The sequence below is a fragment of the Passer domesticus genome, chromosome 1, assembly GCF_036417665.1.
Source record: "Passer domesticus isolate bPasDom1 chromosome 1, bPasDom1.hap1, whole genome shotgun sequence".
Lineage (NCBI taxonomy): Eukaryota > Metazoa > Chordata > Aves > Passeriformes > Passeridae > Passer > Passer domesticus.
The window spans coordinates 119,977,245-120,265,602 of NC_087474.1; the positions used below are offsets into that span (position 1 = coordinate 119,977,245).

General features: G+C 38.9%; 2 protein-coding genes and 3 long non-coding RNA genes across 18 annotated transcripts in view; 1 reads left to right on the forward strand and 4 right to left on the reverse strand.

Moving 5' to 3' along the window:
* Nucleotides 1-4,431, reverse strand: part of LOC135278949 (uncharacterized) — a 19,112-nt gene extending 14,681 nt beyond the window's left edge. For all 3 annotated transcript variants that reach the window (XR_010346328.1, XR_010346329.1, XR_010346327.1), the window contains exon 1: nt 4,248-4,431. This is a non-coding gene — a long non-coding RNA (uncharacterized LOC135278949). The remainder of the gene's footprint in view (nt 1-4,247) is intronic.
* Nucleotides 4,432-103,463: 99,032 nt separating this feature from the next.
* PPDPFL (pancreatic progenitor cell differentiation and proliferation factor like) lies at nt 103,464-233,085 on the forward strand. Of its 5 annotated transcripts, XM_064385967.1 has the most exons (7): nt 103,464-103,655; nt 228,792-228,913; nt 229,080-229,176; nt 229,881-229,976; nt 230,929-231,014; nt 231,100-231,199; nt 231,632-233,085. In XM_064385967.1, the coding sequence occupies exons 2-7, from the start codon at nt 228,877-228,879 to the stop codon at nt 231,642-231,644; spliced, it is 429 nt and encodes a 142-aa protein (XP_064242037.1). In that variant the 5' UTR covers nt 103,464-103,655; nt 228,792-228,876; the 3' UTR covers nt 231,645-233,085. The 5 variants fall into 5 exon arrangements, 4 of the variants coding, with proteins under 4 accessions (XP_064242037.1, XP_064242047.1, XP_064242014.1 ...); XM_064385977.1 differs by lacking the exon at nt 103,464-103,655 and having other exon boundaries at nt 228,882-228,913; nt 230,925-231,014; XM_064385944.1 differs by lacking the exons at nt 103,464-103,655; nt 228,792-228,913; nt 229,080-229,176 and adding an exon at nt 229,318-229,796.
* SNAI2 (snail family transcriptional repressor 2) lies at nt 164,581-168,123 on the reverse strand. The gene is made up of 3 exons (XM_064385937.1): nt 167,930-168,123; nt 166,815-167,360; nt 164,581-165,852 (listed from the first exon to the last, which is right to left on the reverse strand). The coding sequence occupies exons 1-3, from the start codon at nt 168,006-168,008 to the stop codon at nt 165,671-165,673; spliced, it is 807 nt and encodes a 268-aa protein (XP_064242007.1). The 5' UTR covers nt 168,009-168,123; the 3' UTR covers nt 164,581-165,670.
* LOC135289335 (uncharacterized) lies at nt 169,575-182,259 on the reverse strand. The gene is made up of 4 exons (XR_010352109.1): nt 182,141-182,259; nt 173,735-176,469; nt 171,605-171,713; nt 169,575-169,660 (listed from the first exon to the last, which is right to left on the reverse strand). It is a non-coding gene; the product is annotated as an uncharacterized LOC135289335 (long non-coding RNA).
* Nucleotides 222,166-230,138, reverse strand: LOC135278988 (uncharacterized). Of its 8 annotated transcripts, none has more exons than XR_010346359.1 (5): nt 229,860-230,138; nt 228,898-229,082; nt 228,112-228,174; nt 227,786-227,912; nt 222,166-224,709 (listed from the first exon to the last, which is right to left on the reverse strand). It is a non-coding gene; the product is annotated as an uncharacterized LOC135278988 (long non-coding RNA). The 8 variants fall into 8 exon arrangements; XR_010346365.1 differs by lacking the exon at nt 227,786-227,912 and having other exon boundaries at nt 222,166-223,581; nt 224,194-224,709; nt 229,860-230,137; XR_010346358.1 differs by lacking the exon at nt 227,786-227,912 and having other exon boundaries at nt 228,898-229,085; nt 229,860-230,136.
* Nucleotides 233,086-288,358: the final 55,273 nt, after the last annotated feature.

The following is a 288,358-nucleotide window of genomic DNA, read 5'->3' on the forward strand; positions in this document are numbered from 1 at the left end:
TTTGTGAGAAGGATTTGTGCAAGAATCCATAGTTCCACATCAGATCAATACCTTCACTACAGGAACTTAGAATTTGGTACATAGTCAACCCTCAGTCATCATTACTTATCCTGGATTTAACATTTCAGAGTTGGAAAATTCTGTTCAGCAGAAACACAGATATTGCAAAACATCTATGAACCAAGGAATGAACTGAGTTCCTTTGTGAAAAACATGGTACACAGATTTCTGTAGAACACAGGAACAGCAATGAGAAAGGCATAGCCGAGTGTTTCTGAGTTGTACAAAACATGGTCCTGTGCTAAAAGGAGTAGTGTTAATGGTACATGAAAATGGATTGAATCTACAGTCCCAATAAGATCTACAAATAAATGGAAAGTTTGTGCATAAGTAGAATTTTGGAAGTCATATGAACATAAGAATTAAAGTTTTTATCAGACCAAATCCTGCCTTGGTGAGCATTGCGTCTTTGGCACTTCATATTCTCTTTCTTTTTCAGCCTACCTGCATCTCAGTTATGCCCAGAATTCCCAGTAAAATTGAGATACTACTACCTAAGCATACGGTCAAAGTCATTCTCTACCTTAAAGAATTTACAGTCTGAAACTGGGAGAACCTCCAAAGGGTTGGAGCTTACCCTATTGACATAAAATGATCTATCTTTCACTCTGGCAAAATATCCTAAGCATCTATTTAAAAGGTGCTGAGTGACCTCATTTAAACCAAACCTTAGGATTAGGCACACTGTTTGTTTAAACTTTTTTGAGATCCTGAGATATAAGAAGCTTTGGAAGTGCAAAGATTTTTTAACTGGCTTAATATGTTTTTGTGTTTATTTGTAGATGTAGAACTTACGCAGTATAAAATTTGACAGCTAAGACTAGTCATGAAATGTCTCCAGGAAAATAAAAACCTGTTAACAATTTGCTGACATTCATGAAAACCCCTAAATGCTTCCAAATCTGCTTCCAGGTATTCATATGCAAGAATCTGAGATCTTTTGCATTGCAAATATTAGCAAATGCTTTTTAAATCATGCTTGCTTTTCACACACCATTTATATAAGAGCTTTCTGAGTAGCAGCAAATTGTAGTCCTATTAAATTTCAGTTCACCTTCGAACTGGTACTTGAGTAAAAAATGGTTTTTTGGATATTTTATAGACAATCCAAGAGTACTTGTCAACCATTAAGGATATGAATAAAAGGTTACAAATAAGAAAATATGCTCTTAATAATGAATGGGGAAAGTTCTGTCTGTTTTACACATGTGAGCAGTTAGTTCAGTCAGTTTACTAAACACTGAATTTGAACAGAGGAGATTGTGTATGTCTTTTCACTGTTTTTTGAATTTCTCTAATTATGTGTGAGGAGTGCAGCATATAGAAAATAAAAAATGTGCATTGGAGTCTTGGGTTAATTACCAGCTTTGGATACCATTCTCTTTATGGCAGCCATTTAATTTTTAAAGAATAATTTTTTTAAAGACTGCAGCTTTTAATTTTATAATCCTAATACTTCTCTATGTTTTTTTTTTTGATGATATTCATCCTAGTTTAAATTAGACCATCTGGAGTGTAAGCACAATGGGGAAATGGAGAGAAAATTTTACCTTTTTTTTGCTTTCTCTTGTGAATACCAAGTTTGTTGAGCCTATTAGTGGGTGATGTACAGCAATTTTAATAATTTAGTCTAATTATTCATTAATTCACTGGAGATGATAGTACTTTTTTATCATGTACAGTTTTGCTTCTTAATGGTTTTGCTATCTTACCCTAAGGAGTGCAGAACTGGGCCAGGCAGGGAAATAAGAACATTTGCGGTTCAGTAATATAAAATGAATTAATCTGGAAGACTGACTGGTACTCCTTATGTCCCCTCATTAGTATCCCTTACACTCGCTTTTTCTCATCTTCTCCTTCTGTAGTGGAGCTCCCAGTTGTCTGGATTCCTGGGAGGAGGAGAAGCAGCCCTGGCATACCTGGTGTGGAGCTGAATCTACATCCAGATCCTGCATCGTGCTGGTCTCCTTGGGGACAGAGGACATAGTAACCACAGGCATCAGAACCAGAATGTGCTGCTGCAAATTTCTCCTGCTTCCAAAAAGTTTTACTACAGCTTGAAGCAGCCTGGGCATTTAAAGTTAAGCATTACTCCTGTGACCCTGACCTATTTTTTCTGCCTCTGTTTTGGGAATTTCCAGGAGGAATATGGTGGTAGGGTTGTCTGTACCCTGTGTATGCATGTTACCTCAGGCCCAAAATCTAGATTGTCTGCTTTAATTTATGCCTCTTCTGAAGCAGAACCTGCTGCAGTTTTGTGTCATCAGTGGCTACATTTTGATCTGCTCTAAGTCCAAATTATTGGAACAATGCATTTGTGCCAAATAACTCTCCCAAATGTGCTGGGAATAGCGAGGTAATAGAAAGAAAAGCACCTCTGCAACTGCCTTGCAGAACTTCTTTTCCCTGCCCCCATCATTTCTATAAACAGCTTCTGATGAGGAAAGTGGGAATTTGGTGTGGAGACTGGGAAGAAGACATCAGTTTGGAGAGGTGAGGGAAACTGGGAAGGGCAGGAGCTTGGGAGTGGGGTTAGCAAACCGGAGCCTTGGGGAAACTAGCTCTGTCTGGAAAAACAGAGTACAGAGCTGACAGTGACTGAAGATGTGTTGTCACTGCCAACTGCCTTAGTGGCCCAGGCTGTCTTGACAAAAACTGAATGCATGCAGTTGCCTAAGGAACAATGTTAAATCAATCTTATAATTTTCCCTATTTGTACGAGGTATCTTGTTTATTCTCTGTGATTTCACCTCAGAGGGTCTTTTCCATGAGAGCTTGAAGGACACCTTAATTAGCAGCAGCAGTAATGGCTGGCAGGGAAGTAGCAGCATGTGTCCCCTTTCCTGCCCTGCCTTTTATTTGGTCAAGGAAGTCACTTGCACTTTCTTTCATCGTTCCTCCTCCTCATCCTCCCTCCCTCCCCCGTGTCCTGACTCCCTGCCCGGATTCAAGAGCTTGTAGGTCTGCTGGTGGTAGCCGTGGTGGCTGCAGGGAGGAGGGAAGGGGGGAAAAAGCAGAGGGAGTAAAATAAGTGTCAAGGAATTCATTGTCTGTTCTCCACCTGTTGTTATTCTGGTCCCAATCAACCTGCTAGCCAGGCTGGAGCCAGTGGCCATCTGGAAACACTGCTCTGTTTATAAACTTGGCATGAAGCAGCACTCCCGGGCCCTGACCTCCCACACAAATCTGGAAACAATTAGAGCAAGATGATAGGCAGGCAGGCAGGGAGAGAAGGGGAGGGAAAGAGCGCGTGAGAGAGGAGGCTGCAGAGAAGGGGAAAAACAGGCAGAGTGAAGGGGAGCATGGAGAAGGTGGCAAATGTTTCTGAGGTGCAAATATTTATGCCCACCTTAAGTGACCGCTAGCTCATTAATTATTGCCCTTGCCAAAACAGCTTTTTTTTCCATGAAGGCTAAAGCATGCCTCTTTACCTCCCCCAGCAACACAGGTTTTCCAAATTATATCGTAGGTTTTACACTGCTAAAAGCTTGCCTTTACGAATCTCAGGAAATTGAGATGGGTCTGTTAGGTCTACACACTCAGACCCATACACATTCTGTACTTGGTGGTATTGAAAACTGGAGTCAAAATACTGCAGCTCCTACCCATCTTCATTAGCAGTAATGTCTTTCTCTGCTACTCACACACCCCAGCAGCACGCCTCTCTCCAGAAAGGATGGCTGCCAGTCTCCAGCTCTCTGGAGTGTGGGAGTCATTTGGGCTCAATTCTCTCAAGCCTTCCCTCGCCCCACCCTACCCACCCACTCCTATTGCAACGCATCATTGTCTTTACTGGGAAGGCTGTGCTTTTCCTGGTCAAACCAGACCTTCAGTCACTGGGTTACTCCCTAGCTGCCTCCTGGATTTGGACCCTTTCCCAGCCCTGCTCCTGCTGTGCAGGTACACAGCCTGCCCATCCACAACCTGTGCCAGTGGAGGGCTGAGGAGATCAAGGAAGAGCCACAAAACAAACCCATGCATTTCACTTTCTGCACACACGGTGTGGGGCAATCCTGTCCATGCTCTTGGTGGTTTTAATGTAGCTAGTGCAGATGCCAGTGTGTTAATTCACCTCTCATAATGTGTCCTTTCAGTGTAACAGCTGCGAGAGAGAGTCCTGCCTGGTTGAGACAAACCTGACATTCATTCCTGCCGGCCTGCCTAAGGGAGGATCCCTTTTGGCTCACCTGACACATCTGCTACTTCCACATCCCAAGAAGTCAAGCATTATGTTTCAGGTGCAATAAAACATGGCTCCTTCCTGGTGTGAGGAATTTCTAGTGGTGACATTGATTTTCTCTGAGTGCATCCCAACAGATCTGTGGACTGGACCAGGCGTGGCCCTGGCAGACGTGGCCCTGGCAGACATCGCCAGAGCTGCTGCCGGGCCAGCAGCACCTGAGGCAGTGTGGCTGAGCATGCACTATAACCCACATCTTTCAATTTCCTTGATTTTCTTCAGGCACCAGCCTGATTGTGCCTGGCTTATGAGGTGTGTTAAAGGTTTATTTGCCCTGCAATTCAGCCATAATGCCCAGGATAATTTTTTCCGTGATGTGGCCTTCAGTGCCTCTGGTGCATCCCCTCAGGGCAGCCTTTGGCCCTTGGGTCTCCCCAGAGCCGGTGGCTTCCCTCAGCTGTTTTGTGCTGGCCACAATACAAGCATGGCCCAAGGAAGACCGAGACAACTGATAATGCCTTAATGTTTGTAATACCAGCAGGACAGAAATGATCAGCTGCAAGGTGAGAGTTGTTTGGATTTCACAGCTCCTCAGGAGTGGTATGTTTTGCAGTGGTGGCTGTGGTTTGATGGGGGAGCTGTTCTGAATGCTACAGGAAGCACAAAGGGTCCACTCTGCTTGTGTCATGCTGTATAACAGTTTCTCCATTATCTAATACTGATTTTCCCTCAGTTCAAATGGTGAGCTGTCGCATTTGAATACATACATAGTATCTGTGGTCTAATTCTATGGGGTGCTGGAAATCTTTTGAAAAGTCCTTAAAAGGACTTTTCCTCTCCAAGGGAGCTCAATGGTTCAGACTATTTTTTTTCTGAATGAAATGTTACTATCATAATCAGTGCTAATTGGCAGCTTTGTTTGCAGCCTCATCAGAGTCAGTGATTAGCTAAACAGAATGAGGAGGTTGTGAGTGCGTGTCTATACTACAGATAAATAAAAGATCTCAAAGTAAATTCCTGCTAAAGCAGCACTTTTCAGAGCACTGCCTCCTTCGCTTACCAGAAATTCGTGTTTCACAACCACTGGTTACTTTTCTCAGATTTGCAGTAAGCATTGAGTTATTACGTTAATGTCTGGTGTGGCTATTCCTATGCTGACCCACTAAGGAATGCATTTTGTTTTGACATGGCCTTGGAAAGTTAAAGGAGTACAAAATGCACAACATGCAGGCATGTATAAATAAATACAGGGAATCCACCAGACATGAACAGCAAGGAGGCTAGAAGCAATTCAGCCATAGGGCTAAGAAACAAATGGTTACTTTACGTGGCTCTGGCTGTTCGGTAGCTGTACTTCAGAGCAAAGTAATGGGTTTTAATGTTCATAAAAATGTTCAATCTGGTAAACTGATTTTTAGACCCTTACACAGTCTTGTTGAAATTGGATTCATTTGAACTGTAATATAAAATATTATGTTTACTTAACCCTTGTAAACTGATCTCCTTTGTCTTCATGAACTTGCTGGGCAGTTAAGGATCTAGCATTCCTTCCACAGTTAATAAAATTTTGCATTTTTCTCTCTATTCATATACTTAATTACAGTCAGACCTGGTTAATCAACATCAATTTCTTTTAATGCTCATTCTTTTTAAAGCTTTTGATTGAAAAATACATATGAAGGTCATGCACTGAGACTTTGTGTATTATTTAGGTTCAAAAACTCTGCTTAGATTTTTCCTGTGTGCAGCCCTGCAGATAGTGCAATGTGGATCAGCTGAGGTCTGATTGTACCTATGATGCAACTTTTAAATCATGTCAGAGGCTTTGCTCTTTATAGAAGGTGGTAATCCATTTCTGTCCTCATTTTTGAATCGAACACTCACTGATGTGAATGGCAGTTCAACATTCAAAGCGGCTCCTCTGTTCTCTGCTCTACCCATTCCCTGAATTTTCATCTGTCTTGCACCAAGGCCCCCAGAGACATTTCATACAGGCATTTCTGTGTTACTTGCGAGTGGGCAAGAATAAACTGCATTCCATATGGCCATTAGGTAACCCTTTTGCTGCATGTATATTGCATTTCCCAAGGCACTCAGGATTTACAAAAATCCTTGAATGGTATAGTTGGTGTTGATCAAAGAGTCTGTGATTCAAGAATTTATGAAGAAGGATTTTGAGGTTTTCAGTCTGAAATTTTGCAGGGAATACAGTGGCTGGAATAGTGTTTAAAAATCCTAAGGCTTTTACTGGAGTTAGTTGGTAGGCAGGAGTGAAATCCCTTTACAGCCTTAAAAGACAGTATAATTTGGTGTGCACTTTTGATAATTTAACAATGAATGCCTGGCACTTGGTTTGCTATGCATGGATTTTGAGCTCCTGGGGACCATTTTGCCCCACTCTCAATGTGGAATATTAAACAATGTACAAGATTAGAATTTTAGCTAAAAATGAGTAGTGAAAGGACATAACGCTGCAACTTTGGCTCTCACCTCAGAACTGATTAATGACTATGGAAGATAAATGTAGAAGGTCAAACCTACCAATTTTAAAACACAGAGCAATTACAGAGCTGCCATTTCTTAAGTTCAAGCTTCCTGCTGCTATAAGTCCTGCTTGCAGTGGCTTATGCTGAGTGGTCAGTAAGGCTTATGAAGGCACTTTGCATAAGGCTGAATTTTATCAGGGTGACTTTTTAGCTGTGAGTCAGATACATCTTTGTGTGTAAGCTCAATATTCTGATACCACTAGGATAAGTGTGAAGCTGTGCAGGATTTTAACAAAGCACCTACCAAAATGAGGGAAGAAAATCTGAGATTCTTTTTTGTGTATGCCCTTACCTTTGTAATTTATGGAAGATCGCTTCATCTCTGAGGAACCATCTGTATTTCATTGGGGTGCTGTTTTCTACCCAGTTTTATGGCACGACTAATCGAAGCACTGGGAGATCAAGTGCCTCACTCAGGGTCAGAGATCATTTTGGTAGCTCTGTCTTAAGCCTAGATTTCAGCATGTCTCTGAGTCTGCGATAACACAACCCCTGTGAACTCCAAAAGTAAATGCAATATAAATAACTGTGTATGGTCTAACCAGTATGACTGTGTTGTTGTTGCCATTGTTGTTTGACATTCTCTTTTAAAACACTCTGTGGGGAGAGAGTACATGAAGAGTGTCCAGGAAGGGAGTAAGTGAAAGAAAACACTTTGTTCTGTGTTCACAAAGCAGTAACAAGGACTTGTACAAACTATATCCATGTCCAGAGCTTGAATGTTTCAAAGTCTTTTCTACAGAGTGCCTTGTAATCATTATCCTCAGCATCCTGTTTAAGAGAAGCTATTAACTACTTGCAGTACTTTCCTTCTATTTTTCAGTAAGATAATATGAGGCAAAGGCCAAGAGCTAACGTCAGGTTGTGTCCAAAGCACTTTTTTTTTTTAGAAGAGGTCTGTTAGTGGATATTTTTGAAGTGGCAGAAAGGAAGCACCGGGGCAGTGTCCTTCCTGGCTCTGCACAGCTTCCTGCGCGCTTCCCTGCCGAAGTGTTAGTCAGAGCCCTGCAACAATTCATGCTCAGCCTCCCACGCCATCGTCTGCCTGGCTTTGATTTTCTGAACTTGTACAATCGACTGGCGGGTCTGGTTGCTGACTTAACGATGAGTGTACAGGTGGCAGAGCAAAGAGCCAGCAGAAATATCTTTGTGATTCAGAGATTGTGAATGATCTCTGTGTGTGTGTCTCTGAATGCACCTGCCTTTTAATGCTACAGTAGACAGGGTTGTGTAACGTACCCAGATTAAAGTCTACAGGGCTCTTGGAGAAACCCACTGTGGTAAAAAAAAAAAAAAAAAAAAATTAAAAAATTAGAGCTGACTGCTGACTAAACTCTTTTCACGCGCACTTTTCTCATATCCCTGGTGATGAACTCTCTCCAAACTTCTTCCCACCTGTTTATGGCTTGGCTCTCTGGGCCAGGTACTGTTCCCATTGGCACAAGTGCAAATCCAGTTACCTGATGTAAATTAAAACCTGTTGGGCCGCTCAGGCTTCACATTGTTGTAGTCATTGTGGAGCCACAATTTGTGAATGGAGTGATGTCTAGCACTGTAATTTCCTGCAAATGATGAAGAAGATGCTGATTTTGCCTGTGGCAAAAGCTGCTGAGAAAGGGAAGAGAAAAACCTTTACAAGAGCAGGAGGAGATAACAAATGCAATGTGCACTGAAGAGTCAGTCAAAGAACCATGGTTATCTTTGACTGTATGTTCACTGAAAGAAACAAGGATTTGCAGGCTTTTTGTTTTTCTGCCTCTTGTGAGTGTGCTTTTTATCACTTCCTTTATTAAAAATATAAACAGCCTTTTTCTTCTCCCCTTTATCTTCTAATAGTATCACTATTAGTAACTTCATCTTCAGAAACAGTTCAATATTTGCTCTCTCTCTTAGCCTTTTTGAAGTCCTTGAGCTAATTTTGTTAAAAACAAGCTGTCTCCTCAAAGAGAGCCCCACTGCTCTGATTCCTGCCATCATTGCAATGAGAAACTTGTTCTTATCTCCCTGTGGCTGAATGTATCAGGAAGGCTGATGCCCCTCACAAAGTCATCAGTCTTTGATTTTTCTTTAAGAGGATGGAGGACAGCAGAGTTTGGGGAAGTTGCACCCAGGGGTAGTGGAGCTAACCCTCTGCACGTTTACAGCTGCTGTTGTGAGGATCCCACTGGTCTGCACCCTTGGAATAGATTGCAGGGCAAATGTTTAGTGAGAAACCAGATATTGAAGCAAGAGATATGAAATGTTATGAGGACAAAAGGATTCTGCTGTTATCAGAAACACCTGGGTCCTCAGATCAGCCAGGGTCAACAAAGCCACCTACATTCTTCCTGCCATATATATATGAAATATAATTTGAATAAAAAGACACAGCAGATCATAAGAGATGAGAATTTTTTGCACCTTCTCCATTACCCTGTTATTAAGTTGCCTTGCTGTTTGCAAGTCAGGCTGTACTTGTGCACTTCATTGGGAATGGCTTTGTAACCATGTTCTGTAGATGACTCTTGCAGCTTTGTGAGAATTCACCATTATGCAACAAGAAACATTAAGAGAGGACTGGATGGGTTAATTTACTCAATGTTTTTAGATGATTAACATATTTGCTGTGTAGTTGTTAAACCAGATTTGTTGCTGCTTTTTTGTTATTGTTGTTGAATTCCATATTTTCATGTTAGTTTTGATAAAGCCAGAAAACTGCCCACATTGTTTTTGTACTCTGAATGGTTTGCTGTGTGTTTAGTGTATTCCCAATGCAACCTAAATGTTTGTATTATTATAGTAGCTCTGACATGTTCCCAAATAATATTATCTGGGATTTGATGTGTGACTAGTGTTGACGTAATGCAAATGTGAGCTACATTTAAAAAAAAGTTTTTTCTTCCATCTCTCTTGGACACTAAAGTCTGTCTGGTACATCAGCTTACTTTTGTACTCAGCAGCTGCTTTAATAGCACTTAACAGTAAGTCATGAAATGGAATAGATCTCAATGAAGTGAAGTGAATGTCCATTCTGGGCATGAAGTTTTACATTGTGTAGCCCAAATTTTTGGCAGGACCACCCTATTTCTATTTCATCTACAAAAATGCTTTGCTTTTTGCACAGTATTGGAGGCCTATGGCTCTGTTAAGTTACATTTGCTGTTATTTTAGAAGAGATTGATGAATGTTGTGGTGCATGGTATCTCTTTTACTGCTTTGTTCATGATTGTGTTGCATACCTTTACACAGTGAATGGCAACTGTCAAGAAATCTAAACTGGATTTTTTGTTGTCATTTATATTCCTTTTCATTATTTCAAGATACATTTCTTCAATACCCCAAGGTATTGATGGCACATACATAATTTAAAGTGTATATTTGTCTTTTATAGCACTATTTCATAATTCTAAAGATATTAACACAAAAAAAAAAAAAAAAAAAAAAACAACCAAAAAAACCCAACACTCCACAGTACATACATTGACTCTGTGACATACATTTAGTGGTGGTAAAAAATTTCCCTGTATCCTATTGAAGAAAAACAATAGAAAAATAGAGCTAGGAAGTAATTCACCTGCTGCAGCCCTCTGACTCAAGGCTTTTCATGTTGAGTATTCCTGAGAGCTGCCTGTGGAAGTCCTGGAGCTGTTTGGTGCTGTACTGTAGGACTTCCTGATATTTTCCAGTTTGCATTAGTTTAGAGAAATCCCTGCTACCTCTTATGTTAAGCTGTGCTCTGCTTGTGAAAACCCTGGTGCAAGGGCTTCTCTGCTGTGAGCTGCTGTCTGCCATTGCTGCTTTAAGCACCACTGGTTAAAACTTCTGTGGTCTGGTGGCAGGACCTGATAGTTTGTGTCACAACACACAACAATGTCACTTCGAGAGGAGCTGTTCTGAGGCTGGCCACGCTAAAGAAGTCACTCAGATGTAATGTGAGCACAGCACCTACCTACAGATTTTCAGAAACACAAATGGCTTTATGGGTCTTTTTATTTCAATTGCCTCATTAATTTACTTTGCTGTTGTGAGACTGAAAAACCTTGCTTTTTGTTCTTTGGTGTTTATGGGTTTCTGCAAAGATGTAATGGTGATATTTTTTTACAAAAGGTAACAGTTGTCATGCCTGTAAATCAGAATAGTAAATCATGAAGTTTCTTTTTTCTTTTTGGTGGGCTATTTCTGTCTGAGAGTTGCATTCCCTGTGCACTAAAAAGGACATGTTTCCTGACCACTAAACACCTTTTCCGCTTCATGTAAGTTGACACTTATGTTTGCAGCACCAGAAAAAGTGAAATCAACCAAAAGAAATCAGGTTTTGCTTTTTAAATGGTCTATGGGGCACAGATAATTTATACATCATCATCATCATCATCAGGTTACATAGGAGTTATGTTTCCTTTAGTGAAAACCAATTTCTTGAATGCTGAAATAAAACCCCTATTTCCAGAAATACCAAATACTTTCAATTTTGCTTCTGCTGCCTCAGGAGATCCTCCTTCTAGGAAAACTGATTGCAGGAGACACACATTTTCCATAAGTTTTCTGCTGCATTGTACTGCTTTCATCCATGCTCCTTAAGCATAAATTAATTTATGGCAGGTTTGCTGTCTATTTCTCAGGGGTAGAAGACTTCAACATAGGTGAGATTCTGCAGCAGGAATCTTTGCTATATAGAGTGTTAGGCTTTATTACATTATTTCACACATTAAAAGGAAAATATTGCAGTGCAGTTGTCTGAAGACTGAGAGTAAAATTTAATCCCTTTCTACTACCTGTTTTGTTGTCAAATTTGCCCCCAGCCCACCTTCCAAGACTAAAACACAAAAGAGGTGGCATTGGGACATGATACTAGAAGTGGACTGGAAGTGGGGAAAAGGAACATTTCAGGAAAAAGTAGTTCACCAAAACTGTATTTGTGGGTTGTTAAACTATTTGTGTTCCCATCAGAGCTTTTCATGATTCAGATTCTCCCCTGGCTTAGTGCTGCAGTGAAATCATACTTGTGTGCTTCTGACATTGCAGGCTGTTGCCAGCATAGAAATGATTGTGATAACACGAGTCCACCAGGGATGGGCAAACTACTTCAATAAAAATAGCAACTGCAATGAATCTCAGTACAAATTTTGAACTCCCCTCCTGCCTTTTTTTTTTAACATGATTTCAATAAGTACCTCCCTGAAATTAATCATGTGGACTCTACAATCTTGGCTGTCTTCACTGATCCAGCTGCTGTCCTCAAATCTGACAATTTCCATTGCTTCCCTTGGGTTAGAGGGAGTGAGTACATTTTGGGGTATACCTTTGACCTGAGGAATGCATGGGATGGGAAGACATCAGCCAGCTGAGCCCAAAAGAAAATGTGCCAAAACTGAGACTGTCCTGATAAAATATAGCTTGGAAAGGGAAGCTCTTGGAAGCCAGTGAGAAGGAGACACTTTAGGTGCAGGGGGAGGGAGAATGAGTATGGGGATGAAAAAAATCTGATTATTTTGGGGAGAATAAATTCAGAATAGAAGAAAGCTATTTTAGAAGATTTCCTTAAGCCTTAGAGCATCCAGACCACACTGCCAGATTGTCTCAGCCCAAAGTGGGAGTCCTTAGGGTGAGGATGAACAGAACCTTGAACACTTTATGCAAAAGTGAAATTAAACAGCTTTGTGGGGTAATATAACTTCTGTCTGCCTTTGTGGTGGGAAGTTGTCCCAGATTGTACAGGGGTGGGTGAATGAATATGGCACAACTGGTCCCCCATGAACCTCAATGCGGGAGACAGGCTGAGCACTCCCAGGGGAATGAACACCAACAGGTCAGCAGACCATGCAGCTCCAGTGCCCCTTGTAGGTCAAGATCTTGAGAAATCCTTCTACTTGTGCTTGGGCCATGTTAGGCATAAAACATGTGAACTTGCTTTGCTATCCTCCAGGCACAGCAGAGGGGGTACCTGTTGGTCAGGAACAGCAGTGGCCACATGGCAGACTTGTCCAGTCTTTTTCTGGCTCCATCCTGGGCTTACAGAGCCATAAGACTTTGGGATGCTGCTGGCTGATGCCCAACTCGGTGGAATAAGAGCAGAGAAGCAAGGATCTGTCTCACTATGTCAATGCATCCCTATGGGTGAAATGCAGCCCCTGTTCCTGGGGTTCTCTGTGAAAGTTCAGCTGTGGAGAGAAAATCAGCTGTGGGAGAAGGCAGCTTGCTTTTGGAGATGACTGGTGCAGTTAATTAGCACCTCTGAGGAGACAAATGAAAAGAAGCAGGAAGAAGGTGGAGGAAATTTGCAGTTAATGATCGTGTGCTTGTGAGCTTTCCAGAGGGTGGAAGTTTCTCTTTAAGCCACGTACATGCTGCGAAGCAGGCGTGTGGGAAAGGTTACAGTGAATTTGCCCTCACATAAGAATCACTTCAGAGCAAACAACAGTCCCAACATGAGAAAATTATTTCAAGCCATGAGAAGCTGAAACATTGTTCAAGGACTTGTCAGATCTGTTTTCTGTGTTTCTTTTTTTCCCCTCCATGCTCTTAGTTTAGGTAATATTTACAGTTTTAAGCATTTTGTTTATTTGCCACAGTGTTCACTTTTATCAAACTATCACATGCCTTGCTGTGGTCTATATTACATCTTATTAGGGGGTAGCTGTGCAGTGCTCTCCCAGCATAAAACATGCTTTAGAAACTGACCTTTAGAAACTGTGCTTCTTCATGACTCTGGTGTTTAATTGCATGCCAAGTGTGAAAATGAATTTGTTCCGTATAAAAAATAATGGTATATATACAGTGCCATTGATCTCGCGTTTCAAAATATGGTTAAAGCTATACTGAATAAATCCATAGCAAGTACTTTTGGATGCTTTTCCTCTGACTAATGGAAACTTTACTTCTGCCTGACAGCACAGGGGGGCTGCCAAGAGGGTGGTGGGGGAGGCAGGAGGCAGGAGCCCAGGGTAATTCCCATGGGTCTGGCAATAAAAGGAGCCAAACCTCCTTCCTTCTGCTCTGGCTGCCTCTTTCTCAGTGCCATTACCCTCTGTGCTGCTCCAGGGAACTTTGCCATGGTGTCACCGTGCCACAGGGACTTTCTGGGCTGCCTGTAACTGGTGCATGTGCTGGGCTTGCCTAGCTGGTACCAGGCACATCTCCAGGGGTGCCTTGTCCATCCTGTATCTCTCTGCAGAAGCCCTGTCCACCCCAAACTCCCACAAACTGGGAGTAACGGCTCTTCCTGAATCCTCCCTTCTTACTGGCCACTGCCAGTACCAACCATGAGGAGATGGTCACTGGACATAGGCAATTTTCAGAGAGCCTGGGCAGATCTCAAAGGCACATATGATGAGGTCTTGTTAATGGATTTATTTATTCCATTCTGAATGATGTTTTGCTCTTAAATAGATACAGACTCACAGGGTACTGTCAAGACCCCCTGAACACTGAAAAAGAGAACTAATTTCTGACTGCGAAACTAAAGTCTTCCCTAGTTTTATCCACATTTCTCTTCCTCCCTTCATGCCTTAAAACTCAAAATAGGGTTCAGGTGCTCAGTAGCCATTTTCAAGAGGTGGAGGGAAGCCAGCATGTTTCAGTGCTCTTAACTGTGTGTGTGAAATTCATGGATTCTAAACTTTTAGAAGGGCACTCTGAGGCCATTAATTTGTGCCTGCAGGGGAGGAGTTTGGTGTTTTAGCCATAATTCAACCATTACATCAGGGCCTTGGAAATTAGACTTTTATTCTGCTTGGGGTAATTTCAGAATTAGGCCATGGTGGGATCAATTCTGGATCATCCTGAAATGGTGCAGCAACATCTGGTGGGAAAAAAAGCTGCAAAGATGCAATCCAAAAGCTGGCAGGGAGTGGGTTTCTTCCCTGACTTCAGAGGAACTTGTTACACAATTTGGATCAATGATGTAGTAATACAGAGGGGTGGATAAATTCATTAGTGTGGTTCTCCAGACTGGATTGTGTGATTCTGTATTGCCCAAATGAGATATAGACAAACTACATTGGGCATAACTTGAAATGGGCAATCCTCAGTGCATGATAAGATCCCATGGAAGTTCATTAACATTAACAAATTCATCAATAGTTTGCAAGGAACCCTATGATTTTGGTGTTTAGATTAACTGGATGACCAAAAAAAACATGGGAGTGATGAGTTTTAAACATAGGTCATATTATTTTATTTCAGCTGTATTTAATGCCATACATTAAGAAAGATATTTTATTCTTGAAGAAAGGCGGAGGCTGAATGGTCTGTCTTGGGAAGAAATAAAATTGTAAAAGAAGTTGTTTTCCTAGTGTTCATGAGTTCTCATGTTGATGTTTGTTAACAAGAGCTAAAACACAGTATGTGAATGGTGTTGTATGACTGGGAAATGAGAGGCTGTGTTACCTCTGTGTGTGGTGGTGGAGTGCTGCTGGAGCAATGTTGTGTCCAGTTCTACTATTTTTCTTTTTTTTCTTTGTATCTGCTTTTCTCGCAGATGAAGCAGGGATGCAGCAAAGTACCACTATATATTTCCCATTACGTATTTCACTATGTATTTTAAATCACAATGAAAATTTGAAATCTTAATGGAAAGAGATTTGACCATTGGAGATTTCGACCACTGGAGATTTCAAACAGATCTTGTGAAGTAGTTGGTCTGATTTTTGCTACAATGAACTTCAGAGAAGTTTGGCTAAGGCTTTATTTTTTCAAGTGTTTTTTAACAAACTGTGGCTTATGAGACAAACTTTTTCAATGAAATTGCCCACTAAAAATCACAAAATGTATTTTAAAAAAACCCCACATTTGCTCAGCTGACATTAGTATAAGAGGGGGAAACATGGTATCACTACATATAGTGATTCTACATAAAGTTCAACAGCAATAAATAGTAGAAAATGTAGGAACAGGTAGATTTTTCACATTATTCAGAATAGTATTAGCTGGTGAGAGCCAGAAGATTATCTAAGTGACTTTCTAACAATAAGATTTACTCTACATTTACATCTTCTTTTATGGAAAACATTTATTGAGGTTTAAATTTTCCCCCATCCTAAAAATAGTCTTTTTGGATTAGTATAGGAATGTGACTATCATGAGGTTCTATTTCATGTTAAGCAGACTATGGAATGTCTAAGTTATTGTCTTTCTTATATATTTTCTAATATTTAATGACAATTATTTTTTTACTGTGAAACTTAAAATATCCTCAAACTTCTCTGTGCATCCGAAGACTTGTGCAATCTTTCAGCCTCAGAAGGTGACATGGTTCTGGCAGAGAAGTGTAGTCAGCTTGAGGATGTGACCCACTACATGCATTTAGTTTAAATTAAACAAACATTTTCTTCTGCAGACACAGGATATACCAGCATGTGTGTAAAATATTTATACTATCCCAGGCTTCCCACTGACACCAATAGAATTTCTGTCTATGCATGTAGGGGGATCTTATTCTTCAGGCAACCTCCAGACTTGTATGTATAGAAAATTCAGTGTTTGCAGTCAGATTCACAGTGGGTATGAATCTTCATTGAGTTTCTTGATGTTTGCTGATGTAGAGCAATAGAAAATTTGGTCTCCCTCTTACTAAGTTCTGTTTATTTAGAAAGTGGTAGCAATGTTCAGCATATGCATCTGACCAAACAAGTGGTTCAGTGAACACACAAAAGTCTCCTTTTAAAGGCATTTGTACCTTGCTGCTGTTGAATTCAACAGAAGTATCCTAAACCTGAAGCATTCCCCCTAATTAGAGACCAGAGAAACAAGACGAGAAAGAGACATATGAATTCCCTCAGCATGTGAAAATCTTGACCTAGATTCTGTGATAAAACTCAACTGACCTAGATAGTGTGCTTAACAATTTTAAAACAGGCCAACAGCTACTTCCTTCATTTATAAATTGCAAGAGATTTTGCCTTTAAGTTAATAAAAGAGAAGACTTGTCAGCATTGTACCCAAGATGGTTTTGTATCAGTGTGGTACCAAAGGTAGTTCTCCCTTGGAGAATGGAGGGAATTGGAGAGAGAGGGAATGAGAGGTCCTGCTGGGCCAGGTGGATGTTTATGGCCTGCCCAGGTGAAGCAGAGTGCTTTCAGTGGAGCAGCGACCCTAATGGAAAATTCTGATCCCAGAGGGGCGGGTGAGCCTTTCTTCCTGAGCTTATGCCCACTTGATGAGATGAGAGTATATGTTCACCACTATTGCAGGCATGAAAATATGGTGTCAATGTCCAGTGAATTGTGCCTGAGGAATTCTCCCACGCTGTTTTGTTAAGGGATCTTTGTCTGTTTCTGAAAAGCAGCAACTTCCTGAATTGCATCCACCTTGTAACTTGCCATTTGAGTGTTCCTACTCTGCCTTAAGACAAAGTTGAAAGGAAACCTTTAATTCCTAGAAATTGCTAGAAATGACCATTTAATGTGGTCTCTGTGTGAGCTACTGTTGTCTCTTTTCTTGTGCCTGATGTTAGGACCAGGGTACAGGAGCCTTCCTGTGTAGGTTTAATACGGAATGGTGCATGGGAAGAGTATTTTGTTCTCTAAAATAGCTTGTAAACTGGTACAATGTTTTACCATCCCAACACATTCATTAGCTGTTCCTACAGTGTAGAGTCACTATGCTGGAGACCAGAACTATATCTGGCTCCTGAATCTGTTGCTTGTCAGTGGAGAAAATTAAAGCATATATCAAAGCAGAGCAACATTTCTTTACTAGAATTAGTCAGCTTGGAGCTTAAACCTGCATACTGTGCTATTACACAGTGGAAATGGACCTGGCATAATTTATTTACTAATTAACCGTTGTCATGGAGCATACCTTGCCAGTTATACATTGCCACATCACCATTCTTGAAAGTCACACAGCAGGGAGCATGTGAAAGTGCTCTCTATTAAGAAAAACAACAACATTGTTTCCAAACCTGCTAAACTGGCATTATATTCCCTACGTTATTATATTTGGCTACTGTTTAGGGATGGAAGAATCAAGAACCTATAATTTAAAACCTTGTAGAATACCATGGTATAAAAACTTTTAGCTCATTTAAAGGTTTTATTCCATTTTGGAAAGTGTTAGACAAAGAGAAAATGTTTTTTTCCTATGAGAACTATTTTTGGCTAAAACGATATCCAAAGTAAAAAGATTTAATAGCTTCTGGGAACCCCCAAATTTTTGCTTTCTTCCCTCCTACCTTTATAAAGTCATCTGGTTTTGTGCAAACAGCAAATAAGCCAGTTACAGAGGACCCCATAATCCTACACAGAAATATGGCTTAGGTGGTGCATACAGTCGTTTGCAGAATCAAGACTTCAATTCATCCTCCAACTAAAAATTATAGGAGTGCATTCAGTGATTAGTAGTATCAGATATAAGAGCTGACATCAGCCTTTGGCCATTCCTTACTCAGGGATTTTCATAGCAAATGACAGTTTGATTCTACATTGTGCTGCTCACATGCATTTGAAAGCTCTGCTTTTCAAAAACTGCTGAATCTTCTACCATTGTTGGAAAATATGGAGTTGAGCTTTTGGAAATGTTACTTTGATTGTGCCACCTCACTCACCAAGACCTACACTTAATGTGAAATGAGTCACATTTCTTTTGGTTGGGCCTATTTGAAGTAATTCTGCCACTCCATCTTTCTTCTCTCAAAGCCTCAGCTGGAGAGTTGTGACTGTTTTGGGTACTGGATACCAAGAAAGATATAAAAAAACTTGAGAAGGATCCAGACTAGGCTAGGAAGACTGAGATATGGGAAAGACTGGAAAAACTGAATTTGTCTTGAAAATGAGACTTGGGAGTAAAATGACAGTATTTAAACACATAAAAAGTAGAAAGAAGGGAAAAGGATAAACTGTACATTTAAGTGATTTAAAGTGATTAAATTACTGGTTAATTAAGAGTAATTTAAGGAATGTATTCAGAATAACTTCCCAGTTGTAAAGATAACTGAAATCTTAAAAATATTGTTGAGGAAGGCTGCAGTATTGGTATACTGAAGATGTTTAAACATCAGGATTAAATGAACTGAAATTAATTTTCGCTTGTGTCAATAAGAGTTTTTTTGAGATGACTTCAAATAGCCTTTTGACATCTCTTCCGCCTATTTCCTATCATGCTGTAACTTTATTTGTTGAAAGAAGAAATCATGGCAGAACATGGTCTTTTGTTTCTCAGCACAAAGGATTTAAAGTATCAGTGTTTTTGCTGAATGTGTTATTTAGATAAAAGTTTTACCCTAAAAAGATGAATAATTTAGTTTATTCATCTAGAATAGATGAATAATTAGAATTAGAATAATTAGAATACACTACCTAAGAGCTCACAGTTGGTCCATAGCTGTGTGCTGTATTGTTGTAAAGAGCGTGGTTTGAGTGTGACTGAGCTGGATATCCCACTTCAGGCAAGGGGATTGTGGGAGAAGAATAAAGAAGGGGACAATCGGGAGGAGTGATTTGTCTCTCTCATTTAAACACCAACAATGATGAGAAGGGAAGGGAGTGAAGTCCAGAGAGGCTGAGGGAGGGGTACTAAAATAATGAGATATCAGAGAGTGGAAAAAGCCCCAGAGTTCAAAAGAGAGTTGAGGAAAGCCTCCAAGGGGAGAGGTAAAGTTTAAGAAAGAGTAGGTATGTATTTTTCTGTGTGTGAAAGCCTTATAGGGTAGAAATTTGTATTATGTAAGTTTGTCTGTGCATAATCACATCTTTCCTCTCCCAGCAAGACTGCCCTTCCCCTCAGGCCACAAGTAATGCCTTGATTTGCTTTTTCTTTCTCACCAACCCTTATGCATTTCATATGCTGGACTATTCAGTGTCCCAGCTTCAAGAGGTGTGAAGAACATCATGCTTCAAGTTAGGATGTATCTTAACACACAAGAAAGACAGCCTGCTTCTTAGGTTCTTGTACATAAAATGGGTTGTGCTGATGTTTCTTCCAGCTGTGATTCAAGAGAAATCAAAAGCCTGCTGTGCACTGTTGTGGTTTAAACCCAGCTAGCAGCTAAGTACCACATAGCCACTTGTTCACTCCCTGGCCCTTCTATGTGGATAGGGTGGAGAATTCAAAAAAAAAAAAAAAAGAAAATCAGTCAGACTCATGTGTTGAGATAAAAACCAATTGCTCACCACCTGCTGACTGATGCTCAGCCCGTTCCCAAACCCCCCTGCCCCAGCCAGCACCCCTCAGTTCATACAGTGAGCATGATGCTCTGTGGTATGGAATATCCCTTTGGACAGCTCAGATAATCTGTCCTGGCTGTGCTTCCTTCTGGCTTCTTGTGCACCTGCTTGCTGGCAGGGCATGGGAAACTGGAAAGTCTTTGACTTAGAGTAAGCACTGCTTAGCAACAAGAAAAACATCAGTGTGTTATTAACATTATTCTCAACCTGAATCCAAAAAGTGCAGCACTGTACCAGCTACTAAGAATAAAACTGACTCTATCCCAGCTGAAACCAGGAGATGAACACATAGACAGGAATCATATGTGTAAGATAGTGCAAGATATCAAAGACCAGTTTCCCAAAGGTGTCTAATTCAGTGCTTTTAGGCTGAGGACAGTGGCAGGATGGCAGACATGGTCCCTTCTTTCTTCACCCATGTTGTGTCCATGTGTGTCCCTGTTGCTGACCTGTGAACCTCACTCCATACTGCTATTTTCCTGACAGTGGAGGGAGGGTTGTAAGGGAGCTAACTGAGACTTGTCAGTACAGTGGGTTTAATGCTTGCCTTAGTTTGCTAAGGCAAAAGGAAGAGCCACCATACCTGCATCCCTTGTGGGTTTAGCCCCCAGATGCCTAATTGTAAATAGCCAGCTAACTTAGCACTGCTATGGCTACACATGAGGTACTTCTTTGCTGAGTTGGTAAATGAGCTATATGGTATGGACATATTTCCCCTTGCTTCCCCTTCACGTGATTCTTCCTATTTTTTGAATAATTACTCTTATTAAAAAGTTATTTTCTATGTTTTGTTTTGAGCTTTAATGAAATTGTAATAAATGTATTCATCTTCTTGAAAATGCAAACCAATGAGCTCCGTGTCTTGATACATGTAATTTTTCCTCATCTCAAATTCCGTGAAGTGCTCTAAATATTAATAGATAATTAAAATGAACATAGAAATGATCCTACATCCTACTCTATTCTTTGACTCCCAAAATAAAAAGAATCACTAATTTGAAAGTAATATTAAAAGGGATTATTTTGGGTGCTCCAAGGGGGTATAAGTAGCACTGGGGCAGAAACATTTCCTAACTGTGAGTGTTGTTATTAGAATAATTAAACCTAACTGAGTCCATAAAGGTAGATCAAACAAAACCCAGTGTGTATCTTGTGCCCCAAAATACACATCTAATAAGGGAATAAAGTACTTTAGAAATCAAATTTGGAGCAATGATCATTTGACAATTTCAGTGAAAACTAACCCAAAAGTTAATGACTGGTTTACTGAAAACCAGACACATTGTGAAACGTTCTCAACCCACATCCTGTTCAAGGTACTGTGCAAGATGATACTTGGAATGCACCAAAGCTATGGGCCTTTAAGAGGGCCCTGGTGTAGCACTATTAATAGGCTTTTTGTTGTGCTACTTCTGGCTTAATTTGTTCTGTACTTTATTAAACTCCTTTAAAACATAAGCTTTATTAATCTCCATTTATAACAGACACCAGAGTATATGCCAGGCTATTCCTGGAAGACTGAAAGGCAGGATAAGTAGAAAAAGTAATTTATTAAACAAGAGGTAATTATTCTAGGGGTTTTGTTGTTGTTTGGGAGTTTTTGGTATGGTTAGCTCTGAAGGATTATAAAAATTAATTTTATTTTAAGAACATACATGTTAATGTCATTGCTTACAAATATATTAAGGTAATATGCCCTTAGTTATATAGTCTCACTGATGCTGATTAAAAAACAAACAAACAACCTAACATTTTTCACCTTTATTAACATTCTTTATTTTAAACAAGGAATTTAGGCCCATTGAGAACAGAGGATTCTATGAAGGATCTGTTCAGGTAAGCAGGGATACTTGGGACCTAATCTTGCTGTGTTTTATGCTTGAGGTCTTGCACCCAAGGCTTCATTTTATCAAAATGCCTACCAGAACCTTGAGAATAATGAGATTTCTGTAGTATTGAGAACAATCTGTTTATAGATTTTCAAGTCTCACAGTGCCTATCCATTGCAGCCTGTGAAAAAGCATTTGAAGGAGAAACTAAATGATGCTTTAATGAGTTTAGCTTTTACCACTGATAATCCAACTGGAAAGAGTAGGCCTAGTTGTCTTAAACTGGGTTTATTCTGCTTTTTTTCTATTAATTACTTTTTCTGACAAACAGGCAGCATTAGTATCCTAAGAGCCCACATGACAAAACTGTGCATAGTTTGCTTGCATTTTTATCTCCGTCTGATTTAGACTGCGTACCATATGTGAGATTCAGAAAGAAAAATTCTTCTCTCTCCATGAGAAGCCATGACATGTGGCACTCATTTAGACAAAGAATTCATGCAGAGACATGGAGAGATCTTTTGATTTTTCATTTCTGTTATGAAATATGCCATTTTTGTTAAGCAATTTCATACTCAGTGAATCTCCTTCTTATTTGACTAACCAGAGTCTTTTCCAAAATGAAGACATCTTTCTTCAGAGTATGTGAATAAAGGAGACATTCATGTCTCAATGAGGTGTAAGGAACATGGGACAAATGTATTTTATTCAGTGAAGAAATTAAAATAAATTATATTCCATTCTGCAAAAATGACCCACCCTATCAGGTATTAAGTGTGAAATTATTTTTCCTCTCTCCCATTTTTTTCAACTCCACCCCATGAAACTTCTAGTTCCAGACCATTAAAAGAAGAGTGCATGCTTGATGGAAATCCAGAGGGAAAAAAATAAAAAGGAGAGAAAAGAGAATGCTAGGGAGATCTCTTATGTACATGAACACAAAAGGAAACTTCTTCTCTGTAACTGAGTCTTTTATGTTACTCCTTAGTCAGAATAAATTGTGATTTATTTAAAACTACATTTTATAAATTGAAGAAAGACCTTAAGCAAATCTTTATTAGACTGGCATAGTTGCTCAGCTCATTAAGAGCTGTACCAAAAATAACAGAGGACAACCTCATCACAGAGTAATGAAATCCAATTGAAACTGTTACTTTTGGCATTTCACTTAATCTCTTATGCATACATGTGATGTCAAAGTTTCTGGATTTGAGAAAAAATGGATTTTTTTTTTTTTTTTTACCTTTTTGGGAACAGCCTCTATGTTCTAATACGCATGTTTATGCATAGTGTCCTGAAGTCTTTCCGATGCAATTTTAGGAACAAGTGCTGCAATTGAGTTACTAATCACAAAAGCACGAAACTGGATTTTGCAATGCTACGTATTGAGGAAAAGACCTCAGATTAAAAGCCTTCTGACACTTTTTCTTTTCCCAGATGAGCCTATGGCTTGGAGTCTCCATGACCAGGTACCATGGGTCTCTAGATGTGGGAGGAGAGCTCTCCAGCTGGGGCACCTGGCACTGGGTCTGGGGCTGCACCGCTGGGCTTTGTTCCCATCCACTCCCACAGGTGATTTGATGACTGGCAGCTGTCATCTGCTTCTCAGATGATGGCTCCCCATCCTGTACACCTGACTGACCCCAAATATGATGTTTCAAGGCAGTGTTTCAAGGTGAGGAGGCCAGGCCATCTCCTGCCACAATCCCCCTGCTTGTTCCTGCTGTGTTCAAGTGGAAGCCTCAGCTGTGCAATGCGGGAAGGTGCTCACATGGCTCTCTGCATTGTTCCAGTGGGAAAATGAGATGAGCTTTCTTTTTTTTTTCCTTTCCTTGTAACGTCTTTGAGACCTCAGCGCAAGGAGTTAGTGTTCTGCTTGATTCTATATATAGTTATATATTGATACTGCAAAAACAATCATGGAAATTGCAATCTTATCCCTTTTTAATTGTTTATTCTTATTAAAAAGAAAAGGAACACAGCAGAAGAAAAGACTTTTCAAAGTTGTGCTTGAGTATTGACATACATGTGAACTTGATAAATTCCTATGTTAGCTGTCCTGGAGAAGAGGCTATACCCATAGGGAAATCAGATGCCTTCTCCCTAAATAATGGGAGTTAGGCACTGAGATCCCTGGCTTAATCCAGAAGAAAGTCTTGAGATCTTGCAAAAGTGAGCTTCATGCATGGTTCTGGCTTTGGCTGCTCATTCCCTCAAAGTTCTTGCAGTTGTCGGCGGTGCTGGGCCAGCTCTGCACTGCACATTTCTGGCACAGGGGAGGCAAGTGTGGCTGTAAACCACAGGGACAGCTCTAGTGCCAGAACAACTGAGACACAAAGTGCTTGGCCTCTGAGTTTTGGATCATGTTAATAGACCCACAAATGTGCCTAATGGGATGTGTTGAAGACATGCGGAAATCCAAGTCTATACTGTCCTTATTCTGGGATGTGTTTTTCTCTTTGGGCTTACAGAATTTTTTTTTTTCTGTATGTGTTAGGCAGAATGTGATCCTAAACTGAGAATAGACCTTTCAGTGATCAGGCCTAAGGACGTGTTAGTTTAGTTTTCTGCTATAATAATGAGTTGTCACAGACAAGTTATAAGAATGTACCATTGTCTCAAGACTACTAAATGATGAGGTTTTATGAAGCTGGTTGTTTATGCGTACCCAGGAAACACTGCATAATCTACAGATTCTACTTAAAAGAAGGAGATTATGTTTTTGAAAACTACTTTGATCTCAATTTTGCAACTTCACTATCAAGCCTTAACTGAGCCACAGTATATAGTGAGCTTCTATGTAAAATATGTGATAAGGACTTGTCTTATTTTCTATCTTAAAGAGAATGAACTGGACCCTCTCCTGCAGTTTCTCAGACAGGCTTTAGAAGTTGAGTAAGTGATAGAAATAGTCTTTATCTAGTATTTTATTTTAAAATACCAGGATATGTCTGAGACAAAGTTACAATCTTCCCAGTTTTCTTCCACTCAGTTACTTACTAGAGCCATGTATTAGGCAATAAGAAAAATTCTGATAAACTGAAATAGCATCAGATTATTGGCTAGCACAAAGAGCTTGTATGCTGGGTTGGTGCAGATTTGGGTCAGGGCTCAGTGGAGTTCTAAAGTAGCAAAGCTCTGTTGATGCCTTCACTTGAGTACAGGTGCAGCTGAGCAGCCCCAGCACATGTGTACTTTTAATTGGTAGACTATATACCAAATATCCAAATTAGGAGATTTGGCATGAGGGAGATTTAAAGAGAAAGTAGTACAGATAATACTGGTGGTCTGTCAAAGGGGTGGTGAGTGGATCATTTCTATTCATGAATTCAGATTTGGCTTTGCAGGACCAAATATACAACCTGCAGCCTGGCCTTCTTTCCCAGGTCCGTCAGAGATGGAGCTGGAGGACTCCTGAGGCAGATACTCTGCTGGTGTTGTCCTCACTGTCGTTCATCCCTTCTCCATCAGATCCAGATGACAGGGCGTGTGACCATGCACCTTTAGCCCTGTTCTCACGGGACAGGTCTGCTTGCACAGATGAACCCAGCATATCACTGAGGCACGTGCCAAATGATGCCACATGTCTGGCCGTGTGCTGTCGAGTAGCAGGGAAAGCGTGGCATGCTGACAGTAGAATGCAATTTCTGCCCCACGCAAATAATTTCACTGCTCATATTGACTCTACATCTCCTTTCTGTGTGCTCTAGGAACTACAGTGACCTGACTGGTTCATCATAGCCAAACATTCAGGGCACTGATGGGAGTCCTGGCAGTTCTTCTGGTAAAGAACATTTGCTGAGATATATGAGCAAGTGGCTGAGCTGCCTACATTCCCTGCCTTTGCAACAGCAGAGCAAGGCAATGCGAGAAGACTTATTGGTAGTGTTTTAATTTCTCCTTCTAGTCCTGGACAGAAAAAACCAAAATATGCTATTTTTTTATTTTTAAATAAACCCACAGCCATCCTTTTTTTTTTTTTCTTTGTAAAGTCAGAAAAATTAGGACTGGGTTTGGTTAGGCCTTTGGATCAAGATTTATGTTGTTTCTTAGTTTACTTGCCAGGACCTACTTTAGAAGCAGTAAAATGACACTGTAATTCTGGTGACCTATTCAGTAGATACTTGCAGGAAAAATTCTGTGTTTAAATAAAGTGAAGGTTATGACACAGGCTGAAAAAGTCAGGAAATCCACACTTAAGGCTGACACTAATGCTCATGTGGAAAATAAAAGACATAGTGACTCAAATTCAGCAGGGAATGCCAACCATAACTCTGAATTTCCAGGCTTTGTGTCAGGTTCTGTCAATATAATGTTATTTAAATGGAGTTTTATGCCTGTGAATTCACTTGTGTTTTAATGGCAGGATTATTTTAAGAGGAATAATAATAGAAAAAAAAAACAAAACATGTTAGGAAAGGTTGCTTGTAAAATGTCTGTTCTTACATGTGACAGGCCAGAATGGATATTCTTGTAGCAAATCCACATGTAGGAACCAGAATAGAAATGTCTTCCATTCCTGGCCTTGCCAGACGTTTCCTGGGTGTTCTTAGTAATTTATTTTGCCTGCACCCCATTTTCTCAGTCTGCAAAAAATAAGGACTAGTGCTGACCTCCTTCCTGATGTGCTTTATAAACCTGCTGAAGGAAAGCATCATATCCAACCTAGGGTTGAACAGAGCGGCACTGTCTGTGCGTGGGAACACAGCATACCTCACACCTCTGGTGAGATATATTTCATCCATCTCCTCATGCCACGTGCATCTGCGCTGCATTCTGAGGCCACTGAAGGACCCCTGACTTGGGCAGGGCTCCCACCTGGAGGTCACTGGCCAGCACCATCTGCAGCCTGTAATTCATCACTTGTGCCATCAGCCAGCAGGTCACAATCCACCGGCAGGCCCAGCACCTGCATGGACTCTGAGGAGAGCGATGGAGGCAGCCAGCACAGCACTGGAAGGGTTTTTCTTTCTCCAGCTGTTCTTACAAAGGGCCTCCTCTCCTCCTCTCCTTTTCCTTTTGATTTCATGTCTCCTGTTTTACACTTCTACTGAGTCTTGTGTCTCTCATATGTGAGGCCTGGAAAAATTCATATTTCTGCCACTTTCAGATGAAATAATGGAGATCAAAGTTTGCTCAGTTTGCAGCAGAAATCCCGTGTCTTAGAAATTCAACTTCTGTAAGAATTTAGTGTGGGGGAAATGAACTTGTGTGGTGACACCAGCTAAGAAATTGCCCATATACTTTTGCTTATGTTGGCACTCCATCACTCTTTTCTAATGCCAAGGAAATTTGATAGGGGAACAAAGTCACAGTGTGCTATCTGATCATAGTGATTTCTAGGAAGATCCACTATAACAGGCAACAGGAAATTCTGCACCTTTGAAAATAAATCCCCCTATGATACACTAGGAATTGAGTGGAAAGACTCTTATTAGTAGTGAAAGTTAGATCAGAGAAGGCACCAGGCAGGAAAAGCAGAACAATCTTGACATCACAGTACAAGTAAAAGAAGAATGAAAATCATGCAGTGGAGCCACCAATCCCCACTTTGCACACTAAGGCTGCTATAAGGAAAACACCTGTAAGGATAACATAACAATGACTCCCATAGGAAAAGAAGGCTGGTGAATAGTATTTGTTAAGCTCTTGCTTTGGAGGTTTTCACAAGCACTTGCAGAATAGTTATGAAAAAAAACAGCCAAAATTCAAACATGCAGCAAAACTGCCTTTTGTAACAGTGTGAAGCAGCTGTCCATAATCAAGTAGTAACAATCCTGCTCTTTATAGCTTGGCAAAGTTTCTGCTCATCAATAAGCTGAGCAAACAAGCTCCTCTTTATGTACTGCGTAGCTGCATAAGGACTTTCCCCTAGGAATGTCTTCGGGGTGATTTGCTTTTCCTAAGCACATTAAAATTAAGAGGAAGAGGATATAGGAAGGTAGAGGCCAACAGTGTAAAACAAGAGCAATTGTAGGAATTGATGATATAGAATTAGACTTGGGAATAAGTAAACAATGGGAAAGGTAAATCTGGTTCCTCCATGTTGCTTGTCTGTTGCCTCATTGTGCATTCACCTGAAACATATTTTTGCCTAAGCAACCATTTGCTTTCTCCCTTATGAAATGCACCTGGGGAACTCCTGGTTCCTGGGGAGGGAGAATAAAAATGAGTCATGGTCTCCTCCTGAGAAATGGGAGGGAGTGAGCTCTCTGTGTTCAAGGACTTATAGGTAGGTTATTGAGTAATGAGGTAGGGAAAGCTCTGTAATGAGAAAGAGCTGTCAAGGAAGCACAGAACCCAGGGAAATTGTTTTATGAAAAGGCATATCACAAAGTTGTTGGACTGAGAGGTTGTTACAGCTCTCCCTAGAATTCAAGCTTTGGGGAAATAAGAATATGTTTGGAGAGAGTGGTGCTATGTGAAATCAACAAGAATTATAGAGAGAGAAATATAAGTTATAGATTCCATCCTTTCAGCTATTGGATTCACTTTAATATGATACTGCATTCTCCATGCTCAACTAAATATGGGGGGATTTGGTTTATATTAAAGGCCCGAGTTGGCTTTTGGTGGCATAAATCTTTGGTGGAGTAGTAAATATCTTGCTGAACCCCGCTCTATGTAAAAGTCTTTAATAAAACCTCACAAAGCTTTTCTGTTGCCTTTTTTTTTTTTTTTTTTTTACTACTTTACCTGAACTACTGAATGTGAGACAGATGTTTCCCAAGAGACTAGTGACAAGATAAGTTCTCTGGAATTTTCATGGTTAAAGTGCTTCAAAACTGTGCCCCTTTTGTGAGGCTGCACAACTCCCACCAATTTTGATGGGAATTTTATGTATGTATGTACAGACACTCTAAGTGCATCTGGCTTCTCTGGACTAGATATGAAAAATTACTTCTGTTGTATTGCTTTGATATAGACATTTTAATTGATTAAAGCTGTGGACAGCATTTTTTCCCGTTCCCTTCCTCTGGTACGTTGCAGTTATGACTTTGGGGTTTTTTGCTTGATTGAGATTTTTCTGAAGTGTCAGAGATGTTTTCTGGATTAACCCTATTACTATCTGTATAAGATTATAAGAGACCTCTATGTCATTTTCATTTATATAACCGTAGAATGTTAAGGGTTGGTAGGGACCTTAGAGGGACCATGGGCAGGAACACACTCCCTTAGACCAGATTGCTCAAAGTCTTACCCAAACTGGCCTAGAATACTGCCAGGGTTGGGGCATCCACAACTTCTCTGAACAACTCGTTCCAGTGGTTTACCACCCTCACACTTAAGACTTTTCTCCTAATGTCAAATGTGAATTTCTCCTCTTTCAGTTTTTACACATTGCTCCTTGTCCTGTCACTACAGTTTCTGATGAAAAGTCTCTCTCCCACTTCCCACTAGGCCCCCTTCAGATACTGGAAGGCTGCTGTGAGGTCTCCATGCAGTCTTCTCTTCTCCAGGCTGAACACTCCCAAATTTCTCAGCCTGTCTTCATAGAGGAGGTGCTCCAGTCGTATTTTCAACTTTGTGGCCCTTCTCTGGGGTGCCTCTATTCCTTTATAATGCAATCAGTGTCTCTCTAAGTGTATCAGATGGCTTTCCTAACACTGATGCTTGTGAGCTGTATGTGGCCTGAAACGGCATGTGCATTTATAAGTGACAATTTGGATTAAGCATCTAAAACATGGCCAGGTGGTTTTGCACTCGGAAGTCTGCAATCTTGAGCCTTTTCCTTGCTCTCTGGCCCCAGATGGGCTCAGCCCCTGGAGTATGCCAGAGCAAACTTAGTAACACATAAAGTGATGTTGCCTTGTGAATATCACTTAATTACATCAAAATGAAGTTTGCATGGAGTGTGCTGTATATCCTGCCTACTGAGACTTTTTTTTGCAGTCGGTAGGAAGGCATCTTCTCTCCCATGAGACGAACGTCCTCTGCCAGACAATGCAAAGCAGCCTCTCACCTTCCCCTCCAGTTGGAGAAAGGAAGCAGAAGGGTTGCCAGCTAGAGTAGGGGAGGATAAACATGCCACAATACCTTGACCTCAATGATCAAAAAAACCAAAAACCCCAAACAAACAAAAAACCCCAAACAAAAACCAACCAAAAGGAAAAGAAGAAAAAAGAAGAAAAAAATATTGTTGCAATGTAGTTTGTATTTAATCCCATGGTTTTACAAGAAGGAGTTAATTTCATTGTCAACATACTGAATTCCAAATGCCCATTCAGCATAAATGTCAGCTATATTTTCAGTTTAACTGAAGTCCTGAATAAAAACCAAAAAGAAAGGGAAACCATCATAATTTTTTTTGGTGATAAAAACCTTACTTTCCACTTTTAATCAGGGTGGAAGAATTTTTTAATAGGCTGGTAGTCAATCTTTAATCTGTACCTGTTTTTACCATCAGGCTGTGGTATTGGTGAGCATTACTCTTCGTTCATTTGAGAGAATAATGCAGTTAAGGATGTGCAGTCAGTGTTACCGAAAGAAATAAAACATGGATGGATGGAGTTAAATTTCATATGCTTATGAATGCATCCAGTTTGCACAATGTTGACTACAAGGATGTTGTATGTCTCATTGAAGGAGAAAAAGGGTTTATATTAATCCTTGAAATATTGTATATTCTTGGATCTGGAGTTTGGCTTTTCCTATTCCATCATGTTGTAGAGGTAGAAGCAAGATGGAATATGAATATGGAACTGGATCCAGACATCCTTCACATTTGGTTTGGGCCAACAGTTAGGTCTAAATTTCCTCCAGGTGCATCCTATCCTAAATTAATTTACTTCTTATTTTCCTGGAGTAAATACATTTTGCCCCAGGCTTTTGGAGTTAACAGGATTTTGTGACTATTTATTAGCACAATTAGAGCATGCTTGTTTGATAGTTCATTATTTCTTTCCAGTAAAAATCTCAGTGTCCCACAATAGTACATAAACCAGGCAGGCTGTCCCTCTTAAAGTTCATATTGTGAGACATAAAAAATATCACTGTAGCAGTAGAATGTGGTGGTGGTATCCAAAAATGGAAGTTTATAGCTCAATAATGCACGTGTATTGGGTGACCAGGTGATTTCTGGTGTTTCTTCATTTCCTCTCCAAACACAGTTGTTTTATTGTCATAATTAGGAGTACAAGGAAATGCTATTGTGTGTTTTGGGAGAGTATTAACTCCATATTAGGAGTTAATCTATTTCTGCTCAGCATCACAGAGAACATTCAGTGGGTTTTGTTTACTTTAGTTGTCTTCATACAGCACAATTCAGTCTCTTGCACTGCAGTTAATGGGCTTTCTTTTGTCCTCAATATAGAGTCCTTAAATTGAATTTTTAAGAGGGAAGCTCTGGTGAAGAAAAGGTCAATAAAAATTAGAGGATACCTCTGTGAGTAACCTTTAATAAAGCTAGGATACTGAAAGGGTTAAAAATGAGTATGTGAACAAGGTATCCTGATCCAAGCAATGAGATATTTTACGTGGAATTTATTGTAACTAATTGTAAGCAGGTGCATTTGAACCACCAGATGCCAACCTGCCAAAATGTGTCATGGGTCTAGAACTTAGCCAGATCCTAATGCGTGGTGAGGTCTGCTTGTTGAGAGTGAGCTGGAGCCCTGCTGAGCTGCTGCTCAGTGTCTCTGTTGGACCAAGGTAGGTGTTACAGAGACAGCCACCACCTCTGCCTGCCTGCTGGCGCTTGCTGTGGTTGGGGCTGCAGCAAAACACTCAGGTGTTCTTTCCTCTCCTTTGAGTACAGCTGCTGTTTGATACCCACAACTGCCAAAGTGGTGTTAGGATTCATTCTCCACCAGCAGAGATGATTGTTTGCAGTGGGTTTATTCCACGTGACCTTTTGCTCCAGCAGCACTGCTGTAGAACAGCTCCTGAAGTGCAGAACCAAAGCTGTGAGGTAAAACATGTTGCCTTCAAGCTCTCCAAGTGGGCCTCACTGTGTCACATAGACCTCTGCAGCACACGAAAGACTGGCTGAAAAATCATCTGGGCTACCTAAAAATATACAGCCATAATATTTGTTTTATTGGTAATAAGTACTCAGAAGTGTAATGTGGTTTGGGAGTGCTGAGCTCTCTTGGAGGTGTTAGACTGGCTGCCCTTGATGTCACAGCCCTGCTGATAATGTCCAGCAAATCTGAGGGCTATGTGTTTCCTCATTGTGTATAAATTCCATTTCATGACAGCAATAATACATTCCAGGCAGTGCATTTCAGGGTGATAATTATACATCTTGTGTGCTTAAATTTTCTCCACCTTAGTTGTGTGTGAAAAAAAAAAAAAACAAAACAAAAAGTTGTACTGCTGTACCACTGGCAAATCTGGGAGAATTTCCTGGTTTCCATGAGTTTAAATAAAGAAAAAGTGGGGAGGGAAGCAGCAAGTAAGTTGTGCTCCCTCTCCCCCATCCCCTGCCTTTTTTTTTTTTTAATATATATTTTTCAGTGAGATCCTGGTGGAATAAAGGTAGGATGTAAAATTAGTTCAGATTTCAAGGTAGTGCCTGTGCCAGTATGTCCAAGCTTTTTCAGCTAACTGGCCACTGCCAAACCTCAAATTCTTCTGTGGAGTGCTGTCTGCCCTTACCATTAAAGTTTTGGTTGAGAACTGTACTAGGGAGATGCACTTTGATAGGAGTCTGAAGACTGTGACCTCAGAGGCCATCAGCTCTCTGTGGACTGTCATTTCACAGGCGCACAAGAACAAAGACTTCAAAGTGATAAACATGGGAAGACAGAACCAACTATAATTGTATTGCATCTTATATGTTTGATCACTTCTTAAAAGTGTTTCATTTTGAAGAGTCCACAGTCTCCACCTGTGTTTACTCTGGATATTCACCATTCATACTCTTAGGAAATCTTTGTTAATACAAAATCTAAGTATTTCTATTAACCTAGTCCTAAACACCAAGGACATAGAAAACATGTACTTTGTCTTTGCAACTTTCTTTTGTATATTTAAGACAATTAGCATGTCACCTCCATCCTCTTTTTAGTAATCAAGTAACTTCAAATCTTCCAATTTTTCCTGTAAAGCATATTTTGTAGGCTTTTAATATGCAGTTCTCCTGTCAGAGCTGAGGTTTCTCAGGCTCTGAAAGAAGGACAATCTAGTCTCCTGCAGACTGCTTGTCTTCATCTTCCTTTTCCAACATGTCATTTGAAACACTGCATCATTCACCCTGTGATCCACTGTATAACACCTACTTCTTTTCTTTCGAAATGCTGTTCATGCAGCAGTTTATTCCTGTAAAGAGGCAGTAAATAGTCCTCTGCCCCGTGGAAAGTGTGCCCTTCTGACTGATAAAATGAATGTAGGAGGATTATGGTGTGTTTTATATTCTCTACTGCATTTAGAGATTGTCTTATTTGTGTCCTCTTCAAATCTCATGAATAAGTTAGTTTTCATGTTTGATAAATATTTTTTGTATCTTTTATGGATCATTAGTGAAAATATTGAGAAATACTGGATATAGGAAAAGCCCTTTAGCCATTGGTTGTTCCCTCCCAAAAAAAGAATTGTATTTCTCTTTCACCTAGTCTATGCTTCCATAATTTTCTCCAGAGCACATCATGTCAGTCTGGCACATTTCTTAAGATGAGCTGTATTACAACTATGGCTTCTTTATCCACAAGTTCTGTTATGTGGTTGTAGGAATTACTTTGGTTTTGCACAGTTTGTTCTGGCAAATGTAAACTGGCTTATGCTTATCAAATTGTTTATTTTCTAGGTATTTACAGATGGTTTGTTGATTATTTGTTTAAGCATTTTTCTGGTATCCTGGGGTTGTGCTGTAAAAATTTCTCCTTTCTTCTTCTGTCTCTTTTTTAAAGATGGACACCATTGTCCTTCCCAGTCTTCTTTTATCTCCCCTCAGAGACATCTTTCCTATAATATCTGTCAGTAGTTCAAAGATTTAATTAGTCAATTTGTGATGTATTTAAAAAAATTCGTGCATTTTACAATATTATATGTTCTATAATCTGAGTGTATTAGCTCCAACCATTTTAACATGGGAATTATACAAATTATTGTTAACCTCTTGTTTTATTTGAATCTCATGTCTCATTTGTTGTAGGAATCAATAGTAAGATTTTTGTGAAAAAAGAAAAAAAAAAATAAACTATGACTATCTCAGTAGAATATTTGTGGATATATAAGAAAATAGCTATTTCCATGTAAGCATTTTCCTATTAGTTATGACTTAACAGAGAGAGTGCGTTACAAGGAAACAGTCTGTGTGTGAAATTAAAATTAATGCAAATTGGTCTTCTAGCATTTTCTAATAGAACTAAAGTAAGAATCATATGTATTGTCTGTGTTTAGATTTTATTCACTCTATGATCTTACATGGTTTGGACCATGAGGAAACTAGGACAGGAAACATTTGTTTTCCAAAGTTTCTAACAGAACACCTCCTAATCTGGGGTCCATTGATCACTTCTCTGCTTCTGAGAAATCCTCTGAGACCTTGGTAATTGATTATAAAATACTCCTTGAACTTCAGCAAACGTCAGAATGTGCAGTGGACTTTGCAAACCTATGAAATGAAGAAACTGCCGATCTTGAGTCCACTTATGACTTTTGGGACTTTTCTGTATATACACATCAAAAGAGCTGTATGCTGCACCCAGGGCATGTGCATTTCTACTTCTTACTTTCATTCAGCAGAATGATCTTTTCCATGCATTCAGGAATATCAGAGGAAATTCCACTTAGAGTGACATCTTTTTAAAACACAAGTATTTGTCAAGTAAAAGGAAGACGCTCTCCAGCATCACCTTCAAGCTGAAAATAATACCAAGCAGATGAAACTTCTAGTGCAACCAGAATCCATGAAATATTGTTCTAATATATTTTCCCATTCCCCAAATTATTATGGTTGTGTCACAAATACGGCTGCAATTGTTTAACTTTACCTTCCTTAAGATCTTAGACCTTACTCTAGTTTCAGAGGATGCAGATCTGTGTATTGCAGACTCCAGAGAGATCTACTCCATACTATTCCTCAGGCTTATCTCCAAGTTAGTGGTCTCTGGGAAATGATTTGGTAGCACTTGTTACTTCCAAGATTCCTATTACTGTAGTTTCATTTGTGAAAGGTCACCATTCTCTGAATTGTATTCAAGAGCTGTTTCAGTTTGTCTCTTATGTCTAATCTTGTCCCTTGTCGCAGGGTCACACTATTCCACAGGTAGTCTTTTTGGTGACAACAGTACTTATAAATCATTTACAGAGAAGTGTGTATCCATTTCTCCCATAACAGGTTATTTCCAAACATCAGTGCTTAAATGCAACAAGTGGTCACAGTAGCTATATTTAGAAAACATTTCTCCTGAAGAGATTTATTAGATTTCGGCATCTTCCCAAAAATGAATTTTTTTGCTAGAAATCTCAGAAAGCCATTGCCAAAAATGTATTTTGTAATATTTTTGGAGCCAAAATGGGATTAAATAGTAGTCAGGGAATGGTGCATCAAAACAGGAAGCTGGGTACAAGTTGACGAGGAGAGAATTGCTCTGCTGATTTTAGACAGGGTCACACTATGAACTTGTTTTCTCCGCCACGCTTCCCACCACATGAAGCTGCTGAATGGAAGTGTGTTAGAATCAGGAGCACAACACTGCAGTGCTGCTGACTGCTAACTTTCCAGAGGCAAGGATGCCTTTCTTCCAAACACTGCCCTGGAGGGAGAGATGTATCTACACCCAGCTGGTCCTATGCCTTCACCTATGTCCCTGCTGCAGCCACAGATAGGTCCCTGTAGTGCAGAGACTTTTGAGGAAAAAAAGAATAAATCATGAAGGAAGGTGGAAATCTGTCTTGAAATAAAATTTAAGAGAGGCAAGGCAATGTAGTTGAAAAGAGGAAATTTGACAGTGTGGGAAAAGGCCAGGGTGAGGAAGGCAGCCAACACCACATCATTCAATTCAAGGTTTAATTATTCTATACTGCATCATGAGACATAACACTAAACATGGAGAGGGAAGGACTGTCACCTTCCCATCTTCTGCAGCTTCCTTGGTAAGCCTGTGTTGTTTGTGGAACCAAACAAGTCAATCAGTTGTTGCATACCAGCAGCAAAGCAAGCTCCATCCAGCACGTTAGCAGGGACAGAAGTCCCTGGTCTCATGCTGGGGTCCATGGCTCACTTGCTGCAATTGGGAATCAGGCCTGTCTGCTAAGGCTCTAGGACTCTGTTAATTTATTTTTTACAGGAGACTAAAGGTTTTCGATCTATTTGTGGCTAGGCTGAGGCAATACTAAGGAACACAGTTGGTCCCACCCAGACTATGCATTGTTTACTCTCTCTACCTAGAAATGATTTGATTCTTCAATCTGCTCAATGGGCAAATCTGGTTGCATAGTTTTTTTTCTGTCTCTCAGGGTCATAATCTGCCTTAAAATTCAAATTTTCTCTCATAAAAGAACAATGAGTGGGACAGGTTGTTTACATTATTGTTTTCCTGTTCCTAGCAAATGAAGGTTCAGAAGTTATAGTGTGCAGGTGGAGCATTTTTTTGACCTACAAGCCAGTAATTAGCACCTTTGCTTCATGTTAGCATTCAGCATGTGGACCTTATTGCTTCATCAAATGTCTAAGGGTCCATCTGGTTTTCATCAACTGAACAGCACTATTTGATGATGAGGGGAAAAAAGCAAGTTTTGCTAGCAGCAAAAATAATCTGTTTTCTTTGTCCACATCTCTTTCCCCACTCAATCTCTGCATCAGCCATCTTCTCTTCTTCCCCCTTCCCAGAGAAAATAATGTGAAGGACTCAAGTAACTTCACATCAATCAATAATGTTCTGGTGTCATAGGAGAATAATACACATTGACAACAGGAACTACCTCAGCTTCTCCACCTGGATTTGTGACTACAAGTGAGAAACTTTCAGCAGGAAAATCAAGGGTACTGCTTGAAACAGTAGTTTGTGGTCCTTATCTGACTCCTCTCCAAGACTTCTGAAGTGATCCTTTTCCCTAAGCATCTGATTAATGCAGAAACTCTCATTCTTAGAAGTTGGACTGTGTTTTTATAATATTTTAAACAGAAACAGACTCTGAAAATCTTTGATACAGAAGCTGTGCTGGTCTATGGAGGCTTCTTGCAAGGGACTTTTGGGCTTTTAGCAATTAACTGTGAAAGACATCTCTGTACTTCTAGCATCATTCATGCCAAAGGTATCAGGTCTGTCTCCTCACAAGATTAACTCTCCTGAGCAGGTGGGTCTGACCCATCCTATATTCCAGGTTTAAGAAAATGGTTCTCAGTTTAAACAGGAGGTTATGACTTTTTTTCTAACCTATCCCCTGCTCTCCATGCCCCCCTCATTTAGGCTGCTATGTCAAACACTGAGTGTGATTAATGATGACAGAGATTACTGTGAGCATAAAGTTCAAGAGCTCAGCTGTTTATTTGTTTAAGAAAGTTGTTTTCTGAGTGTTTCTCTATATATCTAGCCACATGCTTAGACTGAAATACCCCAGCACAATCACTGGTTTGTACTAATATTGTTTTGACAGCAAAGAATGCTTGTAAACATCCAGGATGGGGAGGGGAAATATTCAGTGTCTTAGGACTCATTCCATTTTCATGTGGTTTTTTCTGCTGTCAGTGGTGTGGGAGGAAATTCCTGTTGAATAACTGAGGAGACACTGTGTGCAAAAGTACCACAGCTCAGGTGAGTAGTGCTGGAACATAGGCAGGAGGTTAGAGGCAGCTTCTGGCCATCATCTTCAGCAAATAAGCCTGGAAGGCAGACCCAAATCCAAAACTTTCAGTTACAGGTCCAGAAGCAAAAAACCAGAAGATAGCTGTGTCTCTACATTGCCCAGGAACCCTGCCTAATGTCATCGTTGACAAGCCAAGTCATGGATTTACATAGCTGGCTGCATCTATCTGTTTTCCTGTAATTTCTCAAAAATGTTTGATTTAGTTTTTCAGGAGTGAAATCTACTGGAACTTTGCTTAGTCTTCTAACACCTAGAAACAAAGCTGCTAATTAGCTACACACGTGCAGTACCTATCTTTCACTTATGGGTAACTGTGGTCAAGATTTGACTCATGAGCTGTAGATGCAGAGCTTTTGTTTATGTCTTGGACAGTGGGAAAGCAAAATGATTCTTCCTCCAATTTAGCATTCTCTCTGGTTGGCCACTCTGATTTTCTAAGTTTGATTTAACACCTCAGCTCTCCTTATACATCTTAGCTGTTAATCACAATATATTACCAAAAGGAAGGGAAACAAAACCTGCCCAAATCACCTTCAGGTGAATCTAACTGCTTTTCTAAACAGCTCTGCTCTTGACTATTTTGTTACAAATTTAAGCAAGCATTCTGGGAAAGAAAATGTTCTTTAAATTATTGCTTCCTTTTCAAAGCTAGCCCCGTGATACACACATCAATTTTTTTATGAAAGCAGTTCCTTTGAAAATTATCTTCTTGTGTTTTCTTTCTTTCCAAATTTATTCTGAGAATAAACTGATTTTTCATTATGGCACTAATGTCTCCAGAGAATATTATTGTTTTTCTTTTATTATTTTCTGGTTCAGTCCATTTAAGTCTTCCTCCTCCTCCATTTCCTTAGTGCTCTAAGCAGAATTAGGGGTTAGTTAAGGAAAGCAGTGTCTGAATTGTGTCCAGTTGTGAGCTTCTGACTCAGAAAAACCCCAAACAACAAAAACACCAGCAACAACAACAACAACAACAACAACAACAACAACAACAACAACATCAAACCAACAACAAAACAAAACAAAAAAAATCCACCCCCAAAACAACCCAAAAAAGGCGAACCACCCTTAAAACCCACCCTTGATTTCTTGTCCATAATGGGTTGATTACCAGATTACTTCTTTACAATTACAGCACTTGTTTCCTGTTTTCAAAGGCTAAAATCAGCCACTTAAGCATGACTAAAAAAAAAAAAATACCCGGGTGCCTAAATTAGTTTGCCTAGTTGGAGCAATAACAGCTCTATCAGACTGCAGGTGTCACAATACCCACACACACACACAGAGCAAACTGAAAAACAGGAGGCATCCTTACTGAGCCCAAAGGAATCTTTTTTAGCAGAGTTCATGCTTCTTAGCTCATGAGGTCAGGCTATAGAAAAGCAGCTGACACTATGATATTGAAGGCTCCAGTGGTTTTCCTGCAGGAATAGATGGATGACCTGGTTGTTTTATATTGCTGACTTTGTCCATTAAAACAGCAAAGTAAAAACTGGTTTTTCTCATGTGGGTTTCTTAATGAAATTTGTTCCTTGTCATCAAACCTATTTGTATGTTTTTTTGCCCCCTCGGTCTCATTTTTCTTAATAGTCTTAACTTCCTGGCTTTACAATTTCAGTTGTCAGGATAAAGTTCATTCAAGGCTAAAGTGTTCTGACACAATTCATGCCAAAAACAAAGGGAAAATAAAAGAATTTATTAGGCTTTATCTCTGTGTCATATAATTTCAGTGCAGGGGTTAATTATTTTTTAAGTTCCTCAAATTTAAAGAATCATGAATGATCAGACATACTTTCAGATAATAAAACCCAGGCCTATTATCAATGCTAAGTTTCAGCATTAGTGACTGAGTTTGGTGGTGTTTTGTGGGAGGTTCTACTTAGGTTAATCCCCAGAATTTATTGCAAATATTTTGAGAGGAATCACATATCTACTTAAGAACAATCTTAATACACTTCCTCCTACATATGGATTATACTTGGTCCTCCATAATGTTTTTTCCCCCCACAGGTAACTTTGTCTTCACATCCTTAAAATTATCAGGATTAGAAACACAGACATTCATCCAACCTCACATAATTTTTTTACTGTTCTGATCAGATCAGTCATTCAGACAACTCATCATATAATTTAGGGATAACTTGAATCTACTCTTTCCCCATTTTTCTGCAGCCGTATCACATATGTCATATGTGTAGACAGAAGAGCTTACTCACTAAAACCTAAATCCTTTTTTTGAGAAAACAAAAGCTAAGAAAGAATAAAGTGCAACAGGGAAGAATATCTTAGAGAGCTTTTGTTATGTGAAAGTAGATTTTAAAAAAAAGTTGTTTCATTTTTTATGACCTGTTCATGACTGCAGAAGAACTATAGAAGAAAGATGCTGACCGATGTATATTTTTCCTGATAAGAGAGACTGCATCAGCATCAGAGAGACCAGAGAAGCTGTTTTGCAGAAAATCCCACACAGGAGTATTTTAACTGACTTATACAATTTCTGTGTATAATGTGGTCTTGGTATTACTTTTTTACTTGAAAGTCTTCCGCCCCCCCCCCCCCCCCAACCAATTATTTCTTTCTTACATGCTATATGCATACCGTAATTCAAAATAGTTTAATTTCTGGATTATCTAAGCCTTCAAACAGATACAACTGAAATATTTCTTAGTAAGGGTAAAAAGGCAGCTGAATGGGAAAACTTACCTAGTGCTCCTGACTAGAATCAGGCTACAAATTCATACCTGTTTGATTTCATATTCATATGTGTTTGATTGCCTAGTGTTTTAGAGTTGGTCTAGACCCATCTTAAGTGGCTGAAACACAGCTAAACTCTCACAAGAAAGAAGATTTCAGTACAATTCTACTCTTTCAGAATTGAATGCTATTTCATTTTGTTTTAAGCTCAGTTGAGGCCGCTGTCAGGTTATTCCTCAGTTTGAATTTGATTTGCAAACCTGAAACCCAGAAGCAGGTAAGGACATCTTGGTCTGTGTTCACTAAAAGCTCTGTTGACTTTAAATCCTGTGAATGCCTTGTGGAGAGGAACCCGTGTTCTTTTGGGTTAGCTACTTCTGAGTACTTTCTCACCTGCAGGCCACATCTGTCTAACTCATCAGCAGAAATGGGCATATCTGTGCCCAGGAACAAACTGCTGTGAGATGTTCATGGAAAATCTAGGAAATCCCTGTCACTCCCTATTACTATTTGGCAATCACTTTCCTTGGGAACCTGCTTTTGCTGAAGCAGACAAGCTGTCAGCCCTGCAAGAGGTCTTTTTGTTTATGTATCTTTTCTGTTCCTCTGTTTACTTAAAGGGACAGAATTGTCAGCTCTTGTAAGGCTGGTCTGTATAACTGATTGCCTATGCACCTCAGACTTGCATCTTTTTAGCTTTTTGATTTTTTTTTAAAGAAGAATCTTATCCAAACACGAGTGAAACGGGCAGATTTATGAAAGAAAAGAAGAGCAAAGTGGAAAAGGAAGTTTATGTTTTTTGTAGAGGCTTACTGCTGTGCAAATGCACTGAAAGAATCTCTTGGCTGTTTGGGCATTTGTATAACAGCTAGAGACGCAGAGCAATTAGATTTTCTAAGTATAAGCAAGAGAATCTGTTTTGTTTATACAGAAAAGTCCCCCAGAAGAGAGGCAGAAGCAGAGACATAAGTAATAAGTGCATATGTTTGGAAAGAGTATAATGTACTTATAAATATTATAGTGGCGTCGCTACAGTTAAGGGTCTGGCAAGATTTCTGTTGTAAACCCTTCTTGTCAGAGTTTCAGGACAGAGCTGTAAAAATTCCAGGCTGTAGCTTGGCATGTGAGGGCTCAAGGCAGGAGCACAGGTTTCTCTCCTGCCCCCTCAATTAATTGTTATAACCTGGTTGTCAATAGGGAAACATTAGGCAGAGAAGCAGAGAGAAAGGTTTTTATTCCTGTCTTGTCAGAAGAGCTGGGATACTGAAAATGCAATGGGTCATCAGATTGTACTGCAGGAAGAAATGCCAGTGTGTTGAGGAATGGTAGATAGAAACAAGCTGTCCAAATGTGCGACACCTTTCATTTTCAGATCCAGTCTACATGTCTCTAGATGTTTGATTACCTAAAGAGAAGATCATGCAAATTTTTAGAAAGTTGACTTCATAAAAAATGCTGTAAAGGGAATAAAGAAACAATTAATGATTTTAGAAAGAAACATTTAATGAATCTCTTCATCATTTACTGGCTGCATTTTGTTGATAGTTGAACTTATTGACAAAAGGAAGCACAAAGATCTGTTCTTAAGCTGCAGTCTGTAAGGCTGTGATGTTTTTGTGTATTAACTGGCAAATCTGGCACTGGTAACAAAGGCAAACTTAACTAAGAATAAAAGGGAATGAAAAGAATAAAAAGGAAAAGTCTGCAATAAATTTAGGCTATACAAATAACCAGTGAGAAACATAATATTTTACATTTGGGCAGTGTATGTGCTCTTGAAATTCAACAAAAATCTCATAGAAGGAAATCCTCCCTGTCCTATTCAGCCAAACACCTTAGGATTCCTGCATACAGTATCTGAGCTTGGTCTTCACTGCACAGAAGCTGCAAATCTGCATCCAAAGAATCAAACTGAACACTGAAAGGGATGGTGGATACATGTGCACGAAATATATTGATAGCTGTAATTACACAGGGATTTAGGGACCTAGTTTTGGACCTAACATTTCATGCGAATGTCACTTGATCTGGTCTGTGCGGCTTGTGTATATGTTACGAACCGTTAAATTATCACTGAAATTGTTACCTTTTGGTAGTGCCTAAAGAGGAATGAATTCTACTCAGGTATCAGGTTGTCAAGAGCAATGTCACAAGAGACATCGTGAACTGCTAAGGCTAAAGAAAAGATCATCAAGACAATAAATCAGTAAGCTGTGCAAAATGTTTCAGTTGTGCCAAAAAAGAGTGCAGACTACAAAACATGTGTTTTTACCATGATGGTTGCAAAGAGCATTTAAGCTGAAAAACGGAATGCCTTTCACTAATCTTATTATAAATGGTTAGTCAGGCAAAAATCTGATTTGCTAAAGGCACAGATCCTTTTGCTTCCTTGCCCCCTGCATAAAGTGGGCCTGCATTTGTACTGGGCAGCCCCACCCCACTGAGTGATACAGGGTACAAGGCAGTGCTGGAATGGTCCCCTAGGATTCAATCTGGCAACAAAGAAATGATACAGACTACCGCATTAGACACCAGAATTTCTCCAGGTATCTAGTATGATAGTCTGTCTCACTTTGAAGTAAGGAAGTCAAGCTAAGTGGCTGTTGGCCTAAATATCCCATTGAATTGATATTGAGAGTCTGATTCCAATACTGAAAATATGGAGCCAAGACTGTATTGCAAAACACTGGGGCATGTGGAAATAAAGTGCAAAGTAGGGCATAATAAAGCTGTTTATTTTAACACAGATCCTTATGGATTAGTTGCTTTGTTTCTGCCTGTTCAAGTAAAGTGGCTTGAGGGAAAAGTCTGATCTTTCCTGCTTCACAGTAATTTCACTCAGTGTTTACTATTTTTTTACAGTATAACTGGAAAGGTGAAGCCTTTAATACTAAGGTAAAAAATGTTCTATATACTGTCCTTTTACAGTAAAGTTTTAATCACTTTCTATCATTACCTACATAGAGAAATGCTTTTTAATTCTGGAAGATAAGGGAAAAAAAATAGAGATCTAGTGATTGGAAGCCGAAGCTGTGTTAATACAGACAGGAAATAAGTAACTCATTTTTAGGGGTGAGGGTAATTATCCGTTGTAACAAACTACCATGGGGATTTTCATAGATTCTCCATCCTTTGAAATATGTAAATTAAAACTGGACACCTTTCTAACAGTATGATCGAAGTCAGCTTGGAGTTATGGGTTTGCAAGGATTTCTGGGTTAAATTCAAAGACTGGTGTGTTGCAGGAGGTCAGCCTAATGACTCGTAAATGTCTGTCTTCTGGTCTTAATAATTCATATTGCTAAAGGAAGAAGAGATATTCATGTTCTTAATTTTCTAGAAATAGCCACAAATGGCTACAGTCCCAATGTCTGAATTTCAGATACAGAAGATGAACTTTTGAGAAAGTATCTGACTTTGAAATGATTTTGTGTTGCACTTTACATAATGTCTTCATCCACATCACTGGAATAATATCAGTGGCCTTCAGAAGGTCTTCCAGGAGATAACAGAGAAAGATAAATAGATGGAATGATATTTTAAATTTCTTTTTTTTTTTTTTTAATTCTAAATCAAAGAATCTCATTGGAGTTGCCTATCCGGGCTCTATGCTTTACTGACAATTATAATTCCAGTAGTAACTATTCATTCCTTTCACCTAGTTTGCTTTGGAGGGGACATTGACCATATGAAAAATTTAAGTTAAAAATAGGTATAGCCATATAGCTGAAACAGAAATTACACTCTCAAAAATGTATATGAAGGTGTGGAAATTCACTTTTCTGTCTGTGACTAAACTGCAACCAGATCTTGTCTAACATTATCCTCATGGCTCTGAAGGAGCACTTTGTGTGTGTGTGTGTGTGTGTGTGTGTGTGTGTGTGTGTGTACACATTTGTGTGTGTGCATGGATGCATACATGTGACTGATGTGTAATTTCAGTAAAATTAAGAGAGAGAAACCATGGAAAATCCAATCCAGTACTACCAAATTCCTGGACAGGTAGTCCATGCATCAATCTCTCCTCACTTCACATTCTCAGGACAGATCAATGTGCCTGAGGCCTCAGAGGAATTTTTCTCATATGCCTCCAGTGTTTTTATAAGACTGCCTTGGCAGGAAATACATATGTTCTTAATAATGATTAAAAAGAATAAATTCAACTTTCAAAATCAAAGTGAAAATGGCATAGCAGGTGTAATTGAGGCAAATGATTATGGTACTTATCTGTCTTTACGGAAAAAGGTCAAGGGAATTTACTATCTCCACAAGGATATAATATTTTAGTAGGTCTTGAGTATACAGTTTGCCAAGGATTCAAAGCTGAGTATAAAACATGCCATTCAAAGAGTGAATATGAGCATTCATCTGGGTGAAGAACAACTTTTTAAAGAAACAAAAACTATAAACAGAGTTTGAAATAAATCAGGTATAAACTGCCCACACAAAATCCAGCAAGGAAACTGAAAGGAACATTCAGCATGGGATTTCTACACTGCAAATACAGGAAGAAAATGGATTTTATAATCAGGTGGTTAGCCTAAGGTCCACCTGATGACTGCATTTTTACATGGTTAAATAAAGAGTAGAAGGAGTACACACTTTGCATATGAGTCTGTCTCTTTAGGTAGCACATAGGTTGCTCCTAGTGCAGTGTGTGGAGTAAGGAAAGTATCTCAGTTAACATCATGCTTGTTTCCATGATGTCATGAGAAATCTTGGCTTCTAGCGTGCTCCAGGTTAATTTTGAAGTCAGCCTCTCACCTTGCATCACCTTCTCTCTTTCAGCTGGTGGTATGTGTTAGAACAGTTATGAGGAAAATAAGGGAGCAGCAGGCAAGTTTAGGCTCAAAGCAGCACATTTGACCAGCTCTTTACTCCAAGAGGATGGAAGGAGAACATAACATTGTTCACAGATTTCACAATTCCGATTCATGGAATATTTTTTGGAATTATTTACTTTATTTGCCTATCACCATAGCAGCTGATCCCTTCACATATTAAAAAAAATAAGAAACACATTGGGGCTACATTTCATGAGCTCTTGAATGTTACTTTCTGGTGTGTAATTGTTTCTCCTTCATTGACTACTAATCAAGCTGCAGTATGCCTAGCCTTGCAAATCCAGTGAACTTGGAAAATTCCTTTAATTTTTAAAGTTTGTTTGTTTGCCAGGTGGTTTTTTCCTCCAAGTTTGTCCAACTTTGAAAATTACAACTTAAGTAAAACCAAAAACATAAGTGTCATGGATCGCTGAGGGATTACCTTACCACATTAATATTCAATAATGCCAGCTGCCCTAGTTCAGCACATGAGAGCCCTGATTCAGCAGGGTCCTGAAATGGAGCCTGAAAATTTGGTGGAGAAAGGAAGCTCTTTCTTTTGAAGTTGGTCATGACTTTCAAATAGAGATTTGTTTTTCCCCATGTACACAGAACGCTTACAATAGTTTCTGTTAAGTGTATGAATTTAGTAATCTTTCTCTAAAATATAACAGTGTAAAAAAAATGGAATAAAACCTTCATAATTATCAATTGCCTCAACAGAAATGCTTCCAAAATGTTCTAACTCTTTCCCCCCCGTCTTTTATAGCTTCTACTGATCAAACTCTGCCTTTGTGTATGTATAAAGTACTGAGGCATAAAATGAATAAGAAGGGAAGAGATGAGATTATAAAGGAGACTCCCAATCACTGAATGGCCTGGGTTGGAAGGCAGTTCATCCAGTTCCAAACCCCTTACCATGGCTAGGGACAGCTTCCACTTGATCAGATTGCTCAGACTCCCATCCAGCCTGGCCTTTGAACACTTCCAGGGATCGGGCATCCACAGCCCCTCTGGGCAACCTGTTCCAGTGTCTCACCATCCTCATAGTCAAGAATTCATTTTTTATAGTTAATCTAAACCTACCTTATTTCAGTTTGAAGCCTCTTTGCCTTCCCCCTATCACTACATTGTCTTGTAAAAAGTCCCTCTCCATCTTTCTTGTAGGCCCAATTTAGGTACTGGAAGGCTGCTTTAAGGTCTGCCAGAGCCTCTCTTCTCTAGGCTGAACAACCTCAGCTCTCTCTCACCCTGTCTTTGTAGAAGAATTACTCCAGCTTTGTGACTAACTTAGTGTCCTTCTTCTGGACTCACTCCAGCAGGTCCCTGACCTTATCTGGGGGCCCCAGAGCTGGATGCAGTAGCCCATGAGTATAGGGAATAGAGGGACAGAATCCCTTCCCTCACCCTGCAGGACATGCTTTTTTCGATGCAGCCCAGGAGATGGTTGGCTTTCTGGGCAATGTGCGAGTGCACATTGATGGGTCATGTTGAGCATCTCATGACCAACACCCCAAGTCCTCCTCAGGGCTGCTCTCAGTCTGTTCTCTCCCCAGTCTCTATTTGTGCTTGGGATTGCTCGGATCCACGTGCAAGACTTACTATTATATAAAAGCTTTTTTTAGGTCAGGCAGTATTTTGCAACACATGCATTTGCCAAACCACACTCTGGTGATAGACCCTTGGCGAGTGATGTTTTCTTAGCCAAGAGTTAAAGCATACTGAAGGTGAAAACAAATTTTGCTGGAGCCAACACAAGGGACTGCAACAAGCCAAGCAAACCAGTCATGCAGGCAATTTCCTATTCACTCACTGGTGAGGAAAATGGACTTCAGCTCAGAAGCCCTATACCACTTAGAGCCTAAAACTGTAGGGTAATCCTGTCAACACAGTGAAGTGCAAAAGGGATGGTCAGCTGGATGGGGGAGGTGCTGGGAGGCTGCTGAGTTTTCCTCCCCTAAAGCCTTCACTTGCTTTTCACATTGATTGCTTGTGATTTTGTTATACCCACTTAACCAGAGGGATGGGGTCATGTGCAATTCCTTGCAGAAGGCGCAGCAGGACTCAGGGTGAGAGCTGGCTTTAGGTGGAGAGTTTTCCTGTTTTCAGGAAATGAAGATTTAGCACCCTGGAACTGCAGGCAGAAGGAAGGATCTGCTTTGCCAAGAGCAGTGTGAGCTGGGACACTTGCCTATCTGGCTGTGGGAGCCAGGGAGCAGGCAGACTGTGGGGATGGAGCTGTGCTGGCAGCCGAACCCTCACCCCATGGCTTCTTGTGCTCGGTACCTTGGTGCTCCCATGACACAAAAGTGTTTCCAGATGAGTGGATCGTGTCCAAGTGTTTGCCTCTTGGCTATTAGCACTGCAAGAGCAAACAATTTTTCTCATGGCTAACTAACTTCCTTCAGTTCCTTCCCCCCCTTGAAATTTGCTTCTTGTTTGTCGTGCCATGACAACATCGCTGTGCTATCCAGAGTGAATGTGTTAATGCAGGAAGGGACAAATCTGAGAGGCTTGACTGGCAATTTTTAAACTCCAGATGGCCATTCTCCAACTACCTGTCGGCTTGAATAGGAAATAAGTCTCCTGACAGGCTCACTTCCTTCCGTTTGCATTGTTTTCAGCAAAAATAGATTTTTAATAACTCCCATAATAACGGTGATGCAAGGTGCGGCCTACAAACCTTAGTATGAAACAGGACAAACAGAGTGAAATGTCTGTTGACTTTTCACCTATCAGTGGCCTGTAGCCAGTGGGCTGTGGCTGATTATTAACAAAAAATAGGAAATAACCTTAGATTAAATATAACTAAGAAGTGCCCAATATCCAAAATCTGGTGGCAGAACCTCAGCTGATGCAAGCTAGCTGAGGGCCTGCTCAAATTATTTAGGGATGCTGGTGAAATTAATAGAATAAATTTTGTCACTGATCTCCCCTAATTCATAAACCCCTCTTTATGTGGTGTTTCTTCTCAGACATTTTATACCTATTTGCTGTGCATTAATGTATCACAGCTGAGAATGTGTGGAGCAGTAGTTGGCTTTGTTTAGTTTGCTTTTAACTGTCTGTATAATTTTTTCAGTGGCTGCTCCATTGTTCAGTCCTTATATTTTCTCCTAATTTGCATATAGTGTCTTACCCCATGCCATTATTTAGCAGCATTTCTGAAGATTCCCATATACATGGCAATGGTATTAGAATTAAAAAACTGCACTTCAAAGGGCTCTTCAAAGTTCTTCCAATTTTTTGTACTGTCTCCCATACTTCCATCATTTGGGCCAAGCCTTTGATTAGAGCAAATATGTGAAGTCACCCATCTTAGAGCGTGTGGGAGTTGAGATTTATCTGTCCTGTCCTATCCTGTCCTATCCTATCCTATCCTATCCTATCCTATCCTATCCTATCCTATCCTATCCTATCCTATCCTATCCTATCCTATCCTATCCTATCCTATCCTTCAGTCATTATTTTTCACTGTGACCAGCAAAGCATGTTTTAAATTACAATAATGTGACTATTTTACTAAACTTGTTGGCTGCAATAGAAAAGATTTTTAAACAATTATTTCATATAGAGACAAACTGAGTAAAATCTGATTCAATATAGAAAAGAGAAAATTCTGCTTTCAGAACATCAGTCTCACTATTCCTATACTTTGAATTTTGGTAGACTTGAATTGCTAATTTAAACAGAAACATTATGAAAAATGTGACTCCCCCATTCTCCACAGAATTTGTCCACATATGTTGATCAAATCCAGCACCTTTAACAGTTTTGTCCTTTATGCTTTATATATATGTGCATGCATATATATATATATATGTGCATGTAAAAGTTTCCAAAAGTTTCAAAAGTTCCCTGTGCCAGAGTACAGTTTTCCATAAGACCAGGTCAGATCCAGTAGCAGAACATGGTAGAAATTCTTCCTTCATGTCCCAGTAGCCTTCCTATGAGTTAATTACACAGCTAGCTGTTTCTAAAGTCTGTGAGGTGTTCCATATGTTCTCACTAGGTCACACTATAGCTGGCCATTTTATTTTGGTCTATATATAGCAAGGAAATAGTCCAGATATGCCAAGACTTGTTTTGAAAACTTTAGTCTGGCGAAAATGAAGGATATGAGATTTAGAAGTGAATTTATGATGACAGGAACAAGAGCAAGGAGCAGCTGGGAAGAGATTCAGGGACAGAAGTATTATCTCTTAACAGCCTCTGCTTGTACACAGTACTGAACACTTCAGAAAAAAATCCATGTGCAACTTATCCCTTGAACTAAGAAAGTCGAAAGAAAGGGGTGATGGTAGTCTGGAAGCATTGGTTCAAGTACTGCCTGTGGAGCACATTGCTGGTGATTATTTCTAGGAAACTATTCACTTCATTTACAAAATCACCAGCGCATGTTCTGGAAGCACCCCCATGCAACCCACCCTGGGATTATCGATGGTGTGCTGTATTATTGTATACACACAGCTGCTGTGTAGAGGAAAACTTGTGGCATAGCTGGACAGAGGGCAGAGGGGAAAATCCCAGGATACTGGCAGAGAAGGAGGCAGCAGGGGAAAGACAAGAGAAAAAGCAGCTGTGCAAATCAGGACTGTAGAAAAGAAACCATACTGGCTAAGGCTGTGTCATCAGAAGAAAGAGTGAGGACACAAGAAGGTAATAGAGTAAATTCTTAATAAAACCAGTGAGGTGTGAGCAAGAGGGGGAACAAAAAGGAAAGCCCCAGGAGCACAGGAGAGGAAGTCCCATTTACAGGCAGGCAAACAAATTTAGAGAAGGCAGCAAAGGAGTGATGAGTTTGTTTAGGGGCAGGTATGGCATTACTCGATGGGAAAGCCTGGATGTGTAAGGTCAGGTCATTACTCCCCATTCTGTATCCTCTCCTCCACAGTGCCTGCACATCTCTACATGTTTGTGCCCTTGTATTAGGTAATGGAATTGGACATAAGGCTTGGTATAGCCCAGCTGTATTGTCGTAGAAACAGGAAGCCTACAAAGAATTATCTGTCCCTTCCACTTTTCTCTTTTGCAGGACCACTCCCCTTACACCCTTCTCTCTAACTGAAAAGTCCCTCTGAAATTTTCAGATTTATCTCTGGAGGAATAAAAGTCCAAAATCAAATAAAATCCATCAATAAATATGATAACAGTAAGAAGAATATTAGATAATTAGAGAAACTTTAGCTGGTATTTCATATTATAGTTGGTAGCTCCAAAGTGCTTTTTGCTCGGTGAGGAGGACTCACTGAGCAAAAAGTGAGACTCACAGTTTGCACATGTAGTGCAAACTGTTTATAAAACTTGGTGGTGACTACTGCAATTTCCATTTGTAGTTTTGCTGAGTCTAAAGAAGGTTTTATATGGTGCAGGATGAGTTTGAAGAAATGCATTGCATTTGGACTAGGTTTTATTCTTGAAAGACACCCTAGCTGCATACAAAGAGAGCCTTCACTGCTAAGACATCGCACAGTTGCTACCACATACACCATAGCTCCAGGGCTGGGCTTTCCTGTCTGTGTGGGCTCTGGAGCTCAAGGCTCTTTTCTCATATCTGCCTTATGTGGATATAAACTATGAACCTGGCTTTGCACTAACCTAATTCCAAAAATTTGCATTGAGTGGCTTCTGATGTCTTTCAAAGACACAGCCCTAAGCATTGTTGTCTCTCTTCAGAGTAGAGAATGTAAATGTTCAATAGATGGCTCTGGAGCATTTGTAAAAGCATATGAGTTCTTGTTTTGTGATCTTTTAAAAATCTATAAGTGGTTGGTGCTGCACAAATGTTATAATGATGTTTTAAATTTTCTTTGAATGGAAGAATTGATAGCAATACTTTTTTGTGAATTTGTCATGTAATACAATTTTAGATCATCTACCCAAAAACCAAATGACTTTTGTGAAAATTTTTATTGGGTTTTAATTATGAACACTTTATTTCAACCATCAGGCCTTCTTCTGCCGTCCTGATTTGTACAAGCTTCTGGCATTTTTTCTGATGAAGGGAAAGACAGTGTTTCCAATAATTCAAAACTGATGAATTCCAGTCCAGAATCTGATAATTTCTACACTTATAAGTCCCCACAAAAACCTGGAAGTTTGCAGAGCTTACAAATTCTCATAGGGATAGTAGACTAACTTACATTTTTGTAGTACTCTCAATGTCTCAGTGGCACTTTGGTCTGGATTTCATTGAATATAGAAGCCAAGAAAAAAGATTTGTACCAAAGCTATTATATAACATTCACAACATTAGGTATAGTAAAGAAATGTAACCAGACAGCCAAACCCCTCAATTAAAAACAACTTAATGTGTCTGCCAAAACACTCCACCCCTTCGAGCTCAAATAAGTAAACCTTTTGGGGCTATAGGCACAATGGGAAAAGACTAATTGAGGAAATGAGGTAAGATTTCTTAATGTTATACTAATGACATAAAAAACTCACACTGTGCCATCCCTTCCATATGAAACACTGGGTTTTCCAGTTACTTCACTCAGCTGACTTTTAGCCATATTCTATCTTTGTCCAGTCATTCTAGGGGTAAATTGCTTGCACAAAATATTTGTATGGCTCTTGTGCATGCACTAAGTGTCTATATGTGTTCATAGGTATACATCCATGCAGGTACAGCTGAAGCAATATGATCTTTTGGGCTGGAAGGACAAGGGACGGCAATGAAGTTGTGACTCAAGATTAGCTGAAGTGGTCAGTGCTAAGGGGGAAGCTAGAGCTGTTGATAAATGCTCAACATTCAAATTCATGCACACACTTCTTTTGTATGCCATTTTTCCTTTGGGAAGAACTCTGTGTTAAGAAGAGTAAAGAACTGGACAAATGTAAAAGTAACAGAAGAGATTTCTGTGCTCTGAGTAGGCCTAAAGCAGTGTAGGAAAAAGAAAATCTGCTGTAGACTACCACCTTAAGTCTTGCATTCATAGTTCCTATGGACACAGAGAAAGAGAGAATTCTTGTGTTTTTTCTCTCTCTGTGGTGATTCTCCCTGATTTTCATCTATTAATTCCTAAAGTCTACAACACAGATAAAATTGCAGTGTCTCTATCTTTCGAGTTTAGTGAAAGTGGTTTAGACTCCTGTCTTTGCATTATGCTTATTGCTTTTGGTGTCATCTTTGACTTTTGCTACAAAGTCTTATTTGTATTTCATTTCCTAGATAACAAAAAGTACCATATAATTAAGGTCATTTGATGTTAATCAAGAATTCAAAAAAGGTGAGTGATGAGGAATGTGTGATTAATGTACAAATGAAAACGCAGTCCTATTCTTTTCCTCTCTTATCAGTTTTTAATCCCTCTGATGTACTTAACTGGCTCCACTTGAAGTCACTGGTAGTTTTATGTGGCCTGTGAATTTTTCAAGGAGCAGCTTCAAATTCCCTTGAGTTAGAGAGAGAGGAAAGAGCAGAACTACATTGCAATAAAAGTGCTTTCATGAGAATATTAACCATAAAGACTGTATAATACCTCATGTTCTCAAGAGTGGTATTTTATACAGGTGTAAGATCTCAGAGCCTTTAGACAGGGAACAGATTTTCTTAAGAGGATAGCAGCAGATAAACCCAAGGCAGGATACGACTAATTATGATTGTACAAAGCATAAACAGCTGAAGTACTTAGTGGAAGTTAGCAAATGAGTTGGATAGAGAACTAGCAAAAAAAAATGATAGCATCTGTCACTTGATGCAGTACAATATCATCACTTCAACCTCTTTCCAAAGAATGAGTGGGAAAAAATGACCTCATAAGGTCTATATTATACTTCTGAGAGATTTTTAGGCATCTTGGGTAGCGTGCCAAGTACACTGGAAGTGGGGGAGTGTTATTTGTTTCCAAAGCACCAAAGGGAAATGGAGAAAAAGGATGAAATGGCCCAAACAAGCAGACAAAACTGCAATTTTGTGGCAGGTTGCTCTAGGTCTCATTGACCTTGGCAGTAAAGCAGGGGTCATTTTTTATATGATTGAACTGTCCTTGAATAATTTCTCCAGCATCTATAAACAAGCTTTTCTTCCACATCAAACGTACTTGTCATGTTCTCCTTTCCAAAAACGACAAATAAACAGGATTTTTTATTTTTTCAATATGCTGGGAACATCCAGCTTTTATCTATCATTCCTTTACTCAGACCTCCTTAAAAAAAATATCTAGGGACTAGCACATTTAGTATGTTTCTATTTTCTTACTTGTGGAAAAAGACAGTTGTCGAGCAACAGATTGTGTTCAACACTTTGTAAAAGAAGTTTAGCTTAATAAGTGAGAGAGTATAACATTCTAAACTAGAGCGAAGTAGGAACACTGCACTTTTTGTACAAATACTGGATTGGGCTTTTGGAGAGTGTATAAAGAACATTTAGAAGGTAGTCACCCCTTCCCACCCCAACTCCTAGCTTTGTCAGCCTAGAGATCTACCTTTTAGGTATTCTGACTTGCCTTCTGTAAGCCTTTTGCTCCTTTGAGGACACAGGAAGCTAATTTTCTAAATTAAACACCTACATTAGTAGCTGAAAATGGCAATACCCACTGATTTTCAAAGGGGAAAGTGGCAGCCGAATTTGCTTTATTCCTTTGGAAATTTCCCTTTGAATAGACCTGTGTATTCAGTAATGTGCAGAATGGGAAAATCATTTGATCCCTCCAGCTCCACCTGACGTGTGTTGCTAATTTTGGGGATTTTGTAGATAGTGGCTACTGGCTATTACATTCTAAGCTGTATGCAGGGCTAAAAGACCACCTCTATGATAATTTTCATCTCCAGATGTAGAGGACTGAGCAACCACACAAGGATTGATGCATGGGCTGAGAGGAAACACCACACCAAATAAAAGGTTGTTGAGGTTCCCAGACTTCATGGCATGGGATGTGCTGAAATCCTCAATAAATTTGTTGTCTCATCTTTCAAAGGAAGTGCCCTCACCCAAACCTCTGTGCCTACTGGTATAAATTGGGAGTTGGAGGGGCACTTAACAGCAGGGGAGCAAAACCTTAGGGAGAAGCTAGTTGGATGCACCAAAAGGTGTTGAGGGTGCAGACAGGATAGCAAGATTGCTGGCTGTCCTCAGTGAAAAGTCCTGCTGACTGAGGCAGGTTTACAATAGCTGAGCAAAGATTAACAGTAAATTCAGCTTTACAAGAGCAAGAGGACAATCTGGGGAACTAGCAGTTAGTTCTGCTTCAGTGTCTGGATAAACCATGAAGCACAGCTTCCCAGACTCCATTTCCAAACACATGAGAAACAAAAACATAAAGGGAAGCAGCAGGCATGGAAATAGTAAGGATATTATGCTTCACCAACTTGATTGTATTCTATGATGAAATGACTATGGATGAAAGAAAAGAGAACTTAATGTATGTGAAAAGGCTTTTGAGACCACCTCCACAGCATTTTAAATAGTAGTTTCAGTCAATATGGAATGAATGAACTATTAGAAGAGCTGAAAATTAGTAGGACTGGCAGGCTCCAAGAATGGTAATTGATGTCCTGAGGACACCTTGGTGGCCAGCAACTATCACAGCACCCAAAGGGCTGATACTAGGACTACTAATTTAATATTTCCATCAGTGACCTGCATGATTTGACTAAATGCACCCTCTGGAGATCCATGGAGAGTGGTGCATCAGGAGAAGTCATTGACACACCATGTAGCAGAGCTGAAAAGGCCAAGAGAAACTTTAGATCTGTGCAACATGAGCTGTAAAGTTGTGCATCTGGAGTGTGGTAACCCTCTGCATCAGTGCAGATGGGAACTGAGTGGCTGGGAAACAGCCAAACTGCCTTCAAGCCAGCAGGGTGCTTGCAGTAGGGAAAACCACATGCCACTAGGATGAGCTTGGACAGCAGATTGGTGAAACTATCTCTGTTTGGCATTGATGAGGCTTCACCTGAAATACTGTGCCAGATTTGGTTTCTTCAGTTAGAGAGAGACACCGAGATACTGAGTAAGGTGCAGTGGCAGGCCACAAACATACACAGGGTTGTGGAGCACTTGGCCTGATAAGGAAGACATGGCCTTGTTTCATTTTATAGAGAAGAAAATGAGCTTATCAAATGTGGCTTACATTTACTGAAAATAAAATGATTGAGATATCAAAAGACCCAAACTCTTTTCAGACAGCTACTTACTAGTTATTAGACAACTAGACTAGCTACATAAGCAAATAGTCTTTGTAAGGGAGATAACTGCAAGTTGTAACCAGGGAGGTTTAGACCAAAAACTTTGGAAAGTTTATTCATCAGAGGTAGTATGGCTCTGGAGCATCATATCTGAAGTGGTAGTAAAATTGCCACTCTAGCAGTTTTCAAGACTCATCTAGCAAAATGCCAGCTGACCTGACACAGTGCTGGCCACAGCCTCTGGCTGGTGTAGACAACATCCAGAGGTTTTCCCTCCAACCAACATTTCTAAGATGTTATGACAACACTTCCCTCCAGCCTACAAGGGAAGGGATTGTGGCTGGCATTTAATAGTTCCCTTTTGCTATTTTATACAGTCAGAGTTGCTCAAGAATATTCTAAACCTTCTCTGATTAAGGGCAAGGCAGGTTTTGTTATAGACATGCAGGTCGCATAGTGGCAGACAAAACATCACAGACACTTCTGATGCAGAACTGAAAATAAAGCTGGATGACCTTTCTATTCTTGGGAGGGACAGAATTGTTTGGGGGGGGGGGGGATGCTTCTTATCATTATGCAAGAAAACAGGTTTATGAAGTGGACTTGGTATAGTGGGTAGATGTCTCACAGAGATAACCTTGGCTACTGTGCTTTCTACCTTATACACGGTAAAATATTTGCATTTTCACCTCTTCATGAAAACAGATCACATATTTTTGTGTTTGCTTATGCTGCAAACTGGTCTTGCATTGCCCAACTAATATCTGGATCATGCTCAGAATCCTTCAAGATTTATTTTCTTCTTCCTCTCTTGTACATCTTATTGAACAATTACACCTTCTGCCACCTCTCCAAAACCTCCCAGTTCTGGACCCAGTGTTTGAGCATGTCCCTCTTCTCTATGTTTTTTCAAATCACTTAGCAAGGCAGAAAGATGGTTCAGATATTTTCCTGGCAGCTCCAGAAATACATAGGTATAGTACCCTAAAAGAAATCCGCCCATATTTGTTTTTACAAGAAGAAATCCTGTTTGTGATCTTTGTTATATGTAAGACAGATTTTGGCTAAAGACATTAAACTGTGGAATGATCTGACACTACAATTTTAATGTCTTTAAGAAAACATGATGTAAAAACAGTTAAGGATTTCTGTCATCCTGGGGGCCTAAATTACAGCAAGTCCTCTCCTCTCCTCTCCTCTCCTCTCCTCTCCTCTCCTCTCCTCTCCTCTCCTCTCCTCTCCTCTCCTCTCCTCTCCTCTCCTCTCCTCTCCTCTCCTCTCCTCTCCTCTCCTCTCCTCTCCTCTCCTCTCCTCTCCTCTCCTCTCCTCTCCTCTCCTCTCCTCTCCTCTCCTCTCCTCTCCTCTCCTCTCCTCTCCTCTCCTCTCCTCTCCTCTCCTCTCCTCTCCTCTCCTCTCCTCTCCTCTCCTCTCCTCTCCTCTCCTCTCCTCTCCTCTCCTCTCCTCTCCTCTCCTCTCCTCTCCTCTCCTCTCCTCTCCTCTCCTCTCCTCTCCTCTCCTCTCCTCTGGAGAATATTGCTCTGTACTCCTCAATATTTAGCTGCTTTATTTTTTTTCCTTTTAAATACCAAAAGGGATTAAAGAATAAACTGGATTAACTACTCTGCAAATGCCATTTTGTTAAGTGAAACTGTATTTATGGGGATGGGATGACTCAGTGGATTGATGATGGAATACCATTCTAGGTCACTTGCTCAAAGTGATGTTAGTCTAGTAGTGACTGAAAATACATTGCTTGCCATCTGGGAGCTTTCTAGTAATGAAGGCAATAATGAAGTAGTTGCATTCAGCTCCTGAGGGGATCTCCACATCGTAATACATGCACCAAAATGGACAGTAACTGAGCTTCTCTTTCACAAGCCTTTCCAGGATCAGAAAAGATAAAATTCTAGAAAGAGGTAGAGTGATATCTGACACAAGACACAATAAAAGGAACCTTTACAAATAATACTTGCGATTCTTTGGCAAGGCAATGTCTGGAAACTTGTTCTGTGGAGTTCATTATCCAGACTTATTGGTCAGATATTTCCTACAAATGCTGAGATGCTTCTCAAAAAGACTAAGAATTGAGAATGAAATTACTTTTGAATTGAAAAGAGAACAAGCTTTTAAAGTCACCTGATTTTCAAGAAAAACATTTGAAAAGCAAGGCTTTTAGGCTGTGTAATTTCCAGACCAAGGCAGTGGACATGCCTTTACTTGAATGCTGTAAAAGACAGATGAACTCCTCCCATCACTGTTATCTAATTACAAGGATGAGTAAATAGGTATGGGCAACATTTTCAAACCTGGGTTCTGAGTTTGACACAATATCCAAAGGAAGATATGGAAAAGGTGGGGTGCTTTTCATGAAGACTGTCATTAAGAGTAGTGAAAGCTCAAGGTCTCAGACATAATTCTCAGAGAACAATTGAGATCAAGAACAAAAGTTAAATTTTCTGTTAGTGTAGGCTAAAATCCTCCCAATTCTTTCCTGCATTTCACAGCATGTAGAACCAAGCCTTCACCCCCGCCCTCCCAATTATTGTCAAAGCAAGAGAAAATAGAGTTATTACACAGTTAACTGAGAACATTCAACATATTTGTTGGAATTCCTGATTGGATACATGAATTGAAGCACTACTGGTAGCAAAGATAAAGTCAGCAGTTGAACAAGTGGCATTAGGAACATTGTCACCAAGTGTCCCAGGAAAAGGAGGGGGCTGATTGGTCCTTTACAGCTTCCCAAGGTGGGAACCAGAACCAGAGTCACCCTCAATGCAAGTGGGTGCAAAGAATAGCAAGGGAGAATGTTGATCCAAACTTGAGCAGTTATCTGTCTCTCAAAGAATGGGGACTGAGTGTATTGTTTTCTATAGCAGGTGACAGAAATAAGGGCAAAAAGTCACAGGCCTTGCAAGGGTTCAAGTTTCCTCCCTTTCTGTTCCAGTCAGCCTCATGGGAAGCACTCTGGTGGAGTTTTGCCCAGGGCTAATGCAGCCTTCCAGTGGGCAAGGCCATGTGGCTCCCCACCACTCTAGGGAAAGGGAAGTGGTGCTCCAGCACGTGTCCCAGCTCTCCTGGAGCAGCTTCACTCCAGCTTGGTTCTGCTGCCATTGCATTCAGTTAGAGCAGCAGCTACAAGACTGTCCAAGCTTAACTCAGGGCATTACATCTGATTGAGGAATCTTGATGCCTTCTTTGCCTAGAAGCTGTTTTCACATTTGGGCCCTCTTTCCCTGTCATCCAGCTTTGAAGAGCACAGCTTTGCTGGGATCAAAAGTGATTGCTGGTGGTGGCTCTCACTCAAATGCTGCCATTCACACACTAAGCTCCTCTGCCTCAAAGGCCTGGCCTGGCAATGCTAACAATAAACAAACCATAATAACTCACAACTGCGGCTGAACCCAGCCCTTAATGACATTGTTCAATACGGCTTGAACACTGTGAAGAGCTTCACCGCTTTGTTCCCATGCTCCTAGGAGCATTTCCAGATTGGCTTTAGCAGGGGTGACTCCGACAGCTTATTCTAATTGCTTTGCTCCTACAGCACAGGGGAGCCAACCTGCCGTGAAACCTGATGCTTTCTGCAAGAACAGGTTATTGCAGGGTAACAAGTGGCTTTTCTTTCCCGAGGCTCAGCTGCCGGTCCGGTACCACAGGGGGGCACTCACATGAGCGTGTGCACCTCCCGAGCTGCGCGCCCAGCACCTGGCAGGTGTGCACAGCTGTGCGGCAGCGCTCAGACACCGCTCCCAGGGAGGCACGGCCTTGGAAATGGGGCCGGAGCCACCTTCCCTCGCCTGTCTCTCCAGGCAGCAAGCTGTTGGTTTGTATTTTGGTTCGCCTTTTGGGTGAAAACAAAGCAAAAGATGAAGAAAGGTGAAAATCTGGGGGAGAGGGAAAAAAAAAAAGAAAAAAAGGCAGCGTCTGCTAACACTGTTTTTGTGCATTTGCTAAAGAATTTTCACCCAAAGAGAAAGGTATTGAGAAAGTCTGACATGAGGGTGATGAAGGCATAATTTCTGATTTACATCAATAAGAAAACAATGTGCAGAAACTCCAGTTTAATCAAATGGTGCAGCACAGGAAAATGTACTGTGGACAGATATAGCAAGCTTTGGCTAACTACCATTTGAAAGGGTTTATCTTTCAGTGGCTCTCGAAGTGTTTAAGAACACTGCCAGTTCCAGAGACTACTTTCTGGCAAATCTTTGGCTATTTCAAAGAAAAGTCTGAACTTATAAGCAAGTTGTTTCTCCTGGTTGCTGCAGATGGTTTGATCAAATGGAAGCACACACCACAGAGCATACATTAGAGCCCAAAGAGTCATAACTTTGATGCTTGCCTCAATATTTTAATTCTGCCGAGGGGTGCTTTTAGATTATTAAGTGCTGCAGATAAAAGTACAGTAAAATACAGGATATTTATTTTCTGAAGTTTTGTGCATGTCCAAAGCTCAAGGCCAATATCACAAGGGATTGAGAGAATGTCACAGAGATGTTACCTGTGAAGATGTTACCTGTTGTCATATGTGAATGCTTGAAGCATGAGACCATGAACTGTCCAACTGAAACTGCCAAAGATGACAATACAAAATTTCTTGATTTCTTTTTTATTTAGTCATCCCCTTACAGACACACCACCCAACTCAGCCCCTTACCTGAAATTCCACCTTTCCCCTGAGAGAACACTTTTTCTCTGGGTGCATCACATTCTGTCAGAAATTGCCAGGTGCATATTGTAACTTGGGAATGAGCAGACCCTGCCAAGATTTTGTAAACTACTTAGCTTCAGCTTCACACTGGTCCCACTGTGCAAGCAGTTCAATCTAATTTTAGTCTCTTGAAAATTTCACCTCTGGAGCCAGGGACCCCTAGATGGATAAATGAAAGGGTAGTGTGACAGTGATCAAAATCTGTCTGGTCCAGACAGATAAATATCAGGCTAGCTTGAAGGTTTTCACCTCCTTGCTGCTGCCGGGAGTTATATTTTTTTTTCATGGCAGAGCACTGTGGGCTAATTTCATAGCTGGTGTAAATCAATGTTGCACAATCTACTGTGGTGGAACGATGCTGATTTATGCCAGCTAGGAATCTGTCTGCTCATACTCCTACTAGCACAACACTGACTTATAAATCTCTCCTCTAAAAACCTGTGGATGAGCCAGAGGAACTGTAGCTGAAGTGTGGCATGTTTCAAAATTTGCCTCGAGAAAATAGAAGAGCCCCAGTTTCAAGCCAGGATTAAAATCTTAGATGCTGAAGTGGGCTTTTTCCTAGATGTGCTCTGTGGAAACCAGAATCCCCTGGCACCTGTGGAAACTCAGTTTGGAATCAGGAATTCAGTTGTCCAGATGCACTTGTATTCCCTTTGGGTTTCTGAGATCATGTATTCCTTTTGAGATTTTTAATGATCCATCTTCTTCCCAATTAAAAAGATATTTTTTTTAAAAGTCCTAATCCTTAACTGCTGCTCCTTCCTTCTTTACTTTCTTTCTTCTCTTTTATATATTTTTTTTTCCTAAATGCATGTAGGTATACCTGACTCCTTGGAGATCACTTTGTCTCTGTGATTGCAGGAGTCAGCCAGCAACACGACAGGACTTGCTTGTTTACATAGCTCTGAGGGTTATGACAACACATCAGAATGTACAGGTGCCGTGTAGAGATGCAGCTAGCAATTAAGATCAGCAAAGCTGACTATTTAATAAAGAATTCCTTCATTTTATAACACCCCGATCTCATTATGATACTAGCAACAAATCAGCTCCATAAAGCTCTATAAAAATTTGTTCTGCCTTGGAATTAAATATTTGTGCTGAAGATTAACAGTTGCAAAACAATTGCATTAATTTAACAGAAAATTAAGCCCATAAATGCTTAAATGCAATTTCCTTGTAATTACAGTGAATGTGCTGCCAAAATAATTACAAAACAATCATTAATTTTTTATTTTTTAGTCCTTTTGGTGGCATTTCACCCCTGCAATATAGCAGTAAGAAAATCAGGGGAGCATTCTCTAGATGACAGTCTGGTTTGGCCTTCAGTTAAAGTGTGGCTTCAAGGCTAAACCAGTGCTAAGGTTGCTTACTCAGCACAGTAGAGAAGGCTTCTTGCAAAAACCTCTCCACAGATTTTAGCACTAAGTAGGGAAATTTCAGGAGTAACCTGCTCCTTTCAGTCATAAAAAGCTTGTCAGAGCAGCTCTTCATAGGAAAATTCAGTCCTATCAAGTTGCTTTTGAACAACAGCCTGAGAAAGTCCATTTTTCCTTTTAAATACAGCTCTGAGTACCTGCTACTTCCTACAGATCTGGATGATCTGATGACTATCTATAACTTGAAATGTGGAATTTTTTTTTTTTTTTTTTTTTTTGGTGGTGGGATTTCCTTCTCAGCTTATAATAGCCAATAAGTGGCTGCCATCTTTAAAAAAAATTGTTCTAAAATCACGGTTTCTCTTAAAAATGCAAACAAATACTCTGCTTTTAGTTAGAGTCAGGTGAAATGTGTGGTCTCTACAGGTATCAGTTCTTTGCTAGAGGACGGAGATTCCTGGCATGTGGTATGCCCTTTATCCCAGAGGAAGGCAACAATACGTTAACATGACACATCCCTCCATTTCAGAGAATTGCAAAGTACACTGATGACACATCAGATACACACTTCTCTTTTGGGCTTATTCTTTTGGAATCAGCTTTTCCTTTTCCCTTGAGTTTTTTAACTTTCTACTGTTTGCCTGTGCTGCCTCTTCTACAGAATAATTAAAATTATTTTCTCTGGAGCTGTTCCTTTCATATATCAGCGAATTCATCCATGCTGGATGAATTTCCTATTCCCTGGAAAAGGACTGAGCTTATTGACATAAAATAATCCTTGGCTCAAGTGACTGAGTGTGGACAGGCAGGCTGGGAATCTGGACAGAGATCCTGCTCTGAGAAGGTCTTGGATCACACTGTGATTCTGAGCCCAGTATTTTCTCATGTCTCCTCTGCCAAACTATCCTTCTTTTTGCTGTAAAAATCCCCTGCTATCAGCAAAGGTTCACATCTTCCTTACTTGGAGCAGGCCTCACTGACATCTCATCTTATTTATGCCTATAATGTAAACTCTGTAGAGAGTTCTGTACAAAGGTGATAGGAGAATTTTAGAATTATGGACACATTTGTCTCTCCTCTGCCAGCAGTGTTTTTACTGATGTTCTCTTCTCAGCCAATTTATTTCCATAATTTTTATATTTTTCTGTCATTTTGACTAGTATTCTTCCATCTTGTCTTTTATTATATATCTTTTTTTGGTAATTTATTATTGCTTTTTCTCATACTGCTGATCAACTTCTGTGAACATAGTCACAGGCACAATTTATTAGACATTTTCTTGTTTCAAATGCTTGTTCCAATAAGATTGGCCAAATTAAGTTGTGACTCTGCAAGGTTTGTGACTCTGCAAGTTTTGTGACTCTTTAAATTTGAATCTGAAAGTACTGGAGTTTGAAACCCCACATAGATTGAAAGCTTTATTTAAATGCCTTTAAGAGCACTGAGTCTTACATGGAGCAGATCTATATCAATGCAGTGACTCCATTGCCTTGAATTCCCATTTTACTTGCCCAAGCTCTTCCTGGCTACAGGCTGCTCCTTGCACGACACTGAAACACAGATCTCACCTGTATCCCTTGGATTATGACAGACAGCCTGGGTCCAAGAAGTCACCACAATTGCTTTCTAGCCATGTAGTAGCTACAAGCTTGCAGGCTGTAGAGCTTTTCTGTAAGAAAAGGGGTATTTTTGATCTCTTTCTCCTATGGCCCTGTGGCTTATCTGTCCCACAGAGTGGGAGTGATCAGTAAGATATTTTAAAACACACACCTGGAGTGGAGAGGAACTGGGAATGGGAAAGGAGGGTAAAAGGATGGCAGGGAGGTAAATGTCAAGAGTAATTTGGATTTGATATGGAAAGATCCAGTATGCTGTGGCTGGCCTTGTGCAGAAAGGAGTGTGCCTGGAAGGCTGGTGAGTGACAGACTAACAGGAAACCGCTGCAATAACCCTGCCTCTCCCCTGCCCACCATCTACCTGTAGGCACCAAATTCCTCTCCCTGGGGAAGTGCTCAGTGATCCATTTGCTGCAGTGACTGCCAGGGAGAGCAAGGAGCTTCTGGGACAGAAGGAGCTGGGTTACTGAAGGGCTCTCCTACACACACAGCTCCTGACGGTGCACAAGAAGGAGGAAGGGAGAGAGACAGGTGTGTGTTTGCTTGCGTGGGGATTAGTCACACAAACAGACAAACAAACAAAACTACATCCAGAAGGGATTTTTCTTCCTGGCTTAAGTGCCTCTGCCGCTGGTTTTGCAAGGAATTTTGCTAGATTGTACAGCTCCTGGTGTGTGGCAGCTGCTGATGAAAACAATTCACTTGTGCACTTCTGTCCTCTGAGCCTGTGTTTTCAAAGCTTCCTCTGTTTTCCTGTCTCTTACTCATATCACCAAGGGCTGGGACTGGAAAAATGCATGCAGGTCAGTGCCTGCTTCTGAGTCTTCCAGGTACTGCCGAGCTTGAGCAATAAGGTATAGCATAAATTTGGCTTCTTCCATTTCCCCCCCACACCTCAATGATAGTGAGGAGTTGATCTTGTTTTTAAGTACCTTCAATTTCCTGTCCAAATTAGTAATTTTCTTTAAACTCCATCCACACCACCTCATGTTTTCAGTGGGAGTCTCTAACCATTTCAAAAGCAGGCAGCTAGGAAAACAGATATCCATGTGCTATCACAGAGTGATGGGTTTGGCTGAACAAATTGGCATCTCTTGACTATTCTGATATCAAAAGAGTTCCTTTGTCTGTTTCTGTGTTTTCTGGCAGCTTTGAGAGGTTCTTCACTTGATGACTCATCAAATCTTAAGGATTTTGCTTTGCAAAAGCTTCCACTGCTTCCAGCATGTCCTTTTGCCCTTGCTTTATAGTCATGGATCTGAGCACAGAATGCCCTTGTGGTGTGGCTGTGGTCTCTGCTGAGCACGCACTGAGAGCTGGGCTCAGCTGCTGCAGGGTGGCTGAGCAGCACGTCACGTGGAGACACACAGCCCCAAACTCTTGGCCCTTTCTTTGTAATGCCAGGGGGATGACAGTGTCCTGTGGGACACAATGAGCCCTTCGCTCGGCACAGGAGCTGTGCAGAACAGAGCCACTGGCAGTTCCCGGGTCACAGCTGTGCCACAGGCAGGCTCTGGCTGTGCCTGCTCTGCCTTCCTGAGGGAGGGGGCCTTTCTGACCACCAGAAGGTGAGATGGACCCTGGAGCAAACCTTGGCGTGCTGTGAGGTGACAATATGGATACAGGTTGAAAGCAGGAGGACTTGGACACCTAACATCAAGGGGAAACCAAGGAAACCAAACACTCAGAGTTTTCAAGTGGCAGCTGAAGTGAGGTTGACATTTTTCCTTCAACCCATGAGCAGAGTCAGACAGATGTGAGTCAGCCTCAAATATTGTCTTTTCTCTGGTTTACAGCAGACACATACTTTAAAGTTCTGCCATATCATCCTCGTCATGAAAAGAAATCTCCTGATTCAGAGACTTCTCTAAACCACCTAAGATTTTTGTGTGTCCTTTCCCTCCCCAATTGCTTGGAGTCCTGAAAACCACAGCCTTTGCCGGCAGACAATAAGTATTCAACAAGAAAAAAAAAGAACAGAAAAAAAAAAAGAACGGCTGTTGAGGAGGCTTAGAACATGTCCCAACATTTTCTGCAGGTTTTTTCCTTTCTTGAGGCAATCAGAGCAATGCCTAAGTTTTGCACCTGCCATGGGCAAGTGCCTCTGTCTTTTAGTGAAATAACTTTATGCATTTTTAGTGCAAGCCCTGGCCTGCTTTGTATCCTGCTTTACCTGAATGATTATATCTTTACTTCGTTAACTTTTCAATAGGCTATGAAAACAAAAGCTGTCACTCTGATACCTGCCATTTGATATTCAGCAATGCCTTCAGTACAAAAAGACCCCCTCCATCTCTCAGCCCCCGCCTCTAAGCATCATTTGGCATGATCCTGCTTGTAGCTGTTCACTATATCAATAGATAAAACCTTCCCCTGTCAATGTTTCCTTCAGCAACAACCCTAACATCTGCAAGTACAAGCTTTGCTACAGTGATTTGAGTGAGTTTGATAGAGAAATCAAAGTTACTGTCCAGTGAAATATCAGTTGGCTGTGACCATCAGGGCATCTCAGGGAAGTACCTGTTTGGGCAGACAAATCTACAAGGCCCAAGACAACTTCTCTGTGTACATACACAAACGAAAATGTTATAATTTGGTATGGTTGGACTTAAGAACTCTGGGAATTCCCAGAACTATGTTTCAGATTCACAGAGATCATAAAAATTAGTTCTGCGGTTAGCTCATGTTCTGTGGCAAGAAAAGAAGTCTTCTAAAGTCTGTTTTTCTAAGATATCTAGGTTTTATTTGACTGTATATCTAAATTATTACTTTGAAAGCCTCTACATCTATTCATGTTAGCAAAGGAATCCCTCTAGACTTCTGCAGTCCAAAGACAGGCTCTTGGCTCTTCATAAGGGCCAGCTCTCAGAAGACAGATAGGGGGCTTAGAGTGGGTGGGCTATAACATTCTCATTTATTCAAATAACCTTCACTTGAGAGACTCCTCAGATGAGGAAAATCTGCCTGGAAAACACAGAGACCACATAATAGAGCAGTGTACAGGCAGGAGGGTAGGTAAAAGTAAACAAAAAGGATGTGTGTTTTAGGGGTAGGAATATTTTTTTGGATGGATTCAAGCTGGAGGTGTAAGGGTACACAGAAAGCCACAAATTGCTGAGGACAGAGCAGTTTGCAGATCAAATGAATCTAATGTTGCTTTGGGATGTAATGGCCCTGATGAACTGATTTTCCAGCACTTTCTCCTGAGAAGAGATGGGAGAAAAAATCTGAATATGTTTCTGGTGGCCTCAGCTCTGGTGATTCAGGGAGCGGCTTTTTCAGTCACTGACTTGTTTTCTGCTCTATGTTCACTCACACATGGGTGCAGAGAATAGGGAGTTGAAAGTCTGGGTTTCAAATGAAATGAATGCTTCTGGGTATCCCAGTTTAGAGTGAGCAGCTCTAATCCTGGACATTAAGAGAGCTATGGTTTGGGGGAGTGTTGAGCCTGTGTCCTCTGAACTTGAGTCTTTTTATGTCCTCTCAGGTTGGGCAATACAACAGAAGGTTTTGATAACCTGTCTTCTGGTGCCAAGGTAAGACAGTTATGAAAATGTAAATCAAATGTTTTTAGCATATCAAATCTCCAGTGATGTGAATGGGAACTAACAGGACCTTGAATTCTCAACAATTCCCAGAATCAGGCCATTTCTACTTACCAGTTTAACCATGTGTCTACCTTTCTACATTCGTGCTTCTCTGTTTCACATCCTTCTTTCTTAAATACATTTTTCTTGCATCTGTCAAATATAGTTGCAGACATACTAAGAGCAAACTGTACCTTAAAACAGAGGATGACCAAACTCACTATTTTAATTAAAAAAATTCTCATAGCGCTTCCTTTTTGGAAGAATTTAAGTGTCTCTCTGGAAAAATTTGTCTTTTCTCATGGGATTCTGAAGTATCTAAAATGCCATGAGGATCTTGTGGATAAATGTCAGTGCACCTCTCTACAAATCAAGCACTATTTTGAGACTGTGAATTGTGATTTCACTGGATTTTAGGAAGAAGCCTGTGGAGCTAAATGCTCTAGGAAAGATGTAGAACTCTGAGAATTAACTTTTCAAAGCTTTTATTTGTTCCTTGCGAAAGTATCTCTTAAAATGTTCAAATTCTTGTCCATCTTATATCACTGGGGTTTAGCACATTGTAAATGGTTTAGACATGAATCAAACATCTCCCTTTCCCCTTGGCTTTGAAACTCTTTTCCTAAAATTTGACTGGGTCTGTATAACCAGTGTCATTAATTCCCAGTGTAATTTTATGTAGTGAATTTTGTGCAAAGAACCTGGCAGTTTGACAGAAAATAATGATTCCAGGTCAAGAAATATGCTCTTAATTATTTCATGATCTCAGTGTCTTAAGGGAGGGCATTGAACAGGCCCTGGAGCAAGGAAATAAAATGTTTCTTAATTTCAAAAAAACCCACCCTGAATTAATTTCTAGGCTTTAGAGAGATAGCAGCTATTCTGTTCTTTAAGACATGAAACCTGTATTTCTTTGGCCGACTCTGAACTCAAGCACACAAAGTAATCCAAAGAAATGTTTAAATCTCTAGAAAAACATGGACATATAATGAATCTTCTTGTTAAAATGGGGAAAATAGGCCATATTTCGGGTGCTTCCACTTGAGTTTGGAAGACCAGATTGCAGCACGTTTTTCAAAGTATGACTAACATTTCAGCAGAATGTGATTCCAGTTTTCAAGTTCCACTGTTAGAACCTGTTGCAAGCTGGTGGTAAAACTCCTCTTTTGGCCTCCCAAATAGTGGCCCTACCTACAGTACAAAACATTCCTAGTTCTATCATCTTGGCATTAATTATCCTAATCTCTTTTCTAATGTTCAAGCTGTTAATTTAACCACGTTGTCTAAACTTGCATTGGAAATGGGGCTGGATTTGTTGCCTTGCATGTGCAGACAGAAAAGCTGAAGGTAGCTTATCAAAATAAGTATAAGATAACAGAACTCTGGGTTGGTAGGAAAAAAAAAAGAAAAGGAAAAAGAAATAAGATATTTGTGAGCTTTTTTTTTTTTTTTTTCAAAAAATGGCAGATTCTGAGTTTATCTGAAGCTGGCTTTAAAAATAGGTGGAGCTTCAAGAAATCCACCTTCCTGAATACTTTCTCAAATGAAAAAAAAGGTAATTTCTTAGCTCTGTCTGTGGGGATTTAAACACAGACCACTAAGTTATGAGCAGGAGTTATGAATGTCAGATTCACAAATATATTACTCTTCCTTTTATGCACCATGAAAATTGTTCCTGTCCATACCAAATTTTCATACAAATGCCAGTTTGCCCACAGAATTTTTGTAAGCATCGGTGAGTTAAATTAATCTCTTAATTGGCTGGCTAAGATCTCCAATGCAATGCAGACAGAGTACCTTAATCTACATGAAATTGGTAAAGCTCCATAAAAATCCTGATGAACAGGTGTTTGTTACTAGATTCATTATAAGAAATCTTGTGGGCCAGGCCAGCTCAGCAGATGTGGCAATGCCTGTGTGAGGTGTTGTGTGACCTGTCCCTTCCTTTCAGAAGGTAATGTGTTGCCTCTGACACAAGAGTCTTCAAACCACATAGGTGACTTCAGTTTTTATGCTGACAATTCAACACCTTGCCCAAGCTTTAATCTAGAAAACTGTTGGCTTTTTGATAGTGGGACTTGTGAGTTGTAACTGCATGACTGAGGAAATTAGTGTGTGAGAGTGCAAGGGGTCAGACTGGAGGGATATGATGGTCTGTTCTGGCCCCAGATAGTGTGAACTGGGAGCAGAATGTGGCCTCCCCTCTGCTTGTTTGACAATAAAAGAGAGGTACCATATAAATAATAGTTGCTTCTAGTAATTGCACATAAAATATATGAAATGTGCACCTTATGCTACAGTGTAAATAGTGGTTTGTATCAGTAATTTTGCATAAAATATGAATTCACATGGAACTGCCTTTTGTTTTCTGCCAAAAACATTGACCAAAAATACGTGAGGACAGGATAGTGTCGTCGCCTTCCCCTGCTGCATTTTCTCTGTTTGAGAGCAAGGGCTCAGGACCTGCTGTAGTGGTCCTGTCCTAGCAAGGCTTTTCAAACATGGGTTTTTGCTCCTTCTGTGCACTCCTCACTTGGCTGCCATTCCATCTGACTCCAAAAGAAGCGAGTACAAATTAAAGAAAGAATGCAGCCCTAACGCCTACACCCAGAAGCTTTCAAAACAGAAGGCTGCTACACCTGTGGGGATAGAACAAGTGTATCAGTGTCCTGGGCTCTGCCCTGGCTCGTCTGCCTTTGTTAGCTGGAATGTGCCGATGAAACAATCAGGTGCAGTAGGCGCGTGGCAGCCTGCTTAAAAAACGATTCTTTGGAGACAGGGAGTGGGCTGTGAATCATGCATGCACATAATCTGATGATAACAATTTTAAATGTGGTGATTAGTGTATAATGGAAAGTATTGTGCTATTTGGTATGATTTGTCTGCCATTGCACTACCCAGTGTTTAAAAGGTCCCATCTTCTATGCAAAACCAGATTCATTTTAGTAGCAAAAGAACAAAGCAACTTTAGGAGTGTTTAGGTACTTGCATGTTCCTCACACACCATATGCATGTGTGTACATATACAGGTACCTTCTGGCTCACTGTCCCAGCCTAAAAGCATGGATGTTCTCCTGGGCAGCTCACAAAGCAGGATACCTCACTGTGAAGCCTACAGGCTCGGTTGTGAATGCCAAGTACAGGAAAAACCAGCCTTCAGGTGCTATGCAGGCATCTGGAAGTGCAGAAATGCCATTGAGAATACCAGCCCAGAAATCAAGATGCATCAAACTGTTCAGCTTGGCAAACGTGGCCAGCAAGATGCAGCTTTATGACTGGTCCTTTGCTTCAGGTACCTTTTGCAAGACTACAGCTCCAAGCATACGTCTGTCCCCTTTGAATGCTGAGAGAACACGAGTAATCATCTGTGCAATTGAGGGGTGTTGGTGTTTAAAACATTACAAATAGAGTGGGAATCTCTGGGGTTTGGTAGGAAAATTGTGAGGCAGAAAGGCTGTGTTTCAATTGTGCCAGTGATCAAAATGCACAATTAATTTTTTTTCACTTTGGGACTAGACATGTGTTATGTTTGCTTTTGGTGAAATTAATTTTGGTGGTATCTTGTAGCATCAACTTTCCATTTACAGGTTTTAGCTCACTGGGCATTTATAATCCAAATAGATTCAGGGCAAATACCTGTTGACAGGAAAAAAAAAACAACAAAGGAAGCAAACAAAAATAGAGAAGAAAAGCCATGGTGAAGCCAGGTGCCCTCATGAAGTCCTCTGACAAATGAATCATGATTTGGGAGAATTAATAACTGTAGACAGCATTGTAAGTTTTTCCTTTTCTAAATCACTGAACCTGCGTGTGTCCTCCCCATGAATACATAACAAATGTGATCAGGAAGTGAATTAATATATCATTTGGCTTCTATTTACTCATATACAGAAGTTAATAAAGAATACCTATTTTTCACACAGCTTTAGGGCCAGATGTAGCTCTTGCTTTGGCCAGCCAAGGTGTCGATTATGTATCAATGACATGCATAGGAAATCCAAAAGTGTAATTATTTTGGATATAATGAAAAGTTACATAAAATACATGAGTGCAATTTGCGCTTGTAAATTTCTTCTCAGTTTTAATCTTGAACAATGCATGCTAGGGTGGAGGATCTCCATCTAGCATTGGCACCCTGCTTCTTTTTGACTGAAGGATGTAGCCAGAAAGATATTTCCATAATGAGGCTTTGGATAGCCCACTGAAGTGGCTGGCTGGATACTCATGTGAATCTGATGAAAACCGTAATCAGGTTTGAAACACCAATGGCCAACTCTTATACAAGTCAATTGGATTGTAGACAGAAGTGTTACTTTCTTGGAAGCATTTGCAATGAACCAAATCTTCAGTGTATGCACACACACCACACACACACATAAAAAAAAGGATAAAAAGAAAAAAAAAGGGAAAAAAAGGTGGAGACTGTGTAAAAAGGGCAGCTATTGTTGGCAATGGAAAAGCTTCTAGACTCCACCTGCCTTGCTCGTGCCAGTATTTTTAAGTACCACCTTCCCTGACATGCTGAATTCACATTGCTGTCAAACCTGAGTATGAGGTGGATAGATATGCAAGCCCACACTAGCAGCCAGAACATTTAGGGGAAGTGTCAACAATTTTCTGCAAACACTGTATGTGGTATCTTGCTGGGAGTTTGCTCAGGAGCACATGCACAGTATGAAGCAATGTGCTTGTATTTTACAAACTGCACGTTGTGTGCCAGTCAACTGCACTGCCCAGCAATGGAAAAAATTACATTAATGGGGGATCTCTGACAGCTGAGGATCAGACTGCCGAGTCTGATGCCAAAGAATAATAAATGTACATGTTGGGAAATCTCCCTGGATAACCGAGGTTACACTCTGACCTAAATGATAGACAAGTAAGAGAATAAATTCTTCTGCACACTAGTCTCTAAATCCCCAGACCTCACTGCACTGTAATAAACCTGACCTGATATTGCCACAGTGCTGGGATGCTGTTACCTACTGAATGCGAAGCTGCAGTTGCACAAGCATTTCAAGCAAGTGCAAGTCTGCTGCTGGAAGGAGCAAAGCTGCAGCACCTGAGCAGCATCCTAGAGCAGGATCTAGGGCAAGGTTGCTCAGTTTTGGAGGAGCCCTGAAACCAGTAGCCAGGGTTGTATAACAAAACTCAGCCCTGCTTTGTTCATTGGGCTATGAGCTGCAGGCCTGTGAGGGGGAAGGTTATGTGTCAGGAGGTGCATTTGATGAGAAACTTTGCTGGTGAGGGCTTGTGAGTGGGACAGAGCACAAAGAGGAGTGTTGTGAAGCAAGGTGGGAGTTAACCTCTATTTGGGACTTAGCAGGAAAGGTAAGGTGGGGCAAAATTGTGATGGGCTTTGAAGATAAGGCCAAGAAATTTGTGCTGCATACGACGAAAAAGGGGAAGGGCTTACACCAAAGGTAGCACATAGCCATCAGTAGGAAAGAAAAGGTTAGCAGCAGCATTTTGATTGTCTCAAGGGGGACCCTTTTATGGCTGTTATAGCAGAGCAGAGCGGATTACAAAAATCTGACGTAAGTTGTCCAAGACTTGGACAAGAGCTCTGCCTTTAGAGTTGGGTCTGGAAATCCTTGTCAGTTATGCTTAGCAGGCATTGTAAACATGCAAGGATAGACTTGTTTCTTAGCCTGGGGAACTTAAACAGATACACAAAAACCCTGACAGCTTTTAAGTGTGACTCTCCTGTATGTACTAATCACTGCAGCCCACTCTTACTGTTTCAAACCTAATAAAATGAGGAAATGAAAATGAAAACTAGCTCTGGTCTATGACTATCTTATCTCATTGTCAACTACAAGGGTAATCTGGCATTTTAAACCAAGAGCTACTTGCTTACAAAGCCCCTTTTAATTAATGGAACTGGAGAATCTCTGAGCACAGATGTTAACCCCTTCGAAGTAACGTGAGCAAAGTCAGCTGCTCGTGATGATGCACAGCTCTCCCAGTTGGACAAAACCATACATCCTAATTCCAGGGTTCAGTTAAGCCCAAAGAATGGAAATAAATGTACATATTTTCAAACTCTTCTCTGACCACTCTGCTTCTTTGTTGTTCTCCAGGGTAGAAAACCATCCATAGAACAGCGGCATTTTTTTCCCATTTAATAACAGTGATACTAGTAATAAGACTTCTCTTATATAAAATAACCATCACAAGGGAAATTAAGATGATATTGTTTTTCCATGTGGAAACAATGGATTTTAATTCCATTAAAAGAACTGAGACAATCACAGTGTTCTCCCTTCAGATATTCCTGCTGAAAATGAGGTGGAATACATTATGTTGTAGTTGTAATGCATTCTTTTGATGAAGCCACAGAAATGCCACTAGCAACTTATGTAAAAATCTTACATACAGATTTTTCAATAAAATTTTCTCAGAGATAAGAGTTATCTAATATTTGTAGCAGCATACAGGGTATGTAATGAATTAATAATGTCTACTATGCTATAAAGAAATATATTTATATTGATTTAACTTATTTTTTATGGTAAAACCTCCATTACATTTTGTACTGCTACCATACCATGCCAACTAGCACCAACTAGTATGTAAGGTGTGTAAGCTAAGCTAGGAAAATGAATTATTTTTTTTGTGGGTCGTCACAGCTTGTGCTGGGGTAACTGGAATGCAAAGATCATACTGAGAAATCCAGTAATAAACAAGCTTGAAAAGAGGCTTTGCAGTTAAGTATAGAAAGAAAATTCTCAATAAATTCAGACTTAGGGAAGTTTTTGAATAATAAGCCAAACTTTACTGAGTCTATGGTGATAGGATGAGAAATACAAAAGTGTCTACACATAGAGTGTAGTGTCTTATTTGTGCAGACCTGGCCTGCTCCCAAGTAAAACCTGCCTCCCTAAGTTGCTGAGGCTCGAGAAATAGAAGAGATACTTAGTAGGCGAATCAGTATTGTCCATAACAGAGTCCAAGAAACAGCCTGGGTGAACAGGGGTCCTGATTAGATCCCCTGTTTTCCAGATTTACCTGTGGTATCATGTGAGAGACCCACCTTTCTGGAGATGACTATAATTCTGAGATGATCCTCTTTCCCTGACCTCCCTCAGCCACAGCAGCAGGTCCGAGTGCGGTGGTGGCTGAGGTGTGAGCCAGAGGCAGCTGCAGACCCACAGCTCTGCCCCCTTTCCCTCTCTGCTGCAGGCAGAGCTGCTCCTATGGAGGAAAAGCAGCAGCTCAAATGTGAGGCACCAAAGGCTGGGGGACTTCAAGGCACCTCCTGAAGCACCTGCTGGCAAACACCCCTTCCTCACACCAAAAATAAAGTAGATTGAATTGCTTTCCTGTCTTTTGAGTTCAGGAGTGTTGCTTTGAATAATATAATGTAAGAAAACTACTGGTGCTGGTTTTTAAAAATAGTTTATTTGCCTCAAAAGAAATATTATTTACAGGTGTCTGTACAAACCAAGACACCATGGAAGAACTTCAGTATTGTAGCTGAAGACAGTGTGGCCCACTAAAAAGGAATAGAAAACTGAAATACATTCTCCTCTTCCCTCATGCCAGCCCATTGTTAGAGCAGTGTGACAGTAACAGTCAGGAGGGCATTCTTGAATCACTTAATGCTGGTATATGACTACACTGTATGGTATTTCTTTTGTTGGGCATGCTGTATTTGAATGCCATGTTTTCCTCTTGAAATGCTTTTATAATTTTTTTTCTCTTTTTGTTTTGATTATTTTCCTCTGGGCTTTTATATCCCACCCCCCCCCCAAAAAAAAAAAGGAGGAAATAAAAAAAGTCCAAACCCCAGTAAGCTGCAAATACTAAATGTAATATTTTGTTAGATAGGTTCACAAGCAGAGCTCTTTCTTTGGCTTATCTGTGTCTTTATTCCACATATGTGGTGTCCTAAATGTTGATTTCCCTCACACAAAGCCACATGTTCAAAGAAACAAGATGTTCAATGTGTTGTGTTCAAGCAAGAGCTGTTTAATTTTCGGTTTGCCGTTTTGCTGATTTAGTGCCCTTAGGAAGTATGATACATATCCATTCATGCATCATCTGTAAAAACTTGTGGATGTACATCCTAGCCTTTCATTAACGTTAATGGTGCCCAACCCCTGAATGTACACTGTGTCTTAGCACTCCACAAGTTAACTGAGTTCATGCCATAAACATCTTGTTCCCATTTTTGTAGCACAGGCTGACTTTTTTGGTAGGGAGAAGTGGAGGAGTTAAGATCTGCAATCTGACTGTGCACCTGAGAAGTTATTTCCTGCTCTTAAGCTGAAGAGTTTTCAGTGGTTGCAGGCATCTGAAGAAAAATGCAACACTGTTTGCTCCCATTCTAACTATCTCCTTGCAATCTTGTTAATTAAGCTGGTAGAAGTTGTATTAGGTGTGTTATTTTATGTACAGTGTTATAGTAATGAGATGAATGTTTAACATCTTCTGTAGAGTGATGCTTGTACAAGGGCAGGGTTATATTTCCAATTGAAATAGTATATTTAAATAATATGTGGAGAATGCACTGTGAAATAGTTGGAGCTGATGAAACCTTGAGAAGTTTTGAGTCATGTGAAGCATTTAGACAGTTAAATATGAAGATATCTTGGGCTTTTTTTTTTCTTTTAGAAGAAACCCCAACTACCAAACTGTTATCAAGCTTATAGAATCTCCCCTGGGATTCGGCCAAAAATCAACTATAGAGTCAGTTCAGTGCAGATGTAACCAGCTGCAGTATCCCCTAATATAGTGGGAAAGAATCTGGTGTGAACGTGCCACTGAAAGCTTTTTTGGCACAGTGCTTGTTTGTGTAATTCGGAACTTCAGCACAGGGTTTCTTTAATAAAATACTGATTCAACAGGGGCAAGATAACTTCCTCAGCTTGGTTAGCACTGACCTGATGAGAAATTGAAATACATTTTTCCTAATCCTCCTTCATCTCTGCAGAAATCAGTTTTTGATTGAGGTCGAACTTTAGCTTTGGCAAGTCATGCAGGCTCTCGTTAGGCTCTGATTGCATGCATATGATTGTCCAAAATGCACAGTAGGCAAAGGGTCAAGGATACAAAGGCTGCTGTTGTTTTTTTTTTCTTTTCCCCAATGCACCCAGCATTGTGGAAAATATTTATCAGCCTTTGGTCTGTGTCCCTGACGCTTCCCTCTTGATGTGCCTTTTCAGTGTTCCCCAAGGAAACCCGTTAAATTTGGATCCACTCATCCATGAAGTGGTGTGTGACTGCTATTATTTGTAAAATTAAATGGGTGGCAAGATGACAGTGGCTCAGAAAAGTTAAATCTTTTCATAGTCCAGTATGTTTTTATTATGGGGTAACCACAGCACATGTGAATATCTGAAATACATTTAATTGCTGCAAACAGAGATGCTCTGTAGAGGCTCTTGTTACTGAGAAGCAGTGTTGACAGTCCCAGAGGGTATTTTGGGACTAAAGCCTCTGCAGATGAGGGTAAGGAAAGAAATTAAGACTCTGTTAGTATGTGGATCCATGGCATCCACTTTGTTACAAGCACATCAAGGGTTGTGACTCACTAAATATGTGATGAAGCCACAGATGAGGCAGTAAAAGCCAGCAAGGTGTGTTTGGCTTGGCTTGGCCTGGTCCCATGAGCTACTGGGAGGAGAAGGAGCTTCCATATGGGAAGAAGCAATGGAGATATTTCTCTGTCTGAGAAATTTAAAACTCTATATCTACAGATGTATGCCATACAATTTGTTCACATCAAATACATTAAATGCAATCCTCCTCTAACTTGGACTGAGCAAAGAGCTACATTTTGACTTATTCAAATAATTGCGATTGTTATCAGGTAGTTTTTATCTCTTAAATGAAGTCTGTTCATTTTCTAAATGGCAACTATCTCTTTTACTATATTAGATTTTTAAAAAAAATTAATTTTTTTTTTGAGACAAGGAAATAATGCATTGAAGAGCAATGCTCTTGAGAACTGATGAACTCAATACAGGACATGACTGGTGGGGGGAAAAAAGCTCTGATGTGTCAGTGAAAAAAATCAGTTATAGCAATATTGCTTCCTTTTGGGAGTTCTTTTTGGGAAGTGTATCAAAAACAGAGGTAAGCTTTTTATTAGCACAAATATGAATACTTCACACTGAACAGAAATACTTTCAAAGCAAAACTTTTTTGGGGTCTGTTTTCTCCTTATAGTTCCTGAAAATTTTGTTTTATGAAGATGGCTCCAAAGGGAAATCTAAACCACTGTTTTTCTATAAAGAAAATAACTATCCCAGTTGGCTATTCTTCCACTGCTGCCATTTTTCTTTGTCTTTCTCCTTCCTTTTCCTTTTTTCTGCTTTCTTTTGCTTCTTTCAAAAAAATGTAAATGGAATTTTTTGTTTTATCTTAAAAACTCAAAATATTGGCAACAAAAATAATTATACTTCCCTCATTTAGAAGGACACCTTAAACTTTTTTTTGTTGTTGAATTTCTCTCCCACCCTTATACTTCTGTATAGCATGGATGTGCTCAAACTCCTGCAAGTAATGCAGCTTCTCTGTTCCTTTATGCAAGTTGAAGTCTCCAGCAGCAGCTCAATGATAGTGTAATCCAAGCGGTGCTGTACTGGTAGCCAAGGCATTCTATAATTTCAAGTGAAAATACAACCGTGCAGACTTTCTTCACCATTTCTTCCCACAAAATGATTTTGAGGGAAATTAGAGTAGTAAAAAAAATACACAGTGTCAGTGAGTTAATCCTGACATAGCACATGGAATGCCAGTTATCATACATATGTGGTATAGAGTAACCTCGGTAGCATGAGACCAACGGGAGGACAGTTCTGCAGTTTGCAATTATTCACTCAGCATTGCTTTAATATGTGGGCCTGCATCAAATAAATAAATAGGTTCCTTTTTTTTTTTTTAATTGATTTTGGCTAATTTTAAAAATAAGATGATCTGAAGCCCAAATTTTACTCCCAGAAGGAGAACATTTGCTGCTTCAACACAGTTCTTTGTTAAAGCATCACTTTGATTTCACAGCTAGGAATCCTTAAGTGCCCTTAACTTAGACAGCTATTGACAGGAGTGGAGAGCACTCAAGGTGTCAGCCTCCTTTAGACTGACAGAAAGGCTTTGAATGGAGCTATAAAGCATAAGCTGCCATAAAGCTGAAGCCAAAGCCTTTAGCTGGCTGTTTTAAAAGCTCATAACCTTGGTGGATCAGGCTCTTGAGACTGGGGAGGTTTGTAACACACACTAACTGGAGGGTTACATACTGCAGGGCAATGTATCCAAATATGTGGGACCACAGCAGCGTTCCCTGAGTCTGGGAATGGTCCCAGTTTATGTGTCAGCTGCCCTCTCATTTGATATACCAGGTCAGGGACCCAAAGTGCACAGCTCAAGTTTTAGTGCCTGAGTTAAGAGCCAGGGCTCTGTAACTGGGTTCTTTAACAACATATATCCAGGTTGGACTGACAAAAGCATAGGATTTGTAATATGTGCCTTGAAGAAATCCACACTTAGAAAACAAGACTGTAAATATGTAGAGGAATTTTAAGTGATTAATATTTTCAAATAAAGCAATTTGTTAATAAAAGAAGACCTTTTTCTTAATGGTTCAGATTCAGAAAAACAGTTACGCTTATGCTTAGTGCTTAGTGCCACTTGATGAAGAAAGTGAATGGGCTTGAATATGGCATTTGGTGGTCATTAAAGGATTTCTTTTAATCAGAGCCTTTGACTGAATGAGATTATCAAGATATATTATGTTAGGCTTTTTCTCTTGAAAAATCTGCAAGGGTTTTCATGCTGTAATATAGCTGGATGGTGACTATGTTTTCCTCTGACTATGTCAGAGGAAAAATGAGTCAAAAAAAGAATCACAAGTATTTGACACAAACAACAAAATCCATGCTCATGTATGCTTGATTCTTCCCTCCCCTTCTAAATATCATGAGCAAGATCCTTTAATACTGAAATTGATAAACTATGTGCCATGTTTCTATTTGGTAAACTGGAAAATAAGTGCCATTGTATGTGTTTAACTGGTGTGGGCAATAACGTGGGTTTTTCCACAGAATACTTGTTTTTAAAATTATTTTCTCAATCTACATAAATGCAAATTCAAATTCTCAGGTACGTTAGCTGTGATTCATTTTTGCAGGCCTGCCCATTGAAATAAATCTAAATATTTGGTCCTTGAAGTAATTTGTTTATTTACACTGGATGTTATATTATGATTTATGAGATTAGCTCTACTCAAATGAGATTTTGCACCTTCTTTTGGGAGCACAAAAAACTCAATTTCAGACAAATCTTAGTAATTCAAACCAAACATTCATTGCTTAGTATACATTACTTTTATATTCTCTTGGGTCACCTGAAGCAATCCCGGACTAAAGAAGGCAAATTCCTAAAAACACAGGCCATCAGATGGCTTCTCTTGGGGGAACATTTGTGGAATCGTCTGAATTGTATCAATGTCACATCTTGGTTTTGTAAAGACATTACCTAAAATAGGAGGGCAGAGAGATGCTTTCCACCTGCATATTTTGGAATACAGGTCCACAAACAGGAAGACCTCAGCCTCAGCTTTTCTGGGTATGACTGGGATGTTGTACTTCATTTAGCTATCTGCTATGGATCTAATTTATCTGTAACAACAAGGTGGAATGAGAGTAAATATATTCCTGAACATTTAGTTTTTCAGCTGCTTATGAGAGTGTTCTCTCACATTCCATTTCTAGATGCTGTGGTGACAAGCTTGAGAAAAGTAGCTTTCCACATGGATATTTCTCCTTGGTTGATCTTCCTTTCTTTGTGATGCTTGAATACAGACTTTTTTTAGACCTGAATTTCAGTGCAAGGTACCTTCTCTTCTCCTTAATATAAGGATTAAGCTATTCAACTGAAATCAGACTTATGGCACTATTCAGAGTAAATTCACCTTCTTTGGGTTAATATAAGATGTATTTATTTTCTGTGATGGAAATCTTTCTCTCTGTGTGCATCTCTTAATTTCTATGTTATATGTGAGTGTGGCTTTGTTGAAACATTGACACAATTCTGTTGTTCTGTATTACTCCATGTCCAACTAGATAAAACTTTCCTTTGTTTCAAGCATAACATATAATGCAGATGTAGTCTCTACCTACATCATAATGCAGATCTTGGACAACTGTCTATTCTTATGTGGATAAGCTGACAAAACAATTGGAGAGAGCAGAGGAAATAGAAGAAAATTGAACTTCTACTTTATATAGTCATTTAACTTGAAAAAGTGTTCAATAACTGTCCTAAGAAGCAATAGCATAGTCAAATGCAACGTCAGTTTTATTGAATTGAGATAACTTCTACTATTCATTTGTTCAAAGTCAACAAAATCAGTTTAATGCATAATTAGAGAATCATCAGTAGTTTTGGTACTACAAGAATTTTGTGTTCTCACAAAATATAAATAGCCTTCCTTAAAATACTACTATTTTCCAACAATCATCATAGGCAATGCAGACATCTAAGTTTTGTGAGCTGAATCTGTGCTGATTCTCACTTCCACAAGAGTGGAAGTTCAAGGGCAGAGGTGCTGAGCTAAGGATTACATTTTTCCAGGAGGGAATTGTAAGGACTTTTTTCTTTCTCTCAAAATTAATTTATTCTCTATGCCAACCAGCAGCATGATTGATTCTTCTTCAGACTGCATTTGGGATATGCTATTATTCTCTTGGCATTATTCTCTGGTTGGAATTTTTTTCCCCCCAGTTTTTCTTTCTTTTTGTTTGAGGGGGTATCTGTCTCCCAGAACACACACTCTTCAAACACTATTTGCTGCTTTTCGGGTGAAATATAAAGACTTGTTTCCCAGATGCCATATATTTTTGTGTGCAGTATGCATACTTGCCTGTGTGCATGCGTACTTGTCAGTCTGTTCAGACACACATGCACTCACACACGTGTTCTCTGCAACCTGAGTATCCTGGTATGAGATTCAGGCCTACTTAACTGTTTGGGGATTTTTTTCTGTTCTACTTTCTTGGCATAGACACAGCATTTAGCTCTGCAATGACAGAAGCAGAGTTCAGACTAGAGGAACAGAGACTTTCTGTCAGAATATACAGGAAATGTGTTACCTATAGCCACCTAGAAATCAGGTAGCTGCCATACCTATACACAGAATAACCCTCACCTCTGTGGGGATCCTGTGACCCTTTCTGTGGCAGTGCTAAAAATAGCTCCTCGGGACTTTTTCAAACTATGCATTGGAGAAACCTCAGGCTTGATTTAAAATGTGAGTTTGAAAATTCTGAGCAGCAAGCATGGTGTGACAGAAAAATTATGTCCCAAAAATAAAGGTATCCAGACTTCTTCAGCAGGCAGCAGACCACCTATGTGGCAGACTTGAGGTTCATCCACAGCCACTGGTTGAATTTTCTGTGCATGTGCCAAGGGGAAAACACTGAAAGGGTATTTTCTCTAACTGCAAATTAGGGTCTTCTGGTCACTGCCCAAAGGGGAGGAATGATGCCTAGCAAACAACATTAATTACATATGGTGGTGATGCTCAGGAAAATGTTATTTAGCAACAGTTTGCCACCTGGAATGCTACTCTGAATGGTTATGAATTCATGCATGATTAACACTTCATGATATTCTTCCAGCACTTGTAATGTACTTCAACCAGATCTCTCAAATGGCAAGTGATGTTTTTTCCACTTCTCTGTTTGTGTTTTTCCATTTGTGATCCAAGTGCATTATTGGCAAATGCAAAAGGCATCTAAAAAGGCAAACCAAAACAGTAGGTTGTCACCTCCAAGTACCTGGTATACTTGTGGAATTTGAAACACATTTTGAGCTTTGGCATTACCAGAAATGAAAGCATAACTTTTTACACATGCTAAATATTACCCCAGACTCTAAAATATATTTTACAATCCATGCCAACTTACCTCTAGGCGAAGGACTCCACAGGCCTTTGGAACTTGTCTAATTTGGATAAAAACTTGTGTGTACTTCTTTCACTGCTCAGTGTGTAGGTATTACAACAATATCTTGACCATCACAGTATAAATTATGTTAGGATGAAACATCTGTAATAATTTGTAATGATACTAATCTACAAAGGAAAGACAATTTTATGTATACATCTGAATTGCAGACTATATGCAAAAGCCAATAAACTTGGCTTATATTATTAAAAAGAAAAAAGTATGCTAGATTTCATCTTATTTGATATTTACAAATCACATACCTTAAGATTATTGTAATTATAAACATGTGAATTGATCCAATTAAAATAGGAACTAACTTGGAAAATAAGTATTTTCCTTGAACCAAAATTAATATTTGTTAGGTTCAAAAATGCTTTGAACCACACAATCTTTTTCCTCAAGTCTTTGACTTGGCTCCTGACCCCAGGCATTCACTCTTCCACTGCCTTTCAGAAGTGAGCTGACTTCCCCCTCCTTTGTGTGGTATCTAGTGCATTTTCCTCAGTTTCCAACACACTGAAAACTGCAGTTTTTTCCAGGTGATTGGAAAATTTCTACAGTTCTCTCCCACTTCAGTGACTCACTTGGCTCTGGAGGACCTCATAGCTGATGGATCCATCAGGATTACTACTGACATGCCCCTCCCTCACCCCCATCTACAGCTAATGGGCTCTTTGCATTCCCTGATCAACCACATACTACAATGCCCTGTTGTGTTGGTTTTGGCTGGGGTAGAGTGGCTGGTATAGGGATACATTTTGGATCAGTGCTGAACACAGAGTTGATACAGAGATGTTTTTGTTATTGTTGAGCAGGCCTTGCATAGAGCCAAGGCCTTTTCTGCTTTTTGTACTTCCATGCTGGTGGGGAGGCTGGGGTGCATGGGAGGCTGGGAGGAGACACAGCTGGGGCAGGTGATGCCAGCTGACCAAAGGGATGTTCCAGGCTGTATGACTTCATGCCCAGGATATAAAGCTATGGGGAAGAAGGAGAAGGAAGAGATGCTTCAGGCTCCAAAGCAGAGATTCCTCCGCAGCCCACAGTGAAGACCATGGAGAGGAAGACTCTCCCTCTGCAGCACATGGAGGTCCAATGGAACACATATCCACCTGCAGCTCATGGAGGAACCCACACTGGTAAAGGAGGATGACCAAAGGAGGCTGTGACCTTGTGGGAAGCCTGTGAAAGAGCGGGTTCCTGGCAGAACCTGTGGCCCTGTGAAGAGCCCACACTGGAGCAGGTTTGCTGGCAGGACTTGCGACACCAAGGGGGACCGATTCTGAAGCAGTCTCTTCCTGAAGGACTGCACCCTATTGGAAGGGACCTATTCTGGAACATGGGAAGAGTACAAGAAGTCCTTCCCATGAGGAGGAAGAATAAGCAGAGGCAATGTGTGATGAATTGACTGCATGCCCTATTCCCCATCCCCCTCCTTTACTGTGGGCAGGAGGTAGAGAAAAATTGGAAGTAAAATTAAGCCTGAGGATAAAGGAGGAGTTGTTGGAAGGTATTTTTAAGATTTGGTTTTATTTATCATTGTCCTACTTTGATTTGATTGTAACAAATGAAAAGAATTTCTTCAAGCTGAGTCTGTTTTTTCCATGATGGTAATTTCTGTGTGATCTCTCCCACTCCTTGTCTCGTACCACAAGCCTTTCATTGTGTTTTCTCTTCCCTGTCCAGCTGAGGAGGTGAGTGGTAGAGCAGCTTTGGTGGCAGCCGGGGCCAACCCACCACAGTAGTGGTAAATGAGGAATTTGAGACAAGGATAATAATTGGGAGAGGTAGTGAGTAAGAGTCAAATCAGTTCAAGAATATCACAGTAATACTTAGGAGCTAAGAGCTCTGGTATTTAAAAAGTTAAATTTTACTTGTGTGGGGGATACAACACTAAGCTGTGCAGTTATTTATACTATTGGTGGAAATACACAAAAGGTTCCCAGTCAGCTGTGGCCCAGGAAGAATGACAAGATACCTGTAACATAAACAAAGTGCTTCTCCAATGCAACACTCTTCATAGGATTCTAGGGTTTCTGTCTCCTATCAGCATATATTTTCTTTGACTATCATCTAGTCACAGACTTAAAAAATATACTGTACAGGAGTTTGGATGAGTTTATTTAATTTTTGAGTAAATCTGTTATTGATGGAGTTAAGTCAGGACAGAGTGAAGATGAAACCATGATCAATATACAGAGTCTCTCTGTCTGTGCATATATATGCACCACACTGTTGCAGCGGTTCTCAAAAATGAAGTTTTACTGGTAAGCCCTGAGTAATATATCCATGTATCCTACAGACCACAGCTGAGGTTCTCACCCAAAAGCTCCTGCCTCAGTGTAGGAGGTGATATAAAGCTGACTCTGTTTCCTGTGGTGACTATTTTCTAGGCCAGTTCCCCAATTTAAGTTAGAAGACCACGTGTAAACAGTGGCACAGTGTATTTGGCAAAGACCTGGTGTTAGGGGTGAAACAGGAATACTGCCTGGTGCCCCCATCAAATCTTCCTCCAGCCATCTTCCATTTCCACAGCCTTGAGTGCTGGGCTCCTCCACTGCATGGGCCTTGGGGCATTTCCATGGTTCCACATCCAGATTTACATCCACACAGGCTGGGCTGTGTGTTGCTGCTGGTTAGAGTTGCAGCCTTGACTGCATAGAAAAGAGCAGGATGTACACAGGTACAAATACACCACTAAGCTCTATTTATGTGTCTTCTGATTAGAAAGGTAGCAACTCATAATCTTTAATTAATGTTTTCTGATATGACCCCAGTGAGATAGGGAAGTATGAAATAGGAAGAGAGAGATGAGTTAACACTAGCCATCTAGAAGTTAGCTATCAAGTCTAAACCATCCATCTGGGCTCACTATTTAGGCAGGACAAAGTAATATGTGGAGTAACTCTGAAGACAAATGGAATAAATGAAGATAAGGTGAATCACCGTTTGGTTAAATCAGGTAGGAAGCCTGGTTGTCTGTTGTGGCATCTACTTTTTAGATGGCTGGAACAAGAGGAATTCCTTTACAAACAGTTTAATAATATACCTCAGGAAGCATTGAAATTAGGCTAGGCTTCACAATGCAAAGACAAGTCTTAACTCTCTGTCTTATCCATATTCACATGGCCCTGCTTTGGCCATTTTAAGGACTATCCTGTGCTAGTGATGCAGCACAAAGCAGCTGCACAAGGGCATTCTCTGATATCAATATCTGCCTCAAATTTTGAGTGTAGAAATTGTGTACACACAAACACTGATGCACATATACTTTGGAAGCACAAAAGAAAAAAAGATTTTAATTCTTTGCAGGTTCCAAGAAAGGATGAATTGACAGAAAAGATACTAAGAGAGCAGAGAAGACTGAAAAAACCCTAACCCTCTCTGCTAAATGTGATTGGTGGATATTTAATTTATCAGTAACTCATTCTGAATTGTTAATCTGTTCAGACCTTGCTCTGGTGCCCTGCTCTCTGTAACTACAGCATGCAGGACTAATATCCTCACTAACTCTTATGCATTTGGCAATATGCTCTTGCCCAATTTTTACTGCCCCCCTAAGGAAATAAGAGCACTGTGTATTCTAGGAAAAAACACACTTTTAAAATATTCATATTTCCATGGTTGTGTGTGTGTCTGTTGTGTAAGTTTTCCTTGGTGGCAGTGAACAAAGTGCTCTTCTGTGGAGCAGGCTCTCCTGTCTCCTCTAGCAGACTCAGTGTCTGTACAGGGAATTCCTGTTCCTGGCCCAAACCCACAGGCCCTCGGCACTGGAGGACAAGGTCGGCCATCTCACACTCTCTCTTTCTCCTGGCCTGATAGTTGATCTCCGTGCTGGAGAAATGGGCTCTGAAGGAGAAAACGAGGGGGGGCTGACGTGTAGAAAAGAGAGAGCACGTGTATGTAACTTGCCCTGGGAACTTTGGCAAACATTTCCTCCCTAAAGAAAGTTTGTTCAACTTTTGCTAAAGTTCTGATAGTCTCTGATTTACTTGGCTCTTCATTTAGATGAATTAGTGGTACCTGGCTGTGTTATTTTACCAGAACTATGACAGGCATCATCCAAGCCTCATTTCACTCCTCCCATCTTCCATTCTGCCCGTGAAGGGTTTTCTTTCCCTTGTAGCAGTGACTGAGCAACAGCATCCACTGCTAGGCAAAAATCTGCCTACAGAGAACTTCTTCTGTTTAGACTTCAGTCAGAGGACCAATGAAGCATACTTTGTGGCTACTTATGGTCAGGGCGGTATGCATAGTTTTTTATAAGTTGCACACTGTCAAGACAGGTAATTGTGTAACCTTAGCTGCACTCTTTTTTTTCTCCTTCCCCTAAGGCTGGAGTGGCACCTTGCATTCCAGCTGGTGCCGAGAGCAGGGCGAGCTGTGCTGTTCTACAGTCAGCTGCAGTCTGGCTCGTGTTCTGTCCTTCGCTGAGGAGGATGGTATCAACCCTTTAAGGCTCTCCCCTGGTGCATGTTCCTGGCTGGCTGCTCTCCCTTTCATGCACAGTACAGGAAACTACAGGGCACAGTGTATGAGGCACCTTTTTTATCCTCTGCAGCTATGCTTTCCATTGAGAGAAAGGGTAATTATCCTATTTCTGTTTCAGTGTCAGGTACCACATGGTTTATGCATTTGTCTCTTCGAAAACATGTTTTGCTTTGATGTTTGCTTTTCTAATGGGACTAGTTTGCATAATACCTTCTGCTGCAAAAGAATGCTGAATCTACAGATGAGCTATCACTTCTCAAAATACTGATTGCTATCAGCTGGCTTGCCGAAGGCCTTGGCTGTGGCTCTGCATGCGTGTGTCTGTGCGTGTGTGCACAGTCGGGGGAGGGAGGGAGAAGGTTAATTTCCTTTCTTTGACCAGTTTTGACATAATGCCTGAAATTAAAGAGGTGAATCCATCAGAACATTACCATTTACCTGCTTTCCCAGAGCAGCATAGTGAGCTCTCTACCTGTAAGGGTGAGGTTATACGTGGGTAAGGAGTGAGATGACAGGGAAAGGGAAATGCTGTATTTGTGATACTGGTTTCTACACTATTTCTGCCACAGTCTTCTTAGCTGAATTTTACACCTGTGGATTTTCCCCAGTGTTGAGCCTTAGCAGTGAGGATGTGTAAAGTCACACACATAATGCATACAGATGCAAAAGTCAGGAGACAGGAAGCAGAATAGTTGTAGGGAGTGTTATGGGATATGCAGACATATATAAATATATATATACACACACAGATACATGCATACATGTTAGTGAATATGTGTGTGATATTTGCAATGTGCTTCTTCCTTTTCTCAAATGATAGATTATTACTCACCCATGCAGACCTCTCCAGTGATTTCCCTATCTACTGCCTACTGGCCTGACGTTGTTGCTTTTCTGTGCTTGGTCCTGATGCCTGATTAACTCATAGCAGGCAATAGGGATGTGGGGAGGGAAAGAACTCCTCATTTCCTTCTCTGGAAAAGAACCTGAACCAGAGACTGCCCTTCCTCAGAAAATGCTCTGACAAAACAGGGCGCAGAGCTTAAAGAATTCCCACCAGCAGCAAGCCTTGAGAGTCAAATTTGAACATTTTGGTCTCAGCTTGTTGCTTGCTAAGCTAAAGGTCTAGGATTTTTTTTTTTTTCAATAAAATTCAGGGACTGTCCTTCCTAGAGCATTGCACACTCCTCTGCCTTCAGGATTCATGCAAAACCCTCAATGATTCAGAGCCCTATTTCAATAAATATTCCTGCATTCCAATACCATCTGAATAGATCTGTTTCCATCCCCCAGAAACGGGGTCCAATTTTTAGAGAAGAAACTTTCTCACAAGATTTTTGGAACTCCTTGGCTTTAGTAAGACAATTGGAAATACCATGAGAATGATAATTAAGAAAAATTTGTGCTGACATAATGCCTTCCATCTGTAGATCTGAAAAAGCTTTTTGAACATTAATAAATGGGTCCCCTTACTACCCTGTGAGACCAGGATATTATTGTCCCTGCTTTGCGGGGGGGTAATGAGGGACTGTTAGGAGTCTAAGGGCCTGGTCTAGCACTCACTGGAGCTTGTGGGAAAATTCCCAGTGACTTTACTGGGAGCTGGATTGGCCTCTTGGCGGCTTCCTCAAGGCCACACAGTAAGTGAGCGATAGCTTTGGGAACGGGACCCAGAGCCACAGGACTGCTTTGTTCCTTTCCAGACCTCGACTTTCTTCAGGTCTTTCATTACTTTTCTGTCTGGATGAGGTGCCTGAAGTTGAAAGCATAAGGCAACAATATAGAAGGTTCATTTATAGCATTTCAAACCTCAAGAGAAAGCTTGGCTCTGATCTAGTCCGAGGGAGGAGTTTTAGCAAGACCCAATTTTTAAAGAGGTATCTAAGTACTCAGGTCCCACTTTTATGGGCAGGAGAGACCCAAAGATCTTTAAAAATCAGTCTGTGAATAACAACCTTGCTCTGACCAAGTAAACTATCCCTTGTGTGAGCTCCTGGAGAAACTTAAGAGAGCTGAAACATAGCTGAACCAAACCTTGCAAACAGGTCAGCTCCCCAGAGTGTGTTCCCACCCTGTGGAAACCTCTCCCCACCCAGGTATGCCAACAGATCAAAGCCACATGTGCTGCTACCAGGAGACACCTGCCTTGCCTCAGTACATCAGCCCACTGGCTCCTCCACCCCAGGGTGGCCCTGGCAGTTTCCCCCAGGCTCATACCCTTCTTTCCTGGTCTGTCTATCGGCCTTATTACCTTCCAGACTGAGTTCTCCTACCCACTTTTTAATCTTTTTTGCAGCTGGGCTGCTTTCCACCTGCTCCCTGGGTTAACCCTTTCCTTGCCATTACAAACATTGCAGATGCAGGTAGATATATGCACAGGAAATGCAGATGTGCAGGAGCTGAAGTCGGCATGGAGCCATGCGATGCCACCTTCCTAAGCACCCTGGTGACAGTGAGAATAGCAAGTGAGAGTTCTGATTTGTGAGAAACAACTTGTTTTGGTTTGGATTTTTTTTTACTAGTCGGGGACAGTTTGATGTTCTGAGCTCACCAGGAGGGATCCTGCAAGGCAGGGGAAGGGCTGGTCCTCCTGGGGCTGATGCTTGCTCAGCAACTCAAGGCCGGCCATCTGGCACCAACCCAGACCCACTCCACAGCAGGGCCCATCAGGAACTGACCTTGTGCTCTGCACTTTCCCAGACCTTGAGCAGCCAGCACAAATCCAGGTAGGGTTGTGGGAAATCTATCCTGCCATTAACAAAATCTTGTAAAGTTAGAGATTTTCCTACAACGCTCTTCAGTTGAGACTGCAAAAGAGCTTTTGAGCTATTTCCATGTTGAAAGTTTATATAAATTATTATTTTTTAATGAACGAAATCAAAAGAGAATAGCTTAAGTTTTGATTTGAGACCATGAACTAAAGACAGAGGTAATGGAATAACCCTGGAGACTCCTTATAATTGAATTCAGTAACAGTCTGTGTAGCTGTTTTTTGAAGGATTGTAACAAAATCGCACTACCCATAGGGCAAGCACTTACACAGACTTCACAGTAGTCCCTTTCTGAAGCACTTTATACAAGGGAAAGTTGTTTAAGAGGGAACTATGTTGCTCAGCAACACTATGTATTTAATTTTTTTTTCCTTTTTTTTTTAACATTTCATACCTCATGGGATTTTAGGCACTACAGCTAATTTATATGAAGGCTCCACTGTAGTTTTCTGAAGTTTATTTAACTGTACGAAAACATTTCCAAATAAATTATGTAATCTACAAGATATGCATGTTATTTGTGTGCTGCTTTGCTGGTATTTCTACTAAAGTAGCATTTGATAGGTCTTGAAGCTGAACTGGGATATCATTTGTTCATTCACTGATTGAAATTATTATTTGGGTAGTTTCACCCTGCTGCCCATTAAGAGATAGGGAGAACCCTTTTACAATTCAACCCATTATTCATCTTTATATGTTTAATACAACTAAAAAACTGCTTGAAAGGCATGCAGGGAAAGAAGCTCTTTGAGGCTCTTTGAGAAGATTACAGTTACAAGTATTCAACCTGATTCTGAAGACACAGTTTCCCCCCCATTTAAATAAATAAGACAGATCATCCCTAGTAATTTCCCACTTTTATATACCCTGCTTATGGAATGACAAGAGTTATATGGAAGTTTATGTGCCTATGTTCACTCTGCTAAATGCTGTTTCTTGAGAGTGACCTTTAAGGAGTACAAATAAAGCCTGAGAAAGGTTTGTGGCTATAAATTGGTAAAGCAAGTTTTTCTTCACCCAGCTCCCCCTCTCCTGGAAAGCTTCCACACCTTCTGGCCTCATTACCCATGTTCCTAGTTTCCTCATTACTTGTTCTCATCTACTGCTGGGCAAATCCTTCAAAACAGTATTCATAATATGTGTTCAAAGACAGCCCACACTAACTGACATGCCTCTTTAATGCACTTTCTGTGAACAGGGGGACAAGCAAATATTTGTTCACATAAATACTGCTGAAAGAGAATCTTCCATGGGTAACCACTGATGTCTGTAATTGCAGAAGGGTTGGGGCTTGGGGGGGAAAGGTGTGGAAGATGGGTTGGTATCATCCTTTTCAAAGCACTTTGTGGGTTTGACAGTTAGGAAGTAAGTTATGTGATAACTTATTGTTTTATGATAGCTTCTGCTCATCATGCTGCTCAGTCAAATTCCCAAATCCCCCCTTCAAAAAGAAAAGAAGAGTGAGCACAACCTGTTGGGTCAACTTGACAGCAATAAACTATCTGATGCATAATCAGGAGTAGCAAATGTACCAGTCCAGTCTTTCCAAGAGCAAGGCACAAGTGGAGTTGGAGGCTTGATGAGACATTGCTGAAGAGAGAAAAATATCCATTTTTGTTCCCATCACTTAGAGGAGTCCCAGAATTAGGTCACCTCTAAGCTGGCAGGTACTTCAGCCAAGGGATCTCATTGTCTTCATCACAGGCTTTGGCTGGTAATAAATTAAAAGAAGCCCTGGCAGTGGCAGAGAGTATAGTTTGGTTCAGGAGGCAGCCTTTGCAATGTGAGGAGAGCTTAAAATGTGCTGTTTTCCACAGAGCTTAGGATATGGTTAACATTTATAAAAAAGGGGTGTTAGCTGCTTGAAAAATGAGAAAGGTTAACCTTAGTAACTGTGTATTTGCATTTCAAAGTGGTAATTATAGGTATGTGTACACACAATTAAATAGGCTGCACAGAGTGAAAATAAACAAATAATCAGTGCTATTAGGCAAGGCTTAATGAACATTTTTGTTATAACATAAATTAATATGTGTTCTTTGAAAGAACAACAAAATGAAGTATTTCTGTTTGAGATTCTCAAGGGTTATACAAACAACAAATGAGTTAAAAAAACTAAAGGTGTAAAACCCTTTGACACTAACATGTACTTTTAAGCATCCAGAAATTAGACCTGGCCAGCTACCCCTGTGCAAGCTTTTTCATTCCCTTTGGTAATACATTCAGCAAGTTCCTCTGAACTCTAGGCAATCAGACACATAGATGGCATACCTAAGGCTTGCTCCAGCAGGCTCCATTGACGTTTGCACTGTTGGAAGCCATTCTAACACAGCTTTTTATGAATATGTAACATGCAAACTGGATCTTGCCCAAGACCTGCTTCAGTTTTAATGACTCTGCTCCTGATTGCACATACTGACAGCAAACTGTTTATCTGTAGGTGAGCTAACCAGATCCAGGAAATATTAGCCATTTTGACTTTGGGGTTTGGTGACAGGAATTGCACGCCAGCTGCTCTTTCTTGCAAACATTCCTCACATTTCTGACACACAGTAGGGTGGATGCATGTTGTGTAACAGCGTTTTAACCTTCTCATTTAACTGGTCAAGTGACAAAATGCTGAAAGAAAACTAGTGTGTTCAAATGACATTGGCCAATACTTATCTCACATACCAAATAACCACTCTATTTACTGTGGCTAGTCCTGAAAAAAAATCTCTTCTTGGAAAAAAAAGGGCTTTGTAAAATCCTGTCTTCACTGTGTTATACTGCCTGAGGACAGCAGCAACAGCAGAGTGACCTGCTCCAGCCACATGCCTTAAAGGATTGTCTCAAGAAAATTAGAGTGTAGCTGAGTCTCTGTGTCCATTCAGGCTAAGTAAAGATTTCTGTGCAGAATGTGCTCTCCCAGTTAGCTCTGTCATGATTTTAGTTAGAACCCACTAACTGAACAATTTCACCCTCTCTGGTAAAATAATTTTTCAAATTTTTCAATTTACTCTTTCATTTTTCTTCTGATTTCCACATGGCTTGGAATGGGGTTTGATGTTGAGTTCAAATATGTTCCAAGCTTGTTTGCTAAACCTCATCATCCTCTTGCATTCTCAGCATGCTATTGTACTGCCTAATCCTTGGTGGTAATCTGCCTTTTCAGATCAGTGCTTTCCTGGTATTATCAGAGAGATCAAAAAGAGTTTTCAGCTGGCTGAAGGCATCACTTAACACAGTAAGGATATCTGGACCTGCATCTACCTATATGTCTGCAGTTTAAAAATCTGAAAATGCTTTTGAAACAAACTAATAAAAACAAATTTGAGTTGTAGCTGAATTCTTAGTTAATGTAAAGCAAAATAGAAGATGTACAAAGTAATCACACTGTCACCTTCTAGGCAGCACTGTATTCAAGTCTAACAATTTGTATTTCCATTTCCACTTCCAGATCCATAGAGAATCTCCGTTCACCAGACAGCTTAATTAGAAAGGTGTGATTTTTCTGTAGAGAAAAGAAAAGAAAAGAAAAGAAAAGAAAAGAAAAGAAAAGAAAAGAAAAGAAAAGAAAAGAAAAGAAAAGAAAAGAAAAGAAAAGAAAAGGTATTGTCAGTGCTGATCAAAATATTACTTTCTCCCATAGCACTTAATATATATGTACATCTAAAATATCTTCCTATACAGTTTTTGGGTATTATTCTCCTTTGTGAAAAAACCCCAACCAAACACCATACAGTTTCTTACAAAACTTACACCTTTTTTTTTTCTGTTAAAAGGCATTGCTTAAAAAAATAAAAATCCAGAACTTTTTTGACCAATGGTAACTATTGTAAGCTTTTTCTCTGTTTTAATGTTCTTATAATCTCTATTCTTAACATAGAGATAGACTATTAAAAACTGATAGAAGCTGCTCACTAGGGTAGAAATCAAGTGATTTAACCACTTGCGGGAATTTAGAAATGTTGCATGGGTTTCTTCGTACAGGATACCTCCCAAAATTATGTTTAATATCCCTAAACTTAAGACTGGCTGTGCAGGTGCTCTGATTTTGCATACAATTACGTTAAGTGGTATCAACCCTCTACCAGATAAAGGCTGCAGCTCCATTGTGCAGGGAATGAAAAGCAGTTTATGAGCATGTGAGGGCATAACTGACTTGAACCACAAGTAGGTCCTGAAGAAGTCAGCTGCAGGCAGGGCAGAGGCAAAGCAGTGGATGCATCTGAGACCAGCCACACGGATGTCCCTGATGTCCATTAGCAAACTTGACCTGACTGGAGCAATAGTGAGCAGGGAAATGCCTGTAAAAGCACTGCCAGGTCACCCCTGCTGCTGTTCCTAGAGCTGCCCTTCCCTTTGGCACTCTGAGCGAGCTGTGTCGTCTCTGCTTTGCACTCACAGGCTGTGTAATGGGCTTGGCAGGTTGCTCATGCTGTTGAGAAGTGTTGCCATGACTAATGTAGGAGGACAGCCTTCCCTTAATGCTTTTTTACTCCAAAATTCCTAATAAAGTGGTGCTGTATAAAATGGGACAAAATAGGAGATAAAAACTGTTCACTAAATCTTCCCAGACTGAAACGAGCTTGGCACCATCAGCTTATGCTGTGGCCCAAGTCCTAGAACTGGCTGAGAGAATAGAAGTTCAGCATGGTCTAACAGAAACAAGATTTATGCTTATATTGCTCAGAGAATCTAGATAAGGAAGGGTAAGCAAAATATAACCTAAGTCTGATATTAGACCCTGATTATCACTAAGACCATGACACTACCCCCATCCCTGACGGCTGCTCTGGAAGGACCTAGTGAACAAAAGCCAACAAAACCAGCATAAAATTGGGGGACATATGCAAGATGTGGTCTGTCCCTTAGTGAGGTCCCATTGTCTTCAGGTATCCGACAGGATGATAAACTTTGCAGTCAGCACTTGCTGCTCCTTGTGGTGTGGTACAACCTGTTTGAGAGTTGCATGTATATTCTTGTACAAAGTCTGTGAACGTGCACTGAACTCCTCTGCCTTTTCATCTCCTGTGCAGGGTACTTGCAATGTTGTTCTCATTTTCTAATCAATTGCACTTGTTGCTTGGGGGCCTTTGCCTTCATGTTGCTACACAGTACGAGCTGTCACGTCTATTTCTAGACACCTGTCATTATTGCACTTGGTAGAAGACACATTTCAGAGGTCTTTTTCCTTTCCTTCCCTTCTAAAAGGCTGTTGTGTTGAGTGAGAGTGAACTTATCTAGCATTTCTTCTTCCTCTAATAATGGATGAACCTCTAGAATGCTGCAATATATATATAAAATATATATATATACACACACATGAATATTCATGAATTTTTTGCATGCAGTAAAATCTCCTTTTAATGAGTATAATTTGGATTCAAATATTATTGTGTTTTGAAATTCTTTCCAATGTCTCCTTCTAATGTAACATGTTTAATTTAAAAACAGGACAAATAAAAAGAAATTTTCCCAGAATGGTGATATCACAGCAACATGGAAAAAAATAGCAAAGGAATCAGTCACTATTGTTGCAATTGTTAGAATAAGAGAAAGAGGTTTCTTTGCCTGAATAAGCTAATTATGAGATCTGTTTCAAAGTAAATTATCTCTAGCAAAAAATTGCCCATGACTCTGTAGACAGATACATAAGAGTCCATTTCTTCCTCATCAGAGCCAGCTTTAATTTTTTTGCATCACATGTGGGGTTAGACATAACTGTTCTGGACAAAGACATGAAGATGATAGTTAAGTCAAGCATTGTACTTGCTGTGCTAAGTGAATTTCTTTATGTTAATCAGTTATTTTTTTGTGGCAAGAGAGTTACATCACTATTGGAGGATACAGCTACCAAAATATTTCCTCAGTACCTCTGAGATGAGCAAAAGTATTATTTGTTTTGGCCACTGGCTGGTTGTAAACTTTATTCTGAGCCCTTTGATAGGCCTGCCCATCCACAGTTCTAAGATCCTTACAAATGGATCAACAAGGAACACTTAGTGTTTCAAGGAACACTAATTCACTTACCCAAATTTAGGGTAAAATTTGGGTGAGAAGCAGACACTCTTCTATGTTAGTTCTACTGCCTGAGTAGTTATCAAGGAGTAAGTTGGACTGAACTCCTCTTACATGCTGTATTTCAGCAATATTTTATATATAATAAAGGTAAACCAAAATTGATACTGAATTCAACCAGGCAGCAAATAGCAAAGGGTTGTGTTCAAAAGTCTTCTACAACCAAGTTAAACTCTTCCTTGAATTATCTTGCATCTCTCTATTAGATCTTACATTCCTGAAGTAACATGGTAGGTGATTCTATTATTCCCTTAAAATATTTGCAACACATTCCTTTCAGCATTCTGTAACATGAACCTGAAACATCCATGGACTTGAAATCAAGTCCTTGAAATTTTTCTTTGCTACAGAATCCTTCTGCAGGATAGTGACAGGTACTAGAAAGGACACTGATACAGAGGTCTTAGTTTAAATCCTATATTCCAATGAAAACTGATTTTGTACAAAGAAGAAATTAGCTATTGGCAGTCCAGAGAGTGCTCCTGTGGCACAGTTCACCTAATGGACTTAACACTTACCTGAGGGTTAAGAAACATAAGGCCAAGAACTTATTCTGAAGCAGATAGAACAGAAATATGAACTCAAGTTTTCCCACACTCTGGTAGGTGACCTAACCAAAAGGGCAACTTGGGACAGAGTTTCCACAGTTTTTCCCAGTTATTTATTTGTCTCTCCCCACTCTCTGCCAACCCCACCCTTATATTTTGCCCAAAAAATGATCATCACCCTGAGAAACTTTTCCTAAAACAAGTCTAGTGAAAACTCACACAAATAGTTTTGGTTTCAAGGAATTTATTTTTTTTTTTAATTTTGTTTTTAAAGAAAAAAACCCCAAACCAAACAAATCCCCAAACACTGAACTGAAAGATTTCCAATAGGCTCTGCTTTGGTATTGTGTGACTGGACTATTTCCTGTGACATTAGAAAAGTAGTCTGTGTACTTGTCATACACTTATGACTTCCATTTAACTGAGTATCAGTGTTTTGTCTGCCTGGAGATACACTAGGACTCACCAAACTACCACAAATTCTACTGTATAATGAAGCAGAATTCTGCCCTTGTTTGCTTCTGTAGCAGGGCACTAAATACTATTTTTGCCTTTTATTTTAGAAAGCTGAGGGAGAAAGAGAAACTGAAAAAATAACCATGAAGGTTTCAAAGACTGATTACTTTCAAGCAGATTACATAGTCATAAAAACAAAATCAGTAATGTGTAAAAAACCAAATCAGTAATGTGTTTGTAAACTATTTCAGTATTCTCATTGCACTCCCAGAGTGAGATATTTTAACATTTATGGACATGGTGGCCTTTGAGGCATGACATTTTCTAAGAAATACTGATGAGTTTCTAAGCTACAAACTCAAACAGATAAAGAGGCTGTGGAAAATGAAGTGAACAAAGGAGCTCTGACCTCTTTTAATGATGTTGTGTATGATCTCTATTAAATTATACCTTTGACGTTATTAAGGCGTGTTAACAGACTCTGACAGAGTCATGAAACAGGCCATTTTCCACCTTTTGTGGTGCCAAGGAATAGAAGCCTGCTTCCCTGAAAACCTAAGGAAAATGTTAGATGAATGCCTATGAGGAGGAGGTGCTGGAAGCCATCGTGTTTTGGGAGCCATGCAAGGTCCCGCATGATGTTCCCACAACTCTGTAGAATGGGCTTGGCCAACCATCACCTCTGGAAAAGCTGTTGAACTGAAATTTCAAGACATAATCTCCTTGCCTATATAATAGTGGTATTACTAACAGTCCTGGGAATCAGAATTGAGTTATGGGATTTCTGGTAGGCTTAGAGGAGAGAGGAAGAGAAGGTATCCCACCATCTCCCATGCATCGCTGCCAGATGTGTGCTGCTTCCAGTTAGAAGTGATTTCAGTACATGACTCATGAGGTGTCATTTCATTCTGCACTTGGTGCAAGGTTCCCTGAGCCTGCCAGATTTCCCTGTGACCAAAGTGCACGTGTGATTCCCACCTAAATTTTTCCCTAATTAGTAGTTTTACTAGAGTGTCGGTAGTTCCACCCATTTGTGAATGTCAAAGCAAATATCTTGACCTTCAGCCATTGTTAACTTTTAAACTAAATATAGAAAATTTAATTTTGCTCACTTCTTGTAGGAGAGATTCAGCTTTACATTCAGTCTGTGCAAGAAAAGTAAATGAAACTTGTTAATAGAATCCGGCATTACTACTAAGCTTGTTATATGACTCCAGTAAGGGTGACAATATGAGAAGACAAATGAATATTGTCCTGTTAAAGGAGTGTTTGCATAAAATTTTTAAAAACCTAAATAAATTTGTTATTTAACTATTTTAACTAATTTCAAGCTCAGAGATCAAAAAAGACATCAAACAGGTGCAAAAAAATCTGGCCCTAAATATATATTTATTAAAGGTGAGTGACCAGTATTCAGACACGTATATCTAACTTTGAAGCTAACAGTTGGTTTCCAGGTAGGTGCAAGAACTACAGCGAATTGTGTTTCCTTTTATTGATTATTCCCCAGAGGATGTTTCAATATTTAATAGCAATCTAAACAGCTAAAATTTTTAGACTGAGAAGTAGAGGTTTAATTTTAAGTGATGCATTACAATATGTGGGATTAAAGTGTTTTACACCTGAGCTTTTTGCTGTATACCAGGTTTTATCACTAGCATGCATCTGAGGAGTAGGATCATCATATGTCTTCCTTCTTGCCACAAGTAGTGTGTTGTCTGAGTCCTTGGCTAGAAGGGCTTGTAGCTGAAAATTGAAAATTATTTCAGGTTCATTTTATCCCTGAATGCTTCTTCTGCCTGGTCACCTGGAAGCTGAGGTTTTCTGAAGGCAGGAGGAACTTCAGATGTAAAAATCGTGATAATTCAACAGCTCTAGTTATATATCAGAATGTATTTTTTATGGAAAATTTTTAATTAGCTTTAGCTAATTTTTTTTTTCTGTTGGCAAAACTCTTCATAAGAATGAAGAGAGTGTACATAAAGTATTAGGCTCAACCAATAGATAAAAGGGTCTTGTGATGGGTTAACTTTAAAATTTGCTTGCAAGTTGGAAGGTATAATAACTTATCCCCAAACCAAGAGACAGCCAGCAGCTCTAATTTTAGGGTTACCAGCTGTTTATATTTGGTGATGCCTGTCATTACAGAACAATTTCTGTGTCTGTGGCTAGAGATTCTAGTGCCAAACTGAAGAGTAATAGAGAGAGAGGAGCAGTGTAGATTGGTTAGCCTTTTCTTTGTGGCAAGCAGATTATCTGCTCATCAGTCTTACACTGTTAGTGGGTACTGGCCATCGTCATAGCCAGTTGGCTAAAAATGATCCCCAAATTAAGTTTTCTGCCTGTGTGAGCAAGACTGGCCCTTCTTCTTGAACTCTTACTAAGGCTCTGTGCTATGAGATCAAAACGGGAGACAGACAGAAAGAAGTGAAAAAATGAAATTTGGCTGGACCACTTATATAATTGAGTAACTCAGTATGTTAGTTATTTTATGATTTTTATTGGCCTTTTTAATGCCTAAGTGAGCGATATATGTTGCCAGATTATCATGTCATCTGGTACTTTTGTGGTATCCCCACAAGTTAGGAAAGTCTCATGAGAAAGCCAAATGTCATAGTTTGTTAGTGCTATAAAACACCAGAATGCTGCAAAACTATGAGGAAAACATAAAATCATAAGCTCTTCTGTATTTTCATGGTTATTGTCCTCTTTGAAAGGGCACATTTCTGAGAGGTCTTTGGTATAAGCCTTTCATGAGACATTTACAAGAACCCTCATATCAGTTCCCTCTGCCACAGTTTATACTAGGACTTTGCTAAGAAAGCATGTTGCTTCAGCCTCCTAATGACTGTTCAGAGATACTAAGATATCACAAAGTTCTTATTCCCCAGCAAAATTCTGGTGAGATGCCTTTTGCTTGTGTAAACATTCAGTTTATCCTAAACCTAGCTGAGTGAGAAGATTCACTTGGAATTAGTAGGGCAGTTCTAGGAACATTTTTCTGTTGTTTTTTTTTTTTTTTCCTAGAACAGAAGATAGGAGCTTTTCCTCTAGCTCAAAGTTTATAAGTTTATCTTTAAGTCTCTTTAAGAATACGTGAGGACTCATTATTGTTGCTGTTACAGAAATATATGGATCTGTGACCCAGTGTGAATTCTAACATGCTACCGAGTATGGAAAAGATATGCCTTTGAGAGAAACTGGAGTTTAAACAAAACAAGCCATGTACAAAATGCAGGAGCAAAGCCATATTTCACAGCCACGGATCTGATGTAGAAAGAGACTGAATAAGTTTCTCAAACCTTTCATAATAAATCCTCACCGTTCTAAGAAAAATCTTAATGTGGATCATGAGAAGTATCAAAAATAGTATCAAAAAATAGTGTGGCCAGCAGGACCAGGGCAGGGATTGTCCCACTGTACTCAGCACCGCTGAGTCCAAACCTCAAGCATGTCCAGAGAAGCTGGTGAAGGTCTATACAGTTAAGTTGTATGAGGACCTGGGGTTGTTTGTCCTGGAGAAGAGGAGGCTCCAGGGTGACCAGGGTGATCACTCTCTACAACCACCTGAGGAGGCTGCAGACAAGTAGGTGCTGGTCTCTTCTCTCAGGCAACAAGTGAGAGGACAAGAGGAAATGGCTTCAAGTTGTACCAGGAGAGATTCAGGTAGGACACTGGGAAGAATTTCTATATGGAAAGAGTTGTTAAGCATTGGAATGTACTGTCCAGGTCGGTGGTGAAGTCAGCATCCCTGGAGCTGTTCAAGAAATGACTGGACATTGCACTAAGTGCTATGGTCTAGTTGACAAACAGGTGATTGGTCAAAGTTTGGGGAGTGTAATCCTGCAATGATTCTGTGAAGTAGCTTTGTGGAGATTCATGAGAATTTGTAAATGAGCATTTATCCTTAATTAACATTTTTATTATTGTTTTACCTGTGCCAGAATCAGTATTATTTCAATAAGTATTGAGTACGTATTGAAAGCCTTGATGAAACCAGACAGATTCACCCAAGTCAATGAGGCAAAACTCACTGTCCATGCAAAAAATCTGCTTATAATGTGCTTTCTTTTGCAGTGAGCAGAAGGGGAATAGGAAACTTCCAAGTGTGGTTTGTGCTGCTAGTTTTATAAGATATTTGAGTAAGGAAATCTCAGGCTTCTTGCGATGCAACAGAATGTCAATGTTCCATTGATGTCCCCACAGACATGCAAAAATAAATGTATTTCTACCCTATTCTCAGAAAACATGGCTGAAGTCCATATTCTGTATGCTGTGCAGTGCATTAGATAACCAAAGAATACTACTCAAAACCCAGCTACTTTTCCTGAACTGCAGTAGTGCATTAGTACAAGACTAACTTATCCCTTTTAGGACTCTTTCTTGCCTGGGTGGATTGACACAGAATCAACATTAAGTAGGCATTAAGAAGCTACTTAATGCCTACTTAATGTTGATTTCTACTCATTGTCACAATGAGCAAGGTAGAAGGTTTCTTTTAAAAACCAAGAAAGGAAAGCAATTTATGCAAGTTTTAGTGGAAAGTAGTAGATGACAAGGAATAGACCTGCCTTAATTACAAAATAATTTCATTGTTTTGTAGGATTAGAATACAACAGGCATCCATGCTCTGATGTGAAACCCTCCTTTCTGTGCCAGCAGGTTTTTTTTTTTTGTTTGTTTCTAGCAAAGGATTCGTTACTATTCTATTTGGTGACAATTATGAAAGAAGAAAAGTAAATAATTCACACTAGGCACACTTCTTTCCTTTTCACAGTCCCTTTTTGTTTTCTGCTAACTTTTACATGCATTTTGTGTTCATTTCATACATCCCTCTTACTCACATAAACTTCCCCTGGGTGTAACAGTGACACCAAATTGGATCATAGTGGCAGCAAGATTTTGGGAGCTGTCAGCTGTTTAAAATATGATAGACAAATAGGAAGCTCTCTGCCTTTGTGCTGGTTTATACCTGAATTGTGCTTGGCATGTCTGCCTGATTTCCAAGAGAAACATAGAGTATGGTATGGCAGGCAGGCATGGTCACAACAGGTTACAGTGAGGTATGTCATTTCAGAGCATGCAATTTCCTCTTTGAGTCATTTTGCAAGAAAGGTTGAATCACTACATCCTCTTTTTTAACTGTGGTTCTGCCTCTGCATATCAATGCCATGACTAGATCCGAGGTGGATGCACCTTTTCAATGTTAACAGGAGGTAAATGACACACACTGCAGCAGAATGGCTGTTCCCTTTGCAAATTTTTGGAAGAAGTCAAAAAACATGCAAAGTACATTTGCAACTTTCACAACTGATCAGGCATGTAAACTGCTAGTCAAATAATGTGGGATCTGAGTAATGAAAAAAAAAAGAAAATAAAATTACTAACTTGTTTAATTTTGTTTTAAATTTGACATGTGAAGAGCTGAAGAATTCTGTCTCACAACTGTTCAGGCAACCAGGTTCAAACCATGCTAACCTGCTCTAGCAAAGGAAAAATTAGCAGCATGATTTTCTCTTTTCAAATGTCTCTATTCCTCAGTCAAAGCCCAAACAGCTCTTTCATTTGGCGGGGTCCTATTTGTTTAGAGTTTTTAGAATTTTCTGTGTCACTAAAACTGCAGCTTTGACATCTGACATCCGTTTTTTTCTCCCAGCCTTTCCACAGAAAGGTAGCAGCAATTCCCAGTGGCAGCTTCCCAGAGCAGAGGGACTACCTCAGTGGATAGTTCATTTGTTATGCAGCATCTGGGATTCTTTTCAGCGTCTCCAGTTACTGGCCTGATCCAATTTCCATTAACATCAAGTATAAGATTCCCATGACTTCAGTGGGGACCAGAGCTAGGTCCTAAACTTCTGTTGACACTAAACATTGGAACAGAAAGTGGACTATGTTGCTGAGTTTCATGTAGAACAAAACAGATCTGAAACTCTATGTTCATAAGCTATAAAGGATAGATAGAATGCAAGTACATGATGTTGCTAAGGGTTGTTTTAAATTTTTTAAATTGTTGTTGTTTATTTTTTACAGTGTTTGATGTCTAATATAGTAAAGAAAAGCACTTAATAGTCTCAGGATCATGAACTTCCCATTGTCACACTGTCTTCCTACATGTGTGAAAGGATGACATCTGTTAATATTCTGATGTCTGTAAGATAAATCAGTGCCAACAGGAAAAGACAGCTCCATTAGAAACAAATGGTTCTAACACAATATCTAGTGACAGGTATTTGCAGTGCTTTGGAGGCACCATTTCAATACAAATTGTGATTACACATGATGTTTAGGAACGGTGACTTGTCACTTGTAAATGGAGATACTGTTATGGAGCAAGAATTGTCATAAAAGACGTTTAATTTAAGGGCAAACTCAAAGCTGAGGCTATTGCTGTTTTTTATTAAGTACTCTCTTCTTAGTGTATGAAGCTACAGCCCAGCTGCTTATTGGCAACATATAGAACTAAAGCAGTGGCAGAATTCCCCCCTTTATAATGTCTTTGGGACACAAGCAATGTGATCATTATAAAATGGAGCACTTACAAGCTTAACACATGCAGTATAATTTTGGTTTGATGTACACTGTGTAGGAAAAGATTATGTGCATAATGAGAGTGAAGTCATCTACTACTTGAACAGAGAGTGCCTTGCCAAGTGAGCTTCCCTCCCACAGGGATCCTCCAGAGTACAGCTGGGTGAAATAGTTTGCCCAGAGCCTGTTCTTGAGAAAGGCAGAGGATTTTCACTCATATAGTTATTCAGGTTGATTTCAGTGCATAATTTTTCCTTGGGAAAAAAAAATAAATCAATACATAAAGCATCCAAAACTGACTAACCAAGCAAAGAAAAAATACAAAACCAAACCCAAATCAAAAACCTTTCTCATCTTTTCTTTAGAAACATCAGTGCTTTAGAGCCTTGAGAAATGTAATAAACATAATAAAAATGTGGACTTCAAAGTACTGGTCCCCGCCCTGCTTGTAGAGGAGTTCAAGTGGGAGTTGATCACGGTTGTTCTAAATGAAATCCTGGTCTTGCCTGCTTATAAGATAAATCATGGCTGGGGTTGTCCCAAAACATAGCGGGCTTCTCTTTACCCATTAGGTTTCACTTACTGACCTGTGAAAGCAACTTTGTGGCCCAGTTCAGACCAGGGCCCTTTTATTTCATCTAGCCTCCAAAAACCTCCTGCTTTACACTACTCTCTGAACTCTGGCTTTGCTCCACAAGCCAGGACAGAGAATAAGTATCTTTTTGTGCCTGCTAGGACATTTGAGGAGCATTGTGATCACAAGAGTCCCTTCCTCTGCTGAGAATGCAATGTGTGCAGTATGTGCCCTATCCTTTTGCACGCTGTGCAGTACAGGACGAGGTTACTGTTCTGCTTTTGCTTCCACATTATGTACTCAAGGCTTACATTACTATATGGAATTCTGTTGGGAAGGTTGTAAAGATAGATGCTATCTGAAAATCCAGATCCAGGCCTGGCTTCATATTTTAAACTTGCTAAGTCCAAGACTGTTCAGAGCAAAGATGTTTGCTCTGGCCTCTCATGACTTTTTGCTTCTCTATATGTGTTAATGTGTATGTGTCCTGGTTTGGGCTGGGATAGAGTTAAATTTTCCTCTTAATAAATGGTACAGTGCTGTGTTTTTGATTTAGTATGAGAATAATGTTGATAACACACTGATGTTTTGGTGGTTGCTAAGTAGTGCTTACTCTAAATCAAGGACTTTTCAGGTCTCATACTCTGCCAGTGAGCAGGTGCACAAGAAGCCAGAAGGAAGCACGGCCAGGACAGCTGACCTGAACGGGCCAAAGGGATATTCCATGCTACAGAATGTAATGGCCAGTGTATTAACTGGAGGGTTTTTACTGGGAGCTGCTCATTGAGGAACAAGACAGGCATCAGTGAGTGGGGGGTGAGTGATTTTATTGTGTATCACTTCTTTCTCTTGGGTTTTACTCCTTCCTCTCTCTACTTGTCATTATTATTATAATATTTCAATTATTAAGCTATGCTTAACTCATGAGTTTTGCCTTTATTATCTTGATTTTCCTCCCCATCCCATGGAGGGTGGGAGGAGTGAGCAAGTGGCTGCACTGCTGATTGGAATTAGCCCATATCAGTGTGAATACACCAGGCGGTCTGTGGAATGCGTGGCTATGCATGTGCTTGTTTACGTGCCAACATAAGCCCCTGCATGTGGGTATAGCAAATACCATAAATGCAGAGATACATCAGCATTTGTTCTTCCTATAAAAGAAGCAATTTTGTCATCTTTGGTTTATATGCTGCTTAGTAGAATACAGAAGTATAGGCTGTCACATGACAGCAAGACCTGATCCTCATGCTTACTTTTAAGCAAATTGCTCTTGTAACAAAGGCAACAGGTAGAAAGTTTGTTCAGACTGAAAAAAAGGAATCTTCAGAGGCAGCCTCAGGAGTGAGTGTGAAGCAGAGGAGGCAGCAACGTGGTGAAGGGGCCAAAGAGGCCCCCTCATGTGCTTTTCTCCACAGAGGAACACACCAGGCAGCACAACACAGCCAGGCAGTGTTTGTTGAAAGAGCAGGGTGGCTGCTGTTCGTCCCTTTGCTGTCTCTGGCTTGCCTCAGTGGTCGAGGTGAAAGCAGGAGGGGATGTGGCACAGCTGCCTCACCGAGTATCACCACTTTCAAATTCCACTTCTTATCTCAGCCCTTCTTCCTTGTTGCTAATTACCACCTACTCCAAGATGTCAAGAACATACTCCCAGGAATAAACTGCTAGATAAACAAACCCCAGACAAACATCAAAGCTTAAAACAAACTGATAAGTCCCTTTGATTGATTTTAAGGGTCGGTGGGGAGAGGTGTGTTTGGATTGGAAGGTGCAAATGTTGAGCGGAGCAGCACCTGCTGCCTTGTGATCTCACCAAACCATTTGGCTTGAAAAGGCCAGGAGATAGGGAATCAGAAATCCATTTGGAGTTACAAAAGCAGCAGGGGAGGCTTAGATGAACAAAGGGGCTCTCCAGGCAGGGCCGTGTGCTGCTTTTTGTCAGCTTGGTATCACATTCCCTGCCCCAGCGTGACAGACAAATGCCAGGCCAGATGATGTGATACGATCAGCCTGGCTGGGATGAGGTCTGTACCTGTATTATATGATGGCAGCAGATGCTGATTCAATATTGGGGCAAGCACAGAGTAAACCAAGGCTTAAACTTCTCAGCAAAAACTAATTTCCAGGTGCCTGTGTCAGAAGGCGGGAAGGGAGTTGTTCAGACAAGGACAGGCTTGGGAGGTGCCTGTGTATGGACAGAACATTAGTGAAAAATGCTCAGTTGGAGAATAAAACATGTATGTGACTGCAGAGCTCCCCCACCCTTTCCTGGGGTCTCACAGGCTCTCAGGCCTGCTCTGCACAGAACTGTTCTTGCCTCAGCTGATGTAGGAATAGGAATCCAGCTCATTCCCATTAAACCAGAGATTAGTAGAGAAAGCTTACAAAGGCCTAAATATGCCTAAGATCAAAGTGATACAATTTGCTGTGATAAAGCAGGATATCTTTCCCTCTCTTAAGTTCCAGTGCTGCAAAAATACTTCCATGCTCATGACTACACACATACAATAATGCCACGGTTACTGACAGGCTCTCCATGTACTCAGTTAAGCAAGCAGAATTCAAGGCCTCAGTCTCCTATCAGCTAATATTATATACTTGTGTTTGTGCCTGAGGGCATCTAGGGGTGTTTCAAATGCTGCAGTGATGTGTTGAGGTGGATCTCCACCATTCATGCTTTAGCATTCCCTTTAAAGGTGACTGTCTGCTGAGGAGAGCAATTGCAGTGGAAAGGAGCACACCATGACTGGGAATTCTGCTTTGATTGTACCGTGCACAGTTAAAGGTGAAAAAGGTGCAGCCTAGAGCCTACAGTTGTGGTGAAAAAGGTGCAGCCTACAGTTATTTTTCCCCCCCTCCTCTGGCAATGAGGGGGGGAAAAAGAGGGAGGGGAAAAGGCTTTCTCTTTTTGGTTATGAATTTGCTGTAACTGATGAAAATTCTAATGTAAAGCTCATGTTTACCAAGCTTAGAAGCTCTAAAAAAAATCTTTCAGTTTTCCCTATTTCTTCAAGTGAAAGCAAAGGAAATGAGACTAAAGAAATGATGGGTGGGTGAAAAAAAGACAGTTCGTGTTACTGAAAAATGGAAGTGGGTGGATGTTTCAGAAATGCTTGATCAACATTTGCAAAAAGCCAGGACCAATGTCTAGGAAAGTATTTTACCCTCAGGAATAATAGGAGAAAAGTAATTTTAAGTAAACTACTGAAACTCTCAACTTGAATTTTCATTATACAAATCTAGTTCTTGGATCATTACTTATCCAGTTATAGACTGGGAGACTGCTCAGTGAAAAACAAGCAATGGAGGTTGAATTTCTGCAAAATGAGTTTTCAAAACCATATTTATTTCAGGACAGAATGACTGACTCAGTCCTACTACTGGCATTGCCTACACTGTTTAAATGGTGTTTCAAGATGCACCTCTCTACACAAGAAAATGATAGTAAAAATTCCCAGGCATGCTCCATTTCCCAGTGATTTTCACTGAAACCACTTGGAGCGTGTGCAATGACTTTAATATGACTGAAGAAATATTGATGTACATTGAAGAGATCAAGGAGGGACATGTTTTTCTGACTCTCTACTTAAAAAAAAAAAAGAAAAATAAAAAAATAACATCACCTCTCTGTACATTAGACTTTCTGTCTACTGAAATGGCACAAAAAGAACATCTCTGAGGGCTTTCCAGTGCCAATAGGGATGATTTATAGCTTCAGCACTATTTGTTTTAATCTCAGAGGGAGGGGAGGAGGAAGGGAATGGATTAGATGATACATAGAGAAACATTATTTCCCAAAGGCAGATTTTATTTCTTTAACAATTTATAAAGCTCCAGAAGTGAAATATCACTATTTTGGGACTGGTGTTATATATCAATGAGTTTAGCAGCTGCCAGGCTTATGCATGTATTTTGTACTGTACATACAAAGTGCAAAGGCCATTGATTCAACAGTGGTAACAGGGTCTTTATTGTCATTGTTGCAGTAGATCACCAAATTTTGATCTTAAGAGACAGACTGAGCACTGAGAAATGTCAAAGACAAACTTGTATAATAAGCAAACCCTGTTCTACCTCTGCTAATCACCCTACTAACTACCCCAGCTTCTGCATCTCATTTATTCTGCTCTTTGCTAGTAGCAGATCTGACCACAGCTCTGTTCGTTCTGCTACCATTAACTGTGTAGGCATATAAATGTGATCAAATAATAAATATATTGATAAAAACTTTCTTGAAGTCCGGTCGGGGGGAAGTGGATGTGTACTTTGGGGGAGGCAGAAAAACCAAATCTTGTGACTCTTACTGGAGTTGTACTAGCTTGATAGCCCCTGTAGAATACTACTGGGAGTACCTGGATTTATGGGAAAAATGCAAAAATTTGCTCTAAGGTAGAAAACCTAGTGATCAGCAGAGACAATTGTTTTAGTAGAGGATGGGTTCTTGAAGCCATAATCCAATTATTGAGAGGTCTCAAAATGGTACAAATGACTGTATGCAATTCACAGGTCACTCCATGACCACTTTCTGTCTGAATGTTGCTAATTATGAAACCAAAAAGCTTTTTCCTCTTGAGGCTTGAAGGAACCTGAGGTAATAAGACAGATAAGATAGTTCTCTATTGGAAAGTAAAGATATAAGGGGTTTTACACATAAAGCAGGAAAGAAACTTTCAGAGGATCTTTGCACCCCTCCCTTAGCCTGTTACCTAGGTTTTCATCTCAGAGCACAGCTGAGGTGAGAAAGGATATAGCTCTACTGAGCTACAAACACTGTTCCCTGGTGTGTTTTCTCTCCCTTTTAACTTAGTTTTGTTTGTCTTGGAGAAAAATCTAGTTTTCAGCTCTGTGGCCACAGAGCCTTTACTGTCAGTAAAATCAGTGTATTTTCCCTCCGCAAAGGCAAAAAGACAGTGGCAGGGCAGTATATACAGTGTGCATTGTTACAGCCTCAGCAGGGACTTCTGGTATGGGAGTGATTGTGGGAATACAGAGTGAACCAGGGCCATATTATTCCCTGAGAGTGTTGGGATCCCAGAAAGCTCTTGCAGACACCTATGCCTTTTTTGTTGCTTTTATTGAGTGCTAGCTCTCTGGATTTAGCTTATTATTATAGGATGTTTGAGTATTTATAAATAATTTAGGGCAGACTTTGCTGAAGACTCTACTTCACTTGAGATACATCAAGATTCAAAGGAAGAGAATCAAAAGTTTGCTTGATATTAATATCACTGTTGATCCAAGGCTTTGAAAATTGCTGGTTATGGCAGTGAAATGGGGATCAGCTTTACTCATTTCTGATAGAACTTGCAAAGCAGAAGTCTGCTGGTTTTTCAGTTCCTAAGAATGTCTGCATAGTTTGTTAATCCCTGGAAGTGGGAAGCCAGCTTTTAGCAACAGCATGAGGGACTGGACCTTTGTGTTTGCTAGCTCTGAAACTGGGATTTAGCCAGATTATTCTTCATTTCTCACAAAAGGGGAGTCATAGTGCTTGCTGAAGCCAAATGACAGTTGTGGGAGCTGAGACTTCCATTTACTACATACAACAGCAAAGCTAAGAGGAAGCCATGGCTGCCAGATGTTTGTTTTACATAATCCAGAGGATGCAGATGTCTTTCTTCAGCAATGGACGATATTGTTTAAAGGCTGGTACCTAAGGAACTGTTTCTAGATTGTGACTTGAACTATGTGTGAGTGGAATGGAGTAGGGATTCCTTTCCTCTTTGCAGGTTACCTGAGGCAGCTCGGAACCTGGGGTGAAAGAATAGCTAGGGCTTTTTTTGGCTTACTGTTACCAGATGGCTTGCCAGAGGAAAGTGGGTGAGAGAATAGCTAGAGTGGAGGCTTCCTTCCTGAAGTAACCCATGCTGAACCTGCAGAAAGGGAATAGAGTAGAATAGAATAGAATAGAATAGAATAGAATAGAATAGAATAGAATAGAATAGAATAGAACAGAATATTTCAGTTGGAATTGACTGGTCATCTGGTCCAGATGCCTGAGCACTTCAGGGTTGACCAAAAGATGAAGTATGTCATTAAGAACATTGTCCAAATGCCTCTTAAACAATGATAGACTCAGGGCCTCAACCTCCCTAGGAAACCTGTTCCAGTGTTTGACCACTCTTGCTGTAAATAATTTCTCCCTAATATCCAGTCTAAAGACTACAGGCTGTAAGGAAGAAGAGCTTGAGAGGAGCATGAGGGAATCAGCCTTTGCCCAGCTGTTGGATTGCAAGTGCAGCATCTTTGAAACCAGCCCTGTTAAAAAACGACCACTTAAAGAACACAGTCTTTTTTGTATTATTGCCTACTGGGGTACCCTAAGGTTGCTAATAAAGTAGACACTAGGTCTTGAAAATAAGCAAAGCATTGTTGACTTGCAGTAAAAAATACAAGAGGGAGAGATGTTGGGACTGATGGGTTTCCAAATAAACTATCCTTTGTATCACAGAAGAGTTTATACGCACTGTAAAAAGTCAAGGAGAGGAGTTAGAAATGAAACGGTGGAATAAAACAAGTCACAGATGCCATAAAGAATATCCAGAATTAAAACCCTTAAGGTGAAGGCTGTAAAACACTGGGTCCTCAAACGACCCCTGCACACCTGCAAGATCAAGCCTTGAGCAGTGGCTAATGATTGTTCAAGCAGTTCAGTTGTTTGCACAATATCAACAAACATTTTCCATATTATCTCTGCATGTGAGTTAGGTGATGGTGCAAAGCAGGGATCCCTCTGAATAAGTAGTCCATACATAGCCACTCTGCTTTTTTTGGGAAAATTAATCTCTCAACCTTGCTGTTAGACTAACATGTAACTCAGACCACAGCCTGGGGTCCCTTGATATTTTGCATGATCTGGCTTATAACTTCATTAGTGCTTGCTGTAAAACTCTTTAGGTTCTCCTCTATTTCCTTTGATGGATAGAAATATTTCTAATTTCAGCTATATTATGTAGCCAGGCCCAATACAATCCCAGTGTTTACAGTAAATTAGACTGCAAAAATGTGGCCAGGTGCAAGTGGCTTACCATGAAAATAGCCTGAGTGCATAGGTAGGCATAGGTCATAAAAAAATTCATGAAACAAGACATTGGAGAGATTAGTAACCCTGGGCTAGAGCAGGGACCCTGTTCTAGGAGAAAGTATGTCACTATATATATGTGAATTCTCATGGCTTGATCTTAGGCAGTAATCATAATTAGAAAAATTGAGATTTCAATTGGCTTTAATAACACAAGAATGACAAGGGGGGCTTCCCATGTAGAAAGATAGGGAACTATAAATCTTTGTAGACTTTTTGCGCTGTGCTTCAGTTCAACACCAAAACATTCTCAATGTGAAAAAGGATGAACAATCACCCTGGCTTTCACCCAACATGCAAAGCCAAACAAAGCATGTATTGGAGGAGGTGGAGGCTGCTTCATGGTGAGCTGAAGATAGAAGCACATTGGATATGTAGACACTGAGGATACAGAGCATTTCTTTAGCTTCAGGGAACACTGGGCAGAGAAAACTGTCAGTGAAGAGGTAACAATACACCTGTTGAAACAAGCACAGAACCAGTCAGAAAACTCATGCTTCTGATCCTAGACATCTGTTGACTTTTGAGAGACTCCAGCTGCACTCTGAAAAATGTAGAGTGTTTAGGAACTAAAGGGTGGGAAGAAGTTCAGTGATTTATAGGGATGCCTAACTTATCTTTCTAGATTCTGCACATGCTTATCAGAAGCCTGTGAACTCTTGAGACAGTTAGCACATAGTGGGCGTATGGTGAGATACCAACAAACAGGCATTTGAAGGAGTAAAGAAAAATGTAAGCGATATATCAGGCTTTAAGTACTATCAAGCAAAGCAGCCCTGGAACTATGGTGACTATGTCTACATAGACACACCTCTAAGCAAATGTGATTGTTCCTTTGGACCATGCACCACAAATTTACACCCAAATCAAAACCTATCCAAGGGATACCATAGTGTCAGCAGTCTGCTTCCCTCTCCCTTAAATGTCTGCAGTAAATTACTACATGTATTCTTTTTTTTTTTTAATTTAGGGGTCATCAAATATATATCATGTCTATAAAAGTAAGAAGTCTTCAGGAGAAAAAAAAAGTCAATGAGATTGTTTCTGATAATGCAAAGCTGTTTGGTTTTTCTTCTCTGCCAACCCAGACTGGGGATAAGGCTGACTGGGCAGGTGTAAGTGAAATGCAGATGTATCTGTCTGACTGGCTCACACATGAACAAAGCATGGTGATGATGCCCTTGTTCAAGATTTGTACATTGATTAATTTTTGAGTATACCTGGCACTAGATGGAGGGAAGGCTTGGACTTTGGTATTGAAGGCTGGCCAGTGTTCCTGAAGGACTAGACTCTCAAATGCTTATCTTTGGCACTGGAGGAACAAAGATGTTTGTGCATGTGGGCACAACATGAATTTAGGGCACCTCTTAGAACTGAAGAGCAAGGTAAGATGTTGCGTGGATACACCTTGCAGGGTTTTAGAAGGTGGGCTGTAAGAAGTAAAGGAAACAGACTACTGCAATTGTCACCAGAGCCCTGATACAGAGGGAAAGAGGTATCTTAGTACTGGAAAGGATGAAATTACTGAGGTTTTGAAATACAGAAATTCAATTAATTTACCTTTGGGTGGAACATGAACATGTGATCTCACCAATCCATCAGAAAGCAATGTGTGAGTAAGTTGATACTAAATACATCAAAACAGCTATCTAGTGTAGTAGTTGAAACCACACTGATCACGAAGGAAAGAGTAAGGCTCATGAGCATTTTGGGGGCTGACAGATACATATGCAGTATATCCTATTGCAAATATAAAGCATCTGGGACCCTGGAACAGAAGACAAAATCCCCAAGTATGCTTACACTACCTTTCCATCCCTCATGAGAAACTTCAAGCAGATGAAACAAATGTGCTAGGAATGGCAAAATGACTCATGCTCCAGCATGAATTGCTTCATAATAAGAGACCACAGGATGTTACTTCTTGTTTGGTGAGTAGTGACTGTGGTGTGTAACACATGATCCTGAGTGCAGGGGACCAAGCACTCATGCTGTTGGATTTAGGGTAGGCATGAAAGCTTCTAGATATGAGCCAGGAAACATACACAGTGGCCAGACATGAAAGGCATACGTAGAACAGTGTGCATAGTGCAAAGTGCTGGCTGCAGCAGGAGAATATTCTCTGATGACAGCCCAGGGAAACACTGTGAAGTGCTCTGTTCATACTGCAGAGCAGAAATTACATTGTTAAAATAATTTATAATCCAATTTCTAAAAGCTGGATTCTCTTTTTTAGATGGAATTTTTGTCTTACAGGGATATTTTTTGCACTAGTTATAACGTAGTACTTTAAACAGCCAGGAGCCAATGACTGCTGGAAGGAGCATGAGACGGATGACTACCAGCTTTCGGCACAGGGAAAGCTGGGCAGAACTGTTGACTCACAGGTGTGTCACTAAATCACTCTGCCAGCTTGAATTGTTCCTCGGGTGATGCAGTCTGAGCACCACACCTGTCTAAGGGCTGTGCCTGCACAGATGAAGAAATATGAATGCAATTAGTTCATAAAGAGAAAAAGATTGAGAGGGGAGAGAAAAGAATTTTTTCTCAGTATGCATACACATGAAAGCAGGAACCCTGAGGAAGTCAGAAGAGCTGATTAAGGTAAAGGACTGTTCAAAAGTAACTGTTCAAAAACGGAACATGAACCAGGAAATTAGAATGAATTTCTTACTAACAAGGAATAGGAGGGGTAAAAAAGAGTTGTATCTAGTTCAATAAGAAACTCAGTCAACTCAGGATGGGGTAACGTTTTCTAAGTTTGCAGGAGATAGATTCATAGCTCCAAGATTTCCCTTTTCATTGGACGGATAGATTCATAGCTCCAAGATTTCCCTTTTCATCGGACATTCCTATACCTTAAAAAAGAGAATATCAGGATTTGCATTCAAATATGCTAAGTGTAACTGTTTATAGCTGTAGGTATTCCTGCTTGTTTTATGTACAAATGACCACTTGGGCATCCATCTTCTGGTTTGTGCAACCGTGTGGCTTGCATGTACAACAGAGGTAGTGCACTCAAATAGACTTGCACAGTGCTGTGTGTATGGAGTCTATGCAAATTGTGAGCTACTTAAAAATATCTTGAAGTGAAGAGATTAAAAAGCTATGTCTGTTATAGCTGTTTGTTTCTTTGTTGATTCCAGCATTCTCTAAACCTCAGCATATGAGATATGGACATTAATGAACCTCTCTGTAACATACTGGCAACACAGAAATAGAAATTTTAGTGTTTGGGTTTTTTTCCTAATTTTTTTAAAAGACTGTTAGTGGGAAAGTTCCCTCCTAAAACAGACTGGATGAGTTTCTAAAGGAAAACATTTTCTAAGATATCCTTATTTTTTTTACCAAAACAGCAGGAGAAAATCTTGATGCTATCCTTTGGGGAAGTACAGACTTAACAGGCTACTTCAGCTAACCCCAAAGTCATTGGGAGTGAAGATCTCTGAAATCTCACGAGCTGGAGCTCCAGTTTAGCAAAAGACTTTAGCACATCCTTAACATTAAACATGTGGGCTGTGCCTTTGAAGTCAGTAAGTGTACTCACATGCTTTCGTCTGCTGCTGGATTGGGCTTTGACCACCTGTTTTTTATCTCAGCAGGACAGAGCACCCAGTCATTCCCTGTATCCCCTTACTCATGCTAGTGGTTCCTGAGCAGTCAATAGGCCCACTGTGCATGCAAGGCTCACTCACTTCAGGCAATGTTAAGCCCACCAGTAGCACTGGAAGTTTTGTACTGTTTGACATTCTGCTTAGACTTATTTTTTTAAAATTCTGACTGATAATTTTGTTTGAGCTGCATTGCTCCAGGGATTCCTGCACTCTTCCCCTCCAAAAGCCAGACAGACTAGTTAATAAACATTCATAATTGCAGGCAGTCCAAGACAGAAATTAGCTTATCCCTTGTAAATTCATTTATTCACTTACTTGAGTCAAGCTTCCATTATTTTGTTTTTCTTATACCTGCTGGAGGGAACAGAAATCAACCCCCTGAGCTCCTTCAGGCAGCATATTCACTACTTTTTCTTTTAAAGTGCCAAAATACTCAATTTGTATTTTCTTCCTCAGTCTGCAAGGAAAATAAAGTAATGGAAATTTAACTCTAGTGAAAAATCAAGTGCATATAAAGTGCAATCTAATGAAGAAGATTTATTTTGAGTGTCCAGAGATATGGCTGCTAATTTCCTTTTCTGGGGCCCAGACTCTGAAAGTACCTTTCTTTTGGGGAATGGCTGTGTGCCACAGGCTGGTATCACTGGCTGGTTGTGCCCGTTTGCTGCTTATGGACTGCCAGCTCCAACATTTTCCTGTATTGACAAACAGTCCTTGACCTACTTTTGGAGACTAAGGTCTGATTCTCTTCTCAGACTGATTTTGAGACCAATATTGTTTCACTGCATTTGTTGGAGTAACTACTACAAGTAAAGCAGAGAGGGGAGAAGACAAGACTACTGGAGGCAATAAATAGGATTTCACTAACAGTGTTTTTGGGTCTGTAGGCAGTTCCTTGTTCTCTGCCGTGCCATTGCTATCGAGTTGCACATGGTTTTCTGCTGACTCTTCTGGATATTCACATTGCCTTCTAATGCCATTGACAGATGCAATGATACATCCTGACATTGGCAGACTGAGGTCTAATTTTACTACTTAGAAAACATCAGTGAAAAGGAGTGAATTTTCACAGAACAGATTCAGGGTATTGCCATTTCTTCTATGTTTATGAGAGGAAATGACCATTCTGCCCTGCATCAAATTTGCAGATGCTCCCTGGAACATTGTTCTTGATAAATTTGCAATGACAATGTCTCATTTTTCAAACCTACATTTTTTTGGAAGTAATGTCATACTGGGCTATGGAAAGTAATCTGCCCAGGTGGGAAAAGTAGAAATTATACTAAGAGGAAAAAGAGAATACGGATGTTGACAGAGAATCAAGTTATGTAAAAGGAGTGGGGCCTGTGGGTTTTTACATTTCAAAGTTCGATTTTTGAATGAGATTTTGTTATTTTTTGTGGCTCAAATGTCAATAAGACATCATCTTCTCATAAACAAATTGTAATATAAAGATTAAACCTTAGCCTACTCTTAGAATTACTGGGTTAAGAAAAGCAACCATAGTGGAAAAACAGCAGTGAAAAAAATCAGTTTTTTGGAGCTCATCTGGCTCTTCTTTCATTTTACAGCATTTAAAAATTCTTGTTAGGCAAACGCACCTCAGGAGGACCTCAGAAGTCAATACATTGAGGATTTAATGAATTAACTCTGAGCCACAATTTTTGGTTTTAGAAACTAAATGACAGCACATTATGTTGATTTAAACAACATACTCACCTATAATCCACTGTGCCAATAGTGTAAGATGAATTAAAATCATATCTCAAATCTAGCTCTAAACTAGCAACCATTTCATCTCTACACGCCTCTCTTGATTGCCATCCTCCTGATTTATGTCACCAATACATGAAATGCTCCCATCTCATGGCAATCATCTTAATTGAGAAAGCAGAAGTACAGGGATGATATTGATTCAGGAAAATGGAGACAGACAAGTATGAACTTTCCATTATTGTGGATGCTGGTTATGAATGTTTTTCCTCTTCTGAACTTTGACTTGTTATGGTTGGAAAATCATTACAGCAAGTAGCTGTAGATGCCATTCAGTGAATATTACATATCTGTTTGGCTCCTCTTCTAAATCCTTCATTAGAGCTTCAGCCAATCTGTGTAATCATTTCTAGTCAGTCTCATAACTTTTGTCTGCAAAAGGTGGACTTCAGTGTCCATCCACTACAGCTAACCTACATGTGCCAATCAATGGTCATGCGCCAAATCAAAACAGTGCAAGATTCCTTCCAGTTTTCCTGAAATTTATAAAAAGTATATTTACTCTCAAAGTAGGTTACTATTTCTGAAAACTGCTGTAGTGAGAGACCTCCTGCTTCAATCCTTCAACCACATAACAGAAGGAACATGGTTAGCAGCAATAGAGCCTCATCTAGCCTGCCTTCTAACAAACTTCTAGGGATGAGAGGAAATTCAGGTTCTATGCCCATTTAATTTTCACCTTCTCTGTTAGAACAGACAAGCAGGATGCTAGTTTTGGACATTCCAGCCTCATTTTAAGCCTGATCTGTGAAGTATCATGACCTTAGGCTAATGGAATGAGCCTGACAATGAATGACACAGAAAGGCTTAGGGCAGAACTGCTGTACATTTAGAACAACGAAGACTGCAGACTTGTTTTAAGAAATAATAGAGTACTTTTTATTTGCACTCTAATATCCTTCATTCAACCAGGCCTGTTCATACATTTACAGATGGTTTGGCAGGGCTGGAAGAGGTCTATAAAACCTGGATATTTGCACTGACCCTTCTTTTTCTTAGCTTCTCTGAAACATTCTTCTTCCAATTGCATTAATTCTTTTACATACTACTACTTTTCATGGCTGGTCATTTAACTAGAGTTACAAATATTGAAAAAAAAGGTCTCCAAAGCAGACCACCTGTTTTACTGTGTCTGTAAGTTATTTCAATGTCCTTGGATTGCACAGGCAAGGCAGAAAGGGAAGGGAAAGAAACACTTCCCTGATCAGAGATACCCTTCCAGCCTCATGGCTTCAGTGGGGAGAGAGGGCAGGAGAGGCTGACAAAGGATTGTAGAAACAATAAAAGGCAACTGGTTTGTCATCATAAGAAGCTGCACAATGGAAGGAAGTTATATCCCTATTATGTATCAGATTGAGATCTGTGAAAAAGGGTGTCTACTTTGTCATGCTGCATGTATTTAATTTCCCTTTAGGAAACTGGCAGCAGTTACCAAGAACGAGACATACATGGCCTGAAGGACACAAAATAATGTGTGATTTCTCTATTAAATTCTCTTCTAGTCTGCTTTCACTGGTTGACCAAATTAGATAATTTTTACAATGAAGAGAAAGAGACTAATATGCAGGTTGTTCTTGCAAAACATGTTAATCAGAAAGAACACCAGTAAGACCCCAGAGCTAACACAGACCACCCAAGTCTTCCACACAAAGAGAGGTAGAGGCAAACTGAAAGCTAATGGAGAAGTTCACACACAAGGGCAACAGCTCAGAAACTCAAGGAAATAGGAGTTAAAACACAAGTAAATTGATATCATGATACTCATATGGAAATGGCTGAAACAGAATCAAAATAGATTTTTTTTATTTCATTCCACAAGATTTAGTTTTATAATATTTATTTTCTATATTATTTCAGTTATTTCAGTTACAAAAGTTCAGCAAGAAAAGGGGATTACTCCCCATGTGATCTAAGGACAAAAAATTGACATCTAAGAAGTGTCAGCTGACAATTATAAAAGTTTGCATCAAAGAATTCAATTTTAGTATTTAAAATATTTTCTTATAATCATTCTTTTTAATTTTTAAATTTTCCACTTTTAGCTAAAAAACCCTAAAATTCCTTTTTTTTCTTTTTTTTTTTTTGCCAAAACCAGCTTCACTGTCAAGATATTTTCATTTTCCTTGTTACTATTCTTTCCATAGTTGAACTACAGTGATACTTTACTATTCACCATTACGTTTTGCTGTATCATCAAGGCTTTTCTTTCACCAGTGTCCCCTAGAACTGACAGCAGAGCTAAGTGTAAGGTAAATATTCTTTCTCTTCCAAGAAAAGTCTTGGTTTTGTAAGCTATTTTATACAGAGTCTATTCTTACATTTCTAGAATTTCTGATTACTTTCTCTGTTTTATAAATAGATTTAAATGGTCAGGCCAAGTCTGCACAATACATTTGAAAAGGGTTGGCTGGTATCTGTTAGAATAAACAAAATTAAAATTGTATTTAAACTCCTCAAAGGAAAAGATGTGTAATAAGCATGATATTTTTATTTGGGGAATAGAAATGGTGAAGATTTTAAAAATCAGTGAAGTTAGAGCCAAAATATATCCAGAAACTGCATCCTGAAGAATCTAAAATATCTGTTTGGAAAATGACATGCAATCTTGTGTTAGAACTTTATTGCCAAAGTTGTCTGGCTGCTTCCTGGGGATTATTGACTGCAAGTCTCCAGTGTCTCACAGTGACATGATTGCCACTTCTCTGTTTAGTTAATTGAAGATTTGAGTAACTCATGGTAAAGAGAGACAAACAGAAAGAGCAATTGTCTTGTGGTTGTTTTGCGGTGCGAACTTGAAGAGCCATACCCTTCCAATGAGTTAACACCTTGTCCCCAGAGTAAAGAAGGATAAAAATAAAGATCTGAACAGTATTGTTCCAGTTGAGTAAAATTAGAAGCTGTTTTTAACAGCCCTGGCTCTGCTATGCTATTGTTAGAACTTGTTCACTCGCTGAAGTGTTCTGCGTGACGCTACAGTGTGTGCTCCCTTCTCAGAGTAAGAGCTCTTCTCTGATCGCCTTCAGGAGCCAAGAATGTGCCATATAAAATGAAGCAGCTATTAAAATGTGCATGAAAAAACAATTTGCTTTGTGCCTAGTTATACCTTCAAGGGTGATCGTTATCAATGTATTTAATCTGAGTCTCTGTGTATAATCAAGCACTAGAACACAAAATGATTGTAAGCACAATAAAACCATGGCAGTAGGAAAGCCAGTGGAGACAATTCAGTGATTTGCTGAAAAGTGTCTGAATATTGAAAGAGGGGAGGAGAAGGAGCAGGAAGGAGAAGAGGAACCCTATGAAACAGAGGGTTATCCTGTCATTCATTCTGAGTGTGGCTTTTTGCACAATTTATGCTAGCTGGTTGAGTGACCATCCTTTATAAGGAGGAAGGATATTTGTACAAAATTTGCATGAACTGTAACATGGACACTATATGGATAGCCAAAAGGACCCTAAAACAAGAGCGCAAGAGACCCTGCCTCTGTAAATTGCTGGAACAGATTCCTCCTTCCATTAATTTTTGTTGAAACCTTCATTTACATGTCTTAATAAACTAGTCATGCCAGAATGACCCCAAAAACATAAATTTCATAATAATATTCTTACTCTTTTGGGCCTCAGTTCAACAATTAATAGCATATTTATGGCATTAGCAGACATGAATATTTGTTAATATAAGTGTATTTTTATAAATATATGCTTTTGTTACCCTCTTTCTTTCAAAAGGATAAACCATGCCATGTGTTAGCAAGGGATGAAGTGTAAGGGAAAGAGGAAGGTAAAAGGGAACACGCACTATTGGAAACACAAGCAGAAATTCTAGGTATGGAAAAAATGCACATCCTGCTAGGAATTTATTCTCATTTCAGCATAAATGAAATTTTCATGCCAGTGATTCTACATTGTTGTATTTGCTGATAGGAACCTGTGGATTTAAATAGGCCACTAGAATCTTGAGACAAGAAAGAGTAAATATTTGGTGGGCTTCTATGGATGTAAACTTCACAGTGACATCTGAAAGTAGAAGGAAAACATCCATGCAACACCAACCCTTCCTCTCTCTCATCCTTTTCCTTTCTGTGAACATTCCAAGTAATAGTTTGTGGCAGTATGAGGAAGTACCAGCAACACAAGCTACCTGCAAATTCCACAGAAACTCAAAACTGCAAACCTTTAAGATTCATTTGGATCTAAAAACATGCCTAAATGGCTTTAAATGTCCATTCTAGAGTATGGCTTCAAGATCATGATCCGCCGTGCAGAAAACTCCCAACAAAAACGTTGGATAAATGAGGCACCGATAAAATCATATTCCTCTGCAACTTAGCCTGCATGTAATCTTGACTTCAAGGATTGTGCAAGACTGAGGATCTGGAAGCCCTCATAGGTGTCTTGAATGACTCTTTGCTTTCTGACATCCAGAGCAGGAGTCTGCTGAAGGGTGCACTATGTCACAGTGCTGCCTCAGAACTCAAGCCAGGCCTTGATCCTCTGGACTGTTGAAAAGTTAGTGGAAAAGATGCAGGTAGACAGTCATTCCCACATAGCTCACTGCTTCACACATTTCTAACTGAACAACCAGGATCTAATCATATGTGTTTCTTACGTGAATAATATATCTGTTTCTGCCCCATAAGAGCCTTTATTTTACTTTGAACTTCATTATATCAGATTTTTTTTTGCAAGTGATAATTAAAACAGTAAGTACCTTTGTCTGGATTCAACTTTAGTAGAATTCTTTTCAGAGAGATTTCAGAATTACATTCCCCTTTTCTAAAAATAACATTGGTGGAGAAAGACCTGATAAAGTCTCTGTCAAGTATTAGAAGGTCAATACAACAAGCTTTGATTTCCTCTACACAGAAGAATAACCTGGCAAAATTCAAGCAAACTGCAGCCGTTGACTGGAGGAATTTCTAAGGCATTTGCCTCTCACTTACTGAAATGTGTTAGCCCTTGGACATGGTTCCTTCTTTGAATGTGGTAATACTTAGAGCCTTGTGTTGCCTTTGATCACATACTTTAATCATAGAAATTAGAGATGGAACAGACATATTCATTGATCTAGTCCATTTCCTGCTGCAGGATTGGTCTGCAGTTTATTTTTGAGGGCTTTTCGCATTTCTCCCTGAGATCAATGGGAGTTCCTCACCCAGATCAAGGGCCGTGAATGGCTCATAACCTGTGAAACTCGTACTGAATTGTACTTTTTTACCATGTTGGGTGGTACAAATGGTGGAAATAATGGACTACTCTTCTCATACAGGTTGAAGCAAAGCATCTGATGGAGAAATAACATAGTACATTTGTGAAGGTATTAGCTGAGTAGAAAGGAAAAGATATCACAATTAATTTTCTGCATATACAGCTTTCTAAACAAGATGACCTTCCTGTGCATATTGTCCATCTTGTCTGTGCAATGTTTTCTGTCAGCTCCTCATTCTTCCTCTTTGCTTTTCTCTACATGGAGATGGTCAAGATTTTCCTCACTGTGTTTTAAAAATGCTAAATTAGTGTTTTGCTGAGTGAAAAAGGTATCAATTTTTAACTGACTGGTTGTGGTGCATTCCTAATGTTTAGCATTTAAGAAAAGAGAGTCATAAAATTTTTCATCTCTTATGGTGAATTTTTAAGTTTTGGTCTTTGAAGAAATTGCTAGCAGTTTGACTAATCATTTATACCATGGAAATTACAATAGAAATTTTGCCTCTGGGTTTCTGGTAAAAAAATATTGTCTAGTGCAATGATCATGCAGTAGGGGCTGTTTACACTTTTTTTTTTTTTATTACTGAATTTGTTATAATCCCTGAACCTTTCCTCCACCCAGCATTCCCCACATTAATTGTTGTTTCACCTCAGAAGGTCTTGATGCTTTGCAATATTCCCCTGGCTGCCATGATACAGTCTATCTGGCATTTCCTTTTTAGTACAGTACTCTTCAAAGTAATTAAAATATAAGCCACAACATGAAAAAGCCTGAATTCAGCTGTCAGGCATGTCTGCATATCATGGCACTGGTCCGACAGTAAGCTTCTTAAACCATGCCCTGCCACAGAGTTCCACACAATGGAAGATTGCCAAACAGTTTTTAATTCATATAATTTCAGCTTGGTGGCATGAATGACTAAGTGTGAAATACAGAAAACTGTCAAAGTCCAAATGCTTGCTGAAGTACAGAATCTGATGTGACTTTTCAGCTTTCTCTGTGGTTTGGAGTTAGTGTTCATTATCCTATAACAAAACATAGCATCTCTAGTACCTGCTGCTTATTTAATACAGGTAGAAATTCAGCCCTTGCCCTGAACCATGGCAGTGGAAAAAAGCAGCAGAAGAAAAAGCACAGTACGTAGTAGCAAGCATGGAACTGCCCTTGCCCTAAATATATTTTAAGTGGGCATCTAATGAGCAGGACCAAAGGAATTCTATGGAGGAGGAAGTCTTAAAATAGTATGGCTGTGAGCTGAGCTGTGCGAGGTTTTTGGCTGTCTCTCAACCCACAGAAGGCAAAGTGTCACACAACAGCCTAGTGTTGCTGGGCTCAGGTCATTGTTAGTCCCCGCAGGAAAGGGATTAACTAGACAATTGCCTTTCTGCAGAGCAGAAACAAACTTCCCCATTAATTGCTACCAGCCTCTTCCTGTTCCACTAGGTTACTCTGGCTTCTTTCACTGCAAAACCTTTGCCATCAGAGCAGACAGTATCTATGGGCACAGGAGGAACTTCCCAATTAACTCTTTCTGTATTTGCTCTTCTGCATTGCAACCTGATGTGACAAAACTTGCCTTTTAGAGATAACAAAATATCTTAAAATTTACCAAGCAAAATTGATCATTACTATTACACACAACATGTAACTGCAGCATAAACTCCTGTTCACTTTCAGTGTAACGAAAACCCTGTGTTTTATCACTTTTTCAGAAGAATATTAATTTGTATGGTACTTGGTTTATATTTTTCTACCTTAACTTTAATTGCAGTTGCATGAATTGCCATCCTGGAGCAGAGCAATAAACTAGCTGGAGTGTATTATCTTCTTTCCCTCCAGCTATAGCCCAGGCTAGATCCCTTTCAGAAAAGTGATGCTGCATGAAAGCAGAAATGCATATTTTCTACCTCTTAGCTCATTGACTACCTACAAACAGAAGCCTGTGTTTTATGGATATACCAAGGTACAAGAATCTTGTAGTTTAGATAAATACTACATTACTGCTGCTGAAGGACTGGCATCTTGTTCTTGTGTTAAAAAAAATAAATAGTGCTGCACTTTTATCTTCATCTCAGGTTTGGAGAGGGGCATAATACAATCTGATTTTGTTTCTTTTTTTGTTGTTTTATTCTGTGTTCACTTTGGTGTGGCTGAATATGTCAGAAATCATTCATAGAACTGACATATTTTCTTTTGCTATCACTTCTAGAAAAACTTCTAGTTACTCATAGTGGTAAGTGGACTCTTTGAATATTTGCCTCTTCTGTCTACTTTCCTGCCTCCTTCATGTACACCTATAGAATTTTTTTTTGCAAATATTAAGATTTCTTCTCATGTAGATGTGTAAAAATATAAAATTTTCCCACTATCCTGCTATTAAAATTTGCCCCTTTGTGGATCCAGGAATTTCCTGCATTTTCTGGATTCTTGCTGTCACTGAGCAGAGTTTTGCTGACAATGCCACTCTACTCTCTTGCAATGCTACACTTCCTGCCTTCACATATTGTAGTAGCTTTTTTTCATCTTCCAGTCTTTTTCACTGGTGCTTATTCTCTTTTACTAATGTTTATACCCCTTCCTCAGCCTGCATCAGACCTCACTCCTTACTTTCATACTGCTCTGTATGTCTTCTCTGCTCATTCACAGCCTGGGGGAATATGTCTTCTTGTTTCCAAGGGTATAAATATTGTGATCACAATTACACATTTGGGGAAACACTCCTTGTTTTATATGTCAAGCGCCTTTCCTCCCTTTTCAGAGAAAAATGCAACCCTGCCAGGCTCCCAACCTGCACTTCTCTTCCTACTGGGAAGGACAACAAAACTCAGGAAAAACTAAAAACCCGTAGAAAGTTCCTCACTGAAAGTCATTGCATACCATACTCAGGCACTGTAAAACATGAACTTTTTACCTGAAATACTATTATTAAGTTCAGTAAAGAACATAAAACCTTGATTGTTTCCAAAAGTGTTTTTCATGTGCTGCCTGAAATGTGTATGTTGAACCTGACACTTCAGAGGAGGAAAACTATCCCATTTTGGTCATATGATCAGCTATGTGGCACTGAAAATATTAGGATATATTTCTTGTTACATTATTATTGATTATTACTTTACAGTTCTCACTGGTAGCTCTGTATATTCTAATTTTAAACTAGATAGCTTGAAAGTATATGCTAGCCACTGTTTAGAAAATTGAATTAATGACTGAAAATGTAAATGACATCTCTGATAAAGTTAGAATCTGCAATGATTTTTTTTTCTCTGAAATGTAAGCCTTTTCTTTTCCTACATAAATATTTAACATTTTTAGTTCTTTGACTACTTGTCACACCCCATGTTTTTCTGAATGCCCTATTTTCTAAGTGCAAAATTGATTTTCTACATGTGTGCTACCATGAAGCACAAGATCCTAGGCAGGCAGGGTCTGAACGAGTGACTTGTGACACAATTAATGGCTTCAGTTTCTGTATCATAATAGCTTGGTAAGTTTTGGAAACATTATTAATGGGTGATAGACCCATGAATGATTAGGGAACTGTGTTTCTGAATATTATAACTGCTTTACAGAATCACATATAAAATAATTAAAGAGTCCCAATATCCTTTTTCCAGAGACATTTTTTCTTGAAAGATGGAAGAGTTTCCAGGACTGCCTCTAAGCAATGATATTGTTGCTTATTAAAGTATATCCTTGGTTTATGCTTTGATTCCTCCCCAAGCCATGAATTCATTGATTCTACAATATTAAACATTATAGAACATTATATTATAAATACAGTGTTGCAGTTTCTTATAGGATCTTCAGTGCCAGACTGCTACAACAGAAACACAATGGTAATGTAGATGTGTCAAGGGGCTGCCAGTGGCCCCAAGCAGAGACTTTATTTCTTGCTTGTCCTGAGGAAATTTCCAATGTCATTCCTTTTACCATGGGCAAAACTCTGTAATATCCTTTTGTTTATTGAATAGGATAACCTAGTGTTGAAGTCTAACAGATATATATGTGTTTTGATGTACATACATATATATATATTCATATATGTGTATGTCTGAATACGGATATATTGCTCTTGTTGCTGGAGCAACAGAAATGTGAAATAGCCTGTACTTCTGAAATGTTTCTTAGAAAATATCTTTGGATGAGCAATTGGGAGGAGTCAAACACCTTGCACAGTTAAAGAAGAGCACAAAAAAGAGTATTGGCAAAAGGGAATGCAATAGGCCTTTTTCCCCAGAGCCCTGGCTGTCATCAGTGGGGCTGTGGGAGACAGAAGGACTATCTAAGTGAGTGGTTTGCAGGGCAGAACCAGACACACATACAGCTGTGAAGAAGCTACAATCTGCTACTCACCTTGTCCTTCCCATTCCAGATGCTATACAGTATAATAATTTTTTCCCCTTGTATCTCAAGAAATCCTTGTGGTCAGGTCTCTGTAATCTCTAACTTGTCCATGGCCACCAAATGAATGCTTTCCACTGAAGGGAAGTCTGCAGCAGAAACCAGTTGCCTAGACCTTTCTTCTGAGTTTTTAGAAGACAGAACTGGTCTGTCTTAAGCAAGGAAGAGACCCTAGGAGTTACAAGTGAACTTTTGCTGAAACATTTGCTTCACTAGGTCATGATCTTTTTCTGTAAAGATTGATTCATATTAGCTTGTATAAGAAAATTATTGCATGGATAACAAACCAACAGAAAGCAAAATGTGGCAAAGTTTCTAATTCTGGTACTGAACAGTTTAAAGTCTGGTTTTCATTTGCAGCTTCATTAACAGATCAGTAGAGAAGCCAAAGAGAAAACCAATAAATGAATACATTAGAGAGAACTTTATGAATGCTATTGAGGACAGAGATGGAACAACCTCATAAACAACCAATGTTTACAAGTTTCCTTGAAATGCAACTGATTTTTGGGCTACTTAAATTGACTGCTAAAATGAGGCTAGGAAGGGTTTTGGTTTTTGTTATTGTTACATATCAGACTAAGGAAAAGCTGTGGGCGAGAGCTCCTGGTTTGCTTTCCTCTGTATTCTGGGTGTGTTCTGTTAGCTCCTAAGAGCTTTCTCTATCAAATTCACTGCTTTTGAAGGAGTCCTGGGCAGAACAAAACATTATTTTTCATCTTTACAACTGTTTTGAAGTTGTTAGAGGGCAATGGAGTAATTTTATGGCCTGAAGAATAAGGGCAATTGGCTGAAGGATCAACGCTCTGTGGAGCTTTCTAAAGGAAACACCTCAAACTACAAGGGCAGAATTCATTGTGCCTCGTGACCCTAATGAGTCTTGCATTCTCATTGCCAACCAAGGGTTATCAAAAAGAAGGCCTATTTGCTGTGTGTTAAAGTGAAAGGGAGAGATTTCTACTGAAGGGATCCATTCTGTTTTTCTAACAAATTGATTCTTTGTTTTGGCAAACCTTGAAGCATGTCACAATCTCCTGATGATCTAAGACACAAGTCTCAAAATTAAATAATAGACTTTTGTTCTAACCCAGTCTCATGGAGAACAGTACATGAGCATCAGGCAGACATGATGTTTCATGTTGCAGATCTGAGAGAGCTCAAAAAACCCCAGAACTGAAACCTGCCACATTTTACCTCTGGTGCTGGAGGGCTGAGTGGGGGAGGAGGAGGCAAGGCGCCAGCACAAGGAGCGTGTGGGCACCAGCCACTCACTGCCCGGCTGTCTTGTTGCCTTGAGAGCTGGAAGGGAGAAATTATCATTTGAATCTGCCTTTTGTCCCAGACATATGGCACTTGAGAGAAGGCGCTCTCAGCTCCTACTTACATCTCTTACTTGGCCCAAAAGACTGCTAAGTAAAGCACATTGAGCTCAGCTGGATGGAATGAGACTCAGTAGACACCTGGTACTTGTTGCTAACCATCATTTGTATAACCATAGTGACCTGCTACCTCCGTGTATCACATGCTTTTTGGTGTTATAATTTCTAAGGGCTTATCTAAGTAGCACCAGTAACCATTGGAATAGAAAATTCCACTTAGAACAAACTTCAGTTAAATCAAATATGGTTGCAGTCTATTAGATCTGGGTAAATATTACAAATCTTAAATAGAAAGAAACTTTTGCTCTTTTTTTTTTTTTGCTATGATAATTCAAAGTAACCAACTCTAGATATTTTCTCTAGAAATTTCTCCATGTAGGTGGCTACTTAATAGTCTGCTGCCTAGGCATTGGATGTTGGAAAAAGATGACTACTTTTTCTGTGGTCTTGACTGTTACAGAGTCTGTAATGGGCTCAATCTTAGCCCATTTTGTGCTGAGATCCTGAATTTAAGCACTTGACATCAAAATTTTATCTTTAAGTACAGTTCAGCATTATGCTCAAGGCTACCTTTTGTTCAGTATAAGTCCTTTATACATGCTTGTATAAGTAGAAAAACTTTGAAATCTTTAAAAATATGATTTAAAATACCTAGAGGAATTTAAAATTATAAACCTCCTCATTTTATATATATTAGTATTTTGACATGACTTATCTTGTAAAGAAGGAATAAAAAGTTTTGATAGAGCAATTTTAAATTATTATTCCTGTGTGCTGAAATACACTGCCTTTGCTAAGATGCAATGATTATTTTATGTTCTTTTTTTCTAGATAAGAGTAAAAATCTAGTTAAAGTTTTGTCCCAGTAAAATTTCCTAACATTCACCTTTCGGTATTTTCCTCTTAGAAGCCACAACAGATATTTTAAAGCCTATGTGGAAGGTTAGATTATGACTCATAAAGACTGACTGACAAGTTTTTATTTCTAGATTCTAGCCTGAATTTATGTCCTGTATGTGTGTGAAGAAGGGAGCTATTAAGTAAAAATTAGGATTTTCTTAAGTGAATTAGGCTTTACAGTAAATACACCAATTCAGGTAACAGAAATTCTTCAGCTTGGAATACTTGGAATACAAATCAAATTGTAGTAAAAAATACTCACAATAAATAGCAAGACACAGCAGCATTCAAGTAGCTGTTCCATACTTGAAAGACAGCAAGCTTTGAGGCACCATGCCAAAAGATCAAGGATGAGTGGGTTTTCTGAGTGTGAATTATTGTTCTGCAATTTATGCTCTGCTGTAGAACACAGAACTGGTAAGATCATTAGGTGAATGAGCTTTAAATATTGCCAAATCAAATATTAGGTTAGTAACCCAGAAAGTTAGATTTGGGTTTCTACTCCTTTTGAATTTACAGAAAAAACAGAGGACAAATTAGCTTTACCAACAGTGAAGCTGTTGTGTGATCTTTTTGTGTCTAGATTTGCATGTTTTAACAGGAGATGAATTTGGTTAAACCCTCAGGCTCCAGACATTGCTGGAGGACAGAAACTTCGGAAGTTGAATATATATTCAATAGTTTAACATTGTTAAGACACAAATACTATAGTCTTTCAGCATTACTTTTAAAGAAAAAGCATTGAAAGTAGATAGCTGTCACAGAAGCTTTTAAATTTAGTAAAAAAAAATTATATCTGACCTATCTTTAAATGTTCCATTTGGGGTTTGGTTCAAGAGTTTGGAAGCTGTCTTGATGCCTGAGTTTTGTGACTTTTAAGAATGGAAATAGCAAGTGCCACCAAGCCCATGACTATAGTCATATCTTCTGTTGACTTTGATGAAGAAGATTCATGCTGTTGTCCTGCATGCTTTCAGCTGGAAAGGAGAAAGTCAGCAATGATGTCCCACCTTAACAGAGAAAACCTCCACTTAGTGCATATGGCCTGTTTAGATGGCATATTTTATCTGTGTTTGGACATAAAGGCCTAGTTCCTTAAAGGTGTTTATGAAACTTATTTCTGGACAGGTACCTAATTTCTCATGAGATTAAGCACTGGTATTTAAGAATTTATGGTGTTCATCATCTAAGTGCTAAAAAATGCTGAAACAGTAGTGAAATAAAGCTGTCTTAACATTTCTGTCCTCTATAACAGCTCTGAAACATTTTAAATGCAGCTTTTCTATTGTGGAGATAATTTCTGTGGTATGTTATAGAAGAACTTTAAAATCATGGTTCTTAGAGAGGTGGGTAGAAGTAATTTTTGACTGAAAAGGTCCTTGTCCTCTAACTGATCATGCTGGTAAGATTTTGTCCATGTTTCTTTATATTAATATTTTTCATGGAAGCATCCTGCTGGGGATCTTTCCTTCTCTTCCCAATGGAATTGGCAGCAAGTAAAACCACTGTGAAAGGCAATATGTAGGATCACTGATGAAGACACATGTTGCTCAGGTCTCATATGTCCCTGCCCAACTGAAAGGCTTTCACCAGAGTTTTGTGTGCTCATAGACCAAGAGGACAGTTCTCAGAGCTGAGGCACCTCGTCTAGTTGAATTTAAACTTTTACATGTGGAGAATAAATGGATAGATGAATGAGCATCTTTTATCATCTCATTGACTTTCCAATTATCTTTTTGCAGAGTTTAAGAGACTGGCAGAAGTATTCATCTTCTCTGCCTTTTCAGAGGGTTTGTGTTTGCCAGGATAAACAGAATTTGACAGTTTACCAATGTAACTGAGGGAGAAAATGGCAAAATTAAAACAAGACTAGGTTCACTCAGGGGCTACACTGATACTTGAGGGCAAAGAAAAGAGGTATTCAACAAGAACTTGAAGTACATAAAATAATAAGCCTGAAGTCTTTAACAAAGGTTTCTGGCACTTACAGAGTGCAAGTAGTGAAGATTAATAAATGTGAATAAATTGAATCAGATTTTGCTATAGGATGCTGAAGGGTTCAGAAACTTTCCACTGTCCCCTTGTCCCCTACAAAATTTAATTGTAGGAACTAAACCAGCTGTATTGCTTCATTAACTAGAATACTAATACAGTTAATAGACCACTGATTAAGGCACTTCTAGGGAAGCCTAGAGGCTGGATGTTTAGACCTCATAGTCCAATTGTTAGTCTGGAGAAATTGATAAAATTTTAGGAGTGATTTAGATCAATGAATCGTAGTTTTCTTATGAAAAATGGTGCGTATGGAGACTTTTGCTCACAGTTCCAAGAAAGATCTGTTGTCGTATCTTAAAGAAACATTTTTTTCCTTGTTTCACTTGGTATTATTGTCCATAAAAGGCATAAAATACCTACATTTTATTGGTTGAAAGCATAATTCAAAAAATTTTCATGTAATATCTGTTCCTTTTCTTTTTTCTCACTAAGAAGGAACAGGTAACAGAACAAGTAAAGCAGCACTGTAACATTACTGAGTACCTTTTGGGGATACGAATAAACAAATGATGATCTGAAGAAGCAGAGGAGAAAGAAATATAGTGTCTGCCTTTTAAACTGAGAGAGGAAGAAGACTTGAAAAATTAAGTCCAGCTGGCCTCATATCAATACTGGGAAAGATACTGGAACAATTTACTAAGCAGTCAATTTATAATTACTTAGGGATGATAAGAAAAAACTAATAAGAATTTATCAGGAAAAAGAATGTCAAGGCATTCTAATTATTTTCTTTGACAAGGTAGCTCTCCTTGTAAATACATGGATGGAGTGCATACGATATATAGGTTAATCTTGCATTTTGACTCATCCTCATACAGTTTTCTCACAAGCAAATTAAAGGAGAATGGCCTAAATGAAAGTATTACAAAGAAGCTGAAAGTCAGTGTTTGGAAACTGGTGTGAATAGTTACTATTAAAATGGGTAGTTGGTAAATCCATTCTGGTCAGTGTTTTGGATGAGTGCAACAACAAAAATCAACAATATTCTGAGAATTAGGGAGATTGTAGGTGCCTCTTTCTAAGACATAACATATATTGAAAGTTATTGTGAAAAATTGGAAAAATGATCTGAAAGGAGTGTCAATAAGTATTGGTGTGAAGCACTGTTTCCAGGTAGGGACAATCACACGCAAATACAGAGCAGGGAATAACTGGCTACACAGCAGAGCTGCAGAGAAGGGGGTGAGGGTGATTATGGACAGCAGAGCAAGAATGCACAATGTCTTTTTTTGAGCATCCACTTCCCTCTGTGTTGAATTAAAAGAAAAGCTGTGTGTCAGGCAGAGTTTGGGGTTCCATCCTACTTGGTGCTTTGGGTTCTGAGCTAGGAACTCGACCCAGCTTTGGGCACCACTTTTTCAGGGAGTTGCAGACAAATTGGCGAGTGTCCAGAGGAGACGAATGGGAATGATAAGCAGCTTAGAAAACATGACCTGTGAGGAAAGATTGAAGGAATTGGATTTGTTTAGTCTACAGCAGAAGAGCCTGAGAGGGACATGATAACAGTCTTCAAGTATGTAGAAGGTTGTTGTAAAGTAGACAGTGATCAATTATGCTCCAAGTCCAGTGACAGAAAAAAATTATTACTTTAATTTGAAATGAAGAAGGTTTAGGTTAGATATTGGAAAAATCACACAAAAATAAAAATCCTTTTACCACACTGATTATAAATAAGCATTTGAACACAGTACCCAGGTAGTTTCAAGAGTTTTTAATGAATTCATTAATAAAATAAGTAAGGGTCAGACAAAATGCAGGTATTTTCAGTGCAGGGATCCACTATGTAAAGTACTAGTGTTCTTTTTATATCCTATATTCTCCGATTTCTAAAAAATAATCTGCTCTGTAAAAGTTACCTAAGCTTCAGCAATGCAAGAACTAATGAGTTTCCTAATTTATGCTAGGGTAATTTACTTTATTTACATGTCTGAATTTGTCTTCTGGTTTTGTTTCTGAAAAACAAGGGTACAGTTGTTCAAAAGAATTTTAAGTAGTTACTTAAAAAATCAAAAAAAAATCCCATAAAAAATCAACTCTGCGTGTAGCAAGCCATTACTGCCATTTTTATCTTAAGTTTTTGTAAAGCTAAGCAAATGAGGCATTTAAAGTTTTAAGTTTATCTCTTACAGCAGAAAGGCCATCAGTGACCTAGTGGGTGTATTTATTTCTCAGACAGCATTAACTTATTTTTGTGTTTCTGATATACTTGTAACTATGGAATTTTCCCTATAGAACTGCAAATATGAAAACACCATTATCACCATCTGACCTTCCCAGCACATTAGCAAGGAAGATATCAGGGAAGGTGAGGTAAACCTAGACAGTGTATTGCAGAGACTGATAGGCAGACATTCCCTTCTGCTGAATCTGCTTTGAGTGTGCTAAGCTCCAACAAAGAAATAACAGGACAGGTGAGAAAACACAGCACCTGAAGCCACCAGAGGAAGATCTGCCAGAATCAAGTGCCAAAGATCTATGGCCAAGCTCTTGCCCTGTGTTCAGGAGGCATAAAAACAATGTGTCTAATTATATTCTCTTGCTGGTTTTTTGCCATCCAGAGCAGTTATTTGTGATTTATTTTCAACACAGGTTAGGGAAAGGAGATATACTTGTTACAGGTTAATACCTACAGATGGGACCCAAAGAGACTTCCTGGGTAACAGAAGCCAGCCCCATTACTGCAAATTTTCAGTCCATCAGTCCTAAAACACACCATGAACAGCAGCAAGAAGCTCAGCCAAGTGCATGTCTAGCATTTTTCTGCTGGGACTTCAGGTAAAAAGCAGGGAAGTAATTGGTACATGAATTTTTCTGCTTTCTAGGTCGCATTAAACTAATTAATCTATTGGAAGGAGGCAAGTTAAAGGGTTAGGAAAGTATTTCAATAAACAACAAATAAGAGGTATGAGGAGAAAAGTTTTGTTTAAAGCTAAGAGTTGGCTGTCATCATTTGGTATCAATCCATTTGTGTTTAATTACATGTTTGTGTATGAAATTGCAGTTAAGACCAGGTAAAATTTTTATTAAAAATTCTTTTCAAATATGTTTGTATTAACTTTTCATCTGATCTGGATAGACACCTTGATTATTTACCTTCTTTCACATTTTACCTACTTAAAATGTTGTATGACCTCGTCCTGTCCCCCTGAGCATCATGGAACCCTCAGGAAATATAGCACCTATGTAGCATATCACTGACAAAAGAGTCAGTAATCAAAAGGGGTTTCCAAATTTGAACTAGCATAAGGCTTTCCTCCTTTCCATGTCCTCATAATGGTCTACTTTTGTCCTGTCTATGAGAAATCAGCCATTTACAAATGGTAAGCTGGACAGAGTTACAGTTTATCCAGAGCAAAGGAGCACAAAAATATTGCATCCTCAATTCAGCCTTAAACTTTGCCTTTTTTAACCTACAAGATCCATGAAAGCTGTTTTTTTACCTAGTTTATTAGCAAGTGTTGCAAAAGTGCTAGACACAACACTGCTGGAGACTTGTCTTTTCAGTGATACCTAAATCATTGCACATACCCACCATGATCCTGAAAGCATCCCTGATACCTCACTGGAGTCCATGCCCAGGTGAACTTTCAGCTCTATTCTTTCTGACCCTGCTTGAAACTCCTCATTGACTCACATATTTCAACTCCTTTCATTGTCTTTTTCTTGGTCTCTGTCTTAGGGCCACCTTTCTCTACATGTCTTTATCCATACTTTTTTTTTTTTTTGTTTTTGATGTTCCTAGAGTGTACATTACTCCCAGTTTAGCCAGCTATTCCTTCCCTCCACACGGACTGCAAACTACTTTCTTTTGTAATCAGACAGCACATCCCACAGCAGGATCTGCTCTGATCCCAGAGCTCATTAAACCACATAGTATTTGTATTTAGGCATCAGGGTTATTAATCACATTTTCCTTTCACATACTGTTTGACATAATGCCGTTCTCTCCAAGTAGGCATGCCCAAAAGGTCTTCAAGAATCCAAGATATTATAGCTGTGTTTATGCTGATAAACCTGTCATGGACAGGGACTGTTCTCTTGTTCCTGTCACAGAGCACGTGGTGCTGTGTCTCCTCTGAGCATATGGTTTCTGGGTGGATCTAAGGTATAACTGTTACTTTAAGTGATTTGCTTCAGGTATGCTCAGTAAGGTGAGGACTCTCTTTCTACCAGTAAGAACCAATGTTTTATAGGATAAAAACTGTGGGGTTATGTTGCATGCCTTGGTGCAGAGTCGTGAAGAGATCTTTGAAAGCAGAAAGCCTGTGCAGATAGTGTCAGAGGACAGCACAGGCTCTAAACTGTTGTAGTCTCACCCACATTACTTGCTGGGAAGTTCTCCCTACCATATGTACTGTCCCATCAGTCATGTCTGGACATTATTACTGAAAAGTGGTAGTTGGCACAGGCAGCTCAGTGATCAAGTTCACTCCCTGGCCTTGATTTCTTTAGTGATATAGACATAGTCTATGTTTTGAACATGCTGTACAGACCACTATCTGTTTTATTTTTGCTGTTATGTGCTAAGGCAATGTGTAACATATCAGACACTAACCACTAACATTTTTTAGGATATTTTCAACCACAAGATTTTTTTATGACAATAATAGCAATAATTAAGAAATGGGTGCCAAAATGTAGCTCATGTTTTGCATGTTATAGCTATTCTCCAAATCAGACAAATATCCTGTGCTAGGAAATAAGAAGCAAAGGGTGGCAAAGTTCATGGACAGTAACTTTTTTTAAGCTGGAGACCTTTCTAGACATGTTTATTATCATTTTGTTCTGATTCAAATGCAGGTTTAACAGCAAAATAAAAATCTGTCTTGTTTAAAGGAAGATGTAACTCATCTTATGAACAAGAACAGCAAACAGCTGCTTCCATATGTTGCTAGTATCAGGAAAAATTCTTTTTTAAATGGCATCTTTAAGATTAAACTCTGTGCTGAAAATAAACACAACAAAAGCGTGAGATGATTGAGGAGAACAGTGACCCACTCCAGGAGAAAATACACTTTGTTTCAGCTGGTGATGAATCTGCATGACCCAGACAGAGTGTTCCAACATTGACTATCACTGTATTCTGCAGTATTTTGACATGTAATATAAATGTCTGTGATAAGGGATAAAAGGCACGTTGGGCCATCTGTGCTAGTTTTAAACCTGTTTGTCCAACTTTGGGATGTTGTAACCTTTTCTTTTTTATTTGTTGAAAGTGAATTTTTAACATAGTTTGGACCTAATTCTGCTTTCTGTAGTATCTCTATTAGAAAATGTTTTAAGTGCAGCCCTCTGTTAGCCAGATTGAAACACAGTTCATGAAGGTGTCATCATGCTCTCTTTGAAGTTGAAGGGAGACACATCTGCCTTGAATGAGAACAGGATCAAATCACCTAAGCAAATGGTTGCTTAATCAGATAGTGCCAAGGAAGCCAAATATAGTTTGAGACCTTTTCTAAAGGACACAAAGCTCTGGCTTCAGTTTTCATGATGAAGTCTTTTCCTTCATAATGGCTAGAGTGAGAATCTCCTGCTGTCATTCTCATGCCTCCAAGATTTGCTTTTAGTCTTATGGATCTTTCTTCTCCAATAAATCTGAAGAGAGCAGTGAGATTTACAATCACAATTAGGGCTGTCTAGTTCTCATAGCCTGCTCCTGTAATCTCTGATCACCTGCTCCTTGCTATACTTTCATACAATCATCTCTTTATGAGTTTTTTTGCACTGTTTCAAAGAGTTTTGTAACACAATCTAAGGAACCATATCTATTTGGTAATGTGCTATCATTTTCTGATTGCAAAATAACTTTTAAGAGCTCATCTTTTACATGGGGAAGCTTTGCTTCAAAACTGCTGCTTGAAGATTAGTTGAAGAATGTGTGGAAGGCTAACATGGGTATGCTTGTCTAGAAACGTACACATGCCAGTTAGATAAACTTCATTATTTTTTCCCAGATGTCTTCAAAAGAGAATTAAATTTGCTTTTGCATTATTGGTTTGCAATATTTCCATGATATGTAGAATGTTTTTGGTTTTTTTTTTATTTTTTTTGGTGGGGTTTTTTTGTTTGTTTTGTTTTGTTTTATTTTGTTTTGTTTTACTTTGGTAGCCATATATTTACTTTTTATTATGGATGGATGGATGGAAAATCTTGAAAAGATGAGCCACCTACTGACAGTGTAGAGAGCCTGAAATAGTAGCTCCGAGGCATTTGAGTTCCCATTTCAGCATCACACTGACTCTGACTTGCAGCACCCATCTCATCACAACAAGCTGGATGGTTTACCCAGGTCCCTCCCAACCCTGCATTTCTACTGATATGGGATTTCAGACATGACTACAGTCCCAGGATTATGGGAAACTCCTTCCTGGGTGTGTTAAAGGCACCACTCTGCAGCCATTTAGCCTTCACTACTGTATTCCATAGTTTTTAAGATGTTCACAGCCAATGTATATATTGCTGTGGGTTATATCATCTGTCTCCTCGGTTTTGCCAGAGTTTTGTTCTTAATCATGTCACTCTTGCTGTGTTTCATATCTGTGCAACCAGATGCTTGTCCTTTACAGTGCTGCGGTCTGAACCGAGAGCGTACATTTCAGGCTTGTACATATCCAGGAAAAGTGAGCAAAGGAGAACCCAAATGTTAGCAACTATTGCTTTCTGTGTGTCTGCTGTGGAAGATTTATCTGGATATACAGTTGTATGCTGGTTTAAACAGGGAAGTGACATTTAGAAAAAATCCACTTTGGGGGATGTTATTGAAAGAACTTAAATGCATGTTATGATTAACTTGCCAAAGCTACTAGGAGTAAACACATCCTTAACGTAGACTAAGACGTCTTCACATAAAACTCTTTCCCACATCCCACTCCCTCCCCTTCACCTCCCAAGTTTCATCCTAGCCTAAGGCAGTAAAATCCGCAGGGTGGGGGTTTCCTTAAGCACATTGTATATGAGAGTATGTGACTTATCATCTCTGTGCCTCATTTACAGTGAGACTTAGCAGCTGCTTCGCAACCATGTGATACATTGAGCTTTGTATAATAGTTCACTTGAAGGTCTTTGCACAGTTCAGGCATGTCAGCTGAGTACCTTCAAGCAGTGCAGGGACTTGTAATTAGAGTGGCCCGAGGCTGCTTTCCTTTCTGAGGGGCTTTGTCTTGCCCGTGGATGCCAGTGGCATTCTGTATCCAGAGGCTCACCAGCGGAGTGCACCAACGTGGGCTCAGCGGGCGGCAGGGGCGATCCGAGGTATGTCAGGAACTGAAAACAGGTATGAGAGTTCAAGCCTAGACAAAGGTCTTGTTAGTCATTTGAGCACAAAGCATGCAGCACCTTGCCTCTCTGCTGGATCCCGCAGCAGGTAAAGAAAGAACCGCCCTGTGCTTTACTTCAGAGGAGCTATGCCCCAGTCCCTTTCCAAAATAAACAATCCACTGTGTTTATCTGTAATGACTTTTGCCACTTTAAGCAAGCTGGCTGATGCAGACATTCTTGGGAGGATGTCAAAGGAAGAAACACACTGTTTTCTAAGCTAGCCTTTTAAATGACTGCATCGCTTCTGCAACATTCTGAAAGCTTTATATCCTGCCTGCAAGCTCCCATTCATTTTCCCTGAGCATTTTTGGAAGCACAGACTGAGCAATTTGGAAAGGATAGACCTGAACTTCCTATTTCTGTCATTCCATTTCTGTTATCTATTAAGTCAGAGGAGGAAAAAAATTAAGGAAAAGAACGAAACATTTTTATACGGAAGACAAACTTTTGGCCACTCAAATTTGCAAAAGCATGTTAAATACCTTAACAAAGGAGAATATCAAACAGCAAATCAGCAAAGCATTGCTAAACCAGCTGCTCTAGGAAATGGAAGATATTTTTTTACCTCATGAAAGTGGGTTTTTGAGGGTTGGGTTAGGAGGAATGGTCCTCACAACTATAAACTGGCACACTCTTTTCATCTGTTGCTCTCCTGCATTGGTTCTGTAGAAAGTATAAATCAGTGTGCAAAAAATGTCAAGTCTGACTGAGTGTAAGAAAGCATGTTTACCTGCTCTTGTACCTCTGTCTCATGGCTCATTGAGGAAGAAATATTTCTAGTGCCCACACTCACTGCTACATGAGATTTTTTTTCCCTGCAGAGCTGCAGAGAATCACCATTAATCTGGGCACAGCAGTTCTCCCTCCCTACCACCTTCTATGCCCACTTCCTGCTGCACCTGGCTGTGACATTCCACCACCTTTAGAAGGGCAAAATGCAGTGCATGCTCACCAAAGTGACAGAGGTGGCACACAGGTGACTCCCTGTTCAAATAAATCTGAACTGTCACTTTTTATGAATGAAGAAATAGGTTCCCTGTCAGTACTGCTGGGAGGCACATGTCTCTGCCTCCTTGGAAAAGCAGGACTTAAGGCAGCACATGCTCATACCCACACAGCATATAGCCCTTGTGGCTATATTTATCCCTCTAAAAACAAAAGATGGCCATGGATTGTCCTCTGGCCCCCAGCCTGATCAGGGTCAGCTGTCCTCAGGGCAGGAGGGTCTGGTGAACTATAGCTTTGCTAGTAAATGAGATGTTTGGATTAAAAATAGTGGATTGGCGGCACTGCTGCATTATGAGCAGTGCCCACCAGCACAGTCAGACATTTGCCAGAGATGGTCCAGAGGTCATCATGGTCTTGACACCATTCCCAGTTGGCCAGCTGGGCACTGTACCCCTCTTCTAGTGGGACAGGGGTGCTCCTCCTTGCCAGCTGGCCTCAGAGCCAGAGTCCAGTCCCAGGCATCCTTAATTACCAGTATGAGTAGCTGGACTTTGCACCCCTGAAACCTTGAGTTTCCTCTGGGCCATGAGGTATCTCTGTGACCCCAGGACATAATTACCATGTCAGCCTTGCTTATTCACTTCAAAGTATTGGAAATAGCTGAGGGCTATGTTGAAAGAAATGTTTTTATAGCACAGATTTAATGTGTGTGCTGCATACACAGAGGTGTGGAAGGAGGACATGGGAAGCGTTTGAAGAGCAGTGTCTTCTGGGATAGCGGAAGATGGAGGGAGACAAATGTGACACCATCTTAACCACAAAGCCCTTTGGAAGTGGTCCCTGGGGGGAACTAACCCATTACTTCATCCAGCATGTTCACTACCATGTGCTGACACCTTTGCTGCACCAGTCTGCTGCTCTTTTTGCTTTTTCTGATATTGCTTCTGCCACCCTGTCCTGCCTCTGCCACACCCTCCAGTGAGCCAGGCAGCAGCAGACACACAGACACACTCCAGACACACAGGGCTCCCCTCAGCTCTCTGTTGTGCAAGCTCAGGCCATGGGCTTGCTGGGCAATACAAACCTGACATCAGGGTTTTGTTGTTGGCACTCTGACTAACAGCTGGGTTTGCTTCCAGCCCTAAGCTCCTTGCAGTTGTGGGTGAATTGCTTGCTAGAATAAAGCTGGATAATTTAGCACTGATTTTTGAGTGTCTGTGCTGCATTTTTGTCATGGCAGTCTAAACAGACATGAGAAAAATTCAGCAAGATTGCTTGGGCTTTTCTTCTGTCTCTAGAAAGAGCAGACAAGAAACAGCTCAAACCATTGGGATTGTTTATCTAGATCTGGGGTTTGGATACTGTAGGTCGCTCATGCTAACGTTATTATTTATACACTCCAAACTCCAAGAATACTCAATAATGTTCAATAGATTTTGGCCTGGTAGATCCTTGTATATCCAAAAAAAGGGAAGCCTGATGAAATGATTTCTGTGCCTGTCCTGGGTTTGTAACAAAAAGTTTTGACTTCGGGCCTTGGATTCTCTCTTGTATTTTGAAATCAGTATCTCCTTTTATTAACTTGAATGCTCTAAGGCTTACCTAATTAGCTATGACATAATATTGTCACTTGGCCAGTTTTCCTCTAAGAGATAATATTTTATGAAAGTCTACATATGCATTGCTGAATTGCTTCTTGCTTTTAACTGCTCTTGGAAATAACCATTTTGTCAAACTCATCACAGAATTAAACTTGCAGATTCTCAGGCACAGGGCTCATCCAGCAAGCTTGTATCCAGCTCATGTTCTTTTAACACTGAACATGTCTGTGATGGCACTTTGACTGGTGTCAGTGACAAAATGCCAGTGGTTTAAAGGAAAGTAGGATGGAGCCCAAAATGCTAATTCTGTTGACTTTCTTGTTGGACTTCAGTTTAACCCTACAGCACTGAAGACTGTTTCATTTCCTAAGGCTCAACTTTATCTGTTCATCTCAATACCCCAAGTTTACATGACTCCCTTTTTCATCCCGTCAACAAAGAATTATGCTGAATTACGTCTTTGTTACTAAAGGGGAATTGTGTGTTTGAGGTATATTTTTCACGAGGCATTTTGGCCAAGTGGATGAGGTATTAATATGAGAAACTATAAACAAATCTTGGTTTTCTAAACTGCGGATAGAGTGATTGGCTTAATTTGTTTCTATACACTGCCATCTTGAAAACTAAACTGAAGCATCCAAATTAAACAGGAGATGTAAATATTAGCCAGATGTTCCCTGGTGTCAGAACTCTTTTTTGTTTCTTTTTTTTTTTTCCCTGTTAAATGGGTATGCTTTTTTACATCTAACATAATGACCTATGTTTTAGATTTTGGTCCTGGCCTAATGGCTTTTTATCATATGATTATGATATCATCTAATCATGTAAGCGTCATGAGATGCTGTTCAGCTTTGCTGAAGCACATGAGTGTCAAACTGCTTAGTTTAGGCTGAACCATTTGTCTGACTGTCTTAATGTGGGGAGTGAATGTGCTGTTAATTTAGGAAATGCCAGCTGAGGCTGAGGGTTTAGTGAGCCAAGCAAAACAGAGCAGTGACCACAGATTGAAACATTACAGAGTTCCTTAATGGTTCTGTCAAAAAGAAATATAACCTTTTTTTTTCCCCTACAGAAGTTGCAATAGTCTTCTGGTGCAAGTAGCAACCAGTAGGGTTTTAGCATTGATAAACACGGATGGAAAAGACAGGCACTTGACTTAGCTTTTGGTTAATGCTTTTTCCTGAAGACATTTGTTTGAATTTGATGTAGTGAAGCTTTTGGTTCCATTCCTCACATTTAATATAGCAAGGCAAATGGCTGTAGCTACTAGTAAATCAGGATTTAGCTGATACAAAAGGAAGATTTTCAATATAATTGAAATTGTAACACTGACTTTATGAATTTAATGCAAATGAGGAAAGCAAAATGACAAGTCTTTATTGTTTTTCTTTTTCCTCTATAGTCTTGCTCAGAAATACAGTCTTTTTAAGTTTCCTTTAGGGCAGGTCTAGATTTGTGAGAAGCCTCAAGAGCCTTGAATCTTCTCTTAAGCGCTGACAAAGTTCCATGAATTTGGCCATAGAGCTTGGACTGTTTGGGGTTCTGCTGAGAGGGTTTTCTGCAACAATCCTTACTATGAGATCCTTTTACTGGCATGTCTGAAAGGGCTCTTTTGCTTTAGTGTTGTTTTTTTTTGTTTACTGATCTCTTCAAAACTTTGTTGAGCTTGGTTGGGACAATAAATAGTTTTGATGTGTCTGCTTAGCACCCCAAGGACCTTGCTGGGTGAAAGAGAGAAAGCTTAATAAATAGAACTACTACTATTATTCTTTATCTATCCAAAGCTTTGTTAGAGAAAAGAAGCTTGCTTGTGAACTCTCCTCTGCAGAAATTCTCATCACTTAGGCCATTTAAAAATAGACTGGACAAAGCACTAGGGAGCACGCTGCAGAGGGCAAGCCTGCACTGTCAGCGAGAGGGACTAGATGACTTTCCCATATCTGTGCTATTTTATTGTAGCGAGGTAATATGTGACCACTGTGTCCTCTAAGGCAACAAAAAGGAATAAATTAATCTCAAATGCACATCTGCCCTGAGATTTCCACCACAGTCAAGCATCTGGAAATGACCAACTAAGAATATTGCGATTAATGAATTGCAAGATATCCTTCACAGTAAGGAACATCAGTGCCTGAAAACAAGGCTTTGAAGGTCCTTCCAGCTTATGGGAAAGCATTTTCCAAACCATCCTTGTGAAAATGATGTAAATGGTCTCTTTTCGCCTTCTCTGACAAAAGGTGTGAATTGCCTCCAGTGACACTGCCTCCATCCATCTTGCCGATATATGAAGTACGCAGCTGTGTGAAACAAAGGAGGTGGATGCCACATCCACTCCCGGAAGGTTCTCATTGCATTGCAGTATCAGGCTTTATTTTGGTTTATTCCTTTATTGCCTGGAGTATGTGAAAGGAATTAGGCTGTATTTCTTCTGGAGGAAAGTGGAAATGTATCTGTGGAAACAAGTGCACCAGAAGGAATGGATCAAAATCTGAAGAAACCTTTAATTTCAGTTACTAAAGGCACTTTATATTCTGTAAAACATGCTTTACAGCACTTAAAATAAGCAGAGTGAGCCTTTAAAATCATTGTGTTTGTTTGGCCTCATACATTAGGCAAAGGTCATCCCTGGGTTTGAATTTTGAGAGGCCCCCTGTACAGCTGACTGAAAAGATGGGAATTCATAGTGGTAAATTAACCATTCTGAACAATCCCAAACATGCAAACCACCACAGATGAATTAGCAAGATGTGCAGGTGCCACAGACAAGTAACTTGTTATACTTCTCCCCATCTCCTTCTCTCCTTTCTCAGAATCTCTTTGTTTCATGTATAAAATGATGTTTTAAAAATCCCAGTAACTGGGCCCATCTCTTTACATGCCCAGCAAGATTTGTACTCCATTATCGGGGATTATTAATTCGTAACTCCCAGTTCCTCAGTACTCTTAAAGAAAAGAACCACCACTCACTAGCAGATCAGAAATGTGTTCAATTCATATTTAATCTCTTTTTATGTTTCTTACCTAATATTTTCTGAGAAAATATATTCCAAGTTCTAGACCTGGACTCCCCAAAATCCCAAAATATAGCCTCCAGTCAAACTGGTTTTGCCCTGGTCTTGTTAAAAAATTACACTGTGAAGAAAATACTTAATTTCACCCTGCATAACAGAATGTTTGTTTTCCATTTAATATCTTGCAATGTCTATTCAATATAATTATTTGTTTTTTTAGCAATTCAAAGTGTAGTGACAAGACAAAGAGTAACGGGTTCAAAGTGAAAGAGGGGCAATTTTTAGATTAGGTACACAGAAGAAATTATTTATTGTGAGAGTGGTGAGGCACTGGAACGGGTTGTTTAGAGAGGTTGTGGACACCCCATTTCTGGCATTGCTCAAGGACAAGTTGGATGGAGATTTGAGCAACCTGGTCTAGTGGGAGATGTCCCTGCCAGTGACAGGAGGGTTCACAATAGGTGATCTTTAGGACCCCTTCCAACACAAACCAATGTGTTGGAAGGGGTCCTAAAAGGGTTCAATGATTCTATAATTCTATAAAAGTACTTTCAAGAATCTCCTTGTGATTAAACTGTGATGAGACTGTCCCTTTAACTGCCTCTCAATTCTACCATTATTTCTGCAATATTAATTTTTTAAATTATAGCACTTCTATTATCCCAGTCACAGCAGCTGTATTATCAGCTTCACTTAAGTGTTATTAGTCACAAAATGCTGATATCACCAAAGCCCTGTGATAAATGAAACTTTCTTACAGTATCACTAATTTTACATTGGAGCATTTACAAATCAAAGATAAAACACTGGGTAAAAAACCAAACAAAAACCAACAACAAACCAACCAAACTCTTCTCCTCCCTCCAAAATACAAAAATCTACCCCCAAAAGCCAAACACCCAAATACATGAGGAATGAAGATCCTGCAAGAAAAAATGCATAGCTGCAAGATGGAACTGAGACTGACCTTCATCACAATGACATAACACTTGTGCCTATCACCTCATGTGACTTCACAACTGCCCAGAGTGGAAGATGTAAAACAGTCTCCCCTACATATCTCCCCAGAGTGCACTTCAGCTGAACTAAGTAATGTCTCGACTATTTTCTGAACCTATCCAAGATAGGAGTTGAAATCCATCCAGGTCCAAAAGGCTGTAACCACTTCAATCAAGGTTTTTGTGTACCCCTGGCAGCACCTTTCCCATGGACTCAGGGCAGTTCTGGACATGAATGCTGCAAAAGAGACAAAGGCCATGGGAAGGTCTGTAAACTCTTGACTTACCTACGTCTTCTATTTTTATCATGCTGAACAAACAGTGTGAATTATCTGCAGGTCTTATCCTAGCTATAAATCTGCATTGCCACAGCCAGGGCTTGAAGAGTGGTTTTCAGAGCTTTCTAAATATTTTGGGGGCAATAACCTGGAATGACCTTTCAAACAGGTAATGAACAGAAAAGACTACAACACTGCTAAAAGAAGAGTTTTTTGTGTTTACAGAAAAGACAACTCAGGATTTAAAAGTGGAAGTTTGTAAGTGGTATTCCCAAGGGGATGTGTGATTTCTATTTGTTGTATGATTGTTTTATACCATATTTACATTGGCCGGGAAGGAATTCCCATTTCCTTTTCTCCCTTGATGTATATCTTGGCCTCTGCATTGTTTATTTATATTCATTCCTTTGAAGCATTTAGTCACTGGCCATGGCTAGAGACAAGTGAATGGATGCACTAATAGCAGGTTCCAGGTGCTTGCATGGCTTGTGGTCCTCACACAGCATCAAACCCACATGCCATTTTGGCATCAAAATCCATTTCCCTCTTTCCTGACATTGCACTGGCAGAGATTTTCCAATGTTTATATTTTGCTTCCCTCTGCAGTGTATTTAACCCCACAAATCACCTGTTGTGACAAAGACTATGGATGATGGCAATGCCTTTAGTTGACCTCTTCATTTTCTTGTCACATTAATCTTCATGACTCTTAGCCTTTTTTTTGTTGGCCCTAAGTTTGCTGCAGTGTTATAAGGACTATTCAGAGTGGATCAAAATACAGAAAGACCTTTTGTTTGCCTGCAGTTTCTGAAACCACATCATGTTTTGACACCACAAAATCTGTACAAGGAATCCTATAATTATGCAACATAACTCCTAGAATCTGATTAATGGTATCCTCATAGAAAGTATAAAACTGTTCTATTTTTGATAAAGGCGACTTAACTGTGTTTGAAAAAAAAAAATCTCTGAGAATCTGGACTAGTCAAGGCAGAATTAATGTATTTGTTATTACTATTGCTTTGGCTGTCTTACAAAAATATAATAAACACCACTGACCTTAACAAAGACAACAGGACTTCAGCATGAGATACAGAAAATGATGAAAACCAGAAAATACTTTGTTGTGTTTTGCAAGGTAAAGTGCCATTAGAATCTTGTCCCTGCTGTATGATATTAACTGCGGGCTCCTAATGTGGTCTAGCTGGAGCTGCAATAAACTCTGCTCATCTTTGTGACTGGAGGCTGCATAGCCCTCTTCAGAAACTGTGGGTAGAGTATACGTAATTGTCTCATAGAAGGGGATATGCAGGCTCAGAAAGCTTACCTTTACATTTGCCAAACTTGCAAAGACTCCTGTACCAATGCCTCCAAAAGGCTCTCAGAGCTTCCAGATGCTATTTGACTACTGCAGACACAAAGCTACACTTCCTATGATTTAAGCCAATAATTACATCAAGGATATGTTTATCAGCAAGAATTAGTCAAGGTTTTTGTGAGTTTATGTCTCAGTAGATGCTAACTGACATTTAGAGAATTACTATGGTAATTTGCCATTAGGATTTTACTGAAAAATACAACAAAGACTATAAAAAGCATGTACAAATAAGCAAAAGTATATACAATACAGTAAAATTTTCATGTTACAAGACAGAAGTGGGCAGTTTTAATTTATGATAACTGAAGAAATCTGAGATTACTACTGACAGGATTTCCTTCTTTCATAAGATCACAGTAGTATAAATAGAGGTGACATATTGCTTCACTGAGAGCTATAAAGTGCAGGTCTGTCTTATTCAGTGGTTTGCAGATGGGAAAATGTAGGAGTTAAGACGAGGAGCTGCAGACAAATCTTAATGTCTGCACAAGGTTCCAGGCCTTAAGGTTTCGGAAGTCTATTTTTAAACTTAGTTTCTTTGAAAAACCGAGACCTGCGACTAATGCTTGTCGTTATGGTACAATGATCTATCTTCTTGCCAGAGTATTTGGGGATTACATTTCACAGAGAAGCAGAGCTATCTGCCAGAGATTGCTCTTCATGTTTGTATCTGTTTTCTCTCTTTCCTAGTAAAGTCTATAGCCTTCCATAGTTCCTAGGGCATTAAAACCAACTGTGCAAATGTCTCCTCTTCCAGATTTCAACATATCTGTCTCTGCCCAAGCTGACTGACTCAGGGAGCTTGGTATGTCAGGAGCCAACATCCTTCTGATGCTGGCGCTCAAGCAGCTCCTTGCTGGCAGCTTGCTTAAGTCTGCCCAAATGGTCTGGGTATCAGCAAAGATCACTGAAAGACGGAACTAATACAACAAATTTCAAGAGAAAAACTCTAGGAAAAAAAGGAAAAATGCCCCCTCTTCAAGGATACTTGACAAGATACCATTCCACAAACAATGCCACCACCAAAGACCTCTGAGCAAAGGAAATGAATCTTCACTGCCCTGATTTAATGATAAACTTCCCATTTCACCTAGTTCTAGATAGGGAGGAGGTATTAGTGCATAAGTATTCAATATGTTTGTGTATGCAGTTTTATGCTATGTAATCAGAAGATTGTGTGGCTTCTAAGACAGGTGACAGCCCTCCAAACCCTCTGCAGTAGAGAGCCAAAGAGCTCTGTGAATAACAAAAGACCTCTGTGAGTAGCATATGATCTACATATTGTGCGTGTGATATAGCAAATGCATGAGCTGCCTACTGGCTACGAAAATACTTGGAAAATTTTTCACATATGGGGGCTTAAGCATATGATTGCACCATAACATGATAAGTTACACATGTCTGGGCAGTGAACAATTTTGATTGTGATACTCAGGTGCACATTAGCCCTGAGGTCTCAAATCCTTTCCATGAGGTGATGCATTCCTCCAATCCCAAAAAGCTCTCCACTGTGAATCAAATACCTCACAGTGATGAGGACTATTTTTCCATGGGTTTATTTATAGAAAGGAATTCTTGTATCACATGTTTTATCTATCTGTTATACAGTCTGACTGAGAATGATGCTTCATGTATAAGACAAGTAGATCCACCAGCATAATAATGCTTATTATTCCCTTACAGCAGAGATGTAGACAAATGTGCTTCATAACTGTGACTATAAACCACTTGAAAGTAGGATTTGAAACAGCCAGGAGGAGTAATGTAACAGAATATAAATGAGAGAAGAAGACTGGTGAAAAGCACAACCAATATGTCCTTCACATCTTGGCAGTTTTAGGGTCCCAAATACAAGTTTCTCTGGTTTTATTCTCTCCCTTGCTTGACATACAAAGGTTTGCAGCAGTAAAAGTGGAGCTAGGGAGAAAGAAACTGTATGTAGATGCGGAGAAGACCTCTGTATGATAGAAGCATTGCAGACTTGATCTACTCCTTATCTGCTGGGAAATAAAATGAACAGGAGGATGCATGCTAAATTTGAAACAGGGTTCAGACTTCTTCCAATTTAAAAGAACTTTCCATATTAAATGGTCTGTTCAGACTTGGAGACTACTTTGGATGGAAAGAACTAGATAAGCACTCTTGTTATTTTTTAAAATACTCTTACTGCATTGGTTTCAAAACTCGGAAAGAAAACTGAAACTGTGTGTAAAATACCCCTCAAAATGCCTTAACAAGCTACATGAGATGATATAAAGTGATCAAAAATAGCAATTAAAAAATCTGCAGGGAAGAGAGAATATTAGTTTTTCTTGGTTTTTCAAGACCTTGTTTTAACAACATGCATAATAGTCTGCCTACATTTAGGCACGTAATTTAAGTAAATTGGGTCTAAATGAAATAGCTGGCAACAAAGAGCAAACTGTGTTTTCAGAAATACATCAATAGTTTTTAAGATGGTTATTGTTAGTCACAGCAGGGTAGCTCACTGTGCTTCTCAGTCTCCTCAGTTTATTCTGTATCATGATTTGGTTCCGCAAAAGTCATTGGGCTCCTCTACCTGCTTGCCTAAAGAAGCAGTTCACATTTATCTTCATGCTCCGAGTTTTGCTCTTGTTTAATGGAAGGCTGAAAACCCAAAAAACCTACAATTTCACACAGTGTTAGTACAAAACTTTATGGTACTGGGACTAAATCTGCACTTCTGCAGTCAATTGTGGCCACATTAGGGCCATTATCAGCTCAGGCAGTTACTGAAAACACTAAAATCAAGTTTCACACTACTTGCTCTGCTGATGTGTTTACCAGGCCATATTATCTCCTCCGCATGAATTCAGATATTGGGGATGCTGTTACACGGTCATAAAGAAGGAAAACCAAGAGCACAAGAACTACCTCCTTCCCCACTATTCCGCCCTCCCCCTAGCTCTCCCCCTCTGATCTTTAGTGAGCTTCTTTTAGACAGGGGTGTAAAACCAAATTTAGTTCTCGGTTACGCTGGTGTGTATCTGATTAAACCACTGCCATCATGAGAGATATTCTGGTTTTACACTGTTATAGGAGATAGTAAGTTTTGGCAACAACCTTTATGTAGCTCAGTGTAAACAGCTTGCTTTCGTGCAAACAAATTACAAATTGTGTATAGAGTGAGAGAATCCCTGCTTTTAAGCTGTCGTTCTCAGGAAGAGGAATTAAGTCATCCAACTTGGATATGTGTAATCCTCTTGAATTCTTCAAATTTACAACTTTCTATCGCTGTGTAAACTTGACTTGCCTTATAGAGATGCTGTTCTCTAATTGTTTGCTTCTTGAGGATACAATTTTAAAAGATCATAGTGTATCTAGTCATCTTCACCATCTGATGCAATTTAAGAAAAAGAAAAAAGACCATTAAATATAGTTAACACAGCTTGGCTCTGTCTTCTTGTTACTCCCCTACAGGCAATGGAAAAGGAGCCCAGAAAACAATTTGTTTATTATAAGCAGGTCAGTCCTCGGGGGGATTCATGGAATCACGCAGTGGGAGAGGACAATCATGGCACTGAAATGGTGGGTAATTTTATTTGTTCCACTTGATGGTCACAGTGGCATCATGCTGGCCAATTACTCTTGAGTCAGCAGGTTTCAGAGGTTAAGACCCCCTTGTGGGTTGCAGCACTGCAGGCAAAGTATTCAGGCCAGATTGAAACCGTTTCAACAGCAGAGACGCCAGCCGCCTTCTCCCTTGGAGCTCTCCTTTTTCAACTGTGTGCGAGACATACATGTGATAAAATAGGCATGTCTCTAGCATCGAGACAGCTTAATTATTAGGAGTGGAAAAAATGCCAACTTCAGATAAAGAAAGGAAGAAAATCAGCCAGAGAGACAGGCTATGCCGAGGAGGCATGAGGCGAACAAATATTACAAACTTTGACACCAGGTTCCAAAGGAAAGATCATGTCTGGGAATAATCCTCATGCCAATAGTCTACTAGTGTTTCAAGGCTGCTGAGCCTTTAACAATTTCATCACATTTTTCTCCAGTGGAAATGTTTCAAGCTACTTCTTCAGAGATCTGTAATTCTAAGGGGAAAAACAGCGGCAAAGCATTTGCTTTACCAGTAGAACCTGCCACAAGTGATTGGGCAGAGGCGGATATGAAAACCAAGAGAGCAGAAATAATGTGTGCGAGGGGATTGGGCAAGAGAGTTGTCCAGGACAGGCTGAAATTGTTCCATTAGCCTTAGATGAAATTCGTTAAGTGACTCACATTTCATTTGGATTGGGGTATGGGAAGCAAGGAAGTGGCATTTTATCCTCTTAATGATAATACTACTGTTATGATCTCAGAAACAGGGGAGGCTTCTCAGGCTTAAGCTCTGTTGTGTATGTGACATTTCAGGCTTAAAACATCTCAAGTGTATATTTCCTGTCAGAAATATTGTGCTGTGAGAGCTATTCAGTTTCTGAAGGATTCACTGGAGAGTTAAGATCCATGCTTTAATGTTTTTTTGGCTAACATCATGCCAGTTTGCAGTTTCTGGAAAACATCTCAAGAATCTCAGAACCAAGACATAGACGTATTATTATGATTAATAGTAGTGCTAATTTATCCAGAGCCTGCTCTTGAGAGACAAAAATGATCAGTGGGACTCTGATGTCTTGCTCTGCAGAAGTGGATGAATGATTTTTTTAAGCTTAATAAAACATCAAGTGATTTGAATTTGCAGCAAACATTGCCATGTAGTGGAATGAGACCAAAGGTATATAATCAGGGTTTTAATTTTTAATAATTTTATTATTAGGAGTAATTTTTCCCTCTTCAGCAATAGGAGGTTATGAGAAAACTTTGATTATGACAAATTCTGCAACTAACTTTCAGATCAAAATGTATTTTGATGTGTAAAATGCTGGTGAGTTGCTTTTTTTGGAGGAGATTTCCCAGTGAAAGGAGAAATCGAATGCAGGAAGTTTTTCTAATCCTCTTTATTCCTCTAGCACCACTTTATAAGATACAAACACTGGAAAAGTCTCACAATGGAAAGTCCTCACGCTGTGGCTGTAGAAAGCCATGTGTCTGGGCATCAAAAGTGAAGCAAAGCCCAGCTCAAGCTCTTGTAAATCAGGTACCTTTTACACTGCAGTGATTTCAACAGTGGCAGAAAGTTAAACACATACCTGCTTGAGCTGCTTTCTAAGCTCTGGTGGCTCTGAATGTTCAGTCATTGTTACAGATGTCTAATGAACAAAGGGCATGTGAGACTTCATTAAAAAAAATTAAGATAATAACTTTAACATCTTAATAATGATCTATTTAGCAGCCCGGGAATCTTTTAATTTGAAAGTTCAGAATGTGAAACAGAACCTATGAAAAATATCAGAACCAGGCTTTTCCAGTTGTGTTGAGCTACACATTCATTTCTCCTGCCTAAAGAGTTGTCAATTAACTTCTGCATGACACACACAGAGGCAGAGTCTGTACAGTTCAGAGGTAGTCCTACTCTGAACACTAAAACACTACTCCATCTTCCAGATTTTGCTGCTGCCTATTTTATAACCTTGGATTCCAAACCAGGGAAGATATTAGACAAATAAAAAATTGGCCTGAAGAAAGAGCTCTGGGAGGAGGGAAACTATAGAAAACATATAGTTTCTCTTACTATTGCCATTAATAAAATACCAAATAGGATACATACTTTTTATTCTTTACACTAGTGGAAGAAGTGATATTGCTAAGAACAGTATAATTTTTTTGGTTAATTGAATACACTGTTTTATTAAATGTGTATGGTTGGAATATCATGTTTTAGCGATGATTGTCAGTGATGGTATAGAGCTTGTTGTGCTTTGGATGCCCTGGGAAAAATAAGGTATAACTAATTGTAAATACTCAAGTTCATTTTAATGGACAATATTTTTCACTTTGGTTGAGGAAGCTCTCTTTATGAGACAAAAGACCTGAAGAATAACTGATACATACAGCAAATTTGTAAATCAACAAAAGAAGGAAAGGGGATGTCTTGCTGCTCTACTGAAACAGGCTTAAGTAGATTGTGCACCAAATTAAAATACAAGATGAGCAGTGAATTTGCCTAATTTACGCAAATCAGGATAATAAACTTAATTAATCTCTTTTCATGGTTTTTACCATAAATAAATCATAATCAGAAATAAGACCTGAGAATATATTTTTAATGATAAGAACCTGTACTTCAACATCCAGCTTGCTGTCTATTTCCAATGCTTATTTAGTAATCTTGCCTAATACTATGATTTTTTTTCTGGGACCTGGAGGATAGAATAAGAAACATGTCAATGAGCAGTAGAAAGAAAAAAATGCAGCAGTTTGTGGGATTTCCAATCTTCTCATACACTTCTCCTGAAACATTCGGTAAGATTTTATCATTTACTTCAACAAAATAAAATAGCATCTGTTCTAATTAAATACATCAAGATCCTTTCATGCAGCCATGAAATAAATGTCTGTACAAAAGTAATTTCTTTTTTAATGATATACTGTACAAATTATTGGGGTAAAATATGTCACACAGAAAAGATATTTCAGCCCTTAGGTGTATTCATGAATATGCAGAAACAACCTCAGATGTGGAGAGTCTCAGCAATTTGTTGTAAACATGTGTCCTTGTGTATGGATTTTCATGTATGTACAGGTATAGATTGATAAAGATCTACTGAACTAAGTGCTTCAGGGGAAAACAATTCAGGACTTCAATAAATTTCACTTGGAAGACTTATTTGTGAGACTTCTTGAAGTCAGGTTGATAATGTACGGAATAGCCCATCTCCTCCACATCTCAGACAAATCTGCACCTAGTCCCCTTGGTAAATGTCACTTATTAGGAACTTCACCACTATGACAATAAAAAGAATAAGAAGTCTTGCCTTGCAAATTAAAACCTCTGTGAATAGCTGGCAAAGGAGAAAATACATGATTAGTCATTGCTGAAATGCCTCTTCATGTGAGGGGAAAGCACATGATTTCACATCCAGTCACACTGCTGCCACACACACCCATCAATTCTGTTGTACCTCAGTAGAATGAAAACAAAGCTAGAATTTAGAAGGGTTCAGTAACTTGAATTAAGACCATAACTGAATTTGAAGTTCCATGGCTGTAACAATAAATACATTTCATAAATCTGATCCAAAGGAATTTAATTTTTCTCTAGGGCTTTTTTGTTCACATGAAAGTATTATGCCCCCCCAACTTTCCTTTTTATTACTTTTTTTTAACCACAGAATTGCAGACTTCTTGGTGTTGGAAGGCATATCTGGAGATTGTTTCATTGAGGCCCTCTGTTTAAGCATGGTCAGCTAGACAAGGTTTCCCAGAATTCTTTCCAGCCAAGTTTTTAATGTCTCCAAGGATGAACACGCCACAGCCTCTCTGAGCAACTCGTTCCAGTGCCAGTGTTGGGTTCAGATCATATCTTTGAAGCTGCCTGCAATAAAAGGTCAGGAGGTATAACACAATATTCACAGGTGTCTAGAAAGAAGTCATCCTCTTGCACCAATTCATGCCCTGTGAGCATTTGTATCTGGTTAGTCCTGGGAACTTCCTGGATTAGACATCACCTATCTGGTCAAATCTGAATCAGTTTTTCCCCTTCAAGTGGAACAACAACTTCTGCAAGTTATCCAGGTGCAAAAAGGAAAAAGAAGGAGGTTAGACTCTGACTCATATGCATCAAACCAGGCACAGTCCAGGGAGATGGATTTAAGCCTGTATCATACCTGATAGGAGGGTTTAAATTTGAATTTACAGATTGACCTCCTTGATGGCACCTTCCAAATTTGCTATTCAAGCTAGCATGCACAAGCCTAAGTTTTAGGTAGACTAGCATTTAAGTGTGATTTTCTTCCTGAAAACATCTGAAACCCTTTTGAAAATAGCAGTAGAGAGGTGGAAAGGTTTTGCTGTTAAGTCACTGCCTGCAGTTCTCTTCAGGTCTGCTCTCTTGTGAGTTTTCCACATAAAATTTGCAGAATGACAGCTACCTGTGGAACGGAGCAGCATGAAGGACAAGCCAGAGGGACAGATGCAAATCCTCCACTGTCCTTTCTCTGAAATACGTGTAACATGTTGCAAACCACACTGTTTCCACACTGCCTTTGGAAAATGCTTTCTTGACAGAAACATTTTTGACCTTTGGCCTATAGAAAGTAGATATAAAATAAAATTTGGGATAAATGGCTCCAACTAGACTCTGAAGCAAATTTCCACGTCATAGTTTTTGATGTCCCCTACTGTAGGAGAGGAAACCAACTGAAATGCACCTTGTTTATATGCCCAAGATTTCCTCTGTAGCAAAGTGAGATGGCTCATGTTTTGCCCCAATATACAGTGCAAGTGTAACCAGATGTGCACCTTGAGACTGGGACAGTGGAGTACAGAGGGAAATGCATCCACCCTGTCCTGTGGCTAGAGCCATGAGAATCAGCTTTCCTGTTAGCCGTTACCCCCTGACCTTTCCAGCATTTGTCTGGCATGTTCTGCAGGCACTGCTTAGTGGGGAGCCAGAAAAGAGAAGACTGTGGCTATTCACTGGAACCTGGTGCTTTGAAAACTCCAGCACAAAACTAGCTCTGCACTTGGCAGCTGAATACTGATTGTGTGCCTTATGGGGTGAGAGGTTATAATTCACAGCTTCTGGGCTGAGGTGTGGATGAAGGAGGATTGAATTTGTGATGATTATCCTTTGTATGTGTAAGAAGAGCCTTATCTCAGAGTTATCTCTCTTAAAAGGTGGACTGCAAAGCTGCAAGGCTCAGATTCCCTGTTTTCAGAGCATCTGTATAGAGGTAGGATTTTTATATCGATGTTGATTTTCCAGAGAGTTTCAGAGTGTTTAGAAAATGTAAAACTTCATAATTTCACGTGAATTCTTGCTTAAGTGCAGATTGGGAATAGGTCTGATGTGATGCTGGGAGTGCTCTGCACAGCTGTATTGCTCACACCTGGTAAGACCAGTGTTTCCTGAATGCATCAGATTTCCTGAGCACACATGATATATTAATGTACACAGGAAGATACCTGGCTCTTTACTTTGCTCTGCTGAGGCCTGCTGAACATATAGGAGAAATCCAACCCCAAAAACTCAGCTGTGTTCCAACTTAATTTCGTCTAGAGAAAGAGGATAATGCAGGTGCATGGTGAATCTACACAGGGACATTGTAGTCACATGCTGCCATTAAAGAGTCAGGGAAAAGTCTGAGTAAAAACCAGAAACTGCCTGTGTTCTATAAGCATAAGGAAGATTTCTTGACTAATATGGCAACTATGCGACAGCATACTGGCTCTGGAAACCAGTCCACAGGCTGGTTCACTGAGCTGTGCATTTTATGTGGCTCAGAAGCAGGAACTGAATGGAAGGGGGAAGTGGAAAAAACATTTTTTTGTCAGTGTTGAGGATCTCAAAAACCTTCCAAGGAGATGCTACTCCCAGTGAAAGTTTTCTGTTTTTACAATTGTAATGTAGTAGGCTGTTGCCTGCAACACTAAGATAAAAGATCACATTAAATGGTGAAAATCTTCACTATGGTGTTCTCCCATGCTTTCATTCCTTGCTTTGGTCAGCCAGAGAACAGGTTCCTCTGCCAATATTGGTCATGTCCTTGGGGACTGTCCCCATTGAAGCCTTTCTGAAGGAAGCAATGCCAATATTTCTCTTTGAGAATTGTCTGCCATTGCAGGTTTTCATCTGCTTGAAGGTACTACAAGTCTACTGGTTACACTTGATTGCTGTCAGAAGTCTTTTTTACCTGGATAACTATGGGAAAAAGAGATGCTTTGTAGGGTTTTTAAAATGAAAAATAAGATTTTGGAATAGAGAGAATGGAAATGTGCCTCATATTAATAATACTGCTCAAAAATAAAGCATAATTTACAGAGTTATTTTAATTCTATCTCTGCTTATGTACAGAAAATTCTTCCATGTATATGTCTGTATGTACTCACATTTGTATGTATGCATACACATATCTGTCTAAAAGGACTTGTTTAACTTAAAAGAAATGGGAAATGTAACATAGCTGGAAAAGATTAAAACAGATGAGTCTAGGTGGACCAGAAAACATATTGCACTGATAAGGATTTTTTTGTTTTTAATTCAATCCTACCATAAAGTAATTTATTACCCATCGCTTGTTTTTCTAGAAAGGCCAGTGCAGCACCATTTGCTGTCTGACTGACAATGTAACTCTCTTTTTACAACTTGTAATTTAAAACAGGAAGGCTGCCATTCACATCAGTGAAGTCTACATTTTAGATTACCTTGAAAGGTTCATCTTTGGCATAAGTTACTGGGAAGTTCAAATAGCTAAAACCAAAATGCAGCATTCCTAACTTAGCATAGTCCATGCATATGTAGTGACATGCAAAATCTAACTCAAGAGTAATTAAAGAAATGCATTTAACTTCAACTCTACATTTCCAAAAACTTATTAATTTTCCCTTCAAAGAGCAGAAGAAATTGTCATTTTGCATTCCTCAACAGCAACTGCAACAGTTCAGACTCTGCAAGCCTGGCTTGTCACCTGATCATACATTGAAATCTGCAGCTAATCAGTACTGGTCCAAGCAGGAAAGGTCACAGCAATTCTGCTGAACTATTACTGAGGTGTTACAAGACATGGACATTATTCATCCTCACTAAAACCAGGCAAGGAATAAATGAAATGAAAGCAAAAGGATTAACTCTTGTATATTTGCTGTAATATTACCATGAGTCGATCTGTTTCCAGCCCTTCTTCTGCCATTAAATGAACATTTTCTGACCCTAATTCCCATCACAAGCCACATCAAAACCCTACCACTTAAGCATTAATGTCTGGGCTATACTTTAGGCCAAATCCTGGCCTACAGCAAGGTATGTAAGGCGTACTGTCCTTAGGCTCAGATCAGATCTGTGTCAGCAAACTTTTCCAAGACTGTAGCACTGATATTTTCATGCTTTATTTCTCTCTTTTTTCTTTTTTTCTTCAACACTTCTGTACTGACAAAAGCTGAAGTCTAGTGGTGTGATATTAGCTTGCAAGTTGCTCTTGTGCTTGGGCAACCAGGAGAAGCACTGCTGAGCACTTTGTCATTATGAGTTGTGTATATGCTGGTGGAGTTTGCTGCACAGTTACATCAGCAAAATCTCCTGGAGGGAAGGATTGTTTTTGGATACTTCACTGAAATACTGAGCGGCGTTTTTTCCCACCTGCACCAGATCAGACCGTGATGGCTCCTGGCAATATGTTAGGCACCACTACCAGAGATTTAAAGAGAATGAGAATAAGGCTAAAGGACAAGTCAATCACAAGAGTGGCTCTGTTTCAAGGGAGGAGAGAGTCCTGCTCCTAGAGAGTTTGACTTGGTCTTAACCTGTCAGTGAAGGAGCAACAGAAATGCATGGTTTGACTTTATATGACACCCCTTCAAAATATGTCTTCCTTGTTTCAAAATGAGAGACTGCATGGATGCTGTACTACAGTGTTCATCTGTGTAGGTAATATACACTGCAATTTTAGTTATGGGCTCCTAAAAAAAGTACAATTCCAAATTCTAAGATCTTTCTCAGACAAGAGCTCTCTTATGTTTAGGAACAAAGCAATGTGAGTAAGAGAAGATCATCTGGACTGGAAGTCCTTAAAACAGTTTCCTGTTTAAAGGTGGAGACAAAAATCACTTATATCATGGCAACATATTTGTGTTTTTACAAATGCTGCAGCACAGATCCTTCCTCTCCATTAATGACCTAAGAAGCAAGCAGGCATTTTTGAATTTAAGAACTATAACAGTCCTTCTCACAGTGTCAAAGCAGCAAACATTGTACATGCAGCAGTTCCCCTCTTAAACATATCAGCTTAAAGTGCAAAGAGAAGAGCCATAATTTCAGGTTGTCTTCCACAGGTCTCTTGGGAAATTTTTACTTTTAATTTTAAACAGGGAGATAGAAACAAAGTGGAAAGGCATTTACCAAAGAGTCATGATCCAACCCCAGGCAGCAGCTTAGTACCACACCAACTGTTTTCTCATTTCCCTGCATGCCTGGTGGGATGGGGAACAGACTCAGAAAAAGGTAGTACTCTTGGTGGGTCAAGAACAGTTTGATAATTGAAACAGACTTAATAACATGGTGAAAAGTAAAGAGAGAAAGATAGAGGAATAAAATCCAGGAGAAATAAGTGACACATGATAAAATTGTTCACCACCTAATGACCAATGTCCAGCCACTTTCTGAGCTATGAATGGCACGTCCCAGCCAATGCCCCCATTTATATACTGGGCATAGTGTTCTGTGGTAAGGATCATCCCTTTGGCCAGTTCAGGTAAGTTGTCCTGGCTGTGCTCCCTCCTGTCTTTTTGTGCAGCTGCTTGCTGGCAAAGCATGGGAGGCTGAAAAATCCTTGATATAAAGTAAGCACTACTTAGCAACAACAACAGTGTGTTATCAACATTATTCTCATAGTAGATACAAAACAGAGCACTTTAACAACTACTAAGAGGGAAATTAATTATCTCCCAGTTGAAACCAGGAAACAAAGATGAACAGAAAAAGTTTCTCAAACATACAGGATCACAGACTTAATATCATGTCTGAAAGTTATCTGAAAAATGGGGAGGAATTATACTTTCAAAAATCACTTGTACTTGGCCTAAATCATAAGTCCATATTGTGCATTCTTTCTATTAGTATGTAGCATGAAGACCAAGGAGAAAGGTGTTAAAAAGGCTGTAAACTTACCACAGAAGCTCAGAATTTCAACCTCATCATTGTTAGCAGAGTGACATAAAAACTGTAGCATTGCAGGAAAAGGCAAGAACGCATCACAGAAAATTCTGATTCTTCTTTAGCCTGGGTAACTGTAGAGGACGAAAAAAGGGGTTTACTAGAAGAAAGGGTCCATAGAACTCTAAATAGTTCAGTTTTTTAGAAAGAACAAGATACCTAGGCTTGCAGACTCCTGGCTATGCTCCCTTCTTAGCACTAGATAACAAAACAAATACCTGTGAGGCAGTATATGGGATCACACTGCAGCAAGGAATTATTCCATTTCTGTCAGCAAATGTCCACATTGTCTACAGCAATGTAGATTCAAAACCTTTTCACAGGGGCAAATGCAAAGCTCAAGTGAGAAAACCACTGTGTGGGACAATCCCAGGATGCCTTGTGCATGGAATTGCTTCCACCAGAATGGCACACACAGACATAAAAATTGCAGGAGCTTTCTATCATGATTGTCAAAATAATTCTGTTTTCTTCAGGGATCTATGCCATTTTGGTAAAAAGGAAATATACTAATTTATTTTTAAACTGGAAAAGAATAATATATTTCAGATACCTGCTTTTAAAAGCTGATGGATTTTTTCGTTTTGGTTAAAAGTTTTAGGCTAACTTAAAAACTAACCAGCATTGTAGCAGGACTGTTTCCTAAAATATTTCCCCACTTTAATTCTGCATATTTAATTTTACTTGTTTTTATACAGATACAAAACCACATATAATTTATCATGATTTTGGTTGTTCCTGTTCTCAGTAATTTCCATGTGTGTAATTAAAAAAAAATCTACTACAGCCTTAGTTCTGATTATATTTTGTGACAATAAGAGCAAGGATGGGGATTTATCAGATGAGTCTTAATTTGAGTCAAAATTTCTTCTCAAAGCTAAGCAGCGCTGAATTTTTGAGTTTTTCCTGGTACAGAAGACTGACCTGGAAGGTTATTTGTAATTGATATTTACTGCTTGTAAATATCTACTAACTACCATGTCCTCCTATTAATTGAAGGCTGACATTTCAACAGTCCCTGGGACCCTTTTTTTCTTGTCTTTGTTCCCAGAACCCCTGTTGTCCTGCCAGTGTGGCAAGCTGGCGTATTTGTCTGTGGAACAACAAAGCATTTGGGTTCAAATATTCAGGAGCAGCTCTCAGTCATCTGCTGTGACCACCAGACTACAGCCATGACTTTCAAACCTCTGAGAAAAGGTCCTTGGGAAATGAAATTATCGGCAATTGCAACTAATTTTTTTTCCGCCAATAGCTGGAAAAGTGGGGAGAGAGAAGAGGGGTGGAGAAATTTCTTGAAACTATCTAGGAGCAGAAAGCCATTTTCCAAATAAAAAATGATTTTTCTGTCATTAAGTGAGAGCTGTCAAAAAATCCGGACTGTTTTTGAGTGTTGGCCTTGTCCAGTCAGAACTAGTTAGGATCTGGGCTGAGATGCCAACCTGTTTTACAAACACCACTAAATGTCCATCACGAGTCACAAGATTCTTTTTTCAATTTCCTTAGGACATAGCAACCTGGCCTAGTTTCATGTATTACAGATGAATAGTGAACACTTTGCTATAAATCTTGGTGAACTGTCTTGCAAAATATTTTTATAATGCTTAAAAATGTGAAAAATTAATGACTTAATGCCAAATACAATGAAGCTTTAACTGAGATGGGGGGATTTTTATTAGTCTTTTATGCATAATATTATTACTTTGAGTTGCTGATTGTTTTTAATTCAATTTTTACTGAAGTTACTTAATAACTGTCACTTTTCATTCTTCCAACTCTTTATTCATTGTCAGCTGTGGATGATCTGCCAGCCCACATGAGAGGGCAGGTTACATTCAAAAGAATTTTCTTTGGTTTAGGGACATGTGCAAAATCTGAGCTAATTGCAGTGCAACTTTATACTTTAACTGCTTCTTATTAGTGACCTAGCAGATGTCTGATGGTACTCAGATGTTCAGAGCTTGTACTGGGAGCCCACTGGACTCAGTGAGATGTGGGCACTTCTCTGAGAGGGATCTGTGAGACCAAGCTCCTGCATTCCCAAGTTCCTGCATGACTTTGGAAAGGTGTGGAGAGGTGATGGTCAAGGGCTGCTGCTATTTGATGGCCCAGCAGGGAGCATTTGCTGTTCATACCCATGTCTAGGGCTGTGCAGAAGCCACAGCAATGCCCACATCTCCCTAGCATTAAAAGATCCATGATACTCTGACTCTGACTCCCTGTTTGACACATCTGGGAAGGCGATGATTCCTATGCAAGGCAGAGAAAGCAGCAATGGAATGGGCTAAAACGTGAGAGGTAAGGAGAATGTAGGGGCTTTGCAGAGTGAAGACTGCCTTTCTGTAGTCCCCTTTGGTTTGGCAAAAGGCTCTGCTTTATAGGATAAGTAAAATAAAGACAAACTTCTAGGAAACTATTCTGATCCAGAACATGTGGCATTCTCAGTCATTGCTATGCTGAGTGGAGGGACAAATATCTTGAAGAACACCCTTCTTTGACTTTGTCCTGCTAGACAGCACCCTTGTGTTGGCATTTAAATCCACTTTTTCAATTGAGGGGTTCTCTAACAACAAAATGAGGGGACGTCTCTGAGGGATTTTCTGAAGTACATCCTCTAAGCCAGGGCTGAAGTGAAAGGATTTGTGTGTTTGAATGTGAAGCTCTATGTCTATTTGTGTGAAAAAAGGTGTGAATATTAGCATGTACCTCCATTATTTTTCCAAGTTTACAGAGTGAAGGCTACTAAAAGTATTGGAAACATGTGAATTTGAGCTGGTATTCATGTGATTCCTGCTTTCCATATCTTTTGAAAAAAAATTAAAAATTTGATTGTATAACTGAAAGACATAAAAGGTCTTTTATTCTTTCTTAACAAGGGCTGCTTGTGATCTTTATCCTTGCAGCTACTTAGTGTATACACTGGACAGTAGAAGAAAGAGGTACACAAACAAGAAATGGGAATATTCAATACGCAGGTAAAAGGGATAGAGGTGACAGATGTAACAGAAGCCAACTGTTGCCTAACTTTTGTCTTGCAGAGATGTGGGGAGAACAAAAGAAGGAGGGCCATGAATGAGCATTTACTTGTGTTTTTGTACCCAAAATGATGAGTGCATCAGAAGAAGAAAAAAATCATTGCCTCGGATGGCATTCTTGAAGTGTTGGAAAGGGAAGTGAAGAGGAACAAGGTGACCAAACTGCCAAACATGTGAAAACAGCACCATTATGCACTTGTTAATTATTATTATTTTTTTTAATCTCTAGTCTGGTTTGGCTGAGGCACCCTTATGCTGTGGTCGGCAATTCTTGCTGTCCCTGGAAAACACAGTCCCACACTCCACAACCTTCGAGGTTCTTGAGGACTTTTCATGTATTTAAAATGAATGAAAGCTTTTTGGGAAAAGCAACAGAGAATGCAAGCATCGTTTCTGTTTCTTTTCTACTGTTTTGGCTGCTCCCACAAATTTTATGCATCCTGTCAGCCTCCCATGAGAAACTGAATGGTATTTCCACCTCCACTCCGCACTGGTGCAGCCCATCTGCAGCACTAGGTCCAGTTCTGGGCTCACCAATACAAGGCTGACATGAGAATACCAGACTCCAGTGAAGGACAACAGAGGGAATTAAGAGATTGGAGCACCTCTCATATTGGAGTCACTGAGACAGCTTGAAAAGAAAAAAGCTCAAGTAACATCTTATTAATGTGTATAAATTCCTCATGTGACAGAGTGAAGAATACAGTCAGACTCTTAATGCTGCCCATGACAGGACAAGAGGCAGTGCACACCATCTGTAGTACAGAAAATTCCATTTCAATGAAAGAAAACCCCCTTTGGTACTGTAAGTGTGTCTGAACACTGGCACAGGCTGCCCATCGAGGTCATGGAGACTCCATTCTTTGAGATATCAAAATCCCATCTGAACACAGTCCTGGGTAATCTCCTGACCCTGCTTTGAGCAGGGGGGTGGGACTAGTCAATATGCAAAGGTGATTTTCCACCTCAATCATTCCATGATCCGTGATTCACTTGAACAACCTGTTCTTATTCCTTGCAATTATCGTTTGGTACTACAATATATTCAGGTTGGAGAGCACTTCTCACCTTCTACTCCTCATATTTCTGTGAACAAGAGTTATAATTCATATACTCAAACTTTTAGAACGTCTACTTTAAAGAGACAAAACCCAACACTTGACAGCTAGTAAAACCCATTATTTCCAAAGTAACAATACTCATAACTAAAAATTTCTTGTTCAAAAATTAAAAACAAGCTTTTAAATTAAATATTGATTTATTTTGTGACAGGGGAAATCAGCTGTAGCAGAAGACGTCAGAATTAAATTACCAGGTTTCCCATTGTTTTCTTCTTAATTGAAATTATGGAATCTTTACAGTGTTTCATTTTTATATGATTTTATGGGACTTACATAGGCCCTGAGTTTGCTTAATGACAACAGGAACTATAAAAATCCAAATAATAGAGTGAAATACAGAAGAAAGATTTCATGGTGCCTTAATCTGAGAGGCACTTCTTTTAACCCTTTGGTGAGTGTATAACATGCTTTTCCTAACTCTGCATTACATGGTAGGATAATTGCAGTGCTTTGAGCCTAAAAGTGCACTTTGTTCTTCATTTCATGCACATCTCCCTTCATTCTGCGGCCTCTGAAGTGAAAAAGCATGCCTAAACAGAATCAAGGGAAGAAAGACATGGAAACCAAAGTGAATCAATTATTGCTTTCAGCCTTGAGAAATTAATATATTTAACTTGTACCTTCACAAGTGCTGAGGTAATTTCACTTTTTTCTGAATACTGAAAGAACATTGAAAGCAGATTGACAGAACATTGTAAAGGAGGGACCTGGAGCACATATTGTTCAAACAGTTAAAGAGTGGCAAATTGAAGAAAAGAAGCACTCAAGACATTCTGAGTACAGGGACCATGTTTTCCTAAGAAATATTTTAAAAATTTGAAAGATTATTTGGATATAGAATAAGAGATGTGTTGTGAAAAATGTTGCAATGGCGAAAGAGATTCAATGGGCAGATTGACCTTGGAGGGAGCTTCTCCATTGTGTTGAGAAAGTCAAAGGAGTCATCAACCAGAAGCTCAGAACAGAATTAAATTTACATTGATAAATAGCTTGTGCAGGTGCAGAAGGGCATTTCTAAGGTAATGAGGTAAAACTATTAATGGAATATGTTTTGTAGAAAGTCTTGACAGGGAATAGAAAGCAGTCACACAGGAAAAGCAGAGAAATTTAGCTGCTTGGGAAGTTTATGCTGCAACTGGACAGAGAGCTGGGATCTGTGATAGAGCGTTCTGTTTCAATTACAAAGATGAGCCAAAAGAGCTTCTAGCCTTTCCCATCTTTGTGTTTTATGAGTACAGGTGTTACAGGCATGCAAAGTAGCATATCTTAATTGTCATCTCCAAATCAGACCAGTTCCACTTGTGTTTGGTTTAGCATACTGCATTTTGATGAAGTTTTCATCTGATTTCCCTTGAGGACAGCAGTAGCATTTCCACTCACCCAAGAAGTCAAGCTCTTATACTGTTTAATTTACTATGGGTGTAGAGAATTTAAAGTGCGAATTAAAACAATGGAAACATCTTTGTGGCACAGCACAGGAGAGCAAACCTAGAACAGTACAAATAGCTGTTGACTGCCAGACCTTTACTCATACTCCAGTAAACTTTGCTCTGGGAAGAAGGAGCTGCACAAAGAGCTGCTGGAGCCTACAAACTTCAAAGCAAATGACATGGAAGTGCAAATCAATAGAGAAACCACATGAAACTTTTCAAGGGTATTTGATGCCTTCATGTGTTCATTTTGAAATGTTACCTTACAAATTCCCACTAACCCTATCTTTCTTGAACTCACCAGCTATTTCCTGAATTAAAAAAAACCCCCCAATCTAGTAGCTCCTACGGAATCATCGTTTTAGTGCTTGGAGAATATGAAAGCTTCACTTGAGCTTCATTTTTCAGTATCATGCTTTTTGTGGAGAAAAGGTGCAAAACTTCCCCCTAATGCCTGCATTATTCCAGTGCAGTCCTGCTGAATCTCTCCTCCAGAATTGGGCTGGAGGAGACAGAAGGCATATATGATCTATTGCATTATTTTGCTGAAACACACATTTTTTCAAGAAATATTCACCTTGCATTTGCACATCAGTAGCATTCTTGGTAAATTGTTGGAATTTTATTTTTGCTATTACTTGTTCTGGTTGGTACCCTAGAGTAGACACAGGGGTCTTCAGACTGGATGCCAGGTGGTGCTTGCCTGCTCTCTAGCTTTGTACTTTACTAAAAGTTGAAAGTGGTGTTTCACACCAGTCAGTAAAGATGAGACATGATTTGTTGAAGTTGCAATACTTTCATGTAGTTCAGATCTTGGAGTGCTTAGTGAAATCACCTGAAGGAAAAAGATTTCTACTTATTATGGAATAATCTCTTTCCTGTGATATATTAGCTGATATACAGTTGTGATGCATTTGCTTGACAGTTCTGATATGTAATACATTTTAATAAAATATTTTAATCATCTTGAAATTGCCAAATAAAGTATATTATACTGTGACTTACTTGACTACTACTTTAGAAGAGCATCATGCAAAGAGTGTTGAACTCCTGTAAGGCTCCACTGACTTTAATGAATTTTGGATCGGGCCCATATTCCCTGATGTGAAAGTCTCAGGGAAAGTGCAATAAGGCCTCTCTAATAGCACCCTTTCATCTGTTAAAATGCAAGAGAAATGCACTGCTCTTAAATGTTTTTGATAAAATATATCTCACAATGTTTTTATAGTGTTGGAAGTAGGAGAAAAGCAAGTGTTTTAGGGCATTGATTAGAAAAATGCACTGTAAGGTTTAAAATATTTTAAAATTGCTCTCTAATGTTTAGAACTTGTGGAGTAAGTCTTCACATCTGAAAGTCACTTTTATCTTCATTTGGTCATGTAGAGACATTCACATTTTTCTATGTCCAAGGCGTGTACGCAGTTTAATTAGAACAAACAACAGAAATCTTACTTAAAAATGTTTATTGTAAAAAAGTGGCTAGAAAACAACATCAATTTCACTTCACACTTTCTTCAAGTTATCTATAGATGCTGCTATGGGCAACAATTTGCTTTCATTCATAACACATTCAATCATATAAAAATAAAAATATTTACATTATGTCAACATATTTTACAAAATCATCAATAAAAAAGGCACTTGGAGGGGTAATGCTGAAAATATTGCATTTCCTTTGTGCATTTAAAAAAAATAATTGTAAAACTCCCATGGATCCCCTCTCTTGCACTTATTCCCGTTTTTTAAAACAAAAATGAAGTTTTGAGGAACTATTCCATATTAAAGTATGGTCAAGCATGCACCAGGAATGTTTGAAGCTACAGTATTATCTTTTTTATTTATTTTTTAAGGCACATGCAGTTAATTTGTGGCTTTTAATTTTTTCGTACATTCTTTTATACTTTTTTCCCTCTTTTAGTTATGCAGTTTTAAAGCATTTCAGATCATTAATGAAGGCCTTGGCTTCTAATAAAAAAAAAACAAACACAGCAATGAATAATATTAAACATTTACTAAGGTAAACTTGGAATACTTTTTAAGGCACCTGAGATAAATGGTGTCTAGCAAAATTCACTTGGGTAGTATTTTTCATGAAAATTTCCACTTAAAATACTGTTTCTTTGGTTGAAATGGCTTGGCAGGAATGTATTGTTAACTTTGAAGCCTTTTCTAAGCAAGAAAAGACGACCTACATTTGGCTTCATCTATAAAGAAAGCTGATAATGCTTCTTCCTTTAGATCTACTTGAAATGTCATGCATGGCGTCTTTCCCTCTATTTCAGAATTCACACTTAAGAATGCAAATGTATGGCAGAACAGAAACTACTTAAAGCTCATTTCTACTGACATTCTAAGTTCTTCCACTTGTTTATTTATTTGCTTGTTTGGTGGTGTGTTGGTTTGGTTTCTTTGTTTTTTGGTTTTTTTTTTATTTTTGGCTGAAAGGTAGATGAGAAAACGCCTTTGGATTCCCACTTATCATTTGGAACAGAAGTGGAGAAATGCATCAAGTCCAGGTAAACATTGACTGCATGACTCAGTGTGCTACACAGCAGCCAGATTCCTCATGTTTGTGCAGAAGAGACATTCTGGAGAAAGTTTTGGAGCAATTTTTGCACTGGTATTTCTTCACATCTGAGTGGGTCTGCAGATGAGCCCTCAGATTGGATCTGTCTGCAAAAGCCCTGTTGCAGTGAGGACAGGAAAATGGCTTCTCTCCTACAAAGGAAACATCAAGAGAAAATAGGATAAATCTTTAAAACAAAAGAAAAAAATGTATATTTTTGGGACAGGTAAAACCTGCTTTTATCCTAAGAAAAAAAAAGAACAAACAGAAATAACTTGTTATAAGATAAAGTCTAATAAAAATTAATCAGGCCACAGATACAGCAGCTTTCAGCACTGCTGCCTCTTATGCAGAACCCCAGTCTATTGAGAATATGTTGTAAAACACAGTCTCTGAAAACAAGCTGCTGACACTGTCTGCATCTACAGGTGCATGCAGTACCTTTAAACTGGGCTCAATCCAAAATTTTCAAATATTTTCATAGAATATTTTCTGCTTAGTCTGTGTGAATTACTGGGGAACAAGGGCTTTGTCTGAAAAGCAGCAAACAGCTGTGCAGACATTGCCTTGTACCCAGTGTTGTACTCAAAACCCTATTTTTGCCACAATAGAAAAAACCCAACCACATTGCTGATGATGAGTTTCTAATTCTTAAGGACTTGAGGTAGTGCATGCAAAACTTGCCAGCTGCTTAAGGAGTCAGAAAGCAGCCCCTCATGCATTGCCTGTTTTTTGCTGCCTGATTTCAGAGTCAGCTGGAGGCTTCTCAAAGTTAGCAATTTCCAAAGCCTGAAAGTTAACAAAAAATCCTTAAAGCAAAAGCTTCAGCTAGTGGAAATGGTCTAAACCATTGTAAAATTACCAAGGAAGCAATGCTGATTTATGCCAGTATCTGGCCTGCAGTTATGAGACCATGCTAAACCCCCCCACTCCCACCTTCCCCTCTCTCTGCAAGAAGGAGAATTTAGCCTTTTAATGATTCATTTAAAATTCTGTGGATGCATTTCAAGGTAAGTTAAGAAATGCTGCTGGGTTTTCCACCTGTGGAGAAAAATAGCAAAAAGGCACCCTGATGTTATAGCAACAAGAAACTGCAAATGAAACTTGCTCTTACCAGTGTGAGTTCTGATGTGTCCTTGAAGTAGCCAGGGTCTAGAGAAAGCCTTGCCGCAGATCTTGCAGACACAAGGTAGCGTGTGGGTCCTGATGTGCATCTTAAGCGCTCCCAGGCTGACATACTCCTTGTCACAGTACTTGCAGCTGAAGGATTTCCTAGACTGGGCATCACAGTGCAGCTGCTTGTGTTTGGCCAACCCAGAGAAAGTCGAATAGGTCTTGTTGCACAAACTGCACTGGAACTTTTCGGCTTCGATCGCATGAGGGTCTGAAAGCTTTGACTGGATTCTCTCTTCTTCATCGCTAATGGGGCTTTCTGAACCGCTGTGGTCTTTGGAGGAGGTGTCGGAAGGTGGAGGTGGGCTGACTCTTCCCAAAGATGAGGGGTATCCAGAAAGCGGAGAGAGGTCATTGGGTAAAGGAGACGGTAGCAGCCCAGTTGTAGTCCACACAGTAATGGGATTGTAAGCTACTGAGCTCAGGATCTCTGGCTGTGGTATGATAGGGACTGGATAGCTTTCATACAGGTATGGGGATATAATCACTGGAGAGAGAAGAACATTTTAAGATAAGAGAACCAAAACATTTTTCAAAAAGCAGCAAAATTAAGGCTTTGAGTATTAAAAGCCGCACAAATGAAACACCACTCAGTAGGGTAATCTGAATATAAGGAGCATTCAGGAAATACTGTTTGATAGATATATTCTGATGGGTAGAGACAGTGCCCTTGAACAGGCAAGTTGCAGCTGGAGAGTCCCTTCAAGGCGGCATGCTGCTCCTAAATCTGTGCAGCCTGACACAATGAAGCAGTGAAACTTCTTGAAGGATTTGAATAAAAGTTTCAATTTCACCACCAACAGATAGAGAACAGGAAAACTCCAAAACTTTCTAAGTAACTTGAGTTCAAGTGGATGAGCAAACTTTCACGATTCATTCTGGTCAGCCCTGAGATATTTCTCAAAACTCCCTCCTTGTAAGCAGGAGAACACAGAGCGAGCAGTGATCCAACCCGTCCCCTGCAGCCCGCAGAGCAATCCCACCCCTCCTCGCTCCTGCCACGCAACGCCCGCAGCCCCAGAGGCGACGCGGCGGCCCCAGATTCCGGTCTGTTACCTGTGTGAGTGTCCAGCTCGCTGTAATTCGGCTTCTTGGATGAATTGAAATGCTTCTTGACCAGGAAGGAGCGTGGCATTTTGGAGGCAGGCTTGGCGCGTCTCGCCGGCTCTCTGTCCTTTCGGGCGGTGGCGGGTGACTCGCGGTGTCACTGCGGGCGCATCGGAGCCGCTCCCGGTCCCTACGGCCCCGCGCAGCCCATCCACTCCCGCCTGTGCAGCGGCACTGCCGAGCCGCCTTGAAAAGTGCTGTAAATACCCACGAGTCAGGTGCAGGGGGGAAGGGTTTTCCGCTCCTCCAATCGCTTCGGGATGTTCTCAAGCACTTTTCCAAAGAGGCTGTTTTTCTGGGAGGGCTCTGGGGCTGCTGGCTCAGGGATCCAATCCCACTCGGAGGGTTTGGTTCAGGTTTCAGCTCCTCCCGCTGGAGACAGCTGTGAACGGGGGAGCGAGCTCTAGCAGAGCGCGTTACCCTGCTCCGAAGTGGGGGGATGTGGCTCTGTAGAACTGCAGCCTACAAAAATGTATTGCTCAAAATTCTTGAAAATAAAGGTCAGTTTACTGATTCAGCTGAAATATATTTTTTTCCTTTCTGACAGAGACCTGGATAAGTCATAGGCACTGAAACTTTTCCTTCTTCCTCTCACCCTTTTTTGCCCCTTGCCCCCCTTTCCTCCCTCTTTTCTTTTTCCTCTCCCCCACCTTTCCCCCCTTTTTTTGTTTTTTATCCTTCTTTCTCTTTTTGTTTTTTTATTCTTCTTTCTCTTTTTGTTTTTCTTTTAAATGAATCTGGTTTCCAGATGTTTGATATGAGAATTACAGTGGGACAAACTGTGCATTAAGAGCAGAAGGGGTCAAAACACACACACACACACACACACGACATTACAAGGTACCAAGCTGGCCGGCAGACTCAATGGAAGGCTTTGAACTGAATGTGTGCCTGCTCCACTGGGGAGCTGCCTTTGAATAGTTGTGCTTAGGAGAGGCTGGAGACGAGCAGCCTGCCTCCCTGACCTGCACCCTTTCAGGCAGAGAGACCAGACAGATACTGCAAGTGAGTTCAAGGAGAGGGAGAAGCCTTGGGAGGATTATATTTCAGAGCAGGGTGATAGTCTTTATATAATATGCATACTGCCTCAGACTGCTCATATGAAGAATATTTTCTCTTTTACTTTAAAAATCTGCAGAATGCAAAACCTCGACCTTTCCTTCCTTGGGAGTAGTTATGTCACTCCTTTGCCTATCCTCTTAGGACATTGCCAAGGAAATTTTCCTAATCATCCAAAGCAGTTAAAAGATGCATAGATAAGCAAACCCCCCAAAATTATAGACTGGGTAATCTAAATGGCTCTTAAATGCCCTTCTCCATTAGTATATTTTAGGACCTCTTGATTTCCTATGAAGGTATAATTTATATTATGTATTTCATTTAAGATGAAAGCCTCTTAAATGTGCCACAGAGTGTTCTGGTTATCTAGATTGATTTAGAGGAGATATTCAGTCACAGATAGGTTTTTTAATTTTAAAATATTTGCATTTTGGAAATATGGACAGCTGAATGCTGGTAAATTTCTAACACAAATTACACTCCGATTGACTCTTGGTCTGCCCTCCCCACCCCTTCCCCCCCTGGTTGTGTATTACCTCCACCTGCCTGGGCACATACCGGCATGCCGTACTGGTGTGACGCTGGAGCTCTCTCTCCTCTTGGGAGGAGGCGTGCTGGGTGCTTTACAGAGACCACCCCAGCCCGTTTTTGCAGCAGGTGTTGGAATAGATGTGAAGGAAAAGAAAAAAAAAAAAGTTCAATGGGTGTGTTAAGACATGCAAGAGCAAAGTGCTTTGTCAATCTGCATGACTTCTTAATCTTGGGGAATACCAAAACAAGTGCAGGGAAAGTTAGCTATTTTCAAGAACTGATTAAAAAGATTCATCTTTTCATCATCTAACTTTTGTGTCTGTTAGTGAAAGGTGCCATACGAATTTCCAAGTGGCAGGGAACATACCCAGGCTATGGGAGGAAAGAGAAAGTGGCAAAGAAAGGGACTTTGCAGGTTACTTGCTTTGCAGCTGGGGCAAAACGAACAGAGGTGGTTTTTCCAGAAGAGAGAGCAGTGCTTGCAGAGACACAATCTGTTACTTTCCTCATCTCCACAGAAATGAAGAAATCCACAAAGCATTTTTAAAGGTTTCATTTGTGGTCTTGCTTCCCTCTCAGCTCTGTTCCATCTGACAAGTCCCTGTCCCCTGCCAGCTCTGGGAAAGCATTGCATTTCAGGATGTGAGGCATTAGTCTGTATCTAAATAGTCTGTTACATGAGCTGTGATTCAGACCTTGAGCTGGTTTAAGTTTGTGTGTTGAAATGAATGGAGCCATGCAGATTTTCACTGGCTCGGGATCTGTTCTTTTGTGTGTTTGTTAAAAGCAAAGGGTCTGATTCACCAGCGAGGTTCTCCCTCTCAGGGCATTTTCACCAGCATAGCACCGGAGTGATGCAGTTTAAATTAATTGCACTTATATAAATCACAGGAGCGTAAGCAGTTAGCCCACTGGCTGAGCTGATTGAAGGATGTTAGGAATTGGATAGAAGGCATGTTATTACACGGTCCTGAAAGGATATTAGCAGCACATACTACCTGAGTGAGGTCTGCTGTCAAAAAAAGGGAGAGTCTGCGTGAGGAGTGGGTGAGTCAGAGCAAACAGGTGTTCTGGGTGTTTACGGCAAATGTGGATGAGAGGGCACTTGGAGACGTGTGGCATCCATCCCCGTGCAGGAAAGGCAACACAAAGGTCGAGTGCAGAATACAGGAGGTTTTCCCTCCTTGGAGGAGCCAGGGAAGTGTGGAGGGTGGCGGGTGACTCTGATTGATGGTCACGCTGCCTGCGGGCAAAGCCTTGCACCCACCTCCGAAAAATCAGGCCTACAGCTTCCCTCTCACATTTTACAAGTAGCTGGTCTTTTAGGGATTCTTTATGTTTTTACTTTGAAAGCTCATGTAAAGCTGTCTTGTTAATGCCACTGTGCTGCTAATTGCCACTCTGCAAAGTGCGTAGGAAATGATCCAAGCAATTCTGCTGCCTGAAACCTTGGCATGTGCTTTGCAGCAGCTAAATGATTAGGACCAGAGCTTCAACCCTACAGCAGAAATGGCCTTTTTATTTTCTTTTTTTTTCTTTTTTTTTTTTTTTTTTTTAACATCGGGACACTTGTTCCTGTGCACAGATGACAAACTGTGAGCTTCACTTTAGTCTCCCCATTTCAGATAGCTCCATGAAATCCCTTTCCTTGTCAGGCTTTCTGAGAAGGGCAGTAACTTTGTTACTTTGTTTTCTGGAAGTGGAAGGATGCCAGAATTATGTTTATTATCAAAGAGGGAAGAAAAGCCCAAACTAAGCCCAAACTATAGCTTAATTCTTCTCATGACAGTGTTAGTGTCCCTATCAAGCATCAATACTAGCAAGAGTGTGGATCAGAAAATGTTAAATATCTGGATAAACCACAGCAGAAGCAAGAAAAATAGTTTCAGAATATTAAATAAGTTATGTTGGATCACTATTCCCATATTTCTCAGGCAGTGCTCTTAATCATTTTGACTGCCATGGAGCCCACGGAAGGCAGCACGGTGAGGTTTGGAAGAACCCCCAGGAGGCACTGAGCCCAGCAGAGCTTACCAAAAATAGCTCTGGAGGTTTATTGATGCAGGTGACCACTTCATCCTGGAAGAGGTAGAAGCTCAAGTAACTCACACCTACAGAACGGCTCTTGTAATTCACAAACCTCCTACATTTCAAAGGAAAGTGTGAAATGGTTAATATGGGGAAAAGAAAGGTGGGTTTTCAATAGTCAGCTGAATGTGGAACATATCAACTCAGCTTCAGTGTTACCCTATGCTTTCATATTTCCCTCTTGGTGCCAGCTGATAGGTCCTGGAAAGTAAAGACATGGTGTGACTTTTAGAAGCAGGAAAACTTTAGTAGCACTAGAAACTGAGCAGTGCTTCAAATGTGATTAGATTGGATGCCAGAGGGAAATAAACCCAAAATTTGTTAATTTGTTAACAGAGTAGAGGGAAAACAATTAGGCGAGGGTATTCTCTTCCATCACTCCAACACATGTGCCTTAATAAATTTTGAAACAAATGCTAAGAATACCTTTTCTTTCACATTTTTATCTTCTTTCCAAATACTGACCTGAACTATCAGCAGAAATGGCAGCAAATTTAATGAAGGATTTTTATGAAGTGATGTCAAGTGCCAGTCTTTTAGGCCCTAAGTTCAATACGGTCACAATAAATCTGTGCATTTTAGAAGATTTTCTCCAGTCAAATAAAAAATGTCGACATTTTGAATGTTTTGCGCCAGTAAATACATTTTTTCTAAAATCAGTAACTTTGCCAGAGTTTAGGCACATTTAAGAGATAGTGATTGAACAGCAAAAGTCTGACTCAGTCTGAACTTTCCAATTAGTCAAGGCCTTTTGAAGTGTCTCTTAAAGATCTAAGCCTGTCTATATTTTATATATATCTATATGAAAATAATTTTCCTTAAATACAAACTTCCATTTATTAATGGATGCAAATTGGTTCCTTTTGGATCAAGCAGTTCAAACAGTCCTGGCTTCTGCATGCCACTCTCCTTCACACCTGTGTAGCTTCACCGACTTAAGAGGGGTCATTTTGGAGTCAAATTAGCCCGTAATGAAGGAACATGGTCATAGTTCAATTTTCCTACATTGTTTCTCCATGAAGATATTTTAACCATGGGCCAAATTCCCCTGTCATTCCCATCTGTAATATCTCCACTGGCTGCAGCTGACCTATCTCAGATGTACTCGAGCAGAACTGAGATGCGATTCTGGTGCGTTGAATGCAGCCCTGTTTATGTGTGCAGTGCTGTAACAAGTATTGGTTCCCCAAAATTGTGTCACACCCCAGCCCAGGCCGTCGCACTCAGGAAAGCAACGCCGACCTTCCCCTACGTGGCTGCGTTATTCATACGAGGAGCAAAAAGGCTTGGGAGCGCTGCCCTGGGGATGCAGGGAGCGCGGCGAGGGCGTTGTGTGGTCGGAAGGAGCCACCTGCTGGGCACAGCCCTGCCGGGACAGGGATGCTCCGCGGAGCCAGGAGCGGGCCGGCCGCCCCACCGTGCGGCCAGCCCGGGAAACGGGGATGTGCGGGCAGCGGCATGGATCACCGCCCTGCTGGCTGATGGGCTCTGGGAACAGAAGGACAGGGAGCCAGCAGCGGCAACCAGACAGCTAAATCCCTTCCCCACTTTTTTCTACTGCCGTCTATGACTAGTGTAGCTTTTCATCGTTATTGTTCGCTGCCTACGGCAAAGTGAGACACGAAGGCATCATATGAGATTGCCTGCTCTGGATAATGCATCCTCTGTGTATGTGTGTGTGTGTGTGTGAGCACCCAACAGAGATCACAGAACGGTTTGTGTTGGAAGGGATCTTAAAAATCATCTAGTTCCAACCCTCCTGTCATGAACACATTTCACTAGACCAGGTTGCTCAGATCCCCATCCAGCCTGCTGTTGAATACTTTCAGGGAGGGGGTATCCACAACCTCTTTAGGCAACCTCTTCTGGTTAGATTAAAAATTTCTTCCTCATAGCTAATCTAAACCTACTCTCTTTTAGTTTGAGGCCATTTTCTCCCTTGTCCTATCACTATTAAACCCTCTAAAAATCCCACTCTTTCTTGCAGTCTCCCTTTAGGTGCTGGAAGGCTGCTCCAAGGTCTGCACAGGGCCCTCTCTAAATGTTTATTTTTCATGTATTGTACATTATACATACCACATTGCAGTCTACAGCATCTTCACCAGGAGAAGCAGAGTGGCAGACACTGATCTCTTTTCTGTGGTGACCAGTGAAAGGACCTGAGGGTCTGAAAGGCCTGAAGTCATGTCAGGGAATGTTTAGGTTAGATGTTATTAAAATGTTCTTCACATGGAGGGTGGTTGGGCACTGGAACAGGTTCCCTAGGGTAATGCTCTCTGCACCAAGCCTGACAGAGTTCAAGAAGTGTTTGGACAATGTCTTCAAGCATATGATATGATTTTTGGGGCAGTCCTCTGCAGCATAGTTAGTATTTCTGTTTCAGTAGAAAGTCATTCTTTTGCTGTGTAAACAGAAGATGAGAATTGCTAGATTTGGTGCAGTGTCACTCTTCTACTTCATCCTGAGGCTTAGGCACCTTTTGCAATCCCTGCTGCTTAGAACAGAGGTGGTGCTGCAAGGCTGGCTCACCACCTAGTCTTCATTCCCTCTCTAACTTCATCTATTGCTTATACACTGCAGATGCTGCACTTGGCTATTCTTATAACTTCTTACATTGACTTTAAGTACTTTGTCTTTCTCAAGGACCATTTGGAAGTTCCCAGGGCCCCAGAGATTTCTGACAGTGCAGATTTCTCTTCTCCTGAGAACCAGCTTCTTTGCATTTAGACTAGTGCTCTGCTCCTGGCTCTGTTAAGCTCAATAAAGACATCCTCTGCTATCTTCTCAGACAATAATTGTTGCCAGCTGCAGGCCTGGTGTCTGAAAGTCCTGTTTTGTCTTTATCTGTTATCGCTGCACTAGCTTTGAGGGCAGGCTGATGTCTGGAGCTTTTTTTTTTTTCCTTCAGCAGTACCTGGCAAAAGACGTAGTGCAGATTGCAAGGGACTGGGTGGTTCAGCATGCCAGAACCTACTTTCAACATTGCAAGCAGAGACTTTTTTAGTTCCAGACAAATCAAGCAGTATATCTTAGGGATTAACACACAGTGACTTCTTCACAGGGCTGTGTTCCCTGATGGGAGGTTTCCCAAATATCCAAGACATTTTTGAGGGCTTTCCACCATCATAAAAAATGCTAAAGACTGCAAAAATGAAAAAACACAGCTGCCAACTCTGCTTTCCATGAGTTTGAGGGTGTCTGGGCTTTCTGTTCTTCCCGCTTCCTTCCTCAGCAGCTCCACCAGACCTGAGAGATGTCTGTAGTTTGAGTTTCTTACTAACTCTTGTGAGAGCCTTCATCTGACTACAGTATGTGCCGGAAGAATTGGTCTCCTTACAGTACATCTCTGTTAGGCTGCTAGAGAGGACACGAAAGGACTGTTGTCTTTACCTTTCATGGTGTGGACAGTCAGACACAGCATTTCAGCTGAACTGCTGGTTGGTTTTAGTAATGTTTTGTGGCAATGGTACTGCCTTTGCATCAACTATTGTACATTTCAAGTAATAGTAGCTTAGTTTGTTTGTTTGTTTAATTTCTGTGTAAACAACTGGCTTCAAATGTGTTTTATAGCATATTACCAACACTTGGCTCACTTCTTCCCCCTCATGTTTTGCTTCCTCTTGGTTGTGGTGGGAGTAAGCTGCAGCTGTCTCTGCACATTGCCTAGAACTGGTTATATCATTGGTCTCGAAGTTAAATTAAAGCTGTGTTGGTATGGCTGAATCATCAGCTGAATTTCTGGTGATGTGTCTCTCTAGCATACTTTTCCATGGTCCTGAATATTTCTTCTGCAACAGGTCAGTGCTCATGTACTCTTCCTGTTCTTCCTGTTTAGAAACATGCTGGATTAGTGTTTCATCAGTGTTCAGCTCGGCAAGGTGGTATGAAGTGCACAATGAATGACTGTCTCTGGGGAGACTTTTATGCCTCTAAACTGCATGAAAATTGCAGCAATCTCAATTTTGTGAAGAAAGTATTTTTTTTTCTTTTTGGGATATGAAACCAGTGTTTCTCTGCAATCCTGTTCTGTTTAATACTGCTCATTCTGCCCCAGATTTGTGAGTTGTTGGTGAGGTCTCACCAGCATCTCAGTAGCCTTCCCCACAGAGGCTGCTGAGGATTTGCATTTTGACTTGTGGGGTGTCTCTGTGTTATGGGTAGTGCCTTTTCCTCCAATTCTTCTTCATATTTTAGTTCTTGGTGAATTGCATCCTTTAGCTTCACTGCTATAAAAGACAGAGTGGCAGATCTTTCCTGAACTCACAACTGCCAGTAGGGTTTATGAGTAAGATAGATCAGAACACTGAGAAACCACATTGCCATGGATGAATCGTGTATGTACAGATAGTGATATATATGTTTCTACATGGAAGAGACTGGAGACTGCCTTGAGGCTTAGGCTCACAGCTGACTCATGTTTTCATGTGTAAACTGGCCTAAAGTAGGGTGGCTACAGCTAAACTGTCTATTAGAAACAGTCTTATGAAATGCTGAAGGATGTCTAGGCCTTAGCTGAGAGGATGCTAACGCTTGCTGTCCAAAGCCATGCTAAGAAAATGCTAAAAATGAAACTGTTTAGACATTTGCAATCCTGTGCTTTGCTGCTGTTCCATCTGCTAATCCAGACATAGTTCATATTCCTGAAAGCAGGCTGATTCTACACTGAAGGAAATATTTGCCAAGAAGCTGAATGCAGGTATGTTAAACAGGACAAATTTCTCTCTAGTGTCTCATACACACATTTCTTTATAACTTCTTTTCTTCCTAACAAGTCATATGCATTGTACTGTGTATTACGTTCTGACACATATCTGTTCAGGGAAAAAAATAAGGAAAAAGATGGATTGATGAATTTTACTCAAATTATGCTGTAATTTTCTTAGATATAATTTCAAAACTTCTAAATCAGCCAGTGAATTTCTAAGATTCAGGTTATAGATTTTTTCCACTGCTACTAGTTTACTTTAAAATGTTGTTGCAGCTTCATCCACTATTATGAAGCATCTGTTTCAGTTTATTTTGTATCAGTTTAGTCCTAGCCTCTTACCCATTGCTATCCTCCTAGCCTCTTATCCTCACAGCTACAGAGAAGCCTCTAGGTACTTGGTAAATGACTTACAGAAGATACAGATATTCATGACATCTGGGGAACAACTACTATTGATCCCAGATGTCTCACTGCTCTTCATGGCAGATGTGATAGAGGCAGGTGATAAGAGGGAAATGATGAGTCCCATGTTATAAGCACCAACAGGAAGCAGAGTGAGTAACCAGTATGACCAGCTTACATCTTTTGAAGTGGAAGTAATAAAGACTTGCAAGAGGAGGTGGCCTGTTGCAAAATTACAACTAGCAATCATTCTGTGGCCGATATACTTCACTAAAGAAAGCAAACATTTTGTAGGAGCACTCTATATGTGATAGCCTGCATTTCAAGTGGAGAGCTGCTTGAACCTCGGAAGAGTCACATCTTTAAAACTTTAAAGATGAGCTTACATCTTTTTCACTCATGATAGAACAGGAGTCCAAGCAGCAGGGTTTCAAGATGAAAGGTAACTCTATAGTTAAGGCTTGATTCACTTCATCTTAAGAAAAGTTTCATGTTTGATCAACCTGAGAAACAGGTTCCTGTTCTGCAGCAGATTCCCGCTGTTTATGTATCAGCTGATGTTTCTAATTTCTAAAATGGGGCTTATGACATTCCCCTATCTTCTATGAAGTTCTCAGGACTACTGCCTTAAAGCACGGACAACATTAATAAGGATATTAGTAGTATCTTGGAGCAGAAGGAAGTCTGGAAGAAAATTCAGATGTGGATGAGAAGGGAACAGAGGGAGGAGGAGAGAGATGTAGCTTGAATGTGGAGCCTGAAATTCCTTCAAGGCTGTGTCAATTCCCTCCTGCCCCCAGAACCAAGAGGCTGTGCCGTGTTATTTTGTGTTTCTCCCTTCCACCATTCTGCTCCTGCACATTTTGTGCACGTGTCTTATCCCTTGGCAGAGTAAGTGTGAAGTGCACAATTAATGATTTTTCGTGCTTCTCCTCTGGACTTGTTTCAACTGGTCAACATCTTTCTTGTGTCTCTGAGGTACCATTTCAAGAGATTTTGCACTGGGAAAAGAAAATGAAACCAAACCTCTCAAGCTAAAGCTGAGGTCTTAGTTCCTCTGCCTCTTGAGATATGAATGAATTGCTCCTGTCATGTGGTGTTGCAAAATTAATGACTTGAAATAACTATGAAATGCTTTGCTGAAATTTTACAGAACAACAAAGAAAATGTGCATTGCAGAATTCAGTTTAAAGCATTGATAAACACAAAATATAGAAAAGAGAGGCCTTCAGGGCCTCTAAGAAGATTGCTTTTCACTTTTTCTTTCCTTTCTTGCAGTTTTGTTTTCTCATTAATTACTCTTAATGCATGAGTCAATATTTATGTGGGTAATAACACTGGCTATACCAGCTGCTAGAAATTGCTCATTTCAGGCAATTACCTATTTTGAAACTGCCTAATTCACAATTTATTTATCCCCATGCAGAATAGATTGATTTGAAAGGAGGTTTATGCTTTTTTAGTGACTTGAATAGTTTGTAGAGGCTGATCCTTGAGGAAGTGAAAAGCAAATTTGCCTTAAATTTGGCTTGATCTGTGCCCCCATCAGCAGTGACTGTCAAATTACCTACATTCCAGAGGGTGATTTTACTCACTCGATAATTTTTTCATATGGAATGAAGTGATGTACCCAAAAAGAACCTTATGGTCTAAGGCAGCTTAAAAAATAACCAAAAAAATCAAAACAGAAACAAATCCCTGATAAAATAAACCAATACTGAGACAGCTTTAAAGTCCACTGAAAGTCAGACTGAGTGGTATAGCATGTAAGAGCAAATATCTGCTGTTCTAGGCATCTCCCAGCTACCATATGAGTTTAATGTGCAGATCAGATATTGCTGTACAGTTTATTGTTTGTGAATTGCTCTTGCAGAATTTTTGTTGGGATTCTTTGTGAAATGTACGATGATAAGAAAGTTTCATGCATGAGAATCAGTTAAAAAAAAAAAGAGAAGCATACCATGAGAAGAAAGAATGAGCAAACCAAATAAATGTCAGGCTATTGATCTCTCAGATCATGCAAAGGCTTTGAAAAATATGAAGTCTCTTTCAGGTGGCAGAGAAGTCCTGTCAATTCTACTTTACTGACCTCTAATTGTCAGCATAATGCTGTGGACAGGCCTTTTGCCACCTGAATTACTTAGGAGCAGTATTTCAGTTCCTCCAGATTGCTCAGATGTTCCTGAGTGAACATCTCACTTTTAAAAAAATTCTTTTTTCTTTCAGCATCATTGTTAGGAACTTTCCATAGTTCCTCTATCCTAAATGGTCATGTATCTTTCTTTTATACATTTCCTTGGTTCTTTACATTTTGTTCTTCTGTGAATGGCTACAACTTTTCACATATGAAAAGATGAAAAATGAATGTGCAGTGCTGTGTAAATTACTAAAACCTGCCTTTACAATTTAGGTGACCTTCCTTTACCAGAGTAGCCAGGTATATCTGCAATATGATGGGAGAGGGATGCAGCAGGAATCTTAGGGCTATTTTGCGTACGCCTGGCAATGATTACAAATATGTGCAGTAAATTACTAAATCTGGCCTTTCTGAGGAGTATGGTGTATTCTCATGCCAGCACAGCCAAGCTGATCTGCACGTGCACTGCAGATGTCCCCAGGACTGGCAGCTGTATTGAGCAGCTTGTCCTTCACCAGCCTAAAGGTCACCAATAAATGTAGAGTCCTCACATTTCAGGTAGACACAACTTCCTTTTGAGAAAAGGGGCTGCATCTGAGAGGAGCCTGTGACATCTGGTAGGCAGGGATGGAAAGTCAGCTAACTCCATTGTACTGAGGCTGTTAAAAAACCACAAAGCCAGCAAAAAAACCAAAAAAAACCAAAACCAACCAACCAACAACAACAACAACAACAACCACCAAAAAACAAAACAAAACAAAACAAAAAACCCCAAAACAACCACAACAACAACAACAACAACAACAACAAAACACCAAAAAAACCCCCCAAAACCCCCAAAACCCAACCTGTGTAGGAGTGGAGCAGGTCTATTAAAAACAAGAGTAACTATGGAATAATATTTCTTTTCCTCAGCATTATTTTAAAGCCATCCTTGAAAGATGGTGGTTCCATCAGCAGGCCTTTGGTCTGCATGCACTTGGGAAAGTCCCCAAGTGCAAAGACAGCTGTGATGGACAGTTACTGAATAGCACATTTTGCTATGATTCATGTAATCAAGTTATTTCTCCAGTTACATGCAGTGTCAACCTCATGTCTCAATAACATCTAGAGAATTAAGCTACCTGGAGAATTTGAGTAGCATTTGAGAAGACATAATAGCACAAAAGATCAAGGGGATTCACTCAAGCACTGTCAGGGATGTTAACAAAATTACCAGTGAAGAAGAAAAAATGAGTCAGTGATGAATAATCATGTACTATATCAGGTAAGTCAAGCCTTTGTCTCTGCAGTAATTAACTGTTCCAATGATATGGGCCGGCAATGTAATGAGGAAGCATCAGTGAACATGCACTAATTACATTTGCTTTCAAATTCAACAGAAGCTGAACAGCTGTTTAGTGCAGTAGGCAAATTAAGTGCACTAGTCAGATCCAATTTTGAAGTGAATCCTTGATGTCACTCAATGATTAATATGTAGGCTGAATGTTTAAGGGCATGACTCAGCTAAAAAGTACTTTCACTCTGTGTCTTACTTTTTGCTCTCTTGATCACAACTTCCTTGTACAAAACCCCACTTTGGGGTATGTGTGTGGAGGGGGTCGGAAAGAAGCAGCTGAAGAAAGTGACTTCTGGTGTCCTCCTTGCAGACATTTCTTGCCAATCGTTTGTGGAGAGCAGGAGAAGAACAGAATTTATCCTCTCCTGCTGGGAAAGCAGCTGTGGAGATAGCTTGCAAAACTTGTAGTTATAGCCTGTACCTGAAGCCTGCTGGATCAGAGGTAAACTAGGGCATCCATCAGAAGAAAGAGCTGTTCCAGTTCATTGGATCACATTAAAAGACATTTTAAGTAGGGAAGGCAAATTTTAACAATGTTATGTTAGCACATGAACTCCTCAGGAATTGACTGAGTGGCTCCACGGCCCTCACCACTGCATCTTCCTAGCTTTTCTATTACAGCCCCAACTCCTGCACTAGGGACTAGCACTCTGGGCTGGAGTAATAAATTGTGATAACATGATATTTTCTTGCTGTGTCCTGCAATGTCTGACAAATATATTCCATATTCTCATTGTTCTGGTTTCAGCTGGGACAGAGTTGATTTCTTGTTCGCAGCTGGTACAGTGCTGTTCTTTGGAATCAGGATGAGAATAATGTTGATAACACACTGATGTTTTAGCTGTTGCTAAGTAGTGCTTACCCTAAGCCAAGGACTTTTCAGTTTCCCATTTTCTCATGCTCTGCCAGTGAGCAGGTGCACAAGAAGTCAGGAGGGAGCAGAGCCAGAACAGCTGACCTGAACCAAAGGGATATTCTGTGCTGTAGAATGTCATACTCAGTGTATAAACTGGGAGGGGGCTGGCAGTGAGTGGCTCATCTCTGCGTGTGGACAGGAGGGGTGTTGCTGAGTGAGTGGTGAGCAGTTGTATCAAACTGTTCTTATCTCAACCCACAGTTTTGTTTTTTTGGTTTTTTTTTTTCTGATTCTCCTCCCTGTCCCACAGCGGAGAGGGGCAGGGAGTGGTGGAGGAGGGGGTGTGAGGAGTGAGGCTGCCTTTTTGGACTGCTGTGGTTTAACCCAGCCAGCAACTGAGTCCCACACAGCTGCTTACTTACTTTACTTGAAATGAAGTGAAATAGAAAACTAATAAAAATAATGAAAAGAAGAAAGAGAGGAATAAAACACGGGAGACACAAGTGATGAACCATAGAATTTCTTGGGAAGAACATGGGAAACTGAAAAGTCCTTGGCTTAGGGTAAGCACTCCTTAGCAACAGCTAAAGCAACATGATTCTCATATTAAACCCAAAACATAGCACTGTACCAGATAATAAGCATAATATGAACTATATTCCAGACAGAATTAGGACACTGATATTGTGCACTATTTCTACCTATCTTGTAATGAATCTGGAGGGAAGGGATGCCATCCATTGACAGACTTGAGAGTTGGGCCTGTACAAACCTCATGAAGTTCAAAAAAGCCAAGTGCAAAGTCCTGCACCTGGGTCAGGACAATCCCAAGCACAAATATGGGGTGGCTGAGAATGGATTTAGAGCATCCCAGAGGAGAAGGACTGGGGGGTGTTGTTGGATGAGAGGCTGGACATGACCTGTTGACATGTGCTACAGCCCAGAAAGCCAACCATGCCCTGGGCTGCATCAAAAGAAATGTCACCAGTAGGACAAGGGAGGTGGTCCTGCCCATCTACTTTGTCTTTGTGAGAACCCACCTGGAATTCTGTGTCCAGCTCTGAGGCCCTGAACACAAGAAAGATGTTGACATTCTGGAGGAAGTCCAGAGGATAAGCAAGTCCAAGCCTTGAAGAGGCCTGGAACAGCTCTCCTATGAAGACAAGCTGGGAGAGTTGGGGCTGTTCAGCCTGGAGAGAAGACTTTAAGAAGACTTTACAGCAGCTGTCCAGCACCTAAAGAGGCCCTGGAATAGAGCTAGAGGGAAACTTTTCATAAGGTCATGTAGTGATAGGGCAGGGAGGAATGGCCTTAAGGTGAAGTAGGGTAGGTTTAGGTTTAGTTATTTGGAAGAAATTCTTTGCTGTTGAGTGTTGAGGCACTGGAGCAGGTTGCTCAGAAAGGTTGTAGACTCCTTATCTCTGAAGGTGCTCAAGACCAGATTGGATGAGGTTCTGAGTAGTGGATTAATGGAATGTTCCTTACTTATGGCAATGCAGTTGGAATTAGAAGATCTTTAAGGTCCCTTCCAACCCAAACCTTTCTACAATTCCATGGTTCTATAATTCAATGATTGATAGTATTTAATTTCTGGATTTTTTTTCTATGCTTCACAAAAAATCCCAGTCTTGCCATTTGATTAGGAATGGATTGGCACTGGTCAATTAGAGCTGAAGAATCACCACAGCTGTTTCTGGTCTATGTGAAGGTTGATTAAACAGCCAGAAAGCAACAAGTGGACACTCAACCATGTGCATTGTTAGAGAAAAACATCTAGGATTTACTTAATTGAGGCCTTTTTCTTATTTGCATTCAGCTTCTCATTATGTATGAGGGTAAATCCATAGAAAAACACTAGGTGCAATGAATGGGATAATTTAGTGTTCTTGTATTAACAATGGGACTTGCTTGGAGAATGACATGTGGCAAGTCATCTGAAACTTAGGTTTTGGTGTTTTTCCATGCCTTGATTGGCAAATGTATTTCCTTTATCACTTCAGCCCTTTTGTGTCTGTCACAGTGATGGACTCTTTTTGATCACTTAAAATATTACTTTTAAAAGAAAAAAAGAATCTCTCTGATAGGTCAATGCTGGCTTTGAAAATTAATTACTCATGGTCAGATATTCTTGTTTCAGGGCACTACAGAAAATATAATATATGGCATTACATTCAATATTCTCATCTGGATACTACTTCCCTCAGAGCTCATCAGCAGTCCTGCTTGGAAGCATGACTTTGATGTAGGTGCATTTTTTAGTTGCATATAGATAAGAATTAGTTTTAAGATTATTAATGAGTCTACAAAGACAGAATCATGGCAGGGAAAGACAGAAACAAGCCTGTCATCCTCCTTCCAATTGTATAGTTTCCAGAAATGAAGTAATTTGAGTGAATCATAAAATCAGTATTCACAGTGTCAGATGCAAATTTATGGTCCTACAGTTCTCTCTAAATGCAAATACTGGGGCTAGAATCAGTACTTTACTAAAGAATCAGATATTGACAATGTCAGCACATACTGAAATAGGCTTCATTAAAACAATTTTAATGGAATCAAGCTACATCTTTAAAAGTGATCTCCTTTGTCACAGAACTTTAGTTTCTCTGTCTAATTCCGTAGCAGCACAGAAATCCAGGAATAAAGAAGTCACTACTCTTCTTAGATGCCCTTTCTGCCTGCACAGCATGGGTACAGAAGAAGAAAAGGTTATACAGACTTTCTTAACAAACACAATCTTGTAGTCAAGGTATGAAAATATCTTCTATTAGGCAACACTGAACCTAACACTGAACCAAATCACATCCACATCTGATAATAAATTACTGATGCTTTCCAGAGCCCCTTGAAAGTTAAGCTGAAGGCCTATGGAATTGATCACCAAATTTAATCAGACACAGCAAAATCCAGCAGCCACCCACTCTGCTAATACAAATATGTTGTGGCAAACTGCCTCTTAGAGGTGTTCATGAGTAGATATATGACTGGGTGATCAGAGAGAACTGACCTTGAATTCAGGGGACTCTCTCAACCTACAGTTTATTGATACTGACTTTGGGATTTCCTCCTGAAAGCCACTCCTTCAGTGAAGAAGATGAGAAAAGTACCTCCAGCCCTGCATGGCCTGGCCAAATTACACCATTTCTGTCTCTTACAGACTGTGACATAGACACACAGGGGACAATACTGGCAAAACAGAGAGCCTAAAGCCAAAGAAGATGGTATAGGGAGGGTTTGGAGGGAGACCACAAGGGAAAAACATCTTTTACTTCTTTTACAGTTAGATAGTTCACTTCATAATTTTTTTGTTGAATTATCTTTGGAACTGTTACCTTTCAAGTCTGCCTTAAAATATGTGTGTTATGTGGCTTCTTATTCTTCATCCATTATTGTGTCTCAAGGTTTCATGAGGGAAGCTTTCACCTACATTGGTATGCAGCATATGTATCCTGTCAGATGTTACTTATTATGCCATTAAAGAGTGAGAAAGAATAACACCTCTAGGCCAAAAGAAAAGGCTTTACAGACATCTCAAAAATCCTTACTATAATCTTGCCACGTCAACAATGTTTGAAAAGAGGAAACAATTTAATGGTAATTAGGATGTAACACCTACAGCTTTGCATTGATCTGCAAAGGAATAATGTAGGCCAAGAGAAGACAAGCGGAATGTAAGGAGAAGGATGTACATCTCTAAGCCAGCAGAAATCCCTATGCTTAACATCCTTCTCAAGGCCTTTTTTTTTTTAAATTTTTTTTCTTAAGGATGCTAATACACAGTTTGTGAAGAGAAAAGGGCTTCATCATCATGTCAAATCAACAGCTATGTAATAAACTCTCTTTGTATATACAGACATATGCTACCCATCTCTCTTTTGTTAAAAAGTAGTGACCTGTTTTTATTCAATCCTATAAAGTGTACCTTTTGCTAAGACTACTGCTAACCCCAGAAATTTCAGTGGTATGCTGTAGGTTGTATCAGGTTTGAAATTTTCATGAAAATGTTGATATTTTGTCTTAAAATCTAAGGAAAAGATTAGCTTAATGGCAAAAAATACACTTTGAAATAGGTATTCTCTCTCCTCACCAAAACGGTTAGCTAATGAAACTGAAATAAATGAAAATCTGAAGGGAAATGAAAACAGACTCTGAAAAAGATAGGGTGAAACAACAATACAAACTGAGATGGGTAAAATCACATTGGAGAGAATTCAAAAGAAATTAAAGGAAAAGATAGTACAAGATAGGGGACACAATTAAAATGAAAAAAGTAGACAAAACCATTAAGAAGATGGGGGCAGGGGGGAGATAATGATTGAAAAATGTAGCAAAGTAGAAGGACACAAAAGGGAACAATGACAAATTGAAAATGAAAAGGAAGGAGTAGGTAAAGAAATTTAAAGAGGCTTTATTTGTATACAGTATTGGAAAAAAGTAGGAAATGAATGTTGCAATAAAATAACTATGTTCAGAAAGATTACCTTCTAATTTGTGTCTTCAGAAAGAGAGAGAACGACAGAGGTAAAGAAATTAAGCACATCTGGAAGTTTCCCTTCCACAAGTACAGCTAAACTGAGATAAGCTTATGTTTATTTTGGAAATAAGACTTTTCTTACCAGCCCTTATTCCTTATAAAAAAGGAATGCATATCACATTGTTAATAGTTTGACTTCAGAAAAACTGTGCTTCCCAGCTTTTACATTACCTGAAATGAATTTTGCAGTCCCAGAGTACTCAGGAATGGATGAATTCCAAATCATGTAATGTCTGTGGGACTGTGATAACTCATCACACTTGGGAAATCCACCCTTTTTAAGCCTAGGAGTGTAATGAAAGAAGGGAAGGAGACTATATCTGAACTGCTGTAGCAGAGGGGTGTATTGGATGAATTTCATAAAATATAGCCACTGTGTCTGTGACTGGCAGTTCTTTTGGATTTATGTATTCTAAGCTCAGAGAAAAATCAAAATTGCTCCCTAAAAGTTCCAACAAAGACTCATCTCTCTGTGTCTCTCTGTTATGTCTAAGAAGACAAAAAAGCCAAAGAATATTTTTTTCCTGAAAACAGTATCTCATAAGCAGTAAGACCATGAAACAAAGAGTATGTTGTTGCAACTGATCTTTCCCCTGTTTGGAATCCTGCATTTAATGTTATGAAAGCAAGATATGACTCTATCTGCCAGCATATGACTATCTTGTGATTCTGATATAGAGCAACTTCTGCCTAAACTTTGGAAAATCAGTTGATCTTTAGTACAGTTTGATATGTCTGAAGAGGCTTATGATTCATAAAATACTTTATCCATTAGCATTGATATACAAAAGCATTGATATACATTTTGCTTCTTCATTCACATTGTCATCATTTCCATGTGTTCACTATAGAAAAGTAACTCTCTGGAAGCCTCTAATTTAGAGTGAAACCTCAAAGAGATCCAAAACAACTGTTCAAATTTTTAAGAGTGTAATATTTTTATATCTGCCTGTCCCCTTGGCCACCTTGAATTTTGTTTATTGAGATCCATTTTTTACATTTTACGCTTCCTTTCAATAAGAGAGACAAATCAATCACATTTACCAGTCACATACTTATGTATAAAATTTAGAACAAATATTCTGCTATAAAACAAGTATTAAAAAGTTAAAAAAAGTTTAAAATAGTGAAAAAATAAAGCTTTTTAAGATACTCAACAATACCTATATGATTTAAATCCATAATTCACTCATAAAGTTCTGACACTATTTACAGTGCTCAGAGATTACTAAAACTTAGATTTACTCACTATCTGCCCATATGACTTTCTGTTGAGAAAAAAACAAGTGCAAATCCTACTAATATAAAAGACAAACACATATGAAAATGGAAATGTTCATTGGTTTATATTATTGGTGCAACATTATCCAACTTTCTGAAGGAAGAAAAGTTTTATAATGTTGGTAGGTATGCTATAGTTGTAGTGTAGTGAAACTGTAGCTTCTCTACATTAAGCTGCCAAAAACTATAATTTAAAGCTCCATATATTTTCTTAACTATTATTTTGTACTCCCCCAAATTTTGTTCTAAACTTCCATTGTGAGTTTGTTACCAGTCTTTAGTGAGGTATATCAGTACACCTCTGGATAAGACTGAGGAAATGCCATATCACTCTCAAAGGTTTTTTCTGTTTTAAGAGTGATCCTCTTCTTCTACAAGATAGAATTATGTACAATTCACAGGAAGAGGCCTTGCCCATTTATGCTTTTTGAGCATAGATGCAGTTTGTTTTTGAGGCTAAAATACTTTGGCAATAGTGGAAGTGAAGTAGCACTTGCTGTCTGTTCCCACTCATGCTTTCTGCCAGGAGCTCTAGAGAGGGTCTTAGGGTGAGTTGGATTGGTTTAAAGCACATCTTGTGGTCACATGATGTGGAGTTTAAGTCTTTTCTTCCTTGTTCATTAGAGTATTGTATGAATTCTGTAATATTTTATAGAGTTTTTCCAATGAAGTCTTCAGGTTGTGTGTAGTGGCATCACAGCTGTGCACTATTCTATCAGCATAGCAGTGTACTCAACACTGCATCAACCCTCAGGACCTGATACCCTAGAATTTCTTGCACTGCAATTTAATGTATTTCTTTCTGGTTGCCTTGCTTTCAAAAAAACTCCAAAAATGAAACCAAAACCCAAACAAACAGACCCTCAATACAAAACAAAACAAAAACAAAAAAACACCAAGCAAACAAAACTAAAAAAAAACAAAACCAGAAAATTAAACATCCAACCAACAAACAAAAAACCCTCACCACAAAACTAAAGCAAAAAACCCCATATATTTTATTGGTCTTCTAGCTCAGAGAGCCAAACTGCATATTTCTGATTTTTTCTTGTTTGAAATGCTAAGGAGACACCTTACTGCTATCTCATATTAGTACCAGTGTTGATATGTTCCTGCCTTTCATTAAGTGTTCTTTGAAAGCTACCCACCAATTTTGTTGTTAACAATGAGTGAAATGAACATCAAAGAACAAAACCAAGAGGAACTAAAAGAAGTGTAGAAATATGGGTGCATTTCTAAAGTCAGCTACGTGGAAAAAGAAACCTGAACAGGCCCTCTGCAAAGCCAGAGGCAAAAAGATGAATCCCTGTATTAAAGCTCGCATCTGCTTCAGCACGTGACAGGAGCAGCTGCTCACCCCCACCAAAACACAGCACTGTATTGAGAGACCTGAGCGTAGAAGTTCACAGAAGAGCCTTTTCTGTGGCTCATCTGGTGTAATATTGACATTTCAACATGCTTACACAGTAAAACAAGTTTTGGTGAGGCTTACCTCAAAAATACCTCCTAATCTTAATTGATTCACTGTTGTGTTCCATGAATTGGCATATGAATGGCACAGACATGGCAACAGTTTACAAATATTCAGGGACAAACAACCAGCATCATGGAAAGCAGAAATGGTGAAGTCTGTTTTTTAAAATTACTTCCTTTTCTCCTGCTTGTGTCAAACAAGCAGTGAGTTCCAACTACAGTATTTCCATGGTTGGAAATTTCATGATATTCCTCTTGACAATAGATCTCTGGATGTGTTTTTGAGCAATCAGACCGCATGGTCACTGTAAATGTACTAAGAAATCCATTCTCATCCAACTGGATGACTTATTTTGTCTGTAAATTGGAGAATCTGGCCACATTATGACTTGTTCTGTCTGTCAAATTTAGTTGTGCATACTATAAGAAAAATTACAGGACATGCAAACTCATATGTGATATATATACATAAAAAGTGATGGCATAGTTCTTGTGTCTTTGTAATAAAAATGAATTATGGCTTTCCAGAAGCTTGAAAAATAAGGAGATTAAGAGCAAAAAAACCCAACTGCTTTCTGGTGTTTATATGCATAATTCTCTGTACTAAACTAAGAATTATTTCTTCAGATTTCAAGATGTTTGAAGTTATCCAGTACATGTGAACATATTTAGCATGTAACATAGCAAGAAATATTTTAATGATGCTATGAAATGCTGACCAATAAATTATTAAACAAAATAATTTTATGTTCTTCACTTAACATTCTGTAGCATGTTTTTTAATTATGCAAGCTGATAGAAGGTTAAAGTGTCTTTGAAACAAGTATATCTGCTCTTTTAAAGTGGGAGTTTGGTACTCCAAAGGCATAATCATCTCAAGGAAGAATTTTAACTCTTATCTTCTGTTTTATAATCAGAAATTTGACTAGTGTCTTTAAAACTGAAAATCTTCTTTCAGGTTAGTTTTCTGTTTCTTTATTTCCAACTATTCAACAGTCATGCTAAAAATAACTTATACAGTAAGAGACAGGAAGAATATCAAGGTTATGTACAAATTCTGAATTATTTGGAGGACAATCCAAATTTAGCATGAAGAGAACAACATAGGAACAGAAAAACATTGTCCTTGAATTTTCTCTTTGAAAGCTGGATATGAAGCAGGCTTAAATATTGCACTTGATCTACTGCATTTTGTGTTTCCTTTGAGCAATTATCTTTACAGCACTAATAAAACCAGCAAAATAAAATTAGGTAATTTTTAAAACAAAATTACCAAATCAGTGAGAGGTGCTAATTACTAATAACTAGGTGTTCAGTTCAGTATTTTCTCCTCTTGATTCTGGGTTTCCTTCATTATTTCCCTGTGTATATTTTTTCATAGCTTATGGATGATATTGAGTTTGGTAAATACAAAATTTTCATTGCCTAATTGAGAGATTCTTCTTGAGTTATGACTCTATAATCAAATTATTTCGCTATTCAAATGAATAATTTAATATCACCAATAATATTTTGTCTCTTCCCTGTGAATGCCTGTGAGTCAACAAATGTGAAAGATTTTGAGAACTTGAAGCACTCTTGCTAGTGTTATGTACAAGTGGAAGATTTTATGGCGTATATTTAGCTAGGCAGAAGTGAAGACCCAGTGAGATACCACCCTTCTGCAGGCTGAAGCATTTTCTCCCTAAATGTATTGCCCCATGGCAGAGGAACAGAGAATGTATTTCCCACCAATTAATTTGATTTGGGTGTGTTCTTAAGCACAATGGCAGTTTATTGCCCACCTTTCTCTGCATCTGAATTAATGAGAGCATTAATGAGACAACTCCAAAGGGAAGCACTGTGAAGAGCTGGATGGTTCTGTGAAGGGGATGACAGCAGCCTCTACTGCAGGATGGAGCGCAGCCCTGCTGTGCCTCACCACGGGGACATGAGTGCCACCAGAGGGTGGTTCTGTGGTACCAGTCTGCCTCCAGCCCTGCCGGGCCTGCCTTGTGTGACCTCTTGTATCCCGCCTGACTGCTCGAGGACATGCAGGTCTGGAAACCTCCTTGAAATGGAGGAGCATGGAGGTAGGTCTGGCCAGAGCACACACTGGCAGGATGAATTATTTTCCTCAGTTCTAAGTTTTGCTTTTTTTTTAAAAAATTGTAATAATTCTGAAGGAGACAATGATATATCTGAAAAGTGATAGACCAGATGATATAACCTGGACTTCAGGAAAGCATACTTTGGCCACTTCAGGGATCTGCCTGGTAGAGTACCATAGGACTAAGCCTGGATGATATTCAAGGATCATCTCCAAGCTCATGAGTATGCATCCCAATGAAGAAGTCAAGCAAAATGCCAGGAGTCCTGTGTAGATGAAAAAGGAGCTCCAGGACAAACTCAGACAAAAAAAGGAAGCCTGCAGGGGATAGAAGCAAGGACTGGTAGCCTGGGAGTAATGCAAAGGAATTGTCCTAGCAGCCAGGGATCACATTAGAAAAGTTAAAGCCCTGATAGAGCTAAATTTGGCCAGGGATATTGAGTGCAACTAGAAAAGCTTCTGCAGCTAAGTTGGCGAAAAACAAGAGACTAGGAAAAATGTGGTCCCTCTCCAAAAGGAAATATGAGATTTGGTTACCTGGCATATGGAGAAGGCTGAGGTACTCCAAGATGTTTTGCCTCAGTCTTCACCAGGAAGTGCTCCAGCCACATTGCCCAAATCACAAAAGGTAAAGGCAGGGACTGGGAGAATGTATTGGGTTCCATTGTAGGAAATCAGGTTTGAGACCAGGAAAGGAGCCTGAAGTCCATGGAACCCGATGAGACACATCTGTGCATCCTGAGGCAATCCAGAGCCATGAAAATTATTGGAGGGCTGGAGCAGTTCTCCTGTGAAACCAAGCTGAGAGACATGGAATTATTTAGATTGAAGAAAAGAAGGTTCCAGGAAGACCTTATAGCAGCCTTCCAGCCCCTAAAGGTACTACCAGAAAGATGGAGAAGGACTTTTTATAAGGACACTGAGTGACAGGATACTTGATAATGGCTTTAAACTAAAAGAAGGTAGGTTTAGACTAGAGACAAGGAAGAGATTATTTTCTGTGAAGATGGTGAGACACTGAAACAGGTTTCTCAGAGACACTGTGGATGCCCCACCTCTGAAAGTGTTCAAGGCCCAATTGGATTGGACTTCAATTGGACCAACTCAAAGCATGCTGTAATACTGTGAAAATCTGTGAATGATAGACTTAAAAAATACATGGTAAAAATTAATATTGGTTAAAGAGAAGATCATATTAAATTATTCTTTCAGTGTCAGGAGTAATCTTTTTCTTTTCTCTACATGGTTTTCAGGTAGTTAGGTATTTGGAGGCTGTTTTTGATAAATTAACAACTTAAGTAATTTTCGCAGTGGGAAAAAGAAAAAAAAATAAGAGAGAAAACACTTCTCTAAAACAACTTTTTTGGCAGATTTTGACATTTGTAATATTTTGTGACAGCTTGAGAATGACTGTACTGGGCAAAAATCCTACAGAGTTTAGGGTATAAAATTATTGTCTTGTAGAGGCCTGATCTGGCCACAAGAGAGCACTGTAAATCCAAAGAATGCCAGCTTCAACAAAGTTCATGAAACCCAAATGTGATGTTTTCCCCCACTGCTGTCAGAAACCTCGAGAAATTATAACTATGTTTATTGATGTTAGCACCAGACAGATAATTAATTATTTAGGGTTTTTTTTCTGAGAAGTGAAAAGGTCACCTTCATTTCACACAACTTTGAAAAATACTGTGCATGATACTGCAGATCATGAAACATTAAAATGCAAGCAGTGATTGAGAATTTCAGAGCTCATGTATTTGCCTTACATGTCCTTCCAGCTTTGAAATGCTCACATTTCTACATTACTGAATGGTTTGAAAAATATTTTTCATAGAAAAATATGATTTTCAAACCCTACATTGAAAAAAAGAGGCTGAGGTCTTGTCTATTGTATCGGTAAGGAAGATGAGAATTGCTGAAAAGAAAGGTCAAGAGAGATTGCAGGGTATGATTTTTCAGTTTCAAGAAAGAGTAGAAACCTAGTAAACAAAGGGTAAAGACCAGGAAAGCAGGAAAAATGAAAATCAGGAAGGAAAAAGAAGAAATTAGGCTCTAGGCAAGAAATATTAAAAGGATAGGCTAGAAGGCAACATGCGAAACCGGATTTCCAGCCGTACATCCTGACAGCCTCTGGGCATGCACATGACTGCTCACTGCACACGTCTTGCTCTCCAAGCTTCTCCAGCAAGCAATGACCATATTCCACACCTCATATTCCACACCTGTGGATGGGATTCTCCTTGGGTCTGATCACAGAAGCTCCTGCTAAGCCTTGACCAAACTGTCTGAGCAGTGAAGCATTCTTGGACCTTACCAGCTGAGATGTGAGGCACTCACTCCCTGATCATAGCAGGAGACCTTGCATGGTAGAGGTAGGAATAATCAGAAATATTGGATGCCCAACCAAGGTGTGGAACATCCATATCCTTTGCACCCTTACTCCATTTTACATTCCTGGCATCCATGTAAATAATTCCAAACTGCTTCTAATTTGATCATTCTTTGTATGTTTTACCCTGTGTAGTAAGTAATAGAGTAAAACTTTGCCATTGAACTTTGTAAAGTTGTATTTTCACAAGTTCATATTAAACCTTGATTTTGCTGAGATCTTTCACTGTGTTTCTTTAAGTGATGAAACCACTCATTCAGAACAGCTGCCCAGGTCAGCTCTAGCAGCTCTTCCAGGTTTAGGCTTGGGAAGTCCCATCCTCTTCACACATTCCTGCTAATTCTGCATGATGAGGCTACAGAGAAAGACTCACCTTATTTGAGTGAGTTCCAGATATGGGGTTATTTGTTGTTTAAGACTGATAAACGAGCAACACGCTGTCTCACATTGCCTTGAAATCCCCCTGTCTAATCCTGTGGCTCTCCACTGCCATGGAGAAGTGTGGCCATCTGCAGGATGGGGTTGCTCTCTGGGACACAGTGTCTTGCATGGCCTTGCTGGGGGAAAATGGAAGAATAGCACAGTGGGACAAGCAGCTCTGATCAGAATTTGTGCCAGAGATGCAGCAAACATTTGGGCAGGGATAAGGTGGTATAACAAATGGGTTGAAATAACAAAAGAAAATATTTTGAAATTATAAAATTTTATGCCTTATATCTGCTGGTTTAATCAAGTCTATTTAGAAGGGTTAATCAATAAATACATGCAAAACATGCCAGCTGCAGGGTTTTCCAGCAGTGATTCTTGCAAAATACAAGTGTACAAGCAACTTGAGAATTTTATCCAGATACACAGAGTACAAACTTCCTAAACTCACTGAAAATATACAGTGAAATATAGTGTGAATAAAGGGATAGTCCTGTGACATCAAAAAATTATGTCACTTCTGTAGAGTTCATATTTTAGTCACCAGAGAGACCAGATAAAAATAACCTATAATTTTCTTCATGCTTTATGTCTCTTCTCTGCTGTCTGGCTTTAGCCCTTAGAAAATATCTTGACAAGGAGAAATAGAATGTATAGAACTGTAGAACTCAAGGTGAAACTGAGAAAAACAACTGTAATGATATGAAAATGATGAGGTTGTGCATTAAATTTCTTGATAATCTTTGTACCTGAACTTATAAGGAACATGAAATGAAACTAGTAATGAAATTAAACGTGCCTTTCAGAGTTGTTTACAGTGAAATTTGGTGGTGTGCAATGGGTGATAAAAAGTGAATTTCTGCTAATAAAGCTGCAACATTCCTGCTCAGGTGATTGTCTGCCCTGCTCTGCATGCAAAGCTACATTTTTATGATCATAATTTGTCCAGATTTGGTGGTGCCTCAAATGTCTCTTCTTTTAGATGCTGACAAAACCTTGCTTGATAACCTGTTTGGTTAAAAGCTGGGCAAAATACAGGCAGCTATTCCACTTGCTTTGCTAATGTTCTTAATATATTCACAGGTCAATTCTTTATCCAAGAATTATGTTTGGTTTGGTGTTTTCTCCCCCGGTGATTTTTTTCAAATATTACTTGCTTGCTGTCTTGCGAAAGAGAACCAAAAAATTGGTTGCTCTCAAGACAAAGTGAAAAAGAAAGTGGGGGAAAGCAGAGACCTTGAGGAGAATCCTTAAGACAGCTGTGAATCTTTGGCTGTTTTTTTTTATCCCTACTGATGCTGGGTTGCTAGCAAGTTAAGCCCTAGGGGCAGAGTGTAAGCCCAGTCTAAGCTCTGCTGAGGACAGGCTGGGGACTCACTGTTCCAATGTGAGGTTTGGTTGGACAGTGAGAACCTGGCATGAGCCACTGGCACTGGCACTTTGATAGTGGAAGCCTTGGGACAATCTCATCCTGGAAGACTGGGCTAAGGGATATGTCAAAATCCAGTTTTTTAGCAAGAAACACTAAACTCCTTCCTACTTCCCAAGGAACTGGCTAGCTCCCTGACTGTAACAGTGGTGAGTGAAACTGTCAGTCCCAACTACAGCAGTTTTTTGGATGAAAACAGGGAGCACATTTGGCTTCTTGCAGTTAATCCAGGACGGAAGCTCAGGATTATTTGACTTCCATCATTTTGCTATTAGGTTCCAAATCTCAGGCAGTGATTCAGCTCCCAGAACAGCACACTAATTTGATACTAAACCGTGAAAGGTCATTGCTAGCATAACAGCATCCCATAATAGCAGAACAAGAATATTCAGTGGTATTTTACATGTGTTTGCTGATGTTAAGCTAGCATTTTGTGACACTACAGATATTATGCAGTGGTGAATGTTAAAACTAAGCCTTTTTTTCCCCCTTAATTCTACCTCCTAATGCAAATACAAATACAGGCTAAGACAAATATGCACTGGAAACACTCAGAGGGCAATAGATGCACTTTGAATGTAATATTAGTCTAAATTTGATCTTTGATGAGATGCTATCTGATGAGGCAAAACAGAAGCTCTGGGTCTTGATAACTGAGCCAGGAGGGTCTGTCACAGAGGAAAGACTATGAAAGTTGGGAAGTCCCCAGAGCCTTAAGAATCTGGAGAAACCACTCAAAGTAGAACTGACAGGGATGTTGATTTCACTGAGGCTTTGGTTTTGCCACAGGCCCAAGAAGTTCTAGTTTTGTGAGAAATGTCAAAAAATGTTGGTTTTAGCTTTATCCAGGCCTAGCACTTCTGCATTTTCATCTGCACCTTTTCACTAGATGACCATCTGCTCCCTGACTATCTCATCTTCCAACAGACAGCCAGAAGAAATTGTGAGCAGGACAGAAAACAATTGCTGTTCTCAAATCCATTACATGCCCAGGATGAAATACTTTACATGTAACTTATTTTCATAATGCTTGGACCATTATTTGAATTAACGAGTAAAGCCTTTCTTGTATTCATGTTGAGAAAGTGACAGTCATTAAAATGAACAAGTGCCTGTTACCTATGAAGTAAGCCTTGGAGCAAGTCTCTCTCTGATCCAAACATCCAAATGAAGGAAGAGATGAGAAGGGGAATTGTAATGAGAAACTGGATGGAAGTTAAAAAGCAGTTGCCTTTGGCATGTTTTTATTAATTTTTGGTTGATATGCAAGAAAGGGTTGGTGTGTTTTGTGATGTTTTAGCACTTGACAAAATTATGATGAAAATAGAAGTAACAGTAAATAAGTGTTGAAGTAAAAATTTCTTCAAAAATATTAATATGAAGAGTAAAGAATCAGGCAATAAAATTTTTTTCTAAAACAGCTGCCTTATGTACTTATCCCATCAAAGTAAGAATTAACATCTATGTGTCACAAAGCAGCACTTTGAGCTGGTGTGTGAGAAAAATGTTTCCTGGCTGTTCATTAAAACCTTTAAGACAGAGGAAGAGTCAGTTACTTTGGTTGCTGCTCCTTTCCTAATTTTGTGCCATTGAATGTGAGGAAAATCCAGCCTTACACTCTGTGAGTCTCCTTGCCCCAGGCTGTGATCGTATTTGTCTGGGACTTATTTCCAAGAGTTAATCCGAAAGACAACATTTTGATATTGTAGTTGGGGGGTGGGGATGAGTTTAAAAGGTAATTTTTTTTTTTAAGTAAGTCAGTATTTCAGAGCCTTCTTTTCCTTTTGCCACTGTTCTATTCACAGGATACAGGTGTCTGTAGTAGCTTCTGTTTTTGCATGGAAGGAAGAACATTAATTATATTTGTGCTAGGGACCTCCATGGAAACATCCTTTGAAAGTTTGCTTTTGTACTGCCTGTTGCAATACCACAAGACTGGGCCTTCTTCAATGCTTTCAGTTTCTAAAACTTCTAGTGAGAATTTGATCAGCAGTAACCTGGCAGGCTGAGCAAATGTACCTGAGCATCTGGCTGCAGAAGGCCCTTCCATAGCTTTATTTTCTTGGTCAGATAACAATTTACTTTGAAGCAGAGCTCCTTTTTCTATCCTCTTAGTGTAACTCCTGTGTCTTGGAAATTCTTGTTAAGGAGTTCCCCATTGAAATTCTGGCTTTTTTTTTTTTTCCAAATACAAGACATCACTTTTTTCTGTGTAGTTATATACTCTGTCAATTTTGTAGTTAAGGTTGGTAACATGATAGGTTCTGTGCTGTGTTAATAGGCAGATAAACACTGAGGGAGATGAATGATATGGAAAAGGCGGAGAACAAAAAACATGGAAACCCTACTTTATTCTCAATAAGCGCACAGTTCTGATTAAGTAAATCGCTTCTTTCAGGAATGTGGGGTTTTCATTACATCCATAAACACTTTTGCATCTTTTTGTGCTTAACTGCATTTTGGATTTGTAACCTATATAAACCACATCTGCTGCAGTGATGAGATGGACCTGAATTGCAGCAATGAACTTCTGTCACATTACAGTAGAGAAGGAGTACACAAACTCCTAATTTAAATATGCATTGACACTGGATATTATGAAGAGGCTTGAAGATTTTTACAAAGGCAAGTTTTATAAAAGAAAGGACCCCAGAAAATAATTTTAGGTACTTCAAAATGAAGAAAAACCTTTTCAATTAGAAAATAACCAGCGGCATAAAGAAATAAAGTGCATTACATATCATTTTCATGATGGAAACAGCCAGGTGATATTTCATTGCCCTCATTTTCTTCCTGCAAATCTGGATGTCTGAAGCTCTGTCTCCTTCTGTGATCATTTGTGCAGTTAGTAATTAAGACTGAACCTATTACATACATTTGACTTCAGCTGAGCATGTGTGCAACATAAGAGTTCAGTGTCAATGTTTTTGGCTGGTTGGATGCTTTGTGAAATTTCACAATTGCACAACAAAGATTAATTAACCTGTTATCGTATTTAAATTAACTTAATTTTAATGTTGTTGTAATAATTACTTGATATTAATATGTCAAAAGCACTATAGATTTCCTTACCAAATTATCATATTTGTTTTTGATAACTTCTGTTTTGTCAGGACATTTCCATACCACAAAAATGTTGGACACTCCCAAGAAATAGTCAATTATATAAGTTAATAATTATGATCAAATTATTATCTATTTTTTCTGAGATTGCCAGGAACATTTGGCATGGTTTATGTTAATGAGGTGTTCAAAACCTTTCCGTCAAAGGAATATGTACAGAACTATAAAATCATTTATGTTTGAAAAGACCCTTCAGATCAGGTCCAATACCTCCAGGTCTGCCACTAAACCATGTCCCTAAGCCCCAGGTCCACATGTCTTTTAAATACCTTCAGGGCTGGTGACTCAATCACTTCCCTGGGCAATCTTGTCCAATGCTTGACAACATGTTTGGTGAAGAAATTTTTCCTAATATCCAAACTAAACCTCCCCTGGCACAACTTGAGATTGTTTCCTCTTGTCTTATTGCTCGTTACTTGTGCAGAGACTGACACCTGCTTGGCCACAGCCTCCTTTCAGGTAGTTGTAGAGAGTGATAAGGTCTCCCCTCTGAGCCTCCTTTTCTCCAGGTTAAACAAACTCAGCTCTCTCAGCTGCCCTTCATAAGTACTGTTTTCTATGTTTTATATTCATGAAGAATTAGTTGATTTTCAAATAAATATATTCACACTGTAGGTGAGATAAATGTGGAGGCATAGGACATCAAGTATATTGGCTTAAGTGAAGGCACAACAAAGTCAATGAACAGCTTTGAGTATGTTGAATTTTGTTGTAATTAAAAGTGCCTTTTAAAATATCACCAAGAAAGATACTATTTGCTGTTCTAAAACAAATCTTGTATCCATAATGATAATAGATATTAATAAAGATTGACTAATATTTTACAATTGGTCTTCTAAGGTTTAAGGTGAGAAAGGACAGACTTCATATTTTTGAAACATTTCATCTTGGCATAAGTCTAGGAAAATTTGGATGCTAATTTAATAAAAAGTGTAATATACTGTTCCTAATTATTTCTGTGACATTCTCTTGTCTTGGCTTCTCAAATTTCTATCTTCCATCAGTCTTGACCTTTACTACACCCTAATAATTTTCTGTATATAAAATTTTTACTATACTTACTGTGTGAGTTGGCAGAGGCAAGCAGCTGGGACAGCCACAAACCCATGGCTAAAGCACAAGGAGTAAATTTATTTCCTTTACCTCACTACTGGGGTATGCCTGAAGCAATTCCAGGGCAGAGGCACACAGGCAGAGACGCACATGCTGTTGAATTCAGTCCATGCCAGAGGATTACCAGCCTGCTGCTCACACTTGTTTATCAGGGGTTATTTCCAACTACAAAATCACTTGAGCATATTTACAGTCCTCCTTGCCAGTCACTCTTAATACTAAAGTCCACCTCATAACCCTGTAACCAGGATATTTAGATCTGAGGGGTGCTCTGGAGGTCACCTAGTTCAAAATCCTGCTCAAAGCAGGTCTACCTCAATTAGATTGCTAAGTATTTGTACAGTTAAGTATCTCTGAGGATATTTAGATTCCCTATTACCTCTCATAGTAAAATAAAAACATAAATGTAATAGGGTAGCAATACCATACATTTAAAAAAAATTATTTATTTCTTATTTTGTAGTTTTTCTAGTTTCATTCCATAGACTTAATAAGCAGCAGGAGATTTTATGTTTGCTTGTGGAGCATCCTTTCTGGCTTATTTTAGCTAAAGAAATCATCTTCATAAGGTGCAAGTACTGTTCATCCTGTGAACCAGGTAGAGACAATGACTTCAGAAGCTCTTCTGAGCTCAACTAAAGTGCTTATGCTGTCACACAAGGAAGACCTGTCATGACCACCTGATAATCCATTTAAGTTTCTTCATCTTCTCTGTTGACTGCTTTAATGAAAAACACATCTGATTTTCTGTGTTTTAACCCGGAAGCAGTGACAACTCCTCCAAGTCTGTGGTCATTTCTAGCAAACATACATAGACCTTCAAGCTTCCTTTACAGGGAATTTGACATCTGCTAGGTTAAGGAGGTGATACAGATCTGCTTTGTATTGTTATCTGTTGGAAAGGGATATCCCTGTCTGATTCTCTCTGAAACAAGGTAAGATGCCAGGTAAATATAGGCTTACATCAAACAGATAAACATTTTGAATTTAAGCCCAAATGAGAGTTGTTTTTATTTTTTCTTTTTTATTCAACAAACCAAATTTTGTTGAACAGGATTATACATTTTGATTACACATTCTTATCCCCAAAAATATCAATGAGAGAGGCAGCTTTTGCTTTAGTAATATGAACTGTGCTAGGGGTCTGAAGAGTCAAGACACAAGAGTTTTTTAGGAAATAAGTTTTTCTTTACCTCACCTTGATTCTGAAGAAAGTCCTTACAATGTAGTGCATCAAAAGAGTGAGATTTTGTGACCTCCTAATAGAAGTTGAGCATTTTGACTATTAATTGCAAATAAGAGCTAGTGAACAAATTATGCTCTTGGTTACATTGTACAGCCAAGCAGTCACTGAGGGCTGTTATATTTCTCACAGTTGGAGAACACAGTAGTTTTCAATCTAAACTCAATTTAAGGGAAAATAGCAAGACTGAGAATGAACCTGAAACTTTTATGACAACAGAACATGAATTTTCTGTAACATAGTATAAAATTCTCCTTCAAAAATGACCTTTGCCCCTGCAGAAATGGATTTGTGAGGATTTATAGATATGGTACCAAGGCAATCTTTACAAATATGTAGCTACATACACTCTGGTTACACTGTGGTAATTTAAACCTCAAAGGCATGTTTGTACACTGTTCTTTTTTTTGTGCAGTCTTGTAAGACGGTTCAAAAGTTTTGGTGGCTTGGCAGTACGTTACTTTGATGCTGAGTTCCCTTTCTTCCCATTTAAGTGCACAGGCACAGGCCTGACTAAGAGGTAAATCTTAATAGATAAAACGATAATACCCTGAAAATAATACAACCCCTCCTCCCTCCTCAACTCTTTCCTGTTTTTTTTTTTTTTTTTTTTTTTTCCCCTGAGTCTTCATTCCATGTCTAATGGGCCCCAGGTCCTGTGATAATCAGCATACAAAACATAGTGAAAATAATGGTACTGCATGAGGTCCATTATCCTTTCTTACCTGAAAACAAGCACTACACTCTGTTTATATGCTAAGGAAAATGCTGCTGATGGTTCTTCCTGGGTTCTTCCTACCATGTGTGACTACTTGTGGTATCTCACCAGAAATGGCAAGAGCAAGATGAACAAACACAACAGGATGGGTGCACATGAATAGGAATGGGAAGGAACATGGGAAAGCTAAATTTCCCTCATTATCTGGTGCTCTCTGAGGCACTGTTCAGTGTTTGCACGAGCTGCTTTTCTCAAGCACTCCAAGTAGTCCACAGGACTTCCACAGAGGGATGCTTTGTGATACCTTTTACATGAATACCTATATCTATCACAAAAATATATAATTTTAAAAGACAATCAATGTACAATATGTGAATGAGAAAAGAAAATGTAATTCATTTAATTAATAGTGATGCAATAGGTCTGTATTAGTTTCAGTTTTTAAACATGAAGCAAGTTTTACAAAGGTATAGGATGGTCTTTATCTTATTTTTCTGCTGACTTCACTGCAATACCCTGGGGGATAAATACAGCTATTTCTTGCAATTCTCAAGCAACAAGCAACCTCTCTTCATTAAAAATGAAACATCCCACTTAATATAAGACATCCATTATCCTATGCTTTGTGTCAGAGGTAAATCTGGGACGACATAATGGAATCAACAGAGTAGTACTGGGGTTAAACTGCTTGGAAATTACATTTTGCCAGATCAGATCCTTCCCAGAATTTCTCATTATTAACACATTTTTATAATTCTTCAGTTGAAATTAAACAGGCACAGAAATTGAGTAGGCTGTATTATGTCCTTTAGTCTCTATGTAAACAAAGCAAAGCATTTTCTAGGCATCGTCTGTCTTGTTTGTTGGACTGAGGAAATTATAATTTCCTTTCTACATTTTCTCTCTCAGTTTGAAATGATACTTCTTTCAAACTTCATCTCTGGTCACCTGATCATCCATTCTAAATTAATTCTTTTTTTTCATCTGGGATACTGTGGAAGAACTAGGTCTGTTTCAGGAGTATGGATACATAGTATGTGAAGATAAAATCTTTCAGCATTTCCTGAGAATGTCTTTTGTGCAGGTCAGCCCCAAATATGCCTTGAACCACCTATGAAAGGAAGCTCGTCTCACTGTTGATTCTCTTTATTTTGTGTTTAGTTCCCTTCACTAACAGAGGAGGCTTTTACCTAAGACAACCAAAAAATCAATCAGAAAAAACCAGTAAAGGGTTCCTTATAAGCCTGGTGTTAAACATGGCTGAGCATCTTGCTGTTTCTCAGCATAACAGATACACAGGACAGTGCAAGTTCAGTGCCAAAAAAAAGCAGATGATCTGCATGAAAATCCCTGACAAAGAAAAGCAATTATTTCTTTAGCATGGCAAGTTTTGACCACAATGACACCTTGGTATCACTCACTGTCCTAAGATTTCTGGGCATGAGGCCAGGCAATGATGTCTTTATGCCCTATATCCGTCACACCCGCTTGTTTCAAAGTTGTTTAATAATGGTGTTATAAACTTTTGTTCTTTTCTCATATAGGAGGATTTGATTAGGTTTCCTAGATGATAATGAGTACAATAAATAAATGCCCATGCTATTGCCGTGTGTATGCAAAAGCAGTAAATTGCTTATCATTATTCTATTGCAGGAATGAAATTAAAGGACTATGCCATTAGCCAAATGATGATGGCTATAACTTTTTAATCAAAACATATAATTTTATGGTTTATAAGTTAACTAATGGTTGTGGAGCCTGACATGTGGTTGATACATGATCATAACACAGGTCTCAGGGAAGATCTTGGTTGGTATGAAAAAAAAAAGCAGTTCAAATATATGGCCAGTGCCTTGTTTCACATGAGTAGTTGTCACCTTTTGCTATTTCTAGAACAAACATGAAGACTGATACATCTAGATTTGTACTGTGATGGTGGCTCTCCTTAATATAACCTCCTCTGTCTGCAGTTTTCTTTATAACAAACTGGCTGTGAGACCTTCATCTGTCAATGTTTCAAGAATTGACAGCCCACCTCTGATATGTTTTGGGTACACAGCCTTGACTCAGACTGCTGAGAAAGTTGCTAAGTTGAGACAAAATTCTGACAATGTCTGCCAAGTTTTTAAGAATTTTTGAGACACGGCAAATGAGGAGCCCAACATTTTGATGAGAAAAATATTGGCTCAACAGGGTATAAAATCTTCAAGGGAAGAAGGTGATGAGGATTCATCCAACTGTCAGTACTATCGGTGTGTCAGTATTGATGGAACTGGGGTATGACAGCAGCTCAGCATCAGTCAGGGGCTCATTTCCAGCTCCCTGACTCTCCTCCTCCACTGATTGATCCTCTCCTCACTTGCAGAATATCTTTTGAGTATTTTGTTGGGATGGAGAATGTGCTAATGTCTAGCATTGAAGTCTGTGAAATCCCAGCCACCACCCTCTGTGTGAGTTGACCAATAAATCACTGCTTTACACTTTTAAATGTACTGTTTACAGATCACCTTTGCACAGCCCAGGATATCTAAACAGCATGGCCTCCAAACATTTAAAAATATATAGGTCTGTATTCCCCTTTCCGGGAACAAAACACACTGCATTTGCCTAGAAGAAAATTTAAGAAAACATACTCTTTTGGGGAATTTGATAAACCATGTGTTTTTCTAGATGCACAGAACTGAGTTAGACAAGCACAACACCTTGTAAAGAGAGGGAAGTGTGATAGCTTTTGCTAAATGCACCACGTCAGCAAATATATGGAACTAGAGTCTAAGGTTGTCAGCACATCTAAGAATCACAGAATATCCTGAGCTGGGAGGGACCCACAAGCCATGGGTCCAGCTCTGGCCATGCACACGATAGCCCCAAGAATCTCAGCCTTGGGCTTAAAAATGCTGTCCAAAATCTTAAACACTGGCAAATTTTATGATTGCTTCCCTGGGAAACCTGTTCCAGTGCCTAACCATGCTCTGAGTGAACAATTTTTTTTTTTCCCATACCAAACCTAAACCTCTTCTGATATAGCTTGAGTCCTGTCATTGGTCACAAGAGAGACATCACTGTCTGCCCCTTCTCCTCCAGGCTGAACAGGCTAAGTGACCTCAGCCACTCCTCTTATGGCTACCTCTCCAGACCCTTCACCATCTCTGAAGCCCTGTTTTGGATGTTTTGTAATAGCTTTAGATCTTTCTTACATTGAAGTGACAAAAACTGGGTAAGCAAAAGAGTATGAAAATCCATTGCTAGCTTGAAGGTCCATATATTATCTAAATGAGAGCAATGTTTCATTTCTTTCACTTGAAAATCAGAGAGAACACAAAGCTAAGAAAATGGAAGATGGCTCTTAGTTTTGAGTAGAGGAAGTGGGAGTCAATAGGTTGATCTAAGCATTAAAATCCATCTTTTGTTTGGTTTTTTTCCAATCCTGGATTATATTTTCTGATTTGGAATGATTTTTAACTTGTTTGAAAGTTGAGCAGTGGTGTAAAAAGAATGAATTGCCTATAATACAGGATCAATATAGATATTGAATAGAAATAATGGAAAGATTTTGCAGTTTGGCAAATGTCAGGTGTGTTCAAAGAGAGCTTGACTTTACCTTGTTTACAGATGTGTGTGTGGCATAAACAGTTTAACCGTTCAATGTGATAAGTGGAGAAATGGTTTCTCCTTCCTTCCTTCCTTCCTTCCTTCCTTCCTTCCTTCCTTCCTTCCTTCCTTCCTTCCTTCCTTCCTTCCTTCCTTCCTTCCTTCCTTCCTTCCTTCCTTCCTTCCTTCCTTCCTTCCTTCCTTCCTTCCTTCCTTCCTTCCTTCCTTCCTTCCTTCCTTCCTTCCTTCCTTCCTTCCTTCCTTCCTTCCTTCCTTCCTTCCTTCCTTCCTTCCTTCCTTCCTTCCTTCCTTCCTTCCTTCCTTCCTTCCTTCCTTCCTTCCTTCCTTCCTTCCTTCCTTCCTTCCTTCCTTCCTTCCTTCCTTCCTTCCTTCCTTCCTTCCTTCCTTCCTTCCTTCCTTCCTTCCTTCCTTCCTTCCTTCCTTCCTTCCTTCCTTCCTTCCTTCCTTCCTTCCTTCCTTCCTTCCTTCCTTCCTTCCTTCCTTCCTTCCTTCCTTCCTTCCTTCCTTCCTTCCTTCCTTCCTTCCTTCCTTCCTTCCTTCCTTCCTTCCTTCCTTCCTTCCTTCCTTCCTTCCTTCCTTCCTTCCTTCCTTCCTTCCTTCCTTCCTTCCTTCCTTCCTTCCTTCCTTCCTTCCTTCCTTCCTTCCTTCCTTCCTTCCTTCCTTCCTTCCTTCCTTCCTTCCTTCCTTCCTTCCTTCCTTCCTTCCTTCCTTCCTTCCTTCCTTCCTTCCTTCCTTCCTTCCTTCCTTCCTTCCTTCCTTCCTTCCTTCCTTCCTTCCTTCCTTCCTTCCTTCCTTCCTTCCTTCCTTCCTTCCTTCCTTCCTTCCTTCCTTCCTTCCTTCCTTCCTTCCTTCCTTCCTTCCTTCCTTCCTTCCTTCCTTCCTTCCTTCCTTCCTTCCTTCCTTCCTTCCTTCCTTCCTTCCTTCCTTCCTTCCTTCCTTCCTTCCTTCCTTCCTTCCTTCCTTCCTTCCTTCCTTCCTTCCTTCCTTGAAAAATTTGATTCTGTATTTTCAAGCAAGCTGTACTGTTGCTGAGGTATAAGGTCTCTTCTTGGATTTAAATCTGTTATTAAAATAGTGCTGTAGCAGTTCTGGCTAATGAGATTTCTGCTTGCCTCTCTGAGGGCTTCTTGCTGGAGGGTGAGGGCTGTGGGGCACTTAAACTTCAGGGGACAGTGAGTAGCTGCTGAGCTGGCTGGAACACCAGATTTTACCCGGGGGGTAAATTCTCACACTCTGTAGTGTTTTCATTTTAAATAATAAAATTTTAAGTTTCTCTCAGGAGATAAAACTTTTTCCAGAGAATTTCGATTTGGAAATACCAAAATCATCATGTTAAAATGCTTTTTTTTCCTCCCAATTTATGTCCAAATACTTAAAAAAAAGATAATGTCTGCTGTAACAACACCAGTCCCAAATTTCCCTCTATGGCATAGAATTTAAGATTCTAAATGGATCTGTAGAGAGGAAACACTGTTTTGAGTTTGAATAAGTCTAATAATTTTCCACCAGAAACTCAAAAGGAGCACTTTGTTTTTTGACCAAACAACGTATTGCAATAGACAGCTGTGTTATAAAATAAACGTTTAAACAGTTATGTTTGTTATTTCTTAATTTCAGCCTCATATTGCTCAAGTCAGCACTATAAAAAGCTCTACTATTTCATCATGTAGGGGTCAGTACTAGACAGTGTCTTTGCTTGATATTAAGCTTACTTTTTTATAGAATACGAAACTCAACCCTAAATATAGTCACAACTCAGTGTCTTTAAAATATTAAAGTGATTATAAATGCCATATAAGTGATGCATCAAAACAGGATAAAGTTCACTGTAGGTCACACCTGCCATCAAGCTTAATATCTCTCATCACAATGCTTTTCTGCTCCCAAACTCACTTCTATTGTAAGTTTTTTTTATGTTGAGACTGGTTCATCATAAAAAGAACAGCTGCTCTTTGTCATCCTTAATCTTCCCAAGGTGATTTAGATTGAAGTTTTTTTTTTTTTTTTTTTTTTTAAACCCCGATATATAAGAGACAACTGTCCTATGCACCCAGGGACTTGAGATTTTATGCTGTCCCTTCTGTTCCTTAATGGATATTTTCCAAGCAACCTGGCAAGTAATCTCTGCCCTTCCAGAACTGAGCAGGTAAATCAGCCAATTACCAAAGCTCTGACAGTATTTATAAAATAGAGTGTAACTGCTGGAAAATTAAATAAACCGAAGAAGCACAAAAAAGCATAAGTACAAGTTTTATCAGCTTGAAGATCAGGGAGTTGGTGATGAACATTTCATTAATGCTAATAAGAGTGCAAATGAATTGCCATGTTTTGTTGAAAGTCTATGTTTTGGAAGCTAATAACCTTGAAAACTGATAGACACACTACGAGACTCAAATTGAAAAAAAAAAAATTACTTTCTTAAATTTTCTTATCCCAATTATTTTGGGCTTTTTAAAAATTTAGGTAGAAATTGAAAGGGAAAAACACTCTGGAAAGCTAAAATGGTTAGATGAGAGAGAAATGTCGTTCAGTTTTTCCTTAATGAGAAGGGAATGTAGCAGTCTTTTTCTTACACGTTGAAATGCAAGAAACCTTAACATTACAGGCATTATGCAAACAATGGTAAATGCAAACTCTTGGTGAATTTCAGGTGCAATTTCTCATGTGAAAAGGCTGTAAAATCAGAATCAATAGTACAATACCAAGTGCACAGATTATTATTAGTTTTAAATTATACTAAGCAGTACAAATACACAAAGGAAATTCTGCAGTATTACAGAAACCTTTCACTGAATAATGATGGCAGTGAACAGCACCCCTGGGCCAACATTTTGTGTCTCTGCTGGTGATGACCCTGCCACTCCAGAGGCAGGTCAGAATGCTGCCTCTGCCTGAAAGAGAGATGCCAGTGTTTGGTGAATTTCTGTGTGGGGCACACTGAGAACAAGACAGGACAGACTATGACAGGCACAAAAGCCTTCATGTAGAATTAAATTTTTAAATAAGCATGGGCTGGTACTTAAGAGAGCAATAACTTACCTTTTATAACACCCACAGGCTCAGATTCTCTGTGTGGATGTAGTAAGGGATCAAAGACCTTTTCTGTTAAGTTTATATAAGAAGTAGATAATATGAAGCCATTAATTACTCTGTTAATGAAATGCATTGATTCCCTCTTTTAAACCAGTAAATCAATTACAAAACTTTATTAATCAGTTTATTACTCAAGAGCACTTAAAGTAATAAAAATAGTCAGCAATATTTCATTTTGTTTAAACATTATAAAAGCAGCAAGTATCTGTTGAAATTCATGCACCAGGCATTCTGGAACATGTCCAGTTGGGAAAAGGAACTCTAGTACTTGAAGACCAGACACTCATTCACAGCAACATCCAAGTAAATTGCCTGGTTGGTGGGTCCTAGGAGTATGCCTGTGTCTTTCCTTGTGTTTGTCCATGCACAAGTAAATGGGAAGATGTAGCTCATATCAGATCTTGCAGACTGAAAAAATCTGTGCTCCTGTTAACTCTGTTTCTGTCCCTTAGGTACACTTCCTACCATGGTGCTGGTATGGATCCAGAGGGAGCACTTTCCATGAGGGAAAATGGTAGCAGCAGAGTTGCTTTTGTCACTGTGGTTGAGATATAGCCCCTTCCTCACATGCTGTGAGCATGTAATTTTTTGTGACTTTCAGGATTTGTGCCTTGTGTAGAACTGACTCCATAACTATTCAAGTTTATGACACAGAACAAGGAAACTAGCTCAAGAATCATCAATAATTGCAGCCTTTTGCTGAAACAAATAACAATTTATTAGCATGCTTCCTGGCATAATTTCAGTTCAGGCCAAGTAATCTTTGCCACACAAGTCCTGTGGGAGTGTGGTGTTAGGGCTGGCACAGACCAGGGTTTCTGTCCACAGGTCAGTGTGAGGCAGACTGCTCTGGAAAGCAGAAAGTATACCCACATGCCATGGTTATAAAGCACACAATGACCTTTCCCAGAAACCAGACCCAGTTCTGTGTGTTTGTAGCTGTGCAGCCGGTGATCTCTCTCTATTTGCCAGCTCACCTCAAATGACATGCCCTCTTTAATGGGTCATGAATATGAAACAGGCTCTCTTCTCCCACTGACATCAAGTATCATGAGCCTTTGAGAAGAGGAGCTCAGGACCTGATACAAACTTGGGCAGGAGAAGGAGCAAGAGCAAACAGTACTGAACATGCTCTGGCTCTAATTTTCTTTGGTCTGCAGTAGGAGAGGTGGTAGGGCAAGATTGTTCCCGACCTCAGCAGCTCTGCTCTATATCAAGGACAAGAAAATGAAAAGGTCTCATTACAATCAGATGAGATAATGGGAAAAAAGGTAAAGCAATAGTATTTTGGTAAGGACTGAAGTTAATAACTCAGCTAGTGCTATGAATCATTATACAACAATTAGCCCATCTCTGCCCACTTTCCGGGATTTTCAAGAAGAAAGACATAAATAAAGGCTTTCCTAAATTCTAGGCATACATATGCACATGCAAATGCACCTATTTTAATAATAAATACTGGGGAGGTCTACACTAGTTGTTTCATAAGCCATTGGTATTAGGGGGTCACAGTTACTGTTAAAATAATGTTCCTAACATATTCTTCTATGAAATAGCTCACAGATCATCTACATGCTTTAAAAAAACAGTTGGGACTGGTTTATGGTGAAGAATTACTTACTTGGGTACGTGTCTTAATAGAAAGTATGTAAAGATAGTTTATGTGCGTGGCAGTGACGAGATTCTGAGCAAAAAACACTCTTATAGAGTCGTCAATTAATTTGTCAGCATGTTAGAACTATTTCAATGGCACAAGAAGAATCTGCTAGGATATCCTGTTTACAAAATAGCACCTTCATAGAATGCAAAATCTGATTCTTACTAGTTTTTCAAAAGATGTTCTGCATAACATAAAGGAGAATGAATTAAATGTCTAACACAAGCTAATTTGTGAACAAAAGGGAAAAGCAGAGACTAGATTATTAATCAGTCAATAGAAACTGATAATTTCCATTAAAAAACCCTTTGAAGAAGGTAATGAATTGGACATGGTGCCTAAGGCACTATACATTAATACAGAATTTATTTTTGCTTTCAAGATATCTTTGACAACAGTAGACATTACTAGCTTAAAATAATCGGCCTTTGCCTATCTCACTGTGCAGTTAGGGCAAACAATTTAAGATGACCTATTGAATCACTGGGTTCTACATGGTTGTGGATAAGAAAAACAGGGCCATCACCAAAGATGCTGCACTCCATCATGTGGCAGTGATCAGCCAGCCATTACAGAAAGCTGCTTGTGCACTGCTTTTTCCTTGTTTTCCTGTGCCGCAGCTTTTTGTTATGTTTCAGCTTGGCTTTAATTTCCAGCTTCAGATAACAACATGTAAACAATCATCTCTGTAGATGATCAGCTCTATCCTTCATCTTTACAGTTTGGACAGATCTGGGCAGAGTCCTAATCTTAGACTCTGGCAGAGCTGTGAACTTCAGATTAAAGGGGAAAGCTAAAGGTGTCTATGTTCCAGTACTTCAGAGTTACAGATGAATCTTTATATATATATATATATATATATATATATATATATATAAATACTGTACATATAGGATTAATAAATGTACATTAAACTGTAATTACACCTAATGAAATGGAATTTGTTTCAGGAAATAGATAAATTATAAGAGATAAGGGTTTTTCCCCCTGAGTACTAAAGAAATACGATGTGTAAAAGCGTACTTCATATCTACACAAGCATCTTAGCATGAGGAAGAACAGAAAACTGGTCTGGAAGGGATCCAAAAAGGTCGGTCAGACTATGCCCTGCTCCAAGGCAGAATAAGCTCTATATAAATCATCTCTGACAGATGGCCGTGTTATGTTCTGCTCAAAAGAAACCCCAGTGAGGCAGACACTATAGCTCCCTGGGCAGTCTTCATTACTCAATGATCTTTCCATTAGAGAGTTTATCTCTGGCTTCAGTGCAAGTCCCTGATTCTTTTCCTGTTGTTGTTCGATCGAGATTAGAAAAAGAGTTTTATTCCCTTTCTCTTGCAGCAAGCATGTGCTCCAGAAGAGCAGAACACTCTTAGGAGAGTGCTCTACGTATGGAGACTGTGACATGGGCCACACTATTTTCCCAAATCTGGCAATGTTGGGAGGCCTGTCCAGTTAAACTCATGTAATGAGTTATCTATCTTCATAAGTTCCTGAACAGAAAGCTAAAGTGTTCATTTGAACCTTGCTGGTATGTCCACGACCTTTCCCTGTGGTTACTTTTAGTTACGATCCCCCAACACAAGCACACAAATACTCTGTTCTCCCTCTGCCCTGGCCACAGAGTGGGCATTCAGTAGCCACATGCGATGGATCACATTAGTAGGGCAGGGTCATTGGGCCTGCTGGTCTGTGTGTTAACTCATAACACAAGCAAAGCAAGCTCACACCCTCCCAGAGCTGCCTATTTTAGTACTAAAGGACTGCTTGTATGGGGAGCTTAGTGTGAGGCAAATCAGGAGACAGGCATGGCAGAGATGAGCTGCTCCATAAGAAGTATCTGTGCAGGAAGCACGCGCAGAACATCAGGAATGAAGGAACAGCAGGCTGACTGATTAAAATACATCTCCCTGTTTTCCTGACCCAGTTATGGAGCTCTGTGGCTAACAGCATGGAAATTAGACCACCATGTGCCTTGGGTGACCTGGCAGGAGCTTTTTTAAAGACACAGCACCAGCACCAGGCTGTACAAGGAGACAGCCTGGTGCCCTGTTAGCTGCAGAGCCTTGTGCAGAGGTAAGGCAAATCACCCTGACTCCCAAGAAAAAGCTCTAGATCTTGGATATGAGATTCCTTTAATTAGTGAGTCCATGAACAAGTGGGTTCATAAAGGAACAAGGCCTCCAGGAGAAGAATAAATGAGGGTCTCTGTGCATGAAATGTAATGCCCTCTAATTTCATATGCTACATCACTTCTCAAAAATCTGATTTCATATGTTAGCCCCAAAAGTACTTTTGTGTGATGCAGCAGACTTGACATTAAGTATGGGGCAAATTATTTCAGTATGAATGTACAGTATAGAGAAAGTGAATGCTAGACCTAGCACACTGATGTTCCTGTGTAGATGTGCCCACATAGGTAAAAGCTGAATTTAGTTCAAACATGTTTCTCTTTTACCTGATATTTTATCTTCTTTTCTGCTTTTTTCCCTGTGTTTCTAACCAATCTCGGTTTCCTCAGTGAAAAGTAATGGTTCAATCTTTCACATGTTATTGAAATTTGAGACTTCACCCTTCCTTAATCTTAAAGGTAAACTAAAAAATTAGAAAAGCACACAAATTTAGGTTTAACGCCTTCTCTAATCTAATCTTTAATCTTCATCCTTTTTTGTTTATATGAGTCATAAAACTATGTGCTGATACAAGATAATTTTAAGAACAAGAAATACTGCTGAGTGGTTGAGTCAGCATGTTTTGTCCTAACAATTAATTTTCTAGCTTTTATGCTTGCATCCACATTAAAACAGCGAACACATTATTCTGCCAAACAACCCACATCCCCACCAACTGAATAAAAAAAATCAAGTAATGAGCTAGGTAGAACTGTGAGACATGCATAGGCATACACATTTCTTTCAGAACCTTTACAGTATCTCTTTTACTTCTATGCATATCAATATTTTGAATACATGACATGGTAATGAAAACAAGACTCATGCTTTGCAGTAGGATTCTAAAGCTTCTTAAAAATTGAAGAAATTTCAGATAACGCTTAAGTGTATAGTGTTTAGCCTATGGATTCTGTTCTTTTGTTCTTCAACAAGTCTAAATACACCTCTGTATTGATAGACATGTAACAGACACCAGAAAACACAGAAGCAGTCCATCTCAGTGTTAAATATAACCATTCAAACGCTTGCAAATTATACTATTCCATCAGTCAAAGAGTAGATTTTTTCCCCCTCAGAACATGTATATTTTATGAATGTAGAAGATTGACATCTCTATATGTAAGAAAAACATTCCTTATGAAGGTTTGGCTTTAAATACATCTTTCTTCTCTTTGACATCTGGGCAGAAGGCTGAGGGAGAAGAGTGAGGTTTTCTTTTCATTTTCTGTAAAGTACGTTGTTTTCCTTTGGCAACTTGCTAATTTCAGTCTTATGGTAAATTTCTTAAATGTCACTTGTATTTATGAATAATTAAAAAATATATATGTATGTGTGACTTTTCAGCATTTAGTTTTAGGGAGGAGTGTATATGTTAGAATACATAAATACAGAGAGACTACATTATGAGAAAATTTTGTTGCTACAATATGGTATTTTAAAAAGACTTACACAGGCACCTAGGGATAATCAAAATGGGAGAGTTTTCATACCACAGAAAATAATTTAAGGACAGAACTCTCCCAGTGTTTCCAGCAGCAGAGATGTGCTCCTTCTCAGCTTTAAATCCAATAGCAACAAACTTGGTTAAGCCATAGAAATCCACAGAGGTTTGGTATTCTTCATGTTGCTAGGAATCCCAGAACGTACACATTCTTAAAACAATATATTTTCAAGACATATCCCATTGGCTTCCTGTGAAAAACATGTTAAGAAGCCTAAAATAGAGAGAAAAGCCTAAACTGTGGCTTCCAGCCACTGAGGCAAAGAGCCTTGCATGAGGCAGAATGTAATTAGGAATTTGCAATACAATGATGCTTAATGCCTTCCCAATCTGCAGGCTAATCAGGATGGTGCAGATCATTTATTCTGCAGCCTGATGTAGCCTATAATAATAGGCTAAATACCTTTGGGCAACCTTGTCCAGTTTGCAATGGCTCCTTTTCTTACTGGTCTTTCGGGACATGGTTGTTGAGTGAGGGAATAGTCCTGAATTCTGAAATTGTGACTGTGACCTTGGCTCTTTGTTTGAGGGTAAATACTCCTTTTAGTCAAGACTACAATGATGTATTGCATTCTGGCTTTTAATATTTATAAAACCCTTAGAAAAAAGGTGCTGCATATTGAAAATTTCATTCAGTTATAAGACTTTTCCCTGAAGCTTTTTTTTTTTCACATAACCTGATCAAGAGGATTTTAGTTGAATTAGCATTTTGTCTGTATATTATTATTAATATATACCAAGAAAAATATCCTAGCTTGTTTTGCCTATTTTCATGAGGGCTTAAACTGTTCTAAGCTGCATTAAAGAAGCAGCTTAGAAAGAAAATGAAATTATTCATTTTCCTCATAGTTGTGGTGAGGTCCTGAAGCATGTTAGCTTAATACACGTTAAAATTCCTTGCTTAAAAATTAAATCAGAATATAGGGAGTTTGTAGCAAAGAAAAAAAAAAAGAGATTGGATAGAAAATGCGTTAGATATGACTCATGATCATGAGTGTTCTGTTCAGAAATCTGAACTTGGGTTTCACTAAATGTCAGAGGATGTTCCTTGCACGTCGGATTCAACTTTCGATGTTTTCCTCTTGCTGTTTTCACTGTATTCCTTTGGGTTACCTTTGCCCTACAAAAGGCTCTTGGTTACTACATGCTGTAGTATACGTGAACAGCAAATTAAAAGCAGAGGAGCACATCTACAGCACAACAGTCTATTTTAGTACCCCGTAAACTGGGGTAAAGGTTACAGCTGGTTAGCAAATATTTTGGCAGCGCATATAAAGGAGCAAAAGGAAATCCAGAGTGCTGAGCTTTGCATTATCAAAGGCTTTTCAATCTGTATTCATTTTTAAACACCATAAATTGCTCGGCGTGAACATACAGGCATAAAATAACATTCATCATGTTTTTTAATATGAAGGCTTAAAACAAGGAGCTGCTGACACAGATCTTTTGAATGCAACTCCACTGTTACATATCTTAAATGGAGAAAATTTACTTTTGAGCTATTTCATATCAAGGCAGCTGAATGCCTTGGCTGGAAATATAAAATAGGATGAACCAATTTATCCCTGTTACTCCTCCTATGTGTGGTTCAGCAGAAAAAGGATAATATTATTTTAGGACTTGACTTACTGACTGGTTGTCTTAAATTACTCCAGTTGAATAATACTGACAGACTTTAATTCTAAGGAACATTAATAAGAAAAAAAAAACCAACAAAAACCAAAAAAACAACCTGAGAGATGGGTAGACATGGTTTCGAGTACAGAAAATGGCAGTTTTAGCAGAAGGACCACATGAACTGCCCTCTCCAGATGAGCACCACCAGCATCCAAGTTGAAAACTGTCCCCTAATCTGCCAGCCTAAGTACAACCTTGTGTACGACTCATTCTGAAGTGCAAAGCTTTGCCAGTATGGATGAGTATTCAGATGGGCCTTGAGCTGGCCTTGCACTCTGGGCTGACACTCCTGCCCAGGCAGGACTATAGGCCTGAGTGTGTCCATGTGAGTGTGAGAATAGGAAGGTTTTCTTGACTGCCTTGCAAAGCCAGGCTTGAGACACCTCTAAGCCTGTCAGCCCATCTCATGGGCTAGTGTATGGGACAGAGTATTTCACTGCCAGTGACTTTCATAAGAATTTACAATAGCTCATGGAACATGTATTCCTTATTAGTTTGATATTCACTGGACACTGTTTTAGTCAAGTTTTCCTTAAAGAGCACTATGTAGAGATGACTCACAGAGGGCTGGGCAGATAGTAGAACTTTTTTTATGTCTGAAGAACAGGGACTTTCAGGGTAAAATTAGTGCTGTTTCCTGTTTCTCAGAATTCCAGTGGACTTTGAGCAGTGCAGTATGTAACTTGGCATGCTCTGCTTCCAGATGCTCTAATGCATATTTGCTCTGTTTCTTCCAGCAATTCCCTGTATCTCATTCACCTGATCCTGGGAAGAGAGGCAGGAGAGGTTACAGCTGAAAAGTACATGATGTTGTTTTGAACACATTTTTGAAAGATGGAGCAATATTCTGAACTTCCTCACCGGCTTAGTCTCTCTCCAACTGAATCAATGCCAGGGACTGACTACAGCAGTCCTTGATGCAAGAGAACAAACATTTGAGGTTTGGCTCAAAATAAAAATAAAAGTATTTTACACAAGAAGTTATAAGCTATTTAAAACTTAAGTCCTTTCATCTTCCAAACAGATTTTCTCATAATTACAATCATATAATTTTCAGCCACTCCATAAAACATAAAGCAACTGCAGACTCTGAATAAATAGGATCTATAGGCCAAATTACACAAAAGATGTATGCTACAACAAGAATTCAGCAGGTATTTCCATCCATGTGTCTTTGAAAGTTACTTCCTTAAAGAGGCTCAGCATAGAGTTCATGCCGAGTTTTATCTTCTTTTTTACCTTGTTTCCTGATGTGAGGAAGCATGAGCAGTTCTCAACAGCAACTCAGGATGGTTTCAAAGCAAGGCATGGCAACAAATGTTTTCCCCTGAAGATCTATCTGCTTGTGGCAGCAGGTCATACAATTGCTTTTTCTATCCTTTGTATAGTTTTAAATTAATTTAGCAGGAAATTTATGGATTTTGACAGGTGAAGCTCTGTTCCAGAACTTTCTTCTGAATGAGGAGCAAAGACAATAACTAAAGAAATCCAAACATTTGTATAAAAACATTTTTCCCATCAAAAGTGGTAGAAAAGGCCAGCCTTTCCCTTGTATCTGTAGCAAAAATAAATATAGTTATCAGAAAAAATGGTGCATAAGTAGTTTAACAGAAAATCATCTAAAACATCAGCTAGTTAATAGGGTGGACCTAGCAAGAGATTTCAACTTTTGAGGACTACAAAAAAGTCTTGCTTTTTATCTCACAGTGGTAAAACCAGTACCAAGTAGGCACAAAGGATCAAATTTAAAAATATGTAGTTTTGAGGGTTCAAAACCTTTCAGAGGTGTAAGTTTTAAACTTCTGATACAGGGGCTAACTTGGAGTTACAGTGGTACAGAGGGATTGCCACACAGAAGTGCTGAGTTCACACAAATCTTTTATGAGATGAATCAAATGTCACAAAAGATGCCTTGCTGTGCTGAGCACTAGAGGTACAGAAAAAATGTACAACCTAAGGTCCCTCCTGTCCCTCTGGAGCCCTACAGACCTGCCCTGCAGAGAAGTCAATGGTGCAACCCATAATTCTGAGAGTGTAGAGCCTTACAGTGCAGGAAGAGCATTCTGGAAGGATTCCTATGAAAACAGAAAAGTTTTGGAAAGTTTTTCTCATGAAAGCTGACCATGCTTATTCTGTTATATCAGAACTCAGCCAGAAAATTTTCCTCTTTTAAAGTAAATAAATTATGTCAAAATCAGCTGCTTCTCTAGTTGATGTGATTGCTAGAATAAGAAAGGCTACTTTCTTGTGTATCAGCTTTACTAGAACTCTACATGTGCTTAACAATCAACAGTGACCAAAAGTAACAAAAGATACCACTCTGGATGCCATTGTCCATAAATTGGAAAATTGAGATTACAGGAAAATGCAGGCCAGCTGGCAAAGTGGCGGGGTCTCCCTCTTTTGCTGCCTTAAAAATGAGATGAGGTGTTTCCTGGAAGATATTATTCAGCCAGGGAGAAGTCTTTGGGTACAGCAGAGGACAATATCCTGTGGCTGATGCTGTACAGAAGCTGGAATTAGTTTATTTAGTAGTCCTTAAACTCAATGTGAAGCTGAAAAAACGTAAGGGAAAGCAAAGACAGCAATGGGAGACAGTAGGGAGGAAAGAGATAGAACATTTCCAGTCTTATAAATCAGAAATTAATCCTTTGTCAGCAACAGTTTTACATCAGTGTAACAGCAGAGCAAGACCTACAGACAGCTGTGTTAAAAAAGCCTTGCAAGGGAAATTATAGCATTTCTCACACCTGAGGCTCTGCAGAGGCTTTCAGGAAGGAAAAAAAAAAGTTATAATATGCAGCTGTAAAGGATTTTTTTTCTTTCATAGTATGTGAAGCAACTTAGTATATTTTTGGATGTGTATAGATAACTGCGATGCATTTCTATGTTCTTCCCAGTATCACATGCTCTGTGAGTAATTTTTTTTCTTCCCTGCTGCTTATAAAACATTGATAATAAAATATGAGAATAGTGCTGTAAATACTGCAAAAAGGATTCTAGTGCATGTTGCAGAGAACCAATAAACAGCCAACAATGTATGGGTAATGTGAAATGACTGGCTGCTCTTCAACAGTGCTCTAGGAAAATTGTGATTTTCAGTTACGATCTGTTCAGTCAAATTAAAGTCTGATGACGGCCTCAAGATGTTCATTTATCACCCAAAATAAATCAAACTGAGAGAACAGGCAACAATATGTGATTGTATTCAAAGGCAACGCATCAGTACCTATGGGTAGAATTCTAGCAGCAGTCAGATAAAAGTGGCTGGAAATAAGAGTACAACAATAGATCACATCAGGACAGGATATTATAGAATCTCAGCTTGGTTCATAAATATAAAATAATGAGCTACTGCTTTCATAGTCTTACCTGTCAAACTATTAAAAAACTTGAAAAAATTTTCAACTGCTACAGCTGAAGATTTGGTAAAAAAAATTTAATACATTATACTAAATGGGTACACTGGCTTTTTTATTTTATGTATGCAGACCTGAAAACAAGAAAAATAAAGATAACAGAGTGTGTAATGCTCATTTTCAGATTTTCTACCTGTAGCAGATGTGTGCATGGCTCAGTCTTGTGTGCATGCATTGCCTTTGGGTTCTCAGCCCACAGGAGTGTGTTAAGCACTGGCCTTGCCCAGGGAACACTGAGCAGGCAAAAATGTCATCATCACATCCTACATAGCACAGCTGAGAGTGAATACAGCAAAGATGTCCAGGATGGTGTAGAATTTCACCAGACAGAAAAATAGCAGCTGGTGGTGGCCTGCATATTTTCATTACATCCACAGCCACAACAGCTTTACTAACACCAGCCTGCGGTGCCATGGCTCTAAAGGAGTCTGGCAGAAATGGCTTTCAAGAAAAAATGCCCATACACTTCTAGACTTGGACAGTGGAAAGAGAAGCAGGTGCTTCTCTTCAGCACTGAGCAGTTTCTGAGATGGAACCAAAAATTAGCACCAGGAGGGGCTCATGATGCGTATCCAGAGCTATTAAGACTTGGCAAAACTGAGTTTGATGGTGTACCTGGCATGCTTTCAGTGCATCAAAAAATCAGACATTCATTTGGTGTTGGCACAACTTTTGAAGAGCATAGTGAAGGAGATCCAGAAGCCAAACGGCCTCCAGAAACCATCTGGGAAGATGGGTTTTACTGTTCTTTAATCTGGAGGATACCTGGAGCTTCTTACCACCTCTGTTGTCCTTTGACAATGTCACAAGCTGTAGCTTGCTGTAATAGAGTGATCACGGCGCAGATGCTGTAAGGCAGCAGCAGGCTGTGATCTTACAGGTCCTGTAGGTCTGTGCAGGAGCAAGAGACATCTTCCAAAGGAGACAGAAGAGCTTGCATGATTGCAGTCATGGCCTTGAGGACTTCATCCTTGGCAGAGCACAACATGCCTGCAGCAAACTAAGGGAACTGCAGACATAGACAAGGCGCTGCAGCCTGGGCCTCCTTCCTGTGCTCCTGGGAAGGATGCTGACAGGGGTTAATTCTGCCTGCAGATCCATGAAAGAAACAGCTGAACAGGTAAATATCTGCCTTTGTCAGGTTTCCATGTAGCTCAGATATGTGCACATATAAAAGGCCAGTGCTTATAGTGCATTTCCAAACTTTATTACAGAATTTATAAGGTTCAAATACTTGCTTTCAGGTGTTCCATTCAGTAAAAAATAATAATTAAAAAAGTAAAATAGTGAGTTCTTTTAGGCACTTATAAGAATGTGCCTTTTTCCTCTTAAAAACCAAAAATGAAAAAATTTACTTTAATGACCCTTTGGCAAGATGAAAATTTACAGAAGGTGGAATTTGGAACCCTAAGGCAGCCAAGAGATGCTCCTTTCCAAGCTGAGCCTGCTGCCAATGCGAAGAGCAAGGTGAGCCAGATTTCATTTACTACCTGGAATAGTACAGCAGGGAAACCACAGGGAGAGGTGTTCACTCACTGCTAACACAGCTGCTTCCCAGGCCCTCTTGTGCTTCTCAGGTGCTGCCAGGGCCACCCTGGTGATTCTTGTGAGCCCTGCTCCTTGGGCAGACACCTGCACCACTTCAGTCTCCTGGTTTTGAGCTCCAGTTTATGTAGTGAGGGGGTGACAGGGCCAAATTACACGATTTAGTCCTAATTTCTAAGCTTACTTAACTATGGCATTAATGAAAGTGTTGATGTGGATTAAGTGCTTGAGTTTAAGCAATTCATTTGAGAAACCCTAAATAAATGAGTCAAGGAAAAGGAAAGAGTGCTTTAAAATTTATGAAACATTATCCACTACAGAACTATCAATTTAAAAACCGTAAAATCACTCACACTTTAATAAAAATTTCTATTAGAAAAATATTTTGCTGCTATATTTTGTGAGAAAACTGAAATTCTGCAGTAAGATTTTCTGATCTTCTTTTTTTATCATTTTTTGTACTTCTGGCAAATTAAAGAAGTCATTATGGTTTAATAAAAAAAGATATAGTTTTGGACTGGGCAACAATTAAAATGAATGAGGTTAATGAATTGTATCTGAAACACTGCTTTTATATTCAGAAATGCTATTTGGTTCAGGTGCCATTTTATGCCTACACTATATGTACTACACTTTCAGACAAATAGAAAAATAGAAAACTCTACTTGCGATAGACAAAATCATATTAATTATGTGCAAAATGTGAATGTTAGAGGATAGGACTTGTTGGCTTTTAATTTATTGCTGACTAACTGCCCCAGCTCTATGTGCCTGTTTTGATTAATGCAGAACAATCTTGTCCACATGTGCCTGAAATTCTGAATATTGCAAATTGTGCATAAAAGAATATGCCTAAATATTTAAACTATTGAATCTGAGTTGCACTTATTTGTGAATATTTTGTTTAACAAGGTAGTTTGGAGAAAAAAATCCATTATAAAAAAAGTTTCAAGATTTTATGTAATACATTTTTAAAAAGGGTGGGGTTTTGAGAATGAATCTCTCCAACAATATTAATAAAAATAACTTCAGGTGTTTGGCATTCCTGGGTCACACAGATGAAATTACAGGGATAGAGCTCTGCTGTTAAACCAAACACCACCTGAACCCAGATCCACCGAAGTATTTAGAAACAGTTGTCTTGTATTCTGTTCAGGCACTGGTCCTTCCAAAGGCTGACAGCACCAAGCTGGTGAATTACAGAGCAGATGTGTGAGAGCTGAAGCCAGTGCTGAGCAAAATGACTTCGTTCTGGCAGCTTGCCTGACTTTAACCTTGCTGTGCATGACCCAGCTCCAACACCAAAGCTCTTTCAGGCACACAGAACTACTGTTTCCCAAAGATGACTTACAAGAAAACTCTGGGTAGAATGCAAAACTGCTCTTTTCAACAATTATTTCTCAAACTGCAGGCCAGTACCTTTTTGGCAGTCCTGAAAGGGCCTGAAGTGGGTTAGTCAAATATGTGGCAGCAATTCTCTCTCAGGGTAGCAGAAACTGCTGCATTAACAAGTGAGGACAGCCTAAGACCGTGGTGGCAGGATTGATAACCACCTTAAATTGCTGACAGCAGTTTATTTTCTCCAAGGCAAAGGAGTGAATATGCACACTTGTAGGCAACTATAAACTCTTCTCTCTTGACTGATATGGTTCTAAGTTGCTGGAAAGTCTAATTGAAGTTAAATGAAATGAACCAAATGGAAGTGACATTTTCAGATTTGCATAAAACAGTCCTAGATGTTTCAAGATTCTCTTGTTGAGTTCAAACAATCTATTCTCTGCATTTGTTCTGACAGTGACATGTGAAATTAATCCAGCACTTCTCACAGCCCCTTTTAATCTTTGCAAAAGACAGACACATGTCCTGTATCATATCCTCTAGAACATTTTAAATTACTAACTATCAACTAATTGTTTACAGTTTTATTGGAGTAACTGTTTCACCTCCTTCCTCTGTTTCATTATAAATCTTGGTGTGTCCTACAATGCCTTTTATAGCTTTGATGTACAAACAGTTTTGGTGATCTTCTTTAATTTTGCAGTCTTCTATAACTTGCTTTTCTCAACAAAATTCTTCAAAGGCACTAGATTGCATTGTCACAGATGCATGACAGGAAACAGGAGGAGGAATGGAGGGAACAAATTAGCAGTAATCATAACCTCTGTCACATACATAATTATTTAGTGTACCTTTTGATTAGAGCTAATTCCAGTATTCTGACAAAAGTCAACTTGCATTGAAAGTGTGAAATACTTTCCATTCAAAATGTATAAAGGATCTGTTGGACTTGAATTCACTTGGGAAAATTGCAGTTAACTGCAATACAAGCAAAAGGGAAGGAAAAAAAGAATTTAAGCAGGGTGAGGAAAATGGGCTATGCACTTTCTGTCTGATCAGACTCCTCATACCTGAGATGACCCTTGTAAAACTATTTTAAAATTGTTGTACTTCAGTAGGATGAAGATAAATGAAAAACTGCCTATCACTATTTTCACTGGTAAATCAGAAAATAGATAAACTAAACCCTTGACAACAGATCTAGTGATAAGAAGGAGACAGAACACTGAGCAAATGAAAATAATGTGAAAACTTTATTAAACTGTATCAAACTTTGACTACACTATCAACTCTAATCTTTAGACCTTTGTCGAAGTTTGGTTTTTCCATATTGGCATTTGCTAGGAAAACCTACTATGAACCTAGCCAATAAAATCATACTACAAGTATACTTGTGTTCCTGAAATTGCAAGGCTTCAGGTAGGCCTCAGTTCTCATTTGTCAGAAAAAAATGGACTAAACTTCTGCAAATATTTCAACTATAAGAAAACAAAAGCCAAGGAACTAGGTGTTTTGAGTCTAGCAGCTGTATTCAGAGTCGAGTCTAGTCACTCTGAGGAGAGGTACCTGTAGCATCACCAGTGTGGTCACACTCCCATTCATCTGAAGGACATCCCCCCTATCAGCAGCACATCAGTGGCAATTCCTCTGATTCTTCATCAATTTTGATATGATTCAGCATCACAGGAAGTCTACAAACACTTGTCAGTGCAGATTGTGTCACAAGAGGCAGTAGACTGGAGCACACATCTCAACTGAGTTGGTCTTATTTAGAGTAAATTACTGTCTCTTTGATGCACTCAATGTAACTCTGTGGTGAGAATGGTTTGCTTAGTGCCTTGGCAAAATACATCCTACAGATTAAGACACTCTGGATTGAAGGATCCCTTGCCATATTTTATTTCATCATTTCATTTCATTTCATTTCATTTCATTTCATTTCATTTCATTTCATTTCATTTCATTTCATTTCATCCTCTTCTGTGTTTCTTGAGTGTACTACTACTGTTTCAAACCTGTAACGCTAGTGGTTCAGTAGCAGTGAACATGGCCTCAGATTCCCACGTGGGAATGTAAACAGTATATCCTGACACAGACTAACCACTTGCATCCACCTTATAGTTTTATGGGATGAAGAAGCTCTTACTGTTTTTCCTCAGCTCCAGGAAATGCTGCCAACTATGCCTTCATTGCAAGTGAGATGAGTTCATATTTGGAGCAAATTCTGCTGGGATGCTGGGCACTTTTATCTTGTGAAGTGCTCAGCTTGGCTACCTTTCCTTTTTCATAAGGCAAATTGAAGTGCAGTGTCAGTATGTCATGCTTAGAGGATCAGCAATGGTGTCAGGTAGGATTGAGACTGGGAAGAATGGTCTCCCAAAGAAGTTGCATGTCTGGCTATTTTCTCTCCTGCTTTTTGGATTGCTTTTTCTTTTTTTTTTGGCTCCTAAATGATCAGAGAAACAGAGATTGGCAGTGCCTGTTCTCCTCTCTTTTTATTGCTGGTGTGTTGCATATTTAAGGCAGAAGGCCCTCTCTGGTTGTGTGAATGGGACTGTGCTCTGGCCCTTGCTGCACTAAAAGACTTGGCACTGTGCATGTGGAGGCAGCTTTGCAGAAGCCTCAGAGAAAGACTTCCTGCCAGCAGCATCTGTGGAGATGGAAACAGCCACTGCATTAGATCTAAAGAAATGCAATAACTGGACTCTAATTAGCCATCTACACCCAAATGTTAAACATGGTAGGTTTTCAAATGGATGCCTAGCAGAGTCATTTGTCTGCCAGCTTATTGGACTCTGGATCTTACACTAGGTATTGGTGACGTTACATTAAATTAACTAGCCCTTGAATTAATGCCAGGGAACCTTGACAGGAGACAGAACATGATTGTCCATGCTATTAAGATAATTAGAAATGTCCTGGAATGGCTTAGGGCTTTCCCTGGCTTTTTCCCAAAAAACTGCTAAGCAGCTTGGGTTTTAACACAAGCAAGAGAGAATTCTTCATCATTTTGGTTGTAAACATCTTATTTTGCAGTATAAAACAGTGTGCTTGTTGGCCATTTCATAACAGTTGTCTTCAGGGCCAAAGAATGGTACTAAGCATTTTTAAACTACTATTTCAGATGAAATTAAGTGTGTGGGAGTCTAGAAAAAATGGCAGAGTACCTGATCAGTCCTAATGGTATTTGCACAACTGAGGTCAACTGGTTAAATTTTGAGAGAAGAAGGAAACAACAAGCATAATGAACTGAGGATCTGACCTGATGTACTGGTGTGATAAGTCAGACACAGCCAGCTTTCCTGCTCTGCAGGCTGGAGGGATTTGTGACTGAATTAAGGCTTTCATGTTTCTTCAGGTGTTGCTGTCACAACCTCACCAAGAAGACAAAAGTCTGCCACACCTTCAGGATGTACAGTTTACTCTAAGACGGCTGTACAAGTACATTTTGCCTTCTTAATTTTGGAACAATTCTGCTCTGTGATGTCCTGGGCCAGCTCTGTTGCTAGGTTAATCGGAAATTTTCCAGCTGCAAAATTATGAATATGTTCTTCTTATTCACAAGTTCCCTGATTCTTTTTGCACCTCATGCTGCTCCATTCTGAGCATCTGGCCTGGTGACAGAACTAGTCGTCAAGAAATGAGGATGCCAATATGTCTCAATTCTGAGGGATAGTGTCTATGCACTGTGAGGCATGATGGGCTACTACAACTTTCGAGGATGCCTTTGCAGAGGTATCAGGTTGTGTTGAAACTGGTGAGCCTCAGCCCATTCTACCTGCAAGGACAGAGAGAGAGTAGGTACAGAAGTGAATGAGAGAAGAGTCTGTGGGTGTACATCAAAATGCACAGTAGTATTTACAGCAATTTTAAAAAGTGGATGCTATTCAATAAAATGTTTGTTTTAACCAAAATGGACAAGAATATTAAAAATATGCAATTGGGCCCTGCATCTCAGTAATGGCTGTGAAATTGAATAACCAGCCAACTTTTCTCATCTCTATAGATCAATACATTTCCAGGGACATATTAAAAAGGTATATGTTTCCATCTTGCTTTATTCAGTTACATTTCAATCAATTACATATTCTGTTTTGTAGAAATACAATTTATAATCCTTATATTTTGTGATACTGGGAGCTTAAGTCTTCTTATTCAGAATACTTCAGAAACAAAAGTAACAAAAAGTCCAAGTATTCATAATCCTTCTGAGAAAGATGTAAAAGATGCAGCTTGCTGGAAGAAGTTTGTGCAGCTTGTTGCATTTGGATCCAAAGAAAAATGGGTTTCAGTTAAGTGCTAAGATAAAACTAAAATGACAAATGCTAAAATGTTTTTGTCTGAGTGTAGTGCTGCATTGGACATGAATTGGACTGCATGAAGAGAAATTTTTTGTATTTTAGCCTTTGAAAACTGTCATTTAACAGTAAATGCACAAAGATGTACTAACAATTTATAAATGCACGGTCTTTCTCAGTGTTTTTGCCATTAGGTTTGTATGTAAAAGTATGCATTTTCCCTGCTTTTGCTGACATTTCTGGCAATGTGCATCATTCAGAGGTGCACTCCATGCACTCTAGAGATCAGTAGCTTTGCTTTCAGTATTCTCTCACCCAATATCTTAAATGATCGGGAAAAAGAAATCTTTTTATCTTCATCAAATATGTTGCTTTGTTTTGTTTTTTGCCAAGTTTATATTCACATTTGTAGTAAAGATTAAAAATAAAAATAATGAAAGAAAGCATTGCAGCTCCCAGTAAACAATCAGTTCATTACTGGGAGTGGTCATTATTACAGAGCTGATGATTTGCAGTGGTGTCACACACTGCAGTGGTGAAGAAAAATTTTTCTTGTCCCTTCTGTGCTCAGGCTCTCCCTAGCAGCTCTATGGCTCCATGTATCTTCTGCAGGCTACATACAATATGAATTTCCAATCCCCTGCCACCTCTCACTCTGCCATTTAATTTTTCACCAATACCTCAATTCCTCTTGTTTTTGATAGATGAGCCCTGCATTCCTGCTGAGCCGTTTGGCTTGGAGGAATATTTGAAGAGTAAAACAAATGAATGAAAAAAGTAAGTGATGGCACTGGTCCTTGGAAGCAGCTAACAAACTAAATAGGTTTTGATAAGTAAATTTTGCATGGCAAAGTTTTTTTATTTCACATAGTGGAACTATGAAATTTCTTTAATCCAAGCCTCTTTTATAGACTCTTTTCAAAATTTGACAGAATAATTTGCAAAATAATGTGTTGAGATAAATAGTGAATAATTAGAGTTACTAACAGATCCACGAAGGAAAGGTTTCTGAAAGTTCTCTAAAAATGTCAATATACATCCATTACAAAATACTACTCAGGGAAGTTTGGTCTTCTCATGGAAAACTGGTACACAATTCCGTTAAAGAAAGAGTGTTTTATACTTTCTGTAAAAAAATGGAATGAAATGTTAGCTGTGGATGGATAATAAGATTAATTTTGAGATTAGCTCAGTTTGTTAGAGCATGGTGCTAATAATGCCAAGGCTGTTGGCTCGATCCCTGCATGTGCCATTCACTTAACAGCTGGACTTAATGATCCTTCTAGGTGCCTTCAGACTCAGACTACTCTGTGCTTCTGTGATTTACGAAAAGGTGCAAAATCTGCTTTTCCAGAGGCTTGTGGGGAGAGAATATTCAACTTTCATGTGCCAAAGTGATACCTTTCTGCATATGCATTTGGAAAGCTGCTTTTACTCAAATTGTTCACATCTCTCTAAACAACGTCAGAGCATCCATATAATCATACACAGGACACAGCCCTGAAGGAGCACTTTACAATTTCTAATGCCACAGTACTCTTACAGAAGGTTAAGTGGCAAGGAAAAGTAAAAAAATTGTCATAAAAGTACATGGAAATAAATACCCAAAGCACGTCCCCAGAAAACACCAGGCTCACAGATGTTCCAAGAAGTGAAAGAGTAGCTAAGTTTATCAGATAAACTTTTTTTAGTGAATAATTAACAGGTCAGCTTCAAAGTGTAACTCAATATAGACTGTTTGTTTGTTTTTCTTTTTGTGACAGTTTTGCTTTTAATGTACAATAAAGGGTTATATCAGGTAATCCTGGCACAATACGGTGGGAGATTAATTCATTTAATCAGTCATACTGATATAATTTTTAATTTCAAGTTACTTTCTGATAAGTATCCATGTTTCATAGGATCACAAATAATTCAGTACTGTGTCTATTTAATTGTTATGCATACACAAATGTTATATTAACACTGTTGTTAAGGTCATTGTATTAGTCATTCAAAGAGTTGGAAATGCACATTTTGTAAACACATTTTTACAAAATTGGGGATGAAGTACTATTTATTTCATAGGGGCCCTGCCTCTTTCTGCATAAAGCATGGATATGAACTAAGTTTGTTATATTCAAGAGACTATAGCATGTATTTAATAGCCCTACTTGCATATTCATGACAGAATTTGAAAAGTGATGCAGCCAAGGCTTTCAGGGAGAAAATAATGGGTCAGTGGTTAAGGCAATTGAATGCTGTCTTGAAAGTTAAATTGTAACCTTGCCCTTGAGTTTGTAATTGATGCTTTGTGAGTTACTTAATCATAGGTGGCCACTAACCAAGTTTTTCAATGTCTGATTGAGAATCTGATTTATCAACACACTGAGTACTTAAATCTGGATCTGAAGTAAATGACAGCTATAAGTGGTAAATGAAGTATGGCATGAAGCAGTATAAAAAAATAAAGTCCTAAACATGTCTCATATGAGACATGTAAGATTTTTGATAAATTTTATCTTAGCTCCTGTGGATCTCAGAACTCCCTCTTGTTAGCAGAAGATAATAGCATGCCTTGGTTTTGTAGCAGTACTTTAAAATAGCTGTGCCAGTATTTTAGAAACAGTCTGCCAGAATGACCATGCACGAAAAAACACTGGGAAAGCCTGCAGTTCTATATTCAGAGGATTCTGCATTCTTACTAGAAGAAAATACAATAGATAGGACATAATGACAGATTGAGTGAGAGAAATAGTGGAAAATTTCTCATTAAATAAGCCCTTTTTATTCCAATGCATTAAAAAAGGCTCCAAACCAAAAGTGGTAAATGACCATGTATACGAAACGATAAAGCCAAATTATACACATGCAGCAGTGAAACAATTGAAAATTTTACAGACCTGGTGTTCCACAGCTCCTGAGTATTTTGGCATGGCTCTGAAATGGATGGATGTTTGTGAGGCCTGCAAGAGAGATAATTATGTCTGTTTCCTTGTAAAATACAAAGCCTATACCATGGGCATGTTAGAGCCTAAACAGCTTTTCTGATAATGTCCTTGACAAACCAATGAACATTACCAAAACATTAAAACAGGACTTTAAAGCTGAAAGACAAAAACAGATACAATAAATGATAATGTTACTAGCTCTGTCTAGGACACAGTGCTATCACTACAAATGCTCATCCTCACAGCCCAAGAAGACCATTTCTTATGGCTCTTTGGGAAGATGCTTCCTCTCTTTCAGGAATGGATCTGACAATTCAGAGTGCTCAGTGTGAGGGCATTTATGGTGACAGAAACAAATGAGATGTTGCAGAAATTTATTACCTTCAAATAGAACAAGACTTAAAATGGAAATTGATTACTAAGGCAGGCAACGAGGTTACTGATACACTGAATTAATGGCTAATAGTATTAACAAGCTAATACATTTAGATATCCATAAACAAGAAGCTGCAACAGTGAGTACTACTACTCTTACAGTGCTTTTTTATATAACAGGATAAATGTATGGGGTAACTGGTGTTAGTGCTTGGTATGAACTCATCTGCAAAGAATTTTCTGTGTCTCTCTTGCAGATTTTTCAGAGATGAGCCTTCAATATTTGCCCAGGAGAGACCACCACATTGTCAAGACTCTGACAGCACATCTGTAAAAAGGCCTATGAAAATACACTCTGCTTACCTGCTACAAATGCTGTGTAGGTATTGTTTTAGAGGTGGTTTCCCTGCAGTGTGGTTTACACTCTTATAAATATGCCAGGAGCTATTGTGAGCTATGTCCATTTGAGATAGAATTCACTATTCAAGCAGATGTGACAGTAACATCGTATCACACACTCTTCACCTCTGTGTTCTTACCCACAGCTCCTGCTAGGGAAGAAAAAAAAGGACAAAAAGTTTTGTCGTGGAGCAGGAGCAAACCAAACAGCCAAAGCTGTTTTTCTGTTGACAATTCTGAAAGGTGAGGACACACACTGCTCGACTAGTTTTGCCATACAATATTATTACAACAATGAAAAGGAGCTGTGCGTTTATTTTGGGAAAGTAAAAGTAGTTTTGCGATCTATCTTGGATTCATTCTAATTTTACCGAGACTCCATGATCACAGAGAGTGATCATGAGAGTGGAGGTAATTCCTTTGGCTTCACTAAAGAAATTCGTGTATTTGCATAGCCACGTTCGCGTTTCTGAACAAAAATCTTTACCCAAACAGACTTCACCCCGCTCTTCCCATTCCATAGGCAAGAGAACAATTAACGCAGCAGCTCCGAGTCCCCACTGCCGCGATGCGCTCGGGCAGGAGCGGGGACCCAGGGGGCAGGAGCGGGGACCCAGGGGGCCGCTGCCGGGACGCGGGCACGGCCGGGGACTGTCCCGGGCCGACCCGAGCGGTGCATGGCGGCCATGGCCGAGGGCTCCGTCCCCTGCCGTCCCCTCGCTCCCGTCCCGCCCGTGCCACCGCCCCCGGGCGGGGGGAGCGGCCTGCCGGTCCCATAAAGGGCGGCCGCAGCCCCGCCGGGCCTCGCTGCGGAGCGGGGTCGCTTTGGGCCTGTGCAAGGCTGCTCGCCCTGGGACACGCAGGTGAGCCGCGGCGACGGGACAGCGGGGTCCTTTCCCCCTTACAGCTCGTCCTTTCCCCCTTACAGCGCGTCCTTTCCCCCGCAGGCTCCTCCCGGAGAAAGGCGGATTCCCCGTCTGTCGCTGCCATGGCCTCCGTCCCGTCCGCCGGCTGCCTCCTGGCCAGGAACCAGTACTACCGGAGTGAGTGCCCGGCGGGCCCCAAACGCACCCCCTGCCCTTCTCTCCCCCCTTCCTTTCTCTCTGCCTGGGAAGCGCCTCTGGAGGAGGGAGACTGAGCCCCCCGAGCCTCTCCCGAGAAAGTGGCCGGGTTGTTGGTGCTCAGGAAAAGTGTCAGAAAGTGTTTCAGGTTATGTCTGGATGAGCTGGAGGCAAGGAGTTGTCTTTGCCTAAATAGATTTAATTTCTTGGAGAGTTTTTTGTATCACAGAACTTTAGTTTTAATGACTATCTGCTTCTGGCTATTAATCTACCTTTTAAAAAACTCTATTTAGAGTTGTTTATTAGGGTTATCATGTATCTATATATATATCTATCTATGTATATACATACACATACATGTATCTATTTAATTATAAAACATGACCTCAAAAAAGTGCTAGACTAGCAACTCATGGTTTCTACCTGTACTTCCTATTTACTTTACTTCCGATTTATTTTGCAAATTTAGACACAATACAAATCAATTCACATTTTGTTTCTAAATATGTGAAATAATCACTGCATGGAGAGTACACATGGTGTATTAGGATTCCTAGGTCCACGATAGACAGTAATGTGAGTGTAATATTTAGTTGTGTCACAAGGGAAAGCATGGAAATTGGGTTGTTGTGAACTTAAATGTTGAAGGAAGTACTTGCTTGACAGCAATGTGGCCATGATCCTAAACTTTGTCAGTGATTTCAGTGAAAGTTATGCAGACAGATCTCAGTACGCTTTTAAGGGCAGTGTGAGTAGAGTGAGAGAGAAACTGATATAAAAGTTCTTATGAAAACTGTAGTAGAACAGTTAGACTCTGTAGCTCAGTGAAATTGTTTCCTCTGAGGTAGCAGCATGTCTGAAAAACTCCTGACATATAAAGAGTGCACTCTCTCAAAGCACTTTTTGTTATGTGTGTGTTTCCATGAACAGCAAGACTGAACTCGGAATCCAGCGTTTCTTCCAGCTCCTCCTGCTGTTTGGATGCTGTGAACATCACAGACCAGGACAAAGCATTGCATGGTATTGTTCCCTTCTTTGAAACACTTTTCAGTTTTTCCTGTTATTCATCCAGTGTCCAATGTTGTGGGCTTTTCTCCTTTGGCAGGGTTACCAGAGTTAATTGATAAACACTGGTGGATAAAAAGCTTCTTCCATAGTGAACCCTCTCCACCAACTGTTGGCAGAAAAACACTCTCAGCAAGCAGGTGAGTCCTGGCTTTAAAACGGTGGGGATAACTTAATTGCTCTGCTTTCCTTTTGGTAACAGTGTTAGCAAACAAGTCATAATCAGCTACAGCCATCTGGTGAGGTGCAATGCTCTTTTGATGATTTAAGTAGAATATACATCAAGTGTAATGCTATACAACCTTTCCATGTTTTCATTTTAACAAATGAACTCATATGCTACTGCACATTGTGCAGGTGGCAGTGCCTATTACTGTTTCACACTTATGGTGATGTTTATTTAATCATCTACCTATACAACTTGCATAACCATTTATACAGTTAGGCCATTTTACTTTATGTTAAAAAGCTGCTATGAATGCATTCAGAAATACTTAGCTAGATAAATAAATATATTTGAGGTAAATACAGTGAAAATTCTATTTATAACCTTTACATATATATTTCTGCAGTACCAACAGTTGAAAAGGACAGCATGGTGGCTTTTCTGGCTGAGATGATACTTACAGACTTGTTTTTCCAAGAGGCTTGGGATCTTCCTCATGTCTGGGTTCAGCTGCAAGAAGAAAACAAAACCTTTAGGAGAGTGGAAAAGTGTATTTCAAAATATTTTTTCAGTAGCTAAAATTATATTGCTTAATGGACATATCCATGGCCATATGCATGTGTTCTTTCCAGATTTGCCATAATTTGTGATGTCTCTCTAATGAAAGTTTCCAGGAATAAACATCCTGATGACTTGAATAATTAGAGAAAGGTGACAGAAGAAATAAGACGTCATAGATTTAGGAGGAAGATGTGCATTGAATGACTTTGCAATAGGTAATTTAAGTTGCCTTTAAGATACCAGCTGTGTAGGCAGTTGCACTGATGTAAACAAGATTCAGATATATAATCCAGAGTAAGACAGTTGTGTGGTACATGTCTTTTATCCAGTATTTCTGTACCAGTTATGGGGTGTAAGTTTACAAGAATGCTTGTCAATAGCTTTGCTTTTAGAAAGCCCAATTACATGAACAAGCAATAATCAGTTTGGTTTCTTTGATAAAGCAGAGTGCATAGATCCCAACTTCAAATACCCAAGTACCAATTTCATTCCTGCCTATGTATGCTGGTATTTGAGGACAGAATAGAGGAGATGCACAAGAAACCAGTAGTCCTAATGGCAACTGACCTCTTCCAAGGAGAAGAGCAACCTTAATCAGAGCTGACACTTCTAGTTAGTATTAGATTTCTTCTGCCTGCATTGTTGTGCCTTAAAGATCTACTTGTTCCTAAGTAACTAATTCTATCAATATTCTGCTGTCAGATTAGTTATGAGGGCTAGATCTGGCAAAGGATTCCACTCAAAATAATCACATTATTGTTGTTATCCAAGCGTACCTTTGTCATGCTCTTGAAAGGCACTATAACATTGCAATGCTGAAGATTAAATGAAGCTAATTAATATAACGATTGTTTATTCTGCTGGGCGTGACTGAAATGCGTCAAGGATGTTGAAAAACAACAAGTATTTGGCTGGATGATAACATTTGTGACAAGTATCTATGCAACTTTTTGATGTACTATCATTAAACCTGCTGGATATTTGTTTATCACTGGATGAACTAACAGTAGCAAACATTAATGTAGGCAATATCTTTTTATTATAGGCTAATGGGTCATGGTTATGGATAACTCCAAGGTGTATCAAGTTGTTGCTTCAGGGAGTTTACATTCTTGGTGGAGGAAATAATGGCAGATGACAACAGAAAAGAGAGCAATTCTGAAAACATGATTTCAAGGGTCTTTAACTTGTATCTTACTTTACTGCTGTTGTATAGTTTCATCTTTGTCTGTTCTCTAAGTATACAGAATGGCCTTTTTTATACTAAGATTTTTTTTATTAATAAAGATTTAATCAATATTTTGTCTGACTTATTTTTGGCCTCCAAAAACAAACTGGTGTTCCATGTTGCCTGTGGTGGAGATGCTGTGTGGGTTTGGGTTTTCTGTTTTGAATGAGTATTTATTTTTCTTTTTTTAAAACAAAATATTTGAAAAATTTAAAACCCCCTCAAAAGTCCATGTTGTATGTGCATCACATTCTTCCCTTAGTCACTTTAAGGTCTGATGTGACTTGGGAAAGGAATGCAAGCTAAGAAAAAGCCCCTACACCTTTTTCTATAAAACCATGTTTTAAAGGAAGAGAGGAAGACAACACGAGTTACAAGAAGGTGACTGAGACTCTCTTTGAAGATCTCTCTTGAAATCACAGAAGAAAGAAATGCTGTAGCCTTATTATTACACATGCAAAATACCAGATTCAGGAAACACTGTGGAAAAGAAGTGACAAGTTTCCATATCAGTCATTGAGCTTGAGCTGCTTCTGTCCTTACAGAGCCAAGACTTGGGATGCAGAACAGGCTTAAAGAGCTGATAAGCTGTTAAAACCTACAAAAACTCCCCTGAACCAAAACAGGTATTTTTCAGGGAGTGGTGAGGGGAGGAAGGCTGCATGTTTGCTTTCATCTTCTTTGACCCTATGAACAACTTGTTTTTGTAATGGCATCAATAAGATAGAAATCCCTGCTCTAGAGAGGTGTTCTCATGCCATCTACATCTCTTCTACTGTGATCAGCTCAGCATTTGGGCAGCACCCTGCCAACTCAGAGTGATTTGTGCCAGTTCCAAGTATGCAATGGGCCAGCTCCATTAATTAAAATCTAATGTTTCTATAACAAACTCCTGAGAGGATATGGGTAAATGACATGAAAGTGCTTGCAAAGAAAGGGCTGCAGTTTTTTATGCCTCAGTAGTAGGAAAATGTTGGTTTTCTTGATTTATGTGCCAATTCAATGCACCTTTGAGAGGAGGGGAAAGCCAAAATTTAATTGATTTAAAGAGAAGCTGAGATAAAAAGGAAGGGGAAGCTATATTGTATAGTATAAACATCACTTAGAATAAGGAAAACAGGAAAATACTATGATTATGTGTGCCAGTCGGGACAAGACAGATAAAAATATTTGATCAATAATTAATTGCAATAGAAAAGAAACCCTTTTTTGCTTTTTGCTGTTATAAGGTCTATAAGTAGAGATCTATTTTAAGTTAATCTATATATTGTTATCCATCTGGAAAAAATTAAATATTAGACACAAGAATTATGCCTGCATGTAAATACCAAGTTAAATCCAACTATCATAACCAAATTGGGAGTGGAGAGCTGGCCTTGAGAAAGATTTTTTTTTTCCTTTACCTTAAGCACATGTATAGCAATGACACTTAATAATAGACTTCCATTTCTTTCCTAAAGGGAAATTTAAGTCATAGTGTCCCGGTCCTAGTAGTATCCTATTTAAAAGTTAAAATAGAAGAAAACTCTTGTACCTTTTATTTTTATTCAAGAAGGAGGAAATCTGCCTGTTCTGCACATTTAGAGAGAGAAATTCGTAATAATTAATTTTTTTCCCCAGTTGTTGTTATTTGGAAGAAATACTGTAAAGTTACATTTCTTTCCTGGAGTTTTCTTGCCTGTATGTGAGGTAAGCAATACTGTATATTGTGGATGGACAATAGTGAGGATTAACTCTAAAGACTGTAGCTATTGCAGTGAAATGGGATTTTTTTTTTTAATAAACTTGCTTTTTCTGCAGAAGCAAGAATGATAAATGGACTGAGGTAAATACAACAGGTTTTCAATATAAGAATGAAGAGAAAATCTAACAGCAAATCAAACTAATTTTGAGTCCTTAGGAGTAAGTAATATCCTTGTAATTTTTTGGTTAGGGTAACTTCTCTTTGTGGTATTACAACATCCTGATACTCGAAAATAATTGCAAATCCTTCTTCATTTTTTTCATGATCTTAAATAATAGTTCATTATTTTTTGTTGAAAGAAGGCTCTCTGTTATTGTCACTTCTCAACTCTTCTATGAAGGAAAACCTAAGCAGGGTTTACTCAGACATTTCTACCAGGATTAATATTGTTTGCAAAACATTTCTTGGGTTATTGCACATACAGCTGCTGACTGAAAATTTTGACCATGACTGTGTTCATTGCCCTGGCTGACTCTTCATTGATGAAGGGATTCTGTCAGATTTCTTTTGTCATGCACTCTGTCATATGCCATTTTAAGCTGTTCTGGCAGTAGCAGATGTGAAATATACTTTTTGTAATCACTGGAAGATAGGTTTTTGTAATAGAAAGAAGCTATCACTACTAAGGAAGAGAATCAGATCAGTGTTTTGGGAGGAAGTTGTGGAAAACATATTTTTTTCTTTTTTTTTTCCCATTTCCATCCCTCTCAGGAACTGTGGGGAAAGAAATTGCTGTTTCCCAGCCCTATGAAAAAAGAGAAGATTCAGGTCCCACTTACAGTTCTTGATGGTATGTTCGGAGACACTCTATTGACTTTTTCTCAAAAATAAAATTATAAAAGTGCTTTTAGTCAAAATGACAGAACATGATCTGGACAGAGATATAATGTTAGAGCAGCTCATAAAAGGAATAAAAAAAGGCCTGTACACTCAAAAAGTTGCTTTTCTTAGCTATGTCAACAACTGTGTCTCCTTCAAACTCAACCGTCTTTAGCATCAAAAAAATTAATTTTCATTTATACCTGTAATGCAGAAGACATAATCTCACTTTTTTAGTTGAAGTAACACCACTGAGGGCAAGATAAAACTCTTTTGTCAGTTTATAGAGGAGAACCAAGGTACAGATTGATGTCAGCCACCCTACGCAGATCATCTCCAGGACAGACTTAAGCCTGGATGTCCAGGAGAAACCCAGCAGTACTGGAAGCAGCTTTTCAGAAAGGTATTCTGATTTTGTTTCCCTTTCTGTTTATTTTGTTTTCTGTTGCTCTTTTGGCACAAAGTGAAAAATCACTTCATTCTGACTTTGAAGTAGTAGATGGAGAGTCTGTAAAACAGCCTAAAAGTAAAGGAAAGTAAAATAATTTTTTTGTGGTTGAGGACCTTCATCTTTAAAGATCTTTCCCGCTGGTACCGACTTGAATTTCTCTGTGAACAGCAGGTCAGGTGCTAGTCAGAAATGCGCAACCTAAAAAAGAAGTAAAGTTTGAAAGTGCTGATTCCACCTTCTCTTCAAGGATCTGTGTGCAGAGGTTGCATCATTTTGTTTAATATCCAGGTACATCGACTTCAAGTATTTCAGCACTGTAGAAGTGGATGAATAGGTGGAAGCAGCTATAGATGGGCTTTTTGCTTCTGTAAGTCAAAGGTAAAAGCCAAGCTCCCAGAGTGTGCTTTGGACTCTAGTTTACATTGCTAAGTGAGCCAAATGAGAAGGAAAAAGTGCAGTATTTCCTGCACTTTGGTGCAGTATTGGCATGGTATCAAAATGTTAGCCAGTTTGAAATCTTGGATCCTGAACTGCCACCCACTACCACTTTGAAATGAAATTTAATGAGTAAATTCTTTAATATCTCATAAAAGAATATGTTTAAAGAGTTCTACTTATCACAACTAAATACTTGTATAAAATAATAGAAGAACTCACATTTTTGAAATTTAATTTAAAAATAACTTTTAATCCTCTCTATGATGAAGTATATATTTTAATTTTTTTAAAAATTCCATTATTACACATTATTACATTATATAGAGAGTAGCTTCTTTATCTTGAAAAAAAGCCACTTTAAATTTTGAACAAAATTTTGGAACCTATGAAAGATTCTTACAATACTAGTTTGGATATCATATATCTCTCTAAGAACCTATACAAGCCATGTTTCACTCTTTCATAACAGTGCAGAAGTGCAAGGATAATACTAGGGGTAAAATACATAATGAAATAAGTTCCTTTGAATAGGTGTTTTCCCAGCATATTTTAAGCAGGTTAATTTAGTGCTGGCATGCCTCCAGCTCTGACCCTCCATATATTTAAGTTCAGATGAACTCTGGAGCCACCATAGCATCACACTGACGGGATGTGTTAGTGGCTACACAATATCTCCATGGCAGTAACAGACTGAGTGGAGTATTGCATGTAAAATGCAAGGTAACTGTATGCTTTATGTAGTAATACCTTCACATTCTGTTTCAATAAAATGCCTGCCTGCAAAATACAAAATAATTTTGTGAAAAAAACCCAAACCCAAAACTAAACTGCAAAAAAATATTTCCTCCTCCTTCAGATTTTGTGCTTTCCAGAGACATATTTTTCTTGATGAAGTATGACTTCCTCTGTATTTCTTTCTAACGTGGCTGAAAAAGACTGACAAACAGAAATACATTTTGCAAATAAATTGTTACTTCCACTGCTAGTTCTACTTGGTGTTATAATTATTGTCCTAAATTAATTTTACGCTAATACTGTATAATGTAGCTTGTGGGGAAGTTGTTTTTCTGTGTGTATGTCACTGTACTGTGAATTTAACTACTTTTTTGTCTGGAGGGGGCACCTTTATGGTGAATATGAATACTTTTTGAACACCTACTCACCACTAAAATAGAGCTCCAGTAACTAAACCAGTCAGCTCAGACCTTCTGAGATAAATGTGCTTAGGCTGTAACTCTCTCATGTAAGGATTGACTTTTATTCTGCATTTTTACAATGTAGCATTGGCTATTAATCTTGAAAGGCATCAACTGCTTGGCATTATAAAATTATATAAGGCCTTTATGACTAATTCTGAAAATGGATGTCCCTTCACTTCCCTTTGGACATTAAAGCATCTGCATTTAAAAATACACAGAAAGCAAAAGTGCTTTTTCTAATAAATAAATGTAAACTAATTGATGATGGATTTGAAGTAAAAAAGACAAAGACAACAAAAAGGATCACAAGGTGGATAGTTGCGATAGTCATTCACACCTACCTAAAATCCTAATTATATGTAGGGATCATTATGATTCAAAGACTCTCACAATTTTTTATCAATGCTCATTTACTCTTCTCTCCTCTCCCCCTGGTTTTCTCTGCACTAATTTAAAAAATCAACCAAACAAACAAACCAAGAACAAACTTCAATTTAGCACCTATATAGAAAAAGGAAAATGAGAGAGAAAGGACAGCCAGGGCAGTCAGCAGTCTCTTAAAGCCTAGAATGGATCAGCCTATCTTAGGACATATTTTCTGCCACTAGTTAAAGAAAAAAAATCAACATCCCCCCCCCCCCCCCGCCCACCTCTCCCTCACTCCCCCTTGCCAACACAAAAGTATTTTGCTGTGGCCAAGAAATAATCTAGGCAATATTAGAAGCTCAGAAAGAGCAGGCCCTCATATCATTTATACTGAGCCAACTCTAAAGAAAGAAAATGGATGGAAAGAAACCACAATGTGGCTGTAAAACAGGGGGCAGGACTGCAGCACAATCTTTTACCTCAATAAAACCTTGACTTTTAGGCTGAAAAATAGCATCCCTGAAATGTGTTGACAGGATATGTTCCTGCAGTGGCTAACAGGAGTTTTGTTCAAGACCTCTTTTATGGGCTCATCTTCTCAGAAATTGCTTCCCTCGTCGCAGTGTTGTCCTGTCCCTCCCTCACCCCTGCCCCCTCAGTTTTATGCACATGTTACATTGAAGTGGATGAAGTCTTTATGGGGCACATGGTGATGGGCTGTAGCTAAGCACAAGCTCCTTGAGACATACCCCATGTGTGCATTTAATTCACAATGTTGTGAATTTCATGCTTTTTTAAAAATATGCAGTATTTCAGTGAAGGAACAGAAAATGTATGTCAAAACATTTTGACTGCTCATAACAATGACTTCTATAAGATGTAGAGTGAGGAATAACCTGAATTTAACATTTACCTGCAAATCAGAGAGAGCAAGAATTTTACTAATCTCTGAGAAAGCAACATTAAATGCTTCAGTAAATTGTATATGGGTGCTAAATTCTCTCTTCCTTCCACTAAAAAGCACTAACAGTGATGCCTCTAAATGGACCAGAGCCATCAAATAAGCAGGCTGAAAGTAGGAAAGGAGGATGAATAAACCAAACCCTGACTGGCTGCAGCAAATTATCAGAAAGAAAATCTGCAGATTTATCTGGGGTCCTGATGGAACATGACAAATATCTTGGCACAAAACCAGTGGAGGTTGTTCATTATTTTACAGTTAAACAGTCAGGGGTATTTATTTATTTATTTAGTCTGATGAACATTTTAGCTGTAGGGACTAGAACCTCTAATGAGCTGAAAATTCTTGGGGAAATGGATGCTGAGAGATTGATGTTGTTGGCTTTTATCTCCCGAGAATTTTTATCTGAAACATGACTATACAACTATATAATATTATTATTTTGACATGCTTTAGTTAGTAATAATCAAATTTATTAACTGAAGTTAATTTTTATTTCTATAATTTGCAATCTGAAGAATGACTATGCAGCGTATGGAAAAATGTAGGTAAGGACATGTTTCTAGTAAGGTTTCAGATGTTTTGGTATCCATTTAGTTGATGAGAGGGATGCACTTTCAGTGTGAAGAGATAAAGGACAATTTTATGGTGTCTTTTCAGGATTGAAAAGACTGTACAGCTGAAAATAAATTTCAGGTAATAAATCTCACTCCCATTTCCCTGATGTGGAGGAATGACCTAGAAAGAGCACTGCTTATGTTTGTCTGCTGAAGGAGTGTACTACAAATACAGGACGTGGAGTTTGTCTTAGTAACAGATCTTTATTTCCAAGAAATCCAAGTGCCTCTAGTCTTACATAAGTCACACAGGACACGACAGCTGAAGTTACTGTGCTGTGACTTGCTTAACACTGTTCTATAATTAGTTAGAAAGTCAATTCAACATTTATTTCAAGTGTATGAGGGAGAAGCAACTTCATGAATAGGTAATAGAGAAGGCATACATTGTCTGAATGCATTAGTTTAAAAAAGTGTTCTTAAATTACTGTTTTATTGAAAGTGTGCATTTGAAGATCCTAGATTATTCCATTTGCAAGTCAACACATTATGTGCATTACACTTGTATTAAATTATTATGCCTCAGCTAAATAAAGGCCCTCATCCCTGGTGCTTTAGTTTTATGAGCCTCCTACATTAATGTGTGTGAAGGCACATGGGAGTGAAGGAGAGAGAGAATTCTTTGTACTTTCAGTGTTTATTGAACCACAGTTTTTGGGTCATCTCAAAGAGCAGGCACAATTTGAGCAGTAAAAACATAAGCAAAATCTCTCTTTTGAGAATTTTCTTTTGAGACTTGCCAAGATTTCCTTTATTATTGTCTAATTATTCCTGCTTTCTTACAAAACATGAAATGAGGACACAAAGAGCTCTCAATTTGTGGGGCAGTGAGGGGCTGTTTCATGAATTGTACATTAAAAAAATCAACAGAATGCCAGACTTACAGTTAGTATTTAAAGATATGTTTGAGAAGGGGGAAACAGGAACAGAGAAAGTAGGATAAAAACACTCTGCCTTCAGGTTTCTTCTTTTTACAGTTCTTTGCAAACTCAAGTGACTGTTATCAATTGACTGTTTCCCATGTTATAGCTGTTATACTCTTGCCAGTTAAGACTGTCTGGGCAGGAATGGGAATAGTTAACATCAGTGATTTCTAACATATGGAGTCTAAAAGTTGGATTTTAAACCTAATATCAGTAGGTACCAGCTTTTTTCTTTCAATATCAACTAAAATGTTGTTCTAAAACCTAGATAAATATAAAATAAAGAATCATTGCTATATCCAACTAAATGCAAGCCCCAGTATTTCTGGAAATGATTTAGAAGTTTTATACACAGGCATAAGTGTCATGGTTTAACCCAGCCAGCAACCAGGCCCCATGCTGCTAACTTCCCTGCTTGCTAACTTCCCCAATAAGCAGGATTGGGCAGAGAATGAGAAGGGTAAAAGGTAGAAAACTCATGGATTGAGCTAAAGGCAGTTTAATAGGGGAAGCTAAAGCCATGCACAAAGAAAGTGATTCAAGGAATTAACTCACTGCTTCCCGTGGGAGGGCAGGTGTTCAGCCATCTCCAGGACAGCAGGACCCCATCTCATGTAATGGTGACTTGAGAAGACAGAAGCCTTCACTACAAACATCCAGCCCTTCCTTGTTCTTCCCTCCATGTTATGTACTGGGCATGATGCCATGTGGTCTGGAATATCCCTTTGCTAGATTTGGGTCACTTGTCCTCTCTGTCTCTTTCACACTTCCCATTCACGCCCACTTTCATCACGAGCCTGGCAGCACGAGAAGCAGAAAAAGCCTTGGCTCTGTGCAAGCCCTGCTCAACAAAAACAAAAACATCTCTGTTTTATCAACCCTGTGTTCAGCACAGATCCAAAACAAAGCCCCATATAGCCAATGTGAAGAAAGTTAACTCCATCTCAGCCAAAACCAACCCAATACTCTATAATGCTCCTTAATGAGTATAGATTGTATTTATTGAACTACAGCACCTCCCTCTAAAATTATCAATACAGTGTTCAGCATTTCCATAGAAATTCTTATCAGCATATACTAACTTTTTCAACTGTGTAATCTTCAAACTGCGTTATCATTTTTTCTTTCATATAAAATGGGTGATTCATAGAGCAATCTATTTAATTTTGTAGTTCCTCCTCTTCAGTCTCATATCACAGAATCCCAGAATAAGCTGAGTTGGAAGGTACTCACAAGGATCATTGACTCCAGCTCCCAGCCCTGCACAGCACCTTCCCCAAGAGCTACACCATGTTCCTGAGAATATTGTCCAAATGCTTCTTGAAATTTGCCAGGCTGGTGCTGGATATCAAAACACCGGTGTACCATTAATGATGCCTTTTGTCAGGGCCTGTACCAAAAAAGTTTATTATCAAGGACACTGTGTATTGGTGTTTGCATTTCTGCAGGGAAAATTGTTTCTGCACATACTATATTCTTATACAGCAGCTTTCTTTTTCCTAGCAGATTGCTACATTTTTCCAAAAAAAGCACTTTCATGCACCTTTTTGTGTGTACACGTAAACTTATATCTAGAAATTTTCATACATTGTATATTTTAAAATTATTTTTATATTTTGAAATATAACAGTGATATTAGACCCAGTAATTTTATATTCATTATAATGCTTATGCAATCATTAAAATATTATTTAACTGGAGCTGAGCTTCAGACTGAAACAAAATTTTACATTGTACAATTTCCCATGTGGTTTATCTTTTAAGCACCATAGTTAATGACAACTTTCATCACAACATCTACCAAGCCAGCAGAAAATATACAACATTTATCTTTTCTTTTACTGGTAAGGTGGTATAGAAAAACAGTTGTGTGGGTGAAGTTTCCTAGCCTGCATTACGGTCCTTACATACCCACTGGATTCAGAATCACGAGTCCAAACTCAATTGAGGCTGCTCTTCTACCAGAGGCATTTTGCTTTGTGTTTTAATGATTGATTAAGCAGGCCTATGCATATGTCATACTCCTTTCATATCTATCTAATCCCTTCTGGCTGAGGGATCCATCAACAAATTAAATGACCTCTCAGTAACTCAAATTAATCAGTGAGTCAGAGATGTTCCCAGTATTATGCATGACTGCTAAGACATGCATCAAACATTGTAGTAAAATCTGCACTGCTATCTCCAGAAGCGGCAATGATCTTAAATCATAAGACCATAATTTGGAAAACTGCTATCTGTGCCAGAGTAATTAATATCAGCTCTGTTGGCCCAAGATGTTTTCTTGTTCTCTTTCTTGATGGCAATAGCCTGTGTCTAAAGCCTCTCTGCTTACCTCAATATTTAATCTTATTTCCACTGAAATAGTGATTATGATCACAGTAATAACTGTAATAGAGACCTCACTTCTAGGCCACTTGAAGAGGCTGTCCCTGTAACAAAACATATTTCAGGAAAGACAAATCATCTTGGTGCAATTATGCATTTAAAGCAGGTTTTGAACTTCACATTTTTGTTCTTAAAGATATGTTTATTCTTGAGCATATATTTTCCCTTACATTTACCAGGGATGGGTGTGCCCTTCCTTCTTGTCCAGTTCTCATATTTAAGACAATTCAGCAAAATTAAAAATCAATCAAATTGCAAAAGTGGTGAATTTTGCTGGAAGTCTTTAAAATGGGTGTTGCTTTTATTGGTGGGTCTAGGACCCAAGAGTTTCTTCTGCTGGGTTTAAGTGGTGTTCCATATCAGAAAAAGAATCAACAGGTAAAATGAATATGTAGAATAGCAGTCCCTGGGATTCACTATTTTACATAGTGTACTCATATGTATTTATTGTTAGTGGCATAATAGATCATTACTCTTGCCTTTTTATATACAAGCCTTCTCCTTTTCCTTTTAGAATTAATGCAGTGTGGAAGTGGCAATTTTGTTTATTGAGCCCTTTTAATTCCATACATGGATTTCTGAGTGTGTGGGCTAACAAAAGCTGCAGGCATGACCAGTTTTTATGAAAATACATCACTGAGGAGCCAACATGCCAATTTCAAATACTGTAGGTGTTATAAGTGGAGGTGAGAACAGCAAACAATTTAAATAACTTCCCATTGCCAAGCCATCTCCTACCCTAGGAGGATTCTAAAGCACATTTTGCCCTAGAAAAAAGGACGTTGTTTGCTATTTTTCCATGCGGCTGAATTACTAATTACTTCTTTAGCACAGACTAGTAGGGAGAAAAGTACATATGTGGGATATTGGTGAATGATTTTAGTAAATAGACAGAAAAGATGAGTTCTGTCAACAACTGATTATGGTCACTGTCACTCAGTCACATTTTCTACTATACACTAGGTACCAGTAATGTGCTCAGAGCTTGCAAAATACAGTTGCTGCCTGCTTCTTAAGGCCAGGAGTCAGACAGCATAGATGGTAAGGAGGAAGTACATTTGTTTTATGTCCAGAGGAAAAAAATAATTTGAATGATTTTGTTTTAATTGCTTATTTCTGTATTGTTTCATTGGAAAATGCCACATAGCTTTTTAAAGACAAAGAATGTTTTATAACCTTTGCAGAAGATGTCACTTCCAGTAATGTCAAGCCCTCCTTTGTTTTGATGACCGGGATAATGTGATTTTCAGACAGCCATCTAAATTTTCACAGATGAGATGATAGGTGTCCAATTTACTCAAGTTTCCACTCAGTATATGGTTTAGAAATCATTTATCAAAGATCATATAAATCAATTTTGTTTGTAATTACCCCTTCACAGATGGAAATATGCACACAAATGTCTAACTTAGTCCATATTTCCTAATTATTTATGGGCTTTTAAATAAACATAATTTGCATGTCAAACTTCTGAATTCCAGCCTGGAAGAACATTGAACCCAACCATGGTCCATGGCATAGGAATCAGGAATCATCGCTAAATAAGCAATGTAACTGCTGTCCATGGTTCTGGTTTGAGGCATTATTTCACTAATTTTCTAGAACTTCTGTGTTTTGGGCTTTTTCCCCCTGGGATCTTTATGCCAATTTTATATCAGGATTTATGGCAGTCAGTTTTTGCATCTACCACTTTCTTAAGTGAACTTTCTTAACTTTTGCATCTAGCAGCTTTTTGAAGATATGGGAGTGAAATCTGCTCTCACTGAAATTTCAACCAAAAGCCCATGAACAGAGTTTAGGTGAGAACTAATTCCGAATTTTTGTCAGAATTTAGGTGAGAACTCTTCATGCAAACCAAATGACTTTTGAGACAGCAAAGTCCTCTGCTTTGATGTGAGATAATTTTACCCCAGACTTTTTTCAGCATACTAACCACACATAGTTCCATAAAATTAACGTGCAATGTCTGGGTTGTCTTTAAGAATAATCAATAGTCAATCTTTTAAAAGTCACTTTTTGAAGTATAAAATGAAAGCCAAACAATAATAAAAAAATCACATTTCTGAAAAATGTGAAGAATAAAACATTAGTTTAGTCAAGGCACATCTGAAGGAGAAAGCTAGTCATGAATTATTAGTACAAGAAAAGTAAAATGTTCTCCCTTTTCTTAAAAGTCAGTTCAGCTCACACATGATGACAAAGTGACTCCTATATTTCTTAATTTTTGACAATTCTGAATCAGGTACAAGAGGACAGAAACCTCCTTCAGCACAGAGGGATATTTTGTTTGTATCATAATTTCTCCATCACTTTATTAAATAGCAATCCAGATAGCAAAAGATACATTAAAAGTTAGACTGAAGAACTTTGTTCAAAGAATTACCTTTTGCCAAACACCGACTTGAATAAGTTTAGATGCCCTGTCTTCTTACTTCCATTGCATTTATACATAAGCAGAGGGAATAGATACCCTTACTGCTGGTTCCACTATGTTTTGCCCAAACTTGTGCTGAGTGAGACACAGGTCTCTCCTGCAGGGTTTAGTGGACAGAATTGATGGCAGAGATAAAGCAAAAACAATTTGGAAATTAATATTTTTTAAGCTGCAGCATTTTTAGGGAAATGCATTTTACCAGACTTGCATCAGTGGTGGTGTGTCAGGCCATAGACTCATGTTAAACCAAGAGGACTTGTTTTAAGGGACATTAAATGCAACAGACTTCTCTGGACCTCAGTGGTTGTGAGTCAATAGCAGCTGACAGCCCAAGAAACTAAGAAGTTAGCACAACAGCTTCAAGTAAACTAAAATGCCATGGCAGTGTAACAAAACAAATGAAGGATTAAGCAATCTCCATTCATTTCATATTTGCAAGAAACAGTTGTCATAAAAAATTAGAAAATCATAGACAGCTTTTTCGGAAAACCCTTTGAAGTGGATATGGACTTCACAGCTACCCAAAAGGAGAAGTGTAATCCTGAAAATATATTACATACCTGTGAAGCCTCATTAAACAAGAAATATAAAAGGGAAAATGTTCGGAAAGAAAATGCCCATCTTTTTGTTAAAAATGGGACATATCATCAAGAGAAATTGGAGCAACAGTGAACCAAATCCTCTGAGACATCATTTGAGACTTTTTCCCAAGGATAAAGAAACCCTGAACACTAAGCATCAATACCTTCGTTTTCCTGGGAAATATTTCTCCCTTTCTAATTAACAGCTGAAAAAGGAGTAAGTAGATTTTTTGCCATGTACCCTTTTTCCCTAGAGAAAAATATTAGTCTTGCTAGTCACTGAACAAAGGAAAACTGGTGAAGCAGTTTAACTAAGGAGTCTTGAAACAGGCAGGTCACCACATGCTCCAGCACTTAAATTTAAGAAGTACTAACTCAGTGCTGCTGATATTGAGATTTGTGAAACAAGAGCCACAGAGTATCCTGGAAACATCAGAGAAGGGTTGAAAACAGTTAGTAAAGAGCAGTGTTCATATTAACTTCTAAAGAGGTGATGGCCCAGCCTGGCATCAAGAGAGAAAGAGGAATTGTGCCATGGGGACACAAAGACATGACATGGGAGCAAGAACTTCACCTATCCAAGGGAGAAAGCTAATCAGTGTCACAAATCCATGCCTGTTTAAGAAGTTCATCTCTTACTTAATGTTATGAGGGAAGATCTTGCTCTTTTACAGAGCAAAGGTGTGGAGCAACTGCATTTGAAGCAATTCCTCACTGTCTTGACACACTGAAACCAGGAGTTCACTCCATGTTGGTACTGCTCATGAGATTCAGCTTATGTTGTTTCATGAGAATCAGCTGTCTCCAGACACAGGAATCCAGTGATAAAACCTTCTGAAGGGAAAAGCCATCAAAAACAGTTAAGAATTAACTCAAATTAACTGTAATTGCTGCAGAACTATTTTCATACCCCATGTGTGTTCTGATGCAGCCTGAAAATATTACTTTCCATGAAACCTCACCTGCAAGAGGAATTAAAAAGATTCACTTGGAAAAGGGTGAAAGCTGCCTCCTGCCAGAGAAATCTGCCATTAGGAGGCAATAGAACTGAAAAATCACCTGGCAAAAGTAGGAAATACAATTTTATTCTTTTCTATACTATATTGTCTTTTAAATCTGGCCTTGTTGCAAAGATATTTGGACAAAGTATTTTTTTAAAAGGAAAAAGTAATAATTTATTGGAATCTTGGAATAGTATAACACTTGCATGGAGAACCAGATCCCTGAATCAGAATGACTAATATCTGTCTGGTGGTGATACGTGGTTCAGCCAAAGGGATTCTCACAGTGCAGCATTCAGCTGAATCTGGAGAGACTTCTTAAACTGACATTTTGTTCTGTCCTTACAAGTCAGCTGGCCGTGATGCTGTGTGCCCATCCCAGTGCATGTACAACTGTTATGGATCATCCCAACTTCACATAAAGCACCTCTTAAGTGACCATTTCTGCTGGAGCAGTTTCTTTTACAATGTCTCATCCATGCACAGTCCCACATTTCTGCAGGAGTGACACTTTGGGACACTCCATGGATGGGACACGCCATGGATTTGACACTTTGGGACACTCCCACTGTGGATGTTATTGGACACATCTAGAAGAACAAATAGGGCCAGGCAGAGGGGAAGGTGCTGTGGGGCAATAGATGCAACCACTCAGAACTACCAACAGAGAGCTGCTGTAAGCATCAATCAGCTGCTGTAAGCATCAATCAAATGTTAAATGGTGATGGGTCAGTCAGTTTTCATGTTGGTCCATTGCCTCGAGCTGATTTATTATCTCACTTATGCATGTGACTGACGGGGGAAATCCTGAACCCCTCAAGGAGTAAAGTGTGCACTGGGCATTCACATGGGCACAGCACCAGAACCCACCTACACCAAAACTAAACTTCATTTTTACACTTTGAACTCACTTTCAACTAAAATCCCATGGGCATAGTTTGAATATTCAGAGATAATTTTTTCAAAATTAATGATAAATATTCTGCATACACTTGTGGTAACATTTTTCTTTTTGTTTTTTTTTAGATATGTTTCTAGAAGTTTGACTAAGAAAAGAGAACTAAAAGGACAGCATCTCTTGAAAGACTTGATAGGTAAAAAGGCCGTTAATTGAAGAAGACAAATAAATATGAGATAACAGTTCTTTTTTCAATAAATGGTGAAAAAAAGACAGCAATATTGATGTATTTGGAAGATTTCAAGACTAGGAAAAGAAGTTAGCTCAATTAAAATGGGCAACAAAAAAAATTATTTAATGAGACAAAAGAAATACAAACCTTTTTACTAATTCACAGATTGGTGCTGGAAATTAATATAGGCTTGCTTGCCTATAAAATAATTAGAGGTGGCTTTGGGAGTAAAGTGGGGGAAACAGCCCTGACAGGGAGGAAACTGAGGAGACAACCAACTTCCACACTTCTGGTTTATGCAAACCAGCTGCCTCTAGGAAAAAGAGATTAACTGTGGGCAGCAACAATAATGACTGCTATTTACATAGTTTTCTTTTTAAGATGAGAAAACAAAAATTGTTTAAACTCAGTGAATATGAACATGAATATGAAAGCATATCAACTGCTGTTGAACTGTGAAGCAGCTTCTGAGGGCTATATAATTATTTACTCAAGAATTTAAAACTTACAAAAGTGGCAGAAGTAGAACAGCTGGCTTCCAGGATGTTGGTGTAGGCATGGACCATGTCTGTGCCAGATCCAAAGTACAAAACACATGAACTGTAGGCTAGACTACTGTTGTTGCCTCCTGGTTCCATTTCTTTAGGCAGTAAAGAATTGTTGTATTGTTTTATTTGAAATGTTTATAGTTGTTTTGAATATGCTAGTGTTTTATTAGAATACTGTAATTTTCAGAATGTGTCGTTCTATCATGCATCCTGAGATTAAATTCTTCAGTATCTCAAAACTTAAAAATTCTATTTTGACTTGACTAAACTTACAGTGATTATGAATTTGACTGATCAGTGTATTTTTAAACTGTCTGCAGAAGCTAAGAATAATTCTGATTAATTATATAATTAATCAGAATTATGCATTTAATATAATTAATTATATTAATAATTCTCAGGTTATTATAAAACTGATCTTTTCTTATAATTGATAGTAGAGTTTGTTTTTTAAGCTAGATTTTTTAGGACTACATAAAAATTGCATGAAACCTCTCATACAAAAAACTACATGAAGTAGCATGGAAGTCATGCTATTTGTACAAAAGAAGCTAAAACATTTATTTTAGTAAAATTTTGATGAAATTATTTTTTTTCTTTTTCTTTTTGTGAAAAATTCATTCTCCTCGAGTTTTCACTCATTAGGATTCTCAGCTCTAATATTAACACTTTCTATCATTACTTAACTCATCTTGTTCTGACAAAAATTGATACTTTAGACTACACAAATGTAACTTGTCTTCTCTTTCATCCTTTCTCCAATTTCCCTTTCAATTGACTACTCAAAAGATTAAAAAAATTAGAATCACTTCAATAAGGGAAGTTGACTTTGTTTCAGCCTTGCTTCTTTCCCTTTCATTCATTTTCTGTGTTTGGAAACTTCAAAATGTTTTGTGTTGTTCCTAATGAGAAACAAATGCCTTTCTAAAACACCTCTTCCTTTTACTACTTGGACAAAAATCTGGTTTAAGAAGAAACCAAATGGGTCCATCCTAGGTCAGTGACTTTCTTGTGTTCAGGATGTGAAGCCAGAAATAGATCCTAATTTAATGGAAATTTGAAAATCTGAAGGCTGATAAAATGTGGGGTTTTCTTCCTAAAGAAAGGTATGATGCCCTTCTTCTCCCAGAAATAGGTTTTGATTTTTTTCTTTCATATTAAGGAAGCCCAGTCCCACAAATTATTAGGATTCACACAACTATGACAATTTCACCAGAACAAGATGTACAGGATCAGACCTTATGATTTTTATAAGTTGCTATTGTGTTGGGTTTTGTTTCTAAATTTAATTGGAATTAGTGTCTTTACTGATGGAAAAAGAAAAAAAAAAGGATTTATTTTAAGCTCGCTTCAAACTAAGTTTTTAATTAAATGACTGGTTTTTTTCTCACCACAATTTGCCATATCAGGTAAGAATGTAAGTACCCACATTAGAGATAATGAAGCATATTTTAAAAACAAATCTTGTGGATAGATAAAATGTAGGAGAATAGAGATAGTGGTGAAGGTAATCTCACCCCTAAGGTGTTACAGCTGTGCCAATTATCAAGCATTAAGAACAAGCCTGCCCTTAATAGGCCGCAGCTGGATCCAATTAGGAGGGGTATTATAAAAGAGCGGGTTGGCTGGTCGAGATGCAGTTTGTTGGCTGTGCAGAGGAGGAGGAGGAGTCAGTGCTGTGAAGAGCTCCGTCTGAGATATCACTGAGAAGGTAGGAAACCTTTGCAATAAGATGGCAACAAAATCTGACTAGCTTTTAAATTTTGCTTCATACTTCTAACCCAAACTCCAGGCTTCAGTATTCCATATAGTCCTGAATGAAATTTCTAAATCTGAATGTGTCAGAGGTTGCTACAATCAGCTGAAACTAAAAGTATTTATTATACATAAATTAACTGAAAGAAGTTGATTTTCCACAGGCTTTAATATCACAACATTTTTAGAGTATAAAAAAATTACTTGTAGAGCACTGCATGGGAATTAAAAAAAAAAACAAAACAGAAAATCACATTCTCAGATCCAGCTGAAGCCTTGTAATTCATGCAGAACCTAAAATTACAGACACATATATTAGAAATGTGTAAAGAAGTTAACTGACTTGTAAGTTGTGAAGACCATCTCCTTCGAAGCATTTAGGGTTTGGGGCTGTTCCATAGCAGTTTTAAAAGCCCTCTTCTTCTCAATGAACTCTTAAATTAAAGCAACAAACAAGTATTTAAACTATTTTTTATCAACTGTGTATGCTTGTTACTATTCTTTGCCTTCAGAAACTTCTGAGACAATAATCATCACTTAAGGTGTAGTTTTGCTCCATCACACCCTGTATGCACACAATCACTGCACAATATTCTTTAGGCTTTCTGAAAAGAAACACCTCACTGCCACATGCAAGTAAAAGCTTTAGAGGATTAAATGGAACTGTTGGCTTATTTTTACTCAGTGGCATCATTACTGAGCTATGAAATTACTGAATTAAAGGAAATTTAAATATACCATAACGACTATACATGCCTTCCTTCATCTAGCCAATCATGTGTGTAATGATCAGGAGCCTTTATTAGGAATCTTCTCTCCAGAAGAAGTAACCACTGTTATTGGATTTATATACAGCATAATTCCTCCACAGGTGAATGAACTAGCTGTGGCAAAGTGCATGCCAGAGTGTGTATGTGTGAACATCTAGGTAGGAAGAAGCAAGAGAGGACATGGAAGGGAAGCTCTAGATGGGAGTGGAGAGCACTCAGAGTAACGATAGCAAGGATTAGAAAAGACAGATGCTTCCTAAGGACCCTGTGAGGATGTTATTTCCTCCTGCAACACCAAATGCCACTGGAATTTGCTGGACAGAGATTAAGTTTGGAGCAACCTGCAAGGTCACATTGGCTGTGAGGGATGTATGTGTTCCCAAAGCATTTTATTTTGATCTGCCAATTGATCAGAAACTTGCTGTGCTCAGAAAGCTTTTCTATCTTGTGTTCCTTTTGACGTATTCTTCTTAAGAAAAATAGCAGGTACGTTCATCTCAAGGCTTTGGCTGAATTTAGGTCCTGTTACAAAATATTTCACATTTTTTCCAGGACATTATTTACCCTAATTTCAGATAGACCTCTTCTGAGAGAGCCATAAATCATAGGTCCACATTTTTAGTCCTGAATACTTAAAACCACACATCTAAAAATACATGCTGGTCATTGATTTGCCTAATTAGAGGTCTTCTGAAGATTTTCTGTTGTTTTGTTCCTTCTTTCTTGCAGTCTACCTTTGCAACTGAAAAGCACAATTAAAGTACCATTGAAGATTAAATAAAAGTAATGTCAATTATGTCTCATTCTATAAATGAATGAAAAATTGTTTTTGCGGAGTACTCAGGCATTGCAATGAAGTGTAGGGAAGAAATGCTTAGCTCCTCAAATGAGCTTTGGGAGCACTGGAGTATCAGTTATTAGGAACTGAATTTGCCTTAAATGTATCTTAACCCATCCATGTAGTTTTGCATCATGAAAGCTAAAATCCCTAGAACTAAATGTGGAAAATGGACACTCCTCTTTCTTATCTGCCTATGTGTCTCTTTTCACAGGCAAACAGGACTTGATGTGATGTAGGATGCAGTTAGTTAAAGTGGTTTCTGCTTTATACATATTTTCACATGCTTATGTTCCCTTGTCGTGTTTGTTTACAAATAACACAATCTTAATTATTAAATTATTTGCTTTTTATTCCAGAACTATCCTTGGAAGCAGCAATCTTCTTGAATCTATCATCACCCAAAGCAGGGAAGATATTTCATTTTTTCCCTATCATGAGAGCTAGAAAGATAAATACTCTCAAAAAAGAGAGTGTTCTCAAAATGAAACGTTTATAAGGGGAAAAAAAGGAAGGATTCAGTAACAAGGTAGCTCTAAACAGTCATTTCATTATCAATCTCTAAGAGCCTAAATTTAGGTTTGCCAGTGCTGATCTGGCCTGGTGAAAAACTACTGTATTCTTTGAGAGGTCAGTGTTTAAAGAAATAAAAATACTGAACCAAGCTTAGTTTATTGCCAAGCTTTATATTCTAATTTTAAGCTCTGCCTTTGCCTTCTCTTTGAACTGTTGAACTAATGATGTAGATACAATGTGATACAAGTGCTCTTATAACACTCATTAAATTAAAACCCTATGAATTGCTGGTTTTGCATGTGTTCATTTTACAAAGCACGTTTTTTAAGCAGTTACTGGAATGGAATTTTTCTAAGTAATCTAATATTCAATTTCTTTTGCATGACTATTTAGTGCAGTTAGCAATACAAGCACAAAACCTTGCCCCCAGTTCTGAAAGGAATTATAATTCAATTGAACCTTACACATGTTTATGCAGGTGGTCAAACAGGTTTGTATATTCCTGAGAATTACCTTGATCTTGTATTCACTATTTGAACATCAGTTGAGAGTGTTTGCTTTTCCTCTGGCTGAAAGCATCTGCTGCTGCTGTTGCTGCTACAGGAATGATTGAAATTTACTGTTGCTGTAACTAAACACATTTAATATGTTAACCTAAATAGTGTATGTGGGTGCTCTAAAAATGTTTTTATTCCTGTGTGTCTAAATTTAAATTTGATTTATGCTTACAGTATTATTTTCATAAAGAAATGTTATGTTCCAATTTTATGTGGGAAGTTTAAATATCTAATTTAAACATTTGCTAGTCATTAGGCAGCTAGAAGCTTTTCTCTGAAACTGTGTCCTGTAAGAAAATAAGGTGATTACTTGGTTCTGTAATAATACTGATGAGCCAAAAAAAGATTTTTGTCTTGAATACACATAATCATAATATGTAGGCATCATTGCAAAAGAGACATTTAGTCCATCAGAATTTGAAACTAGCACTTTTAATTTTTTGCTTTACCACAGCAAAGAAATTGGTACTGAAAAAAATTGCCATAGCCATAAATACTTTTATTTTAAAATGTGTTTCAGATTTCCATTTCAGTATACACAATGGCCCAAAAGAGAAATGTTTTAAAAATGCCAGTAACATAACCTTGCATTGCATTGTAGTTAAAAACTGAGACAAAATTGGTAGGCATGGCTGCTGTTGCCAGCCCTGTTCAGCTTTACCTTCTGTTGTGGAGTCCCATTGCTGAGTCAGTCCACAGTAAACATTTCTTGCATGTGGTGTTGACCTTTAATAAATCATTCTGTTTTCTTTAGGATTAGCAGGAGCTACATTCCACCCCGCACAATATGGATCAAATCTCTAATATTTGCATTAATTTGCTCCTTGTTGGGTTTGATTATGAGACAGTTCAGGTGGATATGAAAGATCAAGCCTTAAGAGAAATAAAAATAGAACATTTCTTAGTACTAGTGAGTTACTCTGTGAAGAAGACTTGAGATTTTTCTTTGCTTACTAGCTCATGCCTTGTAAATCTTCTAAAGGACTAATGGATAAGGTTATAAGGAAAACTTCAACTCTCTTTCCTTTTTCCAGGAACAAAATACTATTATTTACTGAAGCTTTTAAAAACACCTTTTATCACAAGGTAACAAAACAAAACCCTCTCTTACACAAAGCAGGAAGCCACAAGGAGTGGTTCTGCAAGGCTGCTTCTTCAAGTAATGGTTAATAACTTAGGTTAATATGGTTAATACCAGAAATAGATATTCTGCATTTAAGGTGAAAGCTAAAATACAATATAGTGTCCTGAATCTGCGGAGCTTGTTTATATCAGCTGGAGACTATATTAAAATACACTACTTGTAGTTCCCATTTTGGTATTGAATGCACTTTGTCCAGTAAATACTCAGGTATTCAGAAAACATATGTCAATGAAAGCGCTTTGCATACACACAGATATCATTCTTAGAGAAAATGCTTTGCATCCAGATAAACAGCTGAATTAGCATATCTGCATGACAGAGAGAAGTGACAGATTGCTTTCCACAAAGCAGTTGCACAGCTTGCTCTGGCAACTCTTTGGTATGCTACAGAGGTATTGATCCAGGAGCCACATCACAATCAATCAGGCTCTCAGAAGACTGTGAAAGAATTGCAAATGCTTAAGTTAAGTAAGCACCCAGTAAAAAGTTTGATTGAAATAAAAAGTGACTGCTTTCAGCTGCAGATACTTATTTTTTACCTTAGCTTGCTTGAAAAAGATAATTATGTGAGCTTAATGATTCTTTCAAAATACTGAGATCATAAACCAACAGGCTAATGCTGCTTTCTAGTAGTAATATCAAACAACATTTGAGTAACAAAATGTGTTAAAACAAATCTCATAAACCATTTCTTATTTCTAAACTTTCCTCAGAATAATAAAACTCACCTACACTGAAAATCAAAGCGCGAGACCACTGGCTACTAATGCAGATCATCAATAAATATGCACATGCCTACTCCCCTATGTCTGTGTTACTGTTTGCTCCACCAAACAGTAATACAGACATAGTGGCACCACCTTTGTTAGTACTGCAGCTTCCTTTACACAAAGAACTCCATGATGAGCTTGCTGTACCTCACTAGAAACTGCTGATATAAACTGTGCCCCTGTCTGCTGCCATCAGTGCAGGCTTACTGTTCCTTTCTCTCCTTCTCTCCAACTCACCTCCTCTCCCATCTTGTTTTATTATGCTGAGGGCAGGCTTGGGTGTATACCTCATAACTCCTGGCCCCACATGGTATCTGGATATGGAAAAGTCAGTCTTTTATAAGTACACATAAATCTTTCTCCGTTTTCCCCCCATATTAAGTGTGATTTTTGTCAAGTGTTGGTGAGTTCAAGGGAATGGATATTTTTGTTTAATACCTTTAAGCAAAGTCTTACCTTACAGATGAAAATGTATACGAAAGCAAAGCTCTGCTCTAGGTGGAGTATACTCCAGATTGTAAGGAACTAAAATTTCAAGTGCTGTGTCTAGAAGACAGTTGTGTACCTAATCTACCCCTTCTCAGGAGATTATGCAAGATCCTTTCCTGGACATTTTTGAAACTAGACACTGCCTGACAATGCCTTGTTGTAAGTTACTTTTAAAAGTCCTCTAGAAAAAAAAAAATCTAAGATTTGATTCACCCTAGTGGGTTTGTATCATCACCTGAAATTTCTCCATGCTTCCTCTCAAGGGCAGGTCTGCTGATCAAGGCCTTCCCCAATAGTATAAAATTATTTCAAACACTTACCAGAAATAATGGGAACTAAAATTCAAAGCTGCTGTGTGCAGCAGTAAACATTCATTAAATGTACATTAATATAACAGCTTCTGTGAAGTATGATAGTATATATCCCATAAGCAGATGTAAAATGAATAAAAGCAAAATGCTATTAACATGTTTGAGTGCTTAAAAGCATTCATTGTTCAAAATCAGCATGGCAGAATTACCGTTGCCTTCAAATACGTTATTGACTATAATCTAATCTGTGAGAATTGTTTGTTAAAATACTTGTCTAACTTGTTAAGTGTTGCATGCAGAGATATATACACAGCAATTCCATTTACAAGAATTGCACTCCTACATGCAATTTTCCTTTGGGCTCCTAACCTAGCTCTGGTTTAAGTAACCACAGCAGTTTACTGTCTGAAGACTAGCATTCAGAACACATTTTAAGAAGCTGGAAATTTCAGAACCTGATGGCTAGAAGGTTACTGAGATAAGAAATGAAAGTGTGCTTCATGTCTGTGAGCTCTTTTAGTCAAATTTAGGTTTAGGTATGTGACTCCCAGGAGCTTTAACCATATCCCCAGCATTTACTGGTCACTGTAGCTGTGCAAGCATATTTACCCCAGTAAAAGCAGTGCTTCTGTGATAAAGTGAAACTGCTGATGCTTGAGAAGGTGATAACCAAGAAGGTCTGCTCACTGTGTAACTCACCATCTGCAATAAATTTCAGCCTGTTCTACTAAGGTGACTGAGTTGTTATCAACCAGAATAATGTTTCATTAACTGCACAGCCCAGGAAGAAACAAATTATGTAGTAGCTCACTACTTGGGCAGTTTCTACAGCAAGCTTTGGGAGACACAGAAGAGCTAGTCAGAAACTAGATAGAATCACTCAGACAGCTGGTCAGGAGAAATTAATCCAGAGGTAGAAAAATGGTATTTAATGAGCCAGTATCACCTTCTTGCCTACCAGATAATTTGACCTTCTCTAAAGACTTTTAAGTTTCTTGAATGGGAATAATCCAGAAGACAAACCAGGAAAAACCCACACTTTATTTGCTGAAAGTATGGTTGGAAGGGGGGGCAGCTGAATCACTGTGACTTCTAGTGAGGTCAGTTTTTTTGCCAAGGTAGCTGTAACTAGATTACCTGGAAAAAAGTATCCAAAAATCCTTGGGAAAAGATGAAAGGACCTGGCAATCTCTGAACATTGGCGAAATATTGCTGATTAAAAAAGAAAACCAAAGCAAAATCTCAAAAAATTAAACAGAAAAAGTTAAATTTGTATACTGAGAGTAAAACTGTAGTGAGGACCAATCTTTTGGATGGTGCAGGGATATGACATAGCATGTTATAACATCTATATCTCATTCAACTAGAAAGTCCTGCTATGTTTTTCCTTACAAGTACATCTTTTCATGTTTGAAATACAGATTTGGTGTGCAAAACCACAGAAACATTGTTTCTCTGTGTGAAGTAGCAAGACAAACATAAAAAGAAATGTGCAATGGACCTGGGGTTAAAGGATGTTTAAATGGTGATCAAACTGTAGCACTTTTATGTTGTACATCTTGTTTATTAATGTTGCTAATGTTTTCTGTGATCCTTCAAACACCTAACAGAAAGATTAAGGATAAATCTTTGCCTTCAGATGTTCAAAACCTGGTCCTTGCCTTTCCCGGAGAAAGCAGAAATGCTCAGCTTCACCTCTTATTGCATGATTTTTCCCTGTGTCAGCTGACAGATCCATTTCCTTAAGCAACTTTCCTCCATTGGTCTTATCCTCATTTTTAAGATCTCATATCTTCTGCTTTAAAAACACAGTTTTGCCTGCAAGTGGTTGTGACTAACAGCTTTATTACAGGACTGAACAAAAAGAAAGAAAACCCCACAGATCAAACATGTTTGTACTAAGTCTTATCAGCCTTGCCCTCAGGGCCACTTCTCACATTTACTGTGTGTCTGCAACTGAGGAAACTGTTCTTGGCAATGACCTTTATGAATCTCTGGCATATCTGAAATGTGCAGCAGAGCACAGCACAGCATTTCTTTATTTTTCCTAATCACAAATGGTTCCTTTCTCTGCTGCAATTCTTGTGGGCTCTCTCTCACACATTCTCACACTCTCTCTCACACACACTCCCCACACACAAACACATGCACAAAGTCACTAGCATATATAAACAAGCTTCTGCAAACTTGAGAGCTATTTTCTAATTTGGAATTCACAGGTAAATACTGGAAATCTTTATCCCCTGGAGAGCTCTCAGCTCTTTTGCCACCTCTGTGTCTCTGCTAAGTTAGGACTCTTCCAGGAGAGCTCTTCAAGATGATGTCCTCTGATCTACCCGGTTTGAAGAGATGCACGCCTCTACTTTCACTTGTGCTGTATGCCAGTGCCTCAAATATTGAGCAAATATGAGCATTCAAGAAAAAAACCGAGCCTAATAAACTAGGTAACTGCACATTTGTTTGTAACAGAGAGATTTTAAAACAATATATTATGACTAAAATGTCCCTGGAGTATAGACTTCTGCTTGGAAAATGTCTAGCATGCTACTAGATTACCATTACAGTCTAAACATGACATCACAGAAATGCTGAGATGAATCTCAAAATCTTGCAAACAGAACCTTCTCTGGTTTCATCTGAAGAAGATGATCAGAGGAATAATTAACTGTGTTACATCGTGATCTACATTTCTGCATAAAATAATTTATTCTCTTCAAGTTAGCAGGATAAGATTGAGGGCCAGTGAAACTGATGAGTGTAGTACTGATATTTATAAGACATTTAACTTATGCAGTAGTTTACTTGAAGCATTCCATTACTTATTGTATGGAGTCTCTCACTCTTTTTATAGTTTATACATGGAAAATAACACTAAATATTCAACTCGGAGAAAGAGTAGCAAAAGGTCTCTTAAGACAGGGCTGATATTCAGATGCGTCTCTGTGATCTAGCTGGAAAACCAAGGGAAGATCTGATCTTTGACCTCACCCTCCCTGCATCACTGGAGGCAGACTGGGGCACCTTGCTTGAGGATATCTGACCTATACCTGTGTACACCCTGCAGTGTCCTGTGCAACATTTATTCCCCCAAAGCCTCATGCCCTGCCAGGGTCTCTGGTGCCCCTCTATGTAGATGTCCCCTCAAAACATGGCATATCTTTCTTTTATTTTCCTCACATGTTTGTGTACAGTACCCTAGCCACAGTAATCAATAGCCTGATTCTCTATATCTTGGTGTTGGTAAGGGAAGGATGAGACAAAGACATTAGCTTGTCACCTATTCTTTAAGAAAAATGGAGCTACTCTGACTATATTTACCCCAAATAAATTAACATTTCTTCAAATCTGAAAAGTGGGAATTATGAAATGTATAGATTTCATGCATCTAGCCAGAGTTTTGATTTTCAAGAAGTTTTTAACCCACTGTTGAATTAGGAAGAACTTAGCAGACACACGCTTGTATTTCAATCCTCCCCTTGCTACGACAGCTTTTTAGTCTGTGTTTGGTAGTATTTAGCTTCATGGGGTGACATTTTATTTCTTATCTTCCAAATTGCCATGGCATAAGAGGAATGACTGAGGGAGCTGGTGTTGTTTAGCCTGGAGAGAAAAGGAGCCTCAGGGATGACCTTATCACTCTCTGCAGCTCCCTGAAAGGTGATTGCAGTCAGGTGGGGGTTGGTCTCTTTCTCCAGACAGCAACTGACAGAACCAGAGGACGCAGCCTTATTCTGTGCTAAAGGAAATACAGGTTGGATATTAGGAAAAAGCATTTTATGGAAAGAGTGATAAAGTACTGGAATGATCTGCCCAGGGAGATGGTGGAGTCATCATCACTGGATGTGTTTAAAAAAAGACTGGAGGTGGCACTCGGCCGTGGTTTAGTTGAGGTGTTAGGGCATGGGTTGGCCTTGATCTTGAAGGTCTCTTCCAACCTAGTCATTCTATGAATTCTTTGAATAAACAGGAATGATATCTGGTAAGAAATGCTGTTGTTATGTTTGCAGAACCTAGAAATCAATAAGATACACCAAAGAGGACAGAGATAACAGAACCATGTAGATGATACCACCACTTTAGCTGAGCCCAGCTGATCCCTCACACCACCAAACTGCTGGCTGGCAGCTCAGTTCTGACTTTGAGGGAGCCAGCTGACTCTCCAGGTTAGGAAAACCAGCTCATATTCAAGTTGTGTGCCTACTGACAGTATGGTTATAGCTGACTCTGGCATTCACCTCTGTGACCTTGTGGTTGAAAAGAAGAAGTTACTACAGAAGGTGGAGATGTAGGCCAGATATATAGTAGGGGGCAAGTGATCCCTTTGCCAATGAATGTTTTCTCCTTTCTCATGTGACTTTGAACACCAGTTGGTTTGTGCTCATCTCTAATACATCATTGATAAGCAGCTGTTATTTTTTCCTGCAGGAGAATGTCAGATACTGCCTGGACTGCCAGTGCAGATTTGCCAGCAGATCAGAGTAAAGTCTTACATCTGCTTTTTATCAGTGCCCATGAAACTGTCAGATCTGTGGGGAAGGAAGGCAGATCACATACACACCTCCAGCAGCATTGTGTGATTGCATCTACAACCTAATAATACAGAAAACTGATAAGAAAAAGGAGCGGACTGTTACAACGAATGATGGACATTTTGATGAATTTGGATTATAACACAGGCTTCAAATACATAAATACACTAGTTAAGAGTTCTACAGCATCAAATGGAATATTAAAGCTGAAATTTAGGAACAGGCACAAACTGCTTTAAATAAAACATACAAACACCTACTCACATAGTCTGATTTTTTATCTTGCTAGGCAAGTACAATTTATTTAACTTATCTTTAGAAATTATTTATTGATCTTACAGAAACCCCCTACAGATTACTTGGAGGCTGATTTTAATGGTACATCAGAGCTCAGACAATCACAATAACCAATTTCTATTAAGGAAAATAGAGAAGCTACAGAGAGAGAAGCTACAGGCAAAAGTTTTTAAATTATTCTTTATGAATGGAGGGCTTGTGTTTGAAAAAATACAATAGAAATATTTCAAAAGATGGAAATAATACAACGTAGATTGAAGTCAGACTAAAAATGGATAAAAATGAGTATGTTGTACTTTCAGGGAAGAAGAAACACTGTAAATAACATTAATAATTTCTAAAATAGACTGAAAATTAAGCCTTCATTCAACACAATGTTGTGGGGCTTTGGTACCTGCAGAGGACTGGAAGAACAATGGATTGAGAGAGCAGTCTTAGCCTTGCATCATAAATCTTGGAAACTGGCTGGGTTAGAGAAACAGCACCAAGGGCAGAAAGTGAAATCCCAGTTCCTCAGATCTTTGTAACATGAGGAACCTGACATACAGCAGTGACATACATCTCCCCTTGGCTGGTGCTGAGTAGGGCTCTCTGGCCAGCTCTGACACTGGTGAGCCAGGACACTGGCTGGCAGTGGAATGGAGAGTGATACCAGAAACTGCTGGAAAGATACACCTCCATGTCTCTAGGGGCTCCTCTCACAGGGGTCTGGCACTGATGGCTGGATGTGGAAGTCCTTGGCTGATGGTGCACGTGTGCACATTAGTGTGTTTTCCCTGAGACAGCCGATCTCTTGCTGGGACCGGCTTAAAAGTTGAGTTTTGTGCTGTTAGCTTGTTCCATGATTCTTTCATACCATCCTTGGTACTAATTAGACTAATCTCCTGACATTCAGTACTCTGCTCACTACCTCCAGAAATAGCAACACATTTTATCGGTATCTCCATGGATTCTGGAACCTCCAGGCCAGGATGTAATCTCTGGTATCTAAGTAGACAGACACTGCAGTCTAGACATTCCTGCATTATAACTGCAGGGAGAAAATAGGTGAGTCTTGTGGCTATGTGTTTTGGATTTAAAATTGAATCCTGTGTGCAAAGGTATAGAAAATACACAAAAATATCAGCCATTGCTTTTAATAATAGGTGGTTTTAATAATCAGAGAAGAGTTGGTAGCATTCCTGCCGAGGCAAAAACAAACTAAAAGATAACAGTGTTTTAGCACAACATAACACTATTTGAGTGTTTTCATTGTGCCATTAAGAAAATATAATTTGCTATTAGTCTGTTCTGTTTAATAACTACAAGCACACAAAATGGTGTAAAACATTAAACAACTGTAAATGGCACTTACAATTTCCCAAGAATATGCTTAGATGTCTTCCTTTTCTTCTGTTGTGTCAACTGCATGTCTCAGTTTGGAGTCATTAGAAAACTTGCTGAGTAATTTTCACATTTAAAAATATTTGAAAATGTACTGATGACTCAGTAGCAAACATATAGGAAATCAGTGCAGGAGCAAACTTCTTTCAAATAGAAGTATTTAATTCTACAGTACTACCCTCAGTGTTGTTCAACACTAATATTAGCCAGGTGGAGTCCCCCCTCCTGCCATCCCCTGCCTTCCCCACTAGCCCACCTGCATGGCTGCTTTAGCTACTTACTTTACTAGGGAAATCATAGGAGTCTGTGCATGACCCCTTTGCCTTGGTGCTGCTGTGACTTTGATGCTAAGTCTGGCCAGATCTAGGAAGCAGATGATGTGATTTCATAGTTCCTTTGCAATCCTGCTGTCTCCTGGATGATGTTAGACTCTTTCATATCTGGCTCTGCCTCAGGGTTTCTGGTCCTGGGGGGTGACGACCCTCCCCTCCTGGGATATGTTTCTGTCCCCTCTCTGGTCACTCACACTCCCCATTTCAGGGTAACAGTAAACAGAAAGATTGGTAGTGATTCTCTGTGAGTATAAATAAGCTCATGCTTGTTTTTAATTTAAACACATGGAAATTAGAAGAGGTCCACAAGCAGATATTTAGTGCCATAAACGACATTTCCATATTTGGGATCATTTGCCATCTGTAACAGAAATATTACAGAGGAAAGATGTAGTTACAAAAAAAAAAAAAAGACATAAAAATATAAATTTGATGTATCTTGTACCAGATTCTCTATCTTTCTTTCCACCACTGCTTATCTCACTCTACACACACAGAGAGAAACTGGAAAATTGGAAAAATATATTTCAATATGTCAACTAAGGTAATATGTGCTTCATTGTGAAAAACGTGTGCTTTTTCTCTAAAACAAATCCTATTATTCTGTTAGAATGTAGAAATTTTCATATTTATGAAATTGAGCATTTTTCTGTTGGGTTGGCTCCGTCAGAAGAGAGGTGGAATGCAGAGGAATAAGGAAACTGAACAACAGTTTTAATAATTTAAAGGGAAAAAATAAAAGCATGCCTGAAAGACATCAAGGATTTTGTAACATAATTGGAAATTATTAATTATGCAAAAGGTTAATTAGGCATTTTGGTGTTACATCTAAATAGTAGTAACAAGTTAAGAGTAAAAATAAGTAAAAGAAAGAAAGAAATGCAGCCATATAGGAATACACTTAAGTGTCCTTCTGTAGGACTGTTCCTTCAGGGCTTCATGAGGATCCACATAAATAAATTTTATTTGTGCTTTTTTTTGTACAAGTGTGAAAAAGGAGACAGAGAGAAACAGAACTTGTGCTGATTCCTCATTCTTTATAAACAAAATTTATCACAATGTAGTTTAATTTCCTGTGTTTCTGAGCCATGATGGAGGAAGCTATCCCTGCTCAGAATACTAAAATATATGCCCCTCCTCCCACTGATTTCAGTCCACCCTTTTTAACAGCTAATATTTATCTCAAGATAAAGATCTTTATCTTATGAGACAGATGAAGATATAGAGTTAAATTTTTCTGAATCAGAGCTAGAACTACAGAAACATAATTTAGGTTAGTACTCCAGAGTTCATCCAGTTGAATTCCCTGCTCAAAACAGGGATTAGAATTTCCCATACTCTAACTTGTGGGAATTGTCCTATTCCCATGCACTTCTAAGAGGACTGCCTTTATCTTCTACTCATATAAAAAAATATTTTATAAAGCAATAAGTCTCAAATTAGTCCTTGTATTAGCTCTATATTCCTGGATGAGAAAATGGGCACTCTAAAACTTGGAGGAATTAAAAATTTTGTTTTGTTTGGAGCAGCTATTTACTTGTGATAGAAGGAAATATATAAGATGGTAGTTCCTTAAAGTCCTCATCTGTGACATGATGATATAAAGCATGTTCTCACTGAGAGGTAAAACATGCTGGAGCTTGCAATTGCTGTTTTGATAAAAGATTTTTCCTCTTATTTTGCCATTAATATAATTACTGCTTTCCATTAACCATTCTCCAACTAATGAAAGACTTAATGATTTTACAAAAACAAATATAGCATGAATTGCAAAGCAGCCCACACAAAATGGCAGATCTAATGCTGAACTTTAAAAGAACTGTTGCTTTTGTGGGTAATATGGAAAAAATTCTGCATGCACTGTGCACACCTTCAGGATCAGAAAAGCTGTTTCTTTGCAGGTCAGATTTACCAGCTTGTAACAGGAATGTCTGGAAGGAAAAGAGGATTGCAACATATCAAAAATTAAGCTCATGTTTATTCTAGGACTATGCTGGAGGCAGTTTTGCCTGGTTTAGATAATATTAAAAATCTTGTGGTTCCTGCCTATTAAACTGGCTCTTAAATGTGACCTGTCAAGCTGCACTGCCTGCTGCCACTTTCTCAGAAGGTGCCACACTGCTCAAGTTCATGATTCTCCTCCACCCAGTGTTTTTGTTTTGCATCTGAAAGTCAGTGCTGCTGTAGAAAGCTGTCCAGCATGCAGCACACAGAGCTGATGGCTGAAATGTTATTTGTACCCTCTAGATATGATTTTTTCAGAGCAGTACTATAATTTGAAAGAAAAGGTTAATTACTAATTACAGATTATTTAGTGTGTACTTGTACATGGCAATAACTGTCAACAAAGCTGTAAATGTCTGTGACTGGTTCAAATACCAAGAAAATAGTGTTTTACTATAAATACTACTCACAACTTCTGCATCCAAAAAAGGCAACACAAGCTCAGTCACCTATCCCTACAGATGAGTGTGATCCCTGCTCTAGAATGACTTACTGAAAATGTAAACACTTTCTGTAGGAGAAGAATATTATATGTTCCTTTTAATTTTGTATCTCTATTCTATTTGGGTTAATTTTATAAAATAGAAATCTGTTGTTAGCTTTATTCTTCCTTCATAAAAGATCCATTGTAAGCTTCAAAGAATTCTCAATCTTCCTGCCCACTGTAGGCATATTTTTGTGTCTCTTAATTCTATACTTGTATACCAGTTCCTCTTCAAAATATATTTCATTAGGCTTAGCTTTCAAAGCCAACACATCTGCCAATTAATTTCAGTTTCCCCCTCTACTCTTGTTAATAATTTTCCCTTTATTGCAGCCTGAGAGGCTTCCTAAACCATTTGACTATTTACTTCTCCCACCATAGTATATCATAAAACATCAAATGAAGTCATTCTTTATGATCTTCATTATATCTGAAGCTTCCAGCAGGTCTGATGTTAAATCTCTGCCTTCTATATTTTTTGTTTGTTTGTTTGTTTGTTTTCCAGTAGTAGGTCAATGCTTCAGAGTCACTTTAATTAGTACATGATCTAACTGTGTAATTAACCCACTAGCTATATATCCTCCAAAGATCAATGCTATGGAATATATTCATAGTCAGATGGTTCTGGCAGATAACAACTGGACGTCATTGAATGCATTATGTAAAGAAAGAGTATAATATCTGAAAAAGACCTGTGTTTTGTGCTGTTGTCTGTTCTATTGTGCCTCTGAAAAGAGTCCCTGGAGAATCATTTGAACTGTTCTTTCAATATGACAGTCTATATTGGAGTTCGAGGCTCATGTAAAGAAAACTACAGAGCAGCATATTGATCAGCTGAAGGTGCATCTGTTACCTGGTTCTGCAGCATCTGTAGTGGGCCTGATAATTGAAACGTTTCACCCATCCTTGCTTTTCTGTCAGAAATGAAGTCAAGATGGAAATTAGTTTAGCAAGTCCACTTAGTTTTAAATGAGAAAAGTATAATGGTTTGTTTTACATATCCCTCAGTAGGCTACCACTGTTATTGTGGACTTGATTACTTCCCAGAATGGGCAGAGGCAGTGAGAGGATAAAATAGAGAGGAGATGTAAAAAACCTTATCTGTGTTGCTTCCATGCATCATTCCCCGAGAGTGACCGAGGGTCAGCGTGGTCTCTGCAGGAAGGAGCAGTCTGGAGAAGACTGGAACTATCTCACTTTCAGAGGGGCAGATGCCACTGAAATGGTGCCATGTGTCACAAACAGTAATTTCAACACTGTGAGAGGAAACAAAAAGGGAGTGAGATTCTGCAGTCTGCCGCAAGGCTTAACTAGATAAAAGAGCAGCAGTAGAATATCTTAGACGTGAGAAAAAGGAGAAATTTTGTAGATATAATGCAGACATCCACAATGTAGGCTAGGGGATCACAACAATGATACTTCAAACCTGAAGTTCATGTTATGCTATTGCAGATGACATGCAGAGATGAACTTGGATTTGGCAATTTTCCCAATGAACTATAGGTGTTCAGATGACTAGCTCAGATAAGGATGACTACACTGCAATAACTAAAGTCAGAAAAGACAAATTCCTGTTAGACTGAATAAAAAACAGGTTATGATGGAGTCCTACATGATTTCATGGCTACCACAATTTTCCTAGTTTCTATAGAGGATAATAGAAAATTCTGATGCAAGGAAAAAAAGATTTGATTTCTTTTAGGCAACTACTGTGTAGATGACATACTACAGATTTTCAGATGACACTGAATATCTTGTTAAATGGTGCTTCATTACAATCTGGCAAGCAAATTCTAAATCACAGAAAAAGAAACACCTCATGAGAATTTACAGTATGAGTTGGCACTGAAACAGGCTGAAAGAAAGGAATACACAAACAAATTGAATTTTCATATGTATATAATTTCTCATATTTCTCAGAATTAAAGAGGATGAACCAGGAGAAAAATATTTCAATATGAGAGTAGACACAAGTGGAATAAAATAGAAATTGGAAAAGAAGATGTCATTGGAGGCTTTATGTTTATAATGAAACAAAAAATTAAAAAGTCAAAGTATGTCTGTAACAATGCCAACTGACAAAGGAAAACTAGAGAAGCAGAATACTCTAACAGCAAAATATAAACTTGCTTATGAATTTGCAAAAAAATGTGAAATACCAAAAGGAGCAAAGACTTGTATTAGACAAAAATAAAAGGCAATGTAACACAAAAACTGAAAAATATACAAGTAAGAAACCTGCCTCTTTGAGATATGCCTCAGTTCAGTGACTGTCCTGGGTGCTCAGAAGATACTTGGCATTTTGTTCATGCATGAGACAGGGTGGAGCTCTACCAAGAATTATCTTAGTATTCTCTTCATGCTGTGTGCTTCGGTGATGAAAAGAATTTTGGCTATGAAAACAATTACATGTAAGTTGATTAGCATAGTGTATCTGCCTGAGGTTCTAATAGAGAAGGGGGAATACTTGAGAAAAGAATGCAATGGAGCTAATTATATTTTGTATTAGTGTAGACAGGAAATATCTGGTGAGGGGACATTAATGGTAAAGATTTAGAATCACACTGTTGTTTGGTAAGACTAGTGGCAGTGAAGTCAGTAGCCTGGTTTTATTCTGATGAGATTGAGATTATTTTACAGGATTCAGAGTTGAATACAATGTTGCACTATGTATTGGGTTTCCCTGGCCAGATTTAGTGGGGGGAGGCCAGAAACTTCCCCCATGTCTGACAGAGCCAATGCCAGCTGGCTTCAAGACAAACTTGCCACTGGCCAAGGAAAAACCCAGCAGCAACAGTTGTAGTGCCTCTGGGATAGCAGATTTAAGGGAGGGGGGGGGGGGGGGGAAGCCTCCACAGCTGAAAAAGAGTGAGAACATGTGAAAAACAGCCCTATAGACACCAAGGAGAAATGGGAGGAGATCCTCCAGACTGTGGAGGTAAGCTTCCCCTGCAGCCCATGGTGAAGAACATTATGAGGGCAGCTGTCCTCTGGCAGCTCGTGGACATCCATGGGGTAGCAGAGATCCCCTGACAGTCCATGGAGTACCCCGTGCTGAAGCAGGTAAATGCCTGAAGGAAGCTGAGACTCCATGGGATACCTACATTGGAACAGTTCTGGCAGTAGCTATGGACCCACGGACAGAGCCCATGCTGGACAAGTTTGATGGCAGGACTTGTGACCTCAGGGGGAACCCACATTGGAGCAGTTTGTTCCTGAAGGACTGCACCTCATGGAAAAGACACACCTTGGACTAATTAATGAGGATCCACAGCTCATGGTAAGAACTCACATTAGAGAAGTTCCTAAGAATTGTCTCCTGTGGGAGGAATCCCATGCTGGAGCAAGGGAAGAGTGTGAGCAGTCCTTCCCTGAGGAAAGAAGAAGCAGCAGAAATTAACTGTGTGAGTAATTGACCTCAGCTTCCATTTCCCATCCTCCTGCACCCCTAGAAAGGAGGAGGTAAAGAAGATCAGTTATGAAGTTAAGCCTGGAAAGAAGGTAGGAGTGGGAGAATGTGTTTTAAGATTTGGTTTTATTTCTCATTACCCTACTCTAATTTGATTGGCAAAACTTCAAACTAATTTCTGTGAGTCACGTCTGCTTTATCCATGATGGTAATTAGTGAGTGAACTCTCCTTGCCCTTATCTCCAACCTTGAGTTTTCATTCTATTTTCTCTTCCCTATCCAGCTGAGAGGGCACCTGGTGCTCCGCCATGGTCAATCCACCACAGCTGGACTAAGATACACTGCAAAGATCAGGATGGCTTTACAGAAGCTACTACAGTTCATGCATTGAAAACTGCACAGGGCCATGCTTGGTAGCTGTAAGAATCCCATCACTCCCTCTGAAAGGAAAAAAATAACACAGTTTTTCACAACTGTGGCAGAACTGTAGACATTTTTACACATTTCTAAAAATGGTCACTCCAAAATGTCCCTCCCATCTCAATTTAGACCTGTTCTGCTGTTATCTGGACATTAGGCATAGGAATACCAATTCAAATCTGGGAGCAAATAAAATCCTTATTTCAAAATTTTTGTAACATGTATTTAATTCAGATTCATTGTAGCTACATTTTCTTAAAAGTTTATAAGTATTCATGTGATTCCAAGATAAAACTGAATAGTCAACTGAAATCACTATTTTAAAAATTCTATTTGTTGAACCTCTTGCATAATTTATGTGTTATAATCAAGGGAGAACTCTTTTTAGAGTCTGACCTAACTAGTGTGAGCAGCTGTAATTTCTTTTTAAATGAGTAATGTGTCAAACTCACCAATGGCTCACCTTTGTGCAAGAGGAAACGAAGGTGGACATTTCTATTTTAAAAAACTGATTAGATTGTCCAGGCTCCAAAATGCTACTCTTAGTCAATGGTTGTAAATAAATTAATCAAAAATAATTAAAAAGAAAGCCTAGCCAGGTAAAATAACAAGTCTGGCTGTCTTTCAGTTAAGTTTTCCCAAGGACATAGTAGAAATAAATCCCATTTATGAAGTCTCAATGAGAAGCAGCAGCAGAATATCAAGTGTTCATGACAGGAGGAAAATACCTCCTATGAGATGAGTAATGTTTCTGGTGGAAAAAAATGTATTTGCTGAATTATCTTCAATAAAGGAACATTTACATAAAATCATATTAATTTCAGGAGGTTGTTTAATATTTCTGTGTTTGCTGGATCCATCTGACCAAAAAAAGTGGCGTATAATGAAAATGTGCATTGAAGATGATGTTTTTGGAATTAGAGTAATATTAACCAAATTTAACTCATATATTTCAGTTTATACATAGGACTTTGATGGAATTACAGTCCTGCTATGAACCATTAAGGGCACATTATTCCATATTTTTAATTGAAATTAAAACCTATAGCTTGTCAGCATAAGAAAAATTATGCTTTTCTAATGCCTACAGAGAGCTATATTTCACTATCTTTCCTACTCCCTGGGTACTGCTGTTGTCAGTGATAGGCATTTCTGAAGTGTAAAACAAACACAGGAACACTTTGTTCCTCAATACTCTCTGTTTCACTGTCTGAGCAATTCCCAGATGACTCCACTTCACTCCAAGGGGACACATTGGATTGGTTTTGGAACTGGAGAACAGCCACATGACACATGACTATGTTTGAAACCAAAACCATTTCATTTCCATCACTGCAATTCTGCCTGAGTATCTCTAATGTTGTGCTGTATGTTTTCTAGAGAAGTTTATCAAATTTTTTTGAGGAAACTTCTGCAGTTGCTCCAAGCATTGGATTAATTTGTTAGGAAGTTCTTGCTAAAACACAACTGTTTGTAGGTAGAGATATTTGCAGAAGCAAACAGAAACTGCAGGAAGGCAACAACAAAAAAAATAATATAATTCCTATTAGGAATCATCAATACATGGGTGTGCAAAAAATCACCCCAAACCTCCTCAAATGGACTTATTCTGCTCTCATCCATTTTCTCATGTTTGCAAAACATTAGTCAAGCCTTCAGCCACAATCGAGGAATTGATCCGTGATATACAGGTGATAAGCAGATGTCTGAAAGGCTCCACATAAGGGTTTTTTAGGATTTGAGCCAGAGTTATTCAATAATCTTCTATTCATCACCACTTGGAAAATTTCGCAACTAGATCTGTGTTGCAGAAGAGCTCCAGATAAACTTTGTAGGATCAGTCCTAGCCCTTACACTAGTAGCTGACAGAAGTGCTGCATCCAAACTGTCAGACTGGATAGTTTTGGGTTGTTCCCTGGACTTCTGGTTTCATGCCCTTGTTCAGGATAGAAGACCTGTCAGAGGACACTTGCTGCTGGATGCTTGTGTTTTCATAAAAAAAAATTAAAACAAAATAGGGCAATGGAAAAGCAGGAGAAAGGTGACTGGACCTCAGAGGAGGGATAATACCCTCCTGGGTCTCATCCCAAAATTTAATCAGGATTCATCTGGTGCTTATTTCTGAGACTGGAGGCTGGGGAGTATTTCAAAGTTAAATGGTTACCTACTGCATCAAAATTTTCTCTGTCTTTTCTAAGCTGTCAGATAATCCCTCCTCTTTACAAAGGCAGTACAATAACAATGTGTGCCTGAGATGCAATGGAGGTACTGTGCACCAACATCTGTCCTTGGTTTTCCAGAGCAGAAATAGTTCATAAATCAGAGGCCAGTCATGTTCTAAGCAGTCTCATCGTTACAGGGACTTTTTACCAAATATTCAGGAAGCAAAAGTTCCTCAGCAGTGAGACTTTCCTTCTAGTCTTTCTTCTGTTTTGAACTCAGAATCCTCCTTTCTCTATCAATGATATTTCAGAATTTCAAGAGCTGTTCAGAAATAGATTATCTTTAATGAGGAAATACTACATATAGTCACTCTACTAAAAAGACTAAAAGTAAATCCAGTTCCATAGACCTGAAGAAAATAGTTCCATGTTTCAGCAAAGTTCTTACATATTTTACACTGTTTCTGCAACCAAATGATCCAAACTAACGCACAGAAGGACACTCTCATAAGTTTAGCAGTATTGTTAGTGTTAGCTAAATTAACAGGCTAAAATTTCTGTTTGAAATGAAGGGAGAGGTATTACTTTACACAATTTCCCTGTATGTCAATAGAAATGGAGGCTGCATGGATAGCAAAGAAAAAAGAACAGGCATAAATGGCCACCTAAGTTCCAAATGCCTTTCCTATTAAGGGAAAGATCTTGTAACATAATAATTGGGTTTAGTTTTAAAATTTAGATGGTAACAAGAAATAATTCAGTATGACTTTGATGACTATTCTGATATATTTCAATGGATTTAGATATCTAAATTTGAAAGAAAGGCATCACAATTGAAAATAGCAATTGTCTATGTTCTAGAAGATTATCTTGATTTTACAAGGTCACCTGCTTAGTGCACTATTCTGAATGCAATGATGTATGTATATAATACCATTAATGCAACTTTAGCAGTACAGAGTTCCATGAAAATAATAAGGAATGGTAGTAATGACATCAAACTACAAAAGGGGCATAAATATTCGTATTTCTTTTTCTGGTTTTGAAGAGTTTAATATAACCATCCACATAAACATCACCACCTGCAATGAAATACAAAGAATTTGAAAAAAAAATCGAGGTATATAATTGTTGCATTTTCTGTTATGGGTTGTTGTGGTTTTAAACCTCATGATGTCCCTTGGTGAAAAACACCAGTTTAACCTTTTGAGTCATTTAACTATTTAAGTAGTGGTTTGAGAAGTATAAAAACTCATTCATTTTTAATTTCCCCAGTGCAGCATCTTTTGCTTATTTTCCAAGCAGTATACCCAGGAAAGTTGCAAAGGCAGTAGATAAAATCTGCCAGAAACAACCACAGGAAGGAAAGAGCTGGAATAATCTTTCCAAACAAGTCTGTAGCTTTCTTAATGTCTCAGAATTACAATGGAGGATTACTAATCAGTGGGTAAATTACAAACTTTTTCAGTAAAGTGGTGTTTGTATGGTTCCTTTTTTCGGCTTTATCCTTGTTGACTCTTCTGTGGAAGTATTTAGCTTAAATAATAAGAGAAGACTTATTCTTCTGAGAAGACTAATTTCTTACTGCCAAGTAGTTTTAAACACCATAAACACAGATATTATGATTCAAACAACCCAATATGTAGGGTGCCAAGAAAGACTAAATAGCTTTATAGGTCAACTTCCTCCTGATTTGTGGCTAAAGACTGGTCAAGCTCAGTTTCCTACGGGCTTCCTTTGTGTTCCTTCACAACAGCAGCCACAAAAGAAACATTCACTTCTCTGTCAAAATACTGAAAAGATTTAAATGTCATTAGATCAGTGATTACTACAAATGGAGTTTTTTATTGAGGATAGCCTGTCTCTTACATGGAGCACAGTACATAGAAATAATTTGTTATATACCTGTACATATCTTCAAATACTTGTACTGAAAACCATTTGTAGTTTCAGATCATAAAACTGGCTAAAACTTCTGTGTGAAGCAAAAGGCAGACTTTGACATTGTGGCTCCTTAGTGCACAGCAGTACAACATTCCTGAGCAAGGTTACTACAGTTTTTTTAAGGGATATTTGCTTGGGTTTTGCAGTTATGTTCTAATGTTTGATGCTATAAGGAAAAACAAAGTGAACTGTGTTATAGAATCATAGAATGGTTTGGATTGGGAGGCACCCTAAAGGTCATCTAGTTCCAGTTTCCTGCCATGGGCAGGGACACCTTCCACTAGACCAGGTTGCTCAAAGCCCTATCCAGCCTGGCCTTGAACACTTCCAGGCACATGACATCCACAACTCCATATGACAACCTATTCCAGTGCCTCACCACTCTGTCAATAAAGAATATTTTCCTAGTGTAGAATCTTAATCCACACTCTTTCTGTTCAAAACCATTCTCTCTTGTCCAGTCTAGCACATCTAGAAGTATATTGTGTTTTCAGGAAGGATCAGGTTAAAAATAAACAATAAAGTGAATGTATACTTGTAATCACTGACCATTATCTAAGACATTTCCCTGCATCTTGTTTATCTGTGTGATTTGTTTAAATTATTCCCTAAAGCCTGAAGAATTAACTCTTCTTGGTCTCTTGGGGTAGTTTTTGTTAAAAACTAGTCATAAATCACCCTCTGCCTTCAGTGACACTGTGGTCTGATGCTCCAGTATAATTCCTTTGTTTTATAAAGAGTGAATTCACAGATATTTTAACTATAGTAATTGTAGAGCAGGTGGATAAGACAAAGTCTTCTTCAATAAATTTAATGCAAATTAAAAGACAATTGTAACTGATTGTCTCTTGACTACAAGTGTTTGTTGTCAAATTAGAAAATGTAACTAGTTAAATTTATTTTTGGAAAGGAAGAAAAGAGAATGAAAACAACAAAGGAGAAGAAGGAAAACTAGAGGGGAGAGAGGAAAAAAGTCTTAGACAAATAGCTTATTTGGCAAATTAAACATTTGGATTGGTATGGAGCAGATTGTAGAACAGAAAATGCTGAAATCAAGATGATCAAGGAACTGTCATATACATCAAATAGTTGCATCACAGAGTATGACATTAGAAAAATTATATTCATTGAGTCCCAAGGACAGATGGCACAAGCAGATGAATACTGTACTTCCCTTTAAATGGAAATAGAAGAAAAATGCATATGACAAGACTTTGAATAATACCGCTGACATTAATGAAGTTACTCAGGTCATGAATTTGGACCCTGGAGAGCAATTTATACTATATCAGGAAAAGAGTTAAGTATCTCAAAAGATAACTCAGGTACTTTGAGACTGAAGGCTGGCTAAAGTGATACTAATAGCTGCTGAACATTTTGAAACAACAAAAACAGAAGAAAAAAAATCAATAAAGCCTCAAAAGAAAAGTGAGGAAACAAATGGGGAGGTTATAATTTGCTGTAATAACTCTGACATGAAGTTTTATACTTACTGATCTTTTTTTCTAAGTTACTCCAAAAAAGGATTTTCCATCCAGGCAGAGAAGAGCAGTAAACAGCCAGGCTACAAATCGCTTTCTAAAAAATTCACTTTTTCTTTTCCTATAGCTTTTCTAAGTGGCCTGCAGCTAGAAAGCTGCTCCCCTTATTTCAGTCCAACTGCTTTCCAGAAGGCTGAGACATTGCCTGTCCTTTCAGCAGAGCTGTGGTCAACGGAACTGGCCCCACACTGAGGCTGCCCTGTTTCATTCTGTTGGACAATTTGGAACAGTTTGTAGGTCTGAACATGACCTAAGAGAAGGGCTCTAAGAAAGCATTTGGGCAAGATCATGGTTTTGCAAGAAGAGACCTGTCTTTTTTCAGGACAGGAATTTGCATTGCATCTCAATGTTGTTCTTAACACCTGTGTACATGGAGGACCATACTGGATGTTTTCATTAAGATTTTTGATAGAATTTGCATCTCTTTTACTTGCTTTTCTGAATTTGTGTTCAGTGGCTTTTTTAGGCATCAAGACCTGTGAGAAGAAGATGGCTGAGATGGAAAGAGAGGTAAGAGAGGCAAGAGTCACTGTACTGACCTGGGAGTCTGCAGCTCATGCTTAAACAAATAGTGCAGTCAGGAGCAGAGAGAGAGCTTTCAGCAGTGACTCAGATCTTCCCAGGGGCCAGAGGATGCTGCAGTTCACTGCGACTCAAAAGATTGCTGAGATGCCTGGAAGCAGCAACTCACCTTTGAACACACAGTGAGGAGAACAGATGTGTAAAAGTCCTACTTGTTTTTTCTGAGTCAGTTTTCTTTGAGAATTTCCAGGCTTTGTTCAACCCTATTAGGCTTACTTTTTCTTTTTTTTTTCCTTCTTCTTTTTATTTAACTCTTTAAGAACCTTTTTGGAGACATCACAGAAAGAAATTATTCTAGCTACAGCCACTTCAAATCTGCAGGGTTTTCAGGGTCCTGCCTCAAAAAGCTCAGGTGTCCAGTGAGAGGAAGGGCTCTGTAGTTTGAAAACAGCTTAGACCTGGACCTCAGCATAATGAATCTTGTGCAAATCTGCTTATGCCTTCAGTGAAAGAGACAGTAGGAACTTGTTGAGTTTTCCCATCCTACAGAAGGTGTAATTGGTAAGGCAAGAGCTGATTGCATTGTGGTTTTCTATGTCTTTTGGCATTCCAAGTTTCATATGCTGTACAGGTATCATTCAACTCTAATCAGATTAATTACAGTTTTGGAGAATGAAATTAAATCCTTGTTTTGTGCATGCAGTAGGCAACTTAAAGCTTTCTCTCAGCATGTTTTTTTGTTCACAGGAATAGGGATAGTAGTGATATAACAAGCAAGAATATTCCTTTTCCAGCAGGATTCTTTTGGGCTCTGGGCCTCTGTTATCATGTCAGCAGGAATGCCAAGGAGAACTGAAATCTGTGTTTTATGCAAGACATTCCTACAGTGTTTCTGTATCAAATTTAAAGACTGTGACATTTTTTATGCTTAAACAATTTGTCAGTCTTGCTACCTTAAGATTTTTAATCTTATTCCATGCAGATTCAAATATGTTCATACCACTTCTGTAATGGGATACTGAGAGTATAATCATTTTGTGCTAGATTTTTATGATGTAGTTCTTAAAGGGTAGAAATTATACGTCATAGGAATCTTGAGAAAATCTTTTCGTAACAGTTGTATCCTGGGCTCAAAGTTATGTTCTTTCATGTTGCAAAATTAAATGACAACACTGTTTAGAAAAAATTAATCACAAGAGCTGATAGTGAATTCCAAACTAGCTTTAATTTATAACAAATTAAAAAAAAATGGTTTAGGTGATGCAGAGATCACTACAAATTGTTCTTGATAAAATTTACTGTTCTAAACTTGCTGCAAGCACTGAAGGACTCCTGAAACAGCCAGACATATCTCTCCTAACACTGTTTCTTTTCCTTCTTCCTATTTTGTGGCTTGGTAGACCTTTCTGTGGAAAACTTCTGCAATTTCTCAGGGAAACCCAGGCTTTTTAATGCTTCTGACAGTTTCCCTGTTATTTTTATCTTCTTGGATTGCTGTCATCTTTTATGGAGCTGAGCCATATAGCTTTACTTATTGTTCCAGTGATTTTGGCATTAGTAGGTAAATTAAAAAATGGTTTAAAAACTCCAGAAAAAAAACCCTCTAAATTGTATTTATTTTTTTTCCCCAGAAAGATAAACTTCTATTTTCTGTGCATCCTATGTTGCCTGTGGTTTGATTAGGTTTTGGGTTTTTTATGCTCAGTGGAAACTTACTTTTTATGATGAGAATGAAAGTGAACAAACTCCTCTTCATGAAATAAAAACAGGGGGCAAAAGTCTCTAAGAAACACAGAATATGATTTGGATGGAAATAAATACAGCCATGCAACCACCTTTCCTTTTTTCTTGAATGAAAACAAGGAAGCTATTTTTGAAAATTATCTATAAGAAACCAAACTGTACAAAATAGGGGCAGTGTTTCAGCTGCCATTCACCAATGCCACTGACTGGTTCACCCCCAACACTTATTACAGGCAGCTTAGTCTACTCATGTGCTCCAAAAACCAGAAATCCCCTTCTGCACATTTTCTGAGGAGTTTTGACTTATGTCACAGTCCATGAAAGTCTGTAAAAGTCCTTGCAGATATTTCTTGCACCTAATGCTTTCCTGTTTATTTTTATTGAATATTTTTCTGGGTTCAATCTCATCTACTGGTAAAAAGCATCTACTTAGATTTATCAGCAGTTTATACTGAGATAGAAGATAAGAGAGACGGCAAATGCATTCTTAACACAAAAATATCATATCTGGACAGGGACAAAATACAATGTAACATCTGGACACAGATTTTTCTTGTACCACATCACTCCTCAATTGCATGAGGATGTATGGGTGAAGATGTAGCCAGTACTATCACTTTAGTAGCCCAAAACAGAAGTTTTGTCTTCAAGTATTTATTGTACCCTCTTCTCCTAGTTGGTAAAGAATACACTGTGTCACATTTCTAGGTTTAAATATAGTAGGGAAATACTGACTCTTGCTGTCTTTGCTCTGCTGATAAAATAATCCACAAAATGTTACACAGTTAATGTTTCTACACTAACAGACAGAATTTTATCCCCTGTAAAATGGCAAAGCACAATTCTATAGAAACAAGAAAACAGAACTTGCCATACTTGGTAGTCTCTTTCTTCCTCTTTCCCTGCCCCTGCAAACCTGCAGACAGAAAATATGGGCAATCAGTTCAACACAAAACCTCCTCTGGTGTCACTATTTGCACTTTCCCACAATAAGTGGTAAATGTCTTTAAAGGATTGCTATTCTCTTCCATATAAGCTTCAGATTGCTTATTCATAGCAAATAAGTAAAAGAAAGGAAATACTTGGAATGTAAAAAGTTTTCTTGCTGCAGCTGTATAACATAAAATTTCTTCTGCAAATAGAAAAAAATTTACTGTGAACATGAAACTCCCTGATCTAACAAGTTGCTGATTCTCAGCCTAGAAGTATTTGCTGATTGCTAAGCCTTTATTAAATACTTAAATATGTTTCTTTCTCTGTCATATTCATCGATCCATTATGAAATTTTGAGAGAATATTTTTCACCCCATGAGAAAGCATTTTCAGTATTTTAAAATTTATTATTTATCCGTAATAAATCTGGGATCCAAAGACTAAAGAGCTGTCTCTTTCTACCACTATAACTGTAGAATATTTTGCTATTTTATCCTTACAAAAATATTCCTCTGTAATATGTTTAATCTTACTGACCTTTGATTGTTATTTTAAAATTAATTTTAGTAGGTTAATGCAAGTGTCATAGCAATGCAGGTATTTATATGTCAGCAGTGGTTCACATATTGCTATATCCACTAATGATATCTGTGCCTGGTCTCTGAAACCTTCTTTGTGGTTTTGTTGCTTTTATTTGGTGACTTGCTTTTTTATTCCTTTTTTTTCTTTTCTGTTTTTTTTTTTTTTTTTAATTAGTACTAGGACTAGTTCTGTAGACACTGACTTTCTTCACAATTGTCAGTCTCTCTGTGGAAATGTGTTGGTTTCTTCTAAACCAATCCTTGCAGGATCCCTAGGGGACATGTTCAGGGAAGGTACTGGAGCTAGAAACAGCTTTTATATGACAGAATATATTCTACCAGATCAAAAGTACATGTTCAGAAGAACTGAGGCATAACTTAGCTTTTCTTACTTGTTTTCTAGTGAATGTTGGGAATTGGATTTGGGAAACATTCATGGATACCCTATATAGGAGACAATGATCTGGAAAGAGGCATAGGTATGTAATTTCTTTGCATAAGCAAATCTGAGTACTTTGTGGGAGAAATTTGTCGCATTTATGCCCATTTGTCATGAAAAAAACCAGAGGGCTGTGGTTAAAAATGCTAATTTTGATTAAAGAATACAAATCTTCCTGGATTACTAGTCACAGTGGAAAAGCTGCTTTTTAAAGTCTAGGCAAAAGCACCTGGAGCTCAGACCCTTAGAGGTGTCCAGGAGAATGCTGAACCTTGTCTGCAGAGTGCAGCCCACACATCCCTTCACAAGATAAAGACAGATTTTATGGCACACATTTTAGTTGTACATTGCTCCTCTCACAGAACAGTCAAGATCATGAAACAAGCTTCTGTCTGCAGCAGACAGTTATTAATAATTCTGAAAGTGATGGTCAACATGCCTGGCTTTCCTGATGAGCTCTGTGCTAGCTGTGGTAGCTAATGATGCCAACAGCTATGTCCTCCTCAGTTACAAGCAACCACTTGTGCTGAAGCTTGTGTGTGAATGGATTGCACATTTCCTTGGATGTAGGTTTGACTTTAAGCCAGGAAAAAAGATCTAACAGCAAATGATCTTCTGATGACTGGGTGGAAGTACAAAATACTTGGGAAGTTCTTGCTTATCAAGACATTTTTATCTTCTGAGCAAAGTAAGAAAAAACAGCAAAAAATCCAGTGAAGATTTTCAATATTTTCTTTGGTTTTGTTTCTCAAAATAGCAAGCAATTAATCTTTTAAAATATATTTCAAATGAAAGCTCATGTAACAAAATGCATGACTGCAATTTGGCAAATGATATTTCTCAAGCATAACAAATTAGTGGAAAAATTAATCCTAAATTTGTTTTGAACTAATAGTTATACAAAGCAAATAAGTGATTTGGCAATGAAACAAGACTATCTAAATATGCACTTCAAGAAAGTAATTTTTATTGTCAGACTTATTTTCTCAAATTAAAATATTTCTTAATTTCTGTAGCATTTCAACTGCTTTGGTAGATGCAGAAGTTTAATACTTTTCAGTTAAGATTATAAATGGTGCTCTTTATTCACATCATACATGACCACATGCATTGTCTGAGATGTGATAGAGAATAAATTTAATTGTCTCAATTGTATTGCAGACAAGTGTTAATAAAATTAAATTCTCTATGCAGATTAACTGTGTACAGTAAAGAAAAGCCTTTCTTTGTTTAAACCATGTCAATACTATTTTTAATTGGTTTTAATGCTTGCGTTATGAAAGATGGAAAACAACTATTCATCACTGAATTTCTCTATACCAAAGAAAGTTACTCCATAATTTTTATCCCACTCCTATCTCTTCTCATTTGAAACATCCTGCTTTGTTTCATTGTTAGTATTATGGGAAGCATGTAATAATCTTTGTTTTTAATGCTGAAAATTTACAATTCTTTCTGGCAGCCGGGAGAATCAGAAAAGCAGACACTCTTTGAACTATTTCTATGAATTTGTTTATTCAGGTTGTTCTCAGGAAGAAATAGAATCATGAAATGGTTTTGGTTGGGACAGACCTTAAAGATCATCTGCTTCCAACTTTCTGCCATGGGCAGGGACACCTTCCACTAGACCAGGCTGCTTAAGCCCCATCCAACCTGGCCTTGAAGACTTCCAGGGACGGCATTCACAGCTCCTCTGTTCCAAGGTCTCACCACCCTCACAGTAAGTAATATATTCCTAATATCCAATCTAAATCTACCTTTTTTTTTAGTTTGAAGCCATTTACAATAATTATAGATTTATCAAGTAAAACTAAAGCCTTCCTTTGAGTCAGACTTCAAAGTGACTCTTCAGAATCCAGAGGTGTAATTTATTAACATGAGGGTGGATTCAAATTAAATGTGCTTCTACATTGGACTGCTATTGTGTGGACAACTGGAACTGTGGCAAAGAGCACATTAATAAGTCTAATAATTTTAAAAATATGTGTTATTCTTGTCCAATTGCCAAAATATTTTATAAATAATTCCTTTGTCTTTTACTGCTGGATGAACTGAGAAGCTGAATTTATTCAGCTTTTCAAAGAAATCAATTTTGCTGCTCTTTATTGATGGCCATTGTAAAACAGGTTTTTAATTACCTTGTACTTCTATTGTTCCTCTTTCCTTTTCCATTTTAGAATCAGCTAAACTGTCGTCTGCATAAAACTTCTACTAAAAACAATTGTGTTTTTTCCTTTGGCTTTATAAGCAGAGCAGAGCTAATTAGACCTTGATAATAAATTCAGTTGAATAGTTCAGAAGCCTATTTATTTTCAAACAGAAAGTACTTCTGATAAATTCTTTCCAAGGGACCAACAGAGAAGCCACTGTCTTTCATATCTGACTTACCAGCTTTGCCTCTGAATGCTGGAGATAGAATCTTAAGTGGAGATGGCCAGAAGTAGTAGCTTCTCTTTTCTACTCAAGATTAATTTATCCAGATATGAATTCTTACTAGGCCTATATTTTCTTTTAATCCACTTATACAATTTCTTCAATTTTTGTAAAGTTCCTTTAGTGTTTTAAATTTACTACCTTCTAATAAACCAGCATGTGTTCCTCCAAGAAGTGTAAACTCTTTCACACAAACCTTATAAAGGATGAGCTACATTTTGCATCCACACTTTTAAAAACTGCCATTGGCAATCTTAGTATTGCCAAAAGTCACTTAATTAATTTACAAAATTCCAGGATCTCAATCATTTTTACTATAATTGAACAGTAAAAGGAGAATTCAGCTCCTAAACATATTTTTCCTGAAATTGGAAGAATAATAATTTTGTTTCATATGTAGTGATTCCTGGTTTAAACATAATACACATAACTCCTTTTTTGCAAGCTAGAAAGTAAACAGATAAGTAGGTACATAAAGACAATGGCAATTTATTCAGATTTTCAAATGTAAACCTGAGGCAAGTTTATCACTTTTAGATGGGGAATAGCAGCAAAAAGGAAAGTTTCTTACAAGACAGCCTGAAGGACTTTGGCCTTCAATTACAGACAGAAGATTCAGCTAAGCTCTTGTGTAAAGACCAAATTCAGTATAATGCTCTTCTCTGTGTGAATCCAGACCTTTTGCTACAATGTCAGTGTACACGTCAACTCTTTAATGACTGTAATTTCCCTAACTGTTTATCCCTTCTCCATGAAGGAGTGATAAAATTCCTCATGAGTGCAATTGTCTTGTCCTAGGCAATGTGAAGATATCTTCACAAAAGGAACAAATCAGTGTTCCTCATGAATTCCACATGCTAGAGTTCAAGGCTGTAAATAGAGAAAGGATTGGATAGAGACAGCTGCTCAAACAGCTCTTTGAAGAGAAGACCCATGAATAGCTCTTGTAAATGCTGTGATGTAAATGTTCTGCACAATTTTTACTTCCTGTTTCCCTTACTGACTTCTCATTAGTCTTTCTTAAAAGTTGAGGTGTGTTAATTTTTTTATTATAACAGCATTGTGTATTTTATTTTTTTTCAATAAGTTGTTTTGTGGAATTAGTAAAAAAAACCCCAGATGATTGTTTTATTTAAATGTTATTTAATTAAAGCTAGTATGACATATAACTAGTGCCTAAGTTACATGTTGGTGAGAGTACTGTTAGTGACTGCATAAGCACCTAACTGAAATTGAATCTTCTACAGCTTTTGGATATATGCCAGCCTTGCTGAGTTTCAAAATAGTACAGGAATTCTCAAGCTTTTATTAAAGGCACACTACTTTACTTCTATAGCAATTCCAGTGCTATAAATTTAATGCCTCTTTTTATTTGTGAAGGTGCCTCCACCATGATTAGTAGACTAGCACAGCACTACGAAATGCACACAATAAAGATGACATTGTACTTTACCTTCTTCCATTTATTGGAAGTGCAGGGTGCTGATTTTAAAGCTTGAAGCAAAAAAGATATTTTGAACCATATGGGCAGGATCATTTTTATGTTTAATATAAATGACTGTCTAAGAGCTGAACCAGAAGTGTAGCTCTTGTTACATACACCATCTTCAGGAGAAGCTGTCTCCAAACCAATCTGCACCTCCCCCATTTTTCATAAATGTACTGACCTGATTGACCACAATGACTGTGTGGAATTAAGGTGTTGATCTAAGGTTCCTGCCCTCTTGCTGCTCCCCAGCTGGCTTTGGCAATAGCACTGGACTTTGTGCAAATTGATGAAAAGTGAATCTACACAAATAAAGCTGTATTCTCACTACTATGAGTTTAAGCCCCAGAGCCAAGAATAAGGTCTCTCACTGTTTAGCTTCAACTTCACAGCCTCTAGAATGGTTTAAGGCAGAAATCTGACATTTATGAAGTCTTTATACTTTTTTGAAGGCTATAGAAACAGTAAAAGATAAAAGTAGTGCTTCTGAAGCCATAATTTTTGCTGAATCTCCAGGGCTTGTTTCTCTCACTTGGATAGTGTATGCCCTTCCTCAGTGCTGCTGTTTTTCATGTAGAAAAAAGGGCAATTTTGAAGTATGTCTTGTGCTGAAATATATAATACAACAAAGTGCCCTTTAGGTGGAGGAAAAAACCCCAGAGACTGTGATCCTAACATATATATATATGTATATATGTTTTTTCTCTACCTATGAGAGTGTTTTAAACTAGACTGCAGATATTGTTCTGCTTAAAAAAAACAAACAAAGGATTTTCAAAGATTATTGAAAGGTGGACAAATTGCTGTAAATTTATTGCTAGTTACTAGTAGGCACTAGAGTTTCCTAGTCAGGAGGGTGGCATCTCATTAATTATATTTGAATTTCTGTACTAAGGATGCCATATAATAGAATGCAAAATAAGGCAAATCTAGCTAATTTCTCCCCTTTATATATATGGTTGTTTAAATAGGTAATGAATAAAAATATTTTTTTAAGCATGTGGTAAGAATCACACCCTTGCAGACTATAGATACAATTTATTAGTGTGGTGAGTCTTCTCAAATTAAAAGTAAAATGTTCAAATATTGAAGTAGTGTTGAAAAACTCATATAAAAATGTCTTATCTTGTTACTTTGAGTCAGAAAATGTTGCAAATTTTATGAAAGTCTGTATTTAGGATTTTATCTTGAACTTGTAAAAAATTTAGGGAGTTCAAGTGGGAAAAAATTCTGGATATAGAATTAAAAAATTTCTGGAAATCCCCAGTATTTTATTATAAACCATGACATGAAGTCTGAGTAGTGTGGAAAATTCACCCTTTGTACACAGCACACTTGAATCCAAACTCTGAATCTTGGGATAAGTCTTAAAGAATTTGTTTTGAGAACCTGTGTGCTGTGAGAGCTGGGAAGCATTTCTGGAACATAACAGAGACTCTGATGAATTCAGTTGCAAATGTCTTTCCAGGAGGAAGGCTGATTTGACATGATGAATCTCAAAACCTACTAACTTGGATACCTCTTTTTGCTTTTAACTTTTTTGTTCTCACAGCTGCAAATAACATACCTCAGTTGTAAACAACACATTTGCTCTGCTTGTTTCTGTAAAAGAAAAAGAATACATGGAGTGTTTTCAGAAGTTGTCTGTCTGTATATTCAAATCTATTCCTGCTGATAATGGAGAAATATTACGTGTTACAAAAGTTCTGTTTCACACATGGAAACTCTTAAAGAATTTTGGGGTTAGGATTGTCTATTTCTAGCTGCTTTTCTTCTCTTGCCCTTTTTAATGCAATGCCCATTTTAACAAGAAATTTGGTGTTGTCTTAAAAAAAACCCCAACAAACACACCAAACTTTAATTTTGAAAAAGTTTACAAATCTACTCTATTTTCCATCATGATGCAGAGGAAGCAAAGAAACAACAGAGGACTTCAATTTTCCTGTGAACAGCAGTTTATGATTTGGAACAAGCAGTTGTTCATTCAGAAAGGTGAAATGAAACATTAAAACTTAGGTATATTGTTTTAAGAAATAGTATAAATGCCCAGAAAAGTAAATTTTGTTGCCATATCATTTCCCTATAAAGTTTAATCAGTCATTTTCAAATTCAGGAGACAATTCAGTGACTGCATTACCCAGTACAGTAAATTAGAAAGCTCCATTCAACTTTATGGATTTAGTATATTGTTCAAAACAGAATTCTGGAAGTCCTTCAGTCTTAAATGATAAAAAGAAATAATTTGTTTCAGACTTTAAGTTGATCATCTAAGAAATTCATCCAACATTTTATGCTGAGTTTTATTTTCCTTTCCTTGTGGCCTGTGAAGGGTGTCAAGTGAACTCACTTACCTGTCATTTGCAGCCACGCTTAGACAACTGTAGTTACTGAAGTGTAGCCTGAAGTATTGCTTTTGGAAATGTGCACAGCTGACTTAATGGAGGTTGGAAAAGCCACCACTAAGGAATAAACCACATTTATTTACCCACCCCCGCCCCCTGCATGTATAGATTTTTGCACATCTGTGTGGGATTTTGCACACATGTGCCCAAATGCATTTTTGTGTGTTCATGCACATATTTGCCTATCTACCTGCATATCTATACACACCACACGCATATTTCTGCACACACATGTTTATGTGAATGCATATGAATTTGCACACCCACACCTGAAGAGAAACAGGGAGGGAAGAATAAAGATACTTATTGGGTAATCTGACAGGTGAACAAGGAATTTCAACACACAGGAATTGTTAGAAGCCAAAGATTAAAATTTGATGGCAAATATTAAAGGTGAAAGTGACATTGAGCACTATGGAACTCCTGCATTATGAGCTACTAGCACTATGAGCTACTATGAGCAGAGGGAATCAGGGCAGCATAGCCAATCAACACATGAAGTAGAGGTTAGTCCTTAGAAGCATTTTAAGAAGCTATGGTAGGACATGATTATCTGCTGAAAGGAAATGATAATTCAAGAAAATGAATAAAATACAATGAAGATTTAGGCACCTGTTCTGGCTGAATAGGATTACAGAAAATGTTGTACTTAATAGTCTTATGCAAAAAAGACCTCAGCAAGATTTAGTCATATCCTGCAACTGAGGATTTATCAGGATCAACAAAAGATGCCTGGAATTACATGCCTGACAGACAATATAACATTTAATAGGATCTATAGACTTACAGTGTTCCACTGATAAGTATGAAGGCTGGATTTTGGGATGAGAGGAAAGGAATTAAGAACTTTGTTTAGTCAAATTGCACATAAACTAAGAAATAGATACCCAGGAGAAAATATTGGAAAAAGAATACAGAATTTTTGTTAGGTTATTATTTGTACACTGAATTTGACCTTCAGCTATGGAGTCTGCACAGAAATTGGAAATTATGAAAAAAATGTGTTACATCTTATTATACCAGAAGGAAAACTCATGAAAAGATAAATGGGTGATCTCTTTGAGGTTAGGAAAAATAGGAAGGATTAAGAGAAAAGCAAACCTGAGGAGAAAAATGAGATGGGAAAACAATTAAACTATGGGAGCAGAGGGGATATTAAATAAGTGGGCTATGAAAATGTCAAATAAGTGATTCAATCAGCATTTTCCAGGGGTATATGAGTAACACTGGTCTCATTCTATAGAGAAATAGTGAGGTAAAATAAAGCTTGAGGACCTGATCGATTTTGTGTAGCATGCAAATTGTGAAGTGAAAAACTAGTTTTAGATCTGATGTCTCCCTGGGCTGCAATATGCCTAAACAGTGGTACCATGTGTAACACACTATGAAATACATCAAGAGTAAAAATGTGTAAAAAAGTTTTTTTAAAGTCAAGATAGACAGAAAGGCTATAAGAGATTGACACAAGAGATACAGTGAAATATGTAAGAAAAAGTATAATTGCAGTAACATCAACAGAAACAGTTTTGATGATGTTTTTGTCATCAAACACTGAAGTACTAGGCAAGTACTTTCTATAGTAAAGATATAATCTTAGAGCTTAAGTGTTCCCATAAATTATTTCAATGTATATGTCATGGCAAAAGAGGCAGGGAATTTAAAAATATCCCTTGGTATGAAAAGAAATTCCAAAATTCCCATGGTTATTGACTTGTGGTGGGGCCAGAGTCAATTTCTATAGAAAGACAATGAACCTCAGCTTTCAAGTTATGTGGGTGCTAGTGTTATGTGGGTGAAAAGCTATTTCTATAGAAAGAAAGCACAGAGATGTAACTTTTATATTAATCTAGTGATTTTGTCTTTATTCACTTTCAAGCAAGCAACAGTCATATATTTGTATATGTTTAAGTAACTTTAAAAAATAGATTAAAAGTTTACCAGGCTGGATATACCTGTTGCTGAGGACTATGTGTAATATTAATAGGTGGAAAGTAATTGGATTACAGGACTATTCAGAATGCCCTATACTTGGAAATAAACACAATTTTCACTGTAATAAAACCAAAGCAAAATGCAGCTTTGAATCTTATTGAAACAATGGATATTTTCCTCCCTTTCAATTTTGTGTTGGCCACACTAACTGTTGACAAATAATTACAGAATAGTGTTCTATCTACTTATAAAAAGGAGTTGACTTTTTAATTACTTTTCTGTTGATAAACTGAACACAGCTGACAGATTAAATGAAACCAATTGATTAAAAGTGTAGTAAATGTAGCTTTTTAGGTAGCCTTCTATCTAGGCTCTTGATAATCTTGCTTCTGTTCAGTGTCAGAGGATTTAAGTGGCACTTGACAGGAAAATATATTGGAAACAGGGTAGCTAAAAACCAGAGAGAGCATCAAGACAGAGATTATTTGAGGATAAAATGCGTTGAACAGGATCAGAGAGTTGTAAGGACAATAAAGTTACCTGAAGGGACTGCTAACATGGTATCTCCAGAGGCTTTCTGTTATTACTGTCATTTAGTCTTGTGATGGATGTCCTTAAATAAACTTAAAACCCATCCTTAAATAAACTGTATTTAGTCTGCAGCCTAATGAACCATGCTGATGTTTGGTTTTATAAATATTTTTATTATCTATCTATCTATCTATCTATCTATCTATCTATCTATCTATCTAATCTATCTATCTATCTTAATATAAAGGTATAAACTGCCAGTTTGGTATGAGGAGCCACTATTACCTCATATAAATGAGGTTGTTCATTGACTAACAAGGTACTAGTCTTGTCTATGTCTGCTCAGTCAGAGACTCACATATTTCAAAGGCACCTACACCTATCCAGGGTGGATTATTGCTGCAGCAAACAAGCTCTCATTACCAAGAAAGCTACAAGTCAGTACTGCTTAAGAGAGGTAGCTAAAGCAGAATTTGTGTTCAGTAGTGTTCCCAGTAAATACGTAGAGGAAATAAATTCTAGACATGTTCCAGGCTTTCAGAAATTTGAGAAGACAATCCTTAATTAAAAAGGCTAAAAAATTACCCTGTCAGCTATTTCTCTGCCAGCTGAATTAATTATAAATATTCTTTAGCTAAGAAAAAATTACCAGGTATTAAAAAATATTGTTTTTATGTGCCTTCAAATATAATGAATTGATTTTGTTAGACTACAGTAACAATCTTTATCTTCAGAATTATACTTGAGTAACGACTTCTTATGGTGCCTCTACATCAGAGTATTAGCCAAGACAAGGTGTGCACAGAGGCAAGGAATCTTTTAGTCATTTTTACTACTTTTTCCTCTTTACTTTTTACATGAGGCTGGTCATTCTCAAAGCACACAAGTTAGATTTATTTTCAGATGGTTGTCAGGTGGGCTCCAGAACTGCACTTATTGCAGCTGGAATTATTAATGGATGTTCAGCTGCTCAAATTGGCTTAGAAACATTCAAGAAAAATTGCTGGAGATGAATGTAATACGAATATTGGGGTATACTTAACTACTGTTTAAATCTATGAAGTGACAACTTTGTGAAGAGACATCT

Coding starts and splice junctions, on each gene's coding strand:
- SNAI2 (XM_064385937.1), bottom strand. CDS start 168,008: ATGCCACGCTCCTTCCTGGTCAAGAAGCATTTCAATTCATCCAAGAAG. Junction 167,361..167,929: donor CGAGCTGGACACTCACACAG/GTAACAGACCGG, acceptor TTCTCTCTCCAG/TGATTATATCCCCATACCTG. Junction 165,853..166,814: donor ACACATCAGAACTCACACTG/GTAAGAGCAAGT, acceptor TTTCCTTTGTAG/GAGAGAAGCCATTTTCCTGT.
- PPDPFL (XM_064385944.1), top strand. CDS start 229,333: ATGAGAGTGGAGGTAATTCCTTTGGCTTCACTAAAGAAATTCGTGTAT. Junction 229,977..230,928: donor CAGGAACCAGTACTACCGGA/GTGAGTGCCCGG, acceptor ATGAACAGCAAG/ACTGAACTCGGAATCCAGCG. Junction 231,015..231,099: donor CCAGGACAAAGCATTGCATG/GTATTGTTCCCT, acceptor CTCCTTTGGCAG/GGTTACCAGAGTTAATTGAT.